Here is a 281,571-nt window from a genome sequence, read left to right on the forward strand (position 1 = left end):
TGATTCTCCTGCCTCAGCCTCCCAAGTAGCTGGGATTACAGGCGCCCGCCACCGCACCCGGCTAATTTTTGTATTTTTAGTAGAGATGGGGGTTTCACCATGTTGGCCAGGATGGTCTCTCGAACTCCTGACCTCGTGATTTGCCCACCTCAGCGTTCCAGAGTGCTGGAATTACAGGCATGAGCCACCGTGCCCGGCCAACTGCATGCCTTTTTAAAGCTGTTGCAGTTCTTCTGCTCATCCTGCTGCTGAGGGACTCTCTCCCCTGTATGTAAACTCCAAGAAAACCCTGTATCTCGTTTGCTGGGTTTGGGTCTCAGCCTTTTTTATTTCATTTTTTTGAGACAGGGGTCTCACTCTGTTGCCTGTCCTGCTGGAGTGCAGGAAGGTGATGTAGCTCACTGCAGCCTGAACTACTGGGTTCAAGCGATCCTCCTGCCTCAGCCTACCAAAGTGCTGGGATGAGAGGCGTGAGCCACTGCGCCCAAACTGTATTGATCATGCATTCAGCCATCTATCCACCCATCCTTCATATTTGTTGATGCATTTCAAAATAAGTTCCAACATCAGAACAGACCCCTCCTCAGAGGATACCCCTGGCTATCACATGGGTAGGGTGCCCGCTAAAGCTCTTCCCGTCCCTAGAAGCCAGCCCAGCTGTCCTGTTTGTGTTAATGGTCTTTCTATGAGCACTGCAGGGGCAGATCACCCTGGACTGCGCAGGTCACCCCTGGATCCCAAATGCTGAGAGTGGCCCGCACAGCTCAGGGACCTTGAGATGTTGCTAGTAGGTGATCTACTGCTGTCCACTGAGGACAGCTGACACTGTTTGGAAGCACAAATTGTCCCTCAGTGTCCTCATGTTACCTTGAGGCCAACTGCTGAGAGAATAGGTCCATGTTTCACCCCCCAGCCACCTTCCACCCTCCTCATTAATTCCCAGGGCAAGGGATGGTCTGGGGCAGCCTGGAGAGACCAGACCCACGAGCTTTTTAAAATAACTGCATCCTTTAATGGCAGTAATACAATTACTGGATTAAGAGACCACAGGAGAAAGGCAGGTGACGTTTCTGGAAGACAGATATGGAGTATAAAAAGGGTGTGAAATAGTCATGCGGCGATCATTGTAAAAATACAGTTCATTATATACATATTTGCACCACCAACTCTCAACTCTGAAACAGTATTTACACTTTTGTTACAATCCTGGTTAGAGAACAATTTTTCTTTAAAAGCTCGGCCTGATGGCAAATGAGAATTTCGGGTGAATTCATAGTCCTATGAGGTTCTTAGGCTGAATATTCCAAGAGGAGGGCTCCAGCTTCTATTTCATCCACAGATTTCGGTTTAAAAAATATTTAATTTTCTTTTACAAAAGAAAATTCTCAAAAGGAGAGGAAAAACAACAACAAAAACCAAAACACTGCCACACTGTGTATTCATACTTATTTTACAAACACCAAGGGCTGTGCCCTCTGCTTCAAGGCCAACACTGGTGGCTGAAGACAAGTCTCATTAAATCTCATTAATGATTGTTTAAAAAAAAAAAAAAAAAAAGACAAAAGACCAACCAACCAGATCCCAGCACTGACCCCTCAGGGCTGTGCAGCCCTGTAGGACACACCCTTCCTCCTGGCTCCAAACTATTGAGTTTTTCATTTTTCTCTTTTTGGGGTGGGGTGGGATAGAAGCCTTGTTCACCCCACCCTGAGGAGGGAAGGGGAATCCCTTCGCAGGTAACTAAATCTCTTCATGGTCAGCAATGAAGAGATTGGCCTGCAGCCACACGGCCGGCCAGGGAGACGGGCAGATGCAGCCACAAGCACACACTTCCTGAGGCCCCTCAAGTGGCCCAGAGGCAGGATAGCAGGCCTCCCCCAGCACCCCTTGTGCCCATCTCCCGGGCTGTGTCCATAGGTGGGCCTCCTCCAGGGCTCTGCAGATGAGGCTGGCCCTTAGCCAGGGTGGCAGCGTGGGGGGAGCAGAGGCTCCCCCTCCCCTGGCTGCAGGGTTCCCACTCAGCCCGTTTCTGAAGGGTCCACAAATCCCACAGAGCAACACACCTTGGAACACCTGCATCTGCTGGCTTGGGAGAGGAAACCCGAACACATCAATACCTCATGCCCTGCAGGTCACACAGTGTGAGGAGGTGCAAGGAAAACGGAGAACACTTGGCCAGGAGCCACCCCAGGGTCCCCGCTGTTGGGGCCTGGCGGCACAGCCACTGCACGGATCCTGGAGCTGTCCGGGGCTGGGCTGCAGTGCAGGCATAGCGGGTGCGTGGCTTGAGGACCAGGACAGACCCTGGGCAAGGAGGGTGTGGCCCTGATAGGACAGGTTGGGTAATACTGACAGAACGTGCGTGCTCCTAGGGGCTGCCTCCTGAAGGTGGCTCTTCAGGACTCCGCCCCACACCGGCCCCCACTACCTTTGGGTCCAGTTCTCACTCTGGAGGCTTCTGCTGCAGGCTGGGGGGCGTCCGCTTGCTCTAGATGGAGGATGGAGGGTGGCAGGGAGGGCACGTGTGGTAATCCAGGGACAGGAGCAGGCATGCGCCAGGGAGCCCCCATAGTGCCGCTGAGAGCTTTTTCCTTAATACCTTTTCACTGTCACTGTCTCCTGAGTGGGTTGCCACGCCCTGCACTGAAAAGACAGTGATGGTGCACCCTAGGGTTCTAGAAACGCCTGGACCTGCTTCCACACAGGCCCTGCCATGGTCTTGGTTCCGGGTCTCTTCGGGCACAGGGTGAGGAGCGTTCAATACCTTCCCAGACACCAACTGTTCCCTTTGTCCTGGGGAAAAGGGGCCATGCTTTGCCCAGAAAACCCACTGGGCCTCCAGCAAGGCCCGGCCAGGCAGAGCCCACGGGGTCTGAGGCCAGGCACTGGCAACGGTTCACAGGTTTGCGGGCATGAGTCGGTTTGCTCAGCAGGAGCCCCTGAGCCCGCCACACTGACCAGAACTTAAGATGGTTATATACAATTTATAAATCTCAAAGAAAGTACTACTTTGAAAAAAAAAAAAAAAGACGGAAAGCAAAAGAAAAAGGAGAAAAGAAAAAAGGAACACCCAGCCTGCCTCCCCTTCCCCCCAAGTTCCCCACCCTGGGTGCTGCCCTGAATGCCACCCTAGGAAGGGCGGCTGGAGCTGCGGCTCTGGCTGGACACTACTGGCAAAAGGGGGAGGCTGTGGGGTCGAAGCCTTTAAAAACATCCTTCAGGGATGCCGCATCCTGCTCACCCTCGCGGGCCGGACTGTTCCCAGCAAATGGGCTTCCTGAGCCCGTCTTGGGTGCCTGCTTCACCGTCCCGAAGAGGGTGGGCACGGGCAGGTTGTGCACCCCAGGCTGGGGTGGGGCACCCTCGGGGGCCGGGGTGGCGGTGGTGGCAGCGGGGACTGCAGCGGCCTTGGGCCGGGGCCGGTTGTAGCTGTTGTATCTGTCCGTGGGGGCGCCCCCATCAGCACCGGCCTTCCCTGTCTCTGGCTGTTCCAGGGCAGACTTGCGGACGAACGGGGGCTCCTTAGCCTTGGAGGCCGAGCTCTTGCCATTGCCCTCAGCACCCTTGGGCTGGGCACCTGTGTCAGCAGCCGGCTCTGTGGCTTTGCCCCCAGCGTTGGGAGTCCTCGGGTCGTAGAGGCTGATACCACTCAGCACGCTGCTCTGCCCGCCCCCTCCACCCTGGCCCAGTCCACCGGCTGCCAGCACTCGGGGGTCGTAGGGAGCAGTGGCTGGTGGGGAGGCATCCCCACTCGGGCTGGCGGTGGGAGAGGGCACCTCGGCAGGGCCGGGCTTCGCAGCCCGGGAGGAGGCCGTAGAGTCTGTGGGTTTCTGCAGCCGAGGGTCGGTGGGGGCCTTCCGCACCCGGGGGTCACTGGGTTTGTCGCTGGAACCGGGGGTGGCCGAGGAGCCGGTGGCATTGACTGTCTTGAGGATGCGAGAGAGAAGTTCAAAGTCGGGGAGGTTGGCACCCTGTGTGCTGGAGTCCGTGGAGGTGCCCGGGCGCTGCCGGGCGTTGGGGGGCCCTGCCGTGGCAGCACGGTGCAGCCGGGGGTCCAGGGTGGGCATGGATTGCAGGGCCGCGGGCACAGGGGGCACTGCGTCCTGCTTGGGGACGGGTAGGGGGATCAGGTCCTCCGGATTCCAGAGCACGGTGCGGGCGAAGCTGGGCTTGCTCAGGGTCACGTCCTTCTTGATGTGGCTGAACTGCTGCAGCTGTGACCGTGGGTCCCGCAGGGGGTGCCCGGGGAGTGGGTCCAGGGGAATGTTCACGGCCTTCTCCCGCAGGGCCCGCTCCCCTTCCTCCTCCTCCGTTGGGGGCGGCCCAGACCCCTTGGAACTGCTGGGGCCCACAGGGCTGGAATGAAGGCTGCCTTCGGGCTTGGAGGTGGGCAGGGCACGAGCCAGCCGAGGATCGGAGGGTCCCGAATCACCTGGGCCAGACCCGCCAGAAGCTTCCGCATGGCGGGTGAGTCTGGGGTCCCGGCTGAGGCGAGGGTCAGCCAGCCGGCTTCCTGTGGGGTGTCCCTTCTGGAGGCGGGGGTCCCCCAGCCCACTGCTGCTCAGCTCTCCAACTGAAGCCGGGGGTCGGCTAGACGTCTGTTGCCTCAGGGTCTTCAGAATGGAGGTGACACTGCTTCCACCCTCATCCTCATCACTTGAGTACCAGTTTCCGGTATCACCTGGGAAAGAACAGAGGAGCAGGGAAGGGTGAGTGGGCGCATCCACCGCCCGCTGTCTTGGATCCCACAGCAGCCCACCGTGAGCAGCTCCTTTGCTTGTGCCTCTCAGAACCTCAGGTCCTCCTCTCTAAGGCTCCCTCCCCACAGCAGGTGGCTGAGGAGACCCAGGGAGCTAAGGCGCTACGGTTTATGCCATGCTCCCCAGCGCTCCTCAGTGGCGGCACTGCACTAAGTAGTTTGTTTTATTTAAATAACTCACAACCACCCCAGGAGGTAGTAATACTATCATGCCCATTTGACAGATGTGAAAACAGAGGCACGGTGCCGTTACATTGGAGTCAGGGCCAGGACTGGGCTGGGACTCCTAACCCAGAGCTCTGCTATCTCCTCCCGACCACCTCCGGGCTGGTTCAGCCCCCACTGTGGCAAGTCCGGCTGTGGGCACCACTTTCTGGACGTCCTGGTAGCAGACACCATTGACTCAGTTCTGGCTGGGCCTGGGGCTCACAGACACTTGACCCCAAACCAGCTCGTGATGTCCCCATGTCCCAGGGAGGGGCTGGTGTGGACCAACCACAGTCACCAGCTGATAAAGAGGCAGGGACGGCTGGGCAGACTCAGACATGGGCTCAAGCAAAACCTAGGACAGTACAACCTGGGCCATCAGGGGGGCGGCCCCTCCTCCTGCTGTCCCACTGGCTCCTGGGCTACAGTCAGGGCCACCTGTGGCCTCTGGCTTCAGGATCTAGATACCACTTGTCATTTTACCCCAAGGTGGACACCACTAAGTCAACCACGCAGCAACTGAGACTTGGTGGCTCGTGACTATGATTATTACTGGTTAATTTCAATGACTATCTCTTGTCTGTTGGCTCCTTGAGAACATGGTAGGAAAACGGGGGCTGTGAGAGTCTCCCTAAAGCCTCCTCTGGCAGGGCACAGGCGGTCGATCCTGTTGGCCACCGTCTCCTCCAGGAACCAGCCCTCCACCCTACTCCATGGGATCAGGGTCTCTCCTGAACCCAACACAAAAAGCCACCCCTGACTGCCAGTTTTCTCAGGGACATGCAGCAGCCCCAGCCCGGCTTCATGGCCCTGGACAGGGGTCCTCCCTAGCCATGGGCTCCTTCCCGACAGGAAACCCAACCTGGAACACCCCACCACCGCCGCTCCCCTGCACAGCGGCCCGGGGCCTGTGCCCCAGCCCCTGGGGCGGACACGTGCCTTCCTCATTCTCCCGGTCCTGCTTGCTGCTCTCAGCCAGCCTCCTCGCTCTCTCCTCCTCCTCCTGCTGCTTCTGCTGGATCCTCAGGTACAGGGCCCTCTGGGCTGAGGGCAGGAAGTCAGGGACACCGGCGCCTGGCTTCGGCCGGCCTGGGGGCCCTCCCTCAGAGAAGCTGTCGGGCTCCAGAGGGTGCTCAGGGAAGAGGTGCTCCCCAGGCTCCCCTGGCAGCTCTTCGTAGTGCCCGTAGTCCTCTGTGGCAGGGAAGAACCGAGGGTTCACGTCGGGAAGGGCCTCCAGGCGCCAACTCCAGCCCCCCCTGCCCCTCACTGCAAACCCACACCGATGGTGATGGAGAAGGACGTACATCCTGCCCCTGCCTGCCCTCCCCAGGTCTCAGGGGAACGGAGCTGCCCATGGGTAGCCCCGCCTACATGAAGAATGAGGTTCACAGAGAGGGTTGAGTGATGCAGGCAAACGCTTATGAGGTGGAACAGGATGGAACATTGGATGTACGTTTGTAAGACGCAAGGAGAAAGCTTTGAAAAGACACACAGAAACAGTCCCTCTGGAACGCAGATTCTGGAAAGGCCAGGGATGGATCCTGTACTCTTTGCTGTACTTGTTTAATTATTTAGGATGGACAGGAGTTGCACGGTTTCTTTCTAACAATCAGTAAGGAAACACCGTGCATCTCATAGTGAACTCGACCATGTTCAACACTAAAAGCCAGGAGAAGAGAATGAAATGGGCCGAAGTGCTGCTCTGGCCACAGGTCAACAGCAGCTCCAGAGTGCCTCCCTTCCCGCTCCACAGCATTAGGGGGTGTCTCAGGAAGCACGGGGCCTCCACCTCCTGCAGCGTGGGCACTGGCACCAGCCACCTCACCCTACACACTCCCCCAGTGCCTGAGCCAAGAGCTGTGGGCAGCGGCACAGGCTGACATGGGGATGCAGCAGGCGTAGAGGGGAGGGCAGGCTCAGCGACACCTCCTGCGTGTTGCATGTGTGACACGTGAGCATGGGAGACAACGAGTCACCGAGACGGGGGGCGGGGGGGGGGGTGTGTGTCTGGAGTCAGTGCTGCCCCACAGAACACTCTGCAGTGATGGAAATGTTCTAGATCTGCAGGGCAACATGTGGCCACCTAAATCCTCCTGGGGCAGCTGAGCATTTAAAACGTGGTGTCTAGAAAAGTGCACTTGTAACTTATCTTACATTAATTTCAACTTCGTCAAGTGAACCTGATGGGCCAGCCTGCTCTATGACACATCCCAGTGCAGAGCTGGGACCCACTCCGTGAACCAGACAGCCGAGGGTCCCCCTTCACACAGTCTGTGCACACACCAGAAACCACTGACCACACATGTTAGAGGGAGGATTTTATGAAATGGGATTACTCTAGAGACACCTACTGCTACCAACGTGACGGACTTCTAGTGCCCCACCAGCAGAGTTTTTCCCATGCACCTTTCAGACGCATTTGTTAAAGGGGGAGGAGCTGAGAACCCCAGTACCTCACTGCGGCAGCCTGTTTTTCTCGTCTTTCTAAAGCACCCACTCTCACCCAAGTGCCTGCTCTCCCAGGTCCATGCACCACCTAAAGCCAAAGCCCACATTCACATTTTCATCTCTAGCCTGGGCCTCTCCCTGATGCCCCCTTAAACCACCCTCTCAAAATTTCCACGTGGCCGTCGGAGGGGCAGGCACCCTAGAGTGACTATGCGCCCCACGTCCAGCGCTCCATCCTCAATGCCGCTCCTGCCCACCTTGCAAAACACACACGGGGTTCCCACTGCCCCACGGCGCCGCGTCCAAACCTCGAAGCCCTGCCTTGCGCTCCAGGGCAAGCCCTGCCTTGCCCTGCTGCCTCTGCCCAGGGACAGCCCCCAGCAGCTGCCACAGCAGCTCCTCCAGTTCAACACAGCGCCCCCACCCGCTGCCCTCGGAGGTCCCATCATTCCTCACGTCGTGAGTGCTGCTTCACTTCTCAAAGAGACTTTTGTGACTATCCCCACCAAGGCACTGAGCCTTCTGGCCCACCGCCACGGTACCCTACCTTTTCTTCTAACAATGGCCAATGCTGAAAGGAGCCAACTCCTCTATCTACATGCTTGCCACCTGCTTCTTTCCACCAAGATGCAACTGAGCAAGGACAGTGGTGGCCTCTCGTGCCTAGCCCTCCTCCTCCAGAGGGCTGCACACCACATCTCCTATGGCTGCAGCAGCGTCATCTAAACCCCTCTGCTCACTGGACATTTGTTACCAATGCAAAAGGAAAAAAAGGCAGGAAAACAGCCGGTAATGGGCACAGAACCCGCAGAGTCCTGGGGTGGACACTGGCTGCTCCAAGCCAAGAACTGCCCGGAAAGAGATGGTTTTGGCCAGGCCACTAACCGAGTCCTGATGGGCCCACCAGCCTCTCAGCCTCACACCTTTGCACACTCGTCTCTCTAACTTCCCACGCTTCCGATTCCAGGCACAGCTTGCAAAATTAAAAAGAAATAACCTATATTGATAATACACAGAATACTCCTTTCTTCTTCAACAGAATAATACATCCTATGTCACTGAACACATTCAACCATTAAATGGGACGGAGATGGAGTCACGCTTTCAAAGAGACTTGGACGAAGGAAGAAAAATCACATCTCCCCGACTCTGCTCCACTGGGTAAAGCCTGCAGCCCCAGGCAGCCACGCCTGGAGCCCCGCATACCTGCATCCCCCAGGAGTCCGGGCTCCATCTCCATGCCCTCCTGCTGCTGGTAGAAGTTTTCATAGAAGTTCTGGGCTGGCGGGATAGGGGGCATCATTCCAGAATGTGGGGAGTCTCCAGGGCCGTAGGGCATCATTGGAGGGCCGCCAGGGCCCATGGGTGGGCCAGGATTCATGCCAGGGCCCATCGGCATGTCAGGGTGCATGTCCGGGTGCATGTCGGGGTGCATGTCCGGGTGCATGTCGGGGTGCATGTCAGGATGCATTGGACCGCCCATTGGCCCTGGGGGTCCCATGTTTGGCCCAGGGCCCATTGGCCCTGGGGGTCCACCGGGTCCAGGGAACCTAGAAGAGGGAAAAGGCGCCCGTGAGGGAAGCTGCCGAGGAGGGCGGTGGCCACACCCCAGAGGAGAGGTGGAGGGCTGCAGAGCCCAAGGTCATGGGCCCCAGACCAGGACTCCCACAGCTGAGGGGAGAGGCAGGACTCTCCCCCAGCCAGGCTTGCCCTAACAAGAGGATCCTGGCTGGGCCCAGGACCGCGCCCCCTGCCTGCCACGGGGGTCCAGGGCACTCACCTCACACCCAGCTTCTCAGCCAGCTGGCCCGTAGGCCGCACCACGATCTCAAACAAGGAGGGGATCTTCTTGTTGTACATGTCCTGCTGCTGCAGCTGCTGCGGGGACAGCGGCTCATGCACCGGCATGGGCATCTGAGGGGGCCCGGGCGGTGGTGGGGGGGGAGGGGGCGGGGGCGGGGGGCCACCCTGCATGGGCCTGCCGTTGGGAGAGGTTGGAGCCTGCGGGCCAGGGGGCCGAGGAGGGGTGGGCAGGAGGCCCACACCAGGGGGTGGTTTGGGCAGGGGGTTGATGCCCTGCTTCTTCAGTTCCTCCACCTCCTTCTCGTCCTCGGCACCTGCTTCTGCATCATCGGCCAACATCTGCGGGTGAGAAAGAACAAAAGAAGGTGTGGACAGGGTCAGGATGGAAATGGACCTCTCCAGGTCTGAGAGCTGAAGTTTGAGGAAAAGTCCATAATACAAGGACCTGGAGATCTAAAGGCATAAAGCTAATGACCACAATAGCTCTGTAACAAAAATCACCGTCAGTCACCTCTCTGCTCCACTCTCGGGGACTAGCTGGCAGTGGGGGGCATTCCTGCTCTATGGCAAAATACACATAGCAAAGCATACTGTTTAACCATTTAAAGTGAACGATTCAGCCGGCCGGGCGCAGGGACTCACATCTGTAATCCCAGCACTTTGGGAGGCCAAGGTGGGTGGATCACTTGAGGCCAGGAGTTCAAGACCAGTCTGGCCAACATGGCAAAACTCCATCTCTACTAAAAATACAAAAATTAGCCAGGCATGGTAGTGCACGCCTGTAGTCTCAGCTACTCGGGAGGGTGAAGCAGGAGAATCACCTGAACATGGCAGTGAGCCAAGATCGCACCACCGCACCCCAGCATGGAGAACAGAGGAGATTCTGTCTCAAAAATAAATGAATAATGCCAGACGTGGTGGCTCATGCTTGTAATCCCAGCACTTTGGCAGGCCGAGGCGGGCAGATCACCTGAGGTCAGGAGTTTGAGGCCAGCCTGGCCAACATGGTGAAACCCCGTCTCTACTAAAAATACAAAAAAATTAGCCGGGCATGGTGGTGGGCACCTGTAATCCCAGCTACTCAGGAGGCTGAGGCAGAAGAATCGCTTGAACCCGGGAGGCAGAGGTTCCAGTGAGCCGAGATCACGCCACTGCACTCCAGCCTGAGCGACAGAGCCAGACTCCATCTCAAAAAACAAAAACAAAATAAAGTGAACGATTCAGTGGCATTTGGCACATTAACAATGTTATGTAACCACCACCTCTATATAGTTCTAGCACATTTTCATCACCCCCAAAAGAGACCCTGTACGCACTAAGCAATCGCTCCCCACCCTCTACCCCCAGCCCCCGGCAGCCACTCTGCTTTCTGTCTCTGCGGACCTGCCCCTGCTGGACAGCTCCTGCGAACAGACTCATTCACTGTGTGCGATGGGCGCTTTCACTTAGCTAAGTGCATCTATCTACAACACTGCCACATCTATCAGTATGTCACTGTTTTTTATGGCTGAATCATATTCCCCTGTCATGTCTGGATTTTAAAAGCCTTTGATCTCAACTCCTGACCATGACCCTCGGGGCCTAAGAGCAGGGGTGGGTGTCTGCGTATCTGGGGAGGACTGGGCAGCTTCCTGGCAGCTTCATTTCCTCCCACGATCCCGACTCCTCCACCCCAACCACCCAGCCTCATTTCAATGCAGTAAGCGGCCAAGCTCTCCCCTACAGGGCCAGGATCAAGCTTCCCCCAGGTTTTTATTTTTCCCGTTATTCCTATGTGGCTCAACGTCACTCAACTGTTGAGGTCCCTCATTAGATGTTAATTCATAGTGTCTGTCCAGTCTCCTGTATTCACTACTGGGACACCAGAAGTTCTCTGCCAACACTGCCTATGCCTTGTCAGATTATTCAGTCATTCCCATGTTCATCCTGGCTCAACTTTCCCATCAACTCCACGAGGGCAGGACTGTTTCTTCCCTGCTATATCCCCAGGGCCCCCACGAGACCTGATACAGGGCAGATGCCCAATGAGTGAATGAGAAATGTCAAAATCTCAGCTGGACTAGAATGTCTCATCAGTTAGGATGGCGTGCAGAAAAGTGAACACAGGAGGCCTCGCTGCTCTCCTTGGAAGGCCTGCTTGCAAGGCTAGGCCTTGGCTGGTGTCTGGGAAGCTGGATTTTGGGAGGGCTCCCAGCATTCACTGTCCAGTGAGAGGGGCTCACTGCATCTAAACTGTTTCTGCAACCAATGCAGTTTGTGCTGAACGCCTGCTTTGCCCCCCAAATCTGGAATTTTGGTCCATGCCGGGCAGAGGCTGACTAGGTGAGTGGCCCTAGTGAAAACCCTGGGTGCTGAGCAAGTCTCCTCACAGACAGTGCCACTCGTGCTGTCACAACTGGAGGAGGGCAGTGTGGCCCCTGCGAGTCCACAGGGAGAGGATGCGCCTGCTTCCTCCAGGCGCCCTCGTGTACTCATTCCCAGGGCTGAGTTTGCCTTTGTTCCTTCACCGCAGTAACATCTTGGCCGTGAGTCCCCCAGCAAGTTGCTCTGGGTCATCTTGGGGACCCCAGCACAGATCCCTTAGTTGGTCCTAACACAGGGTCATCAGGATAAACTAGTCCTGCCCCTCTGCCCAGGAACAGCAAGGGGAACAGAAACAGGACCCCCGGTGGGGGTTGTGCATTCGCAGTTTTCCCTTCTCCTAGCCATTAGCAGTGGTATCTGGACCCTGGAACCCCAGGGTACAGTAAGAATGTGGCTTCATGGAGGAGGGGTGGAAAACGACGCGGTGGAACCCCTCTGTCCTTCTGAGCCCTGCTATTCCAGGAGTGGTCCGCATGTGAACCAGCAGCGCAGGGGGACCCACGGAGGCAGAACCTGCATTCTGCCCTTGGAGTGTGGGCACCACCACCTGAGATGAGCCTTGCTGGGAGGGCCCAGAGCCTTGCAACAGCTGCTTTCAGCACTGCCATGGGCTCACTTCCTCCTGGCCCAAGGGCCCTTCCTCAACTGTGTGTGGGGCCATGGCTTGCGCTGCATCTGCCACCCTGCATCTCCCTCCTCCTCCTCCTCCTCTTCAGTCCCGACTGCCACACATCCTGGGGCTGCCAGTGTCACCTCCTCACAGAGCCTCTTGAACGTCTGCCTCCTGAATAGAGCCCAGCTAGAGTCCTGGGCTCCCGCACTTGTTCTTCACAGCCTGATCCCCGTGTGTATGTGCGCACACACACACACATACACACACACACTCACACTCCCCATGTGTTATCAGCATCTGCCCAAGGACCTAACCCTGCCTCCTCATCACCCCCAGTGCCTGGCACAAACAAGGCACAGAGATTTATTGAGTGAACAACTAAGCAAGGAACACAAACCAATGCATTCCCTGGAATCCAGAGGCTGGGTCCAGTGTTGAGGAGAAAGGAGCTCAGACCCTGAATGGTTGACTCCACCATGGAGTCAACTGCGGAGTCAACTCAAACTGCCCATCGGTCCTGCCAGCACAGACCCTGTGGAGGGCACCTCTGTCCCCGGCCCCTCCACCAGCAAAGACACCAGCTGAGACAACTAGCACCCCGCTAGGTGCCAAAACCTCTCTAGCCAGGACAGACTATCAGTGATCAGAGTTTCCAACAGTCAGTCACCTTCTGCAAGCAATAAGTAACACTTGTAGAGGTGCAGAGGAATGTGGGCTGAGCCCCATCAGGCCATGTGAATCAACTCCAGGCCACTGGTCACCACGCTGTTGCCCCGAACTGGAAACAACTCAAATGTCCTTCAACGGATGACTGGATAAACAAACGTAGATCATCCGCTCAGTGGGACACTACACAGCAACAAATGGTAATGAACTGTTATTGCAACAACGGGTGAATCTCAAAGGCTTCATGCCAAGTGCAAGAAGCCAGACTCAACACACGCACGCGTGCGCGCACACACACACATACACACACTCACACTCTTAAAGCCTGTTTACCCCATAATTCTATTTATATGATTTGCTTGAAAAAGCAAAACCAAAAGACAGACCCTGGTCCACGGTTGCCAGGCACTGGAGATGTGGGGTGGCATTTACTATAAAGGACACAGTGGAGTTTCTGGGGTGACGTAATGGGTTTCCCTAGATCCATCTTGTGGGGTTGTGACATGACTCAATGTGTTTGTCGAAACTCATAGAACTAGGCCGAGCGCGGTGGCTCACGCCTGTAATCCCAGCACTTTGGGAGGCCGAGGTAGGTGGATTACGAGGTCAGGAGTTCAAGACCAGCCTGACCAAGATGGTGAAACCCTGTCTCTACTAAAAATACAAAGATATTAGCTGGCCGGGCGCAGTGGCTCACACCTGTGTAATCCCAACACTTTGGAAGGCCGAGCCGGGCGGATCACGAGGTCAGGAGTTCGAGACCAGCCCGAGCAACATGGTGAAACCCTGTCTCTACTAAATATACAAAAATTAGCCAGGCGTGGTGGCACACACCTGTAATCCCAGCTACTCAGGAGGCTGAGGCAGGAGAATTGCTTGAACCTGGGAGGCGGAGATTGCAGTGAGCCAAGGTTGCACCACTGCACTCCAGCCTGGGTGACAGAGCAAGACTCCGTCTCAAAAAAAAAAAAATTCAAAAAAAAATTAGCTCGGCATGGTGGCGGGCATCTGTAATCCCAGCTACTCAAGAGGCAGAGAACTGCTTGAACCTGGGAGGCGGAGGCTGCAGTGAGCCACCATTGCACCACTGCACTCCAGCCTGGACGACAGAGCGAGATTCCATCTTGGAAAAAAAACCAAAAAACTCACACAACTATATATCAGGCGCGGTGGTTCATGCCTGTAATCCCAGCACTTTGGGAGGCCTGCGGGTGGATCACCTGAGGTCAGGTGTTCAAGACCAGCCTGGCTAACATGGTGAAACCCTGTCTCTACTAAAAATACAAAAATTAGCCAGGCGTGTGGCAGGTGCCTGTAATCCCAGCTATTCAGGAGGCTGAGACAGGAGAATAACTTGAACCCAGGAGGAGGAGGTTGCAGTGAGCTGAGATCGCATCATTGCACTCCAGCCTGGGCAACAAGAGTGAAACTCCGTCTTAAAAAAAAAAAAAAAAAAAATTGGTACCAAAGAGGACACACAAAAACATATAGATAAAATGCTAAGAACTGCTTAAAGCACTCAGATAAATTTAGAAGGTATGGATTTTCAGCTAGGCATGGTGGCTCACGCCCGTTATCCTAGCACTGTGGGAGGCCAAGACGGGCGCGGATCACCTGAGGTCGGGAGCTCGAGACCAGCCTGACAAACATGGAGAAACCCCGTCCCTACTAAAAACACAAAAAATGAGTCGGGCGTGATGGCACACGCCTGTAATCTCAGCTACTCAGGAGGCTGAGGCAGGAGAATCGCTTGAACCTGGGAGGCGGAGGTCGTGGTGAGCCAAGATCGCGCCACTGCACTCCAGCCTGGGCAACCAGAGCAAAACTCCGTCTCAAAGAAAAAAAAAAAAAGAAGGTATGGATTTTCAGGAAAGGGGTCTGCGTGCATACTCCCAAGCAGAAACCCACAACCCTCTTAAGTTTTGCAAACATCAAATTTTGCTTTCAGAAAATATTGCTCTCTACAGAATTTACTTTTAACGGACTCAGGTACCATTATACTTGATCTCTGTTGGCTTCACAAGTGCCCACTTCCATGAAGCCAAGGGAGATCAAATATAATCCCAATGCCACTTAAAAAAATTTTTTTCCAGCCGTTGAAACTACACATAAAAAGCCCCCCTGAAGTATCTCTACTTTTTTCATTATTTATTATTATTTCCTAAAATTACGTTTGGAGCTAAATAAGATATATTGTTAAAATTAATTTCACGAGGTGGGTGGATTATTTGAGGTCAGGAATTTGAAACCAGCCTGGCCAACATGCTAAAACCTCATCTCTACTAAAAATATAAAAATTAGCCAGGCACAGATGGGCGTGGTGGCTCACACCTGTAATCCCGGCACTTTGGGAGGCCAAGGCAGGAGAATCGCTTGAACCCAGGAGGCAGAGGTTGCAGTGAGCCGAGATCACGCCACTGCACTCCAGCCTGGCAACAGAGCGAGACTCCGTCTCAAAAAAAAAAAAAAAAAAAATTAGCCAGGCGCAGTGGCACACACCTGTAATCCCAGCACTTTGGGAGGCCAGGGCGGGTGGATCACCTGTCGAGGTGGGTGGATCAGGAATTCGAGACCAGCCTGGCCAACATGGTGAAACCCTGTCTCTACTAAGAATACAAAACTAATCAGGAATTTGAGACCAGCCTGGCCAACAGGGTGAAACCCTGTCTCTACTAAAAATACAAAACTCAGCTGGGTATGGTGGCTGGCGCTTGTAATCCCAGCTACTCAGGAGGCTGAGACAGGAAATCACTTGAACCTGGAAGGCAGAGGTTGCAGTGAGCCGAGATGGTGCCATTGCACTTCAGCCTGGGCGAAAGAGTGAAACTCCGTCTCAAAAACAAACAAAAATTAGCCGGGTGTGGTGCTGGGCGCCTGTAATCCCAGCTACTGCGGAGGCTGAGGCAGGAGAATCGCTTGAACCCAGAAGGCGAAGGTTGCAGTAAGCAGAGATCGCGCCATTGCACTCCAGCCTGGACAACAGAGCAAGACTCCATTTCATTTCCTATTTTTTTTTTTTTTTTTTGAGACGGAGTCTCGCTCTTGTTGCCCAGGCTGGAGTGCAATGGCACGATCTCGGCTCACCGCAACCACCACCTCCCAGGTTCAAGCGATTCTCCTGCCTCAGCCTCTCGAATAGCTGGGATTACAGGCATGCACCACCTTGCCTGGCTAATTCTGTATTTTTAGTAGAGATGGGGTTTCTCCATGTTGGTCAGGCGGGTCTTGAATTCCCAACCTCAGGTGATCCACCCGCCTCAGCCTCCCGGAGTGGGGGGATTACAGAAGTGAGTCACTGCGTCTGGCCAGACGCCACTTCAAAAAATAAAAAAAAAAATTAATTTCACCTGTTTCTTTTTACTTTTTTTTTTTTTTTAATGTGGCTACTGGAAGATTTTAAATGGACGATGTGATTCTGTGGTGCTCCTGTGGGCAGCGCTGGCCTGGAGCACAAACTTGGAGCCTCCAGCAGGGGGCAGTCCTCAGTCAGAGATCGGTGAGTCCTCCCAAGGAGACGTGAGGCCTGACTGGCCACTGCTTCCCCTGTCAAACAGCTCAGACTCTAGGTATGTACTGATTACATAACCCTGGGGCAGGCCAGGCGTGGCGGCTCACACCTGTAATCCCAGCGATTTGGGAGGCCAAGGTGGGCGGATCACAAGGTCAGTAGTTCGAGACCAGCCTGGCCAACATGGTGAAACCCTGTCTCTACTGAAAATAGCTGGGCGCAGTGGCGCATGCCTGTAGTCCCAGCTACTCGGGAGGCTGAGGCAGGAGAAACGCTTGAACCCGGGAGGTAGAGGTTGCGGGGAGCTGAGATTGTGCCACTGCACTCCAGCCTGGGTGACAGTGAGACTCTGAATCAAAAAACAAACAAAACAAAACAAAAAAACCCTAGGGCAGCAGGCTCCCCAGAGGGACTTGCCTTTTCCTACAGGCGCCCTGCCAACGAGGAATGGACATTCTCCTATGTCTGCTTGCATGGGGCTTCCCCTGCACCCCTCACAGGGGTGCCCCTGCCACCAGTTAACAAGACAGTCACTGACAGATGGACTCTGGAAGCTGGCAGATGTGCTGATGCCTTGATACTTTCCACTGTCAAAAAAATAGCCAATCTCCTAGAAACTCCTGTGAATTAGAAGGCAAGAAAGCTTCATTTGAAAGGGCACCTGTTCCTGTACCCACTCACTCCCCAGATGAATCAGGAAACTCAGGACTGATGTTTGGGTATTTAACCCTAACCCAAGGTCCTCAGCCTGACTCCTCAGGGAGGACAACTGATGCCAGGATGAATTTCAAATGTCACCTGGCTAGTGGGGAAGCCCTGACACCTCCCCCAAGGGAGCCTTCCCCTTTAGAGACCCCCAACTTCCCTCTATTTTCTCTAATGCATAATGGGGGCCCTGAGAGTTGCAAAGAAATGTTTGACTTTTCCACTAAAATACAATCCTTGCCTCTTCTTTGTGTATCTTTGGTTTTTTGTGGTCTTTCTTGGAGATGGGGTCTTGCTCTGTTACCCAGGCTGGAGTGCAGTGGCATGATCATGGCTCACTGCAGCCTCAATCTCCTGGACTCAACAGATCCTCCCACCTCAGCCTCTCGAGTAGCTGGGACCACAGGCATGTGCCACAGTACCTGTCTAATTTTTTTTTTTTTTTTTTTTTGAGACACAGTCTCACTCTGTTGCACAGGCTGGATGGAATACAGTGGCGTGATCTCGGCTCACTGCAACCTCTGCCTCCTGAGTAGCTGGGACTACAAGCATGTGCCACCACAACTAGCTAATTTTTATATTTTTAGTAGCAATGGGGATTTTCCATGTTGGCCAGGCAGGTCTTGAGAACCTGGCCTCAGGTGATCTGCCCGCCTCAGACTCCCACAGTGCTGAGATTACAAGTGTGAGCCACCACACTTAGGTTAAGTTTTTTGTATTTTTTTTTTTAAGAGATGGGGTTTTGCCATGTTGCCCTGAGCTCAAGTGATCTGCCTGCCTTGGCCTCCCAAAGTGCTGGGATTACAGGCATGAACTACTGCACCCAGCCCAGCCAATTTTTTTATTTTTAGTAGAAACGTCTCACTACCTACCTAGGCTGGTCTTGAACTCCTGAGCTCAAGTGATCCTCCTGCCTCGGCCTCCCAAAGTGCTGGGATCACAGGTGATTCGTGTGTCTTTGTGTATTGTGAGCTCTCTCTAAATGACACCTAAGAGATCACGATTCATGCTTGGAGGCACATCAGGCAGCACTCCTTTCATTTGGTCATGCCCCTGGGGAACAGCAAAAGCCTGTCCTGGCCTAAGACAAGACACGTGTGACCACCTCAACTCCCTGCAGAAGAGGACACACTGCCCATGTCCTCCTTAGAATGGTCCAATTCCAGATCAACCAAACTGGGCACTGCAGAGGCTGGACAGGCAGGCCATAGCACTGAGGCAATGGAGTGCACATGTCCCAGTTCCTGTAGCCGTGGGCCCCGTTACCCCCTGGACATTACCTTATCCAAGAGCTCCCTCGTCTCTTCGGTCAGAGGGTCGTGGGAAAACATGCAGTCGTCACCATTGATGCAGTTCCCAGTGGTGTGGTACAGCTTACACGGGAAATCACGTTCATGGCAAATTAAGGTAAATGCTTCATCTCACAGAATGCCCCCCTCCCCCACCGCAGACCCAAGGCAGAATCCAACTCCCTTTGTTTTGGAGATGAGAAATCTGAACCCAGAGAGGTGAGGCGATGTGCTAAGGGCTGCTCAGTGGGTTGGCAGGAAATCCATGGAGAGACCCCGGCACTCCAGACTGCAGGGCACTTCCAGCCCCACTACACTGGCTGGGGGCCGCGTCCTCAGATGGTCAACCAGACTAGGGAAGTTAAACGACTCGCCCAAGGTATAAAACCACCTGGAAGAATCTCAGCCAATGGTATGGGCCAGTCTCGAGAGCCTACGTAAACAGAACATGCTCCATTTGAGTCTCAGTTTACTCCCTGGAAGGATGGGAAAGGCAGACCCCTCTGAGGGCGGACATGAGTGTTAAATGAGATGGAGACTCACAGAAAGCTCTTGGCACAGAGAGAAAGCACAGTGAAGGAAGATCAGCTGTTACTACCATCAAAGAGCAGAGAAGTTCTGTGCCCTCATTCAGACCAGACGCTGGCACTAAAGGATATCGTGCATATAGGGACAGTTCTCAGCTCTGGCGCAAAATCCAGTGATGTAAAACTTGCACAGTTCTCGCTTCTTTGGGAGTTCGATGTCATGGCTAAAATTACAGTGGTCTCCCTAGAAGAGAAGCAATGGAAACATAAGGTGGTGGTGTGGGAAGCTCTTACTTCTGTCTGCAAAGGGAAGAAATACTCTGTCACTGCTGGTGCCTGGAGGGGCCAATGACAGCAACGAATCCCCCTTAGGAAAGGAAGATGGGTCTAGGAAGGGCAGGTCCCAAAGGCTGTTGGGACTAATTTTTTTTATATTTTTTTGTAGAGACAGGGTCTCACTATGTTGCCCAGGCTGGTCTCAAACTCCTGGGTTCAAGTGATCCTCCCACTTTGGCCTCCCAAAGTGCTGGTATTATAGCCATGAGCCACCAAGCCTGGGTACTTCCTGAATTTAAAGAAAAGCCTTTTGTCCATTTTTCTTCCTCCCAGACCTTGGATGTGATGCTCAGAGGCACAGCAGCCACCGTGTAACCATGAGGACAAAAGCCACATGTTTAAAGATGGCAGAATAGTAAGCAGGAATGAGCCTAGGTCCCCCAGGGTGCCCCTGACCACTGCGCTGCCCACCCAGCTCCAGACTCCTGGTTCTGAGAGACAAACGTCTATGTGTTGAAGCCAATTTTGTTAAGTTTTCCTTTATTTCCAGTTGAACACAATCTCAACGACACAATACCTAGGTGAAATCCAGGACTGTGTTCTCCATTCCTCATCATTCAGTCCTCAGGACTCACTCACCATAACTGTGAACTGAAGACAGAAGCTTATCTGTCCCCCTAACTCTTACGAACGCCTATTCATTTGTCTTATTTATTTATTTTTGAGACAGAGTCTGGCTCTGTCGCCCAGGCTGGAGTGCAATGGCACGATCTCAACTCACTGCAACCTCCACCACCCGGGTTCAAGCGATTCTCCTGCCTCAGCCTCCCGAGTAGCTGGGAGGCTGAGGAAGGAGAATGGCATGAATCCAGGAGGCAGAGCTTGCAGTGAGGCAGAGCTTGCAGTGAGGCGAGATCGCACCACTGCACTCCAGCCTGGGCGACAGAGAGAGACTCGGTTTAAAAAAAAAAAAAAAAAAAAAAAATAGAGAGAGAGAGAGAGAGAGATGGGGTCTATGTTGCCCAGGGTGTATTCATTTGTTTTTGCTTATATGTATTTCAAGTTTCTAACAGAATAGAAATTGTAACTAAATAAGAAATACTGCCCGGGCACGGTGGCTCACATTTGTAATCTCAGCACTTTAGGAGGCTGGAATCAGGAATTTGGGACCAGCCTGGCCAACGTGGCGAAACCCCGTCTCTATTAAAAATACAAAAATTAGCCGGGTGTGGTGGCGGGCGGGCACCTATAGTCTCAGCTACTCGGGAGGCTGAGGCACGAGAATCGCTTGATCCCAGGAGGCGGAGGTTGCAGTAAGCCGAGATCACGCCACTGCACTCCAGCCTGGGTGACAGTGAGACTTGGTCTCAAAGGAAAAAACAAATTATTTTATACACAACATTATTTGTTTGAAGCATCTATTTCTTCCCAAGACAGATGCAGGGGTGCAGTGTACCCTGAGCACACATCTGCTGGTGTCTGTTGCTGCCTGAGATACTGGGGTAAGAAGCTGCCGGCAGAACTAATACTGGGTTATTATTATACTTGTTTCCTTCAGAACTCTGTGGTCATTGGTCCATCTTCTGACATTGAACTTTGCTATGAAGTCCAAGGTTAACCTCAGCCTCCCCTCCTCTTCTATTTGGATGCTTTAATCATTCCCCATTCAACCCTGAAGCTCAATAACTTCACCAGGATATGCTGCTGCTTTGCATTCACATCAACCTCCATAATTACGTTTCAGGCTACATGGATTGGTTGAAAATTTTGGCCAAAAAATTCCCCTAAAACCAAAAGTCCTCATCTTCCTGGGGGTCCTCCTCACTCTGAAAGGTAACCTGAGTCTTTCAGGCCCCCCAGGCAGCTCTCAGTATCAGCAAGTCTCCACAAGGACAAGGAAAACAGTCACTCCCACCCACCCTCACCACGGCTCCAGAACATTCTGGAAGCCATTGTCCTCTGGGGGCTGCTGGCCTCCTAGAGGTGCCCAGGAGCTTTCAGCGCTCCTTACCCAGGTGCAGCGCCCTTCCACGAAGTACTTGCAAATGACTTTGCCTTTCTTGTCCGACTGCTGGTGGGGCTTGTCATGGTCACGACTCCGGTAGCTTCCACCACCACCGTCCTGCAATGGACAGGGTGTGGATGTAAAGGGGGATGAAAGGGAAGGGTAGAGATAGGATTGGGGTTAATAAGAAGCACGGGAGAAAGGGATGAGGACTCCCTTAAGACCTCACAAGAGCACCGATGGGCAGGTCGCATCTAACACTGAGGCTGCGTGCACATTTAAGCCCCACGGTGTGGAGTGTTGGTGCCTGGTGAGGAAAAGCTCTAGCCCTTAGAGCTGTTAGCCACTTACACCTCAAGTTCCACACAACTGTGGAAGAACACGTCCACCACACCTAGAGGTGGTGGCATGGGCCTCCATGCAAAACCTTCCACAGCTAACTGGATGGTTCACCTAGAACCTTCTGAACCTCAGAGATGTGTTAGGTATGGCTGCAGGTGCTGCTAACATGGTTTTAAACACAGGGTCTCAGCAGCAGCACATCTCCCCAGGATGACGCTAGTTATCACTGGTTATGCTGGTCAACACTGGCCAGCCCTTTGGGGGGTGGCTCATGGCAGCAAGTGGGACAGGATCAGCTTCACAGAATGACTCATTAAAGGGAAAAAGGGCTAAGAAGGGACCTTGGCCCAAACATCAGATCAGAGTGGAGTCAACTCACGCCCATGTCCTCATCGTAGAAGTCTTCGTCATCGTTCATTCCGCCCTTGTTCATCCCTCCTCGGCTACCACCTCGGCCTCGGCCCCGGCCCATCCCTTTCCCTCGACCTCGGGAGCCCCGGCCACGGCCTCGACTTAGCCCTGCGGAGGGGAGACAGTGTTAAGACCTGCTGACCACCCCCTCCCCACCCCCAGGACTAGATTCCAGCAGCTGCTGGAATCCCTGCCCCCCCAGCGTGTCCTCTCCAGGCCCCTGCCCACCTCGGCCTCGGCTGTCCTTGGAGCGGCGGTACTGGTTCAGCTCCTTGGAGTACTCGTCATAGTCATCGTCTCCCATTGGCTCCTCACTCTCTCCATACTAGAATCCACAGAAGAGGGCAGGAGAGCGTCAGGTAGAGAACAATGAACACTGTCCCCACCTACACACTGCCCCTTTTTGAAGGATGGTGACCATCCAGGGGACTCAACCATAACCCGTCTCCACACAGCCTGACGACAGGTGGTCCCAATCCTTCCCACTGCAGTCTTCACTCTGAAGACCTGCCCCAATAGGCAAACCCAGCATGGAGCCTCCCTACGTACACATCGCTGTGGGGCTCTAAAAGGGAGTGGGCAGTGGACTGTGGACTGGCGTGGAAGGTCTGTGGGTAGGACCAGGATGGCAAGTGCAGTGCACCTGCTGCTCCTCCTCCTGGGTCGGGGCAGGGATGAAGGACCATGTGCCTGGCTGGAAATGTCTCTAGAGGACTTTCAGGAAACTTCTCTCTAGTGACGGGATGTTTTCACAGCACATCCTGTGATACCTCTTCTTTTTCTTTTTTTGAGACAGAGTCTCGCTCTGTCGCCTAGGCTGGAGTGCAGTGGTGCGATCTCGGCTCACTGCAACCTCTGCCTCCCGGGTACAAGTGATTCTCCTGCCTCAGCCTCCTGCATGAATAGCTGGGACTACAGGCGTGGGCTACCATACCCGGCTGATTTTTTGTACTTTTAGTAGAGACAGGGTTTCACCGTGTTAGCCAGGATGGTCTCCATCTCCTGACCTCGTGATCCACCCGCCTCAGTCTCCCAAAGTACTGGGATTACAGGTGTGAGCCACCGCACCCGGCCGATACCTTTTCTACTTTAAACCACGTGAAGGTTTTATCTATTCCAAAATGATAAATTAGTATTTTTAAACACATACATCTGCCCTCTGAGGCTTCCCTTCCTTCAGAAGGGCCGTATGTCTTCCTACCTTAGCCTCACAGCCTCTACCAGCAGTGCTCACGCCCCGGAAAGCCCACCAGCCTCACCCCGACGTCCCCAGGGCCAGAGGAAACCTTACGTCCATCTCTTCCTCGTAGAAATCCTCTTCGTCCTCCAGGTGGTCTCCTCCCATAGAGCCTCTGCCCCTGCCTCGGCTGCCCCTGCCCATGCCGCGGCCTCGCGATCCTCCACGGCTTCCTCGGCCCCTGTAGCCCCGGCCCCGGCCTCGGCTGCCTGCATGGAGATTCAGATAGTGAGCCTCCAGCAGGAGCAGATGCCACCAGCAAGAAAGAAGACAACCCACATTTTGCTCCTGAAGTCAGTCACTTCAGCCTCCTCCTCCTCCTCCAAGAAGCCTTCCTAGATGCCCCAGGTAGGCTAGTGGACCCTCTGGTTCTCTCAATGGGGGTCCCTCAGCACGCCAGACACACAGCTACTCCAGTACTCACTCCCCTTCCTCACAGGGACTTGTCCACTGAGAGCTGCACTGTCCAATATGACAAACACCAGCCCACGGGCTAATGAGCAACTAACACGTCTGGTCCAAACTACAAGATGCTAGCCTTGAAGTCTGACAAGACTAGCTAGCCCTGTAGTTTGGACTTGTGATTTAGACAAGAGTCCAAAACACACACTGGACTTCAAAGACTTAGTTAAAAAAAAAAAAGAGGCTGGGTGTGGTGGCTCATGCCTGTAATCCCAGCACTCTGGGAGGCTGAAGTGGGCAGATCACCTGAGGTCAGGAGATCGAGACCATCCTGGCCAACATGCTGAAATCTTGTTTCTACTAAAAATAGAAAAATTAGCCAGATGTGGTGGCGTGCCTGTAATCCCAGTTACTCAGGAGGCTCAGGTGGGAGAACTGCTTGAACCAGGGAGGCAGAGGCTGCAGTAAGCTGAGAATGCGCCACTGCACTCCAGCTTGGGCAACAGAGTGAGACCCTGTCTCACTCACACACACACACACACACACACACACACAAATGCAAGTGAGAAAGAATATATCTCATTTGTCTAATTTGATTACATGTTGAAGTAAGATTTTAAACATATTAGGTTGAAAACAGATTATCAAAATTAATTTAATTGGTTTCACTTTTTTCTTCACTTAAAAAAAAAAAGAGTGGCCAGGTGCAGTGGCTCAATCCTATAATCTCAGCACTTTGGGAGGCCCAGTTGGGCAGATCACTTGAGAACAGGAGTTCGAGACAAGCCTGGCCAACATAGCAAAACCCCATCTCTACTAAAAATACAAAAAATTAGGCCAGGCGCAGTGGCTCACACCTGTAATCCCAGCACTTTGGGAGGCCAAGGCAGGTGGATTGCCTGAGCTCAGGAGTTCAAGACCAGATTGGGCAACACAGTGAAACCCATTTCTACTAAAAATAAAAAGCCAGGCGTGGTGGTGCAGGCCTGTAATCCCAGCTACTAGGGAGGCTAAGGCATGAGAATTGCTTGAACCTGGGAGGCGGAAGTTGCAGTGAGCCAACATGGTGCCACCGCACTCCAGCCTGAGTGACAGAGTGACTCTGTCTCAAAAAAAATAAATAAATAGGCTGGGCGCAGTGGCTCACGTCTGTAATCCCAGCACTTTGGGAGGCTGAGGGGGGTGGATCACGAGGTCAGAAGATCGAGACCATCCTGGCTAACATGGTGAAACCTCGTCTCTACTAAAACTACAAAAAATTAGCCGGGCGTGGCGGCAGGCGCCTGTAGTCCCAGCTACTCAGGAGGCTGAGGCAGGAGAATGGCGTGAACCCGGGAGGCGGAGGTTGCAGTGAGTCGAGATCGTGCCACTGCACTCCAGCCTAAGCGACAGAGCGAGACTCCATCTCAAAAAAAAAAAATAATAAATAAATAAATAAATAAGCTAGGCGTGGTGGCACATGCCTGTAATCCCAGTTACTTGCGGGAGTGAGGCACAAGAATTGCTTGAACCCGGCCGGGCGCGGTGGCTTACGCCTGTAATCCCAGCACTTTGGGAGGCCAGGTGGGCGCATCACAAGGTCAGGTCAAGAGATCGAGACCACCCTGGCCAACATGCTGAAACCCCATCTCCATTAAAAATACAAAAAAAGCCGGGCATGGTGGTAGGCGCCTGTAATCGCAGCTACTTGGGAGGCTGAGGCAGGAGAATCGCTTGAACCCTGGAGGTGGAGGTTGCAGTGAGCCGAGATTGCGCCATTGCACTCCAGCCTGGGCAAAAAGAGTGAAACTCTGTCTCAAAAAAAAAAAAAAAAAAAGAATTGCTTGAACCCGGGAGGCAGAGGGTAGAGGTTGCAGTGAGCCTAAATCGTGCCACTGCACTCCAGAATGGGTGACAGAGCAAGACTCTATCTCCCAATAAACAAAAAAGAGTGATGGGATCTTGTTGTGTTACCCAGGCTGGCCTCCAACTCCCAGGCTCAAGTGATTCTCCCACCTCCATCTCTCAAGTAGCTGGGACTATCCAGTGTCCTTTTCACTTTTTAAATGTGGCTACCAGAAAATGTAAACGACATGGTGGCTTCCAATCTATTTCTACTTGACAGCACTGGTCTAGGATCTCCCCAAAGCACAGGGGCTGCCCCAGGGAGATGTCCAAGAAAGACTGCTAGAAGAACGAATGGGCCGGGCACAGTGGCTCACGCCTGTAATCCCAGCACTTTGGGAGGCCAAGGCAGGCAGATCACGAGGTCACGAGATCGAGACCAGCCTGACCAACACGGTGAAACCCCGTCTCTACTAAAAATACAAAAACTAGCTGGGCGTAGTGGCACGTGCTTGTAATCCCAGCTACTCAGGAGGCTGAGGCAGGAGAATTGCTTGAACCCGGAAAGCGGAGGTTGCAGTAAACCGAGATCGTGCCAGTGCACTCCAGCCTGGCGACAGGGCAAGAATCCGTCTCAAAAAAAAAAAAAGAATGAATGAACAGCTACTCAACAAGCTGGGCCTCAGGCAGGGCTCACAAGTCTGAGAACCCCTGAACTGGAAGATTCCAGAAGCCACTCTCAGGCTGGGCAGTCTTTCTGGCAGGAGATGGTTCGACAGTTCTTTTTTGTTGCTTTTGTTGGCCAGGCTGGTCTCGAACTCCTGACCTTAGGTGATCCGCCAGCCTCGGCCTCCCAAAGTGCTGAGATTACAGGCACGAGCCACTGCGCCGACAGAGATGTGTTCTAAGAGGCCAGTCAGGGCTACCGTGTCTCTGGTGCTCAAGCCTCCTCCACCTTCCTCCCAAAGGACACAGGTTCAAGGTTCAGAGGTGTGGCAGTGGCAAGGACTGCAGTCACACCTGGTCAGGTGATGGGGCTGGGAGAATGGGGGAGCACTGCTGTGGGGTGTGGCAGCCAGCTGTCAGTGACCCTGGCCCAGGTGAGAGAGAAGCTGTTCCCTTCTTCCCCCACAGCTGACCAGGAAGTGACCTTTCAGGCACGCTGGCCTTCTCCCTGCCTCACACCAGCCTGGTACCACCCCAACCACAGCCCAGCAGGTGATCTCTCTGGTCTCCTGTGCCATGCACATGCAGATCCCGGCCCTTCTTTGTACACTTATCCCAACCCTAAGTGACCAAACTTGAGGCTCTGTGAGACCAGGCCACCCGGGTTGGACCGGGTGGCTCCGATGCCCCAGAGGAGAAACTGTCAGGGCAGGGCTCACCTCGGCCGCGGCTGCTGCCCTCCTTGGCACGCCGGTACTGGTTCAGCTCTTTGGTGAAGTCGTCGTAGTCCTCCTTGCCCATGTCCTCCTCCTCGTCGCCCTCATATTCCCCATACTGCTCATTCTCGTAGTCCTCGTACATGCCATAACTCTTGCTGTCCATCTTGGAGTAAGCCTTCTTGGGCAGGGGCGTGGCATGCGATGGGGGGTACTGCTGGTGGGACTGCGTCCCAGAGATGGGGAGAAGAGGTGAGCCGGATCCCACAGCCGCGGGTGCAGACTACCAAGATACCCAGGGTTCCCTAAACGAACATGTCTGTCTGGGTGTCGCTACTGTCCCAGGGTTGCACTGCTGGTCTCCAGCCCCTCTGGGGACTGGTTCTCATACCAGGGAGTGGGAGTAGCAGCGGGCCCAAGTGTTTCTGTTCTTCATAAAGGGCCAGAACTAGAAAGAAAACAGAATCACAGACCCCCGATCCCTGAAGAACGAAGGGGAGGAGAAGGGAGCATTTCCCAAGGATGCAGAGCAAGCACACGGGGAGGGGCCTGGGAAGCAGGCGGGGCTGCTCAGTCACAATTTTCCTAGGGCCCTGGAATTCAATAAATGGCCTGCTTGGCAGCCAGGCTAGACAGCCATCTCAAATGACGCTTTCCAAAGTGTGGTAATGCCAAGTGGTGCTAGAAGAAGTTAAAGATACTCATAAAAACGGAAGCAACCAAGACATCCTTCAACAGGTAAATGGATAACAAACTGGTATATCCAGACAATGGAGTAATGATGAATATGTAACAATAAAGTGTGTATTGGGCAAAACCCAAAGAACTACACAACCCTAAGTAATAACAATGTATCAATACCGGCTCATCAATTCTAACAAAGTTACCACAACAATGTAAGACATTGGTAATGGGAAACTGGAGGCAGGGAAGGGGGCAGGCGGAGGGGAGAAGAGAACTCTACTACTACCTGCTCAATTTTGAATAAACTTAAAACAGATCTAAAAAATAAAGTTGGGGGGCTGAGCGCGGTGGCTCATGCCTGTAATCCCAGCACTTTGGGAGGCCGAGGCGGGCAGATCACGAGGTCAGGAGAGGGAGACGAGCCCAGCCAACGTCGCGAAATGCGATCTCTACTAAAAATGCAAAAATGCAACAATAACAACAACAAAAAACAGCCGAGTGTGGGGCAGGCACCTGTAATCCCAGCTACTTGAGAGGCTGAGGCAGGAGAATTGCTTGAACCCGCGAGGCAGAGGTTGCAGCGGAGATTCCACCATTGCACTCCAGCCAGGGTGACACAGCGAAACAACACCTCAAAAAAATTAAAATAAAGTCCGGGCACAGTGGCTCACACCTGTAATCCCAGCACTTTGGGAGGCCCAGGTGGGCAGATCTCTTGAGGTCAGGAGTTCCAGACCAGCCTGGCCAACATGGTGAAACCCAGTCTCTACTAAAAATACAAAATGAATTAGCCGGGCATGGTGACTGGCGCCTCTAATCCCAGCTACTCGGGAGACTGAGGTGTGAGAATCACTTGAACCCGGGAGGCAGAGGATGCTGTGAGCCAAGATTGCGTCACTGCACTCCAGCCTGGGTGACAGAGCGAGACTCCGTCTCAAAAAAAATTAAAATTAAAATTAAAAAAAAAAAAATAAAGTTGGGCCAAGCGTGGTGGCTCACGCCTGTAATCCCAGCACTTTGGGAGGCCAAGGCAGGCAGATCACAAAGTCAGGAGTTCGAGACCAGCCTGGCCAACATAGTGAAACCCCGTCTCTACTAAAAATACAAAAAAAAAAAAAAAAATTAGCCAGGTGTGGTGGTGGGCGCCTGTAATCCTAGCTACTTGAGAGGCTGAGGCAGGAGAATCACTTGAACCTGGGAGGCAGAGGTTGCAGTGAGCCGAGATCGTGCCACTGCACTCCAGCCTGGGCAACAGAGTGAGATCCCATCTCAATAAATAAATAAACAAACAAACAAACAATAAAGCCCACTAATTTTTAAAAATCCGTATTACAGAAAAACAGGACAATGCAAAATACAGCTAGATACACAGACACACATACAAGTACTTTAGCAGATCTTTAAAATGCCTCCAGCTCTAGTTCATAAAAAGCACACAATGTTCCCTCCATTTCCTGCCTCCCTCAGGTTTGAAGGCCGAACCTACACCAGTAGATCAATCTCAACTATGGTATTGGACAATGAATCATTTGTTGTGATGGATGATGTCGGGTCATGGGACACCTGGGACAGCTTTAAAGACCTACCAACTTTAAAACATTTCTCAACTGGCCAGGCACGGTGGCTCTCGCCTGTAATCCTAGCACTGTGGGAGGCCAAGGCGGGCGGATCACCTGAGGTCAGGAGTTCGAGGGCAGCCTGGCCAACACTGTGAAACTCTGTCTCTACTAAAAATACAAAAATCAGCCGGGCAAGGTGGCGCATGCCTGTAATCCCAGCTACTCGGGAGGCTGAGACAGCAGAATCGCTTGAACCCGAGAGGTGGAAGTTGCAGTGAACTGAGACTGCCCCACTGCACTCCAGCTTAGGTGACAGAGCAAGACTCCATCTCAATAAATAAATAAATAAATAAACAAAACAAAACATTTCTCATCCAAACCTAGACACCCAGGTGCCAACGAATACTGGGTAAAGTAATCATAAGATGATTTGCGGCCAGGCGCAGTGGCTCACACCTGTAATCCCAGCACTTTGGGAGGCCGAGGCAGGCGGATCACGAGGTCAGGAGATGGAGACCATCCTGGCTGACATGGTTAAATCCTGTCTCTACTAAAAATACAAAAAATTGACCGGGCGTGGTGGCAGGTGCCTGTAGTCCCAGCTACTCAGGATGCTGAGGCAGAAGAATGGTGCGAACCCAGGAGACAGAGCTTGCAGTGAGCTGAGATTGCACCACTGTACTCCAGCCTGGGTGACAGAATGAGACTCTGCCTCAAAAAAAAAAAAAAAGATGATTTGCTCTTCTCTTATGGGATTTTCTGGGGGAAGAAATAGTATACAAACTGAACAAATAATTTAAATTGCTGCTTGAAATGAGAGCGACAGTGGCCGAGTATCTAACCTCTGCCTACTGGCTACTTGAGAACATTTCATTCTCTTGCCAATTTCCCAAAAAGGTCATTTGTTAACAGTGGAAGCCAGTCAGCCATGACGTGGACCACTCAGCATCTTTCTCTGAGACATACAGGGCCTTGCTAAGGCCGCAGGGAGAAGGCTCGAGAGCATGCCTCATGGAGGTCAGCTAGGGCCTGGGTTCAAATCCCAGGTCCTCTACTTCAGAGCTGGGCAACCCTGTTGAAATTTTCTTTTCCTTTTGAGACAGGATCTTGCTCTGTCACCCAGGATAGAGTACAGTGGCTGATCATAGCTCACTGCAACCTTAAACTTCTGGGCTCAAGGGATCTTCTCACCTCTGCCTCCTGAGTAGCTGAACTACAGGCATGCCAGGTTAATTTATTTTTTGTGGAGTCTCACTTGGTTGTCTAGGCTGCCTTGTTTAAAGTGTCTAAGTCTCAGTTTCCTCACTCATAAAATGGGGATTAAACTAATACCTGATGGCCCAGGACTGAAACTCACAAAAAATGCCCAGAACACACCAAGTGCTCAAGAAACACAAGCAGTTGAACTCCTCCCGGCCCCAGAGCTCAGGCAGGGCACGCCAGTCACTCACCGGCGCATACGGGGGGCTGTACTCTCTGTACTTGCGGTGCCCTTTCTCACTGGGGCTGAAATCCGAGTCATCTGAGAAGTCAGAGAAGTCATCGCTAGAAGAAGCATGGCGCTGTAATGACAGGGGAAGGAGACTCAGCAACCCTACTGCAGGCGGGCCACTCGGGCGCAGTCAGCCTCAGGACAAACTATGCTGGCATGTGCCGCAGGGCTCCGCACTTCACCTGAAACACCTCACCTGGGGCACTTAGTGGCAACGGAGCATAAGCTACGAACTCTTTTAAAAAAGGTCTTTATCCAATTTGAGATAAGCAAAGGCATTAAGAGTGCCCTCTGGGGTGGACAGCAAAAGCTCAGCCCCTGGGGCTCTCAGTCAGGCCCGATGCCAGGCAGTGGCAGTCCCAGTGAATTTCCAACCTACTTTGTGCTTGGATTTCCTCCTCTTCTTCGACCTCCTTTTCTCTTTCTCCCGCTCTTTCTTCCGTTTCCGCTTCAGTCTCCTGTGGGACTTCTCCTCGTCTGAATCACTGTGATGCTTCTCCCCTTTTTCTTTCCGGCTTCTCTCAGGCCCTCCGGAGGTATCCTGGGTCTCCTCTGCCCCATCATCTTCCAATTCTCCTTCTTCCAACTCTCCATCTTCCCTACAAACAAACCCCAATCCCACCATGAACACAGGGTTTGAGAGGAGACCTCCTAGGGTTCTGGGCTGGCCAAGGCTGACAGGAACCGAGAGCCTGACTGCTGTGAGCGAAGTGAGACCCTGGGAGGACATAGGGGCCATGGCCTCTTGTTCCATCCCTTATCCTCCCCCTGAAAGAACTGTGCTTGCTCCAGTCTAACCTGGCTGGGGGAGGGGTAGGAGTTTAAGGGCATTACCACTAACACCGGGACACATCTACGCCAGATTTCCCAACAGGACTAGTGTTCTTAAAAGAAACCGACAAGGTGCTGTGGTCACATAAGCGGGAAGAGCCCCATCTTCGGGATTCACAATGCTTAACGCTGCAGAACTTCCAGGAAGCCCCACAGTCCAGAAACCCACACAGCTCTGCTGTGAAGCACTTGGGGCACTTCTAAACCTTGCTTGACCACAGAAGTACCTCTCCCAGGGAGCACAGACCCGCATCCCCTCCCTCCCAGGCCCAGGATCGCCTGCTGGGCCCTGGGCCCCAGTGAGCTGGGCGTCAGTGCTACCTGAGGCTGAGGGCGGTGGCTGTGCATCGTGGAGAGGGCCTCGGTTCTGAACCAGGGGTGGCCCCAAGCTACCTGGGACCCACCCACAGGCAGGCCTGGGCTGTGGCCTGAGAACCCTCAAAGTACTTTATTACAAAAGCCCCATGAGAACCGCTGGAAACAGGCTCAGAGTCCCAGGTCACCAGGTCTGACCCACCCTCGTCAGTCCCACACCTCTGGGCTGGAGGCAAGCAAACACTGAGCAGCTGGAGGAGGGGGGACGGATCCCAGGCCCCTCCTGAGGGCCTCACATGATACCGGCCCTGCTTTCTCTCCCTCCTCTGACTCACCTCCAGATACTGGAACCCCTTCTGGCTCCCCATCTTACACTCTTCCAATTCCCCCATGTCACCCCCATCTCCAGGACTTTAAAAGTGCTCTCCAAACATGACAGACACTGCCCAGTGGACATTCTGCATATGTAAATATCTATGGGGTGGGGCAGAAGTGAGGGAAGAAATTGGGTTCAGGAGGGGGAGGCTGGAAAAAGAATCCAGTTTTTGAGCCAAACCCACAGACACAGTGTTCACAAGTACAGGAGTTGGTAAAGGAAAAAAACAATTTTTTTGAATAATTTTAAAAAGCTCCCAAAGTTCCCCATGAATGACCACAAAAAGGCTTGCGTGAGAGCATCCAACTCCTTCCGTCTCAATTAACTAGGACACAAAGAGAAGTGATGTAAGGAGGAAACATCACGAGCCCAGGCCCCAAAAGGTTAGCCACAAATGGAGCTATCTCTGCGGAAAGGCCCGCAGCTGCCCAAGTGGGAGCCAATGCATTAGGCGTGTTTGCCTGAAGGTTCCAGGGCATGTGGCAGACTCCTCCCAGGACCCTCCACTGTCCTTTCACTCACGTCCCTCCCTTTGTCTGCCTCGGGGCTGCTCCCCAAACATCAAGGAGCGCCTCAAGAGCAGCTTTTTCTATGAACTCTCACTCCCAGTTCAAAGGGGATGGATTCTATTTCAAACCCAAGTGGCTCAGCCCCACAGATACCCCTGGGCAGAGGTCAAGGGCAACTCTCAAAACAGAATGCAGGACACAAAACTCTTTCTGCTGCTTCAAAGGCAACAACAACACAGGTGACCTGACCCATGTGCACCTTGTGTTGCTTCCCCGACTAGCAAACTTGGAATGGGGCGGGGGCGCAGGCTGCAGTCCTGACAAGGGAGGTGACTTCCTGCTGGGGTGCGGCCCACAGAAACCAGGCGTCGAGCAAAGTCCTCACTGGACGCCTCACCCACACTGAAAGGGCCACATGACTGGGAAAACTGGTTTTGTCCCAAGGGAGAAGCTGTTACTCAGTGACATGGCAAACTTCCCGCCGCCAGGAGCTGTGCAGACACTGGGAGGTGGCACCCTGATGGGAATACTGGGGGCGGGCCAGGGCCGCACCTCAAGAGAAACTCAGGGACAGATGGACAGACTGAGCGGGAGAAGGCCTGGGACAGACTGGAGGTGTACACGCTGGGGTTCCATAAAGAAAAGCTAAGAACAACATTACTCTCGACACTTAAGTCTAGAAGGGATAAAGCTGAGAGGGACATGATCACCACCCAGGCCACTAATATTTTAAATGCCATATCTGTGCCAGGTTGCTTGACTACCTCCTTTTCTGCACTGACAAGAAACTTGGTCCACAAGGCAGGTGCCTGATCATCAGGGCTGGGTCAGCTGAGCCGGAGTGGGTGGCAGCCTCAGCACACCCTCCCTTATGTCCAACAACGCCGCACAGCAAGCGACAGTCTTGCCCAGGGTCAGCTGAGGCCTCCTTCCCTGTCCTGATGCCACCCGCTGGCTTGGACGAAGGTACAGGCTACTCTACATCTACTCTACATCTAACACCTGTGGGTAGAGGACAAAAAACCATTCAAGGAACTCCAAGAGCCTTAACCATCATCCAGAATGATTCTAGAAAGGAATCACCAAGGTAGAGAAGTGCAGCATTCAAATCCACCCTACAAAGACCTGAGCCAAAGAGGGATTCTGCACATTATCGATATTAACAGCTCCAGGCACGTCTGGGCTCAAAGAGAATCAACCATACAACTTTTCACAAAACAGACAGTGACTACTTGAAATTTTGTTTCCCTAGAGTTGAGAGAGGCAGAGAAATACGTAGGATTTTTTTGTTGTTGTTAAATTGCTGCTGGTTGATGAAAGGGCACTGAGACAGCGACAATAAACAGATCGCTGCATTCTCAGGGCCATCTGGCCATGTCATGCTCTCAAGCCCCTCTGAGCCCTGGGCTAACCTCTGTCCACAGTCACCTCAGGGGGTCCCCCCTCACGACACCTAAGATGCCCTCCTAGCTAAACGTCCTGCGTGAACACGAGGTCTTGACTATATTCTTCAAACTCGGTTCAACAGAAAGCAAAAAGAAAGGAAGTCAAGCCAACTGGGAATCCCGTGGGCCACCGGCGCGACGGCACAAAGGCGGTCTCGACAAAACAGCAACCAGGTTTCAGCGATGCCACTTAACAGACTGCCGGCAAAATCCGTGTCAGAGTGGGATTAAATACCGAGGGAACATGCTTAATAGACCTCGACATAATCCCCCAAGAAAAGTAGGGGAAGCCTCACTGCGCTAATCATTTCAATCTAGACCTGCCAAACTCTCTTGAGCCAAGTAAGCAGGAGAAAAGCCTGCCGCGGCGGCCTGTGTAGGGAGCACTCTATTCCCAGAGCCTGGATTGGCAATGCCTGACATGGCTGCACTCGGTCTGCTGCCCAGAGCCCTCGGGGACAGGAAAGCAACCACCCTGGGAGACCGACTTGGAATTAGCCCCCATGAGGAAATGGGAAGAGGCCAACGCCTTGCCTTGAGCCAGTCCTGCCCCGTACCTCCCGGACAAAGCTCCCGGGTATTTCAGTTCCCATTTTCAGAGCTGGCTGCTCCTCCCCCTGGGTCAAAGAACAGATCTGGACGCCCACTCTAAGGAACAGGTCAACTCCACAGGGCCCACAAAGCATGCTGGGTTCAGCACACACCACGGACTTGGCAAAAACAGTGCTTGGTAAAGACATTTCATGTTCAGACCGGGTGTGGTGGCTCATGCTTGTAATCCTAGCACTTCGGGAGGCCAAAGCAGGCGGATCACTTGAGGTCAGGAGTTCGGGACCAGCCTGGCCAACACGGCAAAACCCTGTCTCTACCAGTAATACAAAAATTAGCTGGGCGCGATGGTGGGTGCCTGTAATTCCAGCTACTCGGGAGGCTGAGGCACAAGAACTTGAACCTGGGAGGCAGAGACTGCAGTAAGCCAAGATTGTGCCATTGCACTCCAGCTTGCGAGACAGAGTGAAACTGTGTCTCAAAAAAAAAAAACAAACCAAAACTGTAATCCCAGCACTTTGGGAGGCCAAGGCAGGCAGATCACCTGAGGTCAGGAGTTCGAGACTAGCCTTGCCAACATGGCGAAACTCCGTCTCTACTAAGAATGCAAAAATTAGACCAGTGAAGTGGTGGGTGCCTGTAGTCCCAGCTACTCAGGAGGCTGAGGTAGGAGAATCACTTGAACCTGGGAGGTGGAGGTTGCAGCGAGCCAAGATCGTGCCACTGCACTCCAGTCTGGGTGACAGAGCTAGAGACTCGGTTTCAAAAAACAAAACAAAACAAAAGATATTTCATGTCCAAAGTAGACATGATATTTCAAAGGAGATATTTCACATGGCCTCGTCCAGCAGCCTACAGATTCGGGCCTCATGCTCCTTTCTGCAGACCAAGTAACTCAACCAGCTCCACCTCTTCTCTAGAGTATGCTCTTAGTCTGTAACCTGAGCCTTGCTTTTCTGATCTACTGAATGGGATAACAGCAGCACCTATCTCAAGGGCTGTGAAGGTTAAATGAAATAATAGGGACAAAGCCCTTGACATGAGGAACAGGCACAAAGAAAGGAGCAGCTATTGGTTGTAAGAACCAGCTAGCATGACGGCATCTCTCCACGGAAAGCCCTAACTGGCTGGAATGCTAACTGGGAAGCATGTTCTCTATAAGAAAGCTACAGCCAGGGCCGGGCGCGGTGGCTCACGCCTGTAATCCCAGCACTTTGGGAGGCCGAGGTGGGCGGATCATGTGAGGTCAGGAGTTCGAGACCAGCCTGACCAACATGGAGAAACCCCATCTTTACTCAAAATACAAAATTAGACAGGCATGGAAGAACATGCCTGTAACCCGAGCTACTCAGGAGGCTGAGGCAGGAGAATCGCTTGAACCTGGGAGGCGGAGGCAGGAGAATCGCTTGAACCTGGGAGGCGCAGGTTGCAGTGAGCCGAGATCACGCCACTGCACTCCAGCCTGGGCAACAAGAGCGAAACTCCGTCTCAAAAAAAAAAAAAAAAAAGGAAAAAAGAAAGCTGCAGCCAGCTCTTCCTGACGGACACTGCTTACTGCTCATCAACAAGTTCTTTCTACTTGGTCACAACCACGCATATACTGTTCTCCCAACCCATCCTGCTGACAAAACTGACAAAAGCAACGTCTCCCCTTCCTCAGCTCTAATCTAGGCAGTACCAGAAGCCACCAAGTGGCTAATCGAGACAAAAAGGCGTAGGGAGAGCTGAGCCCTGGGAAGGAACAAAGGCTTCTTACAGAAATGAAGCTTGGCAACATGGCAGCTCTCTAGACAAGAGGGTTGGACGAAAGCTGAAAAGGGCCCAGGGTTTATGGATCAACCTGGTTTACAAGAGTTAAAAAAAAAAAAAAAAAAAAGGCAAAGTACAACACAAAAGATGGAAACTCATGGGAACAGCGGCTGTTACCTTAAGATCATGAGAGCCCTTGATAAGAGGCGGCTAGGTTAATGTGAAGGTCAAGGTTATGATCATTAACTGCCCAGACTCTCAACAAATTGCCCGGGTAGGCTCTGAATGACCCATTAACTAGGGACAAAATTACAAAAATTACAAGGAGGAGCCGCCTCTTCAAATGTTTAACAACCAGCCTAAATGCGGAAGTCCAGGATCCCCAAGTCCGATTCTGCGGCACAGTCGTTTACTAGGATTGAAGGCGCAGGGCCTTCGCTTTAGAAATTCAGCTCAGGGCTCATGCCTAAGAAAGGCCTCCAAGACCTTCCCTTGAGTTAGGACGTAATGAAGCAGTCATAGGAGAAACCTCACTGAGGGATTTTCAGAGCCAGGAAATTCTTGAAATAGACCTCTGGGTCTTGCATATGCTTTTCAGTGTCCTTACTACACAGGTTCATCAACCAGAAACCAAGAACAAACGTGCTCTGTGTCTCCTTTTCTTCAGCATTCTCAGGTGTCATCACAGCCTGCTCTGTGACGTCATGCCATTTCCATGGTAACGTGCCTACGCCACGGCAACCACCCAAGTGAGGCACAAAACTGGAGGAGAGAAGTCCAGCCATCAGCATCTGTACCCTGTACCCCACACCCTCACTTCAACATAAGACAGTCTACCCACTGCTGGCATCTAGATACGAAAACACCTACTGGTGGATGTGACGGTAGGAGAAATTGGAGCCATCTGAACCCAGCCCGGGTATTTAAGATATTAATTGTTAATCTTGCTAGGAATGAGTTTTCTAGTAAGGTTTTTTTTGTTTTGTTTTATTGTCTTTTCTTTCGAGACGGGGGTCTCACTCTGTCACCCAGGCTGGAGTGCAGTGGTGTGATTTCGGCTCACTGCAACCTCCGCCTCCTGGGTTCAAGTGATTCTCATTCCTCAGCCTCCTGAGTAGCTGGGATTACTGACACCTGCCACCACGCCCAGATAATTTTTGTATTTTTAGTAGAAACAGGGTTTCGCCATGTTGGCCAGGCTGGTCTCGAACTCCTGACCTCAGGTGATCTGCCTGCCTCAGCCTCCCAAAGTGCTGGGATTACAGGTATGAGCCAACACGCCCGGCCTGTAGTTATGTTTTTAAATAATCATAAAGTTAGAGATTCATACTGAAGAAATCTACAGGTACAGGCCAGACACAGTGGCTCATGCCTGTAATCCCAGCATTTTGGGAGGCCAATGGAGGCAGATCACTTGAGCCCTGGAATTTGGGACCAGCCTGGGCAACATGAGAAAACCCCATCTCTACAAAAAATACAAAAATTAGCCTGGCAGCACGTGCTTGTAGTCCCAGCTACTCAAGAGGCTAAGGCGAGAGGATCGATTCAGCCAGTAGGTCGAGGCTGCAGTGAGCTATGATTGCACCACTGCCCTCCAGCCTGGGCAACAGAGTGAGACCCTGTCAGACTGCTTGAGCCCAGGAGTCAGAGACCAGCCTGGGCAACACAGTGAGACCCCGTCTCTACAAATAATTTAAAGACAGGGTCTCTCTATGTTGCCCAGGCTGGTCTTGAACTCTTGGACTAAAGCTTGCCTTGGCCTTCTCCTGCCTTGGCCTCCCAAAGTTCTGGGATTAGAGGCATGAGCCATTGCACCCAGCCTCTATAAATAACTAAAAAAAAATTTTTCTCCATAATAAAAAGTTAAGAAAGAAGTTCTGGCCAGGCACGGTGGCTCATGCCAGTAATCCCAGCACTTTGGGAGGCTGAGGCAGGCGGACCACTAGGTCAGGAGTGCGAGACCAGCCTGACCAACATGGAGAAACCCCATCTCTACTAAAAATACAAAAATTAGCTGGGCATGGTGGTGCACGACTGTAATTCCAGCAACTCAGGAGGCTGAGGCAGGAGAATCACTTGAACCTGGGGAGGCAGAGGTTGCAATGAGCGGAGATCGCACCACTGCACTCCAGCCTGGGCAACAGAGCAAGACTCTGTCTCGAAAAAATAAAAAAAAAAATTAGCCAGGCATGGTGGCACACGCCTGTAGTCCCAGCTACTTGGGAGACTGAGGCAGGAGAATTGCTTGAACCCATGAGGTGGAGGCTGCAGTGAGCTGAGACCACGCCATTGCACTCCAGCCTGGGTGACAGATTGAGACTCCATTTCAAAAAAAAAAAAAAAAAAGAAAACAAGAACTTCCAAGTGGGACAACTCAGCAATGTGAGGAGAGGCTGCAAGGTCCCCAAGCAGTTATTTAATAATTTCCCAGCAGAGAGCTGGAATCTGGGCTTGCAGGCCTCCACACTCCTCACCAAGGCCTAAACTGAGGCTCAGAGACAAGAAGGAATTTGCCCATGGGGTCACAGCAGGAAGAAGCAGAACTAGAAACTAAGTCCAGTACTTTCAGATGCAAAGACCAGCTCTTAACCTCTACAAATTATTTGACAACTACAAATTATGTCAAAAAGAGTAATCTGCTTAACAGGTCAACTGACAAAACAACGCCCACCCTGAAATGTATAATTGAGTAGGGAAAAATAAGATACACATACATAAAACAGACTTCATGAATCAGTATTCCAAGAAATGCCAGAATGAGGTACCAAGACTTTGGGCAAAGTCCTTAAACACTCTGCACCCCAGTCTCCATAACTGCGCAGCACAGGCAACCATGGAGTCCCCAGGGTGGTGTCATGGGAGAATCCCATGAGGCCATGTAACGCAAGCACTTAGCAGGAACCTTGCCCAGAATAAACACTTAGGAGTAAAACCTACCCAACACAAAGACACAAGGCCGATACGGTCCTTCCAATATCAAATGAAGGAAATGGTAGCATTTCAAAAATCTAACCAAAGACATCTGGATAGAGAATAAGGGCTCATGGAAAGACTGATGGAATTCTGGCAAAAAAAAAAAAAAAGGACTCATCCCAACACAAAGAGAAAGCAATACAAATTCCAGGGAGTGAAATTCCAAAGTCCCCTAACATGAAAGGAATGCCTTCGCCCCCAAGTGTGCAGTGTCCACTCTGGGGTTTGTCCAAGCACGCAAACCACTTAGGCAGAACATTTCTGTAAAGCTTCAAACAGGCTGACCGTGAAAAAACCCAGCCTGCTAAAGGAAGCTTGTGGAAACAAAGATACCATTTTTTTTGCCTGAGTATCTATTCTTCCACTCCCACGAGCTCTGAAAATTTGCATTCTTGAGCAAAGGTATCTATTCCTCAGATCCAAGTTACTCCTGGCAGATGAACCTCTGGAATTTGGTTCTCAGCAATGAAGAGTTTTCTAACCACCTCCTCATGCCAACTAATCTTCAGATGGTTTAAAGCTGCAAAGATCATGGTTTTCATCAGAGGACCGGTTTCTATCACTCCAGAGGAGAAAGTGTAATGATTTAACTTATGAACTAAGATTTCTCCTTGTTTATAATTATTTATTTATTTTTACACAGGGTCTTGCTCTGTCATCCAGGCTGGAGTGCAGTGGTGTGATCATGGTTCAATGCAGCCTTGATCTCCTGGGCTCAAGCAATCTTCCCACCTCAGCCTCCCAAGTAGATGGACTACAAGCATGTGCCACCATGCCCAGCTAATTTTTGTATTTTTTGTAGAGACAGGGTTTCAAGCTGGGTGCAGTGGCTCATGCCTGTAATCTCATTACTTTGGGGAGGACAAGGCAGCAGATCACTTGAGATCAGGAGTTCAAGACCAGCCTGGTCAACATGGTAAAACCCCGTCTCCACTAAAAATATAAAAATTAGCCCGTTGGCCGGGCACGGTGGCTCATGCCTGTAATCTCAGCACTTTGGAAGGCCGAGGCGGGCGGATCATGAGGTCAGGAAATCGAGACCATCTGGGCTAACATGGTGAAACCCCGTCTCTATTAAAAAAAAAAAAAAAAAAATACAAAGAAGCCAGGCGTGGTGGCGGGCGCCTGTAGTCCCAGCTACTCGGGAGGCTGAGGCAGGAGAATGGCGTGAACCTGGGAGGCAGAGCTTGCAGTGAGCTGAGATCGCGCCACTGCACTCCGGCCTGGGTGAAAGAGCGAGACTCCATCTTAAAAAATATATAAAAATAAAAATAAACAAATAAATAAGAGATCTGGGCCTAAGATTCTTGAGATTTGTTCATATACCACCTAAAGAATTTCTTGGCCAGGCACAGTGGCTCACGCCTGTAATCCCAGCACTTTGGGAGGCCGAGACGGGTGGATCACCTGAGGTCAGGAGTTCAAGACCAGCCTGGCCAACATGGTAAAACCCCATCTCTACTAAAAACACAAAAATTAGCTGGGTGTGGTGGCGCACACCTGTAATCCCAACTAGTCAGGAGGCTGAGGCAGGAGAATCGCTTGAACCCAGGAGGCGGAGGTTGCAGTGAGCTGAGATCATGCCATTGCACTCCAGCCTACGTGACAGAGCAAGACTCTGTCTAAAATAATAATAATAATTTCTTAAGAACACATACAACCTATTTGTTAGTTTCTAGTCACCTGTGGGTTCCTTAAGGGCAGACAAGAATGAGGTTCACGGTAACCCCACATTTCCAAGGGCCCAGCACAGGGCCAGGTACAGATTGGGTACATGCTCAGTGCATATTCTACATGAAGTATCAATCTCAGCTCTCATACCCTTTTGGTCAATTTCATCAATAGAAACAGTAACTAATTTCCAAGAAAACTTTTTCAGCAACCTGTATCACTTAAAACTTTGACACAAACTCATTCAAGTGTTTATCAAGGGTTTCCAAATAAGCTTGAAGTGATGGATGCACAGACTGAACAGAGACAGGCCCTGCCTGGGATGCAGCCCACCTGTGTGGCCCACAGGCTTCAGTTACTGTGACTGCTCTCATTCCTCGTGGAGTGGCAGGGACTGCCTGGAATCCCAAGGAAACCTAAGCCCTGGTGTCTGTTAGGAAAATGAGGAGGGCAATAATCCAAGCCACCTGCAACAGACTTTTGGCCAAGTGACACTAGTGTCTAAGCCCAGCTCCCTCCGTTAGGCCATAGCAGGAATGTAATGGCCATGATCCACTTCCACACGGGACCTCAAGAAGTCTCCAGTTACTTCTAATGAATGAAAATCCCTTCCATTTAAAGAGGGTTTAAAAGCCTAGGCTTGGGCCTCTACATTCACTGAAAGGAGTGGAACGCAAGGAGGATGGAGCCACAGTGGACTGAAGAGCAGTTAACACCCCCACCCTCCTGAGGGCCAACTTTAAATGGAAATCTATATTCCCTCCTCATTCCTTCCCACCACAAAAAAAAAAATGACAATGGCTGCTGTGCAGGCATACCAGACAGTGCATACCATACCACGTGGTGGGCAGCAACTTTCTACTCAACTCTGCTGCTGTAGCATAGAAGCAGCCACTGATGATATAAATGAATGAGTATGGCTGTGTGCCAATAAACTTTACCTACTGGCCAGGCACGGTGGCTCATACCTGTAATCCTAGCACTTTGGGAGGCCAAGGAGGGTGGATCACTTGAGGTCACGAGTTCAAGACCAGCCTGGCCAACATGGTGAAAACCCCATCTCTACTAAAAACACAAAAATTAGTTGAGCATGGTGGTGTGCGCCTGTAATCCCGGCTACTCAGGAGGCTGAAGCAGGAGAATCCCTTGAACCAGGAGGCAGAGGTTGCAGTGAGCCAAGATCATGCCACCGCACTCCAGCCTGGGTGACAAAGCAAGACTCTGTCTCAAAACAACACAACCAAACAAAAAAAAACTTTACCTACAAAAACAGGCTGGGTGGGCTGACTTTGGCCCGAGAATCATAGTTTGCCGACCCCTAGCCTGGATGCAAGGGCTTTCACACTTTTTGACATTGACCCACATCTGCTTCTTTGCATTTCTCCCAAACAAAAGTTTCCAGAAGCCACATTTAAATGCATTCTGCTTTTTCTCTCCTCTTCCATTTCCTTGGTTTTCCAATGCAAAAGAAAAAAATCAATACTCGGACTTCATATCCCACTAGTGGCTATACCCCGCAGTCTGAAAAATACCATACCAGATCCACCACAGTATAATGGTATGTATAGAGATGGGGTCTGAGTACCAGCCACCCGGGTTCTAACTCTGCCTGCAGCACACACTTGCTTTGTGACCTGGGACAAGTGACTTCACCTCTCTGTTTCAGTTTCTCCTCAAACAGCAGAGGTAAAGGTTAAATGAGCTAATGCATGAGAAGCACTCAGAAGGGCTCTGACAGATAATCTTTGACGTTCAGGTCAATTGTGCACAAATGGCACTGTTGCCCCTTCGGAAAGACAAAGACACTGACTTAGGAGATGCACTTAAGAATCACATCCAGTTTGCCTAACTCCCCCAACCATAGCTGTCCACCACCCATCACTCTCAGCAGAGGGCCAATCCCGTGTGGAGAGAACACGGCAGCACCCAGTCAGACATGGTGGCTTATACCTGTAATCCCAGCACTTTGGGAGGATGAGGTGGAAGGATCATTGAAGCTAAGAGTTCGAGGCTGCAGTGAGCTATTAATACTATGAGGTGCCACTGCATTCCAGCCTGGGCGACAGAGCAAAACCCTGTCTCAATAAAAGAGAAAAAAACAAAGCTTTTGGCTCTGGAGTTCACTCTATCCTTTCTGGGACGACTGACAGGCATGACCGGGAACCTGATGGGCCTGCCTGTGATCTAGCCACTGAGCCTAACCTTCAAATTAATTGTTAAAGCATCTGTTTTGCAAGTGCGTATTAGTGAGCTGCTGCAGCAGCAGCAACCCTTTATCGTGGCCAGAAACTGTAGAAGGTAGGCCAGACACAGAGGAAGGGAATACGAAGCCTGGTAAAGGCAGTAACAACCCTAGCCCGGCTCTAAACAAAGTCTTCATGATAGAAGGTTCTTTGCACACTCAGAAAACTCTTGGGTTCCAAGAAAAGCTGGGGAGGAGCTTAGTTACTGAATGAACAAAACCTTATCTGACTCAGCCAGATCCCAAAGGAGTGAAGAACCCTGGAGCTGGATGAGACCTTGCTCATTCCTCTCTGGAGAGAGTAAAGGACTTGCATGGGGAAACTGACTAGTTTGCAGTGGTGTGAGATTCTAGATCCCTGGCTTCCCAGTTCTCAGAAGCCCTACCAAGACTGCACCACTGACTTGGACTCTAATTGCAAAAGATGAACACAGGAGGTACAGTCAGCATTAAGCTCCAGACAGTATGACCATTTGAGCATCCATAAAAAGACACTGAGCAAGCAAGAAATGTCTTAAGATGGCTTCCACTTAGTGTCAACCCCAACTGGCTCCCTGCGATTAAATAAGCTGACCAGAACCCTAAGAGGTGAAAGATAAATGCACTTCCTTCAAAAACAGATGTTATTCTTACTTCTGTTTACACACCAACTATAAAAGTTCTGTTTGAAATTTTTCTCCAGTAGGGAAAGCAGGAAGATTCACTGAATGCTGGCATTGTGTGGGTGTCCCCAAATGCACTCATTTGACCACAAGGACCCTGAGAAATGGGCATTTTATACTCGATGCCTACTGCACACCGCCAGGGAGAAGGCAGGCCTGAACAGTTTTATCTGGCTCCAAAGTCCAGTCTTCCTCCACATCCTGTTGCCACCTCCAACATTCAAAAAGATGTCACCACTTGCCTGACAAACAGGGCACTGGGTCACCTATTCACACAGATGCGAAATGGCAAAAAAAAATACACGAGAAAGATCCTTTATGCAGACCAGTTTGGCCAGAAGTAGCAAACTATGCTCTCAGCAAATAATCCTGCGTTAAGAAAAAAAAAAAATGTAACAGGACACAACTAAATCTAGCACCAACCAAGAGGCCATATCTTCATTTTTGTCAACAACTACTAAGAGTCACCCCAACGGGTGATGTGCCAGAAACCTATTTAAAATAAACTGCCTATCTCACCTCATTACATCACCAGTGAAACTGTACACAATGTCTTCAAAACTGCATCTGCATTAACTCCTAAAAGCAAAAGCGTCCTGCAGCAAAGACTAGGCCAAGAAACTGGGAGTCAAACCCATGAAGTTTGGCTCCCCCCAAACAATCTCATTTTTACTTTAACTTATCCCCATGAACTTGACATGCCACCCAGACAAACTGGCAGCTTTTCCATCCTATTAGGTTTTAATTATGAAACTGGCTTCGAACCATGTATTCAGAGAGGAGTCCCTCCACCAATGAGGCTGCTCCTACAGTCCCTGATCTGCTGAATAAATACCAGTTGCCAGAAATCTCAGGAGTCATCTTTTTTTCTTAGCTGTGCTGCCAAGGCACAGGTTAAGCGCCTTGCTCTACTCAACTACTTTGCTTGCTATTCGCTCTGTCACTGTGCGAATTGGACCCAGTTACTCTGGCACTAAAGTTACTGTTCGTGGGGTCCAAAATTAGGTTCTCTAGAATCTGGTTTGACTTGATAGCTATCCATGGAGACTTGGAAATAGTTTCATTAGCAATTTTCACCAGAGGTATTTACTGTAACTGGATCTGACCTCTATGGAGAGATGTTTCTAGAGGCCCGATAGCCATAAAAATGTAACAAAAGGAAGCGAAGGACCCTCAGATGGCCATTTCTCTCCCATCAGGGAAGAAGGTAAAAGATCTAAGAGCAAGAAGCAGAGGTGGAGGCACCGTTAAATAAATTACTAACCAGGCCCAATATGAAATTGCTCTACATTCAACTGTATGGAAACGCAAGAGTCAAAACTGTTCATCTTTAACTTGCCAGGCAGTTGAACAGCCAGGTCCACAGGTACAAAACAATTTTCCCTTGGGATCCGCCTTCCTGGCTGCGGGAGAACCACAGCAGCGGCTTACTAAAATAGCCGGCTCTCCTTACAGAAAACTATGGCTTATAAAGAAATCCAAAATTTATCCCTTCAGAGCAGAGCAAAATTGTACCTGGGGGAGAGGACAGGCCATGAATTAGTCATTTTGGGGAACCGCATTTTTTTTCTTTTAAAGAGCAAATTTGAGGGGAATTAAAAAAATAAAGGGGTTTTATTACAAGAACATCCATATTTCCATGGTCACAACGGACTTTTTTTCTACTAGAAGACTTTGATTTGCTTTCAAGTTAAATCTCTCACCCAGAGAAAATAAAAATGTAAAAGCTTGTAAGTGTATAATAAGATTTGTTATTAAATCAGGGATTCTGAGTGACACCCTTTTCTTTTTTTTTTTTTGCAACATCCATTAATTTGATTTTTAACTAATACCAGTGTACATCAGTCTGGGGGGAAAAAAGGCAGTACTGTGACATTTCAAAAACAAAGATTACCAAAATACAGTTTTTGACTTAATTACTGGGGCTTCTAGGTCTTAATGGACGAGATTTCTTTGAGAATGGAAAACAATAAACCCTTGTGTTGACATGCCTGTGAGCTTTTTAAATGCTTGGGGAAATAGTTTCAAATTCACTGAACACTGCTAAAAAATTTCACTTACAAAAGAAAACTCATTTCCTTAACGTTTCTTTTTAAAAGTCAATTTAAATAAGCAACTTAGTAGCCTTTGGAACTTGGGTCATCAGTCATCCAGTTTCTGTTCTCAGCTCCTGGAGAAAGAATTTTACAAAGGATGGGAAACTTCAAATAAGTGCAATTCATTTTGGGCTGACCCAGTGCCCTGGATAATGTGTTTGTTCGGTTCGTGCTTCACACATTTTTTGCAGGATATCGTAGTTTAGAGATTTCTTCCTCCTATAACTGATTTTACATACCTAGGATCACCACTCTACGGCAGTTGTGAACATATTAAAAGGAAGAAAACAAGTGGCCTACTGAATTGCAGTTTCCTCATCTACATGTGCGTGACCTTTTTTCCTTGTAAGAAGGAAAAAAAGAAAACGGTTCTTTTGGAGAGGGCCAGGGTTCTCTAAGTATGTCAGGGATCAAAAGTGCGAAACAGGGAAAATGCAACTTCAACGTGTTTTGTCTTTTAACGGAACTTATGCTTGTAAAACACATCAGAAGTACAGTGTTTGGTTCTGCAAGTCATTTCTGTTTCTGTTTTTTCCTTGTTACGTGTAGGCCGGGGGGACTGGGGGCTGGAGGAGGTGTTCCCTCCAACATGACTGGGCGTGTAACACGTTTGCATCAACTTTTCAGTCAGACATGTGCTTTCGAACAAAGGAGCAGTGGAGACGGGCAGAGATGGGGGCTTGACACAGTTTACAGATTTTGTGCTTCAACAGTACTTTACAAATGACTTGCTCAATTTTAACGTCCATCACCACAAGAGACATTGGAGTAAAATGAGAAAATTGGAGCTACTTGAACCAATCTTTTTTGGGGAGTGGCGGGGAGGGGAACCATTAACTTGAATACCTGTATCATAAATCAAATTCAGTAAGCTTGTCTCCTACAAATGGACTTGAAGTATCCACTTTCTTCAAAGATGAAGGCCGGAGACAAAGCAATGGATTGAAATGGAAAGAAGGATGCCAAGGGTCTGAAAACATACGGGCCTTTTACATCGATTTTTGTCATGTTACAGTAACACACTTTTTTTTCTGAGAAAACTGTGTACGTCAAATTTTAAAAATTAAACATTGAAAGGATGTGCAAGTCTAAAAGGGCTCAACAGGGTTAGAATCCTGATTCGAACATATCAATTCACTCTCAAGCATCACTTTGGTCTAAAGGCGAGGAGGAAGGCAGGCAGGAAAGGGAGAAAGAGGGAGATCATTGAATTACTCAATAAAAGAGGCTACTTACCATCCCAACCCATTGTAAGACATACACTTCTGACATAAGAGAACTCCTTAGAGGACGAAAAAAGCGTGTAAGCACCTTTGAGTAATGCACCTGCCCCCGGAGAGGGGGCCCGGAAGCCCAACGAGGGCTTAGCGAACAGACCTTTGCTAATCTGTTTATTTCCTTGAACTGGAGTCGGGCTGCGATGGGCTGCGATTCCCAGGACGATACATTTAATTAGAACAAAACAGAAAAAAAAATGTTGTAAAAGCTCACCAAACTGCTGCACTTGTGTCTCTGAATGTGGGTGGCATTTCTTTTAAAAGGCAAAGTATGGTCTGTGAAGGAGAAAGGGGAAAGGGGAGGTGGGAGTGGGGAGAAGGGGTCGTAGAGCCTGGCAGGGGAAGCCCTGGCTAAGGGAGGGTCCTCAGCGGCTCCCCAGCCAGGGCTGCGACGGAGTAGCCATCTGTCCAGAGCGTTCTGTTCCCCTCTCCACCCCCACTCCCTCCAAGACTCGTTTTCCTGCCGGACGAAACCCACCGTCCGTGTCCAAACCTACTCTCCAGCCGCCTCTTCTCTCGCCCCACCAGGAAACAGCGGGCGAACCCTGCACCCCAACTCCTTCTGCTCGAGCAGGGGAAGGAAACGAGGCCCCAACCTCGCCCTGAAACGCGCCGGGCTGACCCCATTATCACCCGCCAGCCAGAGAAGGGCGTGGGGGGCCCGCGTTTCGCACTTAATAAAGAGAAGGGGGCGCTTCCTTTAACGCCCTGCCAAAGCACAAGGAAATCTCCTTTTCTCTGCCGGAAGAGACGGTGCCCCATTTTACCCCGACAGAGGGGGGAACCCCAGGAGAAAGCGCGGGACCAACTTCCTCTCCCTACAAGGCAGGGAAACCAAACCTTACCCCCCCCCAAAACAAGGCTGAGAATCCTCCCTCACGTCACCTACCTACGAAAAGCGAGAGGACCCCTGCCCTTTAGCAAAAACACGGGGAAGAGTCTTCTCTAAAAAATAGGCAGGGGTTTTCATCAAAAGGGCTGGAGATGCATCTCCCCCCTCCCCAATTCGGCCTTCTAGGGGATAGCTAAAAAACACCTCCCGCCAAAAACTACAAGTGCTATAGATATAGAGCACCCACCCAAATGACCCCCAATTACAAGGATGGAGAAGGGACCTGAATGAACCCCCACTTTCTGCCTCCTAAGCTAAGGTACCTATCATCCAAATAGGGCAAGGTGTGCCTCCCCCAGGAGAAAGGATACTGCCGGGGGCTGGGAGACCCCCAACCCCAAACCCCTAAGAGCGGGGCTGTTGCTCGAGATCCCCCCAAAAAGGGTCCGGAGCCCCTCCCCCATCCCCTTCCCCGAAGCCAGGCGACGGGCAAGCGGGCCCGTAGCTGCCAGCTCCGGGCGCAGGGGCAGCCAGGACCCCCGTGGGTCTCCGCAGCACACCCCCCGGCGCCCCCTCCCCAGGACGGGCGGACGGGCGCGGGGGGTCCGAGGGGCGCCTCCTCACCTTCCCCTCAGCATGGCGCCCAAAAAAGACAGAGCGAAAGCGAGGGAGAGCGGGCGAGCGCCGCGAGGGGGGGGAAACGCATGAGGCCGGGAGAGAAAGCAAGCGAGAAAGAGCGAGCGAGCAAGCGATCGAGAGACACCCACCGACCCCGCCCTTCCTCCTCCTCCTCCTCCTCCTCCTCCTCCTCCTCCTCCTCCGCGGCCCGGCCCAACATGGCGGCCGCCCCCCTTCCTCCTCCTCCTCTTCCTCCCCCCGGGGACGCAGCCCCGGCCCAACCGGGGGCCTGACCTGTCGTCAGGGAGCGGGAGGCGGTGGTGGAGGAGGTGCGGGGTGGCCGGGCGGGCGTCGGGGGAACACGGAGGAGGCGAAGGCGTTGATGGCGGCGGCGGCGATGGCGGCGGCGGCGACTCTGATGGCGGCGGCGGGGGGGTCCCGGGCGCGGCCTCCATAGTTCCTTTGGGGGGGAGGGGATGTTAATGCACGAAAAAGGACTGCTTGGGCGTGGCGGGAGGGGCACACTTAAGCTCGGAGGGCTCCTGATGGGAATGGGGTATATATTTTTTCGGTTTCGGAATCACCTCTGCGCTGACCTCCGCGTAGGCCGCACGGCCTAGGCCTCGGAGGGCCGCTCGCCGCCTGCTTTCTCCGCAGCCCACCCTTGCGGTCACTTGCTCACTGGCGCGGGGCCCTCATAGGGGCGAGAGCCCCCCCCCCCGACACGCACCCCCGCGGGCCCGGGGGCGGCAGACCCGGGAGACACGGACACTGGTGGGTGGTTGGGTGTAATTAGCGCGGGCCGCGCGCGATGGAGCAAGCAAAGGGTAAGGGGAGAAGAGGAGAGCGAGCGAGGGGGGTGGGGGGATTAAAAAGAAAAAAAGGATTTGAGGGAGAGAGGGAACGGGCCGCGAAGACGGGCCGACTGTCTCCCTTGTCTGCCCGCCCTGGGTGCCCCGGCTGCCCGGCCCCCGCCGCAATCAGGAATTGACACAAAATGGCGGCTCGGCCCGGACCAGCCTAGAGGCTGAGGCGGGAGGAAGGGTGAGGTGGGAGGGGGAACTGAGAGGCGGAGGCGAAGGCCGTGTCACGTGCAGGAGAAGGGTAGAGACCGCTTGCCGGAAGGCCGACGGAAAGAGCCGAAGGCAAAGGGCGAGGCCGAGGGGAGGCGGAAATAGCCGAAACGAGCTGAGCAGGAGAGAGGAGGCGACGGGGGAGAGCCAGAAAGAGCCGAAGGTGGTGATATGGGTGGGGCTAGAGAGAGCATGAGAAACCTAGGGGAGCCATAAATAGCCTAAGCCGATCGGGACCGGGGAAGGAGGAGAAACTGAGACGGTCCGGAAAGAGCCGAAGGCGGTGTCCGGGTGGGTGGCAGGAGGTGGAAACAGCCGAAAGAAAAGCAGCCAGGGTAATGCGATTAAGAGAATGAGCTGAACGGGCGGGGCTGAAGGGGCGATTAATTAAGAGAATAAACGACTTTCAGGAATTCGCCCGAGAGCAAGAGGGAAAAACCGAAAATTGCTAGTTTGAAGGAAGGCGGGAAAAGCCAATAGTTTTAGGTGGGAGAATGGGAGGGAAGGAATTCAGGCTACGGAGAGGAAAAAAAAAAAAAAAAATAACCGAAAGCTGGAGGCCAGGTGCCGAGAGTCGGAGGTTTCCGGAGAAGCGATGAAGCCCAGCCAGCCCGGAGGTGACGTCACTCGACAACTCAGTCGATGACGTCATCATTGGATGCGAGAGGGGCGGGGCTTGGTAGTCCCTCAGGAGAGTTTAAGGACCTGGGGTGTAGGACACATGGAAGGTTCTCAAATAGCAGAGCTAGAAACACTGGGCGGTGTCGTAGACTGTGTACGAACAAAATCTTTTGACCCTCATAACCGTCCTAAGATAAGCTGCTGCTATTCCCATTTGCAGACTGAAGTTCGGTGTTTTAAGTAATCGGTTCAAGGTCATAAGATTAGTTCTAAAGAGCACAGCAAGATTTTTTTTTTAAGAGACAGAGTCTTGCTCTGTCGCCCAGACTGCAGTGCTGTGACACGATCATACCTCACTGTAACCTCGAATCCAGGGATCTTCCTTAAATACTTTTGTTAGCTCTTTCTACAGTGCCAGTCCCTGTGATGGACCATGGGAACAGTTTCTGTCTTCATGGAACTTAACCGATAATGCCCCAAGGGAGAGAAACAGAGTTAAAGAATAAAGGGGGTGGGTGGAGTGTTAGAGGAGAGTCTTGAAATTGTTCTTTTAGGCTGGTACATGAAAAAGAAGAGATGGTTCCAGGCAGAAGAAATACCTTATTTCAGGCGGGGCCATGTTGCTCACGCCTGTAATCCTAGCACTTTGGGATGCCGGGGCGGGCGGATCGCTTGAGCTCGGGTTGGAGACCAGCCTGACGAACATGGTAAAACCCCTTCTCTACTAAAAATACAAAAATTAGCAGGACATGATGGCTCACACCTGTAGTCCCAGCTGCTCGGGATGTTGAAAAGGGAGAATCGCCTGAGCCCGGGAGGTCGCGAGGCTGCAGTGAGCCGAGATTATGCCACTGCACTCCAGCCTGGGCAACAGAGTGAGACTCTTGTCTCAAAAAAAACAGAAAAGAAATACCTTATTTCAGGCCCTGACAAAGCAAAGACCACTTAGATTCCAGGAAGAGAGAAAAACCGTGTCAACAGTGATAAATCTGGAGACAGGCACCATGTGACTTCCTGGTATATTGATCCTACTTTTGTTGTTTTTTTTGTGTGTTTTTTTTTTGAGGCGGAGTCTGCTCTGTCGCCCAGGCTGGAGTGCAGTGCCGCGGACCTCGGCTCACTGCAAGCTCCGGCTCCCGGGTTCACGCCATTCTCCTGCCTCAGCCTCCCGATAGCTGGGACTACAGGCGCCCGCCACCGTGCCCAGCTAATTTTTGTGTTTTTAGTGGAGGTGGGGTTTCACCATATTGGCCAGGCTGGTCTCGAACTCCTGACCTCAAATGATCCACCCACCTCAGTCTCCCAGAGTGCTGGGATTACGGGCGTCAGCCACCGCGCCCAGCGGATCCTACTGTTTTTTAAATGTTCCAGCTGGCAGCGGGGCATGGTGGCACACACCTGTAATCCCAACACTTTGGGAGGCCAAGGCTGGCGGATCACTTGAGGTCAGGAGTTCGAGACCAGCCTGGCCAACATGCTGAACCCCGTCTCTACCAAAAATACAAAAATTAGCCGGGCGTGGTGGCGGGCGCCTGTAATCTCAGCTACTCAGGAGGTTGAGGCAGAAGAATTGCTTGAACCCAAGAGGCAGAGGTTGCAGTGAGCTGAGATCACACCACTGCACTCCAGCCTGGATGACAGAGCAAGACTCCGTCTCAAAAAAAAAAAAAAAAATTAGCCAAGCGTGGTGGCCGGCACCTGTAATCCCCAGCTACTCGGGAAGCTGAGGGGAGAATTACTTGAATCCGGGAAGCAGAGGTTGCAGTGAGCTAAGATCATGCACTCCAGCCTGAGTGACAGACTTTGTCTCCAAAAATAAATAAATTAATTAAATTAAATGTTCCAGCCGGCACAGTGGCTCATGCCTGTAATTCTAGCACAGGAGGATTGCTTGAGCCCAGAGGTTCAAGACCAGCCTGGGCAACATCGTGAGATGTTTCTTCAAAAAGTCAAAACATGGCCGGGCACGGTGGCTCACGCCTGTAATCGCAGCACTTTGGGAGGCCGAGGCGGGCAGATCATGAGGACAGGAGATTGAGACTATCCTGGCTAACACAGTGAAACCCCGTCTCTACTAAAAACACAAAAAATTAGCCGGGCGTGGTGGCGGGCACCTGTAGTCCCAGCTACTCGGGAGGCTGAGGCAGGAGAATGGTGTGAACCCGGGAGGCGGAGCTTGCAGATAGCGCCACTGCACTCCAGCCTGGGTGACAGAGCAAGACTCCTTCTCAAAAAAAAAAAAAAAAAAAGTCAAAACATTAGCCCGGCTTGATGCTATGCGCCTGTGGCCCCAGCTACTTGGGAGGCTGAGGCAGGAGAATCACTGGAGCCCAGGAGGTTGAAGGAGGTTGAAGCTACAGTGAGCTATAATCATGCTACTGTACTCCAGCGGAGACTTTGTCTCAAAAAAATAAATAAATAAAAATAAAAAGGCCAGGCACAGTGGCTCACGCCTGTGATCCCAGCACTTTGAGAAGTCTAGGCGGGTGGATCACGAGGACAGGACCAGCCTGGCCAACGTGGTGAAACCCTGTGTCTACTAAAAATACAAAAAAAATTAGCCGGGTGTAGTGGCAGTTGCCTGTAGTCTCAGCTACTCAGGAGGCTGAGGCAGGAGAATCGCTTGAACCCGGGAGACAGAGGTTGTAGTGAGCCGAGATCACGCCACTACACTAGAGCCTGGGTGACAGAGCGAGAAGAAAATTCTTGACAAAATGCTTAAATTATTAGTGGATGAAACTTGTTTTGAGAAGCTGATGCGCCCCCCCACCATCCCACCTGGTACCCCAGTTGGCCAGTCAGCTGACTGCCAGCCAAGAATTGTGTTACCTTTACCCTGACTATCGTCTTTCTGGATCCAGTCTCAGATCTAATGGTTAGATAATGATTCTCTTCTCCTATAAAATGTCCCTATTAGAGTGAATCTTAATTGGCCAACAAGAGACCTTTTTTCATTGCATGTAAGATTGTAATAAAATGTTCACTCATGCTCATAGCTATGTTGTCCAAAAAAGTTTTCTTTAACACACCAAGAACTAATACTGTAGATCTGTAGGAATGGAAAGGAAGGATACCAAAGTAGCTCACTATGTTCGATTGTGGATGGTGCCATTCCTTCCTTTACACCTTGATTTTTGGACCTCATGTATTCTGGGATATGGACAAAATCACTGATTGAGAACATAGACTACATCTAAGAGGACAGCCATTGTCTTTTCAACGTACGATCCTAAAGGGGCCCCATCTCTGAAGTTTCAATGGGGCCATTCTACAATTCTAGATGGCCATCTGCTTTTAAGTAATGGGGAAAACGAAAATCCCACCAAGCAGGAATTCCCTGTACTTTTTCAGTGTCATAATGGAACATTGTGGAACATTGTCTACCAAGCCCTTGTGACACTTTATCTGACTTTTTAATTTTAATTTTTATTTTTATTTATTTATTTATTTATTTTTATTTTTTTGAGACAGAGTCTCATACTGTTACCCGGGCTGGAGAGCAGTGGCACAATCTCGGCTCACTGCAACCTCTGCCTCCAGAGTTCAAGTGATTCTCCTGCCTCAGCCTCCCAAGTAGCTGGGATTACAGGCGCCTGCCACCACACCCAACTAATTTTTTGTGTTTTTAGTAGAGACTGGGTTTCACCATGTTGGCCAGGCTGGTCTCACACTCGTGACCTTGTGATTTGCTCGCCTCGGCCTCCCAAAGTGCTGGGATTACAGGTGTGAGCCACGGTGCCCTGCCTATTTAGTTAGTTTTTGAGACGGAGTCTCGCTGTGTCTCCCAGGCTGCAGTGCAGTGTCGCAATCTCGGCTCACTGCAACCTCTGCCTCCCGGATTCAAGCAATTTTCCTGCCTCAGCCTTCTGAGTAGCTGGGACTACAGGCGCACGCCACCACGCCTGGCTAATTTTTTGTATTTTAGTAGAGATGGGGTTTCACCGTGTTGTCCAGGCTGGTCAAGAACTCCTGACCTCAGGTTATATCCACCAGCCTGGACATCCCAAAGTGCTGGGATTACAGGTGTGAGCCACCGTGCCCTGCCAATTTTTTTAGTTTTTGAGACGGAGTCTCGCTCTGTCTCTCAGGCTGGAGTGCAGTGGCGCAATCTCGGCTCACTGCAACCTCCGCCTCCCAGGTTCAAGCGATTCTGCTGTCTCAGCCTCTGGAGTAGTTGGGACTACAGGCATGCACAGCACCTGGCTAATTTTTTTTTTTTTTTTTTTTTTTTGAGACTGAGTTTCACTCTTGTTGCCCAGGCTGGACAATCTCGGCTCACCGCAAACTCCGCCCCGCTAGGTTCAAGCGATTCTCCTGCCTCAGCCTCTTGAGTAGCTGGGACTACAGGTACATGCCACCATGCCCAGCTAATTTTTGTCTTTTTGGTAGAGACAGGGTTTCACCATGTTGGCCAGGATGGTCTTCATTTCTTGACCTTGTGATCCGCCAGCCTCGGCCTCCCGAAGTGCTGGGATTACAGGCGTGAGTCACTGCGCCCCGCCAATTTTTTGTATTTTAATAGAGATGGGGTTTCACCATGTTGGCCAGGCTGGTCTCCAATTCCTGACCTCAAGTGACCGGCCCCGCCTCGGCCTCCCAAAGTGCTGGAATTACAGGCATGAGTCACCACGCCCAGCCTATTTATTTTATTTATTTTATTACTTTTTTTGAGACAGAATCTCACTCTGTCGCCCAGGGTCGAGTGCAATGGTGCAATATCGGCTCACTGCAACCTCCGCATCCTGGGTGCAAGCGATTCTCCTGCCTCAGCCTCGCCAGTAGCTAGGATTACAGGCACCCGCCACCACGCCCAGCTCATTTTTTTTAATTATTATTTTTAGTAGAGCTGAGGTTTCACCATGTTGGCCAGGCTAATTTCAAACTCCTGACCTCAGGTGATCCACCTGCCTCGGCCTCCCAAAGTGCTGGGATTACAGGTGTGAGCCACTGCGCCCGGCCAGCGTATTTATTTATTTATTTTGAGACAGAATCTTGCTTTGTCGCTCAGGCTGGAGTGCAGTGGCGCAATCTCGGCCCACTGCCACCTCTGCCTCTCTGGTTCCAGTGATTATCCTGCTTCAGCCTCCCATAACTTTTTTTTGGTTTTTAATTTTATTTATTTATTTTTGAGACAGAGCCTTGCTCTGTCATCCAGGCTGGAGTGCAGTGGTGCAATCATGGCTCACCACAGCCTTGACCTCCCTGGCTCAAGTGATCCTCCTACCTCAGCCCCCTAAGTAGCTGAGACTGCATACATGGGCAACCAGACCCAGCTAATTTGTGTGTGTATGTTGTCTGTTTTTTTTTGAAACAGGGTCTCACCATGTTGCCCAGGCTGGTCTTGAACTACTCCTGAGCTCAAGTGATCCTCCCACTTGAGCCTCACAAAGTCTTAGGATTACAGGCGTGAGCCACTGTGCCTGGCCCATTGTTTTGACTTTAGCTACTTTCTTTTTTTTTTTTCTTTTGACACAGAGTCTTTCTCTTGTCACCCAGGCTAGAATGCAATGGCGCAGTCTTGGCTCACTGCAACTTCTGCCTCCCAGGTTCAAGCAATTCTGCTGCCTCAGCCTTCTCAGTAGCTGGGATTACAGGCACCCGCCACCACGTCCAGCTAATTTTTGTTCTTTTAGTAGAGACAGGGTTTCACCATGTTGGCCAGGCTGGTCTCGAACTCCTGACCTCAGGTGATCCGCCGGCCTTAGCCTCCCAAAGTGCTGGGATTATAGGCATGAGCCACCGCGCTTGTCAACTTTCGCTGCTTTCTGTCAATTTCCTGTTCCTTTCCCTCTCCCCTACTTTTTGGATGCTCTTGTAACTATTTATTTTCTTTTTTTTTTTTTTCCCGAGACTGAGTCTTGCTCTGTCGCCCAGGCTGCAGCGCAATGGCGAGATCTCGGCTCATTGCAAGCTCTGCCTCCCGGGTTAACGCCATTCTCCTGCCTCAGCCTCCCGAGTAGCTGGGACTACAGGTGCCCACCACCACGCCCAGCTAATTTTTGTAGTTTTAGTAGAGATGGGTTTCACCGTGTTAGCAAGGATGGTCTCGATCTCCTGACCTTGTGATCCGCCTGCCTCGGCCTCCCAAAGTGCTGGGATTACAGGCGTGAGCCACCGCGCCCAGCCAACTATTTATTTTCAAGCAGCGTCTTGCTCTGTGCCCCAGGCTATCATGCAGTGGCACTATCATAGCTCACTGCAACCTTGACCTCTTGGGCTCAAACAGTCCTCCTGCCTCAGCCTCCTGAGTAGCTGGGACTACAGGTGTGCACCACCATGGTAATTTTTTTGTGTTGTCTTAGGGATGAGGTCTCCCTGTATTGCCCAGGTTGGTCTCAAACACCTGACCTCAAGCGATCCTCCCACTTCAATCTCCCAAAGTGTTGGGATTACAGGTGTGAGCCACTGCACCCAGTTAACTTACTATTTAGCTGTTGATTAGTGTCTAGACTCAGTAAAGTTAGATAATAATTTGTGTAAGAATCTCTTTTGTAATAACTGGTCTGGCATCACAGACAAGCCTGAAAGAAATTTGCCAGTTTTGTATCCAATTTCCCAACCTAATTGCAACATCCTTCCAGCCCCCACACCCCCCAGAATATCCATTGCTCCTTCTTTCAGTCATCTCTATTTTTCTGCTACTTTCATCATTAATGAGTTCAATAACATCTTTGACATCTGCTCACCCTGTTTTTGTATGAGAGTCATGTTTGTTTGTTCTTTGAGACAGGGTCTCATTCTGTCACCCAGGCTGGAGGACAGTGGCACAATCATGGCCCACTGCATCATGGACCTCCTAGGCTCAAGCAGTCCTCCTGCCTCAGCCGCCTGAGTAGCTGAGACCACGGGTCATGCCACCCCACCCAGCTAAGTTTTTGAATTTTTGGTGGAGATGGGGTTTCACCATATTGCCCAGGCGGGTCTTGAACTCCTGAACTCAAGTGATCTGCCTTCCTCAGCCTCCTAAAGTGCTGGGATTACTGGCATGAGCCACCACGCCCAGCCTGGGGATTTTTTTTTTTTTTGAGACGGAGTCTCGCTCTGTTGCTCAGGCTGGAGTGCAGTGGCGTGATCTGGGTTCACTGCAAGCTCCGCCTCCCGGGTTCACGCCATTCTCCTGCCTCAGCCTCCCGAGTAGCTGGGACTACAGGCGCCCGCCACCACGCCTGGCTAATTTTTTTTTTTGTATTTTTAGTAGAGACGGGATTTCACCGTGTTAGCCAGGATGATCCGCCTGCCTCAGCCTGCCAAAGTGCTGGGATTACAGGCGTGAGCCACTGCGCCTGGCCTTTTTTTTTTTTTTCTGAGATGGAGTCTCGCCCTGTCGGCTAGGCTGGAGTGCAGTGGTGGGATCTTGGCTCACTGCAACCTCCGCCTCCTGGGTCCAAGCAATTCTCCTGCCTCAGCCTCCTGAGTAGCTGGGATTACAGGCGCCCACCACCACGCCTGGCTAACTTTTGTAATTTAAGTAGACAGGGTTTCACCATCTTGGCCAGGATGGTCTCAATTTCCTGACCTCCTGATCTGCCTGCCTCGGCCTCCCAAAGTGTTGAGATTACAGGCATGAGCCACTGTGCCTGACCAGGGACACATTTTAAAAGTTAAAAACATGACTTTTAGCCAGGTGCGATGGTTCATGCCTGTAATCCCAGCTACTTGGGAGACTGAGGCACGAGAATCACTTGAACCCAGGAAGTGGAGGTTGCAGCGAGCCGAGATAGTACCACTGCACTCCAGCCTAAGTGACAGAGCAAGACTCTGTCTCAAAAAAACAGAATATGTATATATATATACACACACACATCCCTGTTTTATTTCATTTTTATTATGGGATGTTTGTTTGTTTGTTTGTTTTTTGAGACAGTCTTGCTCTGCGGCCCAGGCTGGAGTGCAGTGGCACATCTTGGCTCACTGCAACCTCCACGTCCCACTTTCAAGTGATTCTCCTACCTCAACCTCCTGAGTAACTGGGACTATAGGTGCCCACTGCCACATCCGGCTAATTTTTGTATTTCTAGTAGAGACAAGGTTTCAACATGTTGGCCAGGCTGGTCTGGAACTCCTGACCTCAGGTGATCCGCCCACCTCGGCCTCAGGCTATTTTTTATTGAAGAATAACATACGTACAGAAAAAGCATATAATCACAGGTATGCAGCTTGACACATTTACGCAAAGTGAATATTCTATGTAACCAGCAGCTAAATCAAGAAACAGAAAATTATAAGCAGAGCAGAGTCCCCATCCTGTTCCCATGTAGTCACTGCTCCTTCTAAAGCAATCACCGTTCTAACTTCTAGTTACATATATAAATATTCTCTTAATTTGTCTTAATTTTCTCATAAAAATTGAATCCATAAATGTACTCTTTTGTGTCTGGCTTCTTTCATTCCACATTATATTTGTGGCATGTAGTTATTGTTCATTCATTCTCATTTCTCTATAGTATTCCACAGTGTGACTAAACTAGGTATTACATGATTATGTGGAATGATTGGAACGCTCTTACACTGCTGCGACTTTAAATAACCACTTGGGCTGGGTACAGTGGCTCATGCTTTTAACCCCAGCACTTTGGGAGGCCGAGGCAGAAAGATTGCTTGAGCCTAGAGGTTTGAGACCAGTAGGGCAACATAGTAAGTCCCTGTCTCTACAAAAAATAAAAAAATTAACAAAGCATGGTGGCTCACGTCAGCAGTCCCTGCTACTTGGGAGGTTAAGGGAGGAGGATCACTTGAGTCCGGAGGCAGAGGTTGCAGTGAGCTGGAAGACAAAACAAAACAAAACAAAAAACAGAAAAGAAAAGAAATAGTCCCTAAGTGGCCAGACACGGTGGCTCTCGCCTGGAATCCCAGCACTTTGGGAGGCCAAGGAGGGCGGATCATTTGAGGTCAGGAGTTTGAGACCAGCTTGACCTACATGTAAGACCCTGTCTCTACTAAAATACAAAAATTAGCTGGACGTGGTGGTGGGCGCCTATAATCCCAGCTCCTCGGGAGGCTGAGGCAGGAGAATTGCTTGAATCCAGGAGGAGGAGGTTGCAGTGAGCCAAGATCGTGCCCACTGCGCTCTAGCCTGGGTGACACAGCCAGATTCCTTATCAAAAACAAACAAACAAAAAATGCCCCTAACTGGGAACTGCTTAAATGTCCATAATAAAAGAAAAGACAGGGGCCAGGCATGGTGGCTGGTGGCTCATGCCTGTAATTCCAGCACTTTGGGATTCCAAGGTGGGCAGATCACTTGAGGTCAGGAGTTCGAGACCAGCCTGACCAACCTGATGAAAATCCATTTCTACTAAAAATATAAAAAATTTAGCTGGGCGTCATGGGGCACACCTGTAATCCCAGCTACTCGGGAGGCTGAGGCGTGAGAATCGCTTGAACCTGGGAGGTGGAGATTGCAGTGAGCTGAAATCATGCCACTGCACTCCAGCCTGGGAGACAGAGTGAGACTCTGCCTAAAAAAAAAAAAACAAACAGTGTATTGTACTGCACGCACATATTTTGTGCATCTGCTGGATTATAAGACCTAAATGGTAGAATCATTTGCACCACATCCTGGACAGGATAGAGAATCTCCTCTTGCACTGGCCTCCACCGGCCTTACAGTTCACTTTGCTGATGAGTGAGAGCAGGTCTCCCGGCCGTGATACAAGCTGCCCCCAAAATTCCAAAGGGCTTTTTCTTACCACCTTTTCCATCAAAGGATGGCTGTGTAGGGGATGAAAGTTTCAGCAGCTTGCCCTGTATTTAGGGAAAAACAAAATTCTAACATAACTCTTCTCCCGGACCTCCAAAATATCTCTGGGCTGGCAGGTCTCTGTATTTTTTTTTAATTGAACTTCCTTAAATGCACATAAGTCAGCTAATACTTCCATGGTACCTGTTTCTTTCTGCTCTTGGTACATGGATATTATTATTATTATTATTATTATTATTAAATTATTATGAAACAAGGTCTTGCTCTGTTGCCCAGGCTGGAGTACAGTGGCACAATCACAGATCACTGCAGCCTCCACCTCCTCGGCTCAAGTGATCCTCCAGCCTTAGCCTCCCAAGTAGCCAAGACCACAGGTGCACACCACTACGCCTGATAAATTTTTTTTTTTTTTTGGAGACAGAGTCTCGCTCTGTTGCCCAGGCTGGAGTGCAATGGCGCGATCTCGGCTCACTGCAAGCTCCGCCTTCCGGGTTCACACCATTCTTCTGCCTCAGCCTCCTGAGTAGCTGGGACTACAGGCACCCGCCACCATGCCCAGCTAATTTTTTTTTTTTTTTTTTTGTATTTTAGTAGAGACAGAGTTTCACCGTGTTAGCCAGGATGGTCTCCATCTCCTGACCTCGTGATCCACCCGCCTCGGCCTCCCAAAGTGCTGGGATTACAGGCGTGAGCCACCGCGCCGGGCCCAATACCTGGCTAATTTTTTTTTTTTTTTTTGGTGACGCGGTCTCGCTCTGTCGCCCAGGCTGGAGTACAGTGGCGCTATCTCTGCTTGCTGCAAGCTCTGCCTTCAGGCTTCACACCATTCTCCTGCCTCAGCCTCCCAAGTAGCTGGGACTACAGGCACCCGCCACCATGCCCGGCTAATTTTTTTTTTTTTGTATTTTTAGTAGAGACGGGGTTTCACCGTGTTAGCCACGATGGTCTCAATCTCCCGACCTCGTGATCCCCCCACCTCGGCTTCCCAAAGTGTTGGGATTACAGGCGTGAGCCACCGCGCCCGGCCAATTTTTGTATTTTTAGTAGAGATGGGGTTTCACCATATTGGCCAGGCTGGTCTCAAACTCCTGACCTCGTGATCCGCCTGCCTCGGGCTCCCAAAGTGCTGGGATTACAGGCATGAGCCACCACGCCCAGCCAGAATTTTTTCTTTTTTCTAGAGAAGGGGATCTCCCTATGTTGCCCAGTCTGGTCTTGAACACCTGACCTGAAGTGATTTTCCTACGTCGGCCTCCCAAAGTGGTGGGATTGCAGGTGTGAGCCACTGCGACCGGCCAGTAATTATTATGCTGATGAAAGACCTGTTTTTTCTCTAGTTCCTGGAATGGCTCTGGGGAGGGTTATTCACACTGTGAGTAAGGAGGCATTCTCAGAGATGTTCCTCCAGAGTGTGGAAGAAGCACTACCATTTGGCACCAACCCCTGGAGACACCTGGAGAACAAAGGAGGAGACCATTGGCCAAAGAGAGGCATTTCCATTTTGTTGGAGCCTGCTAACCACCAACCCATAGCTTTTTTCCCTTTCTTCCTTGCTAATCCAATCGCAGATTCATTGAGGAGTTGAGAAGTACTGAGATCCAGGCTGGAAGAGGAGTGATTGGTCTATCTGGTTATCAAGGGATAATGTTGCCCCCTAGAGGACATTTTGGAAATTATTAAGGAAAATTAACGACTGGTTTTTGGTTGTCATCTGGTTCTCAAGGGAACAGTATTGCTTCCTTGGGAGCATTTTGGAAACCTACCTTTTTTCATCGTCACAATGGTGAAGGGTTTGTTACTGGGACTAGAGGACAAGGACCAGACATGCCAAGATATTCTGCAATATAGCATTCCTAATTAATAATCACCAAATGAATAAAAAGTTCATGATAGCACTTAAAAAGTGGGGAAAGGACTGTTTATACTAAATTATGCTAAGCTGTAACACTGAACTATTCCAGTTCTTTTGAAATTGTTTACATAGCAAAATCATAGTTGACTCCTGGCCATTTAAGACTTACGCCACCACTCTTGGGATAATGAAAATGTTTTGGAACTAGACTGAGGTGGTGATTGTATAATATGGTGAAAGTACTAAAAGCCACTAAATTGTGCACTTCAAAATGCTGCCTGATTTTATGTTATGTGAATTTCACCTCAATAAAAATGTCTTTTTTTTTTTTTTGAGAGGGAGTCTTGACCTGTTGCCAGGCTGGAGTGCAGTGGCGCGATCTCAGTTCACTGCAACCTCCACCTCCCAGGTTCAACCCATTCTCCTGCCTCAGCCTCGCAAGTAGCTAGGACTACAGGTATGCGCCACCATGCCCAGCTAATTCTTTTGTATTTTTAGTAGAGACAGGGTTTCACCATGTTGACCAGCATGGTTTCAATCTCCTGACCTCGTGATCCACCTGCCTCGGGCTCCCAAAGTGCTGGGATTATAGGTGTGAGCCCCCGGGCCCAGCCAATAAAAATGTTTTTTAAAAAGGATGTATATTTCCAAACATGAGACTATACCATCACGTTTAATTTTTCCCAGAAACTATAAAAAAGTAGAAGTGAGGAGAAGAAAGGGAGACACTTTTAGACCTTTAATGAGTCTGCAAGTACAGGAGAAAATAGCTTTATTTTGAAAATAATGCAGCAATTAGCTTTATTTTCAGGGATCTTTTTCACAAAGTAATCTTTTTTTATTTTTTATTTTTTATTTTTTTTTTTTTTTTGAGACGGAGTCTCGCTGTTTTGCCCAGGCTGGACTGCAGTGGCGCTATCTTGGCTCAGTGCAAGCTCTGCCTCCCGGGTTCACACCATTCTCCTGCCTCAGCCTCCCAAATAGCTGGGACTACAGGCGCCCGCCACTATGCCCGGCTCATTTTTTGTATTTTTAGTAAAGACGGGGTTTCACCGTGTTAGCCAGGATGGTCTCAATCTCCTGACCTCATGATCTGCCCACCTCGGCCTCCCAAAGTGCTGGGATTACAGGCTTGAGCCACCGCGTCCGGCCCACAAAGTGATCATTTTACAAGAGTCATATGCCATAGTCACAGGTAAGAACCTGGGTCACTCCCTAACCAATTATGAATTACTATATGCCATAGACCTTCAGGATTACTTTCTTTCTTTCTTTCTTTTTTTTTTTTTTTTGAGACAGAGTCTCGCTCTGTCACCCAGGCCGGGGTGCAGTGGCGCCATCTCGGCTCACTGCAACCTCTGCCTCCCGGATTCAAGCAATTCTCCTGCCTCAGCTTCCCGAGTAGCTGGGATTACAGGCATGTGCCACCACGCCCGGTTAATTTTTTTGTATTTTTAGTAGAGACGGGGTTTCACCATATTGGCCAGGCTGGTCTCAAACTCCTGACCTTGTTATCCACCCACCTCGACCTCCCAAAGTGCTGGGATTACAGGCGTGAGCCACTGCGCCCAGCACAGGATTACTTTCTTTCTTTCTTTTGAGACAGAGTTTTGCACTTGTTGCCCAGGCTGGAGTACAATGGCGCAATCTCGGCTCACTGCAACCTCTACCTCCCCAGGTTCAAGTGATTCTCCTGCCTCAGCCTCCCGAGTAGCTGGGATTACAGGCATGAGCCACCACGCCTAAAATTTTGTATTTTTAGTAGAGATGGGGTTTCTTCACTTTGGTCAGGATGGTCTCAAACTCCCGACCTCAGGTGATCCGCCCGCCTCGGCCTCCTAAAGTGCTGGGATTACAGACATGAGCCACTGTGCCCGGCCTCTATTTTTCTTTCTATAATCCATGTACATTTCCCTTTAATAACATAAGGCAACTAAAGAGCACTGTTTATTTTCAGAGGCTTATCTAAAAGATACTTGACACAGCCCTTTGCAGCTGGGTCATTCTCTGAATTCTAAATGTCTTTTCCTGCACAAAGAGGTTATTTGATCTTGTAACTGGCATTTTCCCCTGAGATTAGGAAGTGGCACACCAAAGTGCAAAAACTTTGGAATCAGATCTTTAATTTTTAATCTTTATTTTATTTATTTATTTATTTTATTTATTTATTTTTTTGTGTGACAGAATCTCGCTCTGTTGCCCAGGCTAGGGTGCAATGGCAAGATCTCCACTCACTACAAACTCCACCTCCCGGGTTCAAGTGATTCTCCCCCTTCAGCCTCCTGGGTAGCTGGGATTACAGGCGCACACAGCCACACCCAGCTAATTTTTGTATTTTGAGTAGAGACGGGGTTTCACCATGTTGGCCAGGCTGGTCTCTAACTCCTGATCTCAGGTGATCCTCCCGTCCCTGCCTCCCAAAGTGCTGAGATTACAGGTATGAGTCACCGTGCCTGGCCTAATTTTTATTTTTTTTTGTAGAGACGGGGTCTGGCTGTGTTTGACAGCCTCAAACTCCTAGCCTCAAGTGATCCTCTCAAAGTGTTGGGATTACAGACATGAGCCAATGTGCCTGGCCTGTTTAAAGTTTTTCCACCATAATAGGTCCTTTGCCCCATGCTTGCAGCAAGTCAATAGTAGGAGACACGAGGTTGCAGCAGAGAAAGAGGTTTAATCATAGGGCCACTGAAAACCAAGGGAGGCGATGGAAGGAAACCACAAATCCACCTCCCCAGGGAGTTCGGGGCTTTTTAAGGGTTTTGGAGTGGGCTGAAGTGTGGAAGCATTGGTTGGTTGAAGTGTGCAGGGTGAAGTAATGAAACAGGGAGTTGAAGAAACTCTATTCTCCTGTCAATTTGGTTCCTCTGTTGGGTCTTCCCACTGGTTGGCATCAGCTGTTTTGCTGGAATTCAGGATCTGAAAAACATCTTAGGCTTTTTTTTTTTTTTGAGACAAGGTCTATTGTCCAGGCTGGAGTGCAGTGGTGCCATCATAGCTCATTGCAGCCTCCAACGCCTGGGCTCAAAGGATCCTTCCACCTTAGCCTCCCAAGTAGCTGGGATTACAGGCATGCACCACCACACCCAGCTAATTAAAAAAACATTTTTTTTTTGTAGAGACAGGGGTCTTGTCATGTTGCCCAGGCTGGTCATGAACTCCTGGCTTCAAGTGATTCTCCTATCTCAGTCTCCTAAAGTGCATGGATTACAGGCATGAGCCACCACGCCGGGCACTAAGCAATTCTTATTATTTATTTATTTTTTGAGACGGAGTCTCGCTTTGTTGCCCAGGCTGGAGTGCAGTGGTGCGATCTCGGCTCACTGCAAGCTCCATCTCCCAGGTTCACGCTATTCTCCTGCCTCAGCCTCCTCAGTAGCTGGGACTACAGGTGCCTGCCACCACGCCCGGCTAATTTTTTGTATTTTTAGTAGAGATGGGGTTTCACTGTGTTAGCCAGGCTGATCTCGATCTCCTGACCTCGTGATCCGCCCTCCCCGGCCTCCCAAAGTGCTGGGATTACAGGCATGAGCCACTGTGCCCTGCCAAAAAGCCTATAATTCTAACATCAGAAATCCTCCCACCTCAGCCTCCCACGTAGCTGGGACTATAGACTCAGTACCACCACACCCAGCTAATTTTTGTATTTTTAAATAGAGATGGTGTTTCCCTATATTGCCCACCTGGGGCCATCCCTGTTTTTTTTTTTCTTTCCTTCCTTTCTTCCCTTCCTTCCTTCCATTCCCTCTCTCTCTCTCCCTCCCTCCTTCCTTTCTTTCTTTTCTTTTTTTCTTTTTTTTTTTTTTTTTACAGAGTCTTGCTCTGTTACCCAGGCTGGAGTGCAGAGGGCATAATCTTGGCTCACTACAACCTCCGCCTCCCGGGTTCAATCAATTCTCCTACCTCAGCCTTCCAAGTAGCTGGGACTACAAGTGTGAGCCACCATGCCCTGCGAATTTTTTTATTTTTAGTAAAGACGGGATTTCACCATGTTAGCCAGGCTGGTCTCGAACTCCTGATTTCAAGTAATCTGCCTGCCTTGGCCTCCCGAAGTGCTGAGATTACAGGTGTGAGTCACCGCGCCTGGCCTATTCCTGTTTTCTTAACGCTCCTCTCTCCCACTGGGCCGTGACTGCCTCTAAAGCAGAGATGTGTCCATTTTTATGATTATTGTATGTCCAGGGCCGGGCACAAAGTGCAACACATAGTAGGGACATGAAAGGCTGGGCACAGTGGCTCATGCTTGTAATCCCAGCACTTTGGGAGGCAGAGGTGGGAGGATGGCTTGAGGCCAGGAGTTGGAGACCAGCCTAGGCAACAGAGGGACCCCTTCTCTATGAAAAAAAGAAAAAAAAGATTGACAGTTCAATGTCACCTCTGATAAGCCTTCGCTGACCACCGCTGTTGCTCTGTAGCCCCAAGTCCTGCTTTATTTTTCTCCAAAGCATTTATCATCGCTGGGTTTATATTTATTTCTCTTCGGGCTTTTCTCACTGGATCGTAAACTCCATGAGGACATGGCTTTGTCGATTTTACTCAACACCGTATTTTACAACATTCCTATTGCTGGGATCTCAGTATGGACTCCTTAAATATTTGCAGAATTTAAGTGCCACACAAGTGACCACGTGGGCAACGCCCTCGGGGCCTTAAGCCGCGCCATTTTTGGGGCTAGGATTGGCTGGACCCTCCGTCACGTGACATGCGGTCGCCGGACCGCCTTTGAGTCTCGTGAGGTACTTTTGGTCCCAGGCTCCGCGGACGAGGTACTGCGCAGGCGTGGGAGCGTCTGCGTATGCGCAGAAGCACTCCGCGCGTGCTGCCGGCGGCGGTTGGTGGCGCGCGGGTTCGGCGGGCGGTTGGCTTGAGCGGGTACGGAGCTGAGGCAGGAAGAGCCGGCGCCATGGTGGAGAAGGAGGAGGCTGGCGGCGGCATCAGCGAGGAGGAGGCGGCACAGTATGACCGGCAGATCCGCCTGTGGGGACTGGAGGCCCAGAAACGGTCAGGGCCGGCGCGGCTTGAGGCCGCGAGGGTCTGGAGGGGGCGTCTATTCTGAGGCGTTTGCTGCCCGGAAGGAGCGGGAAGGTGTGATTTGAAGGGAGGAGGCGGGAATTCTGTGCTTTGGTATCGTCTCGCTCTTGAGGGGACTGGAGGAGTTGATTGGGGATGTTTCTGGAAGGTGGGGGAAGTGGTTGGGAGGGCCGTTCCGAAGGATGGGAGCTCTGAAGGGGGCGTTGGGGAGTCCTGAGAGAGCGGGAGAATTCAAACTCAGGAAATCCGAGGCCCGAAAGCGGTGATTGTGGGGTTTGATCGCGATTAGGAGGATAAGAGGGGTTGGGGATACGTGGAAAGGGTGAGGTGAGGTTCGTAGTTCATTCATTCGAGGGTATGGGACCTGGTTCCGTGCTGCACACGGGGGAGACTGGACTGGCCAACCGGACAGACGGGAGCTTACATTCTTGTGGGAGCTCAGGGGCGGGCCAGTCTGAAAGAATGCGGGTTTTGAGGAGTTTTGGAGCAAGTTATCTCAAATGGGAATCTTGAGAGACTCGGAGCGGCTGGAGGGGGACGGCAGTACGCTCCCGAAAAGGTTGCTTGTGTTTGGTATGGGGCTGTGTCTTGATAGGACAGGAGACGTAGTTTGGGCATTGTGGAGTAGCTTAGGGATTTTTTTTTTTTTTGAGACAGTCTCTCTCTGTCGCCCAGGCTGGAGGGCAGTGGCGCGATCTCGGCTCACTGCAACCTCTGCCTGCCGGATTCAAGCGATTCTCCTAACTCAGCCCCCCGAGTAGCTGGGATTATAGGGGCCCGCCAGCATGTCCGGCTAATTTTTGTATTTTTAGTAGACACGGGGTTTCGCCATGTTGACGAGACTGGTCTCGATCTCCTGACCTCAAGTGATCCACCCGCCTCGGCCTCCTGAAGTGCTGGGATTACAGGAGTGGGCCACCGCGCCAGGACGTCTTTTGTTTTGTGCAGTTGGGTGATCTCGGCTCACTGCAGCCTCTGGCCTCCCGGGTTCAAGACTTCCTCTCACCTCAGTCTTCCGAGTAGCTGGGATTATAGGCTCGCGCCACCACGCCTGGCTAATTTTTGTATTTTTAGTAGACATGGGTTTTCACCTTGTTGGCCAGGCTGGTCTTGAACTCTGGACCTCAAGTGATCTGCCCACCACAGCCTCCCAAAGTGGTTGGATTACAGACGTGAGCCACTGTGCCCAGCTTGTTTTTTTTTTTTTTTTTTTCTCTCTGTGGCCCAGGCTGGAGAGCAGTGGTGGAGTCATAGCTCACTGTAGTAGCCTCAACCTCCAAGGCTCAAGGGATTCCCTCTTCAGCCTCCCAAGTAGCTGGGACTACAGGCATGCCCCACATCATCCGACTAATTTTTGTATTTTTTTTTTTTTTGTAGGATGGGGTTTTGCCTTGTTGCCCAGACTGGTCTTGAACTCCCAAGCTCAAGCAATCCTCGGCCTCAAGAGATCTCTTCCCGCCAACTCAGACTCCTAAAATGCTGGGATTACAGGCATGAGCTACCATGCCTGGCCTCACTGATCAATATTTTTACTTAGCCTGGACGCAGTGACTCACACCTGTAATCCCAGCACTTTGGGAAGCTGAGTTGGGGGGAGGGGATCACTTGAGCCCAGGAGTTTGAGACTAGCCTGGGTAACGTTGCCAAACCCAGTCGCTACAAAAATACAAAAATTAGCCAGGCATGGTGGCGTGAGTTTATAGTCCCAGCTAGTTAGGAGGCTGAGATGGGAGCATCACCTGAGCCCCCGGGAGGCGGAGGTTGCAGTGAGCCATGATCACGCCCCAGCCTGGGTGACAGAGTGAGGCCCTGTCTCAAAAAAAAAAAAAAAAAAAAAAAATCCACAAGCGTGTGTATATACGTCAGTTATTAAAGGATGGTGAAGTGGGAGGGTTGTTTTGATAGGTTGGCCAGGGAAGGGCTCTGAAGAGGTAACATTGAGCCTCAGACTTATATGAAGGGAAAGAGCCCTGTGGTCATCTGGGAGAACTTTCCTAGCTAAGAGAACAGCAAGTGCAAATTCCCAGAGGCCCAGGCATGATTGTCAAATTAGAGAAATAAGGTAGCAGGAACCAAATGATTTGAGGAGTAGCTTTTATTCTAAGTGTGTGGGAAAACCTGTTGGAGTGTTTTGAGTGTGGGAGTAACATGATCTGTTTTTTGTTTTTTTTTTCTTTGAGATGGAGTCTCACTCTGTCGCCCAGGCTGGAGTGCAATGGCACAATCTCGGCTCACTGCCGTTGCAGTGAATCCGCCTCCCAGATTCAAGCAATTCTCCTGCCTCAGCCTCATGAGTAGCTGGGACTATCGGCGTGTGCCACCACACCCGGCTAATGTTGAATATTTTTAGTAGAGATGGGGTTTCACTGTGTTAGACAGGATAGTCTCGATCTCCTGACCTCGTGATCCGCCTGCCTTGGCCTCCCAAAGTGCTGCGATTACAGGCCTGAGCCACTGCGCCTGGCCTGGTTTGTGTTTTAAAATGATCGCTCCAGAATAGGTTAAAGTGGGCAGAAATGGAAGTAAAGATTCTGGCTGGACTGTTGCAGTAATCCAGTTGAGATAAAAATATTGGTGGCTTGAAACTCAAGAGAAGGGGTCAAATATATATATTCTGGATATATTTTGAAGGTAGAAGAGGGAACAGAATTTGGGGCAGAAGTCCAGGATGACACCACTGTTTTTGGCTTGAGCACCTACCTACCTGGAACGATGGAATTGCCATTTTGAAAGATATGGAGAGCTGTAGGTTTGGTGGGGTCAGGGAAGAGTCAGTTCTCTTTTAGGTTTCAGATTTGTTTTTTTTGTTGTGTTTTGTTTTGTGTTGAGACGGAGTCTCGCTCTGTCACCCAGGCTGGAGTACAGTGGCATGGTCTCACTGCAACCTCCGCCTCCCAGGTTCAAGCAGTTCTCCTGCCTCAGCCTCCTGAGTAGCTGGGATTACAGGCGCCCGCCACCATGCCCAGCTAATTTTTGTATTTCTAGTAGATATGGGGTTTCACCATGTTGGTCAGGCTGGTGTCGAACCCCTGACCTCGTGATCCACCCGCCTCAGCCTCCCAAAGTGCTGGGATTACTGGCGTGAGCCACCACGCCTTGCCTCAGATTTGTTTTTTTATACAATTAAGTAGAAATATGTGAGGGGTTGAGTTCAGCGGTAAAATTTGGGTGATGGTGAGTATTGTGTGAGTACAGAGTATAGAATTAATGGAGGGTTGGGGAGGCAGACATGTCAGGAGAATTTAGTTTGAGGGGGTGGGACCTTTCAGAAGGTTTTAGAGGGTGCAGTGGTGGGATAGGAATTACCTCAGGCTCATTTCAGATCTGTGGGGTCTTCTTTGATGGGGTCGGGGGATGTCATTATGAGGCATTAACATTGGTGGGAGGGTTGAAGGCACCTGGAATAGATTGGGAATTCAGTGATGAGAATGTGCCTCTGGACATAGGTGGGCTGCATTGATTTTAGGGACTGCTATTTTCTGGATGGAGTGGAAAGAGGATTTATGTGAGTTGGAGGAAACTTTGAGGAAGCTTGGTGTGTTCTGAGGTCCTGAAGGGTTGGGGAGGGGATTCTAAGGTACTGGAAGGGTTAATCGAAGGGGTTTGTGGCAGCAGATAGTTTTGTTTGAAGTGGGGCAAAGTTGGTGAGGTTTAAACTGGAATGTAGTTAGGGAACTTTCAGAGGGATAGGGATGATTTTTCTGAGAAGCAGTGAAGAACGGATGGGGGCCTCTGAGTGGGAGATGACCTAAGGGACAAGTCAAGGTCAGGGCATGGAATTTGTGGGAGGTAGGAATTATTCTGAGGGAGTGGAGCTGTACTGAATTTGGTGGAGAACATGAAAAGGATTGGCTGGGGGTTGCAGGAGGGAGGGAAGAGGTTATTTGTAATCTGTACTCTATTTTTAGACAGTCTTAGAGAGTTTATTAAAGTGTTTTTTTGTCCATTTTCAGCCGAGGTTTTTAGAAATTAAAATTTTTTTTGTATGAGTACATAGTAGGTGTATACATTTTGGGGGTATGTGAGATACTTTGATACAGGCATACAATGGGTAATAATCACATCAGGGTAAATGGGGTATCCACCACCTTAAGCACTTATCCTTTGTGTTACAAACAATGCAGTTACATTCTTTTAGTTGCTTTGAAATGTACAACAAATTATTGTTGACTGTAGTCACCCTGTTATGCTATCAAATACTAGATCTTATTCATTGTATTTAATTATATTTTTGTACCCGTTAGTCATCCCTCCTTCCCCTCCACCCCCCACAACCCTTCCTAGCCTCTGGTAACCCTCAGTCTACTATCTGCATTAGTTCAATTGTTTTAATTTTTTTAGTTCCCACAAATAAGTGACAGCGTGCAAAGTTTGTCTTTCTGTGCCTGATTTATTTCACTTAACATAATAACCTCCAGTTCCCTCCTTGTTGTTGCAAATGACAGGATCTCATTCCCTTCTTTTTTTGTAGACAGGGTCTGTCTTTTGCGCAGACTAGAGTGCAGCGGTGTGATCACAGCTTACTTCAGCCTTGACTTCTTGGGCTCAAGTGATCCTCCCACCTCAGCCTCCCAGTAGTTGTGACTATACCACATGCCACAAGCCCAGCTAATATTTTAGTACAGGTGGGGTTTCACCAGGCTAGTCTCCAACTCATGGGCTGAAATGCTCCTCCTGCCTCCCTGCAAAGTGATGGGATTAGAGGCGTGAACAGCAATGCCCAGCCTTTGTACCACAATTTCTTTTTTTTTTGAGACGGAGTCTCGCCGTGTCGCCTAGGCTGGAGTGCAGTGGAGCAGTCTTGGTTCACTGCGAGCTCCGCCTCCCGGGTTCACGCCATTCTCCTGCCTCAGCCTCTTGAGTAGCTGGGACTACAGGCGCCCGCCACCATGCCCAGCTAATTTCTGTATTTTTAGTAGAGGCGGGGTTTCACCTTGTTAGCCAGGATGGTCTCGATCTCCTGACCTCGTGTACCACAATTTCTTTATCCATTTGTCTGTTGATAGACACATGGGTTGCTTTCAAATCTTGGCTATTGTGAAGAGTGCTGCAATAAACATGGGAGTGCAGATTTTTTTTTTTTTTTTTTTTTGAGACCGAGCCTTGCTCTGTTGCCCAGGCTAGAGGGCAGTGGCATGATCTCAGGCCAGTACAACCTCCACCTCCCAGGTTCAAGCGATTCTCCTGCCTCAGCCTCCCGAGTAGCTGGGATCACAGGCACCTGCCACCACGCCCGGCTAATCTTTGTATTTTTAGTAGAGACGGGGTTGCTATATTGGCCAGGCTGGTCTCAAACTCCTGGCTTCAGGTGATCAGCCCTACTTGGCCTCCCAAAGTGTTGGGATTACAGGCGTGAGCCACCACACCCGGCCTGATTTATTTTCATTTGGGTATATACCTAGCAGTGGGATTGCATTTTCACCCGAGTCTTTTTTTTTTTTTTTTGAGACGGAGTTTTGCTCTTATTACCCAGACTGGAGTGCAATGGTGCGATCTCAGCTCACCGCAACCCCTGCCTCCCGGGTTCAAGCAATTCTTCTGGTTCAGGCTCCCAAGTAGCTGGGATTACAGGCGTGTGCCACCATGCCCGGCTAATTTTGTATTTTAGTAGAGACGGGATTCCTCCATGTTGGTCAGGCTGTGAACTCCTGACCTCAGGTGATCCGCCCGCCTTGGCCTCCCAAAGTGCTGGGATTACAGGCATGAGCCACAGCCCCCAGCCTTCACCTGAGTTTTACAGCAGCTCTCTGGAGTAGGAAGGGCAGTGATTTCCTCCTCTGTTCAGATGAGGAAGGAGGCTCCACAGAGCAAATTGACTTGCCTCTAAGAGGGCTCTAGGTAGGATAGGAGAACTCTGGAGACTGGAGTTCCTTTATGAAACAGAAGCCCTGGAAATGGGCAGGCTGATAAAATATACAAATTGTGGGGCATTTTATAAGACACTTATCCTACTTCTCTTCCAAAAGTCAGTTTCATGGGAAAAACAAGTGAAGGGACTGTTGCGGATTAAAAGAGAGTAAAGGCCGTCGCAGTGGCTCAGCCTGTAATTCCAGGACTTTGAGAGGCCGAGGTGGGTGGATCACCTGAGGTCAGGAGTTCGAGACTAGCCTGGCCAACATGGTGACCGTCTCTACTAAAAATACAAAAAAAATTAGCCAGGTGTGGTGGTGGGTGCCTGTAATCCCACTACTTGGGAGGCTGAGGCAGGAGAGTCATTTGAACCCAGGAGGCAGAGGTTTTAGTGAGCCGAGGTCATGCCGTCGCACTCCAGCCTGGTGACAAGAGCGAAACTCTGTCTCAAAAATAAATAAATAAAATAAAATAAAGTAAAGAAGCAGCTTCCTAGAGCAGATTTGGTTGCTTAAATTGGGCCAAGTTTCTGGAGTTTTTATTGATAGTTGACGATTACAACTAAAATTTTTTTTTCTCGCTCTGTCACCCAGGCTGGAGTGCAGTGATGCAGTGACGTGATCTTCAGCTCACTGCAACCTCCACCTCCCGGGTTCAAGGGATTCTCCCACCTCAGCCCCCAAGTAGCTGGGACCACAGGCGCATGCCATACCACTCAGCTAATTTTGTGTGTGTGTGTGGCATATGCCATAACACTCAGCTAATTTTGTGTGTGTGTGTGTGTGTGTTTTGTGATGGAATCTCACTCTGTCGCCCAGGCTGGAGTGCAGTGGCGCAATCTTGGCTCACTGCAACCTCCACCTCCTGAGTTCAAGCGATTCTCCTGCCTTAGCCTCTGGAGTAGCTAGGATTACAGGCGCGTGCCACCACACCTGGCTAGTTTTTATATTTTTAGTAGAGACAGGGTTTTACCATGTTGGCCAGACTGGTCTCAAACTCCTTACCTCAAGTGATCCGCCCACCTCGGCCTCCCAAAGTGCTGGGATTACAGGCGTGAGCCACTACACCCAGCCTATGTGTGTGTATTTTATTTTTTTATTTTTTTGAGACGGAATTTCTCTCTTGTTGCCCAGGCTGGAGTGCAATGGCGTGATCTTGACTCACTGCAACCTCTGCCTCCCGGGTTCAGGCAATTCTCCTGCCTCAGCCTCCTAAGTAGCTGGGATTACAGGCGCCTGCTACCGCGCCCAGCTAATGTTTGTATTTTTAGTAGAGACCGGGTTTCGCCATGTTGGCCAGGCTGGTTTTAAACCCCTGACCTCAGGTGATCCACCCTCCTCAGCCTCCTTAAGTGCTGGGATTACAGGCATGGGCCACCGCGCCTGGCCAGAAGTTACCTTCTTTGTGCCTGTTTTCTCAGTTGCAAAAGAGGGGTAACAAAGTGCCAGCCCATTAGATTGTCATGGGAATTAAATGACATAATACATACAAAGAGCTTAGTAGAACAGTGCTTGGCACATAGTAAGTGTTAGATAAATGTTGGCCATTATTATTTTATTATGTACCAAATTTCTATAATTCTGCTGATGGACACAGGTTTGTTTTGGTGTGTCTATTAATTCACAGCCATTTGAGTAACAGTATGTCCTAAATGCCAAGGAAGTTACTGGTTCTAGGGATACAGTGGTTTCTGGAGTTTACATTCTAATGGAGGAGGGGGCAGTAAACATATAAACAAGTAGTGTAGCTTAGCGCAGTGGTGTGTGCCTGTGATCCCAGCTACTGGGGAGGCTGAGGTTGGAGGATCACTTGAGCCAGGCGATTGAGACTAACTTGGGCAACATAGCGAGGCCCCATTTCAATCAAAACAGTGGGCAACATAGGCCCCGTCTTAATCAAAACAAAAACAAATAGCATAATTCGAGATAGAAGAGGATATGGACCTATTTTAAATTAGGTGGCCAGTATGGACTTCTCTAAGGAGGTGACAGTTGAGCTGAGACCTAAAGAATGTGTCCCTCAAGAAGTTGAGGGAAGAAGCAGCGGGCAGCACTAATGCCAAGGTCCTAAGGTGGGAGCAAGGATAGGGCAAGGATGATGTTCTCTAGGATCAGCCTCCCGAGTAGCTGGGACTACAGGCACGTGCCACCACGCCTGGCTAATTTTTGTATTTTTAGTAGAGACGGGGTTTCACCATATTGGCCAGGCTGGTCTCAAACTCCTGACCTCAAGTGATCCAACCGCCTTGGCTAATTTTGTGTATTTTTGGTAGAGATGGGGTTTCACCTTGTTAGCCAGGATGGTCTCCATCTCCTGACCTCGTGGTCCTCCCGCTTTAGCCTCCCAAAGTGCTGAGATTACAGGCGTGAGTTGCTGCACCTTGCATACCCAGCTAATTTTTTTTTTTTTGTACAGATGGAGTCTTACTTTGTTGCCCAGGCTGGTTTCGAACTCATGGGCTCAAGTGATCCTCATGCCTTGCCCTCCTAAAGTGCTGGGATTACAGGTGTGACCCACTGTGTCCAGCCTGATGTAGTTTCGTCGGAGAGAAACGATGGTGGCTCAGACTAGAGTGGTGTTTGTGGAAGTTGAGGGAAGTAGATGGACAATGCTGCTGTGAATGTGTTTTTTTTTTTTTTTTTTTTTTTTTTTTTTGAGATGGAGTCTCACTCTTGTCGCCCAGGCTGGAGTGCAGTGGCGCGATCTCGGCTCACTGCAAGCTACACCTCCCGGGTTCACGCCATTCTCCTGCCTCAGCCTCCCGAGTAGCTCGGACAACAGGCGCCTGCCACCACTCCCAGCTAATTTTTTTTTTTTTTTTTTTTTTTTTTTTGTATTTTTAGTAGAAACGGGGTTTTACCGTGTTAGCCAGGATGGTCTCAATCTCCTGACCTCGTGATCTGCCCGCCTTGGCCTCCCAAAGTGTTGGGATTATAGGCGTGAGGCACCGCGCCCTGCCGAATGTGTATCATTTTTGTGCCCACTTGGGTATTTCTTTTCTTTTCTTTTTTTTTTTTTTTTTTGAGACGGAGTCTCGCTCTTTTGCCCAGGCTGAAGTGCAATGGTGCGGTCTTGGCTCTCTGCAACCTCTGCCTCCCGGGTTCAAGCGATTCTCCTCCCTCAGTCTCCGTAGTAGCTGAGTTTACAGGCGCCTGCCACCATGCCCGGCTAATTTTTTTTTTTGAGACAGAGCCTTGTTCTGTTGCCCAGGATGGAATGCAGTGGCACCATCTCGGCTCACTGCAAGCTCCACCTCCCAGGTTCACGCCACTCTCCTGCCTCAGCCTCCCGAGTAGCTGGGACTACAGGCACCCGCCACCATGCCCGGCTAATTTTTTGTATTTTTAGTAGAGACAGGGTTTCACCTTGTTAGCCAGGATGGCCTCAGTCTTCTGACCTCGTGATCTCGGCCTCCCAAAGTGCTGGGATTACAGGTGTGAGCCACCGTGCCCAGCCCACGCCCAGCTAATTTTTGTAATTTTAGTAGAGATGGGGTTTCACCATGTTGGCCAGGCTGGTCTCGAACTCCTGACCTCAGGTGATCTACCCAACTTGGCCTCCCAAAGTGATGGGATTTGTAAACCCAGCACTTTGGGGGAGGCAGAGGCAGGAAGATTGCTTGAGCCCAGGAGCTGAAGATCAGCCTGGGCAACATAGTGAGACCCTGTGTCTAAAAAAAAAAAAAAAAAAACCCCATAAATTAGCGAGGTGCAGTGGTTTGCACCTGTAGTCCCAGGACTCAATAGGCCGAGGTGGCAGGATCACTTGAACCTGGGAGATAGAGGCTGCAGCGAGCACTGGTCTTGCCACTGCCCTTCAGTCTGGGTTCTCAGAAAGAGACTCTGTTTCAATCAAACAAAACAAAACGTAAACATGATATTTGGTGTTGATGGCAGTTGAGTAATGAATTTAATTTAATTTTATTTTTTTTGAGACGGAGTCTGTCCCCCGGGATGGAGTGCAGCGGCACAGTCTTGGCTCATTGAAACCTCTGCCTCCCGGGTTCAAGCGATTCTCCTGCCTCAGCCTCCCAAATAGCTAGGATTACAGGTGCCCGCCACCAACACGCCCAGCTAATTTTTTTTTTTTCTTAAACAATCTCGCTGTGTCTCCCAGACTGGCATGATCTCCGCTTACTGCAACCTCTGCCTCCCAGGTTCAAGTGATTCTCCTGCCTCACTGTCCTGAGTAACTGGGACTACAGGCACCTGCCACCACGCCTGGCTAATTTTTGTATTTTCTGTAGAGACACGATTTTGCCATGTTAGCCAGGCTGGTCTTGAACCCCTGGACTCAAATGATCTGCCCACCTTGGCCTCCCAAAGTGCTGGGATTACAGGTGTGAGCTGCCATGCCTGGCCATAATTTTTTTTTGTATTTTTAGTAGAGAGGGTGTTTCACCATGTTGGACAGGCTGGTCTCGAACCCCTGACCTCAGGTGATCCACCCATCTCAGCCTCCCAAAGTGCTGGGATTACAGGCATGAGTCACCGGGCCTGGCTGAATAATGAATTTTAAACAACTGCAGAGCAGTCTGTAGAGCTATGTAGGAATGTAGGTCGTGGAGAACAGATTTATTGTCAGGAACTTTTTATATGTAGCTGTTGCTGGAAGAGTTCGGGGTGGGGGAGTGCTTGCTGGTGTTGACTCAGCCATGATAAAAAAGGCTTTTTTGAGGAAATGGCATTGGGGTTGGGTTTTGAAGGGGAAAGGCTTAGCTAGGCATTGAGAGGAGGAAATGGTGCATTTTGCGAGGGTGGAATGTTGTGATTAAATTTTATTTAATTTTTAATTAAATTAATAGCAAACTTACTGGCCAGCAGAACTTGAATTGTGTGAAAATTATTCTTAGTTATTACTAAATCCTTTTCAGTATGAATAATACATTTGCTGCAGAATTATTAAGTTTGGTTACATGATGCAGCCCAAGATCTTGATGAGTTGTTTCATAATACATGATGTAAAGTCTATATTCCCTTTTTGAAATCTGAAAAAATTGTGATTCTGAAATACTTCTGGTTCAAGAGATTTCAGATAAGATATAGTAGACCTATTCTGCTTCCTACTGACCTCAGAGAAGTCTTGGAATGGCCTGATCTCTGATTGCCTTTTTTCAGCCTCATCTTCTGTCACTGTACAGATTTAAAAAGCTAAAAACAAGGCCGGGCGCGGTGGCTCACGCCTGTAATCCCAGCACTTTGGGAGGCCGAGGCGGGTGGATCACTTGAGGTCAGGGGTTCTAGACCAGCCTGAACAACATGGTGAAACCCCGTCCGTACCAAAAATACAAAAACTAGCCACGCGTGACAGTAGGCGCCTGTAATCCCAGCCACTCGGGAGGCTGAGGCAGGAGAATCGCTAATTTGAGCCACCATCATCCTCCCTCACCTTAACTGTGACATCTTCCTACCCCCATGGCTTTCCATCATGGAAGGAAATCCAGAACCCTTCCATTGCATGTGAGAGCCTTCCTGATACGGCCCCTCGTCCCAACTCTTCAGCCTCTCTGTCATTCCTATCCCTAGCACATGCCAAGCACTCTTGCTTCAGGGCTTTTGCATTTGCTGTTTTCTCTATCTGGAATGTTCTGCTGCCAAATATCTGTGTGTTTGTCCTTTATTTCATTTTGATTTTTGCTCATATGGCATCTCCTCAGAAAGGCTTGTATGATTTCTGTCTCAAATAGTGTTCTCCATCATTCTTGATTCTTGTCACACTTGATTTTCATCACTTTTTCACATATTATGTATCTATTTGTTTATCTGTCTCCTACTTTTTCATGAGGGCAGGGACTATGTCTGTCTGATTCACTGCCTTATTTCCACACCATAGAAGGATGCCTGGCACAGTAGGTACTCAATACATATTTGTTGAATGAATTGTTTTGTGCAGTATGGATTGGAGCCTGTCCCTTTCCTAGATTCGAGGCATGATGCCTCAATGCAGTTAGAACCAAAATGATTTTTTTTTTTTGAGACGGAGTCTCACTCTTGTTGCCCAAGTTGAAGTGCAATGGCATGATCTCGGCTTACTGCAACCTCCATCTCATGGTTTCAAGTGATTCTCCTGCCTCAGCCTCCCAAGTAGCTGAGATTACAGGCGCCTGCTGCTACGCCTGGCTAATTTTTGTATTTTAGTAGAGACGGGGTTTCACCGTGTTGGTCAGGCTGGTCTCGAACTCCTGACCTCAGGTGATCCGCCTATCTCAGCCTCCCAAAGTGCTGGGATTACAGGCATGAGCCACCGTGCCTGGCAAACCAAAATGATATGTGTATTTTTTGTTCTTTTGTGATTCTGCAAGCTCACTGTTCTGTATCATCAGGTTAACAATGTTTGTCTTACAGGCTGCGGGCCTCTCGGGTGCTTCTTGTCGGCTTGAAAGGACTTGGGGCTGAAATTGCCAAGAATCTCATCTTGGCAGGAGTGAAAGGACTGACCATGCTGGATCACGAACAGGTGCGCTGTTGTGAGCTCATTCCTCCCTTGCTCTGGCTCCCCTTTCCAGCATGAAGATCTGCAGATTTTGTGAGTTCCTACTTGTGCCTTAAGGGCTGTGAAAGGAGGGCTAACATTGATGAACTATTGCCTCTGGAGACTGAAGGTGCTATTGTTGGGTTTGAATTCCAGCTCCACCACATCTAGCTGGATGAGCAGTAGAGACTCACATCCCCTCATGGAGCTTGCCTGTCTGTAAAATGAGGTTAATAATATCTCCCTTGGTGGTTGCTTGTGAGGAGGTGTAGAGAAATGTTTTTCCAATTTGTGCCTAAAAATGACCTGAGTGACTAACTGAAAATGCAGAGTGGCCTGGAGGCTTTGTGGTGCCCTAGCTTTCACCCCTAGTGATTCTCATTTAGGTCTGAGATGAGCTCAGGAGTATGTGCATTTAAAAGGTGTTTTAGGGCCGGACACAGTGGCTCATGCCTGTAATCCCAACACTTTGGAAGGCTGAGGCAGGTGGATCATCTGAGGTCAGGAGTTTGAGACTAGCCTGGCCAACATGGCGAAACCCTGTCTGTACTAAATATACAAAAATTAGCCAGGCATGTTGGTGTGCACCTGTAATCCCAGCTACTCGGGAGGCTGAGGCACAAGAATCGCTTGAATCTGGGAGGTGGAGTTTGCAGTGAGCTGAGATGGCACCACTGCACTCCAGCCTGGGCAACAGAGTGAGACTTTGCCTTAAAAAGAAATAAATTAATAAAGGGTGTTTCAGGAGATTATGATTTAGATGGTCCACAGACATCACTTTAAAAAACACTGGATCAGGCCGGGCACGGTGGCTCACGCCTGTAATCCCAACACTTTGGGAGGCTGAGGCGGGCAGATCATGAGGTCAGGAGATCAAGAACATCCTGGCTAGCACGGTGAAACCCCGTCTCTACTAAAGACACAAAAAATTAGCAGGGCTTGGTGGCGGGCGCCTGTGGTCCCAGCTACTCAGGAGGCTGAGGCAGGAGAATGGCGTGAACCTGGGAGGCGGAGCTTGCAGTGAGCCGAGATCACGCCACTGCACTCCAGCCTTGGTAACAGAGTGAGACTCCGTTTCAACAACAACAACAACAAAAAACAAAAAAAACACTGGATCAGAGAGAATGTGGGCAGACTGCTTTGTATGGTGCTTGAACCTAACAAGTATCCAGTAATTAGGAATAATGATCTGACATGCTGTTTGTTTATTTGTTTTTGTGAGACGAGTCTTGCTGTGATGCCCAGGCTGGAGTGCAATGGCGCAATCTCCGCACACTGCAACCTCTGCTTCCCAGGCTCAAGTGATTCTCCTGCCTCAGCCTCTCAAGTAGCTGGGATTACAGGCACGCACCACCACGCCTGGCTAAGTTTTGTTTGTTTTTGTTTTTGTTTTTGTGACGGAGTTTAGCTCTTGTTGCCCAGGCTGGAGTGCAGTGGCATGATCTTGGTTCACTGCAACCTCTGCCTCCCAGGTTTAAGCAATTCTCCTGCCTCAATCTCCCGAGTAGCTGGGATTACAGGCATGCAACACCATGCCTGGCTAATTTAACGTTTTTAGTAGAGATGGGGTTTCTCTATGTTGGTCAAGCTGGTCTTGAACTCCGACCTCAGGTGATCTTCCTGCCTCGGCCTCCCAAAGTGCTAGGATTACAGGCGTGAGCCACCGCACCCGGCCATGCCTGGCTAAGTTTTGTATTTTTAGTAGAGATGGGGTTTCACCATATTGGCCAGGCTGGTCTCGAACTCCTGACCTCAGGTGATCCACTGGCCTCGGCCTCCCAAAGTGCGGTGATTACAGATGTGAGCTACCATGCCCTGCTGACATAATGCTGTTTGATTAATATTATAATGGTAGAGCCCAAATCCAATGTAGCTTTCTCTGACCAGGCTCATCTTCAAGGTGAAAATAAGTGCTTCTCTCTCTACATTCCCATGCCTCAGTGACATTGTATTTATTTTATTTATTTATTTTGAGACAGAGACTTACTCTGTCACCCAGGCTGGAGTACAGTGACACGACTTCAGCTCAGTGCAACCTCTGCCTCCCGGGTTCAAGCACTTCTTCTGCCTCAAGCTTCCCTAGTAGCTGGGATTACATAATTACTTCATCTGGTTGTAAGAATCCAACATTGGAGGCCAGTCACAGAACAGTGTGATTCTGACACCACAGATGTGAGCCACTGCACCCATCTTAGAGCGTATTATTTAGTTTACATTCAATAAGCATCTGAGAGCACCTGCTGGGTGCCCTGAAGTCTGCTAGGTGCTGGTGATAGAAAGATGTTCACGGTTTGGTTCCCATTCTCAAGGTTTTTTTTTTTTTTTTTTTTTTTTTCTGGAAACCAAAGCAGGCTACCTGACTCAGGTTGTGGTACATGAAAGATTTCCTGGAGTCCTGATCTGAGCTAAGTGTTAAAGAACAAGGAGGGTTTGTCAAGATAAGGGCCTGTGTTTCAGGCAGGGGACATAGCAGTGTCACAAAGGCACCCAACAGTGTGGTAGAAATGGAAGCTAAAAGTAGTTTGGTGTTTTTAGAGTGTGAGACCCAAAGTGGTGGCTAGGGACTGGTTGCTGGTGAAGTCCAAGTCAGGAGGGGCTCCTAGGAAGCCCCACTGTAAGCTTTTACTTAATCCTCTGGGTGGTGCAGACTCACTGAAGAGTTTCAAATGACAGGAAGGGTGACATGGTTAGCTTTGGGCTTTATGTGTAGATCACTAATTACTGTATAAACTATAATTGGCACAAAATACAGGGCAGAAGACCACTTAGAAGGCAGTTTTTAGTAGTTTAGGTGAGAGGTGAAAGTGGCCTTGCTGATAGGGATGGCAAGAAGCACACAGATATGAGAAGTAGGTTTAGGTGGTAGAATCGGGAGGTCTGTGTATGGGAGCTTAAGGAAAGCCAGGAATAACCAGAGCAGCTGACACTGAAGGGGCCAGGCACTGTTCTCAGAGCTGCAGTTGTATTATCTCATTGAGTCCTGACAACACATCTGAGATCAAGTACCCATTACCATCCCTGTTTTACAGATGGGAAAACTGAGTAAAAGGAAGAAAAGTACTGGCCCATCCAAGGCCCCAGTAGTTAGTGGTACGGCCGGGACCCAGGCATCTGACTCCAGAGCCCATGTTCTCAGCCACCTCACTATGGACCACTCTCATGGAAATAGCAAAGATATGAAGACCAGGCTTCTGGCTTGAGTGACTGGGTGGGTGGCTGGTGGACTCCGGAGACAGCACACAGAAGCAGGCAGACATGTAGGGTTTATGGATATCTGAGAGAAAATGGCTGGTGGGCAGTACAGTAGAGAAGACTCAGGTGGATCAGGAATAAATCTGCACCAGAAGGAGTGATTTGAAAAATAACAGCAGATTTTGGTAGAAACTAAAAGAGACATTGAGTTGGTTTATGGAGCTATACAAAGTGAAAAGATAAGTAATTCTGAGGTGGAAGCTTGGGGACAGCCACACCTAAGAGGGCCCAAATTGAGACTAGAATGTGTAGCACAGGAGGAGAGCATAGCAAGGAAGGTGTGATCTGTGGACTGATAGTGATGAAGTGATAATTGTATGTGTATGGGGTTTTTTTTTTTTTGAGACAGTCTCACTGTTACCTTTGCTGGAATGCAGTGGGTACGATCATGGCTCACTGTAGCCTTAACTTCCTGGGCTCAGGGTATTCTCTCACTTAAGCCTCCCAGTAGTTGGGACTACAGGTGCACACCACCACACCTGGCTAATTTTTCATATTTTTTTGTAGAGACTGGGTTTCGTGATTGTTGCTCAGGCTGGTCTTGAACTTTCTGGGCTCAATTGTATGTGTTTTTTTGTTGTTTGTTTTTTTGAGATGGAGTCTCACTTGTCGCCCAGGCCGGAGTGCAGTGGTGAGATCTTGGCTCACTGCAACCTCCGCCTCCTGGGTTCAAGTGATTCTCCTGCCTCAGCCTCCCAAGTAGCTAGGATTACAGGCATGTGCCACCACACCCGGCTAATTTTTGTATTTTTAGTAGAGATGGGGTTTCACCATGTTGGCTAGGCTGGTCTCGAACTTCTGACCTCAAGTGATCCGCCCACCTCAGCCTCCCAAGCTGCTGCGATTACACGCGTGAGCCAGCGTGCCCGGCCTCAACTGTATTTTTTTTTTTTTTTTTTTTTTTTTTTTGAGACGGAGTCTCACTCTGTCACCCAGGCTGGAGTGCAGTGGCGCGATCTTGGCTCACTGCAAGGTCCGCCTCCTGGGTTCACACCATTCTCCTGCCTCAGCCTCCCGAGTAGCTGAGACTACAGGCGCCCAGCACCACTCCCGACTAATTTTTTTGTATTTTTCAGTAGAGATGGTGTTTCACCGTGTTAGCCAGAACGGTCTCGATCTCCTGACCTCGTGATCCGCCTGCCTTGGCCTCCCAAAATGCTGGGATTACAGGGATGAGCCACTGCGCCCGGCCCTCAACTGTACGTTTTTATCCATGTCCTCGTTTTATATGGGATTCCCACATGTCTTGCTGAGGTTCACACGGTCGTTGAGCCAGGATTTGAATCAAAGATTGAATCCAGCCTAAATTATTTCAGAGCCTTACTGTTAACCATTGTGTGGTGCAGCTTCTCAGCACATAATGAGATCCCTGAAGAAGCAGGATGGAATGGGTCAAGGATACAGGATTAGCCTGGAATGGGAAGTGGGCCAGCTCATTTTCTTGGAGGAAAAGGTAGTAAGATAGAGAGTGTGCTGTGGATGGTTGGTAGGAGGTGATGAGGGGAGATTACTTCTGTTGTACCTAGTCTTGGTGAAGGTGGCAAGGTTATTTGAGATTAATGGTTAAATTAGATGTTTGATGTGTGAAGAAATACTTTGAGAGCAGTATGGAATCTGTAATCTTACTGGTGGCTATTAGGGGATTATATTATCCTGTCTTTGAGGCTCTGCTCTGCTGATGTTCAGCCTTAGGGGTGAAATAATTCCTCTGTTCCAGTCCCCACTCATCTCTCCACCTCTCTGAGTTCTTTTTTTTTTTTGAGACAAAATCTCACTCTTGCCCAGGCTGGAGTGCAGTGGCATGACCTGGGCTCACTGCAGCGTCTGCCTGCCAGGTTCAAGCGATTCTCCTGCCTGAGCCTCCCGAGTAGCTGGAATTACAGGCGTGTGCCACCACGTCCGCCTGATTTTGTATTTTTAGTAGAGATGGGGTTTCACCATGTTGGTCAGGCTGGTTTTGAACTCTGGACCTCAGGTGATCCGCCTGCCTCGGCCTCCCAAAGTGCTGGGATTACAAGCGTGAGCCACCGCGCCTGGCCATAGTCTATCTATATTTTTAAAAAGTTCATTTCAAGCATTCTTAATTGTGTCTGATTTTTGCACAAGTTTGATTTTTTTTAAAGTTTTCTCATGAAGTTGCAATTTTTTGTTGTTTTTTGAGAGAGGGCCTCTCTGTGTTGTCCAGGCTAGTCTTGAGCTCCTGGCCTCAAGCAGTGATCCTCCTGCTTTGGCGTCCCAAATTGCTGGGATTACAGATGTGAGCTACTGTGCCAGGCCGCACTGGTCTACTTTTTTTTTTTTTTTTGAGACGGAGTCTTGCTCTGTTGCCCAGGCTGGAGTACAGTGGCACAATCACAGCTCGCTGCAACCTCCGCCACCCGTGTTGAAGTGATTCTCCTGCCTCAGCCTCCTGGGTAGCTGGGATTACAGGCATACACCACCACACCTGGCTTATTTTTGTATTTTTAGTAGAGATGGCATTTCACCATGTTGGCCAGGTTGGTCTCAAACTCCTGACCTCAGGTGAGGCACCTGCCTCGGCCTCCCAAAGTGCTGGGATTACAGGTGTGAGCCACTGTGCCCTGCCCACACTGGTCTAGTTTTAAACCACTGGAAGACAGAGATTTAATTGTTTAAACTACTTGTGTATTTCCCCAAATGCTTATAGTTGGGCACATGCTAAGTATTTAGTCAATTCTTGCCACTGGTAATCAGTCATTTGTTAGCAGTTAAAATTTGCATGGAAGAAGAAAGCATGGATTTTTTTGTTGAGAGTGAATTTTCTTTATAAACACAAGGGGGTGCTCTTTAACCATCAATGACCAGTTTAAAGAAAGTTTAAAGTCATTTTAAAGCCTTAGAAGGAAGCCTGCATAAGGCAAATTGCTACAGTAACAGTAATACATTTTAGGGCCATGCACAGTGTTTCATGCCTGTAATCTCAGCACTTTGGGAGGCTGAGGCGGGCGGATCACGAGGTCAAGAGATTGAGACCATCCTGGCAAACGTGGTGAAACCCTGTCTCTACTAAAAATACAAAAATTAGCTGGGCGTGGTGGTGCGTGCCCGTAGTCCCAGCTACTTGGGAGGCTGAGGCAGGAGAATCATTTGAACCTGGGAGGCGGAGGTTGCGATGAGCCGAGATCACGCCACTGCACTCCAGCCTGGCGACAGAGCAAGACTCTCTCAAAAAAAAAAAAAAAAAAAAAATTTAGGTGATAGGTATTTTAGCTATCCTTTAAAATTTAAAGATTCTCTTTAAGATTTATTTTCCCTAAAAATACAAGAATTAAAAAAATACGTGTATTATTCCTAGGTAACTCCAGAAGATCCTGGAGCTCAGTTCTTGATTCGTACTGGGTCTGTTGGCCGAAATAGGGCTGAAGCCTCTTTGGAGCGAGCTCAGAATCTCAACCCCATGGTGGATGTGAAGGTGGACACTGAGGATGTAGAGAAGAAACCAGAGTCATTTTTCACTCAATTCGATGCTGTAAGTTTCTTAGTATAAAATCTGCTGTGGGAATTAAACAAATTAAGGTGCTAGTTGTATATACTTTCAAATCCCAAAGCAATCTGAGAGCATTCAAATATCAAATTCTGAGCTTTTTCCCAAGAAAATGTATAAGCTGTTCTGTTGTTTAGGCTTAGTATATTGTGTGAATGTGTTGCTAGAGAGGTCCAGTCTGTTGCATCTGCTGTAGTTGTTGGTGACTTGCTGTCTGCTGGCTTCTTCTCTGGGCATATGTTCCCTCAGCCAGGTTTCATCTTTGGTGTTTTGTCTTCCTTCCAGAATCTTTGCACGTAACTTTAATCCATGTTATTGCAAATGTTTTCTTCCGAAAACTTAACAAGTTGGTGATTAATTTCTGTGGCAGCGGCATTTTTTTGTTAGAAATATCAAACTACAGCTTGTGTTTTGTCTTAAGAAAAGCACACCTGATCTTGGTCTATGTCTGTCTGTCTGTTTCTCACAGTCACGTTGACCATGTTGCCATGGATAACTAGAGAAAAATCACTCTAGTCATAAGCCAAATGAGGCATATCCAGCCTCATTTAGTTTCACTGCCAAATCTATGTGGAGGTGAAAGGATAAATTAAATTCTTTGTCAATGTCTGCGACCTTTCAGACATAGTTCCCTGCATTCTGGAAAAGCTTAACAAATCTTGATAAATGTGAAATAGTCATAGATGAGCTACTAGTTTTTTAAATGAAAGGCCCCAGTGCGTTACATGAGAGGGTAGAATTTGGGTTGGGTAGTTTTTTTTTTTTTTTTTAACACCTTTTTTTATTTGAGATGGAGTTTTGCTCTTGTCGCCCAGGCTGGAGTGCAATTGTGCGATCTTGGCTCATGGCAGCCTCTGCCTCCTGGGTTCAAGTGATTCTCCTGCCTCAGCCTCCCAAGTAGGTACGATTACAGGCGCTCACCACCATGCTCGGCTAATTTTTTGTGTTTTTAGTAGAGATGGGGTTTCACCATGTTGGTCAGGCTGGTCTTGAACTCCTGACCTCAGGTAATCCACCTGCCTCGGCCTCCCAAAGTGGTGTGATTACAGGCGCGAGCCACTGCACCCAGCCTGTTTTTTACACTTTTCTTTCTTTCTTTCTTTCTTTTTTTTTTTTTTTTTTTTTTGAGATGGAGTCTTACTCGGTCGCCCAGGCTGGAGTGCAGTGGCATGATCTTGGCTCACTGCAACCTCTGCCTCCCTGGTTTAAGTAGTTTTCTGCCTCAGCCTCCCGTTTTTGCACTTTTCTCTTTCATATGTGCATCTGTTCAAATATGGGCTTGGAAGGATGGATCATCTGTGCATTTATCCTGTTTTCTTTTTTGCTAGTCCCTTCTATTTTTTAACTTTAGGTATTGGGACACTTTCCATTTGGACATAAGTCTTCATTTTCTTATCTGTAGTAACCACATTTATTTTATGCCAGGTGTCCCTTGAACTTGTAGAATTGGCGGCTTTGTTAAAACTGAAGTGTGAGGCCAGTTGATTGTGTAATGCATGTGCGTGGGGCCATGTTGACTGCCTTGCGGGCCGTGTTTGGCTGGTCCTTGCAGGTTTTATAGTTACTTTTGACTCTGCAGGGTTCCATATGATCAATTGGTTGCATGTTCACCTGTGGATTTCTTACTTTTTAGATGGGATTTTTCCTTGGGTGGCTGCATCCTTTGAAACACCAAAGGAACACATTTCTCTGTGAGTGTTATTTCGGTATTCAGGCTGCTAGACAACAGCAAAGAGGGTCTATCAAGTGAAAATGTCCTTTTGTTCAGGAGAAAGCATGTGCAATTTGGAAGTTGTCTTTTGACCATGATCACAAAGCTTCTCCCCAAAAGATGGTATTTTGTGCAGTAGAACTTAGCCATTTCCAATACCTCAATTTACTGGAATACAACCTGGAGGCCCCAGAGCAACACTGATAATTCCACTGAGTGAATCACCAGTTCATTGTCTTAAGCCTGAATGGAAGGTCACTTGGTCTGTAACCTTTTCTTTTGTCCTTAAATTCAGATAAAGTTTCACACTGCAATCTGTGGAAAAATGATCTCAACAGGACTTGTTTATCTTCTTTATCTTAACATATCAATCAAAAGGAGGGGGGGGGGAAAGCCCTTGTATTTAAACATGACCTTTGGGTCAATTTAAAAAACTGGTTTTGCTTCTCCCTGTAGCTTATTTGGATTTTAATAGATTTAACAGTATAGAAACAACTTCCTAAGTTATTTTCTTTTTAAGAAAACTATGAAATGTGTATATGTTCATGGATTACAGAAAACATTTGTTGAATGGCTTTTACTTTTTAGCTAAACACATTTTATTTTGGCTGCAGAACATGATGGTCTCATAACTTACATTTTCTACACATTGAAACCTGCAACTTTTCTTTTGTCTTCTAGCCATAGGACCCAAAGAACCTGTTGTACCAGTTTGAAACGTGCTTTAAACATGCCCAGAGAGACTGTTCATTAAGATTTATTTAGACATCAGGGCAGTGATTCACAGTTTGCAAAATTCACACCCAGCCAATTTCTTTCTTTCTGCAGGTGTGTCTGACTTGCTGCTCCAGGGATGTCATAGTTAAAGTTGACCAGATCTGTCACAAAAATAGCATCAAGTTCTTTACAGGAGATGTTTTTGGCTACCATGGATACACCTTTGCCAATCTAGGAGAGCATGAGTTTGTAGAGTAAGTGTTGGGAGAGGAGGGGAGAACGCAACATTTTCTCCTTTTTATACTTTTTAAAAAAATTATGTATTTATTTATGTGTAGAGACAGGATCTATGCTATGTTGTTCAAGCTGGTCTTGAACTCCTGGGCTCAAGTGATCCTCCCACCTTGGCTTCCCAAAGTTCTGGGATTACAGGCATGAGCCATTGCACCTAGCTGATAACCTAACATTTTCAAAATTTAGTCTTATTTACTGGTAGAAAACAACCATCTAAGAAAGAATTTGATTATAATACTTACAACATTCTGAAACCAAGTCATTAACAACTTACCAAATACAATATATTGTGGGTTCAGAATTTTAGGAGGTATGCCTTTGCTCTCCAAAATGATGGACTAAATCTAAATCCTAAAGCAAAGTTTTACGGCAATGAAAGTATACCACATGGGTATTTGTTTTATCAGTCTGGGCTTCAGGTGGTAAAGTCACATCTTCTGCATAGGGAAGGCTTGCTCTGATTGTAAACATTTGTTCCCCAGCTTGGGCTTACATGTTTTCTTTTTTTCTTCGAGACATAGTTTCGCTTTTGTTGCCCAGGCTGGAGTACAATGGCGTGATCTCGGCTCACCGCAACCTCCACCTCCCAAGTTCAAGTGATTCTCCTACCTCAGCCTTCCCAAGTAGCTGGGATTATAGGCATGCGCCACCAAGTCCTGCTAATTTTGTGTTTTTAGTAGAGATGGGGTTTCTCCGTGTGGGTCAGGCTGGTCTCGAACTCCTGACCTCAGGTGATCTGTCCACCTCGGCCTCCCAAAGTGCTGGGATTATAGGCATGAGCCACTGCGCCTGGTCTGCTGACATGTTTTCAAGTTGAGAGATAGTAAAACGAGTACAAAATAGTTGGGTGATTCTGGAGGCATATTCAGCCAAAGTCTACCTTGGAAAAGGTGTCCAATATCCAGAGAGACTCCTCTGGTAGAACAAACAGACCTCATCCTCTCATTTTGAACATTGAGGCTGCAGAACTTGATAATTCTTACATGACAGGACTTGCCGTGTTTTGACTTTGTAGTCTCTAGGTGAAAGATGGGAGATGATACGTTATTGTAAAACTATATGAGTTACGTATTTTGGCTGCAGTTTCTGACCACCCCCTCCAAAACCCTCCAGCTTGCTAATTGAGAAGGAAAGACAGGTTCTGTGAGATAGGAGCTTCCTACCAAGAGACTGAGAACTCTTCTCTTGTTCAGCCTCTCAGGCAAGTCACTGAAATTTCTCTGGTCTCCAAGTTTTTTGCCTGTAAAATCAAGATAGGGGAAGGACAGTCATGTTCCAGACATCTCCTAACTCTAGTGTTTTATGGCTTTAGGATAATCTAGTTCTTTGGGCATATTATTATTATTATTATTATTTTATTTTTTGAGACGGAGTTTTGCTGTTGTTGCCCAGGCTGGAGTGCAATGGCGCCATCTCAGTTCAGAGCAACCTCCACCTCCTGGGTTCAAGCCATTCTCCTGCCTCAGCCTCCGGAGTAGCTGAGATTACAGGCATGCCTCACCACGCCTGGCTAATTTTGTATTTTTAGTAGAGACAGGGTTTCTCCATGTTGATCAGGCTGGTCTTGAACTTCAGACCTCAGGTGATCCACCCACCTCGGCCTCCCAAAGTGCTGGGATTACACAGGCGTGAGCCACCGCGCCCGGCTATTATTATTATTTTTGAGACGGAGTTTTGCTTTTGTCACCCAGGCTGGAGTGCCATGGCACGATCTTGGCTCACTGCAACCTCCACCTCCTGGATTCAAGTGATTCTCCTGCTTCAGCCTCCTGAGTAGCTGGGACTGCAGGCACTCGCCACCATGCCCGGCAAATTTTTGTATTTTTAGCAGAGACGGGGTTTCACTATGTTGGCTACGCTGGTCTTGAACTCCTGACCTCAGGTGATCCACCCACCTCAGCTTCACAAAGTGCTAGGATTACAAACATGAGCCACCACGCCTGGCTTCTTTGGGCATATTATAAAGAAGTTATAGTAGTGGAAAGCAATCCAGATTATTTTAACATAAGCTGCCCACAGCAGAGGGGCAGAATTAAGTTTGGCTATTTTTTTTTTTTCTGAGACATACTTTCACTCAGTTGCCCAGACTGGAGTACAGTGACATGATCTCAGCTCATTGCAACCTCCTCCTCCTGGGTTCAACCAATTCTCCTGCCTCAGCCTCCCGAGTAGCTGGGATTACAGGCGCCCGCCTCCACGCCCGGCTAGTTTTTTGTATTTTTAGTAGAAACGGGTTTTGCCATGTTGGCCAGGATGGCCTCGAACCCTTGACCTCGGGTGATCCGCCCACCTTGGCCTCCCACAGTGCTGGGATTACAGGTGTGAGCCACTGCACCCGGCCAAGTTTGGCTATTTATTTCATGATTCAAGTAGAGTGTTTACAAAGTAATCACTTTGATTTATTGAGAGCAGCTGTGTGCCCGGCAGTGTGCTGAGCAACTTATGCTGCTCTGTTTTTCCCACAATAATTTCCTGAGTGCCCGACAGTGTACCAGACTCATCATGTTATCAATGGCAGAGCTCAATTTGAACTGAGATCTGACTCCAAAGCTTTTGCCCTTAACCACGATCCCGATCTGTGACCTGGAGAGGCTTTTTTTTTATTCCCATAACGTGATTCCTAGGGTAAAATTACATTCTCTCCTCTTGTCGCCCTCTAGGGAGAAAACTAAAGTTGCCAAAGTTAGCCAAGGAGTAGAAGATGGGCCCGACACCAAGAGAGCAAAACTTGATTCTTCTGAGACAACGATGGTCAAAAAGGTATGTGTAATGTGAGGGCAGAGGTCAGAAACCCTGGGGGCTTGGAAGGGTCAGGCAATGACGATAGAAAAGGATAAGAGCAAGCACTTCTTGAAGGGGTGGGGTGGGTGCTTGTCCCATCTAAAGGGAGGCTGCCACAGCTTAGTGTCAGCCAGCTGTTGCTGTGAGGGAATGTGGGCCCAGTGATTCCAGATGGGATTTTTCAAGACAATGAGAAATGCAAACTTTTGTAGGCTCTGTCCCAAACTTTTTTTTTTTTTTTTTTTTGTGAGACGGAATTTTTTCTTGTCGCTCAGGCTGGAGTTTAATGGCATGATCTCGGCTCACTACAGCCTCCACCTCCTGGGTTCAAGCAATTCTCCTGCCTCATCCTCCCAAGTAGCACCCCTGGCTAATTTTTTTTTGTATTTTTAATAGAGACGGGGTTTCGCCATGTTGGCCAGGCTGGTCTCGAACTCCTGACCTCAGGTGATCCACCCGCCTCGGCCTCCCAAAGTGCTGGGATTACAGGCGTGAGCCACTGTGCCCGGCTCCAAACCTTTTTTCTTTTTTTTTTTTGAGATGGAGTTTTGCTGTGTCCAGGCTGGAGTGGCACAATCTCGGCTCACTGCAACCTCCACGTCCCAGGTTCAAGAGATTTTCCTGCCTCAGCCTCCCGAGTAGCTGGGACTACAGGTGTGCGCCACCACACCCAGCTAATTTTTGTATTTTTAATAGAGATGGGGTTCCACCATGTTGAGGATGGTATTTATCTCTTGACCTTGTGATCCGCCTGCCTCAGCCCCACAAAGTGCTGGGATTACAGGCATGAGCCACCATGCCCGACCAGAAAACTTTTTTTTTTAAAGCGGCAAAACACTAGCCCTGGGTTACAGTAGCAAGACCCCGTGTCTACAAAAAAAAATGTAAAAATTTGTCTGGCGTGATGGTGAGCACCTGTAGGCCCAGCTACTCATAGGCTGAGCTGGGAGGATTGCTTGAGCCTGGGAGGTGGAGGCTGCAGTGAGCCATGGTCACACCACTGCACCCCAACCTGGGCGACCTAGCAAGATCCTGTTTAAAAAAAAAAAAAAGCAAAACAAAAAATTTTTTGTATTTTCTCTACTAACAATACAAAAATTAGCTGGGCAAGGTGGTGTGTGCCTGTAGTCCCAGCTACTTGGGAGGCTGAGGCAGGAGAATAGCTTGAACCCGGGAGGCGGATGTTTCAGTGAGCCGAGACGGCGACACTGCACTCCAGCCTAGTGACAGAACGAGACTGTGTCTCAAAAAAAAATTTTCTTTGCCTGTTTTTTTCCTTTTGCCAAATAACCTTTAATAAGAAAAATCCTTCAATGTTGACTGGTGTTACCAGATTCATATTTGTTAATGTAGTTTATATTAGGGGCCCAGCCTCCATTTGGATCAGGTGCAATAATTACATTTATAGAAAGGAGTGGAGAAGGGATCAGAAGACGATGGTTTCTGTAGCTAGTGCTGGAATCTGAGATGGGAACCATGTGATGGGAAAGCAAGATGAAGGGGCCAGAATTGGTTTCATTGAACTGAGAGGAAAGACATGACCAAGCCCATATTTACTCGTTGCTTTGTAGATTTAAATGTTGAGAAAGAAAAACAGCTGGTCAGAATGTTGAGTTAAATTACGCTAACAAGGGGATTCTAAAGAGTTCAGAAACCACAAAAAAGACTGCAGAAAACCACAAAAGTGGAACTCTCAGACTCTCCAGCAAGGCGGCGTTGGAGATTTTCTTTCTCTTTTTGTGTTTGTGTTGGAGTAGTTTGGTGCTGTAAGTGTGATACAGAGGAATTAAGCCCTAATTTTAGTGTCTATTCACAGAACCATAATTATCCAGAGTGAACCTTGGTGTTTTGGCCAAAACTTGGGTCCCTTTCTTTCTGCCTTTCTTTCTTTTTGAGGCCCAGTCAAGATTTATCTGAATAGCTCCGTGAATTTGGTGGGGGGAGATAAATTGTTAACAAACGGAGGAGTACAAAAGCTGCTTTGTGGGTGCTGTCAGTTTATAAATCACACCCTCTTACAAGTGTGACACTTGGCCTTGGTGTGAAGGGTTTTATGGCTTAAGGGCCTTCTCTGATTGAGGCAGGTCTTTCACATTCAAATGGAGAGAGTGCCTAGCTTTGTTAGCCATTCACAGCTGGAAGTTTCCCTGGAGTCAGTTCTGATGGTGCCCACTGGGGTGGATCTGGAAACCTCTTTTGGGAACCACTTTATCTCGCTATGAGGAGAATGTAGGCAGCCCAGGCCTTTGCCTACCATTCTGGAGGGCCCTACAGGCACAGAGGTTTTTGTGCAGCCTCTTCCTACGTGGAGCTGAGCTGGAAGGTATCAAAATATTCCCCAGCTGACATTGTTAGTCAGCTGTTACACTTGAACAATGCAGGCTCAGATTCCAACCCCAAGCCTTTAAGGTTAGGAGGCATTCAGTGCATTCCTGCTGACAATCCCTGGGATTCCAAACCTTGCCTTTGTGCAGCCTCACCAAGGGCCCTGCGGACCGACTGGGCTGGACTGGGTTTTGGCCATGGCTTTGTCACCTTGCAATAACATGCCTCCTTCCGTTTTGGCACAGATGGCCCTGTGATTTCAAGGTGCTCTTCCAACACCAAAGATTCCTTGATTCGGATGCTGCCCTTTTGCCTAATTGTACAGAATAACTAGTTGGGTTGTGCTCAGAGAGTGCAAGGTGGGGCTGGGGAAGCAGCTACTTCCTGTTTCCTGTGAAAGGTTTTCTGGTTAGGGTTCCCTTCCCCTCCCCCCTTTCCCTAGGTTTAACCAAAGGTTGTAAAGCCACTTTTGCTTCAAGGTACACTTTGTGCTCCTAAATTAGTAACGTTAAAAAACAAAAAGGAAAAACAGCCTGTGGTTTTCACACCCTCTAGGAAGCTGGTGGGCCTTTCTAGCACCTGTGCCATTCTGATAAATAAGGCCTTAGGAAAATGCCTAGCCCAGAAATAGGTGCTCAGTAGTTTGTTTGCTTCCTTTGGTGCCCAGGAGAAGATTTGAGACGGATTTCGTCACAATCAGGTCTCAGGCACAAGCCTCACGCGGACACTGACATGCAGAAGACAGAGGAGACAGCAATGAGGTGGTGGTGAGGAAGTGCCCAAAAAGGTTTCCCAGAGGAAGAGTTGTTTGTGTTGGCATGTGAGGGACAAGCTTTCCAGGCACCAGAGCCCAGAGCAGTGCTCCGTCCGAGGAAGTAGGATAAACCAAAAGACTGACATAGGGGCAGAGTTGATCTGGCTGCCCTCACTGCCACAGCCAGCTCTTTCTATGAGTTGCAGAATGCCTACTGTGTGCAAGGCACAGTGTTGAGTGCAGGGAATCACATCCAGTCTTGTTGTCCCCATCTATAGCTGATAAAGAAGCTACGAGAAATTAAGTGACCTGACCAAGGCCACACAGCTGTGGAAGAAGGGGCGAGAGCATAGACAGTGGGTAAGGGCATAGGCTTACCCTATGATTTACAAAGAGGGATACCCCTGAAGTTGCTAGGGTAACGTGACATATTAGGAGGATGGTGGGATAAAATATGTGAACATCGGGATCATTCTGGAAAACCTTTAGGATAAAAGGCCACTGTCATGCTCCCATGTTCATGTTTCTTTATTGTGAGTTATCTGTGTTAGGTGCTGCCAGAGATGATGAGATGCCTGACAGTGGTTACTCTCTAATAGCTCTTTAAAAATTAAAGACAAAGTAGGGTTTGTTCCTGACTGTACTAGAAACACAGATTTAATTTTACCTCTGCTCCTGAAATAGGTGACTAATTTGGAGTACTATTAATACTCTTTTCATGAATTAGTTGAGAAATTCCACAGTTGAGGAGTGATTCATTCTTTTGACTCCCTCTTTCTGAGCAATTTGTTGACAACCATCTCATCCTCTCTCACACCTGTCATTAAAGAAACAGTCGAGTTCTTTTTCTTTCATGTGGTACCTTGGTTTTCACTGCTGGTGGCCCTTAGGTTGCTTGTCTCTGTCTCCCCCCTTCCATTTTAAGCTCCATAGGGGGAAGGCAGTCTTGTTCAATGCTAGACTCCTAGTCCAGTGTCTAGCACAGTCATATCCAGGGAATATTTGTTCAGTGTACTGGTGGCTGTTAACTGCAGCATAATCCAATAACCCTAGAGGAGATTATTTTCTTCCTTTTTTTTTTTCTTTGAAGCAGGGTCTCACTACTCTGTCACCCAGGCTGAAGTGCAGTGGTTCAAACACTGCTCACTGCAGCCTCCCAAGTAGCTGGAATTACAGACATCCACTACACCTGGCTAATTTTTAATTTTTAAAAATTATTATTATTTTTGAGATGGAGTCTTGCTCTGTCACCCAGGCTGGAGTGCGGCGGCACAATCTCAGCTCACTGCAGCCTCTGCCTCCTGGGTTCAAGCAGTTCTCCTGCCTCAGCCTCTGGAGTAGCTGGGACTGCAAGTGTGTGCCACCACACTCGACTAGTTTTTGTATTTTTAGTAGAGATGGTATTTCTCCATACTGGCCAGGCTGGTCTCGAACTCCTGGCCTCAAGTGATCCGCCCACTTTGGCCTCCCAAAGTACTGGGATTATAGGCGTGAGCCACAGCTTCCAGCCTGATTATTTCCATTTTAAAAAAGAATAATTGAAGTAACCTTTGTTACTGATGAAATGAATTAACCTTCTAGTATATTAATTCTCACGGTTTAGGTTATTTGAACTAAGCTGAGAGAACAGAATACCAAAGAAGACAATAGACTTGCCCAGAAATATTTAGAAGTAAGTCATTCAGTTGCCTGGACTGGAACCCTCAGGCCAGAGAGGTTCAAAATCCTGCACTTTTTTTTTTTTTTTTGAGACAGAGTCTTGCTCTATTGCCCAAGCTGGAGTGCAATGGTGCGATCTCGGCTCACTGCAACCTCCACCTCCCGGGTTTAAGCGATTCTCCTGCGTCAGCCTTCCGAGTAGCTAGGACTACAGGTGCGCACCACCATGCCCAGCTAATTTTTTTTTTTTTTTGAGATGGACTCTCGCTCTGTCGCCCAGGCTGGAGTGCAGTGGTGCGATCTCGGCTCGCTGCAAGCTCCACCTCCTGGGTTCAAGCCGTTCTCCTGCCTCAGCCTCCCGAGTAGCTGGGACTACAGACGCCCGCCACCATGCCCAACTAATTTTTTTGTATTTCTAGTAGCGATGGGGTTTCACCGTGTTAGCCAGGATGGTCTCGATCTCCTGACCTCATGATCCGCCTGCCTCGGCCTCCCAAAGTGCTGGGATTACAGGCGTGAGCCACCGCGCTCAGCCTAATTTTTGTATTTTTAGTAGAGACGGGGTTTCACCATGTTGACCAAGATGGTCTCAATCTCCTGACCTCGTGATCCACCCGTCTCAGCCTCCCAAAGTGCTGGGATTACAGGCGTGAGCCACCACTCCTGGCCAGTCCTGCTAATTATTAATATCAGAACTACTTGGTTCAAAGGAGTGGAAATAGGGCAATGACGGGGGTAAATTTGCAGAGTTAGGTGGAATGCTGCTAGCAAGTTTTCCAGGTAGGAGAGTTAGTTGGGGTAGGGGATGCTAATGTTAGCTTATCTCTATGTATATATATTTAATTTTATATATTATTTATATTTGAGATAGGATGTAACTCTGTAGCCCAGGCTGGAGTGCAGTGGCGCGAACACAGCTTACTGCAACCTTGAACTCCTGGGCTAAAGGGATCCTCCCATCCACCTCAGTCTCCAAGGTAGCTGGAATCACAGGCTTGTGCCACCATGCTCTGCTAATTTTTTCGGGTGTTTTTTTTTTGAGATCTCTTGCTGTGTTGCCCAGGCTGATCTCAAACTCCTGGCCTCAAGTGATCCGCTTGCCTTGGCCTCCCAAAGTGCTGAGATCATAGGCATGAGCCACCATACCCAGCCTATTTTTTTTTTATTGTGACATTTAATGCACAAAAGAAGATATACAGCATCAATGCAGATAATGGAACAAAACAAACACTATCCACCTTAAAAACACAAATATTTTTAGTACTTTTGTACCAATCTGTGTGCTGTTTATCTTCTACTTCCTCTCCCTGTGCCCTCACCAGGTAAGTAACCCCAGAGCTGCTGGTACATTTGTGTGGATTAAAAAAGACACCTGGAAGGGGCAGATACAGCCCTGCTTGGCTTCCTGTTTTATCACGTGTTTATAAATCTAAACAATGACATGGAACTTATTATACAATATTTTAGGCATAAATTAAGAATGATTTAGCTCACCATCATAGACCTACCACTCAATTTGAAGCATCAAACATTACTGGTATGGTGAAGCCCTCTGGCTGTCCCTCCAACGGAAGTTACCACCTTCCTCAGTTGGGTTTCTCATTCCTATGCATTTCTTCTTACTACTTATGTATGTATTTCCAAGCAATACATAGAATTGCTTTGCATGCTTTTTAGCTTCTTAAAAATTGGTTTTATATGGTATGCATGCTGCCACCTGCTTTTAAGGAGCAGCAACACGTTTGTGAGGCCATCTGTTTATATGTTGTTCTAGGGCTTTGCTGTCCATTTTGGTAGCCACTAGCCACAGCTGGCTGTTTAAATTAATTAAAATCAAATAAAATAAAAGATTTAGTTCCTCAGTCTTACTGGTCACATTTCAAGTGGCCAGTAAGCACATGTGGCCATTGGCATTTGTATTGCATAGCACAGATTACATTCTGTTCCATCATCACAGCTAGTTCTCTGTTGGACAGCCCTGCAGGGCATTTCTTTTTGGTTTTTGTTTTGTTTTTATTTTTGTTTTTTGCTAGAGTCTTTGTTGCGTAAACACATTACTATTTATATATCAATTTTTCTATTTATGAGCATTTGGGTATGCTCATAATTTGTTACAAATTGTGCTGCATAAGCATTTTGTTTGTATGTGTATAGATGATCTCCTTGGGCAATTGTGTTAATTTCTCTTGGGTATATACCTGGGAGTAAAATTAAGGGCATTTTCAGCTTTTCCAGACCCCGTGGTTACTCTCAAGTGGTTTTATCAATTTATATTCTAGAACCAACATTATGTATCAGTAACATTTGGTAACTTCAGGCGTTTTTTTTCCATTCTGCTGAGTGTGAAAAATATGTTTTGATTATGGTTGTCATTTGTTAGAATACTTTGTTAAAGCTTTTTAAAGATTCTTGGTCTCTCTACCCCACCCCCCACCCCCTACCCCAGGAATTTTGATTGGGTAGGACCTGGGGATTATATTCATCTTTATATGCAGAATTATATTACCTCTTACTGTTAGGCCTGATTTAAGAAGTAAAATAAGGCTGGGTGCAGTGGCTCATGCCTGTAATCCCAGCACTTTGGGAAGCCAAAGTGGGCAGATCACTTGAGCCCAGGAGTTTGAGACCAGCCTGGGCAATATGGCGAAAACCCCTTCTCTACCAAAAATACAAAAATTAGCTGGGCGTTGTAGCACGTGCCAGTGGTCTCAGCTACCGGGGAAGCTGAGGCGGGAGGATTGCTTGAGCCTGGGAAGTGGAGGCAGCAGTGAGCTGAGATTGAGCCACTGTACTACATCCTGGGTGACAGAGCAACACACTGTCTCAAAAAAAATTTTTTTTTAAGTAAAATAAGTTCATAATTCCAAATGTGGAAAATGCAGAACAAGTTAATGAAATGTTAATCCTACTACCAAATAATAACTATAACCTTCCTTTCAGTATTTTTCTATGTATATACAACAAAATTGGGGCACTATTTAATACAGATAATATATATGGTTAGCTCTCCTTATTAATGGGCTTCACATTCATGGATTCAACCAACTGTGGATCAAAAATATTTAGTGTGCTTGGAGTATATCCAAAAAAAAAAAGAGAAAATTGAAATCCTATTAATAATAAAATATTTGGGAAAAAACATTGCGTCTATGTGTACCAAACATGTACAGACTTTTTTCCTTGTCATTATTCCCTAAGCAGTACAATATAACAACTGTTTACGTAGCAATTACATTAGGTATTATAAGTAATCTAGAGATGATTTAAAGTATATGGGAGGCCGGGCGCAGTGCCTCACGCCTGAAATCCCAGCACTTTGGGAGGCCGAGGTGGGTGGATTACTTGAGGTCAGGAGTTGGAGACCAGCCTGGCCAATGTGGTGAAACCCCATCTCTAATAGAAATACAAAATTAGCTGGGCATGGTGGCGCACACCTGTAATCCCAGCTACTCAGGAGGCTGAGGCAGGAGAATCACTTGAACTTGGGAGGCAGAGGTTGCAGTGAGCCAAGATCGCACCATTGCACTCCAGCCTGGGCGACAGAGCAAGACTCTCTCAAAAATAAATAAATAAATAAACAAAGTATGTGGGAGGATGCGCATAGAGTATATGTAAGTACTAGGCCATTTATTTATTTAGAGACAGAGTCTTGCTTTATCGCCCAGGCTGGAGCGCAGTGGCGTGATCTCTGCCTCCCAGGTTCAAGTGATCCTCTGGCCTCAGCCTCCCGAGTAGCTGGGATTACAGGCTTGTGCTACCACACCTGGCTAAGTTTTGTATTTTTAGTAGAGAGGGCATTTCACCTTGTTCGCCAGGCTGGTCTCGAACTCCTGACCTCAGGTGATCCGCCCACATCGGCCTCCCAAAGTTTTGGGATTACAGGCGTAAGCCATTGCGCCTGGCTTGTATATGTGTATATGTATATGGTTTTGTCTTTTGCTTTTTTCACTCAATAAGCATTCCCCAAATCTGCTTTGGAGCGCATGATTTTATTTTATTTTTATTTTTTTGAGACGGAGTCTCAGTCTGTTGCCCAGGCTGGAGTGCAGTGGCACGATCTCGGCTCACTGCAAGCTCTGCCTCCTGGGTTCACGCCATTCTCCTGCCTCAGCCTCCCGAGTAGCTGGGACTACAGGCGCCCGCCACCACGCTCGGCTAATTTTTTGTATTTTTAGTAGAGACGGGGTTTCACTATGTTAGCTAGGATGGTCTCGATCTGCTGACCTCGTGATCTGCCCGCCTTGGCCTCCCAAAGTGCTGGGATTACAGGCATGAGCCACCACGTCTGGCCTGGAGCGCGTGATTTTAAATGTCTGTGTCATTTTTCCTCTTCTTGTCTAGCCATAATCTATTTTACCAGTCTCTTATTGTATTGAGGTTATTGAGGTTATTGCAGTTTCCTACTATGCTAAATGGCTCCTAACAACAAATTTAATGGTTGATGGGCTATGTGGAGAATTCACCCTTTTTTTTTTTTTTTGAGACAGAGTCTTTCTCTGTCACCCAGGCGGGAGTGCAGTGGTGTGATCTCAGCTCACTGCAGCCTCTGCCTCCCAGGTTCAAGCGATTCTCCTGCCTCAGCCTCCTGAGTAGATGGAACTACAGGCACCTGCCACCACGCCTGGCCAATTTTTTTTTGTATTTTTAGTAGAGACGGGGTTTCACCGTGTTAGCCAGGATGGTCTCGATCTCCTGACCTCGTGATCCGCCCGCCTCGGCCTCCCAAAGTGCTGGGATTACAGGCGTGAGCCACCGTGCCCTGCTAATTTTTGTATTTTTAGTAGAGACTGAGTTTCACCATATTGGCCAGGCTGGTCTCGAACTCCTGACCTTGTGATCCGCTCGCCTCGGCCTCTCAAAGTGCTGGGATTACAGGCATGAGCCAAGTCTTTTTTTGTTGTTGTTGTTGTTGAGACGGCATCTTGCTCTATTGCCCAGGCTGGAGTGCAGTGGTTTGATCGTGATCTCGGCTCACTGCAACCTCAGCCTCCTGGGTTCAAGCGATTCTCCTGTCTCAGCCTCCCAAGTAGCTGGGATCACAGGCATGTGCCACGATGTCCGGCTAATTTTTATATTTTTAGTGGAGACGGGGGTTTCACCATGTTGGCCAGGCTGGTCTCGAACTCCTGACCTCAGGTGGTCTACCCACCTTGGCCTCCCAAAGTGCTGGGATTATAGGTGTGAGCCACCGCACCTGGCCTTGTTATTAGTCTTAACTAGATTGTTGATTGAAATCCTTAAGCCCAGAACTGTATGTGAAGGATGGTGGAGAAGAGTGGCTCAGGCATTCTAGGCAGAGGTATTCTTGAGCTGAGGAAGTGGAGGAGAGGAGGTATGTAAGTTACCTGTTTTCTGGTGTTCATTCCAGTGGATAGTGGATGCCACTCCCTGGCAGACACTGTGGGTGCCTCACCTGAAAGATTCCTGATTCCCTGAAGGCATTGTCGGGTGTATTTTTTCTTTATAAGCCTAATGCCAGTGGAGTGGGTAAGGCAGGTACCACCTTTTGCATCTGCTGCTACAGATTAGGCAGCTTGGTTAAGTTTTGTTTTGTTTTCAATTGTTATGAGTTAGTTTGAACCAAAAGGATTGTTAAGTGAAGTGCAAGAAGCACTGAATAACTACTGTTATCTGAGAGGAGTAATAAAGACTAGGGCCACTGGGCAATCCCAGAGGCATTAGGAATTTGTGGCCTTTCCCTTTAGAGCATTGTCATTATGTGTATCTGCATCTCTGCATTCCGACTTTTCACATTTTCAGTTCCCAGGAGAGAGAATCTGATTGGCCTGGTTGGGGCCCTGTGCCCACTTCTGGCTGTCACCTGTGGCTTTCTTCCCTCAGTTGTAGACCACACTCTGGATACCTGGGACCCCTGAAATCTCCTGCCCAGACAACCCCAAGCTTCTCAGGATTTTTTGTGGGCTGCTTCCCTGTTCTGCCTGTGCAGTGCAGGCCTTGTCACAATGTCTGAATGCTTAGGCCAGAGACGTGGGGGTTTGGTGAGAAAGGATGAGCTGAGTAGCCACACTCAAGTGCAGAGCCACCAGTATTGTGGGACAGAGCCAGGCATGGGAAAAGAAGTGGGCACGGATGGGGGCCAGCTTTCCCGATGTGCCTTAATCTGGCACAGAACTCCTAAGGAGTGTGATAATTTCAAATTTGATCCAGGCCTTCCAGGTGGTTATGAAGAAGGCGTGTTTTTCAAGACAGGATAATACAATATACTTCATTTAATAGCTTGTTAGTGTGATTTGTAACTAAATATGTAGACATGATATATGGGTCTTCATTCATACTCTTGCCGCAGGCCCTGAAAGTGTTAGCTAACAGGCAAGACCTGCCTGGAACTGAGATTCTAAAACACAACCCCCACCCCCAACTCCGTTTCATCATATAGTAACCTAACATATTAGTTGGTTCATTGCTTATAGTCAGGCAAACAACAAAGACTCCGAATTGAGCTCTTGGTAATTTTTGAAACCTGCCTGGTAATACTGTTTCCTCATTCTGATGGCATTCCCAGACCATATTGCGAATGAGTTGATGTGTATTTTCAAACTTGTTGAGAAGGGCCTGGTGGTCTATATAGCAGGCATTAAATGTCACCAGGCCGACCTCATGACTTATCTTTTGAGGTCAAACAGACCCATTGACCAAAAGATTTGAGGGCAGTGAAAACATCTTGTATACTATCTTTAACAATAGATTTAACTCCTAAAGGAAAGCCACCTAAACATGACTGTTTAATCTTCACTAGCAATTTGAACTTTTTTTTTTTTTTTTGAGACGGTATCTCACCTTGTTGCCCAGGCTGGAGTGTAGTGGCGTGACCTTGGCTCACTGCAACCTCTACCTCACGGGTCCAAGTGATTCTCCTGCCTCAGCTTCCTGAGCAGCTGGGATTACAGGTGCCTGCCACCGCACCCGGCTAATTTTTTTGTATTTTTAGTAGAGACAGGGTTTCACCATGTTGGCCAGGCTGGTCTCGAATTCCTGACCTCTAGTGATCCACCCGCCTTGGCCTCTCAAAATGCTAGGATTACAGGTGTGAGCCACCGCACCCGGCCTGCGCCCAGATAATTTTTGTTGTTTTTTTTTTTTTTTTGAGAGTCTCGCTCTGTCCCCTAGGCTGCAGTGTAGTGGCACGATGGGTTCACGCCATTCTCCTGCCTCAGCCTCCTGAGTAGCTGGGACTACAGGCGCCCGCCACCACGCCCGGCTAATTTTTTTGTATTTTTAGTAGAGACGGAGTTTCGCCATGTTAGCCAGGATGGTCTTGATCTCCTGACCTTGTGATCTGCACGCCTCGGCCTCCCAAAGTACTGGGATTACAGGCATGAGCCACTGCGCCCAGCCAACAATTTGAACTTTTATCTGTCAAATCTATATGCATCCTTAGCAAGCTTTGTAAACTGCCTGGTAACTGATAGATCTTGGTTCACTTAGCTTCCCAAATTACGCTGTTATCATCTTGTCTCTCTGTTCTTTAAATATCTGGTTGGGAGGGTGTGGAGAGAGAGGGAGGAAGAAAGACACCTCTGTAAGTTTGAAATTATTTGCATCCCCCCCACCGCCCACAACCAACCTTTTTAAAATATAGAGACACAGAGTCTATACCACGCCTGGCCTAAAATAATTTTTTTTTAGAGACGGGATCTAACAATGTTCCCCCAGCTTGGCTATCTTAAACTTCTGAAGGGTAGCTAGTTCTAAGAACTGCTTTTTTCTGGCTAGGCACAGTGGCTCACGCCTATAATCCCAACACTTTGGGAGACCGAGGCAGGCAGATCACCTAAGGTCAGGAGTTTGAGACCAGCCTGGGCAATATAGTGAAATCCTGTCTCTACTAAAAATACAAAAATTAGCTGGTCGTGGTGGCATGCATCTGTAATCCCAGCTACTGGGGAGGCTGAGGCACGAGAATTACTTGAACCCAGGAGGTGGAGGTTGCAGCAAGCTGAGATCATGCACTGCACTCCAGCCTGGGTGACAGAGAGGGAGACTGGAAAAAAAAAAATGTTTAAAACAAAAAACTGTTTTTTTTGTATGTGTGTTTATGTTTGAACCATTTGTGAAAGTGGTCCCAGCATGGTGCCACATGTGTCATTTCCAAATATTTCAGTCTGTATTTTTTTCTCTTCCTCTGTTTTTTCTGTCACCCAGGCTGGAGTGCAGTGGTACGATCTGGCTCACTGCAGCCTTGACCTCCTGTGCTAAAACAATTCTCTTGCCTCAGCCTCCTGTGAAGCTGGGACCACGGGTGCGTGCCACTGCACCCAGCTAACTTGTAGAGATCGGGGTCTCACTTTGTTGTCCAGGCTGGTCTTTGACTCCTGGACTCAGGTGATCATGCCACTTTGGCCTCCCAGAGTGCTGAGATTATAAAAGTGAGCCACCACACTCAGCCGTAAATGTGTTGTTGTTGTTGTTGTTGTTGTTGTTGTTGAGACAGAGTTTTGCTCTTGTTGCTGAGACTGGAGTGCAATGGCGCAATCTCGGCTAACTGCAACCTCCCCCTCCTAGGTTGAAGCGATTCTCCTGCCTCAGCCTCCCAGGTAGTTGGGATTACAGGTGCCCGCCACCACGTCCAGCTGATTTTTGTATTTTTAATAGAGACAGGGTTTCACTGTGTTGGTCAGGCTGGTCTTGAACTCCTGACTTCAGGCGATCCACCCGCCTCGGCCTCCCAAAATGCTAGGATCACAGGCATGAGCCACTGTGCCTGGACCTGTAAATGGTATTTCAAAGTAAAATATATGTCATTGCATTTATCAAGATAATTTGATTGAGCTTTGTAGGTCCTAGCCATCCTTCTGCCTATCATTGGGCTTTTTGCAAATGCTGTTCCTGTTTCCACAACCTGGAGCTTTGTCCCATCCCCTTTATTGTTTCTCTTGCTGTTATTTATTATTGTCATCCATCATCATTAAACCATTCCTCTGCCAAGAAACATTTAATTTTTGTTTTTGTTTACTATTACAAAAACGTTTTATAGAATATTGTTAGACTTACATTCTTGCCCCTCATTGTGGAAGTATTCCTGTAGTATGAATACAGCCAGAGGTTTTTTAGTTTTGTTTTGGTTTTTTTGAGGAGTCTCACTCCTTCATCCAGGCTGGAGTGCAGTGATGCGATCTTGGCTCGCTGCAAACTTCACCTCCTGGGTTCAAGCGATTCTCCTGCCTCAGCCTCCCAAGTATCTGGGACTACAGGCGGCCGCCAGCATGCCTAGCTAATTTTTGTATATTTGTAGAGACGGAGGTTTCACCGTGTTGGCCAGGCTGGTCTCGAACTCCTGACCTCATGTGATCCGCCTGCCTCGGTCTCCAAAGTGTTGGGTTTACAGGTGTGACCCACCACGCCTGGCCCAGCGAGAGTTAAAGAGCCAGAATGGAAGCAGGTCTTTGGAAGCTTGGCTCTGTCTTCCTTCAGTGCAGAGAGTTTGTGTTGTCCATCCCCAGACTTTAGGGAAGCACACAGTGAGTGCTCAATAAGCATTTCTTGGATCAAATGGCCCCTGCTTCTTTTAATGGTCAGTAAACTTTAAATAATGAGATTTTTCTGCGATAGAGAAGAGCAACTGCCTTGTGATTGGAAGCCAGCATATGTTATTCCTAAGCAGTTCTGCCTTTTTTCCACAGAAGGTGGTCTTCTGCCCTGTTAAAGAAGCCTTGGAGGTGGACTGGAGCAGTGAGAAAGCAAAGGCTGCTCTGAAGCGCACGACCTCCGACTACTTTCTCCTTCAAGGTGAGGCCTCAAAGCACAACTTACCCAGGGAGGGCTTTTGGCTCTGATTTCTGCAAATATGGTTGCAAGGTCCAGATGGTTTTGTGATGTTTGCCTTGGGTGACATTCTTCATTGGCTAGTTCTCAGTGATCACTTGAGAAAGGGGTGATCACTTGAAGTGGGTGAGGTTTACCATTGAGCTCTGGGTTCTAATGACTTCTGCTTTTTTTACTTGTTGAAATGACCTCCCTGTCAAGTTGACCCTATGGTAATAGTGTTACAGGTCACAGATTGAGCAACCTCTTTTTTTTTTTTTTTCCTTTTTTGAGACAGAGTCTTGCTCTGTCACTCAGACTGGAGTGCAATGGGGTGCAATCTTGGCTCACTGCAACCGCCACCTCCTGGGTTGAAGCGATTCTGGTGTCTCAGTGTCCCCAGTAGCTGGGATGACAGGCATGCGCCGCTGTGCCCGGCTAATTTTTGTATTTTGAGTAGGGATGGGGTTTCACCATGATGCCCAGGCCCTGAAGTGCTGGGATTATAGGCATGAGCCACCATGCGAAGCTTGATCAACCAACTTCTCTTCACCCGCCCCCCCCTTTTTTTTTTGTTGAGACAGAGTCTTGCTCTGTCACCCAGGCTGGAATACAGTAGCGCGATCATGGTTCACTGTAGCCTCTACTTCCTGGGCTTAAGTGCTCCCCATGCCTCAGCCTTGTGAGTAGCTGGTACTACAAGCACACACCACTGTGCCCAGCTAGTTTTTGTATTTTTTTGTAGCAGCAAAGTTTCTCCATGTAGCCCAGGCTGGACTTGAACTCTTGGGCTCTAGTGAAATCCCCACCTTGGCCTTCCAAAGCTGGAGTTAAAGGCGTAAGCCACCAGCGCTTGTTCCCCTCTTCAGAATTCTTTCTCTGCCTCAAAACCAGCCTCACGCTCATGAAAGGTGGGGTTGTTTTTCCTCTTACTATTAATGAACTACTTATCAGTCCATCTTTGCTGGTGGTCAGGAGACTGTTAGTAGTATTGGTTGGCTTTTCAGTGTTCTTCCTGTACTTGGCACTTTTTTGTTTGTTTTTGAGACGGAGTCTCACTCTGTCCCCAGGCTGGAGTGCAGTGGTGTGATCTTGGCTCACTGCAACCTCTGCCTCCCGGATTCAAGCGATTCTTCTGCCTCAGCCTCCCGAGTAGCTGGGACTGTAGGTGCGTGCTAACACACCCAGCTAATTTTTATGTTTTTAGTAGAGACAGGGTTTCACCATGTTGGCCAGGTTGGTCTCGCTCTCTTGACCTCATGATCTGCCCACCTCGGCCCCCCAAAGTGCTGGGATTACAGGTGTGAGCCACTGTGCCTGGCAAACCTGGTACTTTTAATTTTTATTTTAATTTCTTTTTTTGGAGACGGAGTCTAGCTCTGTCACCCAGGCTGGAGTGCAGTGGCACGATCTTCGCACACTGCAACCTCTGCCTCCCAGGCTCAAGCAATTCTCCTGCCTCAGCCTCCCAAGTAGCTGAAATACAGGCGGGCGCCACCATACCCAGCTAATTTTTTTTTTGAGATGGAGTCTCGCTCTGTTGCCCAGGAGAGCAGTGGCGTGATCTTGGCTCACTGCAACCTCCACCTCCCAGGTTCAAGTGATTCTCCTGCCTCAGCGTCCTGAGTAGCTGGGATCACAGGCACCTGCCACCACACTTGGCTAATTTTTTGTATTTTTAGTATTTTTGTATTTTTTTGTATTTTCACCATCTTGGCCAGGCTGGTCTCGAACTCCTGACCTCAGGTGATCTGCCCACCTCAGTCTCCCAAAGTGTTGGGATTACAGGCGTGAGCCACTGCACCTGGCTGCGCCTAATTTTTGTATTTTAGTAGAGACAGGGTTTCACCATGTCGGCCAGGCTGGTCTTGAACTCCTGACCTCAGGTGATCTGCCCGCCTCAGCCTCTCGAAGTGCTGAGATTACAGGCGTCATAATTTTTTTTAAAGTATTTTTTTTTTATGTTATTTATGCACTTATTTTTTTTGAGACGGAGTCTTACTCTGTCGCCCAGGCTGGAGTGCAGTGGTGCAATCTTGGTTCACTGCAACCTCCACCTCCCGGTTCAAAGTTTCCCTGCCTCAGCTCCCGAGTAGCTGGGATTACAGGTGCCCGCCAGCACACCCAGCTAATTTTTGTATTTTTAGTAGAAACGGGGTTTCACCATGTTGGCCAGGCTGGTCTCAAACTCCCAGCCTCAGATGATCCACCTGCCTCGGCCTCCCAAAGTGCTGGAATTACAGGCGTGAGCCACCACGCTCAGCTGGATGAACTATTTGAAAGTCCCGAATATCCATTTGTATAGAAATAAATGGGTTGAGCAGGAATGAGTGTTGCATGTGAGTGGGCTGCACTTAGAAAATGCCTCCTCTTGATAGTGGGATCAGGTGTGGAAGAGGCATCAGCAGTAAGAGCAGAGTCTTCTCCAGTCCGGGGTTCCCTGTGGGAACAGTGCCTGGGCCCTTTGGGAGAAGCTTGTTGCTCACTGCCTCGCATATAGAAAGCCCTCAGGAAACAATGGGTGCTAATTCGCCAAGGTTTGGGTTTGATTTGAGCATCTCTAACTGCTGCTTATGAAAGGAGTCAACTGGGCCAGGCTACTAAAAATACAGAAATTAGCCAGATGAGGTGGTGTGTGCCTGTAATCCCAGCTACTCGGGAGGCTGAGGCAGAATCACTTAAACCTAGGAGGCAGAAGTTGCAGAATCCGAGATCATGCCAAAGCACTCCAGCCTGGGTGACAGAGCTGAACTCCATCTCCAAAAAAAACGGGGAAAAACAGAGTCAATCACAAATCATCTACTCCGGAGTTGAAAAGTGTACACGCCAAAAAAAAAAGAGAAAAGTAAAAAAGCACATATCTTCACGGATGACAGAGTTCTCTAGGACTTGCTCTGTGCCAGGCGTTTTCCTTGTATATCACCTTCATCTCACAAAGGCCCTCAGGCAAGTGCTATTAACACCACCAGCTACAGAGGGGAATCTGACGCTCAGGGAATTTAAAGTCAGTGGCTCAAGATCACCCATCTAAAACAAAATGGCAGTGCCCACTGGAAGCCAGGTCTGTTTTGATTCCAAAGGTCTTGTTCTTTTTCTTTTTCCCCAGAGACAGAGTCTTGCTCTATCACCCAGGCTGGAGTGCAGTGGGGCGATCTTGGCTCACTGCAACCTCTGCCTCCTGGGTTCAAGCGATTGTACAGGCACGCACCACCACACCCAGCTAATTTTTGTATTCTTAGTAGAGGCATAGTTCCACCATATTGGCCAGACTGGTCTCGAACTCTTGACCTCGTGAACCGCCTGCCTCGGCCTCCCAAAGTGCTGGGATTAGAGGCGTGAGCCACTGCGTCTGGCCCAAAGGTCTTGTTCAGAACAACCATGTGCCACTGCCTGCCACAGAAGTCATAAAGCTACTGTTTTTTCCTCAACCACCTGTCCACCGCTCCAGCCCCGTAACTTCTGATACTGATGTCCAGTAGCACCTGCACTGAACATTCACTTTGCTCCTAGATATCAGTTTTGTCCCCTCAGTTCAATGACCCCTGTGATGTTGAGATGAAGGAGAAAATACTCTGGAAACTGCAGAGGATTAAATCAGGATTTCCTCACTTCAGCACACTACTGACATTCTGTGCCGGATATCTCTGTCACTGGGGGCTGTCCTGTGCACTGTGGGATATTTAGTAACACCCCTATCCTCTACTCACTAGATGCCAGTGATATCTCCCCACCCAGCTCTAACATCAAAAAATGTTTCCAGACACCGCTGCCACATGTCCCCAGTTGAGAACCACTGGATTATGCTAAACTCAAAGGCCAGTTGACTTCTTTCTTTTTTCTTTTTTTTTTTTTGTGATGGAGTCTCTCTCTGTCGCCCAGGCTGGAGTGCAGTGGCGCAATCTCGGCTCACTGCAAGCTCAGCCTCCCGGGTTCACGCCATTCTCCTGCCTCAGCCTCCCGAGTAGCTGGGACTACAGGCGCCCGCCACTATGCCTGGCTAATTTTTTGTATTTTTAGTAGAGACGGGGTTTCACCACGTTAGCCAGGATGGTCTCCAACTCCTGACCTCCTGATCCACCCGCCTCGGCCTCCCAAAGTGCTGGGATTACAGACGTGAGCCACTGCGCCCAGCCTGTTTACCCTTAATTCCATCCCTCAGTGGGTATTATGGCAACAGTCTCATGAGTGCCTATGACCCTTTGCTGGATAGTATATCCTATCATGTTTACCACTCTCTCCCAGATGGCATTAATTATCTGTCTTTTTCAGTTTTGAGTTCCAGGGCTTTGGATATGGTAATCAAAACATTAAAACTATGTGCAGTAAATTTCTTTTTTTCTTTTCTTTTTTTTTTTTTGGTGTGGTGAAAAGCACATAACATAAAATTTACCCTTATAACTTAAGTGTATAGGTCAGTAATAATCATACAATGTTTTATTTTATTTTGTTTTTTTCTGAGATGGAGTTTCGCTCTTGTTGACCAGGCTGGAGTGCAATGGTGCGATCTCGGTTCACCACAACCTCCACCTCCCAGGTTTAAGCAGTTCTCCTGCCTCAGCCTCCTGAGTAGCTGGGATTACAGGCATATGTCACAACGCCCGGCAAATTTTTTGTGAGACAGAGTCTCGCTCTGTCGCCCAGCCTGGAGTGCAGTGGCATGATCTCAGCTCACTGCAAGCTCTGCCTCCCGGGTTCATGCCATTCTCCTGCCTCAGCCTCCCGAGTAGCTGGGACTACAGGTGCCCGCCACCATGCCCGGCTAATTTTTTTGTATTTTTAGTAGAGACGGGGTTTCACCATGTTAGCCAGGATGGTCTCGATCTCCTGACCTCGTGATCTGCCTGCCTCGGCCTCCCAAAGTCCTGGGATTACAGTGCTGGGATTACAGGCGTGAGCCACCGCGCCTGGCCAAATTTTTGTATTTTTAGTAGAGACGGGGTTTCACCATGTTTGCCAGGCTGGTCTCAAACTTCTGACCTCAGGTGATCCTCCTACCTCGGTCTCCCAAAGTGCTGAGATTACAGGCGTGAGGCACCGCGCCCGGCAGTGAGAACATTTACAATCACATATTGTGTAGCACCAGGAAGGATTTTTAAGATCAAAGTTAGCACATTAGAAGTGGAAATAATTTAAAAGCGGCCTTGATTTTTTTTTTTTTTTTTTTTTTTTTTTTTTTTGCCTACTGTAAAGTCAAGCCTCAGTAACATTCTGACTTCAGGATGCGGGGTGGCTTTGGGGGATATCCAAGTTGAGTGGTAAACTTTGTAGGCACTACTCTTGTTTCCATGTTCCTGGCACCTAAGTTGATATATTTTCTCACAGTCTTGTGACAATCTTTGAAGTATAGTTGTTATCCCATTTTCCTATAAGGAGACCAAGGTTGAGCATGGTTGTGATTGCTGAAAGTCATATCCGTGGTTTTATAGACAGTCAGAATTTAGACCATGAGGTTTGTTTTACCTGTGGACTTAGTTTTCAACATATTTAAGATACATCTGTAGGCTGGGCCGGTGGCTCATGTCTGCAATCCCAGCACATTGTGAGGCTGAGGTGGGCAGATCATTTGAGGTCAGGAGTTCCAGGGCAGCCTGGCCAAGATGGTGAAATCCCGTCTCTACTAAAAAACACAAAAATTAGCCAGGCATGGTGGCACACACCTGTAGTCCCAGCTACTTGGGAGGCTGAGGTGAGAGAATCTCTTGAACCTAGGAGGCGAGGTTTCAGTGAGCCAAGATCGTGCCACACTGCACTCCAGCCTGGGCGACAGAACGAGACTCTGTCTCAAAATAAAATAAAATATCTCTAAACTAATATATCTCATTAAATTTCAGATCTGGAGTTCTGTGAGTTAGGGAAACAAGATCACCACCATACTAGAAAAAACTCTGGTGCAGATAGTATTAGACACAAAGATTATCTGAATTCAGGCCCAGATAATTGTCTTCTTTTTCCCCAAGAAACATTTGAATTGTATTTCTGTTAGATAAGCATCATAGTAAAAAGTCTTCAAAGTTTTTGAAGGCATAAAAAGTTTTCTTTGTTAAACCCTTCCCATTTTTTTGTCTTCTAAATTTCTAGGAGAACTACTGTTAAGTTTTTTAGTATCTTGTTGAACAATGGTTAACAATTATAAACGTTTGTGTTTGTGTAATCAAACTGAAACACTGGTTGGGAACTTGCTTGTTTACACTTGATGGCGTAAATGATAGGGGAAGAGCATACATAAAAAAGTGGCCTCTTTTGCTTTCTTGGCAGCATAATGTTATATTCCTTTGGATGTATCATCATCTATAACCAGTCTCATCTTGAAAGGCACGCATATTTTCCATTTTTCCCAGTGCTTGGAATTTGTTTCCAAAATTGTTTCTAGGAACATGACTAATGTGACTGACAATGCCTTAGGAATTCCTAGTGGGGACAAGGTGCTTGGCTGGGATGCATACCTAAGAATACCTCACAAAGAAACCTGATTTTGTTTCACCATTGCCTAATGGCGCACGTAGTAGGTGCTCAATAAATAAATATTTTTTGCATGAGTGGTTTTTGCTTGTCTGGTCATTTGCCCTATTGCAGAGGGAAAGCAGTGTGCCCACTGGAGTCCCCACAGGGTCCTTTCGCCTGCATGCCTGCCCCCATGGCACCCATCAGGCTTTTGATTCCAATGTTGCCCTGGGCTCTCACTCGCAGATAGATGTTTTTTATTGCCCCATTCACAATTCAGCCACCTGCTGTCCGCATGCATGTGCTTGCCATGTTTAGATGTTGGGTGTTTTTCCAGTTTACTTAATAAGTTAGTGGCCAGACTGTACGCTTCCTGCTGCATTTTTCCACTGTCTTGAGAGTTGGCCTTGCCATCTGTGAGCAAAAGGTCTCATCTTTTTATTATTCTCCCATGGCATGTTGCAAAACAGTAAGCGTGAGCTGGTTTCCTGTGGCAAAAAATTGACTTTGATTTGTTCTTTTTGAGGTTACTGTGAGTTTATCATAACAGGAGTGCTAAAAATATCAAGTCTGGTATGGAAACAGCATTCACTTACCAGCATGAACAATAACATACAGGTTTAGCCTAGAGCAGGAAGAAATGGACTTCATCTCAAGATGAGAATACTTATCAGAGAATTCTTGGCAATCTTAACTTGCTCAGTCTCTGTTCTGATGAGTTATGGAAAAGTACTTAGACCATCTTTGAGCCACAGAATTGAAGCTGAAAATATTCTTAGACCAAACATTTTGTGAGCACCTGCTATGTACCAGATCTCATGGCTGGGACTCATCAGAGGAAGAGGAATAGAATAAGTCTTCTTGCCGATGTAAAAGACAAACAAATAATTCTACTCCTTGTGAGGACAGCAGTAACAGAGGGCTACAGAAACTATCATGTGTTGTTACTGGTTTTTGTTTTTTTTTTCCCGCCCAAAACAGGGTCTTGCTCTGCTTTCCAGGCCGGAGTGCGGTGGCACAATCATAACTCACTATAGCCTTGAACTCCTGGGCTCAAGTTATCCTCTCACCTCGACCTGCAAAGTAGCTGGGACTACAGGCGTGTGCCACCATGTCCAGCTATTTTAAAAAATTTGTAAAGATTGGGGCAGGGAGGTCTTGCTATGTTGCCCAGGCTGGCCTTGAACTCCTGGCCTTAAGAAATCCTCTCACCTCAGTTTCCCAAAGAGGGACTATAGGAAAGCACCACCCTGCGTGGCTCGTTGTTCTGTTTTTAAATACATTTGCATTATTCCATAATAATCAAAAGTAATTTATTATGGGAACTTAGGAAACTGAAGTTCTGACCATCTTTGGGGAGTTGTGAAGTCTTGACAGAGGAGGGGAGATCTGAGCTGTATTTCGCAGAACAGGTATTTGCCAGGTGGGAAAGAGGGAAGAATATTGCAGAGCAACACGTGCACAGGGCAAGCAGGATAGAGGCTGAGCCTCAGAGGGAACTGGAGCATGGAGAGAGCAGGCTAGTGGTTTCCCTATTGATAGAATATCAGAATCTGGCCAGGCGCGGTGGCTCACGCCTGTAATCCCAGCACTTTGAGAGACTGAGGCAGGCAGATCATGAGGTCAAGAGATCGAGACCATCCTGGCCAACATAGTGAAACCCCATCTCTACTAAAAATACAAAAATTAGCTGGGCATGGTGGTGTGCGCCTGTAGTCCCAGCTACTTGGGCGGGGGAGGCAGGAGAATTGCTTGAAAACCTGGAAGGCAGAGGTTGCAGTGAGCTGAGGTCGCGCCACTGCACTCCAGCCTGACGACAGGGCAAGACTCCATCTCCAAAAAAAAAAAAAAATCTATCTATCTATCCATCAATCAGAATCACTGAGGAAACCGTTGAAAAATGCGGAGTCCCTGCTTGTAGCTCACATTACTGAATCCAGATAACTAGGAGTGACTTGCATATCTGCATTTTTCTATAGCACCCAGGTTTCTCAAACCAGCCAAGCTAGGGGAAAGTACTATCATAGGAAAGGGAAGCCCATTTCCCTGGTCAAAGCCTTTGCTTACTAGTTTATGTTTTTATTTTATTTTATTTTATTTTTGAGACAGAGTCTAGCTTTGTTGCCCAGGCTGGAGTTGCAGGTGCAATCTCAGCTCATTGCAACCTCCGCCTTTTGGATTCGTGTGATTCTCCTGCCTCAGCCTCCAAGTAGCAGGGATCACAGGCACACGCCACCATGCCTGGCTAATTTTTGTATTTTTAGTAGAGACGGGGTTTCACCATGTTGGCCAGGCTGGTCTCGAACTCTTGACCTCAAGTGATCCATGCACCTCGGCCTCCCAAAGTGCTGAGTTTATAGGCATGAGCCATCGCGCCTAGCCTGCATTTTTCTTTTAAAATGTATTAAGTACTGTATTTCAAATTACATTTGTGCACTGAAGCAGGGAGGAAAAAGGAGCTAACCCAAGTAGCTGTTCAATATAGTATTTTGACTGCATACCCTCAAAGTAAAGAAAAATCTCACCGGGCGCGGTGGCTCATGCCTGTAATCCCAGCACTTTGGGAGGCTGAGGCGGGTGGCTCACAGGGTCAGGAGATCGAGACCATCCTGGCTGACACGGTGAAACCTCGTCTCTACTAAAAATACAAAAATTAGCCCGGCGTGGTGGCGGGCACCTGTAGTCCCATCTACTTGGGAGGCTGAGGCAGGAGAATGGTTTGAACCTGGGAGGCAGAGCTTTCAGTGAGCTGAGATCCCACCACTACACTCCAGCCTGGGCGACAGAACAAGGCTCTGTCTCCAAAAAAAAAAAAAAGAAAAGAAAAGAAAAATCTCTAGCCAGTCACGATGGCTCAATCCTAGGCTATAATCCTAGCACTTTGGGAGGCCGAGGCAGGTGGACTGACTGAGCTCAGAAGTTTGAGACCAGCCTGGGCAACATGGTGAAACCCTGTCTCTACTAAAATACAAAAAAAATTAGCTGGACATGGTGGCACACTCCTGTAATCCTAGCTACTTGGGAGACTGAGGCAGGAGAATTGCTTGAACCCTGGAGGCAGAGGTTGCAGTGAACCGAGGTCACTCCATTGCACTCCAGCCTGGGCGACAGAGCGTCTTAAAAAAAAAAAAAAGAAAAACTCTAAATAAATATTGAACTCTGCTTAGTAGGGATTTTGTTTTGAGATGAGGTCTTGCTCTGTACTGCAGGCTGGAGTGCAGTGGCATGATCATAACTTATTGCAGCTTCTCCCTCCCAGCTCAAGGAATCCTCACATCGCAGCCTCTCAAGTAGCTGGGATTATAGGCAAGTAGCAGGGATTACAGGCATGCAATACCACACCCAGCTGATTTTGGTATTATTTGTAGAGACGGAGTCTCACTGTGTTGCCCAGGGTAGTCTCTGTCTCCTGGGCCGAAGCGAGCCTCCTGCCCAAAGTGTTGGGATTACAGGTGTGAGCCACTTTGCCTGGCCTAGTAGGTTTGTTTTTCACAGTGATAGGGGTTAGCAATTCTGAAACTACTTACTGTTCTTCTAAGATTGAGCAGATAGGTAAGTATAGTGTTGATAATGAGAATCAAGCTTTCTTATTGTCAGAAAAGGGTGTTCCTATGAATGTGGACAGTGGGAAAGGCTAGAAGGAACCATGTGGTATTGGATTGGAATTGAAGTTATCTGGATGAACTCATGGTTTCTTATACATAGATGTAGTAATAGATGTATGTGTGTATGCGTATCCACTTTCACATGTGTTTATTTCCTAGAATTGTTTGTTGAGAGGGTTTATTCCCAGAGACATCCCAGAAGCACTGAATGCACTCATGCCAAGATGTTAATACCTTTCCTCACTAAAGAGAAACCAGGGTTCCTTGGAGAAATGGCTGTTTCCAGATCTGGGGTAGGAAAATTACAGGTGAGCTTGGAATATCCTGCTATGCCAGAAAGTAAGGAAGTGCTCTAAGAATGATAGGAGCATGTGAAAAGAACAAGAAGAATAATCAATTAATGTAAACAAGGAATTATGAAGATAACAAAGTCTATCTTTGACTATCACCATAGTAGTAACAATTGTTTCAATCAAGAATCAAGGTGCCGAAATCAATGGGAAACAGTTTGCAGTGAAACAGTGTAGATGTTTCCTTATCAGATGCTTTTATGCTATGCCTGGTGGCTCAGCCCTATAAATCCCAATATTTTGGGAGGCTGAGGCAAATTGATCACTTGCACCCAGGAGTTTTGAGACCAGCCTGGGCAACAAAACGAGACCCCATCTCTACAAAAAATATAAAAGTTAGCCAGATACAGTGATGCATGCATGTAGTCCTAGCTACTCAGGAGGATGAGATGGGAGGATCGGTTGAGCCCAGGAGGTCGAAGCTGCAGTGAGTTGTGATTGCAACACCGCACTCCAGCCTGGGAGCAAGACTTTGTCTCCTCTGAAAAAGAAGATGCTTTTAAATGAATTACATGGAGAGACATTGGAGAACCCTGGCAGGTTGTACCTCAGCTGAGTGATGAAATTAACAGTCTAGGCATGGACAGTTAGACCTCATGCCTCTTGGAACATGTAACCCTGGGTTGGATCTGAGAACAGAGGAAGGTTTCTTTTCTTTTGCTGTAAAGGACATTAGTGGAACAATTGGTAAAAAGAGGCCCCGGCGCAGTGGCTCATGCCTATAATCCCAGCACTTTGGGAAGCCGAGGCGGGTGGATCACCTGAGGTCAGGAGTTCGAGACCAGCCTGCCCAACATGGGGAAACCCCGTCTCTACTCAAAATACAAAATTAGCCAGGCGTGGTGGCACATGCCTGTAATCCCAGCTCCTCGGAAAGCTGAGGCAGGAGAATCGCTTGAACCCAGGAGGCGGAGGTTGTGGTGAGCTGAGATCGCGCCATTGCACTCCAGCTTGGGCAATAAGAGCGAAACTCTATCTCAAAATAATAATAATAAAATAAAAAACAAATAAAAAGGTCTGTAGGTTAGATAGCAGTACTGTTTCCATGTTATTTATTTTTACAGTTTTGATAATTGTCTCATGGTTATGTAAGAGAATGGTTTTTGTTTTTCTTCTTCTTTTTTTTTTTTTTGAGATGGAGTCTCGCTCTGTTGCCCAGGAGGCTGGAGTGCAGTGGCATCATCTCGGCTCACTGCAAGCTCCACCTCATAGGTTCACGCCATTCTCCTGCCTCCTCCTCCCAGGTAGCTGGGACTACAGGTGCCCACCACCACACCCGGCTAATTTTTGTATTTTTAGTAGAGATGGGGTTTCGCCATGTTAGCCAGGCTGGTCTCGAACTCCTAGCCTCAGGTGATCCTCCCACCTCAGCCTTCTGAAGTGCTGCGATTGTAAGTGTGAGCCACTGCACCTGGCCTCTTTTTTTAAATAATTTTTTTATTGTGCAGAATTTTTTTTTTTAAGACAGAGTCTTGCTCTAAGGCTGTAGTGCAGTGGTATGATCACAGCTTGCTGCAGCCTCAACCTCCTGGACTCAAGCGATCCTCCCACATCACCCTTCTGAGTAGGTGGGATTATTGTAGGCTAATTTTTTACTTTTATTGTAGAGAGGCCTCACTCCATGGCCTGGGCTGGTCTTGAATTCCTGGGCTCAAGTGATCCTCCCACTTCTGCCTCCCAAAGCATTGGGATTACAGACGTGAGCCACTGCACCCAGCCTGTTAGATAATTTAGAAAACTTTCTTTCCTCATTCTTCAATTTCCCCTCATTCACACTCCCAACTTTCCTGTTTTGTGATTTTTAAATGACTTTGTCTTTGGATGCCAGCTTGATTTGGTGATTAGTTCTCTTCAGAAGAAACTTCTTATTTTAGAACTTGTAACCTTTGCAAAGCAGGCCATAGGCAGCCATCGCTATTTGGATATGACGTTCCCCAGTGGGTTTTTAGTGTCCAGTAATGACAAAAACTGCTGAGAAGGAGACAGCCACAGAGAAATGGGTTCCGATAATGGGGCAGCGAGAAGGAGACAGCCACAGGGAAATGGGTTCCGATAATGGGGCAGCAGCTGAGTGCTTGTTGATTTGCTGCTGTCATGACCACAGATGTTTAAAAATAATTTGTAAGGAAAAAGAAAAAAGCGTAGTTGGGGTGTGTGTGTGTGTGTGTGTGCGCGTGTGTGTGCGCGCGCGCACGCACCACTGCCTTATCAGTAGAGAATGCAGACCACAGTCATTCAGAAAGGAAGAAGGCACCACCATGCAAACAGGAGAGGTGAGGGGAAGGGCAGAGGTGACCCACAAATGCGGCTCAATGTCTTACAGCAGAGAGCTCATGAGAGAACAGAACTGGTTAGTCACCGACTCTGCTTCTCAGTCTGCAAGAGAGGTTCAGCACCAAGTCTATACCACACAGTACTGGAAGGATTAGATGAAGGCCTGGCACACATTGTGAATTAATAGTTACTGGTTACAGGCGGGGTGCGGTGGCTCAGGCTTATAATCCCAGCCCTTTGGGAGGCCAAAGTGGGAGGATTGCTTGAGGCCAGTAGTCCAAGACCAACATGGGGCAACATAGCAACACCCTGTCTCTTTTTTTGTTTTTTTGAAACAGTCTTGTTCTGTCACCCAGGCTGGGGTGCAGTGGTGCAATCTTGGCTCACTACAACCTCTGCCTCCCAGGTTCAAGCAATTCTCCTGCCTCAGCCTCCCAAGTAGCTGGGATTACAGGTGCCCACCACCACGTCCGGCTAATTTTTGTATTTTTAGTGGAGATGGGCTTTCACCATGTTGGCCAGGCTGGTCTCAAACTCTTGACCTCAGGTGATCCACCCACCTTGGCCTCCCAAAGTGCTGGGATTACATGCATGAGCCACTGTGCCTGACCGGTTCACATACTTTACATGCATTGTGATCATATTAAATCTTCATGACAGCCTTACTAGATCAGGTCTTGTCCTGTTTTCACATGAGGAAATTGAAGCTTAGAAGGGCTAAGTCATTTGTCCAGGGTCATCACACTCAGTAAGTGTTAGAGTCTAAACTTGAGCCAGAGCTGTCACACTGTCATCCCCAGGGCCTTGTGTTTAAGCATCGCCCAACAAAGTGCTCAGTCAGACTTTAATTGTTAACATTACTAATAATACCATTATGATGATTATTTTTTCTAAACTTCACAGGCACCTCGTGACATTTTCTTATTACATTTCTGCAGATGGGAAACTGAGGCCCACCAAGATCAGATTACAATAATGGGCAACATTGTCAGCAACCTGCCTTGCTTTTTTTCTTAGCAGGCCCACATCTCCCGCACTCCCCCACCCCCTTGGCAGTAGCCTGTGTTTGAGCTGCTCACAGGCCCCAAGGCCCAGCTGCAATTCTTGTTTAAAGCCTCACATCTTTTCTCTGACTGTCAGACAACAGTCACGGGAATGTCCTGTGCCATCTTCCCTCAGCAAGAGGGGTTGGCAGAGAGCAGCAGATGCCTAGAGTCAAGGTCATGTGCTGCTCAAGTGCTGGGCTGGAGACAAGACCCTCTCTCCCTGCTGCTTGTGACCAGGCAGGGTGGCTCTGAATGTAGAGGGCTCTGTCAGAACAGTTCTGTGACCAGACGGTGTGGTTGGCAAAGCAATGCATTAGGGGGCCATGGAAGTTTATTCTTGTTGTCCACATTATTTCCCTGTGACTTTTAGATTTTTTTTTTGTTTTTATTTTTGTAAATTAGTTTTTTCATACTAGTTAGCATGTTTCACCTTAAAGATGAGAGTCAAGCTCTGGAATCACCTGACATTTTTAAGGAAAGGAATAGTATATTGGGCTGGGGCTAGTCTGAAATGGTGGTTTGTATTATTTTAAATTGATGGGCTCTGGGTTAGGGGAGCCAAATCCATTTTAAAGTGATTTTTGTAAAAATTGGCATGTCTTCTATTTCTTCTCTGTTCCAAAGGTGACACTATAACGTAGAGGTTAAGAATGTGGTGACTTTTAAATCCGTCGTGACCATAAGCCTCTCCTAAGCCTCAGTTTTCCTACCACTAAAATGGGGTTGGTAACAGTTGTACCTACCTCATTCTGTCTTTTTTGTTTTTTGTTTGTTTGTTTGTTTTTTAGATGGAGTCTTGCTCTTGTCGCCCAGGCTGGAGTGCAATGGTGTGATTTCGGCTTATTGCAACCTCCACCTCCTGGGTCCAAGCGATTCTCCTGCCTCAGCTTCCCGAGTAGCTGGGATGACAGGCACCCGCCACCATGCCCATTTAGTTTTTGTATTTTTAGTGGAGACGGGGTTTCACCGCGTTGGCCAGGCTGCTCTTGAACTCCTGACCTCAGGTGATCCACCCGCCTCAGCCTCCCAAAGTGCTGGGATTACAGGCGTGAGCCACCACTGCCGGCCTCGTTCTGTCATATTTTTTTACGTAGGAGAGCTCAGTCTGCATGTAGGATATGACATGGTTGTGGGGTTTTTTGATTGTTTTTTTGTTTTTGTTTTGTTTTGTTTTGTTTTGTTTTTGAGACAGTCTCACTCTGTCACCCAGGCTGGAGTGCAGTGGCGTGATAGCTCACTGCAACCTCTGCCTCCCAAGTTCAAGCGATTCTCCTGCCTCAGCCCCCAAGTAGCTGGAATTATAGGTGCCCACCACCACGCCCAGCTAATTTTTGTAGTTTTAGTAGAGATGAGGTTTCACCATGTTGGCCAGGCTGCTCTCAAACTCCTGACCTCGGGTGATCCACCTGCCTCAGCCTTCCAAGTACTGGGATTACAGGCGTGAACCACCACGCCCGGCCATTATATGCTTTTTAAAAAAACCTAAATGTTGCAAAAAACATGTGTCTAAAATCTCTGTTTAAACATAATTTTTTAATAGCCACATAATATTCCATTCTGTCAATATGTCTTTTTTTTTGTGGTACAGACTGAGCATCTAAATCCAAGAACCCAAAATCTGTAATTTTTTTTATTTTTCATTTTTATTTGTTTACTTATTTTTGAGACAGAGTCTTGCTCTGTCACCCAGGTTGGAGTGCGGTGGTGTGTTGGCTCACTGCGACCTCCACCTCCCAGGTTCAAGTGATTCTTCTGCCTCAGCTTCCCAAATAAATGGGATTACAGGCACCCGCCACCGTGCCTGGCTAATTTTTTGTATTTTTAGTGGAGACGAGGTTTCACCGTGTTGGCCAGGCTGATCCTGAACTCCTGACCTCAAGTAATCCTCCCACCTCTGTCTACCAAAGTGCTGGGATTACAGGCTGAGCTACTGTGCCCAGCCTATTTTTGTTTTTTTGAGACAGAGTCTCACTCTGTCTCCCAGGCTAGAGTACAGTAGCCCCATCTCTGCTCGCTGCAAACCTCCACCTCCTGGGTTCAAGTGATTCTCCTGCCTTAGCCTCCCGAGTAGCTGGGATTACAGACGTGTGCCACCACACCCAGCTAATTTTTGTATTTTTAGTAGAGACAGGGATTCACTATGTTGGCCAGCCTGATCTTGAACTCCTGACCTCAAGTGATCCACCCGTCTCAGCCTCCCAAAGTGCTGAGATTATAGGCATGAGCCACCGCACCACGCCCCCAAAATCTGAAATGTTTTGAGTGCCGACATAACACTCAAAAAAATGCTTTTTGGCCCCGGGCGTGGTGGCTCATGCCTGTAATCCCAGCACTTTGGGAGGCCTAGGTGGGTGGATCACCTGAGGTCAGGAGTTCGAGACCAGCCTAGCTAACATGGTGAAACCCCGTCTCTACTAAAAATACAAAAATTGACCAGGTGTAGTGGGTGGGTGTCTGTAGTCCCAGCTACTAGGGAGGCTGAAGCAGGAGAATCGCTTGAACCCAGGAGGCAGAGCTTGCGGTGAGTCGAGATCCCGCCTCTGTATTCCAGCCTGGGCAACAGAGTGAGACTCTGTCTCAAAAAAAAAAAATAATAATAATAATAATAAAAGCTCATTGGAGCATTTTGGACTTAGGATTCTTAGATTTGGGGTGCTCTATCGGTAAGCACAATGCAAATATTTCAAAATCTGAAAATACCCAAAATTCAAACACTTCTGCTCCCTGTCATCCTGTGTAAACAACACTGCAGTGAACATTTATAGGTAATTCATTCAGCGGGTAAGGGTCAGGACCTTTTATAGGGATCCTTAATACCACATTTTTACATGGTTCATTGAGCATTCGTGCTCCCCTCTGCTGTGGGTGAGGGTGCAGGTCCCTCAGCCTTCTTGCTTGGGTTGAGTCATCCTGGTCTTTAATTTGGTAGGCAAAAAATGGCATCTTGTTTTTGAGCTCGTTTCTGAGAAAGTGCACGCTCCTTTTCCCCGTCAACAACTTTCATCTGGTGCCTCGGAATCTCTTCAGTAGAGAGTGAGATGCAAATAGCGAGGCACAGCTTCTTTCCCTCTTCTGAGCTGATGCCTGGTGAGGTCATAGACTGGTTTCATTGCAAAGACGAAAGCGTGGGCAGGACTTGGAGCACAAAAAAGGGCATTTCAGAGTAGTCTTCAGGGACGGCCACTCCGGAGGTGAAGTTTTCTAGAGAAAGAGATGAAAGTACTGTGTGGCTGTGGTGACAGACAGAGGCTTATGAGCCTGCCCTCTAGAGATTGTGAGCTCCGCGTGTGAGGGCAAGGCCTGGGGCTGTCTGGGTCGCTTCTGGGTCCCCAGCACAGCTAGCATAGGGTAGGGGTGGAGGGCGGGTGCTCAGGAAGTGATTTTTGAAGAGTGGATGACTGAATACATGCACACACGTACTTTTAAGTTTCTGGGTTAAAGAGGAAAACAGAATGAGGTAAACAAAGGAAAGTAATGTGGAGGTGAACTGAGCAGATGGCAAGATGCCGTGAATGGTTAGAGGCCAGGAGAGCCAGAATCAGAGTGGCTTCCATGAAGTGTCCCTGCCTCCTCCCCCAACCCAGCTATGTCCCTCCTCTGAGCTTCACACCTATGGACTGTTCTGCACCCTAGCCCTCAGATGCAACGGTGAAAGTGGGACTCCTATTGTGTTTCCCTGTTGAGGACGGACATGGTGCCCTGTGTATCTGCTGCTGCTTTTTTCTGTTTTTCTTGCTGAGTATTCCATATGTAGCATGTTTGTAACACTTGATAAGAAACAGAACCATCCCAGATAGCTTGAACACTTTTCAATTCAGTCAGTAACAGACCAGGTCTGCTTTGGATTTCCAGGAGCTTGTGTCACTTTATTTTTTTTTCTGAGCCAGGGTCTCGCTTTGTCACCCAGCTGGAGTGCAGTGGTGCAGTCTCAGCTCACCACAGCCTCCTGGGTTCAAGCAATTCTTGTACCTCAGCCTCCCAAGTAGCTGGGACTACAGGTGCCTGCCACAACACCCAGCTCATTTTTGTGTTTTTAGCAGAGACGGGTTTCACCATGTTGGCCAGGCTGGTCTCAAACTCCTGACCTCAGTTGATCTGCTTGCCTTGGCCTCTCAAAGTGCTGGGATTACAGGTGTGAGCCACTGCACCCAGCCTCTGGATTGCCCGGCCTGTGTCACTTTGTCATGAGCCCTTCTCCCCTAGTTATCGTTTATTCTTCAAACAGGCTTCCTGTGTGACATATTTTTTGAGTGCCTGCTACGGGGCAAGCCCTGTGCCAGGTGTTAAGTATATAGTAGTGACATGGCCTCTGCCCCACAGAGCATAAAAATCTGATGGAGGAGACAAGTCAATCCTTGTACTAGTTCATTTCCACAGGTGAATATAAAACCACAAACTGGGCAGGGCGTGGTGGCTCACGCCTGTAATCCCAGCACTTTCAGAGGCCGAGGCAGGTGGACAACTTGAGCTCAGGAGTTTGAGACCAGCCTGGGCAACATGATGAGACCCCGTCTCTACAAAAAATAAAAAACAAACCACCAGGCTTTGTGGTGCATGCCTGTAGTCCCAGCTATTTGGGAGGCTGAGGCAGGAGGATCACTTGAGTTCAGGAGGTCCAGGCTGCAATTAGCTGAGATTGTGCTGCTCACTCCAGCCTGGGTGACAGACTGAGGCCGTGTCTCAAAAAAAAAAGGAAAAAATAATCACAAACTGTGAGTAAGGTATCTAAGGGAAAAAACTGTGCTGGGAGTGAATGTCAGGAGACAGGGAGATCTGAGGCAGTATCGTGTCCAGAGCCCACAGCTGAATTAATAGTAATGCAGTTAAATGAGCTACTGTGTGACACAGGTCACCACAGCAAGTGTATCGGCTTTTCTAGGGCGAGTGTGAGCTGGATTTCTGGACTTTGCTTAAGAGCAGTGACAGACCTGGAAGATATTGCCCCAGGCACTCTTGGGTGCTTTACATGTATTGGTTCATTTAATCTTTAAACCCCACAAGTGCCCTTGGGTTTCCCATTTTGCAGAGGAGGCTCAGGGTCCTTGTCACTTGCCCAAGGTCACAGTAAGTGGAAGAATAGGGAGTCTAGAGCTGTGCTCTTCGCTGCTGCCCTCCAGTTGGAAAGCTGTCCAGGCCAGGGACAGGCTTTGCAGAGAGAAGGTACAGAGGACGGGACAGGCAAATATTCAGGGACTATGAGGACTGAGGTGGTTCTGCCAACTGTAGAGGGCCTGGTCACTTGACAAGGCACCTCCTTGCATCCCCCTGAGGCTCTCTCAAAGCTCCTTTTCGAGTTAGGACATTTTATCTCCTGTGTAGTTTTTGTTGACTGCCCTCTGAAATGCTGTGAGAGGGTAGACCATCCATTCTGCCCTTGCCTGCCCAGCCCAGCACCTGGCACAGTCATTGTTCAGTGTATATTTATTGAATGAACAATTGACTGAATGTCAGGCCCAGGGCTTTGCCTTAGGAAATAGGCTGTTGGATAAGAGGTAGTACTACCATACTTTGCTTTTTTTCTGGAAATTTATGTCACCTGGGAGTGGAGCAGATTACCAGGCTGTTTCCAGAGACAGCGACTCTCCATAAAGTGAGCCAACCTTGGGGCTGGGTGCAGTGGCTCACGCCTGTAATCCCAGCACTTTGGGAGGCTGAGGCAGGCGGATCATGAGGTCAGAAATTTGAGACCAACCTGACCAACATGGTGAAACCCCATCTCTACTAAAAAAAAAATATATATATATATATATAAATGAGCCGGGCGTGGTGGTGCCTGCTTGTAATCCCAGCTACTCAGAGAGGCTGAGGCAGTAGAATCGCTTGCACCTGGGAGGCGGAGGTTGCAGTGAGCAAAGATCGCGCCACTGCACTCTAGCCTGGGTGACAGAGCGAGACTCTGTCTTAAAACAAACAAACAAAAAAAACAAAAGTGAGCCAACCCTGGGGAGGAGTCTACATTCAGCTGCAGGGAGCCAGGGAATTGGGGCCGAGGTGTCTGGCACAGAAAAGCTTTGGGCCTCTCTCAGGTAAATGAAGTTTTGATATACATTCAACTCCCCTGCCCCCCACAATTGAACTGTTTTTGGGGGCCAGCAATTGGGGCTAATTTGTGACAGTGACTTTCTTTTCTTCCTATTAAAGTACTGGTTTATTCAGTGGCCTTGGTGATTAGATTTAGGCATAATAGTTAAATGTAATAGAAGAGAGGATTGTGTAACAAACAGTGATTAATAATGTTGCTGTCCAGATTCCCATTGTAGCGCTAACCTGATGTTATGAACTAAGATTAAATTTGAATTTGAGTGCTTACATTATTTTGTAAAGGTGGTAGTATATCCACATATCCACAGTTTTTTCTTTAAATATGTGAAACCGTGCTTGGTTTCTCTTTTCCAAAGTTTGCCTTTTCTATTACATGGGCAAGTCCTGAACCTAAGCCGAGACACTAGCCCATCATTTCCGGCAATGAATGTCATCCCCGCAGACTTCAGCATCCTGAGTTAATTAAAAGGTTCAGATGAAGTTAATCAAGTTTGGAACTCTAATTTTGTGCAATGTTTTGATACGATTTGATGAGTCATCTTTTGGTAGAGCACCTCTCTATCCCTGACAGTGTTTGATCTTAACGGAACAGTTTTATAATGTGTAAACTGGTGGGAGGTGCTCTTCAGAAATGCAGAGTCGACAGTGGTATGTGTGCGTGTTTGGCTCTTCGGGCGGGGCAGAAAGCAGAACAAAGAGGAGAATTTAATAAGCGAGAACTTGTCAGGGGCTAGGGTCAGTTCTGAGGCTGCTGCCTGTCAAGAACATGGGTTTCTTCCTGCCCCCCTCCACTGCTGCTAACTGGAGTCTGACCTTCAAGAAAGAGTGAAAAACGACAGCTTCTGTTTGTTTTGCTGCAAATAAGTGGCTGGACTGATTGGCCCCCTTCCCAGAGGCCCTGCAAGGACTTCAGATGTGGTCAGCAAGGTATGTGGACGGTGCCAGCCTGCCGGCCCTCGTCCAGCCGAACTGCACCAGGAACAGGCAAGGGGCCCAGAGAAACAGCGGGGCCAGCTGCCGCTGCCTTTGCTCCTGCTCTTAATGCTGTCCTATTTCTTCCTAAGATGAAGCTGGTTTACTCTCTCAAGATTGATGGGCAAAGTTTTGTATGACCACGGTCTCCACTTCTCACCCACGGAACTTACAGCTTGAAATTAACAGAAGCGAGGCCCATTTGGAAAAATGCATTTGACAAAAACATGATCAAATGGGGGATCCCTTGAGATGGGTGGCAAAGAACCAGACCACTTGGAATCCTAGGTGCTGTGTCCCTGTATGGACCTGCTGTTTCTTTTGGATTCCATTAGGGTTAAGAAGCACAAATTCTGAAGCTAGATTTGAGTTTACATTTCTGCTCCAGTACTTGGGAGTTACAGTGACTAAGTCATTTAATGTTTCTGAACTTCAGTTTCCTGATCTGTAAAGTAGGATGGGTAGGTCAGACGTAGTGGGTCATGCCTATAATCCCAGCACTTTGGGAGGCTGAGGTAGGAGGATCACTTAAGGTCAGAAGTTTGAGACCAGCCTGGCCAACATAGTGAAGCCCCATCACTAGTAAAAATACAAAAGTTATCTGGGCATGGTTGTGGGCGTCTCCAGCCTGGGTGACAGAGTGAGACTCCATCTCAAAAAAAAAAAAAAAAAGAAAAAAACAAGTAAATAAATGAATAAAAATAAAGGAATCCAGCCATCTGTTAGTATAGCCAAAGCAGAGGATATTGCATCAAATGTCAAACGCTAGTCCTGTCAGTCACTCCTGAGAAAACAGGGCAACAAGACCCAGAAGGGGTATCAACACTGCCTGAGCAGATGGAGGCAAAGCTGTGCATGGGCTGCTTATAGGGCACAGTCTGAGGCCTTGCAGCAGTCACGTGGAAACTGAGGCTGCCTGCTTTCCAGGTGCAAGGTGGTGGACAGTGGCGGGAGCCCTGTGCTAGATGGCTCTTGTGCGATCTTATTTCTTTGTCACTGGGACACAAGCACCAACTGTCACAAGGGACCAACAAGAGGAGGTGATTTTTTTTTCAGCTGTTACCACAAAGCTTTTCATCTTTTGGTTTGAAAACATAGCTGTGGGAATAGGCCGGGTGCGGTGGCTCACACTTGTAATCCCAGCACTTTGGGAGGCCGAGGCAGGCTGATCACCAGGTCAAGAGATTGAGCTCATCCTGGCTAACACGGTGAAACCCGGTCTCTACTAAAAATACAAAAATTAGCTGGGTGTGGTGGCGGGCGCCTCTAGTCCTAGCTACTAGGGAGGCTGAGGCAGGAGAATGGCGTGAACCCGGGAGGCGGAGCTTGCAGTGAGCTGAGATCGCGCCACTGCACTCCAGCCTGGGCGACAGAGCGAGACTCCGTCTCAAAAAAAAAAAGAAAGAAAGAAAGTATAGCTGTGGGAGCACCAAAGCCCAAAGCGTTATAGTGCCTACTATGTGCCAGGCACTATACTAAACATTTCGCATGGATTAGCACTCACGTGATCTTCACGATAACCTGGTGAGGGGGTAATTATTATCACCCTTCCTACTGGTTTGTTGTTGTTGTTGTCGTCGTTGTTGTTGTTGTTGTTAGACAGAGTCTCGCTCTGTCACCCAGGCTAGATTGCAGTGGCATGATATCGGCTCACTGCAACCTCTGCCTCCTGGGTTTGAGCGACTCTCCTGCCTCAGGCTCCCGAGTAGCTGGGATTAAAAGCGTCCGCCACCACGCCCAGCTAATTTTTGTATTTTTAGTAGAGATGGGGTTTTATCATCTTGGCCAGGCTGGTCTTGAACCCCTGACCTTGTGAGCCACCTGCCTTGGCCTCCCAAAGTGCTGGGATTACAGGCATGAGCCACCATGCCCGGCTACTTAATTTGTTTTTTGAGACAGCCTCTCTCTGTAGCCCAGACTGGAGTGCAGTGGTGTGATTTCGGCTCACTGCAACCTCTGAATCCTGGGTTCAAGCAATTCTGCTGCCTCAGCCTCCCAAGTACTTGAGATTATAGCACCCACCACACTTTCGGCTAATTTTCCTATTTTTAGTAGAGATGGGGTTTCACCATGTTGGCCAGGCTGGTCTCAAACTCCTGACCTCAAGTGATCCGCCCACCTTAGCCTCCCAAAGTGCTGGGATTACAGGCGTGAACCACTGCACCTGGCCTCCTTTATTTTATGGGACATTTTTTGAAAAGAGGCTTGGTCCAAACAGGCAGTACTTGCCACTTCTGCAGTCATTTCTCTACCCTGCCCCAAAATGGTTACTCAGTTGCATTTATTTACTACAATCGGAATACCAGCAGCACATCTACAAAATTAGAAGTATTGGGTGGTAGCAGATCAGTGCTCTCTGGCATCCAGATCATCCAGATGGTCACAGCCTTTTTTTTTTTTTTTTTTTTTTTTTTGAGACAGAGTCTCGCTCCGTCACCCAGGCTGGAGTGCAGTGGCACACTCTCAGCTCACTGCAACCTCCACCTCCCAGGTTCAAGAGATTCTCTTGCCTCAGCCTCCTGAGTAGCTGAAATTACAGGCACCCGCCACCATGCATGGCTAATTTTTTTGGTATTTTTAGTAGAGATGGGGTTTCACTGTGTTGGCCAGGCTGGTCTTGAACTCCTGACCTCAGGTGATCCATCTGCCTCAGCCTCTGAAAGTGCTGGGATTACAGGCATGAGCCACCACACCTGGCCAATTGTCATAGCTTTGAGTTGGCTGCCAAGTGTTGAGGTAGCATTGAGGGTTGCAGAAGCTGTGTTCCTGAAAAAGAGAAGAGAGTAACATTCTCAGAAAGCAAACAGTATTCAGAAGAGTCAGTGGGTGTTCTGGAGCTTTTTTCTTTTCTTTCCTTTTTTTTTTTTTTAAAGAAATTACCAGCTGGGTGCGGTGGCTCACACCTGTAATTCCAGCACTTTGGGAGGCCAAGGTGGGAGGATCACCTGAGGTCAGGAGTTTGAGACCAGGAATTTTTCTATTTTTAGTGAAACCCCATCTCTACTAAAAATACAAAAAATTAGCTGGATGTGGCTGCAGGTACCTGTAATCCCCAGCTACTTGGGAGGTTGAGGCAGGAGAATGGCTTGAACCAGGGAGGTGGAGGTTGCATGGAGCCGAGATCATGCCATTGCACTCCAGCCTGGGCAACAGAGCGAGATTGTCTCAAAAAAAAAAAAAAAAAAAGAAGAAAAGAAAAAAAAAAGAAATTACCTCTTCTCTGATATGCAGAACCCCGTCTATACTGGACACGTGGAAGTTACCAGAGAAATACAGGCCAGGGACCTTTGTCTGACATTGGCACTGAGAAAAGCATAGCCCAGAAGCAGGGTGTGTCTTTTTTTTTTAACCTGGGCATCTGTGGTTTGAGATCTTGGAACACTTTATAACCCATTTCTGAACTTCTCCCAGGCTTCAGTGGAGCCACCTGTTGTAGCTTCTAAAACTATGTCCTCCTCAGTTGTTCTCCCACCCATTGCCTTCACAGATGCAGAAACCAAGATTCACTCACTCACCATTGGACCTTTAGCACCCAGGTCTGTCTGGCACAAAGTAAGTGCCAGGCTGGTGGAGTGAATGAATTCTACTTAGAGAATAGTCCTCAACGCAGGCTGCTCATTACCAAAACTATTTGGTCTTTAAAAAGTGTGACTCTGATGCTTCAGTCTGGGGTGGGTACCAAATACTTGCATTTTTAAAGAGCCTCACAGCAACTCCTGGTGGTTTTCAATTTACCTTAATTTTTATGTAGGAACCCCTTGTCCTGGTAGAGAGTATAATTTGCTGAATAAGTCTACTTTTTCAATCAACATATATGGAAGAGATATCAATGAAAGAACTGGCAAACTGTAAAGCCCCCTCTCCAGGTGTAAAGCACTCAGGGCTTGGGCCTAGAAGCTGATCCATGTCTCTATGTCTGTTCTGAAATAGCCTGTGTGATGTGGGAGAAAGAGTATTGTCCTTAGAGACAAGGCTCGAGACTGGCTGTGCCCTTTCCTTGGGCAGCATGTAGGGAACAAGAATGCCTGCCCACCCGCAGGCAGGTTACCTGTGGACAAGGTGTAGTGGGCAGTTAGAAGGTGTTGGTATGTTAATCAGTCTTTTCTTTTTTTTTTTTTTTTTTGTTTTTTGAGATGGAGTTACACTCTATCGCACAGGCAAAGTGCAGTGGCACGATCTCAGCTCACTGCAACCTCCCAGGTTCAAGTGATTCTTCTGCTTCAGCCTCCCAAGTACCTGGGACTATAGGCGTGTGCCACCACGCCCGGCTAATTTATGTATTTTTTTAGTAGAGACAGGGTTTCACCATGTTGGCCAGGCTGGTCTCGAACTTCTGACCTCGTGATCTGCCTGCCTCAGCCTCCGAAAGTGCTGGGATTACAGACGTGAGCCACCACACCCGGCCAGTCTTTTTTTTTTTTTTTTTTTTTTCTGAGATAAAGTCTCGCTCTGTTGCCCAGGCTGGAGTTCAGTGGCGTGATCTCGGCTGACTGCAACCTCTGCCTCCCGGGTTCAAGCGATTCTCCTGCCTCAGCCTCCTGAGTAGCTGGGATTACAGGTGCCTGCCCCCACGCCTGGCTAATTTTTGTATTTTTAGTAGAGACCGGGTTTCACCATGTTGGCCAGGCTGGTCTCGAACTCCTGACCTCAGATGATCCACCTGCCTTGGCCTCCCAAAATGCTTGGATTACAGGCGTGAGCCACTGCACCCAGCCTAATCAGTCTTTTGCTCCTATTTGTCTTTATTTGGGATAAAAGTTATAGCCTTTTTGGGGTCTTCTTACACAGTAGTTCTGACTCAAAGCCATCATCTGAACCTTTCCTCTGGTTCACAACCAAAATTAAACATCGTTTATGGGGATTGAGATAGTTTTCATAGTAAAGGAAGTTTTGTTTGTAATGACCTTCCTGTTTGTAATGACCTTCCTGTTTGATGGGTCTAAGTATTTGGCTGGCCCTTCTGGCTAAAGCAGCCTTTAAACTGGTCCTGCCTAGAATGTGTACCTCCCACTCCTTATCATCTCTCTTCTGGGTGCCTTCCCCTTCCCCTTTCCCTTTCCCTCCCCCTTCTCTTCTCCCTTCCCTTTTTCCTTTTCCTTTCCTTTTTTTCTTCTTTCTTTTTTTTTTTTTTGACAGGGTCTCACTCTGTCACCCAGGCTAGAGTGCAGTGATGAGATCTCTGCTCATGTAACCTTGACCTTCTGAGCTCAAGTGATCTTCTGCCTTGGCCTCCTTAGTAGCTGGGACTACAGGCACCACTATACCTGGCTAAATTTTTTGTGGTTTTTTTTATTTGGTAGCAGTGAGGTCTCACTATGTTGCCCAGGATGATCTCAAACTCCTGGGCTCAAGCGATCCTCACGCCTTGGCCCCCCAAAGTGTTGGGATTGCAGATGTGTACCATCACACTCTGCCTCTTCTGGGTCTTTTTTTTTTTTTTTTTTTTTTTTTTTTTGAGACGGAGTCTCACTCTGTTGCCCAGGCTGGAGTGCAGTGGCACAATCTTGGCTCACTGCAACCTCTGCCTCCTGGGTTCAAGCAATTCTCCTGCCTCAGCCTTCCGAGTAGCTGGAATTATAGGTGCCTGGCTAATTTTTTTTATATTTTTAGTAGAGATGGGGTTTCATCATGTTGACCAGGCTGGTCTTGAACTCCTGACCTCAGGTGATCCTCCCACCTCGGCCTCCCAAAGTGCTGGGATTACAGGCATGAGCCACCACACCTGGCTTTTTTTTTTTTTTTTTTTTTTAATTTTACTTTTTTGAGACAGAGTCTCACTCTGTCACCTAGGCTAGATTGCAGTGGCACAATCTTGGTTCACTGCAACTTCCGCCTGCTGGGTTCAAGTGATTCTCCTGCTTCAATCTCCCAAGTAGCTGGGACTACAGGTGCGTGCCACCACACCTGGCTAATTTTTGTTTTTTTAGTAGTGACGGGTTTCACTGTGTTGGGCAGGCTGGTCTCGAACTCCTGACCTTGTAATCCACCTGCCTCGGACTCCCAAAGTGCTGGGATTACAGCTGTTAGCCACCGCACCTGGCTCTTCCAGGTCTTAATAGAGCCTTTTTCCTCTACTGAAAGCTTCCACTGCTTTCTGCCCCATTCAAACTCATATATACTTCATTGAATTGTTGTTTCCTCGGAGAAGCCTTCCTGATAACCACCCTACAGAGGGTGTCAGACGCCCTATTATGCTGTCACAGCACTTTTCACAGTAAGGTAAATTGCTTTTATAATTATTGGATTGCCTCTCTATGTTTGTTGAATAAATTTTAAAAAGGTGGCCAGGTGCGGTGGCTCACACCTGTAATCGCAGCACTTTGGGAGGCCGAGGCGGGCAGATCACGAGGTCAGGAGTTTAAGACCAGCCTGACCAACATGGTGAAACCCTGTCTCTACTAAATATACAAAAATTAGCCAGGTGTGGTGGTTCGTGACTGTAGTCCTAGTTACTCAGGAGGCTGAGGCAGAAGAATCGCTTGAACCCGGGAGGCAGAGGTTGCAGTGAGCCAAGATCGTGCCATTGCACTCCAGCCTGGGTGACAGTGTGAGCCTCCATTTCAAAAAAAAAAAAAAGTGGCTTTATAACCTGCCTTCTTTTTCTTTTTCCCAGTGCTGTTAAAGTTCCGTACAGATAAAGGAAGAGATCCCAGTTCTGATACATATGAGGAAGATTCCGAGTTGTTGCTCCAGATACGAAATGATGTGCTTGACTCACTGGGTATTAGTCCTGACCTGCTTCCTGAGGACTTTGTCAGGTTGGTGTCAGTATTTATCACTGTTTAGTCTGGACAGATAAAGTTTGTTTTCAGGATTTGCCTTAATTTGAGGAGCTCTTTTATTAGAAACCCTTCAGAGAGCCCCCTGCCACATTCTGCTCACTCCTGTAGATTTCTGCCTCTCCACTAGAATAGCAATATATAAAAAATAAAGGGGACAGATTCTGATTTTTACAATAAGTATCTTATATTCACATGGTTCAAAATTCAAGGCAATATAAGATCTGTAAACATTATTCTCTACCTTTTTTCACTTTACGTGATCTTGTTATCTCTTGGGTACATCTCCAGATCAGTACATAGTTTGCTCCCTCTTTTCCACAGCTCCTTAGTATTCCAGTGTGTGAAGCGATGGAGTTTATTGAACCAGTTGCCTGCTCACTCAAGTTGTGTTCAGGCTTTTCTAACTGCGTAACATTGCAGTGTGTGACCTTTTGTCATACGTGTGCAGGTGTAACTGCAGGATAATTAGGAGGAAGGGAGTTGCTGGGTCAGAAGGATGTAATTTATCATTTGGTCAGCATTGCCACCTTGCCCCCATTGGTATCCTATCAGTTCATACCCCCAGCAGCAAAACCACCCATGTTCCCAGCATCCTCTCACTTGGACACTCCATGCTTTCACCTTACGTGACTACCTTTTTGCTCTTATAAACAGGCTTAGGATTTGATTGGAGAAGACCATATGGTGACTAGGTCACAATCTCTTTTTTTTTTTGGGACAGAGTTTCGCTCTTGTCGCCCAGGCTGGAGTGCAATGGCACAATCTCGGCTCACTGCAACCTCTGCCGCCTGGATCCAGGCGATTCTCCTGACTCAGCCTTTTGAGTAGCTAGGATTACAGGTGCCTGCCACCACGCCCAGCTAATTTTTTTTGTATTTTTAGTAGAGATGGGGTTTTCCATGTTGGCCAGGCAGGTCTTGAACTCTTGACCTCAGGTGATCCACCCGCCTTGGCCTCCCAAAGTGCTGAGATTACAGGCGTGAGCCACCACGCGCTCCGTCCACAATCTCCTTCCAAGCAGCTGTGGGATCATGTACGCACCCTAATTCCCTTTCCATGTCTTGAGAGGCTTCCTAAACTTGGCTTTGCAGTGCCTCCAGCTTGTAGCAGTGATAATGGTGGCTGCAGTTTACTGAGCAGCTATTATGTAGGAGGCGTCAGGTAGTAAGTAGCCAACCCAGATCCCACCCCAGATATCATCACAGTGCTTGCTCTAGTAGCAGCATGCTACCTTGGTTTCTTATCAACAGTAAGGTCTGCCAGAGTCTCTAATCCTTTCTTTGTTGACTTCCTGCTGGGAACTTCAGGTGAGCAACAGCAAACCCCACTCCATTTAGGGCCAGCAGTGGTCTTTAAAGCACTTGTTGTGCCCTTACCCAAAAAGCCATGATTGTCCTGGTACAGTGGTTCACACCTATAATCCCAGCACTTTGGGAGGTTGAGGCAGGCAGATTGCTTTGATTTTAGGAGTTTGAGGCCAACCTTGACACATGGTGAAACCCTGTCTCTACAAAAAATAGAAAAATTAACTGGGCATCGATGACTGGTGCTTGTAGTCTCAGCTACTCTGGAGGCTGAGGCTAGAGCATCACTTGAGCCCAGGAAAGCAGAGGTTGCAGTGAACCAAGATTGCACCACTGCATTCCAGCCTGGGTGACAGAGAGAGACCGTGTCTCAATACATAAAGCATAAGGCTGAGCGCAGTGTCTCACACCTGTAATCCCAGCACTTTGGGAGGCCAAGGTGGGTTGGATCACAAGGTCAGGAGTTCAAGACCAGCCGGGGCAACATGGTGAAACCCCGTCTCTACTCAAAATACAAAAATTAGCTGGGCGTGGTGGCATGCACCTGCAATCCTAAACACACACACACACACACACACACACACACACACACGGCATAGCTGGGACCACAGGCGTGTGCCACCATGCCTGGCTAAATATATATATATATATATGAGATAAAGTATTTATATAAGTAAAAAAACTATAAACAATTTAAATATCCACCAATAAGGTATTGGTTAAATAAACCACTATATATCTAGACAACAAAAAATTGTGAAATGTAAGTAATATGTATCTATATATTTATTGACACAAACAGGTCCATAATATGCTGGGAAAAGGCTGTCAAACAGTACTGATAGTATATTCCCATTCTGATTTATTTTATTTTATTTTTTTGAGACGGAATGTTGCTCTGTTGTCCAGGCTGGAGTGAAATGGCACAATCTCGGCTCACTGCAACCTCCGCCTCCCAGGTTCAAGCGATTCTCCTGCCTCAGCCTCCCGAGTAGCTGGAACTACAGGTGCCTGCCACAACACCTGGCTCATTTTTGTATTTTTAGCAGAGACGGGGTTTCGCCATGTTAGCTAGCCTGGTTTCGAACTCCTGATCTCAGGTGATCCGCCCGCCTCGGCCTCCCAAAGTGCTGGGATTACAAGTGTGAGCCACCACACCTGGCCCATTTTGATATTTTAAACAAGAAAAAGATGTAAATACACAGAAAAAAGTTTGTGAGGCTAGACCCCAAAATGTTAGCAGTGGCTGGGATTACCGGGGATTCTGTTCTTCCATTTTATACTTTCTGGCAATGGACATCTGTTAGTTTTGCAATTAGAAAAACAACAAAGTTCTCTGAAAAGAGAATCAAAAACACAACCTGAAGGAAGTGCGAGCAGAACACAGACAGATGAGTGAAACAGAGACTTGTGCACAACTCTCTCCTCAAGTGAGCACACCCCACTTCACGGAGGCAGTGGGTAATCTGGAAAGACAGCTCAGCTGCAAGACAACGGCTCATTTCCTTGCTGGCATCCCTAACCCATGTCAGGCCATCTTGCGGCCTGTCTACAGAAAGACTTCAAGAGGCCACCAAACACCTCTTACTTAGAAAGCAATAGAGGCCAGGCACGGTGGCTCACGCCTGTAATCCCAGCACTTTGGGAGGCCGAGGCAGGCAGATCATGAGGTCAGGAGTTGAGACCATCCTAGCTAACATGGTGAAACCCCATCTCTACTAAAAATACAAAAAATTAGCCGGGTGTGGTGGCGGGCGCCTAAGTCCCAGCTACTCGGGAGGCTGAGGCAGGAGAATGGTGTGAACCCAGGAGGCAGAGGTTGCAGGGAGCCGAGATCACGCCACTGCACTCCAGCCTGGGCGACAGAGCGAGAGGGAGACTCCTTCTCAAAAAAAAAAAAGGCAGCAATAGAGTGGCAGTGCCTGAGCACACGAGACATGGAAAAGCAGTTTCCCCAAAGAGGGTGGACAGGGAAGGAACCACTTTGGAGAGAAAACCAGCCAGTGGCTCGTTAGGCTGTGGCTTTCCTCTTCTGGGAAGCAGGGCCTTCAACTCTGCTGGCCGGTGATGCAGAGCCGGACCGTTCATCACTTTGAATGCCCAAATAGTCACTCAGCACCCAGCCCCAGGTATGCTCAGCAGCTGCCGCTTGCCACTGGCTGACTGGCTGGGATTATTGGAACTGAAGCCCTGCATGACCCAGTCCTTCTTCCTGCTGTGAAGCACAGCAGAGGAAACACTTGCTTCTCACAAACTGGTCGTTCCTCCACCAAGAGATGAGTGCCCCGGTGAGTTACCATGAGATCCAAGCCTGTACAGTGTCATCAGCCCCTGACCTCACGGTGCCGATGTTACAAAAGCACCTTGTAAACTGCTGCCTATGTTTAGATGATGGCTTTTTTTTTTTTTTTTTTGGAGACAGAGTCTCGCTCTCCCCCAGGCTGGAGTGCAGTGGCACGATCTTGGCTCACTGCAAGTTCCGCCTCCCGGGTTCACGCCATTCTCCTGCCTCAGCCTCCTGAGTAGCTGGGATTACAGGTGCCTGCCACCACGCCCAGCTAAGTTTTTTGTATTTTTTAGTAGAGATGTGGTTTCGCTGTGTTAGCCAGGATGGTCTCGATCTCCTGACCTCATGATCCGCCTGCCTCGGCCTCCCAAAGTGTTGGGATTACAAGTGTGAGCCACCGCGTCCAGCCTTTTTTTTTTTTTTTTTTTTTTTTTTAAGATAGGGTCTCTCTGTTGCCTAGGCTAGAGTGCAGTGGCACATCATAGCTCACTGCAGCATCAACCTCCTGGGCTCAGGCGATACTCTCACCTCGGCCTCTTGCGTAGCTGGGACTATAGGCGTGTACCACCAAGCCTGCCTAAATTTTTTTTTTTTTTTTTTTGTATTGACAGGGTCTCACTATGTTCACCAGGCTGTTTCCTATTTTTTAAAGTTATGAACCACATAACGAGAGTATACAAAGCACATCTGCCTGAGTTAAATGATAATTAATATTTATTTTTGTTGTGGAGACGGGGGTCTCACTCTGTTGCCTAGGCTGTTCTCAGACTCCTGGATTCAGGCTATCCTTCTGCCTTGGCTTTCCAAAACTTCTGGGATAGACAGGCGTGAGCCACTTGTATCTCTTTTAATTTGGAATAGCCCTTGGCAAACTGGCCTGCCACCTCTTTTTGTAAATAAAGTTTTATTGGCACACTTACTCATTTATATATTATCTGTGGCAGCTTTTGTGCCACAGCAGGGTTAAATAGTTATAACAAAGACCATATGGCCCATAAAGCTGAAAATATTTTATTATCTGGTTCTTTTGTTTGTTTGTTTGTTTTTGAGACAAAGTTTCACTTTGTCACCCAGGCTGGAGTGCAGTGGCGCGATCTCAGCTCACTGCAACTTCCACCTCCCAGGTTCAAGCGAATCTCCTGCCTTAGCCTCCTGAGTAGCTGGGATTACAGGTATGCGCCACCATGCCTAGCTTTTTTTTTTTTTTTTTTTTTTTTTGAGATGGAGTCTTACTCTGTCACCCAGGCTAGAGTGCAATGGCCCAATCTCGGCTCACTGTAACCTCCGCCTCTGTGGTTCAAGTGATTCTTCTGTCTCAAGCTCCTGAGTAGCTAGGACTACAGGCGCGTGCCACCACGCCCGGCTAATTTTTGTATTTTTAGTAGAGATGGGGTTTCACCATATTGGCCAGACTGATCTCAAACTCCTGACCTCATGATCCGCCCGGCTTGGCCTCTGAAAGTGCTGGGATTACAGGAGTGAGCCACTGCACCTGGCCTATTATCTGGTTCCTTTATTTTTTTGAACTGGAGTCTCGCTGTGTCACCCAGGCTGGAGTGCAGTGGCGTGATCTCGGCTTATTGCAACCTCTGCCTCCTGGCTTTAAGTGATTCTTTTGCCTCAGCCTCTGGAGTAGCTGGGACTATAGGCACGTGCCACCACGCCCAGGTAATTTTTGTATTTTTAGTAGAGATGGGGTTTCACCATATTGGCCAGGCTGAACTATTCCTCCAACACGGCCAAAATGCGATTCTACCAGCAATGGGAGGAGTTTTTTTTATTATTATTATTGGGAGTCTCTCTGTCGCCCAGGCTGGAGTGCAGTGGCGCCATCTCGGCTCACTGCAACCTCTGCCTCCTGAATTCAAGCAATTCTCCTGCCTCAGCCTCCTGAGTATCTGGCATTACAGCCGCCCGCCACCACGCCCAGCTAATTTTTGTATTTTAATAGAGACAGGGTTTCACTATGTAGGTCAAGCTGGTCTCGAACTCCTGACCTCAAATGATCCACCCGCCTTGGCCTCCCAAAGTGCTGGGATTACAGGTGTGAGCCACCGTGCCCAGCCCTAGTTCTTCATATATTTTAGAGCTCTGTAGTGGACCTTGATAAGCAGGAAGATGTTACTCCTGGATGAACAAAATGGGAATGTGCTGGTCCTGGCCAGGGCGGAGGTGCCTTTGGACATAGCTCTTGGGATTGGAATGGATACAGCCTTTTGGGAGGGCATTTTGGCAATACATATGAAAAACTAGCATTGCTATATTTAGAAATTTGTCTTAAGGAATTATTTCGACACCTGTGTCTGTGTCAAGATGTATGATTACAGTGTTGAACAGCTTAAATGTCCCTCAATAGGTTATAGAACAGAAGAGTAATAGTTGATAATATTTGGGTTTAAAATTATACCTATTTATTTATTTATTTATTTTTTGAGACAGTCTTGCCCTGTCACCAGGCTGGAGTGTAGTTGTGCGATCTCAGCTCACTGCAACCTATGCCTCCCAGGTTCAAGCGATTCTCCTGCCTCAGCCTCCTGAGTAGCTGGGACTACAGGCTCACCCTACCATGCCAAGCTAATTTTTGTATTTTTAGTAGAGATGGGGTTTCACCATGTGGGCCAGGATGATCTCGATCTCTTGACTTTGTGATCCGCCCGCCTCGACCTCCCAAAGTGCTAGGATTACAGGCATCAGCCACTGAGCCCGGACTAATTATACCCATTTAGATTGTGCACTTTTTAAAATGTCTAGAAGGGGCTGGGCGCAGTGGCTCACACCTGTAATCCCAGCGCTTTGGGAGGCCGAGGCGGGCGGATCACGAGGTCAAGAGATCGAGACCATCCTGGCCAACATGGTGAAACCCCATCTCTACTAAAAATACAGAGTAGCCGGGCGTGGCGGCGGGTACCTGTAGTCTCAGCTACTCGGGAGACTGAGGCAGGAGAATGACATGAACCCAGGAGGCGGAGCTTGCAGTAAGCCGAGATCGCGCCACTGCACTCCAGCCTGGGTGACAGAGCGAGACTCTGTCTCAAAAAAAAAAAGGCTAGAAGGATGTGCACCACACTGGGGAGACTGGAGGTAGTGTTCTGTAGGGAGGCTTTCCCTTTCACTTGTCTATGTTCCAGTTTGCTTGGTGAGCACACAACATTGTGTTCAGGAGTAGGAGCTGGCAGAGCACACTTCCTTTGGGGAAGTGGTGGAATAAAGTGATTTGCTCACTAGGATGGGTGACTTGGAGGGTCAGGTGACTGTGTCATCTAAAATTTGTCCTCTGGATGCCCCATCCTGGCCCAGAAGGGCTGGTTTCTATGTGGGTTGTGAAGACTTTCTGCCCTCATACTTTAATTTCAGGCCTCACATTTCCCTTGCCTCCTGCATGTTAACACAGGCCTGCCCCCTGACATTTGTCTGGGAATAGCATATAGAACCCACTGGCCGTTATGGGTAAGAAGAGAATTGCGAGAATGTGACCAGGGCGCTGAAACATCTGATATCTCTAGGACAGATATAGGAAGCACAGATATAGTCTTTCCTTTAACTTATAAAGGTAAAAATAAAAGTATTGTGAAAGAATTTCTGCTTGCCAAAGTTCAAAGGTCTTTTCCAGCCACTTATGAATCCCTGGCTCAGATTTCATTTTCACGCCTAGATGCCAGCATTAACACTGCTGTCTGAATCGGGCCCTCCTGCTAGAAGTTGTTTTTATTCAGGAGAGCCTACTACTGAATTTCTCCAGATGTCATGGTCACAGTTCTGTTCCCAGTGCTCCATTTTCCTTGTCTTCCTCTCTTTTAGGTACTGCTTCTCCGAGATGGCCCCAGTGTGTGCAGTGGTTGGAGGGATTTTGGCACAGGAAATTGTGAAGGTAAAACATCACTGTGGAGCAGAAAATTGTTAACCATGACTTTGTATATGTGCTGACAGAATGGACAGCTGCCTGCTTTCTCTCACCCCATTCATCTTTGTTTCATGCCCTACCCATTTCCACCTCATCCCATTTTCTCTGGCCCATCCAGGTGCCATTCAGCAAATGACCTTGGAGTGCCTGCTCTGTGCTCAGCTCACAGTTGGCCATAGTGCCTCGAAGGTGTGATCTGCTCTCCCCTAACTGTATTAGTTATCCAGTGCCTGTTGTATTGGTCAGGGATTCTGCTTCTCATAGCTCTATAAGTGAGTACTATCATGATCCCCACTTAAGAGGAAGACACTGGGGCCCATGAAAGGGACTCCAGAACCTGTGCTCTTAACCTCTGTACAGTTTATCTCCATTCATCACCATGGCATCAAAGTCTTCCCTTTTTTTTTTTTTTTTTGAGATGGTGTCTCGCTCTGTCCCCCAGGCTGGAGTGCAGTGGCACGATCTCAGCTCACTGCAAGCTCCGCCTCCCGGGTTCATTCCGTTCTCCTACCTCAGCCTTCCAAGTAGCTGGGACTACAGGCGCCCGCCACCACACCCGGCTAATTTTTTTGTATTTTTAGTAGAGACGGGGTTTCACTGTGTTAGCCAGGATGGTCTTGATCTCCTGACCTTGTGATCTGCCCGCCTCAGCCTCCCAAAGTGCTGGGATTACAGGCGTGAGCCACTGTACCCAGCACCCCCCCCCTTTTTTTTTTTTTTTTTTTTTTTGAGACAGAATCTCACTTTGTCTCTCAGACTGGAGTGCAGTGGCATGATCTTGACTCACTGCAACCTCCGCCTCCTGAGTTCAAGCGATTCTCCTGCCTCAGCCTCCCAAGCAGCTGAGAGTACAGGTTCCCGCCACCACACCAGGCTAATTTTTGTATTTTTAGTAGTTCACCATATTGGCCAGGCTGGTCTCGAACTCCTGACCTCAGGTGATCCTCCCACCTCGGCCTCCCAAAGTGCTGGGATTATAGGTGTGAGCCACCGCACCCAGCCAAGCCCCCCTCTTTTTAACCACACACTGTAGGTATTTGTAGAGAAATCAGTGTCTGTGTCCCCATGAACACACCAGGAGCCCCTCAGGGCTCTGTACAGGATGACCCGTGACCCTGTTAGGTAGGTGTTAGTGTCTCTCTCAGAAGGGAAGCATCTCATACAGGGTCACATAACCAGTAACTAGCATAGCCTTTTGAGGGTCTTCTGGAACATGTGGGTTGCTAAAACTATACCATACCCCCAAATATATCGTACATTCTTTGCAGACTTTGCTATTTGCCCGAAGATGTTAAATTTGCCTTTTGCAGGTTCTTGGCTGCCTTAGTGGACTCAGTGAGGCTTTTTCCTTCTTTCTTATGGAGCAGAGTCGTGCCTGGTTAAATGATTGGCCATGTCCATGTACATGTCAAGTTTGAGCTTAGGAGGACAATTTGGAGACCCAGCCCTTAACACTTTGTCTTGGGGTCTGTAAATTCTGGAGACATTTGGCTCAATTTGTTAGTCACACCATTTTCCTAAGGCTACTTTTTATTTTATTTATTTATTTTTTTTGTCTATTTTTTCTGATCCTTCTCTCTGGTCTAAATTCTTCCTTTGATCAAATCTAACTTTCTTCTATGTGATGGGCACTGAGGAGATATTTGGAGGGGGAAGAAAAGTGTGCAATGGCCATACCTCTTTCCTTGCTCACGTTTTATACATAGCCCAGAGTGATGTGAAAATTACAGTTTATATGCCCAATCTGAGAAGAGGGTAATGGCCACCCAGAGGACTGTTTGAGCAGGATTCTGAGGCTCCCTGTAGACAAACTGCAGGAAAGAGTGCAGCAATGGGAATGTTCTTAGTGGGGAATGGGAATGTATATATTTTTGTAGCCTAAAATGACGACACCACCAATAATAATAGACAAGACTTACTGAAAGCCCACTGTCTGCCACACAAAGACAGTGTTTTTTTTTAAGTGGATACTCATTTCATCTCCCACCGGCCCTATGAGGTAGGAACTCCTGTGATCCCTGGTTTATAAAAGAGGGACTAAGGTGCAGGAAAGAAGATGCTTGCCCAGGCTAGTGAGTGTGGTGCCAGTATTTGGGCCCAGGCAGTCTGGTTTCTGAGCCTGTCCTCTTCACCACGTGGCAGTCATGCGTCAGGTGTTGCCTTCAATGGCACCGTCATGTAGAGACTGCATGGACCCCAGGGCCGCTGCCCTTGAATTGTCAGCCTCACTTCTGCACATCCCATTGAGGGGCCCCCCCTAAATTTTTCATGTGGGATGGAGACTGGAGGTTGGGGCAGGTAGCCTTGACCCCATTGTTGGTGGTAGCTTCTCACATCCCCATCCTCACACAGCCCCCTCCTTCCTGCCTGCTGGAGACAGCTGGTGCCCAGCATCTTGTTTCTGTTTATCCCAGATAGCCAGAGTACTCTGCATTCTTGGTTGCTGGGTGTGTTTGGAATCTCCTCCTACCCCATTTTGCTTGGGAAGCACTTTACCTTTTGCCCCATGTTCACCCCATGCCCTGCTGTCATCCCCAGTACTCCTTCATACTTATTACTGGTCAGCCTTCAGCCAGCTGGCAGGCGGGGCCTGCAGTCCAAGGGCCTCAGATTCACCTTTCTCTCCTGAGGCAAAGTCTGAGCACCTATGGAAAGCTTACACTAGGAGATGGGGGCAAACGCAAGTCTGCTCCTTTGGAATCATCTTTTGCGTCTTTCCTTTCTTACATCCTTCTAGATACCCTATTTTATATCCATGTCTACTTCCTTAGGTTTAAGGCAGTTTTCCTTTTTCTCCATCCCCACCGTCCACGGCAGGTCTCCCTGTCTATGGTAAGAGAGGTGATAGTGAAAGCAGCAGCCATCCCAGGTTCATGGTAAAACACGTACCATCTCCTGTATCTTGGGTTTGAGGGTCTAAGAGTTCCACCTGTGGACTGTTGGACCCTTCTACCTGGCTGGGTTGGTGGCATCCCCAGTATTGGTAAAGGACTCCTGGCCCCTATTATTAATAGCAGCTCCTACTTACTAAGAATTTACTATGTGCTAGGCACTTTATAAGCCTAGTCACATTTCATTCTCACCAAAAGCTCTAGCAGGCAAGTGCTTTTTATTTGCCTATTTGCCCAGAGAAGCAAACTTCTTTCTGATACAAGCTCCATGTGGACAGACCTTCTCAGAATCCTTAATGTCTGGCTGAATACCTGGCATAGAGTAGATGCTTAATAAATTTTCCCTTGACTGGGTGCAGTAGCTCATGCCTGTAATTCCAGCACTTCGGGAGGATTGCTTGAACCTAGTTCAAGACCAGCTTGGGCAACATGAGGAGACCTCATCTCTACAAAAGTCCCAGCTACTCAAGAGGGTGTGGGAGGATATCTGGAGCTGGGGAGATGGAGGTTGCAGTAAGCCGAGAATGTGCCTCCCACCTGGGCACATTCCTGTCTCAAAAAATTAAAACTAAAAACATTTACAAATAAATAAAATTTCCCTGGAAAAATGGCTAACACTATTTGTATATGGTAGATATGATTGTCCCCGTTTTATGGATGAGAAAATGAAAAGGGTTTGGTGCTGAGTTTGAAGAGGAGCAGTTCAGGATGTGTAGCGCCACCTTCCTCATGAATGATGGGACGGTGCTCCTGGGAACCGTTAAACCCTGCCCTGGCAACTTGCCTAGGTGATGTCTTCCTCTTTAAATGGTAGCTTGTGGTGAAATTTCAATCCTTTCTGGGTTAAGGACCTGTTTGAAAATTTGTGGACAATTGTGAACCCTTTCTCAGAAAGATGTATGTGTATACAAGACTCAGTATGTTGTTTCGGGCGCTGACCCTGCCTCGAAAGACAGGGCCACATGCTCACTCTCCTTCCCACCCCCACTCCTCCCTCTCTCTCTCTCGCTCTCTGTTGCCCAGGCTGGAGTACAGTGGTGCCATCACAGCTCACTGCGGACTTGATTTCCCTGGGCTTAAGCGATCCTCCCACCTCAGCTTCCTGAGGCACTGAGACTATAAGCACATGCCACCGCATCCAACTAATTTTTTTTATTTTTTGTAGATACGGGGTTTTGCCATGTTGCCCAGGCTGGTCTCGAACTCCTGGGCTCAAGTGATTCTCCCACCTTGGGCTCCCAAAGTGCTGGGATTACAGGTGTGAGCCATTAAGCCCAGCCCTGTTCTTGTATTTTAAAGTGCTCTGTCTGGTAACCCCACAAGATAATCACCATTGCCATTGCTAAATAGCATTGTCCAGGCCCTCTGGATCCCAGCCCTGACCCCATGTGGAAGCCTAGCGACTTTATGTCCTCATGGAATAGCCCCCTTCTGCATCAGTATGTTCCTTGATTAAATGTGTCCCCTTAGGTGATAAAGCCCACAGCCTAAGAACTGCCACCTTTCTCAGTTGAATAGTCATGAATAATTATTTCTGCTGTTTGCCCAGTGGTGGTGCAACACAGTGTTAGTCATTGTTTTAAGGTGTTTTTTTGTTTGTTTGTTTTTTGTTTTTTGTTTTGAGACAGGGTCTCACTCTGTTGCCCAGGCTGGAGTATAGTGGCACTATTACAGCTTACTGCAGCCTCAATCTCCCAGGCTCAAGCGATCCTCCTACCTCAGCCTCCCGAGTAGCTGGCACCTTGGGCATGCATCACCATACCTGGCTAATTTATGTCATTTTTCTTTTTCTCTTTTTTTTTTTTTTTTTTGAGACAGAGTCTCACTGTGTCGCCCAGGCTGGAGTGCAGTGGCGCAATCTCAGTTTACTGCAACCTCTGCCTCCCAGGTTCAAGCGATTCTCCTGCCTCAGCCTCCCGAGTAGCGCACCACCATACCTGGCTAATTTTTGTATTTTTAGTAGAGACAGGTTTCACCACGTTGGCCAGGCTGGTCTCCAACTCCCAACCTCAGGTGATCCGCCCACTTCAGCCTCCCAGAGTGCTGGGATTACAGGCGTGAGCCACCGCGCCCCACCTATTTTAGTTTTCATGTAGACGGGATCTCACCATGTTGCGCAGGCTGGTCTCGAATTCCTGGGCTCAAGTGATTCTCCCACCTCAGCCTCCCAAAGTGCTGGGATTACAGGTCTGAGTGTGCCTGGCCCTGGCCTGTTTTATATTTTTGAGATACATAGTTTAACCCAGGCAAATACATTTCTTATTCTCATGTTAGGAAAATAAGGTAATGTTTGGAGAGGTTAAATAATCTCCCCATGGACACACAGCTTGTAAGGGACAGAGCAAGGAGATAGGACAATCAAAATTGTCTCCAGACATTGCCAAATAGCCTTTTGGGAGCAAAATCGACCCCAGTTAAGAACTACTGCCCTAGACTGCTTTTAGAATTTTTTTTTCCCTTTATTCCTCTTAAAGCACTTGAGCTAAACCCTCTTTTCATTTTTCTCCCCAGGCTCTGTCTCAGCGGGACCCTCCTCACAACAACTTCTTCTTCTTCGATGGCATGAAGGGGAATGGGATTGTGGAGTGCCTTGGCCCCAAGTGAACTCAAGACTTGGCAGCCCCAGAGATGCCAATTGCAGCATGCCCGCCTGTATTCCCTGTCCCCTTCCTTCATGAAGGCATCTCCAGGCAAGGAAAACTGAAGTCATTGGCCCGATACAAAACATTTCCTGCAACGAAGGAGGTGGTGCCGACGTGCTGCTTCCCATCACCAGCAGCTGCTCGACAAGGGGCGCAGGGTGGCTGTCTTTGTTCCAGCACTGTTCAGGCTGCCTGTCATCCCAGGCCTGCCAGCTCCCCTGAGTGATGAGCACTTCCAAGCACCCCTCTGCCCTTTCTCTGTCCTTATGGTGTCCCGGCCTCGCCAGCCCTCTGGGGCATTGTGGGAGATGCCTGCCAGGAATGAGCACGCTCTGTTGCTTGGGAGCCTCTTGCCACCTTCTTGGACTTATTCCCCACCTGATATCTTATAGAGAAACGTGTGACTTCAGGTGGAGAGTAGGCCCAAGCCCCGTGAGGCACCAGTGGAAGCACAGCTCCAAGTTCAGACAGGTGCCCTTAGAGAGGAAAACCATGACAGGCAAATGCATTTCCTCTGGAGTTTGAGACCCTGACAAACAACAGGTGGCATCTGGTGTGCTGTTCTTGAGTTTTCGTTTAGGATTAGTTGAGTTCCAGCTGGGTTTTGGGAGAAAGGAGATGCTACCAAGTCTCTTGGATGTTAGGGCGAGACCCTGCAAGTTGAGTATTAGTAGAGAGCTTGTCTTTCAAGGCAGGTTCCTGGGGCTTCAGGGCTAGGAGTGAGGAGCCTGCCCTTTTAACAGAACCCCAGTCACATGCGGCCCAAGCCACTCAGAGGCTGTTGCATTTCAGGGCTGTGTTGGTCCTTTGTTTACCTCCTAAACCACAGCTGTTTGTGTTTCACATATGTTGTGAATTTTCCTTGGTTCTTTTAAAAGGAATGATAATAAAGTTACTTGCTTTAGAATTTGCTTGTTTTTCTTCCACTTCAGAAGCTTCTGAGAGGGAATGGGATGATCCTACCAGTTGCCTTTTCAGACCTGAGGCTCTAACTCAAGAGATTCCTCCTCTCTCTCACCATTCCTGCCACCATTTTTTCTGGGTGATGCAGCAGGAGTTAAATTGTTCACATTCTAGAATGTGTAGAAGCTTCTGGCTCCAGTTGTCTGATGGATAATTCAGCTAAATAGTGGCTATTTTCAGTGGCAAGAATTATAATAATAAAAGGAAGTCAAAAGTGATGCTTAATATACCCCAAGTCCCATAGCCGCTACGGGTCAGAGCTTTTATTGGAAGACTAGGTTTGCCTTGATGCAGCCAAAGCGCGTTCCAGTTCACCCCACTCTTGCTCATGTTTCTTTATGTAAATTGTGTGATGTTTCAATAAATCAGTCTCTTTCCTATTCCGATCCTGCAGCAGTTAGTTGGGGAGAAAACTGGTCTCCACTACAGGAGGGCCTCTGTTCCTCAACCCTGCATCACCTGCTCCCACCAGAGGTGAGACGGGCTGCATTTCGGAAAGGATCCATGTCTGGCCACCTTTAGTGCAGTCAGTGGTGTCAGGGTCAGCAGTTACATTGCTGCATGAATTTCACATGGTCTTTAAATTCTGAGGTAATTGTACTCTTGACTGTAATGTGCAGCCTTGGTCACAGGGGGGAGCAGGTGGGTCTGGATTGATAAAAACAAAATTGTAGAATCGTCCCGGAAGCTTCAAACTTTTCCACCCTGTACCTCTAACGGCAGAGATTAAGTCACCCAGAGGACCCCTCAGGAATCGAGGGGAAAGCTGCCAGCCCCAGGCAAGAAATGTCTAGTTTCTACAAATTTCATAAACTCCCATATGATGTTTGTATTAATCATAAAAACGAAGAAAAAAAGGCCAGGCGCAGTGGCTCACGCCTGTAATCCCAAAATTTTGGGAGGCTGAGGCGGGCGAATCACGAGGTCAGGAGTTTGAGAGCAGCCAGGCCAACATGGTGAAACTCTGTCTACTAAAAGTACAAAAATTAGCCAGGCATGGTGGCGGGTGCCTGTAATCTCAGCTACTGGGGAGGCTGAGACAGGAAAATCACTTGAACCTGGGAGGCGGAGGTTGCAATGAGCCAAGGTCGCACCACTGCACTCCAGCCCGGGTAAAAGTGCGACACTCCATCTCAAAATCTGCAGTTAGTCAGGCGTGGTAGGAGGCTGTGGCGGGAGAATCACTTCAGCCCAAGAGTTCGTGACCAACTTGGGAAACAAAGCAAGACCCCATCTCCACAAAAAAAGAAATAGCTGAGCATGGTGGCTTGTGCCTGTGGTCACAGCTGCTTGGGAGACTGGGGCAGGAGGATCACTTGAGCCCAAGAGTTTGAGGCTGAAATGACCTGGATTTCACCACTGCACTGAAGCCTGGGTGAAAGAGCGAGACACTGTTTCAAAAAAAAAAAAAAAAATCCCAGCACTTTGGGAGGCCGAGGCGGTCGGATCACGAGGTCAGGAGTTCAACACCAGCCTGACCAACATAGTGAAACCCCGTCTCTACTAAAAAAAAAAAAAAATACAAAAACTAGCTGGGCGTGGTGGTGCGTGGCTGTAATCCAGCTACTCAGGAGGCTGAGGCAGGAGAATCGTTTGCCAAGATCATGCCACTGCACTCCAGCCTGGGCAACAGAGCGAGGCTCCATCTCAAAAAAAAAAAAAGTTATCTTGACATATGTTCTATTAGCTCGTTACAGGTGTGGAAGAGATGGCTTAGGTTGCAGGTGGTAAGTTTAATGATAACAGCTAACAGTCATTATACCCATGCAACCTGCCTGGTACTTTTCAGAATCCTTGTTCTTTGAGTTGGAATCCCCACAGCAACCCCGTGGGGATAGATGCTGTTCTCCTACCCATACTGGAGATAAGGAAACAGCCTCACTTCACAAGCAAGGGAGAGATGGAAATGGCGCTGACTGGGAAAGCTGTGATGCGGGGTACTCAGTAGAGATTCATGTAGTGGCACAGCTTGTTTGCTCAGTGAGAACAAGATTTTGGGCTTCCCTTCACAAGTCCCTGAGACCCAGTAGTCACTGGAAAACATCATGTCAGCCTTCATTAAAGAGGGCCTTCAACTAGGTCCAAAAGGGTGGATGGATTTGGTTTCTAAGCTTGTAAAATATTCAAGAAATACACAAGCATAAAGAGAAGATTCCTCTCCGCTGCAGGGCACAGCCTGTCAGCACAATGTTGGCCACATAATAAGAGCAGCTGACTTCACAGCTAAACTGCATTTTGGAGAGAAATATGAGATGCTTTTTGGACATGTTAGCTGTATCCACTTTCTTTTTTTCTTTTTCTTTTTTTTTTTTTTTTTTAATAAACGGAGTCTTGCTCTGTCACCCAGGCTAGAGTGCAGTGGTGCGATCTCGGCTCACTGCAACCTCCACCTCCTGGTTTCAAGCAATTCTCCTGCCTCAGCCTCCCAAGTAGCTGGGATTACAGGCCCCTGCCACCATGCACAGGTAATTTTTGTACTTTTAGTAGACAGGGTTTCACCATGTTGGCCTGGCTGCTCTCGAACTCCTGACCTAAAGTAATCCACCTGCCTCGGCACCCAAAATGCTGGGATTATAGGTGTGAGCCACCGCGCCCAGCCTAGCTGTATCCACTTTCATATCCACTCCCCGGAGGTCACCCCTGTTAACTGTTGAGAGTGAATCCTTCCAGACTGCCATGTTCAAACCTAGACTCTACCACCCAGCCATGTGACCCTCGCTACACTACTTTCTGTTACCCCGTCCCTAAAATGGGTAGAATAGTGGCACATTCCTCAGATATATGGGGATTAAAAAAAATGAATTCAGTCTTTGAATCAAAATTGCTCAATGTTAGCTGCTATTTTACATATTCATAAATAACTATTTTTCTCCAATGTGCTTTTTTCTCAATATGTCTTGGAGATCCTTGTCAGTATCATGCATCAAATTCCATAACCAAAACAGGTGAACCATTAACTATTGAATCAGTCTGCTGCTGAGTGACATTGTGCACACTTAGGAAAGACTTCCCAAAGCCAAGTTCCAGGGTTAGCAAGTATAAAAATGCATTTTAGGAGTTGGTTCTTGTTGTTTTTTATTTTGTTTTGTTTTTTGAGACAGAGTCACTCTCTGTCGCACAGGCTGGAGTGCAGTGGCATGATCTCAGCTCACTGCAACCTCCGCCTCCCGGATTCAAGCAACTCCTCTGCCTCAGCCTCCTGAGCAGCTGGGACCACAGGCACCCACCACCACGCCTGGCTAATTTTTCTGTTTTTAGTAGAGACGGGGTTTCACCCTATTGGCCAGTCTGGTCTCCAACTCCCAACCTGATGATCTGCCCGCCTCAGCCTCCCAAAGTGCTGGGATTACAGGCATGAGCCACCGTGCCCAGCCTGTTTTGTTTTTTTAGTGATAGGGTCTTACTCTGCCACCCAGGCTGGAGTGCAGTGGTGTGCAATCATGGCTCACTGAAATCTTGATTTTGAGGGCTCAAAGTGAGTCTCCCACCTCAGTCTCTTAAGTAGCTGGGACCACAGGCAGGCACCACCATACCTGGCTAATTTTTTCCGCCGGCTAATTTTTTTTTTTTTTTTTTTTTTTTTTGAGATGGGGTCTTGCTCAGTTGCCTAGGCTGGAGTGCAGTGGCATGCTCTCAGCTCACTGCAAGCTCCACCTCCCGGGTTCACGCCATTCTCTTGCCGCAGCCTCCCGAGTAGCTGGGACTACAGGTGCCTGCCACCACGCCCGGCTAATTTTTTGTATTTTAGTAGAGACAGGGTTTCAGCATGTTAGCCCGGATGGTCTCGATCTCCTGACCTCATGATCCGCCTGCCTCGGCCTCCCAAAGTGCTGGGATTACTGGCGTGAGCCACCCCGCCTGGCCTTTTTTTTTTTTTTTTTGTATTTGTAGTAGAGACAGGGTTTCACCATGTTCCCCCTGGCTAATGTTTTTAAAATTATTGGCTGGGTGCGGTGGCTCATGCCTGTAATCCCAACATTTTAGGAGGTTGAGGCGGCTGGATCACCTGAGGTCAGGAGTCACCAGACCAGCCTGACCAACATGGTGAAACCCCATTTCTACTGAAAATACAAAAATTAGCTAGGTGTAGTCCACATGCCTGTAATCCCAGCTACTCCGAAGGCTGAGGCAGGAAAATCGCTTGAACCCGGGAGGTGGAGGTTGCAGTGAGCCGAGATTGAGCAATTGCACTCCAGCCTAGGCAACAAGAGCGAAACTCCATTTCAAAAAATATATATACATATTTTTAGTAGCCATGAGGTCTCACTATGTTGCCCAGGCTTAACCTCTGGCCTCAAGTGATCCTCTTACCTCAGCCTCCTAAAGTACTGTGATTACAGATGTAAGCTACTACATCTGGCTGGTACTTTTCTTTTCTTTTTTTTTTTGAGATGAAATCTCGCTCTATCGTAGTGGCTGGAGTGGCTGGAGTGGCTGGAGTGGCTGGAGTGGCTGGAGTGGCTGTAGTGCAGTGGCACAATCTCGGCTGACTGCAACCTCCGCCTCCCAGGATCAAGCAATTCTCCAATCTCAGCCTCCCAAGTAGCTGGGATTATAGGGGCACGCCGCCCAGCTAATTTTTTAATTTGTAATTTTTTTACATTTTATTTATTTATTTTGAGACGGAGTTTCACTCTTGTCACCCAGGCTGGAGTGCGATGATGTGATCTTGGCTCACTACAACCTCCATCTCCTGGGTTCAAGCGATTCTCCTGCCTCAGCCTCCTAAGTAGCTGGGATTACAGGTGCCCACCACCACACACAACTAATTTTTGTATTTTTAGTAGAGACGGGGTTCCACCATGTTGACCAGGCTGGTCACAAACTCCTGACCTCAAGTGATCCACCCGCCTCGGCTTCTCAAAGTGCTGGGATTACAGGTGTGAGCCAACGCTACCGGCCAGAAATTTACAGATGTTAAAGGCTCAGTGAATCCCAAACGGGATAAATATGAAGAATATCATGTTTAGAAAAAACATCTAGGTGGCTGGGCGCAGTGGCTCATGTCGGTAATCCCAACTACTGGAGGCTGAGGCAGGAGAACTGCTTGAACCCAGGAGGCAGAGGTTGCAGTGAGAATCATGCCACTGCACTCCAGCCTGGGCGCCACAGCGAGACTCAGTCTCAAAAAAAAGGAGGCTGGGTGCGGTGGCTCACGCCTGTAATCCCAACATTTTGGGAGGCCGAGGCCTGATGTTGGGAGTTTGAGACTAGCCTGACTAACATGGAGAAGCCCCGTCTCTACTAAAAATACAAAATTAGCCGGGCAAGGTGGCACATGCCTGTAATCCCAGCTACTTGGGAGGCTGAGGCAGGAGAATCACTTGAACCCAGGAGGCGGAGGTTGTGGTGAGCTGAGATTGTGCCACTGCACTCCATCCTGGGCAAAAAGAGCAAAATTCTGTCTCAAAAAAAAAAAAAGAAGAACCTCTGTCTCCATGCTTAAATACTTGTGAGCAGGGCAAAGGCCATGCAGAGAGTGTTCACACCCGGACCAACGCCCTGCTTCATCTTCACTGCAGTGCATGCCATCCCTTTGGTAGAGGATGAGACATCTTCCCATAACTGGCTCCCCTTTCTCATAATACGTCTTAGAATTATTAACATGGTTGAATTTAGGTCTGCCATTTGCTTTCCATTTGTCCCACTTTTGTTCCCGTTTCTCCTTTCCTGCCTTCTCTTGAAGTGAGACAGAGTCTCACTCTGTCACCCAGGCTAGAGAGCAGTAGCGCGATCTTCGCTCACTGCAACCTCCACCTCCCAGGTTCCAACGATTCTCCCATGTAGCTGAGATTATAGGCTCCCACCACCATGCCAGCTAATTTTTATATTTTTGGTAGAGACAAAGTTTCACCATGTTGGTCAGGCTGGCTTGAACTCCTGACCTTAAGTGATCCACCCACCTCAGCCTCCCAAAGTGCTGGGATTACAGGCGGGAGCCACCTCACTCAGCTAAATGTTCTAATAAATACCCACATACCCACTATTTTGCCACTTGCAGTTTTTGTTCATCATTATCTGTCGTTTTTCTTCATGTTGGTAAAGCTCTAGTTCATTCCCGCTAATGGATGTATACTATTCTGTTGTGTGATTACATCAGACAAAAAAAGTTTTTGTTTTTTTTGAGATAGAGTCTCGCTCTGTTGCCTAAGCTGGAGTGCAGTGGCGTGGTCTTGGCTCACTGCAAACTCCACCTCCCAGGTTCAAGCAATTCTCCTGCTTTACCCTCCCAAGTAGCTGGGGTTACAGGCACCCACCACCACACCGGCCAATTTTTGTATTTGTTTATTATTTTTTTATTTTTTTATTCTTTTTGTGTCTCACTCTGTCGCCCAGGCTGGAGTGCAGTGGCACAGTCTCAGCTCACTGCAAGCCCCACCTCCCGGGTTCACACCATTCTCTTGCCTCAGCCTCCCAAGTAGCTAGGACTACAGGTGCCCACTACCACGCCCGGGTAATTTTTTGTATTTTTAATGGAGATGGGGTTTCACCGTGTTAGCCAGGATGGTCTCAATCTCCTGACCTCGTGATCCGCCCGCCTTGGCCTCCCAAAGTGCTGGGATTACAGGCGGGACCCACCACACCTGGCCCTATTTATTTTTAAGACGGAATTTTGCTCTTGTTGCCCAGGCTGGAGTGCAATGGCATGATCTCGGCTCACTTCAACCTCCTCCTCCTGGGCTCAAGCGATTCTCCTTCCTCAGCCTCCCAAGTAGCTAGGATTACAGATGCTTGCCACGACTCCTGGGTAATTTTTGTATTTTTAGTAGAGATGGGGTTTCACCATGTTGGCCAGGCTGGTCTTGAACTCCTGACCTCAAGTGATCCACATGCCTCGGTCTCCCAAAGTGCTGGGATTATAGGTGTAAGCCACCGCGCCCGGCCAATCTTTCTTCTTCTTCTTCTTTTTTTTTTTTTTTTTGAGATGGACTCTTGCTTTGTCACCCAGGCTGGAGTGTGATGGCACGGTCTCGGCTCACTGCAACCTCCACCTCCTGGGTTCAAGCGATTCTCCTCCCTAAGCCTCCCAAGTAGCTGGGATTACAGGCGCCCACCACTATGCCTGGCTAATTTTTGTATTTTTAGTAGAGCTGGGGTTTCACCATGTTGGCCAGGCTGGTCTCGAACTGCTGACTTCATGATCCGCCCACCTCGGCCTCCCAAAGTGCTGGGGGATTACAGGCATGAGCCACTGCGCCTGGCTGCCCGGCTGTATTTTTATTGTTTTTTTTTTTTTTTTTGAGATGGAATCTCACTCTGTAGCCCAGGCTGGAGTGCAGTAGCACAATCTCTGCTCACTACAACCTCCGCCTGCCGGGTTCAAGCGATTCTCCTGCCTCAGCCTCCTGAGTAGCTGGGACTACAGGCACATGCCACCACGCCCGGCTAATTTTTGTATTTTTAGTGGAGATGGGGTTTCACTATGTTGGCCAGGCTGGTCTCAAACTCCTGACCTCGGCCTCCCAAAGTTTTGGCATTACAGGTGTGAGCCACCTGGCCTGGCCACTACATGAGACTATTTACCCTACCAACTGCTGTTGGATACTTAGATGGTTTTGTGCATTGCCAATACTTGGATACTTGTATGCACCCGCGTTCTTCTTTTTTTTTTTTTTTTTTTTTTTTTGAGATGGAGTCTCGCTCTATCCCCCAGGCTGCAGTGCAGTGGCGCGATCTCGGCTCACTGCAAGCTCCGCCTCCCGGGTTCACACCATTCTCCTGCCTCAGCCTCCCAAGTAGCTGGGACTATAGGCGCCCGCCACCACGCCCGGCTAATTTTTTGTATTTTTAGTAGAGACAGGGTTTCACCATGTTAGCCAGGATGGTCTCGATCTCCTGACCTTGTGGTCTACCCGCCTTGGCCTCCCAAAGTACTGGGATTACAGGCGTGAGCCACTGCGCCCTGCCGCACCCGCGTTCTTCTAATGGGGATGCCCACAAAAGCTATTGCTACCACAAGGTATGTGCATTCTCATCTTGACACCATGTCTTAGTCTGTTTTGTCTTGCTGTAACAGAATTGCGCAGACTAGGAAATGTGTAATGAACAGAAATCTGTCTGGGCGCGCTGGTTCACACCTGTAATCCCAGCCCTTTGAGAGGCCAAGGCAGGTGGATCACTTGAGATCAGTAGTTCAAGACCAGCCTGGCCAACATGGTGAAACCCCATCTCTACAAAAAATTAGCCCGGCATGGTGGGGCACGCTTGTAATCCCAGCTACTAGAGAAGCTGAGGCAGGAGAATCGCTTGAACCCAGGATGCGGAGGATGCAGTGAACTGAGATTGTGCCACTGCACTCCAGTTTGAGAGACAGAGTGAGATTCTGTGGGAGACAGAGCGAGACTCCCTCTCAAAAAAGAAAAAGAGAGAGAAATCTATGGGCTCACAAATCTGAAGGTTGAGAAGTCCCAGATGGTGGGGCTGGTATTTGGTGAGGGCCTTCCGACTTCCTTGTAACATGGCGGAAGGCATCTCATCTGAGACAGAGGGGTGAACTCATTCTTTATAAGGAACCCATTCCCGTGAAAACTCACTGACTTTCATGGTCATGGCATTAGTGCATATCTGAGAGCAGAGCCCTGGTGACTTCATTACCTCTTGAATGTCTCACTTCTAAAATCTGTAGCACTGCAGATTAAATTTCCAACCCAAGAACTTTGGGGGATGCATTCATATGGCAACACACGGTTTTATCAAATGCTTCTCCAAAGTGATTGTTCCCAGTTACCACACCCTGGCCATCCAGATGGGCCATTTCCCCTAGTGTCCCTTTAGCAGCAAGGATAGTTGGGAAAGGGTGGAGCTGGGACTGACCCTGTGTCTGTAAATATTATATAATTATATACCCTGCTTCAGAGTCCCCCTCTGTTGCCCTGGAGTGCAGTGGCATGATCATAGCTCACTGTAGCCTCCAACTCCTGGGCTCAAGCTATGATCCCCCTGCCTCATCCTCCTGAGTAGTGGGTACTATAGGCATGTGCCACCATGCCCAGCGAATTAAAAAAATTATTTTTGTGTGTGGAGATGGAGTCTTGCTATGTTTCCAGGCTGTTCTTGAACTCTGCAAGTGATCCTCCCACCTCAGCCTCCCAAAGTGCTGGGATTACAGGTGTGAGCCACCACACCTGGCCTATACCTTGCTGCTTTTTCTTTCCTTTTTTTTTTTTCTGGAGACAGTCTCCCTCTGTCGCCCAGGCTGGCATACAGTGGTGCAATCTCGGCTCACTTGCAACCTCTGCCTCCCGGGTTCAAGGGATTCTCCTGTCTCAGCCTCTCGAGTAGCTGGGACTACAGGCATGCATCGCCACGCCTGGCTAATTTTTGTATTTTTAATAGAGACAGGGTTTCACCATGTTGGCCAGGCTGGTCTCGAACTCCTGATCTCAGGTGATTCACCCAACTTGGCCTCCCAAAGTGTTGGGATTATGCCCTTCCTTCCTTCCTTCCAGACAGGGTCTTGCTCTGTCACCTAGGCTAGAATGCAATGGCACGATCTTGGCTCGCTGTAACCTCCACCTCCCAGGTTCAAGCGATTCTCCTGCTTCAGCCTCTTGAGTAGCTAGGATTACAGACACTCGCGACCACGCTCAGCTAATTTTTGTATTTTTAGTAGAGATGGGGTTTCGCCATGTTGGTCAGGCTGGTCTCGATCTCCTGACCTCAGGTGATCTGCCTACCTCCCTGCTTCTCATTGAGGTCTCTGCCAATCAGGTATCAGCACAGGGAAAGGGCTCAAGGGCAGTGTGTGGCCATGGCCCTGTTTGCAGAAGATGACAGTAGGAGCAACTCTTTCTACATTTACTCAACACAGCTGCTTATGCCCAGCCTGGTTAGACCTCAGGGCAGTGTGCGGAGACTCACTGTGATCTTAGCTCCAGGTGCTCCTCCAGCTGGAGAGGCAGCCTACCGCTGATCACAGTGCAAGGCCAGATGTCCCTTTCTGTCTCTGTGAGGGCAGAAACGAGGTCTGTCTCATGACTCTATCCCAAGAACTTGTCACAGTGGTGCCTCTGAATATCTTATGGGTCATTCACTCATCCATTAAATATCAAGCGCCCCTACAACATACTTTATCCACTGGGGACAAAGTGAGGATAAAGCAACAAAGAACCCCTACCCTCGTGGGGACTTCACTTTTTATTTTGTTTTTGAGACAGGGTCTCACCCTGTCACCCAAGCTTGAGTGCAGTGGCTTGATCATAGCTCACTGCAGCCTCCAATTCCTGGGCTCAAGTGATCCTCCTGCCTCAGCCTCCTGAGTAGCTGGGACTACAGACACACACCACCATGTCTGGCTGATTTTTTTTTTTTTTTTATTTTTGTAGAGACGGAGTTTCACCGTGTTGCCCAGGATGGTCTTGAACTCCTGGGTTCAAGAGATCCACCCACCTCAGCCTCTCAAAGTGCTGGGATTACAGGCATGAGCCATGGCACCAGGCTGAGCTTCACTTTTACTGGGAATGGGGATGATGAAGGCTGGGAGCGTCCCAGTCTGGCAGAGCCCAGGCCCCTTAGCCTTTCTTCTGATGGAGCCACAACTGCCAGGGCCCAGCTCTCCCATCCACTCACAAGCAGGGCTCATAGAGCAGAGCCCCCGATCAGAAGCCTCTCCAAGGCCACGCTGCAGGGAAGGCAAGCAGAAAGAGTATCCACTGTTCCAATCTGATTTTATTGAAAAGGAAACATACAAAAATCATGTACAAAAAAAATTAACCAAACATGTACAGAAAATTCATTCCGGTATCTACAGCAGCGCATATACAGTATCTTACAGGCTGGGCCATCCCTCCCCACTCCCAGACTCCTCCCTCTTCCGAGATTTCCCCCCCTCCCTGACTCCCCGTCTTCCCCCCCAGCGCTTGGCCCTGGGGACTAAGGCTGGGGCAGCTTCAGCCAAAATCTCCCACCCCCCAAATGAATGCCAGTGGTCACACGTGCTCTCTCTAAACCTATGCAATGGGATTGATGGGGCGGGGGGCGGTCGCGGGCAGAGCACAGGATTCACAGTCTGGGCCCCTCCTGGCCACCCCCCGATGAAGGTGAGGCAGGCATGCCCACCACCCGCCGGCTGGCTCAGGGAAGATGGCTGGGCGCCAGGCTGGAGCAACCGGCAAACGCGCCCCACTCTCTGGCTCCAGGAGGCTAGTGGTCACGTTTGGCTCATTTGCTCTTCACGGGCCCCCTCCCAGGAGGAGGGGGGGAAGCACCAGGGGCCTGAGGCCAGGCCCAGAGTGAAGGAGCACCGAGAGGAGAGCCCCCCCTCAGTGTCACCCCTGCAGCTGGAATGGGCACCAGCACAACAGCCTTTCCTGAGATGGTGGTGGGCGGCAGAGGCGGGCGGCTCAGTCCCCACCCCCTCGGTCACCGCCACCTTCCGATGCTGAGTCCATCAGCCCTCCCTCCCCTGGCTTCTTGGCCAGGGACCCAGGAGTCCACATCTCTGTCAGTGCACCCCAGGCTGGGCTGGGGCTGGAGTGGCTGCCCTGGCCCGCCCCCGGGACAGGCAGGGCTGGGAGTCCAGTATGCTACATGGTGCAGAGAAAGTCCCCCGCGCTGGCCAGGGTGTCAGGAGGTGGGAGGGGCCTGCCCCCCGAGTCCCTGACGTCCACCGGGCGGGTGCAGGCACCTAATTGGGCTCCATCTCGGGGGCTCTGTGGCCCCTGGGTAAGGGCAGGAGTCCCATGATGAGATTGTACAGGACCCTCCAGGGCGAGGGGCGGTGCCGCTGCTGCTCCTCTTGTCTCTGGGGAAAAGAGAGAGAAGGGGCAGTTAGCAGGGGACTGAGTATGGTGATGGGAGTGGGGATGGTCAGCTCCAGGGGCAGTGAGGCAGACAGTCTCGCCCACCCTATTCCAGCTCCTCCCCCTGCCTGGGCTAATGTCCATGTCTTGGAGGTCACATCCTTATCCAGGACATGAGACCAGGAGGCAGAGGACAAACACGGAATGCCTTCAGCAGAGAGCTGGGCACCAAGCGAGTACGTGGCACATGTTAGCTGTGACCACCCCGTCCCTGTTGTACATTTGGGAAAGACATCCCCCAAGGGGCTGAAGGATGGACTGCAACCTATCCTGCCGCTCCCTGCAGGGCTGGCAAGATGAGGAGAAAGGAGCAAGGTGCCCACAGTCTTGGCAGTTCTAGAACAATCTGTGGAAGGAGGAGAACTGGGAAGAGTTCACCCCCCCATTGCAGAGGCTTCAACAGAAGCACCTCTAGGCAACGCTGAGTGAAACCCCTGCCTTCTCTCCAGTGGCAGGATGAAAACAAGGTGGTCTCTAGGACCCTCTCAGCTCCAACATGCTAGGAAGTGGGAAGGCAGGAGGCTAGGTCCTAGGAAAGGCTCCCGACTGATAAAAATTAAAGGCAATACTAAAAAGTGTACAGAGGCCCCGCGCGGTGATTCATAGCTGTAATCCCAGCACTTTGAGAGGCCAAGGCGGGAGGATCACCTAAGGTCAGGAGTTTGAGACCAGTGTGGCCAACATGGTGGAACCCCATCTCTATTAAAAACATAGGCCGGGCGCAGTGGCTCACGCCTGTCATCCTGGCACTTTGGGAGGCCAAGGCAGGCGGATCACCTGAGGTCGGGAGTTTGAGACCAGCCTGACCCACATGGAGAAACCCCATCTCTACTAAAAATACAAAATTAGCAGGACTTGGTGGCGCATGCCTGTAATCCCAGCTACTTGGGAAGGCTGAGGCAGGAGAATCGCTTGAACCTGGGAGGTGGAGGTTGCGGTGAGCCGAGATCGCACCATTGCACTCCAGCCTGGGCAAGAGCAAAACTCTGTCTCAAAAAAAAAAAAAAATACAGGCCGGGCGCGGTGGCTCACGCCTGTAATCCCAGCACGTTGGGAGGCTGAGGTAAGCGGATCACGAGGTCAGGGGATTGAGACCATCCTGGCTAACACAGTGAAACCCCATCTCTACTAAAAATACAAAAAAATTAGCCGGGCGTGGTGGCAGGCGCCTGTAGTCCCAGCTACTTGGGAGGCTGAGGCAGGAGAATGGCGTGAACCCAGTAGGTGGAGCTTGCAGTGAGCCAAGATCATGCCACTGCACTCCAGCCTGGGTGACAGAGCGAGACTCTGTCTCAAAAAAAAAAAAAAAGGCCGGGCAAGGTGGCTCACGCCTGTAATCCCAGCACTTTAGGAGGCCAAGGCATGTGGATCACCTGAGGTCAGGAGTTCAAGACCAGCCTGGCCAACATGGGGAAACCCCGTCTCTACTAAAACAACAAAAATTAGCTGGGCCTGGTGGCATGCACCTGTATTTCCAGCTACTCGGGAGGCCAAGGCAGGAGAATCGCTTGAACCCGGGAGGCGGAGGTTGCAGTGAGCAGAGACTGCACCACTGCACTCCAGCCTGGGCAACAGAGCAAGACTCTGTCTCAAAAGAATTAAAAAAAAAAAAGTGTACAGAGAGCTGCAATCCTCTGCCACTCCCTGTAGCTCCACAGGCAGGCTCTGTGCTAAGTGGGGACCACCTAACCTCCTCCCCTTCAGGTGCAGAAGGAGAAACTCACTTTACAGAAGGTTAAATGATCCTCGTCGTCCTCATGCTACCTGGCAGTGAGTCGCCTGGTACCAGCCCAACCTCCTCAACACTCCCTGGCAACTCTTGGTGCCAGGAGATGGTGGCAAAGGGGGCACATCGGATTGGCATAAGTTACAAAACCCACCACTGTCACACTGCTGTGGGTGCCACCTGGTGAGCAAGCTAGCAGTCACCTAGTAAGGTGGATGGTGGGCAGACCACCCAGGTACCTACTCTGGAAACACAAGAGCGCACCCGGAAATATGCATGATTGGGAGAGGGAAAAAGGCAATAAATAATGGCCGGGCGCGGTGGCTCACACCTGTAATCCCAGCACTTTGGGAGGCCGAGGTGGGTGGATCACCTGAGTCAGGAATTCAAGATCAGCCTGGTCAACATAGTGAAACCCTATCTCTACTAAAAATACAAAAATTATCCGGGCATGGTGGCAGGCATCTGTAATCTCAGCTACTTGAGAGGCTGAGGCAGGAGAATCACTTGAACCCAGGAGGTGGAGGTTGCAACGGGCCAAGATCGCGCCATTGCACTCCAACCTGGGCAACAAGAGCGAAACTCTGTCTCAAAAAAAAAAAAAAAAGCCAATAAATAAAATCTGAAATATATTTAAAAATAGTCTGGGTGAGGTAGTTCAGACCCATAATTCCAGCACTTTGGGAGGCCGAGGCTGGAGGATCACTTGAGGCCAGGAGTTTGAGACCAGCCTGGGTAACACAGAAAGACCTGATCTCTACAAAAAAATAAAATAAAAATTAGCCAGGCATGGTGGACCTGCCTGTGGTCCCAGCTACTTGGGAGGCTAAGGCGGGAGGATCCCTTAAATCCAGGAGTTGGAAGCTGCAGGGAGCTGTGATTGAACCAGGGCACTCCAGCCTGGGAGACAGAGTGAGACCCTGTCTCTAAACATAAAGTAAAAATACATATCTATCCTAAATATCCATCAATGAGAAAATGAATAAGGATACTATGTTTATCCAACAGAATACTATGCAGCAGTGAAAATGACTTTTTTTTTTGAGACAGAGTTTCATTCTGTCCTCCAGGCTGGAGTGCAGTGGCATGATCTCCTGATCTCGGCTCACTGCAACCTCCACCTCCTGGGTTCGAGAGATTCTCCTGCCTCAGTCTCCCAAGTAGCTGGGATTACTGGCGTGTGTCACTATGTTCAGCTACTTTTTGTTTCTTTTTTTTTTTTTTGAGACGGATTTTCGCTCTTGCTGCCCAGGCTGGAGTGCAATGGCACGATCTCAGCTCACCCACAACCTCTGCCTCCCGGTTTCAAGCAATTGTCCTGCCTCAGCCTCCCGAGTAGCTGAGATTACAGGCATATGCCACCACGCCCGGCTAATTTTGTATTTTTAGTAGAGATGGGGTTTCTTCATGTTGGTCAGGCTCGTCTCGAACTCCCGACCTCGGATGATCCGCCCTCCTCAGCCTCCTAAAGTGCTGGGATTACAGGCGTGAGCCATCACGCCCGGCCTTAATTTTTGTATTTTTAGTAGAGACGAGGTTTCACCATGTTGGCCAGACTGGTCTCAAACTCCCAACCTCAAGTGATCCGCTTGCCTCCGCCTCCCAAAGGGCTGGGATTACAGGCGTGGGCCACCGCACCCGGCCGAAAATGGCTGTTATTTGTTGTTTCTTTTTTGAGATGGTCTTGCTCTGTCCCCCAGGCTGGAGTTCAGTGACCCTTCATGGCTCACTGCAGCCTCAACTTCCTTGGCTCAAGGGACCCTTTCACCTCAGCCTCCCAAGTAGCTGCTACTACAGGCCCGCGCCACCGCACCCGGCTAATTTTTGTATTTTTTGTAGCAACGGGGATCTCATTATGTGGCCCAGGCTGGTCTGGAACTCCTAGGTTCAAGCGTCCTTTCATCTCCGCCTCCCAAAGTGCTGGGATTACAGGAGTGAGCCACGTACCTGGCTGAACATAGATGAATGGAAGCTCTTTTGCCCATATGGTGAATCTGAAGCCTAATATTGAGGGAAAAAGGAATTCTGGGGAGGAACAAAAACTATGTCATACACGCTAAGCTAAGAATGCCCCATGATTCTAAGCCCTGGTTCTGGCCTGGTAAATACGGAGTAAAAGCAACACCTGCAGAGGTTGAGCGAGGCCAACTCGAGAGATTTCCTTTGGATCCAGGCAGGGGGAAGGGATGGGGAGAGTAAGGAGCTTCACCACATGCGTTTCTGCGGTTTTGTTTGGTTTCTTAATAAGCAAGCAATGCGGGTGTAATGTTCAGACTGAACAGAGCTGGCTGGTGGGCGCACGATGTTTGTGATTTCCCATTCTCTGCTGTGGGCTTCGAATATTTGTTTTAAAAAATCGAGGCCGTGCCAGGGGCTGGGGGCGGGGCCTCCTGCGGGGCGGGGCTCCGAGCCCACCCCTGTCGTCCCCGGCCCGCCCCGGCGCCCGGGAAACTGTGTGGCGCTGCGGGCCGCGCGAGAGGGACGGCAGGGGGCGGGCGCGGCGCGGCTGCTGACTCACCGGCTATAAATAGCCTGGGATATATGAGCCGCGCCGCCCAGCGCCGCCCTCAGTCCCCGCGGCCGCGGGCCACGGGCGCGCCGCTCCTCTCTGCGGCGGCCTAGTCCCCGGCCCTGGCCCTGGCTCGGGCTCCGGCTATGCCAGCCGCGGCGCGGAGTCCCTGGGCGGCTCTGCAGGCGCGCGATTCCCCCCCACCCACTTACCCCCCACCTGCCCGTCCGCGGAGCGACCCAGCCGCGCAGGGCAGCAGCTGCCGCACATCTGGCGGGGGCCGCCTGCCGCCCCCTCCTCCGGCGGGAAGTCCCACCTGCCGTCTACCCCACCCCCAGCACTCACCCGCCGCTCGTACTGCGCGTTGAGGTCGTCCGCCATCCGCCGCAGCTGGGCCCCGATCTCCCGGGCCCACTGTTCCTCCTCCCCGCGGACTCCCGGGGCCGCCTGGGTGGGACCGCCCGCCAGAGCCCCCGGGGCGCTGGGCACGGGCGACTCCAGGTGCTGCTCCGCCAGCGAGAGCGAGGGCTGAGGACCTTGGAGAGGCAGAGGGGCGCGGTCAGCACCCACCACCTCTCCAGGCCTCGAGGTGTCCGGGCCTGCTTCCCTCTTTCCCAGCCACTGCTCCCCGCGTCATTTCTAGTGATCCCATCGCCCCGTCTTAGAGTCAATTTCTCAGCTTCTCCTCCCCAGGCACCAGAAAGCAAGAAGTACCTGGGGACGCAGCTCTGGGGTCACCTGTCTGGCCAGCTACGTCCCCACGGCCCTTGTCAGTGTGGAAGGTAGACGGCCAGACAGGTGACCCCAGGGGTGGTCAGGCTTAACGACCTCTATTTCCCAAAGGGGCCACATTTTGCCTTTTCCATGTAACAGGCAGGGAAACTGAGGCCCGCCCTTAGGGAGTATTCCAAGGTCACACAGGGATACAGTGACTGACCCCACCCAGATCACAAGCCTCAGGTCTCCTGCCCTCTCATGTCCAACCACAGGGAAGCCACACCTCCGGATGTGGCAGAGGCCTAGAGACCAGAAGGCCAGAGATTGTGGCAGCTTCAGAGCGCGGGCCTGGGGGGCTGGGACGCGGGAGATGCCTTCCCGCCCCCCGCCCCTTCTGAGCGCCCTAGAAGGCTCCTGCCCTCCCGTCCCACCAGCTCCTGGCCTGAGGGTTCCCTAAGGCCTACAACCAGGGCCTCAGTTTCCACATCTGTGACCTTGGCCTTGAAATCGGTGTCCCCTTCCAGGGCTTCCAGGAACTGAGTTAGGGAAGTTTTCTCTTTCCTTGCTCCCCTTGGGCTGCCGGGACAGGATGGGGGATGGGAAACCAGGACACACTTTCCCTACAGCGCCTGCTGGCAGGGATGGGGCTCCACGGGCACCACAGGGTTAACAGCCCATCAGGCAGGGGACCTTTAACCCTTCCCTCCCCAAGACTCCCCCCTCTCCCCGAGGGGACTTTCCCAACACAATGGCCCCTCCCCCTCTCCTTCCTCCGCCGGGACTGCGGAGAAGGACAGCCCTGGCCAAAGAGATGCAAATAAAGGCAAAAGGCCCCTCGACCCCTCCCCAGAGCCCAGAGTTGACAGTCCTCCCGCTCGGCCCACACTCTCTGCAACAGGAATCCTCCAGGGGGTCTAGAGGACCCAGACTGGGGGAGGGGAGCTGGGATGCAGCTGTTGCCCCAGGCCCGGAAGAGACAGTGGGCTGCAATTCGGGGACTGCAGTCAGATTCCAGGAGGGACTTCCCACTTGACCTCCCCTCCACCCCCGGCCTCCGTCTTCCTGCTTCTTGCAACACAAAGACCGCATTGGCCACACCCTCCCAGTGGCCCGGCTGGGCCCGCCACCTCCCCCCGTCCTCTCCCACTTCTCCAGTTCCTCCGAGTCTCCGGCCCTCTCTCTTCCCGGCTCCTATCGCCCGGGGGGCGGGGCGGGCACTCACCGTCCGGGCGCGGGCCTCGGGGCCGGCTGCGGGGACCCCCAGGCCAGCGGGGGCCCCCCAGGGCGGCGGTGACGGCGGGTGGGGCGGTGGGGGCGCAGAGGTAGGCAGCGGGCAGCAGGGCGGGGGCGGCGGGGGCGGCGGCCAGGCCGGGCTCGCAGAGGCCGCAGGACACTGCCGAGGGCACCAGGCGGCCGAGCGGGAAGGGGCGCGGGCCGTCGCGGGCCAGGCCCTCTACGGGCTCCGGGGAGCTGCCCTCCTGCCGTGCGCGGGCCATGGCGCTCCCTGGGGCCTGCGGGACACGGAAGGAGGAGCAGGTCAGCAGGGAAGTACCAGGGCCCACTGTACCTCCAGCCTACCCGGGGTCAGGACCCAGATGGAGAAGAGTGGAGGTGTGTGTGCATGCGGAGGGGGTGATGGCCCCACAGAGACACGCCCAGCCAGGGGATGACACCACCGGGTCCTGGCTGGCCTGGAGAGCCTCCCGTGCATACGGTGATGGGCACACAGGAGGGACAGGGGGCACACAGGACGGATGGAGGGGTCTAGCAGGTGTGTGTATGAGGGCTGTGACAGTCCCACAACACAAACTCACTACACTTGGGACTCACAGCATGGGCTGGTGGGGACAACTTTCCCAACACAGCGACGGGCACACAGGGAGGGCAGTGAGGCACAGTGAGGCCCCCACAGCACACACACAAGGACTCACACGGGACTGGCCGGCCTGACCGCCCACCCCACCTCCCACTCGCACACAAACACTGAGATAGCCCCAGTCTCGGACATCACTACTCAGTACACACGACACACACACACACACACCCCGACCAAAGCAGGAGCATCCAGACAGACCATCACAAGCACTCTACATACTGCGCACACTGGCTGGCACCATCCATCCCCACACATCCAAACTGTCAAAGTCTCACACACTGACCCACTGTTGATATGCCCGGGGCACATGCAAACACAATGCAGCCATTGCAAACACAAACACACACACACAAGCTAGGCACTGCCTCAGTTCCCAAACATGCCCCTCTCCACACACACACACTCACTCCAGAGATAAGACCTGCACACCTCTGGACTCACATATCAACACAAAACAGACATCCACGGACACACATACATCAACACCCCCAAAACACACCCACATGTCACCAACTCTCAGGACACACGTAAATCAGGCACACACACACAGACACATGCCATCAGACCTCAACACACCACCAGACACCAACCCACCCTCCTCACGCAACCCTCAAACATCACCAACTGTCAGCAACACACACAAACACACACACACACCCTACAGCTAACTCTAATCTCACACAGCCCAGCAGCACACACACCTAGCGCACCCACAGAAAACACTGGTCTCACGTGACTGACATAAACACTACACACACGCAGCCCACATGACACACATGAGCCAGCCGATCACAGTGACAAGCCCCTCAGACCCAACACACACACACACACACACACACAGCTCAGACACAACCCCATCCAGAGGCTGCCAGCAACACCCACCGTCTACACTGCATAGACCCCACAGATCCTGGGTCCTCAAATCCCAGACGCTGATGCCAGACACACAAGCCAAACCCAGACTGAAACAACCCCCCACCACACACATACACACACACACACACACACACACACCTGACAACTCACACAGACACCTGGACAGAAAACAGACATTTGCATTTAGCAGGCGCAACATCACAAACGCTGGGCAAAAGACACATGCCCCGGAGATACAGAGACGGCCTCAGCCAAGACAGAAACACACGGGCAAGACACACACATAAACACACAAACAGCTCACTCCAGCAACACACACACACTACAACCTCCACACCCCAGCACACGCAGGCAACACAGACCCCCAGTATCACTCCGGAACAGCACACACAGACAACTCTCACCGACAACACACGCAGGTCCACCCACCCCACAAGCAGGGCACCCACAGACAGAACCCCACACAAACAGGCGCGGGGACTCACGCAGACACCCCGACGGGTCAGAAACCCCAACATTCCTCCGGATCGACACCACCACTCCCTGCAGAACCCAGCACAAACTCGGAGCCAGACACGCGCACACACCCAGGCGAGACACCTGCAGATCCACAACCCCGCACACGCGCGCTCCCACGGCGGTCCCAGACACCCCCCTCCGCTGTCACAGCCCCCCCTCCGCTGTCACAGCCCCCCCCACCGCCGCCACGTGCGCCCGCCCCGCCCGCCAGGCGAGCGCGGGGCCAATAACCGGCTGTTGCTGGGGCGCAGCCCCCGCCCGCAGGAGCCGCAGACTCCACGGCCCGCGAGCCGCCCCCCGTCGCCGCCCCCAGCGGGCGCGCGCCCTGGGTGTGGCCGGCCCTCCGTGCCGCCCCCCCGCCCCTCCCGGACTTTGGGGGCTGGGGCACCCCGGGGTCGACCCTCTTCCCCGGGGCCGCACTGGCCGCCAGGGGGCGCTGCCGAGCCCGCACCCCATTGTTTGTAAACAAACCCGCCAGACCGCCGAGGCACCTGTGCGCCCAGACCGGCGCCCCAACGCCAAGCCGCCTCTCACCCGGCGACCCTGGCCCAGGGTCCCTCGCGGGGTTTGGTGAGGCGCGGTGTGGGGAGGCAGGGCGCCGACACTGCTCTCCGCCTGCACTCCCGTCACCTCCTCCAGGGAGTCCACCCGGCCTGGCCGATCGCCGCCGGAGAGGATTCGGGGCGCGCACACTCACCCCGGGGGCATGAACACGCCGGAGGGGGCGGCGGTAGGGGGCGGGCGGCTTCCTTCAGGAGGGCGCGCCCGCCGAGCGCCGCTCTCCGCGGCGGCTGCTGCTGTGGCTGTCGCTGCTGCTGCCGCTCTAACTGCAGTGGCGGCTGCTGTGGCTGTGGCTGCTGCCGCTCCCCGGGCCGCAGGCGCGTCCTCGTCGTGGCCGCCGCTGCTGGGATCGCTGGTGCCGCCGCCGCCGCCGCCAGGCGCCCGCTCGCATGTGGCTCGCGCCGCGTCTCAGGCCGCCCGGCGGATCCCGGGCCCGCTCCAAAGCCGCCCCGCCCCGCCCCGCCCCGCCCCCGCCCGGCGGGTCCCACGCCCCGCCCCCGCGTGACGCTACGGCCCCGCCCGCCCGCCGCGGACAAGTCAGGACTTGCAGGCGCGCGCCGCGCCCCCCCTACCTCCGCGCCGGGGGTTTCCCTGCAGCCGGGCACCGGGCAGGGCCTGGCCCAAGGCGAGGAGGACCCAGGCGCTGTGCGGCGGGGTGTGGGGAGACCGCCCAGACACCGGGACAGTCGGACACACACACTGACTGGGACCCACAGATCCACACCCACAGCGATGCGTACACAGACCGACCGACGGGCGTTCCAGGGTCCACAAAGTCACGTGCAGGCAGAGCCCAGAGGATGTACTCACAGACACAAGGCCACAGTCTCGCAAATCCACACCATGGACAGGGGCATGAGCACACACACATACTGATGGGGCTCACACACACACCCAGACGCAAATGCACAGACTCACTAACAGGGTCCCCTGGACAAGCAGACGGACACAATGACAGGGCCACACACAGTTGCACAAACACCCACACTGATGATCACACCTGGGCCCACAAACTGTGTTCACAAACAACCCTACCCAGCAGGCACCCACACCACACACACGGTGGTGCAACCACACAGACATAGGCGGAGTGCTTATCAGGAAACACAAACTTGCTGATAGGCACAGGGAACACACACACACACACAGACACCTGTTACAGGGATACCTGGATACACGGCCAAATCCAAACCACACTCCAACAGGGACATACACAAATGCACTCACGCAATTTCACAGCTGACACATTAAAACTATCAGAAACTGACATTAGCCCGACACGGTGGCTCACACCTGTAATCCCAGCACTTTGGGAGGCCAAGGTGCGCGGATCGCCTGAGGTCAGGAATTTGAGACCAGCCTGACCAACATGATGAAACCCCATCTCTACTAAAAATACAAAATTAGCCGGGCATGGTGGCGCATGCCTGTAATCCCAGCTACTTGGGAGGCTGAGGCAGGAGAATTGCTTGAACCCGGGAGGCGGAGGTTGCAGTGAGCCGAGATCCTGCCATTGCACTCTAGCCTGGGCAACAAGAGCCAACTCCGTCTTAAAAAAAAGAAAAAGAAAAGAAACTGACATTCAGAGACACAGACCAAATCAGACATAGAAGAAACTGACCACCGACACATGTCACAAAGTCACACCTGTGACAGCTTCTTGCTAGCTGGCCCACTGCACACACATCGGAGCATGCACACCTGGCCACACTCACCACAAATCTGGCAGGGGACCCACGTCGCAGAAGAAGCCCTGGGCACCTGGCATGGACATGCCTGGGCAGACCCCATGCCAAATTTCATCCTGTCTCATAGCTTTCCATTCCGTTTCTTTTTTCAGTTTCTCATTGTTACTTCCTGCCCTGCTGTGGTTTGGTGAGTTTTGTCCTTCCTTCTTCCAAAGCCGTGGACTCCTGTCTCCTCCTCTACACTTTCCATCCTTACTGGGTCTCACCCAATCCCAATCGCCTCACCAGAGTGACTCACCTTCCAGTGCCTAGCGTGGGGCTGGCTGAGTAAAGATGTCAGACTTCTCAAACTTGACTGCCTCCAAGTACACACTCTTAGCTCCCCCAAGAGATACACGTAATCTATATCTCACATGAAATCTCCCCATTTGAAACATTGGGAACTCCTCAGTTTTCCTCCCTCTTTCGCTTTCCCCCCCTTTCGCTTTCCCCGATTATTCATTCTCCCTTCCTTCTTCCTGGTGTTTTCTAAACTGTGGGTCATGAGTAAACCATGGATTATGACATATGACATCACTTACATGGATCTTACTTTTTTTTTTTTTTTGAGACAGAGTCTCGCTCTGTCGCCCAGGCTGGAGTGCAGTGGCACGATCTCGGCTCATTGCCACTTCCGCCTCCTGGGTTCAAACAATTCTCCTGCCTCAGCCTCCCTAGTAGCTGGGACTACAGGTGTGCGCCACTACGCCGAGCTAATTTTTGTATTATTGGTAGAGATGCGGTTTCGCCATATTGGCCAGGCTGGTCTCGAACTCCTGATCCGCCTGTCTTGGCCTCCCAAAGTGCTGGGATTACAGGCGTGAGCCACTGCACTCAGCCGCCTTCTTTTTTTTTTTTTTTTTTTTTGAGACGGAATCTCACTCTGTCGCCCAGACTAGAGTGCAGTGGTACGATCTCGGCAAACTGCAAGTTCCGCCTCCCGGGTTCACACCATTCTTCTGCCTCAGGCTCCCCAGTAGCTGGGAGTACAGGTGCCTGCCACCACACCCGGCTAATTTTTTGTATTTTTTAGTAGAGACAGTGTTTCACCGTGTTAGCCAGGATGGTCTCGATCTCCTGACCTCGTGATCTGCCCTCCTCGGCCTCCCAAAGTGCTGGGATTACAGGCGTGAGCCACTGCACCCGGCCCAGCCTTTTTTTTTTTTTTAGATAAAAGATTCACTCTGTTGCCCAGACTGGAGTGTATTGGCACAATAGATAGCCTTGTGGTACAATAGCCTTGCAGCTTCAAATTCCTGGGCTCCAGAGATCCTCCTGCCTCAGCCTCCCAAGTAACTGGGACTACAGGTGTAAACCACCACGCCCAGCTAATTTTTATTTTTTTGTAGAGATGGGCGGTCTCGCTATGTTGCCCAGGCTGGTCTTGACCTTATGGGCTCAAGCAAACCTCCTGCCTCTGCCTCCCTCAGTGCTGGGATTACAGGTGTGAACCACCATGCCCGGCTGACTTAATGCATTTTACTCAGTAAGATGCATTCACATCCCGACCAACTTGCGCTTTATTGAGATGTATTTAGACACAAGAATATTCACTCTTTTTAGGTGTATGGTTTGTAAGCGGTGATAAAAGTACACAATTTTGTATTACCACAACTTCTACCTGCCATTTTACTGGCCTAGACAAGAGGTTTTGTTGTTTTAATTGAGACAGAATCTGGCTGTGTTACCCAGGCTGGTTTCAAACTCCTGCACTCAAGCGATCCTCCCACCTCAGCCTCCCTAGTAGCTGGGATTATAGGTGTGCATGACTGCTTTGACCAGTTTAAAAAAAAAATACACCACAGGCCGGGTACGGTGGCTCACACCTGTAATCCTAGCACTTTGGGAGGCGGGGGGGCGTGGATCACCTGAGGTCAGGAGTTTGAGACTAGCCTGGCCATCATGGTAAAACCCCATCTGTACTAAAAATACAGAAATTAGCCGGGCATGGTGGTGGGTGCCTGTAATCCCAGCTACTCGGGAGGTTGAGGCAGAATTGCTTGAACCCAAGAGACAGAGGTTTCGGTGAGCTGAGATTGCGCCATTCCATTCCAGCCTGGGCGACAAGGGCAAAACTCCGTCTCAAAACGCCAACAACAAAAATACACTACAGGCTGCGCACGGTGACTCATGCCTGTAATCCTAACACTTTGAGAGGCCGAGGCGGGTGGATCACCTGAGGTCAGGAGTTCGACACCAGCCTGGCCAACAGGGTGAAGCCCCCTCTTTACCAAAAATATAAAAGTTAGCCAAAAATTGGTGGTGCACACCTGTAGTCCCAGCTACTCGGGAGGCTGAGACAGGAGAATCACTTGAACTCAGGAGGCAGAGGTTGCAGTGAGCAGATATCGTGCCACTGCACTCCAAACAGGGCAACAGAGCAAGACTCTGTCAAAAAAAAAAAAAACAAAAACACTACAAAATATAATTTTGAGGCTGGGCGGGGGGTTCACGCCTGCCTATAATCCTAGCACTTTGGGAGATCGAGGTGGGTGGATAACCTAAGGTCGGGAGTTCGAGACCAGCCTGGCCAACGTGGTGAAACCCCGTCTCTACTAAAATACAAAAATTAGCCGGGCATGATTGTGGTGCCTGTAATCCCAGCTACTCAGGAGGCTGAGATGGGAGAATCACTTGAACCCGGGAGACGGTGGTTGCAGTGAGCCGAGATCGCGCCACTGCACTCCAGCCTGGGTGCTGAGCGAGACTCCCTCTTAAAAAAACAAAACAAAATATAATTTTGACAAATTATGAAGTCAACAGAAAGTAATATTTTGTGGAAATTTTATTGATGTATAGTGAATACATATTAGGTTACAAGGAAGGTATTTTTCTGGCCGTAGATCAAGTTGAAAGACATTTGAGAAATGCTGCTTTAGACACTTATTAAATGAGATCACACTGGAAGTCATTTAGTGCAGTATTGGACGTATAGTAAGTGCCTAACAAGTGTTAGCTATTATCACTTGTATAACTAATTATTGTCAGTATTTCCTCTGTGCTTGACAGTGATGAAGTTGAGAGAGGGGCAGTCTCTAGCCCTCTGCTAGCTCATGGTCCCACCTGTACCTCAAACCTCTCACTCTTGATCAATGTCCAGACTGCCCATTGCAGGGTAGATACTCGGAGGCCAGATGTACTGGAATGTTCTTTTTTTTTTTTTTGAGACGGAGTCTCGCTCCGTCACCCAGGATGGAATGTGGTGGCCCAGTGTCTGCTCACTGCAACCACCACCTCCCGGGTTCAAGTGATTCTCCTACCTCAGCCTCCTGAGTAGCTGGGATTACAGGCACCTACTACCATGCCTGGCTAATTTTTTTTTATTTTTAGTAGAGACGGGGTTTCACCATGTTGACCAGGCTGGTCTCAAACTCCCAATCTCAGGTGATCCACCTGCCTCAGCCTCCCAAAGTGCTGGAATTACAAGTATGAGCCACTACGCCCAGCCTGGAATGTTCTCTTCTTCTTCTCCTCCTCCTCCTTCTTCTTTCTTCTTTTTCCTCCTCCTCCTCCTCCTCCTCCTTCTTCTTCTCCTTCTTCTTTTTTCTTTTCTTTTCTTTTTTTAGTAAAGATGGGGTCTTACCATGTTGCCCAGGTTGGTCTCAAACTCCTGGGCTCAAGTGATCCTCCCTCCTTGGCCTCCCAAAGTGCCTGGATTATGGTCATGAGCCACCGTGCCCAGCCCCGGAATGTTCTTTATTTGTTTGTTTGTAGAGACAGGGTCTCACTATGTTGCCCAGGCTGGTCTCAAACTCCAGACCTCAAGCAATCTTTCCTCCTTGACCTCCCAAAATGCTGGGATTACAGGTGTGAGCCACCGCACCGGCCTGTGATGTTCTTTTGAGAAGAAAATGAGTGTGAAGGATAGTGGGAATCTGGCTTGGTGGCTGGAGGTAGAAAAGACGGGGAGAGGCCAAGAGTCTATTTGGCCATAAGCATTATCACTAGTCAAAATCCTCCCCACAGCTGGGCGTGGTGGCTGACGTCTGTAATCCCAGCATCATGGAAGGCCAAGATGGGTGGATCGCCTGAGCCCAGGAGTTCCAGACCAGCCTGGGCAACATGCGGAAACCTAACTGGGAGGCTGGGGTGGGAGGAACGCTTGAGCCCGTGAGGTTGAGGCTGCAGTGGGCTGTGATCGCACCATTGCACTCCAGCTTGGGCAACAGAGCGAGACCCTTTCTCAAAAGCAAAACAAAACACCAGCCTGGCCAACATGGCGAAACCCTGTCTCTACTAAAAATACAAAAATTAGCTGGGTGTGGTGGCACATGCCTGTAATCCCAGCTACTCAGGAGGCTGAGGCAGAAGAATTGATTGAACCCGGGAGGCAGAGGTTGCAGTGAGCTGAGATCACACTACTGCACTGCAGCCTGGGCGACAGAGCAAGACTCCGTCTCAAAAATAAAAAACCAACCCCCACCCCCAAAACAACAACACCACAAAACCCTTGTGGGCAAAGAAAAAGAAGTTTGTGGGTGGGTCAAGGGCTGCCTCTTTTTTTTTTTTTTTTTTTTTTGACAGGGTCTTGCTCTGTTGCCCAGGCTGGAGTGCAGTGGCACGATCACAGCTGATGATCACAGCTCACTGCAACCTCCACCTCCTAGGCTCAAGCAATTCTCCCACCTCAGTCTCCCGAGTAGCTGGGACTACAGGTGCGCACCACCGCACCTGGCTAATTTTTAAATTTTCTGTAGAGATGAGGTCTCATTGTGTTGCCTGCCCAGGCATGTTTCGAACTCCTGGCCTGAACTCATTTGCCTGCCTTGGTTTCCTAAGCCCGCATGCAGCCCTCATGAAAGACTGTGGGCTGTGAGTCTAGATGGCCTGACTTAGAATCCCCTCTGCCACCTGTGGGTGATGTTGGGGAAGTGGTCACAGCTCTGTGCCTCAGTTTCCTCATCTGTGAGTTGAGACAGCACAGGTCCCTACCTCATAGGATGTGCAGTCAGAATGTGAATAAAGATAAAACACTGGGCTAGGCACACAGTGGCTCCTGCCTGTAATCCCAGCATTCTGAGAAACTGAGGCAGGAGGATCGCTTGAGCCCAGGAGTTCCAGACCAGCCTAGGCAACATAGCGAGACCCCCATCTCTACAAAAAATTTAAAAAATAATCAGGCGTGGTGGTGTGCACCTGTGGACCCAGTTACTTGGGAGGCTGAGGAAGGAGGATGACTGGAGCCCAGGAGGCCAAGACCACAGACAGCTGTGATCCTATCACTGCACTCCAGCCTGGGCGACAGAGCGAGACTCTGTCTCAAAAAAATAAATTAAATAAAGAGACCCTGTTTTATAAATAAATAAACAAGCAAAAAAATTAAACAATAAAAGTACTGGGGCATGGTGGATGTTTAATATATGTTACTTGTCATTACTATTGCCAGTGTGGGAGTCCATTGACTCTCTGACAATCCAAGCAAGGAAACCTCTAGCTAAGGACCCCTCTGCCTCTTTTATGAGACAGGGTCTCACTCTGTCACCCAGGCTTGAATGCAGTGGTGCGATCTTGGCTCACTGCAACCTCCGCTTCCCAGGCTCTGGTGATACTCCTGCCTCAGCCTCCTGAGTAGCTGGGACTACAGGACTATGCCACCACGCCCACCTAATTTTTGTATTTTTAGTAAAAATGAGGTTTCACCATTTTGCCCAGGCTGGTCTTAAACTCCTGGGCTCGAGTGATCCTCCCACCTCAGCCTCCCAAAGTACTGGGATTACAGGCATGAACCACTGGACCCGGCCTGGACCCCTATTTATTTATTTATTTATTTTGAGAGGCGGTCTCACTTTGTCACCCAGGCTGGAGTGCAGAGTGGCATGATCTCGGCTTACTGCGACCTCTGCCTCCCAGGTTCTAGCGATTCTCCTGCCTCAGCCTCCCGAGTAGCTGGGACTACAGGCATGTGCCACCATGCCTGGCTAATTTTTGTATTATTATTATTTTTTTTTTTTTTTGAGATGGAGTCTTGCCCTGTCGCCCATGCTTGAGTGCAGTGGTGTGATCTTGGCTCACTGCAACCTATGCCTCCCAGGTTCAAGCGATTCTCCTCCCTCAGCCTCCTGAGTAGCTGGGACTACAGGTGTGCGCCACCATCCCCGGCTAATTTTTATATTTTTGATAGAGACAGAGTTTCGCCATGTTGGCCAGGCTGGCCTCCAACTCCTGACCCCAGGTGATCCACCCGCCTAGGTCTCCCAAAGTGCTGGGATTACAGGCGTGAGCCACTGAGCCCGGCCCAGGACCCCTATTTTTATGGGGCCAAGACACCTGCATTCTCTTCTGGGAAGGATCATCAGCCCTGTGTTCAAAAGCCATGATGCCTGAATCCAGTTTGGGGAGAGACAGCCAGTCCCTGTATTCATGGGGTCAGGATGCCCAGGTCTACTTCTGGGAGGAGGACAGTTCGTGTCTATTTGCACAGATGCTCATGTTGAGGCTGGGGTCTCAAACTGGTGGTCTGCCGGCCATCCACGAGTGTGTTTTCTGGACTCTGTGCAGTTTCGTATTTTGAGTGTTAATGTCTCTCCCACAGGCTCACAGCACAGAGGAACGATAACTCCGACATGGGTTCAAATGATGACCTTGAGCAAGCAGCTTCCCCGCTCTGTGCCTCGGTTTCCCTCACTGTCCAAAAGGGATCGGCACAGGCAGGACCAAAAATATTGCGAAGATAAAATGAGTTCGTATTTGTAACATACTTAGAATAGTGCCCGGAGGTAGTAAGCCGGATGTGAAGTGCTGGTGAGACAAAATAGAGCTAGTTGACTGCAGACCTAAAACCGTCTCGTCTCCAAGATCTTGTCTGCCATTCTGGGCAAGCAGATTTCGCAGCCTGGGGAGAGGGAGTTGGGAAGGACTTAACTTTTCACCGCAGGGCCTGAGTCCTGGCTTTCTGCGGTGGGGAAGGGGTCTCCCGGGTCCCCTCGGTGTGGCCGGCCCTGCAGGCCCGGAGGCTGGACCGGGGCCGGGTGGGGGCTGGGCGGGGGCGCGGGCGTCCGCAGGGTCCGAGCGGCCGGCGCGCGTGTGAAGGTTACCGCTTCCCGGCGGGGCGGGGGCCGCGCGCTGTTGCTGGGGTCTGCGGGGCCTGCCTGCGCCCGCGCCCCCCCTCCTTCCCGGCCAGCCAGTGAGCGGTACCCGCCGCCGTTGCCAGGGGAAACTCGTCGCCCCGTTACCCAGCAACAAGCCTGGCCCAACCAGGCGCGAGGACCCCCCAGGCCCCGCCCGCCGCTGCCCACCGCGTGCCCAATGCCAGGCGGGCAGAGCCGGCCCAGCTCCCGGAGACGGCGAGCGCGCTCATTGGCCACCGCCGCGTCCGCCCGGATCTGGGGGAGCCCTCGGCGCGGGGGGCGGGGAGCCGGGCCCCGGGGAGCTGCCGGGCGCGCGGCCTGCAAACCTGCGACCGGCTGGGGTGATACCCGGGCTGTGCACCACCCACCTCCCTGCTCCCCTGTCCCGCACTCTCGGGTGAGGATGGGCAGTTGGGATGGGCTGGAAACGGGGTTGTGCATTCTGTTCCTACCCCTAGAATGGCACCCTGGAGTTGGCCTTGTGCAAACAGACACCAAGGGTCCCCCTCCCACAAGGAGACCTGAGCATCCTGACTCCGTGAAGACAGGGACTGGTTGTTTCCCGCCCCCCCGCTCCCCGACCCGCAGGTATCATGGCTCTTGAACATAGCGGTTGAAGTTCCCTCCCAGAAAAGAACCCAGGTGTCCTGGCCCTACAAAAATAGGGGTGTCACTGCACCCCCAAAGGACCCAGGCATACCTGGACCCGTGAAAACAAGGATATGAGCCCCCTCCTCTTAGGAGATGCAGATGTCCCAGCCCCGGGACACAAGAACTCAGGGTCCCCCCAGAAGGAGACACAGTCATGTCTGATCCCAGGAAAACTAGGGCTGAACATCCCACTCCCACAAGAAACACGGACTCAGGCCTTTGGGCTCCCGACCCTGAGATGTTACAGAGCTCCTGGGCATCTTGGCCCTCACCACATTGATGCCGGGAGACACTCCTGTCCCTAACAGTCACCAGACCCTCAGGTGTCCAGTTTACCTAGGTGGGACCACCTGCCCAGTCCCAAGGTGCAGACCTGCTCACTTCCCACCCCTCTGAGCCCTTTTCCCCAGGGTCCAGGTGGTTGATCTCCCAGGACGTGGGCATCTGAATTCAGAACCGCTTTCCTTACCTGTTGGCATCGACCCCCAACCCTGCGCCAGGGTCCCAGGCCTCATAGTGCCAAGGACCCCAGAAGTCCAAGCCCCGTGTCTCAGATTCCCCAGACACCTGGCCAAGCGACCCAGCCCCTCACAGTGGTGTGGCCGGGGATGAGGGAGTAGTGGAGAGGTTGGGGGGCCCTCCCCAGTCCCAGACCCCCAGGTCAGGAAGATCCAGCCCTGCAGCACACTTGGCCCCATGGATCCAGACTGGGAGACTCCAGCCTCGAGAGACCCTAACGTGCATGGCTGGGCCACTTCAGAGAGGTCCAATTCCTCAGTCCCCTCCCTCCCGGGGAGACCCAAAGCAGCGCCGCCTGCAGCTCCAAACCCCAGCTCCAGACTTGGTGAGCCCAGGTGCGGCCCTCCCCTACCCTGGTACCTGGCGGGGCGGAGTTGAGGATTACTCAGCCTCCAGAATGAGGCGATGACATCATCCTGGGGGGGGTTGACTAATGGCCGCGCTGGGGGGGGGCGGGGAAGTTTACCCGGTAACAGCGGCTGCCGCACGGCCCCGCCCCCTGGGAAGGGCTGGGAGGGGGAGGCACAGCCCGCGCTGGCGCACACAAACACACACACACACATACACACACACACAGCCCATCCCTCCCCCACCGTCCCACATCTAACACAGCTTCCTGGGGCAAGGGCAGGGGTTGGGGGGTTGGGTGTTTGTGTGACTATGTGTGTGTGTGCTGGAGTCTTCTGTGGATCTGTGTCAGTGTGCTGTTGTGTCAGGGGGTTCACACATTACGGTGGTGGCTGTGTCAGTGTGTGCTATTGTGTGTCACTTGATGGATTGTGTGTCAGTGTGATGGTGTGTGTCAGCATGCTACATTTGTCACAATGCTACATGTCATGGGCTGCTGTGACAATGTGATTGTGTGTCAGTGTACAATTGTGTGATGTTCTGGTGTGCTGTGTGTGATCATGATGGTGTGATGTGTGTGGTTCTGTGCAGCATGCTGGTCTGGCAGTGAGATGTGTGTGCCCATGTGATTGTGTCTGTGTGACGCTGGGATTGTATATGTGTGAGAGTGATGTTGTGTTGGGGGAAGATTTGTGAAGGTGCTATGTCACTGTACTGTTCTGTGGTTATGGTTGGATGTCTTTGTGTAATGCTGTGTGTCACTGGGGTTGTGTGTGTATGTCATGGTGATGGTGTGTACTTGTATACAATGCTGTGTGTATATGGGATTGTGTGTGCCACTGAGTGTGTCAGTGGTACTTGTGTTGTGTTGTGGGTGTCGGGACTGTGTGTGTATCACTGTGATAGTGTATGCCCATGTTCTGTGCTGGGTGTCGGGGGAAGATGTGCATACATACTACTGTTATTGTGTGTGCCTGTACAATGCGGTGCACGGTGGGATTGTGTGTGTGTGTGTGTGACATTATGACTGTGTCTGAAATGCATGTCTGTGGGACCATGTATCATCGACAGTATGTGCATGTGCAATGCTGTGTGTTACTGTGGTTGTGTGTCTTTGTGGTTGTGTTTGTCAGGGTGATGTTGTGTGTCCATGGAACTGTGTGTCTAATAGATTGTGTGTGTGCAATATTGTGTCTCACTGTGCTTGAATGTGTCACTGTTGCGATTGTATCACTGTGATCTAGTGAGTGTGTTGAGACCAATTGTTTGTGGGATTGTCACTGTATTGATTGTATGTCACTGATACTGTGTGTGTCAGGGTGATGTGTGTTCAAGGGACTGTGCATACCTCATGGAGATTGCATGTGCCTGGGCAGCACTGTGTGTGCCTGTGGTTGTGGGTCTGGGGAGTGCTATGTGTCCTGGAACTGTCTGTGTCACTGAGTTTTTTTTTTGTTTTGTTTTGTTTTTTGAGAGCGTTTTGCTCTTGTTGCCCAGGCTGGAGTGCAGTGGCAGCGATCTTGGCTCATTGCAACCTCCACCTCCCGGGTTCAAGCGATTCTCCTGCCTCAGCCTCCCAAGTAGCTGGGACTACAGGTGCATACCACCACACCCAGCTAATTTTGTATTTTTAGTAGAGACCGCGCTTCACCACATTGGTTAGGCTGGTCCCGAACTCCCGACCTCAAGTGATCCACCCGCCTCGACCTCCCAAAATGCTGGGATTACAGGCGTGAGCCACCGTGCCAGGCCTGAGCCACCGTGCCCGGCTGTCACTGATATTTTGTGTGTCCCTGTGACGCTGTGTGTCTGCGTGTTCCTGGGACCTGTGTGTCTGTCGCTGTGTGTGTCATTGTGATTGTGTATGTGCGGGGGGCGACGCTGCTTGTCCCTGGGACGGTGTGTGTGTGTGTGCGCGCCGCTGTGATTGTATGTCAGCGCGCTTCGCTGGGTGTCGGGGGAAGGTGCGCGTGTCTCCAGGCCTCCTGCCCGAGAACAGCGGCGCTGCTCTCTGATTGGCCGCGGCCGCGCCAGTGAGAAGCTCCCGAATCCTGCGGTAACTTAGTAACTTGGAGACTCGGCCCGCGCCGCCGCCGCGGGGCTCCGGGCTGGGGGCTGGGAGGGCGGGGAGGGCGGGGAGGGCGGGCCGGGGAGGGCGGGGAGGGGCCCGCCCCGCCCCGCCCCTCCCCGCCCCGCCCCGCCCCATCCCGATGTCGCAGGCCCGCCCCGAGCACCGCCTCCCCGGCCCCCTCGCCCCGTCTCCCCCACCTCCAGCTCGGCACCTCTGACCCCCTACTTTGATTCCATCTCCCTCACCCCTGCGTCGCTCCTGACTCCCCTATCTCTGCCACTCGCTGGGTCTCTCTGTCTCTCTCTTTCCCATGTTTATCTCTCCTGTCTCTGTCTCCCTGTCGATCTCTCTCTGCCTTTGTCTCTGTCTCTCATATGCCCTCTCTGTTTCTTCCATCTGTCTCTCCCATCTGTCTCCACCACTGCTGTCTCTCCCCGTCTCTGTCTCCGCCACCTCTGTCTCTCCCAGTCTCTGTCTCTGCCACTTCTGTCTCTTCCCGTCTGTCTCTGCCACCTGTTTCTCCCTGTCTCTGTCTCCGCCACCACTGTCTGTCCCCATCTCTGTCTCCGTCACCACTGTCTGTCCCCATCTCTGTCTCTCCTTGTCTCTGTCTCCCCCATCTCTGTCTCTGTCGCTCCATCTGACTCTCTCAGCTGTCCGTCCTGGATTGTCTCTCTCTCTCTCCCTCCTCTGACTCAGTCTCCCCACCTTTGTCTCTTCTTCCTGTCGTCTCTCCCACCTCTTGTCTCTGTCTCTCCCGTCCCCCTTTCCCTTCCCCTATGCCCTCTCTCTTACTCCCACAGCCAGGCTCAGAATTCACTTTTCATCCTTCTAAGACAGCCAGGGGACCGTTCGCTACTTCGTCCTCGCCCCTCCCCTCCGGCCCAGGCTTCTGGCAGCAGGCCCCACGCAGGGCAGACTTCAGGAAGGACTTCCCGCCCTGGTTCGGCACTAGAGCTTTATCGCTCGGGCCAGGCGGAGGCCGGGCGGCCCCGTGGCTTCCGGAGGCGCCCGGGCGGGATGAGCTCACTACGAGTTGGCCAGGATTTCATCAGCTTCCTCCTGCGGACTTGCCCCCGCTCCTTTCCCGGCCCGGCCGCGCGGGCGAATCCGCCGGACGCCTGCTGCCCCCGAGCGGCAGAAGGCGGAAGCACAGGCGCCGCGCAAAAAGCCCACCTTTGCACCAGACGATGTCGCCAGCTCAGGAAGCCTGCAAATACAAACCCAATTCATCCTCACAACCACCAGGGGAGATGGACTATATATATATATATTTTGAGGCGGAGTCTCATTCTGTCGCCCAGGTTGGAGTACAGTGGCGCGATCTCGGCTCACTGCAACCTCCGCCTCCCGGGTTCAAGCGATTCTCCTGCCTCAGCCTCCTGACACTAGGTATTATAAAACCTAGTGTTTAATGTACTTGGAAAGAGTTTCCTTGTAGTAATAACTATAGAGTTTAATGATAAGTAAACTCCCCTTAACAAAAACCTCAACCTTATTGAGGTCAGGAGATCCTCCTTCCTCAGGCTCCCAAGTACCTGGAACTACAGGCGCCCGCCACCATGCCCGGCTAATTTTTGTATTTTTAGTAAAGACACGGTTTCACCATGTTGGCCAGGATGGTGTCGATCTCTTGACCTCGTGATCCACCCTCCTCGGCCTGCCAAAGTTCTGGGATTACAGGCGTGAACCACCACGCCTGGACCCATTTATTCTTATATCCACTCATTCAGCAATTACAACTGAAGAGTGCCTGCACTGGTGCAGTTGTAGGCATGGGGATACAGCTGTGAGCAAAATGGACACAAATCCTGACTTCATGGGACTGACACTCTGGTCTGTGGCAGACAGACAATCAAGAACACAGTAACAATACAAAGCGAAAGTTCAAGTAGAAGAAGGAAGCAGGGAAGGGCCGTCAGGAGTGTTGAGGGATGGTATCTTTGAAAAAGTGCTATTTGCGGCCGGGCGTGGTGGCTCACATCTGTAATTCCAGCACTTTGGGAGGCCGATGCAGAAGGATCATTTGAGGACAGGAGTTTGAGGCCAGCCTGGCCAACATGACGAAACCCCATCTCTACCAAAAATACAAAAATTAGCTGGGCATGATAGTGCATGCCTGTCATCCCAGCTACTCGGGAGGCTGAGGCAGGAGAATCACTTGAACCTGGAAGTGGGAGGTTGCAGTGAGCCGAGATCACATCATTGCACTCCAGTCTGGGTGACAGAGCGAGACTCTGTCAAGAAAGAAAGAAGGAAAGAAAGAGAGAGAGAGAGAAGGAAGAAAGAGAGGCGAGCGGATGGGATTGGCTGAGGTACTGGATGTGGATGTGAGGGACAGAGAGGAGTTTATGGGGCAGCTGGAAGGATGAAGGTTCTGAGAGACCAATTGTCATCATCATCATCATCATGGCAGCTCTCTCAGTTCACCTACTGTGTGCTAAGCTCCGTGCCGATTCAGAGCTTTACGTATATGACCTGGTTACATCCTTATGACCATCCATAGATCCAGGAAGCAGAGACGAGAGCTATGGTAGGATTCAAGATTTTTATTTATATATATATATATATATATATAGTTTGTTTGTTTGTTTGAGACGGAGTCTTGCTCTGTCACCCAGGCTGGAGTGCAGTGGCACGATCTCAGCTCACTGCAAACTCTGCCTCCTGGGTTCAAGCGATTCTCCCGCCTCAGCCTCCTGAGTAGCTGGGATTACAGGCACGTGCCACCATGCCCGGCTAATTTTTGTATTTTTAGTAGAGACGGGGTTTCACCACGTTGGTCAGGCTGGTCTCAAACTCCTGACCTCATGATCCACCTACCTCGGCCTCCCAAAGTGCTGGGATTACAGGCATGAACCACCGCGCCTGGCCCTTTTTTTTTTTTTTTTTTTGAGATGGAGTCTTGTTGCTCTGTTGCCCAGGGTGGAGCACAGTGGCACGATCTCTGCTCACTGCAAGCTCCACCTCTCGGGTTCACGTCGTTCTCCTGCCTCAACCTCCTGAGTAGCTGGGATTACAGGCGCACGCCGCCAGGCCTGGCTAATTTTTTGTATTTTTAGTGGAGACGGGGTTTCACTGAGTTAGCCAGGATGGTCTCCATCTCCTGACCTCGTGATCCACCCGCCTCGGCCTCCCAAAGTGCTGGGATTACAGGCGTGAGCCACCGTGTCCAGCTGTTTTTTTTTTTTTTTTTCAGACAGGGTCTCACTCTGTCACTCTGTCACTCAGGCTGGAGTGCAGTGGTGTGAACATGGCTCACTGCAGCCTCAACCTTCCAGGCCTAAGCAATCCTCGCACCTCAGCCTCCCTCCTGAATAGCTGGGACTACCTTCTTGTGCCACCATGGCCAGCTAATTTTATATTATTCTGTAGAGATGAGGTCTCCCTATGGTGCCCAGGCTGGTCTATAACTCCTGGGCTCAGGTGATCCTTCTGCCTCCGCCCCCCAAAGTGCTGGGATATAGGCATGAGCCACTATACATGGCCTTGTTTCTTTAAGACAGTGTCTTGCTCTGTTGCCCAAGCTGGAGCAGTGGTGTGATCACAGCTCACTGTAGTCTCAACCTCCTGGGCTCAAGTGATCCTCCCACCTCAGCCTCCTGAGTAGCTGGGACCACAGGTGTGTGCCACTATGCCCTGCTAATTTTTTTCTTTTTAATTTCTTTTATATTTTATTCTACTTATTTTTGAGACAGAGTCTTGCTCTGTCGCCCAGGCTGGAGTGCAGTGGCACAATCTCAGCTCACTGCGACCTCTGCCTCTTGGGTTCAAGTGATTCTCATGTCTCAGTCTCCTGAGTAGCTGGGATTACAGGCCTGCACCACCATGCCCGGCTAATTTTTGTATTTTTAGTAGAGCCAGTGTCTCACCATGTCACTCAGGCTGGTCTCGAACTCCTGGCCGTAAGTGATCAGCCTTCCAGAGTGCTAGGATTACAGGCATGGTCTACCATTCCGGGCCTTTTTAAATTTTTTATTTTATTTTATTTTGTTTTTAGAGAGAGGGTCTTATTATGTTGCCCAGGTGCCCAACTCCTGGGCTCGAATGATCCTCCTTCCTCAGCCTCCCAAGTACCTGGGACCACAGGGGCACACCACCACGCCTGGCTAATTTTAAATTTTTTTGTAGAGATGGTGGGGGGGTCTCATTATGTTACCCAGGCTGGTCTCGAATTCCTGGCCTCAAGCGATCCTCTGGCCTTAGCCTCTCGAAGTGCTGGGACTACAGGCCTGAACCACCGCGCCTGGCCTCTACCTATTCCTTTGTTTAGCTGTTTGTTGTGTGTCTTCTGGAGAAAGTGAGCTCCGTGGCGGCAGGGACATTCTAATTCCCATTTAACAGATCGGGAAACTAGGAGGCCCGGCACAAAGTATGTTCTCATGGGTTCAGGTTTGTTGAATGAATATGCATACCCGTTTGTCTCAAGCTGCGGGGAGTGCGCCGCCCCGCCCCCTGGTGGAGAGTGGGAAACGTGTCCGCCGGCGTGATTATCAAATTTCCTGGGAGACCTTCAAGTCCGCCCTTAGCCCCTGCGTACTAACCATAGAATTTAACTCCATTCCACAAATAAACACAAAGTATTTTTTATGATTATTTTTGAACTTGTAAAATTTATTTTTTGATTTCTTGAGACCATTGTTTAAGCTGTAGCATAAGTTACACACTTCTCTAAAGCCCCCAAATTCTTTTTTTTTTTTTTTTAGGAACAAGGTCTCCCTCGTTGCTCAGGCTGGAATGCAGTGGCACGATCAGAGCTCATTGCAGCCTTGAAGTCCTGAAGCTCCCAAACTCTTTTTTTTTTGAAACGCAGTCTCGCTTTGTCGCCCAGGCTGGAGTACAGTGGTGTGATCTTGGCTCACTGCAACCTCCGCCTCCCAAGTTCAAGCAGTTCTCTAATTCTCTGCCTCAGCCTCCTGAGTAGCTGGAATGACAGGCGCCCGCCACCATGCCTGGCTAATTTTTTTGTATTTTTACTACAGACGGGTTTCACCATCTTGGCCAGGGTGGTCTTGAAATCCTGACCTCGTGATCCACCCGCTTCGGCCTCCCAACATGCTGCGATTACAGGCATAAGCCAACGCACCTGGCCCTCTTTTTTTTTTTTTTTTTGAGACAGAGTCTGGCTCTCTCCCCCAGGCTGGAGCGTGATCTCGGCTCCCTGCAACTCTGCCTCAGCCTCCCGAGTAGCTGGGATTACAGGCGCACGCCACTACGCCCAGCTAATTTTTGTATTTTTAGTAGAGACAGGGTTTCATCATGTTGGCCAGGCTGGTCTAGAACTCCTGACCTCAGGTGACCCACACCCACCTCGGCCTCCCAAAGTGCTGGGATTACAGGTGTGAGCCACCACATCTGGCCTTTTTTTTTTTTTAAAGACAGAGTCTCGTTGTGTCGCCCACTCTGGAGTGCAGTGGCGTGATCTCGGCTCACTGCAACCTCCAACTCCCGGGTTCAAGAGATTCTCCTGCCTCAGCCTCCCATGTAGCTGGGACTACAGGCGTTCGCCACCACGCTTGGCAAATTTTTTTTTTTTTTTTTGTATTTTTACTAGAGATGGGGTTTCACTGTGTTAGCCAGGATGGTCTCGATCTCCTGACCTCGTGATCTGCCTGCCTCGGCCTTCCAAAGTGCTGGGATTACAGGTGTGAGCCACCGCGCCCAGCCTTTTTTTTTTTTTTTTTTAATGTATTTGCTTGTCGTTAATGGGATAGTAATAAGGTTGAGGTTTTTGTTAAGGCGAGTTTACTTATCATTAAACTCTATAGTTATTACTACAAGGAAACTCTTTCCAAGTACATTAAACACGAGGTTTTATAATATTTGCCACACTGCCAATAAATTCTGTTCACATATTAAGTATGACAAGTCCACTATGTGTAACATGTAAGAATGCTATACTAGGCCGGGCTCGGTGGCTCACACCTGTAATCCCAGCACTTTGGGAGGCTGAGGCGGGCGGATCACAAGGTCAGGAGATCGAGACCATCCTGGCTAACACGGTGAAACCCCGTCTCTACTAAAAATACAAAAAATTAGCCAGGTGTGGCGGCGTGCGCCTGTAGTCCCAGCTGCTGGGGAAGCTGAGGTAGGAGAATGGCGTGAACCCGGGAGGCGGAGCTCGCAGTGAGCCGAGATCGCGCCACTGCACTCCAGCCTGGGTGACAGAGCGAGACTCTGTCTCAAAAAAAAAAAAAAAAAAAAATGCTATACTGGCAGTAGACCTAGGGCCAGAATAAATTGGCAAGTTTTCATTCCATATAAATGTGGGAAAAAAGTGAGTACAACTTTTTTTTTTTTTTGAGACAGAGTTTCACTCTTGTTGCCCAGGCTGGAGTGCAATGGTGCGATCTCGGCTCACCGCAACCTCCGCCTCCTGGGTTCAAGCAATTCTCCTGCCTCAGCCTCCCGAGTAGCTGGGATTACGGGCATGTGCCACCACGCCCAGCTAATTTTTGTATTTTTAGTAGAGATGGGGTTTCTCCATGTTGGTCAGGCTAGTCTCGAACCCCGGACCTCAGGTGATCCGCCTGCCTTGGCCTCCCAAAGTGCTGGGATTACAGGCGTGAACCACTGTGCCCGGTGAGACAAAAAGTGACTACAACTTAAACAAACTTTTGTTTACTTGACTGAGAGCTTATTGTATATGATTTTTTTTTTTTTGAGACGGAGTTTTGCTCTTATTGCCCAGGCTGGAGTGCAATGGCACAATCTCAGCTCACCACAACCTCCGCCTCCCGGGTTCAAGCAATGCTCCCACCTCAGCCTCCCAAGTAGCTGAGATTACAGGCGCACACCACCACGCCCAGCTAATTTTTGTATTTTTAGTAGAGACGGGGTTTCACCATGTTGGTCAGGCTGGTCTCTAACTCCTGACCTCATGATCCGCCCACCTCAGCCTCCCAAAGTGCTGGGATTACAGGCATGAGCCACCATGCCCGGCCTTTTTTTTTTTTTGTGAGAGGAAGTCTTGCTCTGTTGCCCAGGCTGGAGTGCAGTGGCGCGATTTCGGCTCACAGCAACTTCTGCCTCCTGGGTTCAAGCAATTCTCCTGCCTCAGCCTCCTGGGTAGCTGGGACCACAGGTGTCCACCACCACACCCGGCTAATTTTTTCGTATTTTTAGTAGAGACGGGGTTTTACCTTGTTGGCAAGGCTGGTCTTGCACTCCTGACCTCAGGTGATCCGTCCGCCTTGGCCTCCCAAAGTGTTGGGATTACAGGCGTGAGTCACTGTGCCCGGCCACATGAAATGTTTAATGTGGTTGATCTCAGCTTCATTCACACTGACTTCAGGGAGTCTCGTTTTCTATGCTCAAGATCGTTCTATTGCTGATTTGCTGTTGTTTTGTTTTCTTTCAGGATCAAGGTGGGTACTTTTTTTTTTTGAGACGGAGTCTCGCTTTGTCGCCCAGGCTGGAGTGCGGTGGCGCCATCTCGGCTCACTGCAAGCTCCACCTCCTGGGTTCACACAATTCTCCTGCCTCAGCCTCCCAAGTAGCTGGGACCACAGGCGCACGCCACCACGCCCGGCTAATTTTTTGTATTTTTTTTAGTAGAGACGGGGTTTCACGGTGTTAACCAGGATGGTTTCGATCTCCTGACCTCGTGATCCATCCAGCTCCGCCTCCCAAAGTACTGGGATTACAGGCATGAGCCACCGCGCCCAGCCTTTTTTTTTTTTTTAATAGAGATAGGGATGGGAGGGGTCTCACTATTATGCCCAGGCTGGTCACAAACTTCTGGGCTCAAGTGATCTACCCTCCTTGGCCTCCCAAAGTGCTGGGATTACCAGGAGTCAGCCACCACGCCCCACCCCTCCCAAACTCTTAAGTGCAGAACTCCGTGTAACCAGCACCTAGGTGGAGAAACAGAACGTTCTTGGCCCCATTTCCTGACCCTGATTACCCTAATTACCCTCAGGGTAATCATTATCGTGAATTCTAACACCAGAGGTTAGTTTTGCTTGTTCTAGAATTTCATATAAATGGACCATGAAATATGTTCTCTTTGGTGTCTGTATGCCTTTGTTATGCAGCCTAATGTTTGCAAGATTCATGCAAGTTCTTGTTTACTTTTCCTTTTTTTTTCTTTCTTTCTTTCTTCCCCCCACCCCCGCCCCCTACCTCCCCACACAGCCTGGCTCTGTTGCCCAGGATTGAGACTCAGCCAGGCTTGAGTAGCTGGGATTACAGGCCCAGTGCCACCACGCCCGGCTAATTTTTGTATTTTTAGTAGAGACGAGGTTTCACCATATTGGCCAGGCTGGTCTCGATCTCCCTATCTCAGGTGATCCACCTGCCTCGGCCGCCCAAAGTGCTGGGATTACAGGCGCGAGCCACTGTGCCCAGCCTTGACTTCCTTCCTTCCTTCCTTCTTTCCTTCCTTCCTTCCTTCTTTCCTTCCTTCCTTTCGAGACAGGGGTCTCACTTTGTTGTTGCCCAGTCTGGCGTTGAACTCCTGGCCTCTAGTGATCCTCCCACCTTGGCCTCCCCGGTGCTGATGCACCACTGCACCCTGCTGATTGATCACTTTCAGTGTTGCAGAGTCTTTCACTGTGTAAAGGCAGGATCATAACTCACTGCAATCTCGACCTCCTGGGCTCAAGCAATCCTTCTGCCTCAGCCTCCTGAGCTCAAGCAATCCTTCTGCCTCAGCCTCCTGAGTAACTAGGACCATGCGCCACCATGCCTGGCTAATTTTATTTTATTTTATTATTATTACTTTTTAAAATATACTCACTTTAGTTATTTACTTACTTTTTTTTTTTTTTTTGAGATGGAGTCTCGCTCTGTCGACAGGCTGGAGTGCAGTGGCGCAATCTCGGCTCACTGCAACCTCTGCCTCCCGGGTTCAAGCAATTCTCCTGCCTCAGCCTCCAGAGTAGCTGGGATCACAGGCGTGCACCACCACGCCCGGCTAATTTTTTTTAGTCTCACTCTGTCGCCGAGGCTGGAGTGCAGTGGCACCAGGCTGGAGCGCAGTGGCGTCATTTCAGCTCACTGCAAGCTCCACCTCCTGGGTTCACGCCATTTTCCTGCCTCAGCCTCCCTGGTAGCTGGGACTACAGGTGCCCGCTACCACACCTCACTAATTTTTTTTACATTTTTAGCAGAGATGGGGTTTCACCATATTGGCCAGGCTGCTCATGAACTCCTGACCTCAGGTGATCCACCCACCTCGGCCTCCCAAAGTGTCGTGATTACAGGTGTGAGCCACCGTGCCTGGCCACGCCTGGCTAATTTTGTGTGTGTGTGTACTTACTTATTTTTTTGAGACAGTATGTTGCTCTGTCACCCAGGCTAAAGTGCAGTGGCGGGATCTCAGCTCATTGCAACCTCTTCCTCCCAGATTCAAGCAATTCTTCTGCCTCAGCCTCCTGAGTAGCTTGGGACTACAGGCATGCACTGACGCTCTCGGATAATTTTTTTTTTTTTTGAGATGGAATCTTGCTCTGTCCCCCAGGCTGGATTGCAATGACGCGATCTCGGCTTACTGAAGCCTCCGCCTCCCGGGTTCAAACGATTCTCCTGCTTCAGCCTCCCAAGTAGCTGGGATTACAGGCGCACACCACCACGCCTGGCTAATTTCTTTTTGCATGTGTGTAGTTTTAGTAGCGACAAGATTTCACCAAGTTGGCCAGGCTGGTCTCGAAATCCTGACCTCAGATGATCCTCCTGCCTTGGCCTCCCAAAGTCCGGGGATTACAGGCATGAGCCACCACGCCCGGCCGAGGCTGAGTCTTTATCTTGGGGACTGGCCTGGGCATTGGAAGGTGTTCAGGAGCAGCCCTGGCCTCTGCCCACTAGATGTCAAGAGGACCCTCTCTTGTGACAACCAGAAATGTCCCTAGTCATTGCAAAATGTCCTTTAGGGGGCAAAATTACCTCCATTGAGAACCACTGGATAAGAACATGGAGTTTGAGGATGCACAAAAGGGAGTGAGGTGGCTGGAGAGGGCAGCAGCGGTGACACACACAACGCTCAGGCTCCATCAAGTTAGCTCTCCCCAGGGTGCTCTGGGCAGCCTCTTTCTGTCGGAACAGTTGCCATAGTTTGAATGTGTCCGTCGAAGTTCATGTGTTGAAAACAATCGGCAGGGCGCGGTAGCTCACGCCTGTAATCCCAGCACTTTGGGAGGCCGAGGCGGGTGGATCACGAGGTCAGGAGTTCAAGACCAGCCTGGTCAAAACGGTGAAACCCTGTCTCTACGAAAAATACAAAAAAAAGTAGCCAGGCATGGTGGCAGATGCCTGTAATTCCAGCTACTCAGGAGGCTGAGGCAGAGAATTGCTTCAACCTGGGAGGCGGAGGTTGCAATGAGGCGAGATTGCGCCATTGCACTCCAGCCTGGGCAAAAAGAGCAAAACCTGTCTCAGAAAAACAAACAAAAATATATATTTATACAAACACTTACACACACATATACAGAGAGAGAGAGAGGTGGGGGTCTCACTATGTTGGCCAGGCTGATCTTGAGCAAGCTTCTGGCCTTAAATGATCCTCCCACCTCTGCCTCCCAAAGTGTTGGAATTACAGGTATGAGCCATTGTATTTGGCCTAATTTTTAATTTTTTTTGTGGAGACTAGGTGTCACTCTATTGCCCAGACTGGTCTCGAATTTCTGAGCTGAAGGGATCTGCCCACCTTGGCCTCCCAAAGTTCTGGGATTACAGGCATGAGTCACCGCACTGGCCTCAAGTGAATGTTGTTACATGCATAGATTGCTATTTGGACAATTACAAGAGGATTAAGTTTCATTGGTATCTCTGAAAGGCTGTGAACAGTACCCATATAAATGGTAAGGAATTACCAGGTACTTCCACTTTCCATGTGTTAAATCACAAAATAAAATTACTGGCACCGCAGGCAATCTGGTCTGTCCACTTACAACTGTCATTCACCTTAACTGAGGGTATTCTATAGCATTCATCATCATTTGTCACAATAGCTTTATTATTTATTTATTTATTCTGAGACAGAGTTTCACTCTTGTTGCCCAGGCTGGAGTGCAATGGCTCAATCTTGGCTCACTGCAACCTCCATTTCCCAGGTTCAAGTGATTCTCCTGCCTTAGCTTCCCCAGTAGCAGGGGTTACAGGTGTGAGCCACAGCGCTTGGTCGGCTTGTCACAATAGATTTATTATGTCTAAGTTTTGGTTAATGCTGTAACCTCCTGGACTCTGGAGCTATTCAGCTGCTGTTGCTTTGAGTATCTTCTAGTTTTGGGAATGCACCAAGCTCATTCATCACAGGGCCTTTGTATAGGTTGTGTCCTTGGCCTGCACAGGCAGCCTCTCACCCTCGGGCCTCTCCTGCCCCTCTTGCCAGGCATCTCCCACAGGTGCTGCTATTTCCCATTTACTTGTGTCTTCCCTTAGGAGGACAAGGATGGGGTCAGCTTTGTTCATCATCTCAGTTCCTCCACCAACTTTTCCCCCCCAGCACACAGCCTGGCAGTCAATGCTGATTTGGGAGAATGAACGACTGATTCTATCGGTTGAACGTTTATTTTATATTTTATGATTTCATTTACTTATTTATTTATTTTCGATACGGAGTCTCACTTTGTTGCCCAGGCTGGAGTGCAGTGGCGCGATCTTGCCTCACTGCAATCTCTGCCTCCCGGGTTCAAGCAATTCTCTGTCTCAGCCTCCCAAGTAGCTGGGATTACAGGCATCTGCCACCACGCTTGGCTAATTTTTGTATTTTTAGTAGAGACGGGGTTTCACCATGTTAGCCAGGCTGGTCTCGAACTCCTGACCTTGTGATCCACCTGCCTCGGCCTCCCAAAGTGCTGGGATTACAGGCGTGAGCCACTGCGCCCGGCCAGTTATTTATTTTTTTGAGACGTAGTCTTGCTCTGTCGCCCAGGCTGGAGTGCAATGGCACGATCTCAGCTCACTGCAACCTCTGCCTCCCGGGTTTAAGCGATTCTCCTGCTTCAGCCTGTAGCTGGGATTACAGGCGTTACAGGTGCCCGCCATCATGCCTGGCTTATTTTTGTATTTTTTAGTAGAGACAGGGTTTCACCACGTTGGTCAGGCTGGTCTCAAACTCCTAACCTCAGGTGATCCACCCTCCTCGGACTCCCAAAGTGCTGGGATTACAGGCGTGAGCCATGGCGCCCGGCCTATTTTATTTTGAGACGGAGTCTCGTTCTGTCGCCCAGGCTGCAGTGCAGTGGTGCAATCTCGGCTTACTGCAACCTCTGCCTCCCGGGTTCAAGCGATTCTCCTGCCTCAGCCTCCCAAGTAGCTGAGATTACAGGCGCACGCCACCATGCCTGGCTAATTTTTGTATATGTATATTTTTTGAGACGGAGTCTCCCTCTGTCGCCCAGGCTAGAGTGCAGTGGTGCGATCTCGGCTCACTGCAAGCTCCGCCTCCCGGGTTCACGCCATTCTCCCGGCTCAGTCTCTGGAGTAGCTCGGACTACAGGCGCCTGCCACCACGCCGGGCTAATTTTTTTTTGTATTTTTAGTAGAGACGGGGTTTCACCATGTTGGCAAGGATGGTCTCGATCGAACTCCTGGCCTCAAGTGATCCGCCCTCCTCGGCCTCCCAAAGTGCTGGGATTACAAGCGTGAGCCACTGCGCCCAGCATTTTATTTTATTTTCGAGGAGTCTGCTCTGTCGTCTAGGCTGGAGTGCGGTGGCATGATCTCGGCTCACTGCAACCTCTGCCTCCCTGGTTCAAGCGATTCTCCTGCTTCAGCCTCCTGAGTTGCTGGGATTACAGGCGCGCGCCACCACAACCGGCTAGTTTTTTTGGTAGAGACGGGATTTCACAATGTTGGCCAGGCTGATTTCGAACTTCTGACCTCAGGTGATCCGCCCGCCTCGGCCTCCCAAGGTGCTGGGATTACAAGTGTGAGCCACCGCCCGCGGCCGGTAGAACATCTGAAGCTTCCAAAGCGAACTCTAAGGTTTCATTGGCACGAGGGGGCTCGAACCAGGTCAGGCTTCCAGGCGTCAGTGCCCAGTGCTTGGCATCTACTGATAGAAACCAGGAATGAGGGGCTGGAGCCGGAAACAGCTTGAAGAAAGAGGTAGAGTCCAGGGAGTGAGGACAGTGTCTCCTTTTCCTGGAAGTTGGTAATTCAGGCAGAAGGAAGTTGGATGAGCTTGCGGAACACCCGGGGGGCCAGTCGGCCCCGCTCCCGCCTCCACCGCGGAGGCGCGGCCCCTTTAAGGCTCCCGGAAACGGTCCCACAGGACCGGAAGTGACCCTCTTTATTTCCCTTCCTCACGTGGTGCAGGCAGGAAGTGACGCGCATGGCCCGGGAGCTGCGGACGCAGAGGCCGACGGAGCCGGAGTCGTGGACGCCGCGGGGTCTCCGGGACAGGTGACCGGGGGGAGGGGGCCTGGAGCGCGCCCAGAGAAGGCGGGGCCTGAAGCCCCACGTGGCGGGGAGCGCGAACAGGCGCGGGCGGGGTGGGGAGCCGCCGGCGGGGGCGGGGTCGGAGTACTCTGCGGGGGGCGGGGACAGAACGCCCACATGGGAAGCTGGAGGGGCGCTGGTGGGGCGGGCCGTTGGAGGGGGTGGGCAGGGCCGGGCCGGGGCGTGGCCAAAGCCTGGGCCGCCGGCCGTGGGCGGGGCCTAAAAGTTGTGGCTGGGCTGTGGGCGGGGCCATAGTGTTGCTTGGACAGCTGTGTGGCGGGGGGGTCGGTCGTCGGGCGGAAGTGCTGTGGGCGGAGCCAGAAAGTTTTGCCTTACTGGAAGTGGGTCCAGATTGTTGGCCGGGACGTTGGGGGCGGACCCAGAGGCTGACGGGAAGCCGGGGGTGGGGCCACAATGTAGCGGTGAGCCAGGGGGCGGGGCCAGGGTGCTGGCAAGGAATGCTGGGGGTGGAGCCAGAAAGTTTCGTCTGAGCCACGGGCGCGGCCAGAGCGTTGGCGGGGAGGCGGGGAAGCGGGGAGCTGAGCCAGAACCCTGGGGAAGCCATGGGCGGGGCCAGATGTGACGCAACGAGGTGTGGGAGGGAGTCAGGGGGCGTGTCCAGGAAGTTGGCCAGGCCAATCGGAGGCGGGGCCAGAGGGTTGACTGGGCAGGCCGGGGGCGGGGCTGGAATAATAATAAGAGATGGCAGGGGCGGGTCTAGCCTGTTGCCTGCGAGCCAGGAGGCGGGGAAAGAGCGTGGCTGGGAAAGTCGGGAGCCGGGCCAGATTAATGGCCCATGGGTGGGGGCGGGGCCAGAAGTCTGGCGGGAAAGGCGGAGCCAGAAAGTTTTTTCCCCGAACCGTGGGCGGGGCCAGAGCGGTTTCCAGGATGTCGGGGACGTGGCCCTGGCATTCCCAGCCGGATTGAGGCTGGAGCTTTGCACAGAAAATCTGGGGCGGGCCTGGGTAGTTTTGTCCTTGTTGGGGCGGGTGGAGTATTCAGTGGGGCAAAACGCCAGTTCTAGGAAGCCTCGCCAGTGAGTTCTGGGCCTGTGTACAGAATCCTTTCGGCGGAGGCGGGAGGTTGTCGACCTTCCGTAGGGCGCTGGAGACGGGACTAGGAAGTCCCTGGGGAAGGCGCGGGCTTGGAATGTTCTCTGAGAGCTTGGGCACCCAATAAGAGTGGGGTTCGGACTTTCTTTGAGCGAGGGATTGGGAATGTTTCTGAACCTTACCTGGTGGAGCTAGAATATTCACCTGGATATGAGAGGCACCAGGATGAGCACAGGGAGGTGGGTCTGGAACTTTCTTTTGCAGGCTGGTTGGAGGGGTTGTAGTTGGAAGTCTCTTGAGATAGGGAACTCGGGCTAACACTCATACCACAGGGTGTGGCGGCTGGACTAGAATCTACGTTTGGAGGAGAGCAGTGTTGGATACTTAAGCAGTGGGTGGGGGCCAGAACATCCCCAAGGTGGGTTTGACTAGATCGTTTACATGGGAACTGGGTGAGTCCACAAAGGTCATGAAAGGGCTGAGTCTGAATTTCTATGGAGAAGGTGGAGGTGGCAGTTGAAAGGAGGGAGAGTGAGGGCTAGAATTCTCTTGGGATACAGGGTTTTTTGTGTATGGCTGTGAGGATCCCACAGTGTGTTAGAGGATGAAGTAGGTCGGGGGGCCATTGGCCTTTGTCCTTCTTTTCCCTCTGCCCCCAGGAACTCTCAGTGCTGCGTCTAGATTCTGCAGGGGAGGTTTGCTGGGACCTTGGCTCCACCCAGCCAGCGAAATGGTGAGGCTGAAAAATGGGGTCTCTAGAATCTGAGTTTTGGGGAAGGGGGCTTGGGAGGATGGGATCCATGGGGGCAGACTCTCAGACCCTGGGGGAGAGTCCCTGGTATGGATGGAGGTTTTTCCTTCCATCCCTCAACTGCCTCCCGGTCTCAGGCAGCCACACTCGATTTGAAATCAAAGGAGGAGAAGGATGCTGAGTTGGACAAGAGGATCGAGGCTCTTCGGCGGAAGAATGAAGCCCTCATCCGGCGCTACCAGGTGCCCTAGCCCCGCCCTGGGAGACCCCATCCCCTCTCTTCCCCGCAGTGAGTTTTTCTCACCTCTCCCTTCCTTAAAACCTTTTCATGGCTCCCCATCACTGTCAGGATAAAAGCCAAAGGCCTTAGCCTGACATCCCTTCTTTCATTCCATTATTCATTCATTCATTCATTGTTCACAAATATTCCCCAAGATCTTTACCAGCCCCGGTGCTGAGTGGTGCTGGGAATATAGCTGTGACTGAGACAGACCCAGGCCTGCCCTTCCAGGGTCCATCGTCTAGTCAGGGAGACAGCCCTGTCCTCAGGGATGTCCCAGAGCAGACAAGTCTGGAATCAGGAAATTCAGGGGTCTGTGGAAGTCCAGAGGAGGCTCCTGACCCAGCCTTGGGGATATCAGGGAGGGCTTCCTGGAGGAGTGGACTCTGAGGCTTGAGTGGTGAGTAGACAATAGCCAGTTGAAAAGGAGAGGGGAACATGTTTCAGGCAGAGAGAACAGTTTGTGCAAATGTTAGAAGCAAGAGAGAGCTTGGAGCTTCAAGTTGGAGGGCTGGTTAGGAGAGAATTGACCTGGGCAGGTCAGCAGGGGCCAGGCTGTGCTAGGCTCTGAATGCCACCAGGCTGAGTTTGGACTTTGTCCTGAGGGCACTGGGGAGCCAGGGAGAGCCTTGAGCAGGGGTGGGACTGGTCAGAATAGTTCTTTAGGAAGACGCCTCTGGGTGCTGTGCGGTGGTGGGTGCGAGGAGATGATACTGGAGCCCAGAGACCAAGGAGGAAGCTAGGGCTGGAACCCTAGTGGGAGAGGAGGTACCTGGCTTAGGGCAGGGCTGTTGAGAGGGACTCAGTTACTGATGGGCAGTTCAGGGCAGGGGGAGGAAGAGGGAGGATTTAGGACAAGGCCGCTAAGCAGGTGGTGTGGCTGTCCCTGAGATGGGATCTGGGAGGTGGCATGGGTTTCATTTATTCATTCTTCATGTATTCATTCATTTTAAAAAAGGCATATCGAATTTCCCTTGTGGGCCAGGCAGCGTTCTAGACCTGGGATACGTGTCAGTGACATACCTCACTGAAAGCAGACAGACATTCCTGTCCCCAGACAGATTCTGCCGTAGTGGAGGAAGCAGACAGTGAGCAAGACGCATATGGTGCTGGGTGCAAATGGGATGAAAACAGAGAGGGTGGCAGGGGAGCTGGTTTCCACAGGGCGCTCAGGGAAGGCCTCACGAGAAGGCAGCATTGGAGCAGAGACCTGCAGAGATGAGGGGTTGGAGGGTCTCTGGGAAAAGTGCTCCTGGCAGAGGGATCCGCCGGCGCAAAGCCCGCGAGGCAGGTTTGAGCCTGGTATGTTCTGGGAATAGCAAGGAAGCCAGAGTAATCGTGGGGAGAGGGTGAGAGATGAGGTCGGGGAGGTACCAAGGCCAGATCCCACGGGTCCTACAGGCTGTGGGGAAGGCTGTTATTCAGAGGGGCACCACAGGAACGTTCTGAGTGGGGCAGCAACGTGATGAGGTTTGAAGGATATGAGCGGCCTTCTTGTTCAGAGCCCAGGAGAGAGGCCTCGGCTGGGGCCAGACTTAGGAGGAGTTCAGGGGTCTGGGGGTCCGTCTGGCAGACAGGGTACCTGATGCTTCCCTGCCCCGGCTGTCTGCTCCTAGGAGATTGAGGAAGACCGTAAGAAAGCTGAACTTGAGGGAGTCGCGGTCACAGCTCCCCGAAAGGGCCGCTCAGTGGAGAAGGAGAACGTGGCAGTGGAGTCGGTGAGCTCATCACTGGGGTGCGGGACCTTGAGGATGGGGAGGGGCAGAGGGTTGAGGCCTGGGACCCAGGACCTCCCAGCTGTCCTGCACCAGTGGGTGGCCTCCATCCTGGCCGCATGCCTCCCTGCCCCAGTGACTGTATTTTCCCCATCTCCCCTCTTCCAGGAGAAGAACCTGGGTCCTTCCCGGAGGTCTCCTGGGACCCCTCGGCCCCCAGGGGCCAGCAAGGGGGGCCGGACTCCTCCACAGCAGGGAGGCCGGGCTGGCATGGGCCGAGCATCGCGCAGCTGGGAGGGCAGCCCTGGGGAGCAGCCTCGAGGAGGAGGAGCTGGGGGCCGTGGCCGGAGGGGCCGGGGCCGGGGTTCCCTTCACCTCTCTGGAGCTGGAGACACCTCAATCTCTGATCGTAAATCTAAGGTAGGAGCTAGGCAGCGCCTGGAGCCCTGGCTGAGGTTCTCTGTTGTCTGTTTCTGTCTTTTCCTCCTCTCAGATGCACATTTGTCCTGTGTGTCCATCTTTCAGCGTCTCTCTCTGAGCCTCTGCATCTGGCTCTGTTTCTCTCTTCCTTCACCTCCTCCTCCTGCTCCCCCTCTTCGAGTTCCTCCTGTTCCTTCCCTCTCACGCCCAGAACTCGTGTGTTTTTGCTTGTCTCTTTCTCTCCTACTCCTGCTCCCCGTCTTCTCATTCCTCCTCGCCTTCCTTCCCTTCCCTCTCCTGCTTAGTGCTGCGTGTCCCTCCCTGTCCCTGTCTCTCTGTGTCTCCCTTTTTCTCGCTCTCTGGTGCATCCTTGCCCGCTCATCCTCTGTCCCCATCTCTCCTCCCTTTCTGGCGCTGTGTGTCTGTCTGGTGGGCTCTCTCTATCTGGTGTGCTTGTGAGCACAGGCTCTGTGTGGCATTGTTTCTGTGTGTTTGTCTTGGTCCCCGGCTTTGTTTATGGGGAGCAGTGATTTACTGTAACTACCTCACTCACCCCTGACGTGCACATCAGCGGGGTGGGAGGCTGTCTAGCTGAGCGGCTTACAGCCCACCGTGGACATGGGTTGAATCTGGTTCTGGGAGCTATCTGTCTTTGGGCAGCTTACTTCCCCTGTGAGCTTCTTGTTCTAGCACTTACACGGGAATAAGAAAATTCAAAAATTAGCCGGGTGTGGTGGCGTGCACCTGTAATCCCAGCTACTTGGGAGGCTGAGGCAGGAGGATCACTTGAACCTGGGAGGCGGAGGTCACAGTGAGCCGAGATCGTGCCACTGCACTCCAGCCTGGGCAACAGAGTGAGACTCTGTATCGAAAAAAAAAAAAAGGCTGGGCGCGGTGGCTCACGAGGCCTGTAATCCCAGCACTTTGGGAGGCCGAGGTGGGCAGATCACCTGAAGTCAGGAGTTGGGAGACCAGCCTGGCCAACATGGCGAAACCCCATCTCTACTAAAAGTACAAAAATTAGCCGGGTGTGGTGGCACACGCCTGTAATCTCAGCTACTCAGGAGGCTGAGGCAGAAGAATTGCTTGAACCTGGGAGGCGGAGGTTGCAGTGAGCCGAGATCGTGCCATTGTACTCCAGCCTGGACAACAAGAATGAAACTCCATCTCAAAAAAAAAAAAAAATAATTAGACTTAAATTGGGCATGCCAAGCTGCTGTCACAAAAAAGACTCCAAAAATTTCACAACCTAAGTGGAGTAGGAGTTTATTTCTCTCTGGTATGCTGAACCCTGCAGGGAGGTGGGTGGTCCAGGGGGTGAGGCCCCGCTCTGTGATGTCACTCAGGGACCCAGGTTCCTGCTTTTTTTTTTTTTTTTTGAGACAGAGTCTCACTCTGTTGCCCAGGCTAGAGTGCAGTGGCATGATCTTGGCTCACTGCAACCTCCGCCTCCTGGGTTCAAGCGATTCTTGTGCTTCAGCCTCCCAAATAGCTGGGATTACAGGTGTGCACCACCACACCCGGCTAGTTTTTGTATTTTCAGTAGAGACGGTTTCGCCATGTTGGCCAGGCTGGCCTTGAACTCCTGACCTCAGGTGATCCTACTGCCTCGGCCTCCCAAAATGCTGTGATTACATGTGTGAGCCACCGCGCCTGGCCTGGTTCCTGCTTTTTGTTGCTTGGTGGCCCCTAGGTCCTGGTCATCGTCTGTGGTAAAAGCTGGGTTGCCGACATGGTTGCAGTTCAGTTCACAGGAAGGGGAAAGATGAGTCTGCTTTATCACTTTTGGTCATGTCCTGTTGGTGAGAACTTAGACACCTGGTCATACCTAACCTCAAAGGAGACTGGGAAATGAAAACGTTGTCTACAGCTGGCTGGCTATTTGCCCATCTAAAATTTTGTTACTAGCTTGGTTACTAGTAACAAGTAGTTACTAGCTACTTGGAATGCTGGGTGTTATAGTATGGGCTTGTGGTCCTAGCTACTTGGGAAGCTAAGGTGGGAGGATCGCTTGAGCCCAGGAGTTTGAGACCAGCCTGGGCAACAGAGTCAGACCCCATCTCTATAAAAATTTAAAAAATTAACTGGACATGGTGGCGTGCACCTGTGGTCCCAGCTACTTACTTGGGAGGCTGAGGCAGGAGGATCACTTGGGAGGCTGAGCCTGGGAGGTCAAGGATGCGGTGAGCTGTGAATACACCACTACACTCCAGCCTGGGCCACAGAGTAAGACCCTGTTTCAAAAAAAAAAAAAAAAAAACCAATAGAATATTGTTACCATGGAAGGAAAAAGGGGAGAACGGATTGTGGTTGGTGGGGGCAGGTCACCTAACCACTTGCCAAGTAATTACTGTTATTGCCACCACTATGATTGTGGCAACCTTGGTGTGCCAGAGCCCCCAGCACCCTGACACTGAGCTCCCAGGTGCAGTGGTTTGCTAGAAAGACTCATGGCTTAGATTTATCACAGGGAAAGAGGTCGCAAAGCAAAATCAGCAGGGGCGGGGTACCTGGGCTGAGGTCTGGAGGAAACCTGGCATGAACTTCCAAGAGTCCTTTCCCTGTGGAGTCCCAGGGGATGCACTGAATTCCTCCAGCACTGAATTGTGACAACACGTGGCTACCAGGGATGCCCACCAGAGATTCAGCACCCCAGGTTTTTAATTGGGGGCTGGTTTAATTATTTTTATTTATTGTATTTATTTAGTTTTTAAAATTTTTTTTTTTTTTTTTTGAGATGGAGTTTCACTCTTGTTGCCCAGGCTGGAGTGCAGTGATATGATTTCGGCCCACTGCAACTTCTGCCTTTTGGTTTCAAGCAGTTCTCCTGCCTCAGCCTCCCAAGTAGCTGGGATTATAGGTGCCCACCACCACGCCCGGCTAACTTTTGTATTTTTAGTAGAGACGGGGTTTCATCATGTTGGCCAGGCTGGTCTCGAACTCCTGACCTCGTGATCCACCTGCCTCGGCCTTCCAAAGTGCTGGAATACAGGCTTGAGCCACCGTGCCCGACCTATTATTTTTATTTTTATTTTATGTTTTGAGACAGAGTCCTACTCTGTTGCCCAGGCTAGAGTGCAGTGGCGCAATCTCGGCTCACTGCAACCTCCACCTCCGGGTTTCAAGTGATTCTCTTGCCTCAGTCTCCTGAGCAGCTGGGATTACAGGCACTCACCACCGTGCTCGGCTAATTTTTTTGTATTTTTAGTGAGACGGGGTTTTGCCATGTTGGCCAGCCTGGTCTCAAACTCCTGACCTCAGGTGATCCACCCACCTCAGCCTCCCGAAGTGCTGGGATTACAGGCATGGGCCGCTGCGCCCAGCCTATTATTTTTATATATTGTATTTTATTATTTATTTATTTAATTTTTGAGACGGATTCTTGCTCTGTCACCCAGGCTGGAGTGCAGTGGCGCCATCTTGGCCCACTGCAAGCTCCGCCTCCTGGGTTCACGCCATTCTCCTGCCTCAGCCTCCCAAGTAGCTGGGACTACAGGCACCCGCCACCACGCCCGGCTAATTTTTTTGCATTTATTTATTTATTTATGTATTTTTGAGACGGAGTTTCGCTCTTGTTGCCCAGGCTGGAGTGCAATGGCGTGATCTCAGCTCGCTGCAACCTCTGCCTCCCAGGTTCAAGCAATTCTCCTGCCTCAGCCTCTCGAATAGCTGGGATTACAGGCATGCGCCTCCACGCCGGCTAATTTTGTATTTTCAGTAGAGACGGGGTTTCTCCATGTTGAGGTTGGTCTCGAACTCCTGACCTCAGGTGATCTGCCCGCCTCGGCCTCCCAAAGTGCTGGGATTACAGGCGTGAGCCACTGCGCCTGGCCTATTTATTTTATAGACACAGGGTCTTGCTCCGTCACCCAGGCAAGAGTGCAGTGACACAATCATAGCTCACTGTAGCCTTGAGCATCTGGTCTCAAGGGATCCTCTTGCCTCAGCCTCTTGAGTAGGTAGGACTACAGATGTGTGCTACCACACCTGGCTAACTTTAAACTTTTTTTTTTTGAGACGGAGTCTCGCTCTGTTGCCCAGGCTGGAGTGCGGTGGCGTGATCTCAGCTCACTGCAAGCTCCGCCTCCCGGGTTCACGCCATTCTCCTGTCTTAGCCTCCCGAGTAGCTAGGATTACAGGCACCCGCCACCACGTCTGGCTAATTTTTTGTATTTTTTAGTAGAGACAGGGTTTCACTGTGTTAGCCAGGATGCTCTCGATCTGCTGACCTTGTGATCCGCCTGCCTTGGCCTCCCAAAGTGCTGGGATTACAGGCGTGAGCCACTGCGCCCGGCCACTTTTAAAATTTTTTGTAGAGATAGGGTCTTGCTATGTTGCCTAGTCTGGCCTTGAACTCCTGGGCTCAAGCAATCCTCCTGCCTTGGCCTCCCAAAGTGCTTGGATTAGCGGTGTGAACCACCGTGTCAGCCTGGAGGCTAGTTTTGAATGTAGGCCCCTTCTGTCTAGTATGTACTGAAATTCCAGACCCTCCAGTAGGAAAGCGAGTGCAGCGTATACTGTGGTGTTCTCATGGTCTAGGCCTGGCCAGCCAGCCTCATCAGTTCACTGCTGACCCGGAGCACGCTGAGAGCAAATGCTCAGACGCCAGCAGGCCAGTCTTAGGAGAGGAGCCTCAGGCCTGCTGGGCAGCCCCTCTCCTGCACCGGTGGCTTAATAGTTCTCCCTGAAGCTGGGTGTCCCTATCTTTATCCCCCCAGGAGTGGGAGGAGCGGCGCAGGCAGAACATTGAGAAGATGAATGAGGAGATGGAGAAGATCGCTGAGTATGAGCGCAACCAGCGGGTCAGTGGCGTGGGTGTCCCCAAGGCAGGGCCAAGCTGCCTGGGCTGCGGGAAGCCCGCGCCAACTCCCTGCTCCGCTGCCTGCAGGAAGGGGTGCTCGAACCCAACCCAGTGCGGAACTTCCTGGACGACCCCCGACGACGCAGCGGGCCCCTGGAGGAGTCTGAGCGGGACCGCCGGGAGGACAGCCGCCGGCATGGCCGCAACTGGGGTGGCCCCGACTTTGAGCGGGTGCGCTGTGGCCTTGAGCACGAGCGGCAGGTGGGTGCTGGCGGTGAGGACACCCCGGGGCTCTCAGGGCTCTGATGGGGACTGCACAGCAGGAACCAGACAGATTAGGACCATGGGGCCTCTCCTTTTTTGTGCCATAATACAGGACTTTTTTTTTGAGATGGAGTCTCGCTCTGTCACCCATTCTGGAGTGTAGTGGCACCATCTCGGCTCACTGCAGCCTTTGCCTCCTGGGTTCAAGCAATTCTTCTGCCTCAGCCTCCTGAGTAGCTGGGATTACAGGCAAGTGCCACCACACCTGGCTCATTTTTTCGTATTTTTGGTAGAGACGGGGTTTCACCATGTTGGCCAGGCTGGTCTTGAACTCCTGACCTCAAGTGATCCACCTGCCTCGGCCTCCCAAAATGCTGGGATTACAGGCGTGAGCCACTGTGCTTGGCCAGGATTTTAATTAAGGATTCATGGTATGTTTTGTTTCCTGCCAAGGTAAATCTCCCCCCATTGTTAATGACACCGGCATTTATGAGGCACCTACCACATGGCAGGTGCTGTGTGAGGGGTGGGGACCTGGCCTAGAAGAGGAGGGAGGGGCAGCGTCCTTGCACTTGGTGGTCCACCCCTAAATTGTCCATCTGTTGGTTCTTCTGTCAGTACCATGTGGCTCTAGTTGTTACAGCTTTGTGGTATGTTTGAGGGTTTTCTTGTTACTAACGGTATTGTTTACTGGGCACTTACGATGTGCCAGGCACTGTTTTAGGTGCTGAGGATAAGAGTCATTTTTTTTTGAGATGGAATCTTGCTCCATCGCCCAGGCTGGAGTGCAGTGGCGCGATCTCGGCTCACTGCAAGCTCCGCCTCCCGGGTTCACATCATTCTCCTGCCTCAGCCTCCCCAGTAGCTGGCACTAAGGCACCCACCACCATGCCCAGCTAATTTTTTGTATTTTTAGTAGAGACGGGGTTTCACCATGTTAGCCAGGATGGTCTCGATCTCCTGACCTCGTGATCCGCCCGCCTCAGCCTCCCGAAGTGCTGGGATTACAGGCATGAGCCACCGCGCCTGGCTTTTTTTTTATTTTTTGAGACGGAGTCTTGCCCTGTCGCCTAGGCCGGAGTGCAGTGGCACGATCTTGGTTCACTGCAAGCTCTGCCTCCTGGGTTCATGCCAGTCTCCTGCCTCAGCCTCCCGAATAGCTGGGACTACAGGCGCCCGCTACCACGTCCGGCTAATTTTTTGTATTTTTAGTAGAGACAGGGTTTCACCATATTAGCCAGGATGGTCTCCATCTGCTGACTTCATGATCCGCCTGCCTTGGCCTCCCAAAGTGCTGGGATTACAGGCGTGAGCCACCACGCCCAGCGAGATAAGAGTTTGGAGGCAGAGCCCCTGCCTTGATGAGGTTTCTTCTGGTGGGAGCTGAGTAAATGAAAATATAGTAAGATGTGAGGTCCTGCCAAGTGTTGTGGAGAAAAATCCAGCAGCTGAGGGGACAGAGGGATGCTACTTAGGTGATCTGAGAGGGCGTCTCTGAGGAGGTGCCACCTGAGCCTACTTGGTTGTGATCTCTGCCTTGTCATCGCTTCCCTGTGTGACCCTGAGCAAGTGGATGTACCTCGGGGCTTAGGGGCGGGGTGGGGTGCGGGACAGTGCCCTGACTCCCCGTGGGCTGGGGGGCAGGGCCGCCGAGCTGGCCTGGGCAGTGCTGGAGACATGACGTTGTCCATGACGGGCCGGGAGCGGTCGGAGTACCTGCGCTGGAAGCAGGAGAGGGAGAAGATCGACCAGGAGCGGCTGCAGAGGCACCGCAAGCCCACTGGCCAGTGGCGGCGCGAGTGGGATGCCGAGAAGACCGATGGGATGTGAGTCTCCTCCCCATTCCTCTCCCTGTGTGGCACCTTGACCTTGGCCTTGACTTCTAAGTCCTATGCCTCTCTCTGGTTTTTCCTGCTGTGTATGAGTGAGTGACTGCTAAGTATCCTGAGATGCCATGGACCAGCTGCCGGAGCTCAGCGGTGCGTGAGAGAATTTCTAGTTTTCTTTTTTTTTTTTTGAGATGGAGTCTCGCTCTGTCGCCCAGGCTGGAGTACAGTGGCGTGATCTCGTCTCACCACAAGCTCCGTCTCCCAGTTCATGCCATTCTCCTGCCTCAGCCTCCCGAATAGCTGGGACTACAGGCGTCCGCCACCACGTCCGGCTAATTTTTTGTATTTTTTAGTAGAGACAGGGTTTCACCGTAGCCAGGATGCTCTCGATGTCCTGACCCTGTGATCCGCCTGCCTTGGCCTCCCAAAGCGCTGGGATTACAGGCGTGAGCCACCGTGCCCGGCCGAGCATTTCTGGTTTTCTTTTTGTTTTTGGAGACAGAGTGTAGCTCTGTCACCCAGGCTGGATGGAGTGCAGTGGGAGGATCTCAGCTCACTGCAACCTCTGCCTCCCAGGTTCAAGCAATTCTCCTGCCTCAGCCTCCTGAGCAGCTGGGGTGAGGATTTCTTCTGTGTTCACGGGTATGCTGGGCTCAGCTGATCCAGGCTGGACACTAAGCTGTGAGTCCCGCTGGGCTTGGCTCCTCGCGGCAGGGTGAATTCACTCTGCGCCAGTGTGTTCATTCTGCTGTCCAGGCTGAGGGCAGCAGCTGCCTGGGGAGTGCTTGCCCTGACACGGGCAGATGCAAAAGCAGGCACACTTCCCAGTTGTGTTCGCCAGCACACCCCGCCTCACTGGGGTGGGGAAACGAGTTCTGCCCACTCCAGTGGATAGGACCACCGGTGGTGGCAGGGACGTCAGTTCCAATGCAGGGAGGGCGTGAAGGCTGTTTAATAGCCATTAGACCTTTGCATCCTCCCGCCAGCCTCTGACCTGTCCGCACCAACTCAGATCCCTGAATGTCTCTCCATGCCTCACCATCACCTTCTTTTTTTACTTTTTTTTTTGAGACAGAGTCTCGCAGTGTTGCCCGGGCTGGAGTGCAGTGATGTGATCTTGGCTCACTGCAACCTCTGCCTCCTGGGTTCAAGCGATTCTCCTGCCTCATCCTCCCGAGTAGCTGGGATTACAGGCACATGCCACCACATCCAGCTAATTTTTTGTATTTTTAGTAGAGGCGGGGTGTCACCATGTTGGCTTGGCTGGTCTTGAACTCCTGACTTCATGATTCGCCCACCTCAGCCTCCCAAAGTGCTGAGATTACAGGTGTGAGCCACTGCGCCCGGCACCACCACCTTTTTATCCCAGTGGCATTGTTAACCTCAAGTTTGACTCTGTCCCCCGATTCAGTCAGACTTAAAGCAAAGCCCGCATTGCATCATCGTCATGGGGACCAACTTACATAACCAAGAAGGAGAAGGTTCTGGAAGAGCCGATAAATAGCAGTATTTAAAGATTAGCAACTTTAGGTTTTACCTCATCCCCCATTCTTTCCTGTGTTGAAAGTTTTCATTCACCTATAACTTGTTTTTTGGCTTTGGCTAAGGAGGATTTTGTCTGTTTGCCCGGTGGTCAGGAAGCATTTTGTTCTGGATTGTGAACCAAGCCTGTGCGAGTGTGAGAAATAATTTGCACAGATACTATAGCTGATCTTCCTAAGGAGGAGGCAGCTGGGCTTTTGGGGAGATGTTCTCAGCATTCACAATGAGAAAGTATTTGTTTTTCTTGTGTGTCCCAAAAGCAGTTTGCAACAAGTCTAATTAATAATGTGTGTGTGGGCCAGGCGCAGTGGCTCACATCTGTAATCCCAGCACTTTGAGAGGCTGAGGCAGGTGGATCACGAGGTCAAGAGATCGAGACCATCCTCGATGGTGAAAGCCCGTCTCTACTAAAAATACAAAAAATTAGCTGGGTGTGGTGGTGGGCACCTGTGGTCCCAACCACCTGGGAGGCTGAGGCAGGAGAATGGCGTGAACCTGGGAGGTGGAGCTTGCAGTGAGCTGAGATCACGCCACTGCACTCCAGCCTGGGTGACAGAGAGAGACTCTGTCTCAAAAAAAAAAAAAAAAAAAAAAATGTGTGTCTGGGCCAGGCGTGGTGGCTCATGCTTGTAATCCCCACCATCCCAGCACTTTAAGAGGCCAAGGCTGGAGGACTGCTTGAACCCAGGAGGTTTGCAGTAAGCCGTTATGATGCCACTGCACTCCAGCCTGGACCACAGAGCAAGACCCTATCTCTAAGAAAAAAAAAATGCATGATGTCTTGCTTTCATCAGCATATATTTGAGTCCTCCCCTATGTCATGGAAGGTTCTAGGTGATACAGCAGCAAACAAAACATTTCTGCCTTTTTGGAACTAAGAGTGTAGTGGGCAAGGTGGGTAATTAAGAGGTCTAATGTTAGGCCCAGAAGGGTAATGATGCAGAGTAAGCAGCCAGGGTGGAGGTTAGAATTTTACATTTAGATAGTCTGTGTAATAATAATATCTTTTTTTTTTTTTGAGACAGTCTTTCTGTGTTGCCCAGGCTAGAGTGCAGTGGTGTGATCTCAGTTCACTGCAACATCACCTCCTGGGTTCAAGTAATTCTCCTGACTCAGCCTCCCGAGTAGCTGAGATTACAGGTGCCCGCCACCAAGCCCGGCTAATTTTTATATTTTTAGTAGAGATGGGGTTTCACCCTGGTCTCGAACTCCTGGCCTCAGGTGATCCGCCCACCTGGCCTCCCAAAGTGTTGGGATTACAGGCGTGAGCCACCGTGCCCGGCCCTAATATTATCTTAGCTGGGGGTTCAGGAAGGCCTCTGAGCAGAGCCCTGAAAGGAGGTGAGGGAGTGAGCCAGTGAAAAATGCGGGAAGAACGTTCCAGGAGCAGGCGCTAAGGCCCTGAGGCAGGAGCTAGGTGTGGTGGAAGAGCCTGCTTAGCTGGAGAGGCGAGAGAGACTGGTGGGAAAGGTCAGACAGGGAGTTGGGGGTCATGTACTTGGGCAAGGGTCTGTGGTGATCTCCCCAAATTTTTGTTTTGGCGCCCACATTCTGAATCTTTTTGTATTTGTCACTGTGCTGTCAAATTTGCCTCTTGCCCATCACCTGGTCCTATCCTTTTTTTTTTTTTGAGATAGGGTCTCCCTCTGTCACCCAGGCTCGAGTACAGTGGCTTGATTACTGCTCACTGCAGCCTTGACTTCCCAGGCTCAAGCGATCCTCCCTCCTCAGCCTCCCGAGTAGCTGAGATTACAGGCACATGCCACCACGCCCAGCTAATTTTTGTATTTTTTGTAGAGGTGGGGCTTCGCCATGTTCACCACGCTGGTCTTGAACTCCTGGGCTCAAGCGATCTGTCTGCCTCAGCCTCCCAGAGGGCTGGGATTACAGGCTTGAGCCACCATACCCGGCCCTGTCCTACTTCTAGTGACCCCTCTCTGGTTGACCGTCTGTCTCTGATCCGATTTGTGACCCTGACCTCTCCCATCTTCTTGATCCTCTTGTTACCCCGTTCCCCCAGCTGCCCGCTCACCCGTTATCTTTCCCCCAGGTTCAAGGATGGCCCAGTCCCTGCCCATGAACCATCCCACCGCTATGGTGAGTGGGTGCCGTTGGATGAGCCGAGGCTCGGTTTGGGAGTCGGTGGTGGTGTGTGCCACACCTTCCCTTCCCGACGACACCTGGGTTCTGTTGCAGATGACCAGGCCTGGGCCCGGCCCCCAAAGCCCCCTACTTTTGGGGAGTTCCTGTCCCAGCACAAAGCTGAGGCCAGCAGCCGCAGAAGGAGAAAGAGCAGTCGGCCCCAGGCCAAGGCAGCGCCCAGGGCCTACAGGTGGGGCACCCCTTCTGCGGGCTTGCACATTCCCAGGGCTCTCCGCAGGGCGTTCTCTTCTTTGTCTTGCTGTGAAGGTGTGGGTACATCTGTCTGTCCCTGTCTTTGTCTCGGCCCTGTCTATCTCGCAGGTCCGTGGTTTGAGGGGTTTGGGATCTGGCTCTTGGTTTTACCCTCATCTGTCCCCTTTCTGCCGTCACCCATCTCCTCTCCTGCCACCTGCCCCACTTTCTATCTGTCCTTGACACCTGGGGACACACATCCGCCATTCCCTCAGCGCTCCAACATGCCAGATGCTCTGGGCAGCTCCTCCCGAGGGAGGGTGGAGGCAGGAAGCCCCTTCCTCCTGTCTACTCTCCACCCAGGCATCACCCCTCCCTCTGTTCCCTCTAGTGACCATGATGACCGCTGGGAGACAAAAGAAGGGGCAGCATCCCCAGCCCCTGAGGCTCCACAGCCTACTTCCCCCGAGACTTCCCCCGAGGAGACACCCATGCAGGTGAGGCTGGGCTGTGGTTCAGGGCATGGGCCTGGGGTGGGGGCTCAGGACCCGTGCCTTGCCCTGACTTGCCTGTGTCCCCAAAGCCACCCGAGATCCCAGCTCCTGCCCACCGGCCTCCTGAAGACGAGGGGGAAGAGAATGAGGGGGAAGAGGATGAAGAATGGGAGGACATTAGTGAGGATGAGGAGGAGATCGAGGCGGAAGAAGGTGACGAGGAGGAGGAACCAGCCCAAGACCACCAAGCACCAGAGGCTGCCCCCACCGGGATCCCCTGCAGTGAGCAGGCCCACGGAGTCCCCTTCAGTCCGGAGGAGCCCCTGCCGGAGCCCCAGGCCCCTGGCACGCCTTCCAGCCCTTTCTCACCACCCAGCGGCCACCAGCCCGTGTCCGATTGGGGTGAAGAGGTGGAGCTGAATTCTCCTCGGACCACCCATCCGGCTGGCGCCCTCTCTCCGGGTGAGGCCTGGCCTTTTGAGAGTGTATGAAGTTGGCTGCCTGTGTGTGTGTGTGTGTGTGTGTGTGTACGCGCACTAGAGGGGTGTGGCTGGTGGGGGACCCTTGGGGGCTGGGCCCTGGGACCCAGTGTGCCCCACAGCCCTGTCGGCTGGGCGGGGGGTGGCGCAGCCCATACTCTTGTGTACTGTCATGCCCATCTCTGGAATGCCCACTCCCAGAGCCTGCCCCAGCCCTTCGAGCCCCCTCCCCAATAAAGAATTCACATCCTCAAATGACATTCCCCCAGGTGTGTCCTTGAACCCCCTTCGACTCCCCCTGGGCCTTCTCTCTTGGGGTGGGGAGATGTCAGGTGGGAAAGGGGGCTTGACCGGGGCTCCCCTTCCCTAGGAGGTGGCCAGTCAGCCCCTGCCTCCCCGGAGAGTGGGCCCAGCCTCCGAGGAACCCAGAAAGCTGAAGAGGAAGGGTCTGAGGCAACTCCAGGTGGGGGAGTGCATGGGGCAGGGGATGAAGGCCACTTCTTCCTCTTTCTCTGGGGCTGAGGGGCAGAGGGCTTGGGGGGAGTGGGGTGAGTGTGTGTAGGTAGCAGTTGGACCATAGAGGTGAGGTGAAAAGAGTGAGCTCGGATAGGGATGGGGGGCTGGAGCCGGGTGGCAGGGGTGGGGCAAAGGGGCAACTTTATGGGCCAAGCCAATAGGAATTGGGTATGGAGGTTGAGGAGGTGGGGTTAAGGAAAGGATTAGAATTTTGGAGTCGAGCTCGGGGGTTTTGGAAAGCACTGGTTTAAGAGTTATGGGGTGTGGATCGGATGCCTTGGCTCATGCCTGTAATCCCAGCTACTTGGGAGGCAGGAGGATCGCTTGAACCTGGGAGGCGGAGGCTGCAGTGAGCCGAGATCGCTCCACTGTGCTCCCACCTGGGCGACAGAGCTAGACTCCATCTCAAAAAAGGTGGTTGGCGTTGGTGTACTAGGGCAGGAGCTAGAGGCAGACTTCGAAATTTGAACTGGCTCGAAAAGGCCAAAGAGATGGGCAAGGGCAGAAAACTGGATTTAACTATGGCTGGGATTCGAGGGCAACCTAGTGGGGCAAATTAGAACAGACATGCGGACCCGATCAGCATTTTGGGACCGACGAAGTGCGAGCAAGAGGCCAAGCCCCTTTCCGTAGGAGTAAGATTTCGAATCTCAGATGGCCTCCCCTTCCCCCAGAGTGGGATTAGGATTTGGGGGGCAGAGCCAAGGAAGCACTGGTTAGAATAGCAGGCGTTGGCTAAGGAAAGGGGAGGGCGGGTCCTCTAGGACTTGCTTGGTGGAGGTTGGTGAAGGCCGTGAGATGGGGCGGGGGTGGGAGAGGACAGTTTGCAGCCGTGGGTGGCGCGGGGTCCCAGGCGCTCTGTCTTGGGCCACTTGTTGGTCGGGAGACAGATCTCGCCACACCCGCGTTTCCTCGATTGTAAACGGTTATGTTGGGAGTGTTTGCTGCTGCGTGGGTCCGCTGAGAGGATTAGTCTGGGCCCCATAAACCGCTTAGCGCCAAGACTGCTGTGGCAAGGGCTCGAACTGGTGAGAGGCGTGGCTAGACGGGGGAGGGGTCCTGGGCCGGGGGGGAGGTGGGAAGACTGCTCCTCTCCGCTGACTCAGCCCCTTCTCTCCTCAGAGGCAGGCCCCGAAGGCCAGGAGACGGCGGAGATCACCGACTTCCAGAGGGTGCGTTTCTGCAAGGTGGTGGCGGCCCCTCCGCCGCCGGGGGCCGCTCGCTGACCACGCCCGCCGGACCGCGGCCTCCGCGCTCTGCACTAACCTCCCACCGCCTCGCTCCTCTGTCCTCTGCTTCTGCCACACTCCAGCCCAGGAGGGGGTTAAATCTAAGGGGGGAGGAGCCAGGGTCTGCGAGCCGGGCGGGGCCAGGGCAGTAGTCGGTGCAGGCCCCACCAACGGGGGACGTCGCGGCACTGGGACGGCTGGGACGCTTCCGCGTTAGTCTCCCATGGAGGCCCTGGGCGGCTCGGGCCAGTCTTCGGGCCGAATCTCCCGCTTCCAGGATTGCATCCGAGGCCTGGCAGCCGGTGACTCTTCCGAAGGGCTTGAATTACTCGGGCGCCAGCCCTGTCGTATTAAACGCAGTGCTTCCGCTCACCCTTGAACTGTGTTTCTGGAGGGGGCAGGCTAGGTTGCTGTGCTTGGCGGGCTTTTCCGTGGCGGAAGAGGGGAGAGGAAGGGGTCTTCCTCCACCGGTCTGATCTGTCTTCCCTCCCCCCTCCCGCAGGCCTCCCCGAATTCCTGAAGACGCTGCTGGGAGGGGACTGAAGCTTCCCCGCCTTGATGGGGAGGGGGCGTGAGGAGGGGTTTATCTGGATTTCCAGGCTGTGTTCTTTCTACCCCAGAGTCTAGTCTGGACCCCTTGGCTGTAGGGAGAGGGGAAAGCTAACGATTGAGGAGGAGCTGGGAGAAGGGGCGCGATTGCGGTGAGGGGCGGAGCTGGAACTTCGGGGCCTGAGGCGCTGAAAATACCTGAAAGCGGGCTGAGTGTGCTGGAGGAGGTGGGTCCCGCGGGGGCGGAGCTAGGCTGCCTGGGCGGGGCCAGAATCCTGACAGGCGGAGTTAGAGCGGGGGGCGGGGTTAGCGCGCGCGGGTGGGGCGCTCACCGTGGGCATGGGGCGGGGCTGCCAGCGGGGGCGTGGTCGGGGTGTCGCGCGGGAACCCGCGGGGGAGGAGAGCTGGGACTCCGGAACTAGAGTGTGGGAGCCAGAGGCCGTAGCGGGCAGGGCTCGAGTGCTGGAGTAGACGGTCCGACAGGCAGAGAAGTGAGACTGGTTGCGGCACAGGGCGGGTTAGGGCTTGAGCCCGACGAGGGGGCGGGCTCCGAGGCGGGCTAGACGCCTGGGCTGGATGAAGTCCGAGTCTGGGAAGAGAACCGTGTTGTGGCGGGAGGAGGCGGTGATAGAGGTGGTGGGGCTAAGCGCGGGGGCGGGGCTGGAGCGAGGGGGGCGGGGATAGCACCTCCGCCGGTCGGTGGTTGGGCAGAGGCTGGAGGGAGTGGGCCTAGGATGCGGAGGCGGCCGCTGGCGTGGGGGCGTGACCATGCCTGGCGGGGGCGGGGCCGGAGGCGGGCAGTTTAGAGCGCGGGGCGGTCCTGCGGGGTGGGGCCGGGGCCTGGCGGGGGCGGGGCCTGTGCGGGCCGCGGCGCGGAGCCGAGTGGGCTGCGGGGATGCGGGGGACCAGCTGCGTGGGCGGCGGCGCCGAAAGCCCCGGCGGCGCGGGGCTGAGCGAGGGCCCGCGGGGGCGCTGGCTGCGCTTGGCCCCGGTCTGCGCCTACTTCCTCTGCGTCTCGCTGGCTGCTGTGCTGCTCGCCGTGTACTACGGTCTCATCTGGGTACCCACGCGGTCTCCCGCGGCGCCCGCCGGCCCACAGCCCAGCGCGCCGTCCCCTCCGTGTGCTGCCCGCCCAGGCGTGCCGCCTGTCCCGGTGCCCGCCGCTGCCTCCGTCTCCTGCCTCCTAGGAGTCCCCGGCGGGCCGCGACCCCAGCTCCAGCTGCCGCTGAGCCGCCGCCGCCGGTACAGCGACCCTGACCGCCGTCCGAGCCGCCAGACACCCAGAGAGACGCCAGAGGCCGCGGAGGGGCGAGGACCCGGGTAACTCCTTGCCACCCCAACCCGGATCGCCAGCCCTCGAGAGCTCTGTGCTCCATGCCGAGGATGCGCCGTCTCTGGATGGGTCCGGCTTTCTTCCTGATGACATCGCCCAGCGTCTCTGGAGCCGTCATCCCGCGGAATGGGGGCCCGGGGGTGTCAACTCGGGGCCTTGCCTCTTGCAGCTCCTCTGTGGTCAGGCCGGGTCCTCCACCATTAGGAAGATCTCATTCTGAGCTCTGTCTCCTGCCCCTCCTGCTGTGGGATGCTGAGCACAGAGCCCACAGCCCATCTGCCTCCTCACCTCCCTGAATCCGTGTCCATCTGCAATAAACCACAGCCTCGGCTGCTTCGTGCTCTGTCTGTCCTGTTGTCTGCAGAGATGCCTCCCCTTCCAAGTTTGTGTGGGAAAGACCTTTCTGGGGTGTGGCCTTTGTCTCTTTTGTCCCGGGTGGGCTGTTCCCCTTCCTTAAGGCGCCCTTCTTTTCTTGGAGTAGGGAGAAGAAGCTTAGCAGCAGCAGGGCCTTTGAAGGTCAGACAGTGGGAAGGGCTTCCCAGTTTTTTGTGTGCTTGGAGCAAAGGATAAATGTCTCTGGAGAGAAGCAGAGTGTCTGCCCTCGTGTTACAGCACAGGAGACAAGAGGAGGGGTGGGGTGATTTAGGGCAATAGCTGGGGTTCTGGGAATTGCTGTTGGTGTAATTGTCATGTCAGGGACAGAGGCTAAATCACCCAGGGATCTCAGTTGGCTGCCGAGAGGGAACGATGCTGGCCCACTTCCTGGGGTCAGAGAGATGAGAGTGGATGGCGGCGGTGGTGGTGTTGCTTCTCAGCCTGTCTGGCAATCTCAGAGCCAATGACCAAAGCGCTGTGCTGCCTTGGAAGACTTGGTGCGGCCTCTCTGGCCTGGGGCGCTGCTAGGAAACCAAGGCCAGGAAACTGAGGTCTAGCTTCTGGGCAAGGAGTCCATGTTCCATCTTGGAAGACTGAGGCCTGGCTCTGGGCAGGGCCTGGGATCTGACATGCAGGAAGCTGGTTCCTGTCCAGCCTCCCGGCTTGAGCTGGGGGCCTTTCCAGGAGAGTGAGGCTGAGCATCTTCTCCCACATTGTGGCTCCTGGAGATCTGTGGAGGTGGTTAGGAAGGTCAGCTGCTGTGCTCACCTCCCCTTTACCCCACCACCACTCCCCAGAGGGTGGCTGTGAAGGGGAATCTAGGAAGCCAGCACTTCTTTATAGTCAGCATAGGTGATAGTTAGGGGCACTGATTGGGGCAAGACTACTCGGGTTCAAATTCCAGCTCCTCTCATTACAAACTGTGTGACTTTGGGCAGGTCACTCAACTTCTGTGTTTCTTTTTTTCTTTTTTTTTGAGATGGAGTCTCGCACTGTTGCCCAGGCTGGAGTGCAGTGGCATGATCTCGGCTCACTGCAACCTCCACCTTCTGGTTCAGGTGAGTCTCCTGCCTCAGCCTCCCGAGTAGCTGGGATTACAGGTGCCCACCACCACACCCAGCTAGTTTTTTTTTTTTTCTATTATTATTATTATTTTATTTTTATTTTGAGAGAAATCTCACTCTTGTCCCCCATGCTTGAGTGCAATGGCCCGATCTCTGCTCACTGCAACCTCCACCTCCCAGGTTCAAACAATTCTCTTGTCTCTGCCTCGCAAATAGCTAGGATTAAGGCCCCTGCCACCATGCCTGGCTAATTTTTGTATTTTTTAGTAGAGATGCGGTTTCACCATGTTGGCCAGGCTGGTCTCGAACTCCTGACCTCGTGATTTGCCCGCTTGGGCCTCCCAAATTTCTGGGATTACAGGCATGGGCCACCACACCCGGCCTCTGTTTCTTTTTTTTTTCTTTTGAGACGGAGTCTCACTCTGTCGCTCAGGCTGGAGTGCAGTGATGCAATCTCGGCTCACTGCAAGCTCCGCCTCCCGGGTTCATGCTATTCTCCTGCCTTAGCCTCCCGAGTAGCTGGGATTACAGGCGCCCGCCACCACACCCGGCTAATTTTTGTATTTTTAGAAGAGACAGAGTTTCATCATGTTGGTAAGGCTGGTCTCAAACTCCTGACCTAAGGTGATTCGCCCACCTTGGCCTCCCAAAGTGCTGGGATTACAGGCGTGAGCCACTGTGCCCAGCCTTACAATTTATTTAAATTTTTTAAACTTTTTGTTTGTTTGTTTAATAGAAATGGGGTTTCACACTATGTTAGCCAGGCTGGTCTTGAACTCCTGGGCTTAAGTGATCTTCCTGCCTTGGCTTCCCAAAGCCCTGGGATTATAGGCGTGAGCCACCGTGCCTGGCCCTGCCTTTGTGGTTCTGTAGAATGAAGATGCTAATGGTACTTACTTCATAGACTTGCTCTGAGGAATAAATAAACTGGTGATCTCAAGCCCTGAGAACGATGTCACATGTTCTCTCTCCCCACCACCTCTGTCCCTCAGGGTTTAAAAGCCCCAGCTGGGATCCTCTGGGGATAGCAAGTCAGTCCAAAGCCCTGGCCACCAGCAAATGGTGAGTTTGAGGGAGGGGCCTCTCCATTTCGGTTCCCACTGGCCCCCCTCTCTTTGGTTTTCATCTCTCTTCTCCCAGCCCCATTTTTTCCTACTCTTTCGTTTCCTTGTTTCTGTGTGTCTTGGCTCTTTTCTCTTTCTGTGTTTGTCTCTCTGCGTCTCAGTCTTTCTGTGTCCTGTGTATCTCTCTGGTGTCTCTTGGTATTGTTTCTCCCACTCTGTATGTCTCTGCTGACTCATTCTGTCCCCTCTCTATTGCTCTGTGTCCCCAGCTCGTTCTTTTTTTTTTTTTTTTTTTTTTTTTTTTTTTAGATGGAGTCTTGCTCTGTTACCCAGGCTGGAGTGCAGTGGCGCTGAGATTACAGGCGCCCACCACCATGCCCGGCTAATTTTTGTATTTTTAGTAGAGAGAGGGTTTCACCAGAGTGGCCAGGCTAGTCTTGAACTCGTGACCTCAAGTGAGCTTCCCGCCTCGGCCTCCCAAAGTGCTGGGATTACAGGCGTGAGCCACTGTGCCCAGCCCCAGCTGATTCTCTTTCTTCTCTCCTCCACACTTACCTCACCCCAACACTTTCTTCCACCTTGCTCCCCTTCCCCTGCCCCCGCACCCCACAGCTTCCAGGTCCCTAGTCTCAGTGTCCCCTATCTCCTTCCCTTTATCGCTTCCTTTTCTCCTCCTGTTTCTCTTGGTTTCTCTTTTGGTCTCCATTGTTTAATCTTCCTTTTAACAAATATTTTTTGAGGCTGGGCACAGTGGTTCTTGCTTGTAATCCCAGCACTTTGGGAGGCCAAAGCCAGAGGATCACTTGAGGCCAGAAGTTAGAGACCAGCCTGTGTAACACAGCAAGACTTCATCTCGACAAAAAATTAAAAAATCAGCCGGGCGTGGTGGTGCATGCCTGTAGTCCCAATTACTCAGGAGGCTGAGAGGAGAGGATTGCTTGAGTCCAGGAGGTCGAGGCTGCAGTGAGCTATGATTGCACTACTTCACTCCAGCCTGGGAAACAGCAAGATCCTGTCTCTAAAAAACTAACCCCCCCCCAAAACCCACAATTATTTTTTGAGCATCTGCTGTGTGCCAAAGCTTATTTTAAACACTGGAGACACAGGAGTGGATAAAACAGGCAAAAATTTCTGCTCTCGGCTGGGCGTGATGGCTCATGCCTGTAACCCCAGCACTTTGGGAGGCCAAAGCAGGAGGATCACTTGAGGTCATGAGTTTGAGACCATCCTGGACAACATAGTGAGATCTTGTCTACAAAAAATACAAAAATTAGCCAGGCATGGTGGTGCATGCCTTGTAGTCCCAGCTACTCCAGAGGCTCAGGTGAGAGGATTGCTTGGAGGTCAAGGTTGCAGTGAGCTGTGTGACTGCACCATTGCACTCCAGCCTGGGCAAGAGAGCAGGACCCTATCTCAAAAAAAAAAAAAAAATTCCGGCCGGGTGCAGTGGCTCACGCCTGTAATCCCAGCACTTTGGGAGGCCAGGGCGGGCAAATCAGGAGGTCAGGAGTTCGAGACCAGCCTGACCAACATGGTGAAACCCCGTCTCTACTAAAAATACAAAAATTAGCTGAGCGTGGTGGCGCACGCCTGTAATCCCAGCTACTCAGGAGGCTGAGGCAGGAGAATTGCGTGAACCTGTGAGGCGGAGGTTGCAGTGAGCTGAGATTGTACCACTGTACTCCAGCCGGGGCGACAGAGCTAGACTCCATCTCAAAAAAAAAAAAAAAATTCCTGCTCTCAGTGGAACGGAATATTAGTGGGGACACAGACAAGAAATACAATTAATGGCCGGGTGCGGTGACTCATGCCTGTAATCTCAGCACTTTGGGAGGCCAAAGCAGGAGGATCACTTGAGGTCATGAGTTTGAGACCATCCAGAACAACATAGTGAGATCCTGTCTCTACAAAAAATATAAAAATTAGCCGGGCATGGTGGTGCATGCCTTGTAGTCCTAGCTACTCGGGAGGCTGAGGTGAGAGGATTGCTTGAGCCTGGGAGGTCAAGGTTTCAGTGAGCTGTGACTGCACTACCGCACTCCAGCCTGGGCAAGAGAGCAAGACCCTATCTCAAAAAAAGAAAAATTCCTGCTCTCAATGGAACTGAATATTAGTGGGAAACACAGACAAGAAATTCAATTAATAGCCGGGCGCGGTGGCTCATGCCTGTAATCCCAGCACTTTGAGAGACCTAGGAGGGCAGATCACCTGAAGTCAGGAGTTCCAGACCAGCCTGACCAACATGGTGAAACCCCGTCTTGACTAAAAATACAAAAATTAGTTGGGCGTGGTGGTGGGTGCCTATAATCACATCTACTTGGGAGGCTGAGGCAGGAGAATTGCTTGAATCCAGGATGGAGAGGTTGCAGTGAGCCGAGGTCGCACCACTGCACTCCAGCCTAGGTGACAGAGTGAGACTCTGTCTCAAAAAAAAAAAAAAAAATTCCTGTTCTTAATGGAACTAAATATTAGCGGGGACAAAGACAAGAAATGTGATTCATAACTTTGAGTGAAAGCAGGGTAAGGGTGATGGGGATGATGGAGGGGCTGGTTACTGGGTAGAAGCCCAAGACAGGTGAGGGTGAGGCTGGCAGGTCTCTGGGGGCTGAGGGAACAGTAAGTGCAAAAACCTTCAGGGTGGTGTGCATGGCTTGTTCAAGGAACAGCAAAGAGGCCAGAGTGGCTGAAGCAAGAGGGAGTGGAGGAGAGCAAGAGGAGGAGGTGAGGCAAGAGAGGACAGGCAGCTTGATCAGGGTCTCATGGGCCACAGAGTGCAATTTTTTTTTTTTTTTTTGAGACAGTCTTGCTCTGTCACCTAGGCTGGAGTGCAGTGGCGCGATCTCGGCTCACTGCAGCCTTCATCTCCCTGGTTCAAGCGATTCTCTCGAGTCTCAGCCTCCTGAGTAGTTGGGATTACAGGCACGTGCCACCCCACGTGGGTAATTTTTGTATTTTTAGTAGAGACGGGGTTTCGCCATGTTGCCCAAGCTGGTCTCAAACTCCTGACCTCAAGTGATCCGCCCGCCTTGGCCTCCCGGAGTGCGGGGATCGCAGGCGTGAGCCACTGTGCCCGGCCACAATGTGCACTTTGGATGAGGTGGGAGGTATGGGAGGCTTCTGAGGTGAGGAGGGTGTGAGCTGATTCAGATCTCAAGACCTTCTGACTGCGATGTGGAGAATGGACTGCAAGGGGCGATGGTGGAAGCCGGGAGCCCAGTGAGGACACCACTGCCCTAGTTCAGGTGAGAGACCATGGTGGCTGTACTAGAGTGTTGGCTGGGGAGGAGGGGAGAAGTGGTCAAAAATCCGTGTGTGGGCCGGGCGTGGAGGCTCACACCTGCGATCCCAGCACCCTGGGAGGCCAAGGCAGGAAGATCACTTGGGCCCAGGAGTTCAGGCCCAACCTGGGCAACATACTGAGACCCCTGTCTCTATAAAATAAAAATAAATTTTTTTTTTAAATGAAAAAAGTAAAAGCAAGGCATGGTGGCTTACACCTGCAATCCCAGCATTTTGGGAGGCTGAGGCTGGAGAATTGTTTGAGCTCAGGAGTTCAAGACTAGCCTGGGCAACATAGCGAGACCCCATCTGTACACTAAATTAAAACAAAATTAGCCAGGCGTGATGGCTTGTGCCTGTAGTCTCAGCTATTCTGGAGGCTGAGGCAGGAGGATTGCTTGAGTTAAGGAATTGAGGCTGAAGTGAGCTGTGATTGTACCACTGCACTCCAGTCTGGGTGACAGAGTGAGACTGTCTCAAAGAAAAAAAAAAAAAAGTGTATGTATGTATACTGATAAAAATACACATAGTATAAAGGTTACCATTTTAATCATCTTACCATCTTTTTTTTTTTTTTTTTTTTTTTTTTTGAGACAGAGTCTTGCTCTGCCACCCAGGCTGGAGTGCAGTGAGGCGATCTCTGCTCACTGCAACCTCCACCTCCCAGGTTCAAGTGATTCTCCTGCCTCAGCCTCCCGAGTAGCTGGGATTACAGGTGTGCGCCACCATGCCTGGTTAATTTTTGTATTTTTAGTAGAGATGAGGCTTCACCATATTGGCCAGGCTGGTCTCAAACTCCTGACCTCAGGTGATCCACTGCCTCGGCCTCCCAAAGTGCTGGGATTACAGGTGTGAGCCACCACGCCTGGCCCATTTTAACTGCTTTAAAGTGCACAGTTCGTGGCACTAAGTACATTTACAGTGTTGTGCAACCATCACCATCATTCATCTTTAAAATGTTTTCGTCTTCCCAAAATGAAACCCCGTACTCATTAAACACCATCTCCCCATTCCCCCTCCCCTCAGCCCCTGGCAAGCACTCATCTACTTTCTGTCTATATAAATATGCCTGTTCTGGACATTTTATATAAAAGCAATCATAACATACAGGGCCTTTTGTGTCTGGCTTATTTCACTTGAGTCATGTTTTCTTTTTTTTTTTTTGAGATGGAGTCTCACTCTGTCGCCCAGGCTGGAGTGCAGTGGCGCGATCTCGGCTCACTGCAAGCTCTGCCTCCCAGATTGATGCCATTCTCCTGCCTCAGCCTCCTGATTAGCTGGGACTACAGGCGCCGGTGACCACGCCCGGCTAATTTTTTGTGTTTTTAGTAGAAACGAGGTTTCACCATGTTAGCCAGGATGGTCTTGATCTCCTGACCTGGTGATCCGCCCGCCTGGGCTTCCCAAAGTGTTGGGATTACAGGTGTGAGCCACTGCGCCCGGCTGTAGCGTCATGTTTTCAAGGCTCTTCTGGGTGAGAGCAAGTATCAGTGCTTCATTCCTTGTTTTTTTTTTTTCTTTTTTCTTTTTTGAGATGGAGTCTTGCTCTGTCACTAGGCTGGAGTGCAGTGGTGCGATCTCGGCTTACTGCAACCTCTGCCTCCAAGGTTCAAGTGATTCTTCTGCCTCAGCTTCCCTAGTAGCTGAGACTACAGGCGCGTGCCACCACGCCCAGCTAGTTTTTTTGTGTTTTTAGTAGAGACGGGGTTTCACCATGTTAGCCAGGCTGGTCTCAATCTCTTGACCTCATGATCCACCCGCCTCGGCCTCCCAAATTGCTGGGATTACAGGGGTGAGCCACTGTGCCCGGCTGCTTTATTCCTTTTTATGGCTAAATAACATTCCATTGGCCGGGCGCAGTGGCTCACGCCTGTAATTCCAGCACTTTGGGAGGCCGAGGTGGCTGGATCACCTGAGGTCAGAAGTTCAAGACCAGCCTGGCCAACATGGTGAAACTCAGTATCTACTAAAATCACAAAAATTAGCCGGGTGTGATGGTGCACACCTGTAATCCCAGCTACTCAGGAAGCTGAGGCAGGAGAATCGCTTGAACCAGGAGGTGGAGGTTCCAGTGAGCTGAGATCGCAGCACTGCACTCCAGCCTGGGCGACAGAGCGAGATTCCGTCTCGGAAAAAAAAATGCCATTGTATGGATAGGCCACATTTTGCACATTTTGTTTATCCGTTCATTTGTTGATGGACAGTTGGGTTGCTTCCACCTTCTGGCTGTTGTGAATAGTGCTGCTATGAACATGCATGTACAATATTTTGTTGGAAAAATTTTTTTTTTTTTTTGGGCAGAGTCTCGCTCTGTTGCCCAGGCTGGAGTTCAGTGATGCAGTCATAGCTCACTGCAGCCTCCAACTCCTGGGCTCAAACAATCCTCCTACCTCAGCCTCCTGAGGAGCTGGGACTATAGCTGTGCACCAGCATGCCTGGCTAAATTTTTATTTTTTTGTAGAGACAGGATCTCCCTATGTTGTAGGCTGGTTTTGAATTCCAGGGCTCAAGTGATCCTCCTGTCTTGGCCTCCCAAAGTGTAAGAGATTACAGGCATGAGCTACCATGCCCCGCCTGATAATCTGTGTTTCATTTATGGAGGAACTACCAAACAAAATCTGTATATATATATATATATATATATATATATATTTTTTTTTTTTTTTTTTTTTTTTTGAGACGGAGTTTGGCTCTTGTTGCCCAGGCTGGAGTGCAATGGCGCGATCTTGGCTCACTGCACCCTCCGCCTCCCGAGTTCAAGCAATTCTCCTGCCTCAGCCTCCCGAGTAGCTGGGATTACAGTCATGTGCCACCACACCCGGCTAATTTTGTATTTTTAGTAGAGACGGGGTTTCTTCATGTTGGTCAGGCTGGTCTTGAACTCCCGACCTCAGTGATCCGCCCACCTCAGCCTCCCAGAGTGCTGGATTTACAGGCATGAGCCACCACGCCTGGCCTACAAAATCTGTATATATTTTGACGTTACACCCGACTGGATTGGCTGTGGGTTGTGGGAGAGGTCAAGTCGGATGGAAGGTTAGGGCTGTGCACCTGGGGAGATGGGGAGCCCCTTGCTGAGACCAGAAACTGGGGGAGCATCAGGGTGGGGGTGTTTAGTGCATTCTCTTCTTCTTCTCTACCTTCTCTCTCCTCCAATTTTGAATTATATTGGTTAAAAACTGGCTGGGCATGGTGGCTGATGCCTTACTAATCCCAGCACTTTGGGAGGCTGAGGTAGGTGGATTGCCTGAGGTTGGGGGTTCAAGACCAGCCTGGCCAGTATGGTGAAAACCTGTCTCTACTAAAAATACAAAAATTAGCCAGGTGTGGTGGCGGGCGCCTGTAATCCCAGCTACTCGGGAAGCTGAGGCTTCCCGGTTCAAATGATTATCCTGCCTCAGCCTCCCGAGTAGCTGGGACTACAGTCGCATGCCACCATGCCTGGTTAATTTTTGTATTTTTAGTAGAGATGGGGTTTCACCATGTTGGCCAGACTGGTCTCAAACTCCTGACCTCAAGTGATCCACCCACCTCGGCCTCCCAAAGTGCTGGGATTACAGGCGTGAGCCACTGCCCCCAGCCTTTTTTTTTTTTTTTTTTGAGACGGAGTCTTGCTCTGTTGCCCAGGCTTGGGTGCACAGTGGCACAATCTCAGTTTACTGGAACCTCTGTCTCCCAGGTTCAAGTGTTTCTTGTGCCTCAGCCTCCCGAGTAGCTGGGATTACAGGCACGCGCCACCATGCCCAGGTAATTTTTGTGTTTTTAGTACAGACGGTGTTTCACCATGTTGGCCAGGCTGGTCTCGAACTTCTGACCTCCTGTGATCCACCCTCCTCGGCCTCCCAAAGTGCTGGGATTACAGGCGTGAGCCGCCATGCTTTGTCTGAGCCTCTGCTTTTAACCTCTCTCTGGTGTCACTGGGGACTGTCAGTTTGCGTTCTCGGGGGAGCAGATGCCAAGACCAGATTAGATGTGCAAGAAGTTTGTTGGGGGAAATGCCTGTGAGGGATAAAGCGGGAAGGAGCAGGAGTGCGTGTGTGGCAGGGAGGACCTTCAGACATCACGAGGGTCTGAGAGCTAGGAAAGGAGTGAGGGAAGAAGCGTGGGACAAGCGTCAGGCTGCAGTGTAGTTCTCAGAAAGTCTGGTGGGGAAGTGTTTATAAGGGGATGGGTCCCTGAGCATAGGTTGTCCATCAATGGAGTCCTGGGTTGGGCGGCAATGGGTACTAAGCCTCACTTGTGTTCTGGCATGGTCTGGGAGCAGCCCAAGAGAGGCATGGATGGTCTTGGCACCCCTGTGGTGGGGCTGTCGGCTGGCCTCGGGGCAGCAGGATCACTTAAAGGGAGAACTGGCCAGGCGTGGTGGCTTACACCTGTAAATCTAGCACTTTGGGAGGCCGAGGTGGGAGGATCGTTTGAGGCCAGGAGTTGACCAGCCTGGGCCACATAGCAAGACCCCATCTCTACAAAAACAAAACGCTCAGCAGTGCCTTTCCGTGGCTGTCAAAGGGACCTAAATGTTTCCAGGTTTTTGGTGCAGAGTTGGCCCCATCCCTAAGCTGCTTCCCCTCAAGGTTTCGAGGCCGAGTACCCTGACAGGCAGGCACCTGTGAGCAGCTCATTGCCGCCCCTGGGAGCTAAGGAGGCCAGGCCCCTACTGGAGAACCGAAAGGCTTTCCTTCAATCTGATTGGATCAGCCTGGGGTCACATGAGAATCTCAGAACCAATGCCTATGCCAGAGTATCCTCAGGTGCTGGTTGGTTAAGGCGTGGATTCGTGAATCACTCATAGGCAAGTGGAGGCGGTATTACTATGAAGGTTTAAACCAATCAGGACCCAGCCCTGGATCCGGCCTCAGCCCCTGGACAACCCAATGAGGTAGCACGACTGCAAGGGCTGGGGCTGCCAAGAGGGGGCGCTCGAGGGTCGTCGTTTCTCTGGATCCTAACCACCCAACCCCAATCCGGAATGGAAAATTTACACCTAGAGCAGGAGTATATGTGGATGCCAGGTAATAGGGCTTACTAATCAAATCTGGTATCTGCAATTCCGAATTCCAAAAAGCTCAGCCAGGCTGGGCGCAGTGGCTCTCGCCTGTAATCTCGACATTTTGGGAGGTCGAGGTGGGCGGATGGCTTTGAGCCCAGGAGTTTGAGACCAGCCTGGGCAACGTGGAAAAACTCAGTCTCTACAAAAAATGCAAAACAATAGCCGGGCGTGGTGACGTGCGCCTATAGTCCCAGCTACTCAGGAGGCTGAGCTGGGAGGATCGCTTGAGCCCGGGATTTTGAGGCTGTAGTGAGTGGCGATGGCACCACTGCACTCCAGCCTGGGTGACAAGAGTGAGACCCTGTCTCAAAAACAAACAACAACAACAACAACAAAAAACTCACCCACTCACCCAAGCATTTTTGGGGGGTATGTTTGCCCCAGTGTTACATGGTGGCAAATCAACTAATATGAGCTATTTATACTTGTTATTTATCTTCTTTGGTGTGAATATTCACTTTCTTTTTTTTGAGATAGGATCTCACTCTTGTCACCCATACTGGAGTGCAATGGCATGATCTCAGCTCACTGTAGCCTCCCCCTCCCAGGTTCAAGTGATTCTCCTGCCTCAGCCTCCCGAGTAGCCGGGATTACAGGCACGCACCACCACGCCAGGCTAATTTTTGTATTTTTAGTAGAGACGGAGTTTCACCATGTTGGCCAGGCTGGTCTCGAACTCCTGACCTCAGGTGATCCACCTGCCTCGGCCTCCCAAAATGCTGGGATTACAGGCGTGAGCCACCACGTCCACCATGCCCAGCCCTGAATATTCACATTTTTTGCTGCAAAAATTTTACCATGTCTGATGGGAGAGAAGGGGCGCCTGCATCAGGTCTCTGAGAGTGTTACATAATGCATGGTATTCGCTCAAAATTGCCTTTCTAAAATTGGAACAATTCTGAGTTCCGCAACTCATCTGTCCCCGAGGACTTCTGCTAAGAGCTTGTGGACCTGTAATTTGGCCCGCTGCCAAACCTAGATTCATCTTAATTATTTGCTCAACATTTATTTAATGGCTCAGGGAAAAAACTAACTTTCTGTTACAATTTTTTAAAAGTAGAGAATGGTGTTCATTTAGTAAGTTCCCATTGTCAATGACATGCTATTTTTAGTGTTGTGTGGTTGGGCGAATGTGTGTTTGTGTTTGTGACGGCCTGGATGAGTGTGTCTGTGTGTGAGGGTGTGTTTTTGTGTGACAGTCTGACTGTGTATATGTGAGTCTGTGTGAGTATGTAAGTGTGAATGTATTTGACTGTTTCAGTGTGTGTCTGTGTGATTGGGTGTATAAAAGTGTGTTTGCTCCTCTAATCGCAGCACTTTGGGAAGCCAAGGTGAGAGGATTGCTTCAGCGCAAGTTCAAGACCAGTCTGGGCAATATAGCAAGACCAGGTTTCTACAAAACATTAAAAGATTAGCAGATTAGCGGGGTGCGGTGGCATGCACCTGTGGTCCCAGCTACTCGGGAGGCTGAGGCAGGAGGATCTCTTGAGCCTAGGAGGTCAAGGCTGCAGTGAACTGTAATTGCAGTGCTGCACTCCAGCCTGGGCGGCGACAGAGTGAGGTCCTGTGTCAAAAAAGTATGCATGCATGTCTAGTTGAGTCTGTGTGTAATTGTACATTGAGTGTAACTGTGGGTCTGTGTGTGTGTGTGCGCGTGTGTGAGAACGTGCATGAGAAGAGGCACGGTGCAGGGTTTAAAGTTTATATACTGAAAGAAAGTTCTCATTTTCGGGCGACATCTGTGCCCTCCGCTATTAGAATTTCAGCGGACTCCACAAAATCAGCAGAGAAATATTATGCTGTCAAGCAATACCTTTTATGTCCACTAGAGGTCGCCTGTCTACTTTGAGCAGAGGAAACTAATCTATATTTTTACATTTAGTTGCTGGGAGTTTGCATACACTTCCAGAGATGTGGGAGGTAGGAGTGTGGGGATGAGAGGTGGAGACGTGTGTGTGTGTGTGTGTGTGTGTGTGTGTGTGTGTGTGTGTGTGTGTGTGTGTGTGTGTGTGTGTGGTTTAGCTGTTGCCTTTACTCTCCTCAGCTGTACCTAGAGCAGCGATCCTCAAACTTACTAGTCTCAAGACTCTTTCATTCTTTCTTTTTTAGACAGGGTCTTGCCCTATTGCCCAGGCTGGAGTGCAGTGGTCTGCTCATGGCTCACTGCAGCCTTGAACTCCTGGGCTTAAGTGATCTTCCCATTTTAGCCTCCCAAGTAGCTGGGACCACAGGCATGCACCACTATGTCTGGCTAATTTTTAAAATATTTAGTAGAGATGGGGGGGGGTCTTGCTATGTTGCCCAGGCTGCTCTTGAACTCCTAGACTGAAGCAATCCACCTGTCTCGGCCTCCCAAAGTGCTGGGATTGCAGGTGTGAGCCACCACACCTGGGTGAGATGAGTACTATTATAAAAGAGCAAGTTCAGCCCCCTTTTGCCTCTTTGCCCTCTGCCCTCTGCTGTGTAAAGATAAAACATTCCTGCTCTGCGGACGATACAACATTCAAGGAGCTATCTTGGCTTCAGAATCACCCAACCTGCCAGTACCTTGACATTGGACTTCCCAGCCTCTAGAACCATGAGCTAATAAATTTCTGTTTATAAATTACCCAGGCTGTGGTGTTATTTTATTTTTGACAGAGTCTCACTCTTGTTGCCCAGGCTGGAGTGCACTGGCACAATCTCAGCTCACTGCAACCTCTGTCTCCTGGGTTCAAGCGATTCTCCTGCCTCAGCCTCCCTTGTAGTTGAGATTACAGGTGCCCACCACCACACCCGGCTAATTTTTATATTTTTAGTAGAGACGGTTTCACCATGTTGGCCAGGCTGGTCTTGAACTCCTGACTTTACGTGATCCACCCACCTCGGCCTCCCACAGTGCTGGGATTACAGTTGTGAGCCACCGCACCCGGCCTGTGGTATTATTTTATAGCAGCGCCGAATGGATGGAGACAGTGGTTGATCCTAATCCTTAATGTGATGATATTGGGAGGTGGGTCCTTTTGGAATTAGTTCCTTTTTTTTGTTGTTTTTGTTTTTTGAGTCTATCCCCCAGGCTGGAGTGCAGTGGCGCGATCTCCGCTAACTGCAGCCTCCACCTCCCGGGTTCAAGCAATTCTCGTGAAACCGTGTCTCTACTAAACATACAAAAAAAAAAAAAAAAATTAGCCAGGCTTCATGGTGGGCACCTGTAATCCCAGCTACTTGGGAGGCTGAGGTAGGATGATCACTTGAACCTGGGAGGAGGAGGTTGCAGTGAGCCGAGATCATGCCACTGCACTCCAGCCTGGGCCATAGAGCTAAACTCAGTCTAAAAACAAACAAACAAACAACACCAAATGTACCCATGAAGTGAGTTTAACAGGCTACTAAATAAGTTTCCTTAGGAGACTGAGGTCCCTTAAAGGGGGTCAGCAATATGTGACAAGTGTGTCCCTATTCTAAAGAGGACTATTAAATCATCTGGAGGCCAGGCGAGGTGGCTCACGCCTGTAATTTCAGCACTTTGGGAGGCCGAGGTGGGTGGATCACTTGAGGTCAGGAGTTTGAGACCAGCCTGGCCAACATGGTGAAACCCTGTCTCTACTAAAAATACAAAAAATTAGCTGGGCGTGGTGACAGGTGTCTGTAATCTCAGCTACTTGGGAGTCTGAGGCAGGACAATTGCTTGAACCTAGAAGGCAGAGGTTGCAGTGAGCTGAGATCGTGCCACTGTACTCCATCCTGGGTGACAGAGTGAGACTCTGTCTTTAAAAAATAATGAAAAAGCTGGGCGTGGTGGCTCACTCCTGTAATCCCAGCACTTTGGGAGGCCGAGGCGGGCATGTCAAGAGGTCAGGAGTTCAAGACCAGCCTGGCCAACATGGCAAAACCCCGTTTCTACTAAAAATACAAAAATTAGCTGAGCATGATGGCAGGCACCTGTAATCCCAGCTACTCGGGAGGCTGAGGCAGGGGAATCGCTTGAACCTGGGAGGCAGATGTTGCAGTGAGCTGAAATCACGCCATTACACTCCAGCCTGGGTAGCAAAAACAAAACTCCATCTCAAAAAAAAAAAAAAAAATAAAATAAAATAAAATAAATAATCTGGATATGACTACTTCTTCAAAGGTCTGGTCTAAAAATATTTTTTGACCTTTAGCCAACTTCTCAAATATATATATGTATATATATAAATTTATATAGCCAGCCTGTATAAATCTTATCAAGATTTCTTTGGGCTGCGTGTTGAGGCTCATGCCTGTAATCCCAGCACTTTGGGAGGTGGAAGTGGGAGGATGGCTTGAGCCTAGGAGTTTGAGACCAGTGTGGCCAACATAGTAAGACCCCATGTCTACTTCTTTTAACAAAATATAAATTTTGTTAATAATATTTCTGGCCAGACGTGGTGGCTCACGCCTGTAATCCCAGCACTTTGGGAGGCTGAGGCGGGCATATCACCTGAGGTCAGGAGTTTGAGACTAGCCCGGCCAACATGGCGAAACCGTGTCTCTACTAAAAATACAAAAATTACCCGGGCGTGGTGGCAGGCGCCTGTAATCCCAGCTCCTTGGGAGGCTGAGGCAGGAGAATCAGTTGAACCTGGGAGGCGGAGGTTGCAGTGAGCCGAGATCGCACCACTGCACTCCAGCCTGGGAAACAGAGTGAGATTCCATCTCAAAAAAAAAAAAAAAAATTTGTTTGGAAAGGGTTGTAGGAATGCTGCCCATGATGATAATGAGATAGGTGCTTCTCCCCATCTCAAGTCAAGTGAGAGAAAGTTCTAGAAAACTTGGCATGTTTCCTGGTTTGGAGGACATGATGACACCATTGTAGAGCTCCAATAATTTTTTTTTTTTTAATGAAGTCTCACCCTGTCGCCCAGGCTGGAGTGCAATGGCATGATTTTGGCTCACTGCAACCTCTGCCTCCCGGGTTCAAGTGATGCTTCTGCCTCAGCCTCCTGAGTAGCTGGGATTACAGTTGCCTGCCACCACGCCTAGCTAATTTTTTGTATTTTTAGTAGAGATGGGGTTTCTCCATGTTGGTCAGGCAGGCCTGGAACTCCTGACCTCAGGTAATCCGCCTGCCTCGGCCTCCCAAAGTGCTGGGATTACAGGCGTGAGCCACTGCACCCGGTCCTGCTTTTTTATTGAAAGGAAGCTGTCTCTGAAGTGTCATACAACTAAAGGGTCTCGTAAGTCTCCAAAGGTTCAGAAATTGTGGTTGTGCTCCATGAATACAACCTTCAATGAGAAGCCTATTATTCAGATTGTCCATCTGTCATGGTAATTTGTTGCCCTGGTCCTAAAGTTGTGATTGAAATTGAGTTTTTCCTTTAAGGCTGTACTGGGCATTTGTTACTTTCAGTTGCCCTGGCAACAGCACACCCTCCCCACACTGAATAATACTGATGGTATAAAAAACACATGCGGCTGGGTGCGGTGGATCATGGGTGGACATGGTGAAACCCCGTCTCTACTAGAAATACAAGAAATTAGCCAGGTGTGGTGGCACGTGCCTGTAGTCCCAGCTACTCGGGAGGCTGAGGCAGGAGAGTCGCTTGAACCCGGGAGGCAGAGGCTGCAGTGAGCCGAGATGGCACCACTGCACTCCAGCCTGGGCGACAGAGCAAGACTCTGTGTCAAAAAAAATCCAAAAAACAAAAAACATGCAAATAAAGTAAAAAGTGATAGGTGGGAAGGCCACCTGTCAGCTGTTGAGCTCTACTGTGGGAGAAGGTCTGGGGAAGGATTGGGAGGGGTGTACACTATGAAGGATGAGGCCGGGAGTGTTATACGTGTTATACATAGTGGCAGGTATTGGTTAGAATGAGATAAGCTGCTGTAACAAATAGACCCTCCCCAAGCCAACAATGGCTTAAGAAAGAGAGTTTATGTCTGGGCAAGGTGGTTCACACCTGTAATCCCAGCACTTTGGAAGGCTGAGGTGGGAGGATGGCATGAGGCCAGTAATTTGAAACCAGCCTAGGCAACATAGCAAGACCCTATCTCTATAAGAGAAAAATTTTTAAAAATTAGGTGGGCTTAGTGGTGTATGTCTGCAGTCCCAATATTGGGGCTTAGCCTGGGAGGGTTCTTGACTTTGCCCATGTAAGAATTCAAGGGTGAGCCAGTGGTGTTATTTTTTTTTCTTTTTCCTTTTTTGAGACAGAGTCTTGCTCTGTCACCCAGGCTGGAGTGCAGTGGCATGATCTCAGCTCACTGCAACCTCCACTTCCCAGGTTCAAGTGATTCTTGTGCCTCAGCCTCCCAAGTAGCTGGGATTACAGGCATGTGTCACCATGCCCGGCTAATGTTTTGTAGAGGTGGAGTTTCACCATGTTGCTAGCTGGTCTTGAATTCCTGGCTTCAAGTGATCCACCCACCTCAGGCCCCCAAGATGCTGGGATTACATGCATGAGTCACCATGTCTGGCTCAGTGGTGTTAAATAGCAACTTTTACTGAAGCCTCAGTGCACAGCCGCAGCAGAAGAATTGCCCCTTGCAGAGCAGGGCTACCCCACAGGCAGTGTGCCCAGAGGAGCAGCTCAGAGGCGGCACTGCTGTCATATTTATATCCACCGTTAATTATATGCAAATCAAGGGGCAGTTTATGCAAAAATTCCTAGGATGAGGGTGGTAACTTCCAGTCACCGGGTCATTGCCATGGAAAGTGGTGCTAAGGTCCGAGTGTTGCCATGGCAATGGTAAACTGATATGGTACACTGGTGGGCGTGTCTTATGGAAAACTGCTTTTGCCCTAGACCTGTTTCAGCCAGTCCTCAGTTTGGTCGTGTGTACAAGCCCCGCCTCCTACCTCAGTAGGACAGGGCACTGAGCGGAATTGCGTGACTCCCATTCCAGGCCCCAGCTCCTGGAGGACATTTCAAACACACTGTGAGGGGGAAGGGAAGCTGCTGTGTTGAAGGTAAGGACCCAGTCCTGGCAGGTTCATCACCTGCTGACTAAAGTCCTTGGGCCCTGAATAATTGGCAGCAGTGGCCAGGCCAGGTGGTACACGCTGTGGGCCTTGGGTGAGACTCAAACGTGATGGCTTCAGGTGGAACCTGGCACATTCCCAGCTGTGGTAGCTACATGGGAGAGACTCCTTCTGCTTGAGAAAGCAGAGAAAAGCAGAGAGGCCAGGCGTGGTGGCTCTTGCCTGTAATCCCAGCACTTTGTGATCAAGTGGATCACCTGAGGTCAGGAGTTCGAGACCAGCCTGGCCAACATGGTGAAACCCTGTCTCCACTAAAAATACAAAAATTAGCCAGGCGTGGTGGGGGTCGGGGGGCGCATGTAATTCCAGCTACTCGGGAGGCTGAGGCAGGAGAATTGCTTGAACCTGGGAGGCAGAGGCTGCAATGAGTCCAGTTCACACCATTGCACTCCAGCCTGGATGACAGAGTAAGACTCTGTCTCGGAAAAAAAAAAAAAAAAAAGTAAAGGAAAAGAAAAGCAAAGGGAAGGCTGGGCATGGTGGCTCATGTCTGTAATCCCAGCACTTTGGGAGGCTGAGGCAGGTGGATCATCTGAGGTCAGGAGTTCAGGACCAGCCTGGCCAACATGGCGAAACCCCGTCTCTACTAAAAATACAAAAATTAGCCAGGTGTGGTGGCGTGCATCTATAATCCCAGCTACTCGGGAGGCTGAGGCAGGAGAATCGTTTGAATCCGGGAGGTAGAGGTTGTAGTGAGCTGAGATTGCACCACTGCACTCCAGCCTGGGCAACAGAGCAAGACAGTGTCTTAAAAAAAAAAAAAAAAAAAAAAAAGGGAAAGCAAAGTGAAGAGTAAATGCAACTTCGTCTTGCAGCTTAGCTGCCAGCTTGGCCACAGGGGGGTAGACCCCCAAGTGCACTCTTGGGGTCCCCGATTCCAGGCCATGGCTCTTGGACAGCATTTTTGGACCTGCCCTGGGCCAGAGGGGAGTCCACTGCCTTGAAGGGAGAGTTCTAGGCCTGGCAGGATTCACTACAAGCTGACTGAAGAGCGCTTGGGCCTGGAGTGAACATCAGTGGTGGCCAGGCAGTACTTGCTGTGGGTGGTGGCCACAGGGAGAGACTTCTTGGCTTGTGGAAAGGAGAGAGAAGAGTGGGAAGGACTTTGTCTTGTGGCTTGGGTAGCCCCTCAGCTATAGTAGAATAGAGCGCCCGGTAGATTCCTAAGGTTTCCAACTCTGGGTTCTAGCTCCTGGATGGCATCTCGGGACCCACCCAGGGCCAGGGGAACCTCGCCATCCTGAAGAAATGGACACAAGTCCGCTGGCTTCACCACCTACTGACTGTAGAACGCTCGAGCCTGGAGTGAACATAGGCGGTTTCCAGGCTCTGGGTACAGCGGGCCTTGGGTGAGACCCAGTGCTGTGCTGGCTTCAGGTCTGACCCAGTGCAGTCCCAGAGGTGGTGACCACAGAGGAGCTTGTGTCACCCCTCCCCCAACTCCAGGCATCTCAGCACAGAGAGACTGTTTGGGAAAAAGTAAGGGAAGAGAACAAGAGTCTCTGCCTAGTAATCCAGAGAATTTTCTTCTTCTTTTATGAGACGGACTCTTGCTCTGATGCCCAGGCTGGAGTGCAGTTGCGTGATCTCGGCTCACTGCAACCTCTGCCTCCCAGATTCAAGCGATTCTCCTGCCTCAGCCTCCCGAGTAGCTGGGATTACAGGCACCCACCGCAATGCCTGGCTAATTTTTTGTAGTTTTAGTAGAGATGGGGTTTCACTATGTTGGCCAGGCTGGTCTCAAACTCCTAACCTCAGGTGATCCACCCATCTCGGCCTCCCAAAGCACTGGGATTACAGGTGTGAGCCACCATGCCTGGCCTACATACCTTAACTTTTTCCTTACAGTTTCCCTCTCTCTGTCCCTTACAGATGCTTCTGGAATAGTATTTTCATCTCGTCCACTCTTTTTTTTGAGACAGAGTCTAGCTCTGTCGCCCAGGCTGGAGGTAGTTGCATGATCTCGGCTCACTGCAAGTTCCACCTCCCGGGTTCACGCCATTCTCCTGCCTCAGCCTCCCGAGTAACTGGGACTACAGGTGCTCACCACCACGCCCAGCTAATTTTTTGTATTTTTGGTAGAGACAGGGTTTCACCATGTTAGCCAGGATTGTCTCGATCTCCTGACCTCATGATCCACCCGCCTTGTCCTCCCAAAGTGCTGGGATTACAGGCGTGAGTCACTGTGCCCGGCCCCCTTTTTTTTTTTTTTTCTTTTGAGAGAAGCTCTCACTCTGTCACTCAGGCTGAAGTGCAGTGGTGTGAACATAGCTCACTGCAGCCTCGATCTCCCGGGCTCAAGCAATCCTCCCACCTCAGCCTCCCCAGTAGTTGGTGCTACAGGTGTGCACCACCACACCCAGCTAATTTTTTAATTTTTTATAGAGATGGGCTTTTGCCGTGTTGCCCAGGCTAATTTTGAGCTCCTGGGCTCAAGTGATCCTCCCATCTCAGCCTCCTAAAGTGCTGGGATTACAGGCATGAGCCACCAAGCCCGGCCTCATTTATTCATTTTTAAAGCCCTGTCTATTCTGCCCTCTGATACACCACCCAACACATAATTATTTCAATAATTGAGTTTTTCATATCCCTCATCTCCAGTTAGGTGCTGCTTCATAACCTCCTCTTCTCGCTTTGACTTGCCATTATCCTCCATCATTTCTCTGAGGATGTTTGTTATTCGTAGTTTACATGCCTTATTAGCTCTACTTCATTGGGGATAGTTTCTTCCAAGCCCAACTGAGATATTTGGGCCTCCTAGGTATGCTGGCAATTATATGCTTCAGAAAAGGTAACAATTCACTGCTTCTTAAAACTATGATAGTTTATGGCCAGGCGCGGCAGCTCATGCCTGTAATCTCAACACTTAGGAAGGCCAAGGCAGGCAGATTGCTTGACCCCAGGAGTTTAAGACCAGCCTGGGCAGCATGGTGAAATCTTGTCTCTACCAGCAACAACAACAACAACAACAACAACCACCACCACCACCACCAAACACGCAAAAAATCCAAAAAACAAAACTGATAATTTTGAGGGTTTTTTTTTTTGAGCATTGATTTAGAGGTGAAGTAGAGAAACCAATTTCTTTTCTTTTCTTTTCTTTTTTTTTTTTTGAGACACGGTCTAGCTGTGTCACTCAGGCTGGAGTGCAGTGGTGCAATCTCGGCTCACTGCAACCTCTGGCTCCTGGGTTCAGGCAATTCTCCTGTCTCAGTCTCCTGAGTAGCTGGGACTACAGGCTCGTGCCACCATGCCTGGCTAATTTTTGTATTTTTAGTAGAGACAGGGTTTCACTGTGCTGCCCAGGGTGATCTCGAACTGCTGTCCTCAAGTGATCTGCCTGCCTTGGTCTCCCAAAGTGCTGGGATTACAGGCATGAGCCACCGGGCCTAGCCCTCTCCTCTCTGTTTTCTCTGGCACCATGGAACCTACTTGGACCCCAGGTGCACCCCGAAAGTGTGGGGATGTGTAGTGTCTTCCTTTGTAATGCCCCTGGGCAGCTCTTCCCTAAAGACCAGGAGAGTTTGCTGCATCAACGCCCCAGCCACTTCCTCCTTCATTTTTATTTTATTTATTTTTAAATTGCCTTTATAATAATGGCAAAAGCTGGCTGGATGCAGTGACTCACGTCTATAATCCCAGCACTTTGGGAGGCCGAGGCAGGTGGATCACCTGAGGTCAGGAGTTTGAGACCAGCCTGGCCAACATGGTGAAACCCCATCTCTACTAAAAACACAAAAAATTAGCCAGGTGTGGTGGCTCAGGGCTGAATCCCAGCTACTCAGGAGGCTGAGGAAGGAGAATCGCTTGAACCTGGGAGGCGGCAGTTGCAGTGAGCTGAGATTGTGCCACTGCACTCCAGCCTGGGCAACAAGAGCGAAACTTCATCTCAAAAAAAAAAAAAAAAATGCAAAAGCTTTTCATTTTGATGAAGTCCAACTGGCCAGCCTACATTTTAAAAAAAATTTGACTTTTCATTTTTTATTTTTTAGAGACATGGTCTCACTCTGTAATCCAGGCTGTAGTGCAGTGGTGTGATCATAGCTCACTGCAGCCTCGGTCTCCTGAGCTCAAGAGATCCTCCACGTTTTTTTTTTTTTTTTTTTTTTTTTTTTTTGAGACAGAGTCTTGCTCTGTCACCAGGCTGGAATGCAGTGGCATGATCTTGGCTCTTGGCTCACTGCAACCTCTGCCTCCTGGGTTCAAGCGATTTTCTTGCCTTAGCCTCTCGAGTAGCTGGGACTACAGGCGTGCACCACCATGCCCAGCTCTTTTTTTAATTTTTAGTAGAGACGGGGTTTCACCATGTTGGCCAGGTTGGTATCGATCTCCTGACCTTGTGATCCTCCTACCTTGGCCTCCCAAAGTGCTGGGATTACAGGTGTGAGCCACCGCCCTGGCCTCTGTTTTTTTTTGAGACAGAGTCTTGCTCTGTCACCCAGACTGGAGTGCGGTGGTGAGATCTCAGCTCACTGCAGCCTCTGTCTCCCAGGTTCAAGCAATCTTCCTGTCTCAACCTTCTGAATAGCTGGGATTACAGGTGTGTGCCACCAGGCTCGGCTGATTTCTTTGTATTAGTAGAGACAGGGTTTCATGGTGTTGGCCAGGCTGGTCTTGAACTCCTGACCTCAAGGGATCTGCCTGCCTCGGCCTCCCAAAGTGCTGGCATTACAGGTGTGAGCCACCGTGCCCAGCTCATGATCCTCCTTCCTCAGCCTCCCGAATAGCTGGAACTACAGGCACAAGCAATTAAAAACAAATTTTTTTTTGAGAGATGGGATCTCACTATGTTGCCCACACTGATCATGAACTCCTGGCCTCAGGCATTCCTCCCATCTTGGCCTCCCAAAGTGCTGGGATCACAGGCTTGAGCCACCACGCTGGTCCACTCCTCATCCTTCAGTGGGAAGATTCTGAGGTATTTTCTGCTTGGTTTCTCAGAGGATCCCCAGCTGTATTGAGCCCCAGTTTCCCCCAGCTGTGACCCACTGATCAACATGCGCTTATTGGCTTTTCTCTCATTTCTTTCTTGCTTTTTTTTTTTTTTTTGAGATGGAGTCTTACTCAGTCGCCCAGGCTGGAGTGCAGTGGTGCGTTCTTGGGTCAGTGCAACTTCCACCTCCTGGGTTTAAGAGATTCTCCTGTCTCGCCTCCCAAGTAGCTAGGATTACAGGCGCCCGCCAGCATACTTGGCTAATTGTTGTATTTTTAGTAGAGACAGGGTTTCACCATGTTGGTCAGGCTGGTCTCAAGCTCCTGGCCTCAGGTGATCTGCCTGCCTTGGCCTCCCAAAGTGCTGGGATTACAGGTGTGAGCCACCGCGCCTGGCCTTGTTTCTGACTTGGTTCTCTAACTCACTCCTGCTTCCTGGGATCACCTCCCAAATAAACTGCCATCACCCAAGTCATTGTCTCAGAATCTGCGTTTGGGGAACTCAAGCAAATCTGCCACTCTTCTGTAGATGTTGATGTAGTTTCATATGTATTTCTTTCCCCACAAGATCTTGTTACCTTCTTGGAGGGCATATTAAAATGGAGAAAATTGCCAGGTGCAATGGTGCATGACTGTAATCCTAGCACTTTGGGAGGCTGAGACAGGCGGATCACTTGAGGTCAGGAATTCTAGACCACCCTGGGCAACATGGCAAAACCCTGTCTCTACTAAAAATGCAAAAATTAGCCAGGCATGGTGGCACACGCCTGTAAACCCAGCTACTCAGGAGGCTGAGGCAGGAGAGTTGTTTGAATCCGGGAGGTGGAGGCTGCAGTGAGCTGAGATTGCACCACGGCACTCCAGCCTGGGCGACAGAGCAAGACTCTGTCTAGAAAAAAAAAAAAAATACAAATTGCTTATTTCCAAGAAAACATCTCTGCTGTGGTTTCAGATTGTCAGCTGATTACAAATCATGCACCCATGATCAAATCCAACAAGAGATAGACCCCCTGCTGTAAAGGAAGAAGGCTGGCTGGGTGTAGTGGCTTATGACTGCAATCCCAGTGCTTTGGGAGGCTGAGGCAGGAGGATCTCTGAGACCAGCGGTTCAAGACCAGCTTGGGCAATATAGCGAGACCCCCCCCCCCCCATCTCTCCAATAATAATAAAAAAAATTAGCCGGGCATGGTGGCACGTGCCTGTAGTCCAATCTACTCGGGAGGCTGAAGTGGGAAGATTGCTCCAGGAGTTCGAGTCTGCAGTTGGCTGAGATCACGCCACTGCACTCCAGCCAGGGCGGTGGAGCCAAACCTTGTCTCAATAAAATCTCCACAAGGGGGCGCCATCTACATGGTGAGAGCAGGAAGGGAACCGGCCAGTGTCTCGTGTTGACGTACACATTCAGCGCTTCTTATACCTTAAAGGTGACCAGGAATCACCTGGGGGTCTTGTTAAAATGCAGGTTCTAATTCAGCAGGGCTGGGGCAGGACCATAGCTCTTGCATTTCTGTCCGTCCGTCCTTCCTTCCTTCCTTCCTTCCTTCCTTCCTTCCTTCCTTCCTTCCTTCCTTCCTTCCTCCCTCCCTCCCTCCCTCCCTCCCTTCCTTCTCTTTCTTCTTTCTTTCTTTTTCTCTCTCTCTCTTTCTTTTTTTTTTTTTTTTTTGACAGAGTCTCGCTCTGTCACCCAGGCTGGAGTGCAATGGTGTGATCTCGGCTCACTGCAGCCTTCACCTCCCGGGTTCAAACAATTCTCCTGCCTCAGCCTTCCAAGTAGATGGTGTCAGGCCTCTGAGCCCAAGCTAAGCCATCATATCCCCTGTGATCTGCACATATACATCCAGATGGCCTGAAGTAACTGAAGAATCACAAAAGGAGTGAAAATGGCCTGTTCCTGCCTTAACTGATGACATTACCTCGTGAAATTCCGTCTCCTGGCTCATCCTGGCTCAAAAGCTCCGCCACTAAGCACCTTGTGACCCCCACCCCTGCCAGCCAGAGAACAACCCCCTCTGACTGTAATTTTCCTTTACCTACCCAAATCCTATAAAACAGCTCCACCCCATCTCCCTTCACTGACTCTCTTTTTGGACTCAGCCCTCCTGCACCCAGGTGATTAAAAGCTTTATTGCTCACACAAAGCCTGTTTGGTGGTGTCTTCACACGGACGCAAGTGAAAGATGGGATCACAGGCCCCCACCACCACGCCCAGGTAATTTTTTGTGTTTTTAGTAGAGACAGGGTTTCACTATGTTGGTCAGGCTGGTCTCGAACTCCTGGCCTCAGGCAGTCCACCTGCCTCTGCCTCCCAAAGTGCTGGATTACAGGCGTGAGCTACTGCTCCCCGCCAAGATCTTGCATTTCTAACATGTCCAGGAAGCTTGATGCTGCAGATCGGGGAAACACACTTTTGTAGCGAGGGGGCTATGGCCTTAAAGTTGGGTAACTGAAGGGGACTCCCCATCTGGACCCATTTGCCCTGTTCCTCAACCCAGCTCAGGTTAGCGTCTTCATTATTTTATTATTTGTATTTTTTTTGAGACAGAGTCTTGTTTTGTCACCCAGGCTGCAGTGCAGTGGTGCAATCTCTGCTCACTGCAGCCTCCACCTCCTGGGTTGAAGTGATTCTCCTGCCTCAGCTTCCCAAATAGCTGAGATTACAGGCACCCGCCACCACTCCCAGCTAATTTTTGTATTTTTAGTAGAGATGGGGTTTAGCCATGTTGGCCAGGTTGGTCTCGAACTCCTGACCTCAAGTGATCTGCCCACCTCAGCCTCCCAAAGTGTTGGGAATACAAGCATGTGCCACCACGCCCATCTAATTTTTGTGTTTTTTTTTTTTTTTTTTTTTTTTGGGACGGAGTCTCACTCTGTTGCCCAGGCTGGAGTGCAGTGGCACGATCTCAGCTCACTGCAAGTTCCGCCTCCCGGGTTCATGCCATTCTCCTGCCTCAGCCTCCTGAGTAGCTAGGACACAGGCACCCGCCACCATGCTTGGCGAATTTTTTTGTATTTTTAGTAGAGACGGGGTTTCACCGTATGAGCTGGGATGGTCTCGATCTCCTGACCTCGTGATCTGCCCGCCTTAGCCTCCCAAAGTGCTGGGATTAAGGCGTGAGCCACTGTGCCTGGCCAATTCTTGTATTTTTAATCAAGACAGGGTTTCGCCATGTTGGCCAGGCTGGTCTCAAACTCAAGGCCTCGAGCAATCCTCCTACATCGGCCTTCAAAGTGCTGAGATTATAGGTGTGAGTCCCTGCATCTGGTTGTAACTGTATTTTTGTACCCATTAACCCATTTTTCTTTATGTCTCCCTCCCACCTTTCCTTCTCAGCCTCAGGTAACCAACATTCGACTAGAATCACACTCTTAAACACAACTTTAGAATTAGAGACTTCTAGAATTTTCAGTGTAATAATAATATCAGCTTCCATTCTGTATTTTTTTTTTTAGTTGTTTTAGAGACACAGTCTTACTCTGTTGCCCAGGCTGGAGTGCAGTGGCACAATCACAGCTCACTGCAGCTGGTCGGATAACTCCTGAGCTCAAGTGATTCTTCCACCTCGGCCTCCTGAGTAGCTGGGACTACAGGTGTGTGCTACCGTACCTGGCTAATTAAAAACAATTTTTTTTTAGACGGAGTCTTGCTCTGTTGCCCAGGCTGGAATGCAGTGGTGCAATCTCGGCTCACTGCAAGCTCCGCCTCCCGGATTCATGCCATTCTCCTGCCTCAGCCTCCCAAGTAGCTGGGACCACAGGTGCCCACCACCACGCCTGGCTAATTTTTTGTACTTTTAGTAGAGATGGGGTTTCACCGCGTTAGTCAGGATGGTCTCGATCTTCTGACCTCGTGATCCGCCCGCCTCGGCCTCCCAAAGTGCTGGGATTACAGGTGTGAGCCACCGCGCCTGGCCAAAACCAATTTTTTTTTGTAGAGATGGGGTCATGCTATGTTGGCCCGGCTGGTCTCGAACTTCTGGGCTCAGTGATCCTCCCACCTCAGCCTCCCAAAGTGCTGGGATTACAGGTATGAACCACCACGCCCGGCCTCCATTCTGTATTCTGTGCACGTCTCATCTCCACCTACTTTGTTGGTTATGAAGGCTTAGAAGAGCCCCTGGTCCTGAGCAAGCGCTATGATTATTACTACTATTTTTAAATTATTATTATTATTTTTGAGATGGAGTTTCGCTCTGTTAGCCCAGGCTGGAGTGCAATGGTGACATCTCGGTTCATTGCAACCTCTGCCTCCTGGGCTCAAGTGATTCGCCTGCCTCAGCCTCCCCAGTAGCTGGGATTACAGGTGCGCGACACCATGCCTGGCTAATTTGTGTATTTTATTTATTTATTTATTTTGAGACGGAGTCTTGCTCTGTCGCCCAGGCTGGAGTGCAGTGCCATGATCTTGGCTCACTGCAACCTCCGCCTCCCAGGTTCAAGCAATTCTCCTGCCTCATCCTCCCGAGTAGCTATGATTATAGGCACATGCCACCACGCTTGGCTAATTTTCGTATTTTCAGTACAGATGGGGTTTTACCATGTTGGCCAGGCTGGTCTTGAACTCCTGACTTCGTGATCTGCCTGCTTCGGCCTCCCAAGGTGCTGGGATTACAGGCGCGTGACACCATGCCTGGCTAAATTGTGTATTTTATTTATTTATTTTTTTTTGAGATGGAGTCTTGCTCTGTCACCCAGGCTGGAGTGCAATGGCATGGTCTCAGCTCACTGCAACCTCTGCCTCCTGGGTTCAAGTGGTTCTCCTACATCAGCCTCCTGAGTAGCTGGGACTACTGGCATGTGCGACCACACCCGGCTAATTTTTGTATTTTTAGAAGAGACGGGGTTTCACTATTTTGGCTGCGCTGGTCTCGAACTCCTGACCTCATGATCCACCCGCTTTGGCCTCCCAAAGTGCTGGGATTACAACCGTGAGCCACCGCGCCCGGCCCATTTGTGTATTTTTAATAGAGATGGGGTTTCATCATGTTGGCCACGCTGGTCTCGAACTTCTGACTCATGATCTGCCTGCCTCGGCCTCCCAAAGTGCTGGGATTACAGGCGTGAGCCACTGGGCCCAGCCACCCGGCCCTATTTTTATTATTATTGCTGGTGCTGATGTTTTCTGCCCGCCTTTGAGACGCCCTCAGCTTGGTGCATCCTCCAGCTTCCTCCTGCCTGTATCCCTCCCCTGGTGCTTATTGCAGCCTCTGGGCCTTACTCAGACCCCCCCGGTGCTAGAGTTTCTGGTAAGTTGGTCAGGCCAGGGTCGGATAACTGCATGGGCACAAGCATTGCCGCTGATGGGCCCACCATATCCTGCCTCAAAAGCCACTGTGGCCATAGCTGAGGAACCCTCGTGCCAGGGGAGGGGAGGGTGGTGAGTGGTGTTCAGCCAGCCCAGTTTGGCTGGTTCTGGGCTTCCTGTGGCCGCTGGCAAGCTGGTGGCTGGGCACAGCTGCTTCTCTTTGGGATGTGGTAGCTACAGCCGCCTGCTCAGTCCATCCCTCCTGATGGGGGTTGGCATTGCACGGTGCGATGGGTTTGTGAATGCAAACTATCATGTGTTCCGTGTGCCCTTTGGTCATGATTCTCTCTTTCTTTTTTCTTTCTTTCTTTCTTTTCTTTTTCTTTCTTTCTTTCTCTCTCTGTCTTTCTCTTTCTTTCTCTCTTTCTTTCTTTTTCTTTCCCTCCCTCCCTCCTTCTCTCCCTTCTTTCCTTCCCTCCCTCTCTCTCTCTTTCTCTATTTCTCCTTCCTTCCTTCCTTTCCTCCTTCCTTCCTTCGTGTTGTCTTTTCTTTTTGTTTTGTTTTCTTTTCTTTCTTTTTTTTTTTTTTTTTGAGACAGAGTTTCACTCTTGTTGCCCAGGCTGGAGTGCAGTGGCGCGATCTCAGCTCACCACAACCTCCGCGTCCTGGTTTCAAGCAATTCTCCTGCCTCAGCCTCCCGAGTATCTGGGATTACAGGCACGTGCCACCAGGCCCAGCTAATTTTGTATTTTTAATAAAGACGGGGTTTCTCCATGTTGGTCAGGCTGGTTGTGAACTCCCAATCTCAGGTGATCCTCCTGCCTTGGCCTCCCCAAGTGCTGGGATTACAGGCATGAGCCACCGCGCCCGGCCTTTTTTCTTCCCTTCCCTTCCCTTCCCTTCCCTTCCCTTCCCTTCCCTTCCCTTCCCTTCCCTTCCCTTCCCTTCCCTTCCCTTCCCTCCCCTCCCCTCCCCTCCCCTCCCCTCCCCTCCCCTCCCCTCCCCTCCCCTCCCCTCCCCTCCCCTCTCCTCCCCTCCCCTCCCCTCCCCTTCCCTTCCCTTCTCTTCCCTTCCCTTCCCTTCTTTTCTCCTTCCTTCCTTCCTTTTTTTTGATGGAGTCTCACTCTGTCGCCCAGACTGGGGTGCACTGGCACGATCTTGGCTCACTGCAACCTCGGCCTCCCGGGTTCAAGCAATTCTCCTGAGTAGCTGGGATAACAGGTGCTTGCCACCACACCCAGCTAATTTTTGTATTTTTAGTAGAGATGGGGTTTCACCATGTTGGCCAGGCTGGTCTCGAACTCCTGGCCTCAGGTGATCCGTCTGCCTAGGCCTCCCAAAGTGCTGGAATTACAGGTGTGAGCCACCGTGCCCAGCATAAAAAAAGGACTTCTATTGATATATAAAAATACAGACAGAAAAGTTCACCAATAATAAGCTTAAAGAATTTTTACAGCTGAATATCCCTGTGTAACCAACACTCAGATCAAGAAAAAGACTTTTTCCAACATCCAGACCCCCCCGTTCCAGTTTTTACCCGTCAAAAATAACTTCTTTCCTGGCTTATAACATCGAAGTCTAGTTTTGTGTGTTCTTGATTTTTTTTTTTTGTTTTGAGTTGGAATCTTGCTCTGTCACCCGGGTTGGAGTGAAATGGCACGATCTTGGCTCACTGCAAACTTCGCCTCCTGGGTTCAAGTGATTCTTGTGGGTCAGCCTCCCAAGTAGCTGGGATTACAGATGCCCGCCACCATGCCCGACTAATTTTTGTATTTTTAGTAGAGGCGGGTTTCACCATGTTAGCCAGGCTGGTCTGGAACCCCTGATCTCAGGTGATCTGCCCACCTCGGCCTCCCAAAGTGCTGGGATTATGGACGTGAGCAGCCATTCCTGGCCTTATTGAGATCTTTTACAATCTATTTTTTTGGTACTAAGTCTTTGAAGTCCAGTATGTGTGTCATTTTCACGGCCATGTTAATACGGACTCACTGTATTTCAAGCGCTCAGTGGTCAGATGTGGCTGGTGGCTGCCGTAATGGGCATTGCTGGTCTGGATCTTGAAGAAGAGGATGAAGAGACACCAGCACAAAAGTTACCAACACAGGCCAGGCGCAGTGGCTCATGCCTGTAATCCCAGCATTTTGGGAGGCTGAGGCGGGAGGATCCCCTGAGGTTGGGAGTTCACGACCAGCCTGACCAACGTGGAGAAACCTCATCTCTACTAAAAATACAAAATTAACCTGGCGTGGTGGCACATGCCTGTAATCCTAGCTACTCGGGAGGCTGAGGCAGGAGAATAGCTTGAACCCAGGAGGTGGAGGTTGCAGTGAGCCGAGATTGCACCATTGCACTCCAGCCTGGACAACGAGAGGGACACTCCATCTCAAAAAAAAAAAAAAAAAAAAGTTACCAACATAAAAAATGGTGTGTACACACTCTGTCCTGCAATTTCATTTCTAGAGAGTCATCTACAATAAATACTTGTACATGCATACGAGAATATATATACAAAGGTGCTCATTATATTATAACCCAAAATATTGGAAACCACCTAAAATTTCACCATTAGGGAGGTGATTGAGTAAGCAAATTTCAGACTAACAATGGACTTCTTCTTTTCCTTCCTTTTTTTTTCTTTTGAGACAGTGTCTCGCTCTGTCGCCCAAGCTGGAGTGCACTGGTGCGGTCTCGGCTCACTGCAACCTCCGCCTCCTGGGTTCATGCGATTTTCCTGCCTCAGCCTCCCAAGCAGCTGGGATTACAGGTGCCCGCCACCACGCCAGGCTAATTTTTGTATTTTTAGTAGAGACAGGGTTTCACCATGTTGGCCAGGCTGGTCTCGAACTGCTGACCTCGTGATCCACCTGCCTTGGCCTCCCAAAGTGTTGGGATTACAGGCGTGAGCCACCGCGTCCGGCCTTCTTCTTTTACTTTTCTTTTTTGAGACAGGGTCTCGCTCTGTCACCCAGGCTGGGTGATCATAGACAGTGATGCGATCATAGCTCACTGCAGCGTCAATCTCCCAGGCTCAGGTGATCCTCCCACCTCAGTCTCCAGAGTAGCCGGGATCACAAGTGTGCACCACTACATTCGGATAATTTTTGTATTTTTTGTAGAGATGGGGTTTCTTCATGTTGCCCAGGCTGGTTTTGAACTCCTGGCCTCAAGCAATCCTCCCTTCTTGGCCTCTCAGAGTGCTAGGATTACAGGCATGATCCACTGCACCCAGCTAAAGGATTTCTTATGCTGTTAAAACAGAACAAAGTGTTTTAAAATGTGTTTACAAAAACATCATTCTGACACCAGGTGCAGTGGCTCTTGCTTGCAATCCCAGCACTTTGGGAGGCTGAGGTGAGAGGATTACTTGAGCCCAGGAGTTCGAGACAAGCCTGGGCAACATAGTGAGACCCCTGGCTCTACAAAAAATAATAAAACCAAAATGAAAACCAAAACGTTATCCAGAAAAACAAAGTGATAAAGTACATTACTGGGGCCCAGCATGGTGGCTCACACCTGTAATCCTAGCACTTTGGGAGGTCGAGGCGGGAGGATCACCTGAGGTCAGGAGTTCGAGATCAGCCTGGCCGACATGGCAAAACCCCATCTATACTAAAAATACAAAAATTTGGTGGCTCATGCCTGTAATCCCAGCACTTCGGGAGGCCGAGGTGAGCGGATCACGAGGTCAGGAGATCAAGACCATCCTGGCTAACACGGGGAAACCCCGTCTCTACTAAAAAAAAAAAATACAAGATATTAGCCGGGCATGGTGGTGGGCGCCTGTAGTCCCAGTTACTCGGGAGGCTGAGGCAGGAGAATGGCGTGAGCCTGGGAGGCGGAGCTTGCAGTGAGCCGAGATCACACCACTGTACTCCAGCCTGGGCAACACAGCGAGACTCCGTCTCAAAAAAAAAAAAAAAAAAATTAGCTGGGCGTGGTGGTGGGCGCCTATAATCCAAGCTACGTGGGAGACTGAGGCAGGAGAATCTCTTGAACTTGAGTGGCGGAGGTTGCAGTGAGCTGAGATTGTGCCACTGGACTCCAGCCTGGGTGACAAATTGAGACTCTGTCTCAAAAAAAAAAAAAAAGTTATTGGAACAACTGGTGAAATTTCAGTGAGGGCTGAGTATGGTGTGGTATCAGTGGCATATTTCCTTATTTTGATAAATATATTGTGGTTATGTCAGAGAATATCCTGTCATAATCGCAATATAAGAGATACACAGTGACGAATTTATGGTAAAGGAGCATGATGTTTCCAAAGTACTCTCAAATGATTCCAGGAAAAACGTAAATAGACATAGATATATACGCCTGTGTTATTTTTCTAGGGTTTACCAGCCCCCACAATTGCATGAGCCAATTTCTTTCTGTCTTTTTTTCTGTGTGTGTGTGACAAAGTTTCGCCCTTGTCACTCAAGGCTGGAGTGCAGTGGCGCGATCTCGGCTCGCTGCAACCTCCACCTCCTGAGTTCAAGTGATTCTCCTGCCTCAGCCTCCCAAGTAGCTGGGATTACAGGTGCCCACCACCACACCTGGCTGATTTTTTGTATTCTTAGTAGAGATGGGGTTTCACCATGTTGGCCAGGCTGGTCTTGAACTCCTGACCTTCAGGTGATCCACCTGCCTTAGCCTCCCAAAGTGCTGGGATTACAGGCGTCAGCCACCGTGCCCGGCCTCTGTCTTTTTTTTTTTTTTTGAGACAGGGTCTTGCTCTTTTGTCCAGGTTGCAGTGCAGTGGCACAATCGTAGGTCACTGCAGCCTCGACCTCCTGGGCTCAGGTGATCCTCCTGCCTCTGCCTCCTAAGTAGCTAGGATTATAGGTGTGCTCCACCACACCTGGATAATTTTTTGTGTTTTGTAGTGATGGGGGTTTCACTATGTTACCTAGGCTGGTCTGGAACTCCTGGACTCCAGTGATCTTCCCACCATGGCCTCCCAGAATGCTAGGATTACAGGCATGAGCCATTGCTTCTGGCCCCAATTTCTTTCTTTTTCTTTTTTTTTTTTTTTTGAGACAGTCACTTTGTCGCCCAGGCTGGAGTGCAGTGGCATGATCCCGGTTCACTGCAACCTCTTTCTTCTGGGTTCAAGCAATTCTCCTGCCTCAGCCTCCTGAGTAGCTGGGACTACAGGTGCCTGCCACCATTCCCAGCTACTTTTTTGTATTTTTATTAAAGACGGAGTTTCACAGTGTTGGTCAGCCTGGTCTCGAACTCTTTACCTCAAGTGATCTTCCCTCCTCGGCCTCCCAAAGTGCTGGGATTACAGGCGGGAGCCAACGCGCCCGGCCGCTTTTACTGTTCTTGCAACTTTTTTCATTTGACATTCCATCAAAATAAAAAATTTCTTATTTTTTTTTTTCTGAGGGGGTGTTTTATCAAGGACACCTTTATCAAGGGTCCCGGGCCTAAAAATGTTAAGAACCCATGATTTACGGCTGAGAAGGAAACTTCGATCCAAAATCCTAAAGGTCGAGTTCCTGTGACCTGGCTTCCTGAGCCTCCCCGCTCCCGCGCGCCCTGGAGGTCAGGGCCAGAACAACACGGCATTCCTATAATGCTCCAAATCACCACAAATCGACCTTGCAAATCCTGGGTGAGTAACGCAGACCGCGCACATGGTTTCGATTAGCGGAACTAAAACTTGCTGAACATCGTGTACCCGCATGTCCATGGCCAAACACAAACTCCACCTTTGTAAAAGTCTAGGTGAATTCCCAGCTGAATTCAGAAGCATGGCAGGAATGGGACTTTTCATTGGTGTTTTTCTTTTCTTTTTTCCTTTTTTGGAGTGGGGAGGAGTGTATTTCTGGATTGTTTAAATATTTACAATGAGCATGCATTTCCTTTGCAATTAAAAGAAAACCAGATTTTTTTTTTTTTGAGACAGAATGTTGTTCTGTCCCCAGGCTGGAGTGCAGTGGTGCGATCTCACCTCACTGCAACCTCTGCCTCCCGGGTTCAAGCAATTCTCCTGCCTCAGCCTCCTAAGTAGCTGGGACTACAGGTGCCCGCCACCACGCCCGGCTAATTTTTGTATTTTTAGTAGAGACGGGGTTTCACCATGTTAGCCAGGATAGTCTCAATCTCTTGAACTCATGATCTGCCTGCCTCGGCCTCCCAAAGTGCTGGGATTACAGGCACGAGGACCGCACCCGGCCGAAAACCAGATTTTTAAAAATTGGAGTTTGCTGTAGAAAAATACTGTGGGAGAAAGTTGTGGGTGGTGTTTTGTAGAGTCGCAGAAGGACATGGGAAAAAAAATTGAGTGTGTTTCTGTAATCATCATAACAATCACACTCATTGTGCCGTAGGCTCCAAGGGAGGGCTCTGAGCTGTGGTTACCAGATAAAATACAAGATTCGCAGGTAAAATGTGAAAAATATATATATTTTTGTGATCTTAACTCACTGCAGTCTTGACTTCCTGGGCTGAAGTGATCCTCCTGCCTCAGCCTCCCAGGTAGCTAGGATCACAGGCACGTGCCACCAGGCCGAGCTAATTTTTAATTTATTTTGTTGAGATGGGATCTCACTATGTTGCCCAGGCTGCTCTCAAACTCCTGGCCTCAAGTGATCTTTCCTCGGTGTCCCAATGCCCTGGGATTACAGGTATGAACCACCAGGCCCAACTCTGAAATTTAAAGTTAACTGGGCAATCTGTAATGTGTTTTTGTTTGTGTGGGTGTGTGTGCTAAATCAGGCAACCCCCTATTCTGAGCAGAGGAGTGCTTTGACCTGACTTAGATTTTAATAGGCTCCCTCTGGTTGCTGGTGGAGATGAGACTATGGAGGGCGGGCAGTGAAGATCCCAGAGAGAAGTCTACTGTAATGATCCAAGCAGAAGGTGATAGTGATTTGGATCAGGGTAACAGAGCCAAGGTGTTGAGAGGTTGACAGGTCATGCATCTATGTTGAAGGAAAGGCCATGTCCAGGCTCCTTAGCTCGGCATTCAAGGCTTCTCTCCACCACTGGACACACTTACTCTCTAGCTTCTCAGACCCTGTAGCAGATAGAATCATGATCCCCGATGATGTCCACATCTTAATCCCCTGAACCTGTGAACAGGTGACCTTCCATGGCAAAAGGGCCTTTGCAGATAGGATTAAGTTAAAGATCTTTAGATGGGGGAGCGATTATCCTGGATTGGGTCTGGGTGGCTCAATGGAATCACAAGAGTCCTTATATGAGGAAGATAGAAATTTGAGACATACAGTAGAGGAAGAGGTGATGGGATCACAGAGGCAGGGACGGGCGTGGTGCAGCCACAAGCCAAGGAATTTCAGGAGCCACCTGAAGCTGGGAGAGGCAAGGAACACATTCTCCCCTGGAACCTCTGGAGGGAGTGCTGCCATCTTGATTTTGGACTTCTGGCCTGCAGAACCATGCCAAATAATTGTCTGGCTTTTCCTTTTTTTTTTTCCTTGAGATGGAGTCTTGCTCTGTCGCCCAGGCTGGAGTGCAGTGGTGCCATCTTGGCTCACTGCAACCTCCACCTCCCGGGTTCAAGCAATTCTTGTGCCTCAGCCTCCTGCGTAGCTGGGACTACAGGCATGCACCACCACACCCAGGTAATTTCTGTATTTTTAGTAGAGACGGGGTTTTGCCATGTTGGCCAGGCTGGTCTCGAACTCCTGACCTCAATGATCTGCCCGCCTCAGCCTCCCAAAGTGCTGGGATTGCAGGCATGAGCCACTGCGCCCGGTCCTGGTGTTAAGCCCACATTTTGTGCTAATTGGTTACAGCAGCCACGGGAAGGTAATCTAGGCTCCTTCCTTGCCCCAGGCTCTAGGAAGTATCTTACAGCAGGGGTCCCCCACCCCTGGGCTGCAGACCTGTACCAGTCCATGGCCTGCTAGGAACCATGCAGCATAGCAGGAGATGAGTGGCAGGTGAGTAAGTGAAGCTTCATCTGTATTTATAGCCACGCCCCTTCGCTCATATTACTGACTGATCTGTCAGATCAGGGGCGGAATTAGATTCTCATAAGAGCGTGAACCCTGTTGTGAACAGCACATGCAAGGGATCTGGGTTGCGCGCTCCTTATGAGAATCTAATGCCTGATGATCTGTCACTGTCTCCCATCACCCCCAGATGGGACCATCTCGTTACAGGAAAGCAAGCTCAGGGATTCCACTGATTCTACATTATGTTGAATTGTATAATTATTTCATTATATATTACCATGTAACAATAATAGAAATGAAGTATGCCGTGAATGTAAACTTGAATCATTCCAAAATCATACTCCACCATCTCTGGCCTGTAGAAAAATTGTCTTCCACAAAACTGGTCCCTGGTGCCAAAAAGGTTGGGGACCACTGTCTTAGAGAACCCAAAATGAAGCTGGAGAGGATGAAGTGTGGACCCCATTTCCAAGACGGAGATGGTTGTGGCTTGTGGAGTTGGGCGGCGGGGTAGTGCCATTTTCTATTGCCAACTTCATAACCCTAGAAGGAAGATTTTTTTCTTTTCTTTTCTTCTTTTTTTTTTTTTTTGAGATTGAGTCTTGGTGTTGTCAGCCTGGGCTGGAGTGCAATGGTGCAATCTCTGCTCACTGCAACCTCTGCCTCCCAGTTTCCAGCAATTCTCTTGCCTCAGCCTTCTGAGTAGCTGAGATTACAGGCACCCACCACCACGCCTGGCTAATTTTTGTATTTTTAGTAGAGATGGGGTTTCACCATGTTGGCCAGGCTGGTCACGATGGTTTTTTTTTTTTTTTTTGAGACAGAGTCTTGCTCTGTTGCCCAGGCTGGAGTGCAGTGGCACGATCTTGGCTCACTGCAACCTCTGCCTCCCAGGTTTAAGCGATTCTCCTGCCTCAGCTTCCCAAGTAGCTGGGATTACAGGCGCCAGCCACCACACCTGGGTAATTTTTGTATTTTTAGTAGAGACAGGGTTTCACCATGTTGGCCAGGCTGGTCTTGAACTCCTGACCTCAAGTGATTCACTTGCCTCAGCCTCCCAAAGTGCTGGGATTATAGGCGAGAGCCATTGTACTTGGCCCTAGAAGGAAGATTTAACAGTAAAATATACTCAAATGCTGGGCTACCTCCACAGACTTGCTTGGCCTCTCTGGGCCTCAAATCAGCCTGGCTGGGAGGCTGAGTGGGGGTTACAATCTCTGCTTTCTTGAATCCCAAGGGAGGCGTTTAAGCCAACTGCATTCCTGAGCTTTTGCCCAGAAACCTGGGGTCTTAGGAGGAAAGAGATAGATGGCTCCAGTCCGGGTGCGGTGGCTCACACTTGTAATTCTAGCACTTTGGGAGGTCGAGGTAGGTGATTGCCTGAGCTCAGGAGTTCGAGTCCAGTCTGGCCAACATGGAGAAACTCCGTCTTTACTAAAAATACAAAAAATTAGCCAGGGGTGGTGACAGGCACGTGTAATCCCAGCTACTCGGGAGGCTGAGGCAGGAGAATTACTTGAACCCGGGAGGCAGAGGTTGCAGTGATCCGAGATTGCACCACGCACTCCAGCCTGGGCAACAGAGCAAGACTCTGTCTAAAAAAAAAAAAAAAAAAAAAAGAGAGATGGCCCCAAATAGGGAAACCAAGGCCAGGAGAGGGGCCGAGCCTGCACAGGAACTTCCTCGGTTTTCCGAGCGCCGGCCCCCCTTCTCTGCCTAGGAGGAGGTGGTTAGAGTCCCCTGGGTGTGTGCCCCGCAGAGGGAGCTCTGGCCTCAGTGCCCAGTGTGCAGACCAATGAGAGCCCCAGAGAGAAAGACGGTCATTTCCTCCCTGCATCTTCCCTCGGGGCTTTAAAAACCACAGCCCTTGGGCAGGAGGGGCCTTCGATCCTCGGAGGGCCCAGGAGACCAGAACATGGTGAGTCTCGAAGGGGAATGGCAGCAGGAAACTTTGTCCTGGGTCCGTCCCATCTCTGCTCCCGTGGGTCCTTCTCTCTCCCCAACTCTCGCCATCAACTCTGTCTGTCTCTCCCTTTCCTTCTCTCTCCCTGTCTTCCACCTCCCACCTTCCCTCTCTCCCGCATCCCAGGCTCTCACACTCCAGGGCTGGGATGTGGCCATGGGAATAAGATTGTCAAGACTGTGGGAGCCACGGCAACCTCATGGGGCTGAGGCCCGAGAAGATTCCCCAGGGGAGGGGACCCTTGAGTTGGGTCTCGTAAGGTGACTAAGAATTCCACAAGCAGCCGAGCGCGGTGGCTCACACCTGTGATCCCAGCACATTGGGGATTGTGCCAAGGCGGGAGGATTACTTGAGGCCAGGGGTTCAAGACCAGCCTGGCCAACATAGTGAGACCCTGTCTGTATTTTTTTTTTTAAAGAATTCCACAAGTGAAGAAATCTAGAACAGGCCTTCCAGGCAGTGAGAATGGCAGAGAAAATGTTGGGAGGCTGGAAAGAACCAGTTTGGAGGAATGATCAAGTTACTCAGATGCTCTTGCAGATAGATGTTCTTTTCTTTTTCGACTTGGGGTCTTGCATGTTGCCCAGGCTGGAGTGCAGTGGCACCATCATAGCTCACTGCAGTCTTGAACTCTTGGGCTCAAGTGATCCTCCTGCTTTAGCCTCCTGAGTATGTGGGACCACAGGCATGCACCACTATGTCTGGCTAATTTTTTACATTTTTATTCTTGTAGAGATGGGTTCTTGCTACGTTGTCAGGGCTGGTCTTAAATTCCTGGCCTGCCACCTTGGTCTCCCAAAGCTCTGGGATTACTGGCGTGAGGCCATTGTGCCTGGTCGTTTCAGATGTTCTGCATGACAGAGATGGGGAAACTGAGGCCCAGGCAGGAGCAGAGATGGATGGGGACCCTCCGTGGTTGGTGGCAGAACCAGGTTATGCCATGGATTCTGTGAGTGTCAGAAGGAATGCACCCCAGGCTAAATGAGGGTCCCCGTCATCCCTGCATCTGGAGGCCTGGGCACTGACCCAGCAGAGCTGTGGTTCAGCACCTGCTGTAACACAGGCATTGCCTTGCTTCATCTGCATCAAAGCGGAAACGGAAGATGGTTTGGATGGACCGGGGGGGGGTCTGATGTTGCTTCATTCCTGCATTCCACTCTTGAGATCGACTTGGGCAAACGGGACTCTCTGATTCTTCTTCTTCTTCTTCTTCCTCTTTTTTTTCCTTTCCAAAACATATTCCAAAGTACCAAAGGATACTCGGTAAAAACTCATTCTTGGCCGGGTGTGGTGGCTCACGCTTGTAATCTGAGCACTTTGGGAGGCCGAGGTGGGCAGATCACAAGGTCAGGCGATTGAGACCATCCTGGCCAACATGGTGAAACTCTGTCTCTACTAAAAATACAAAAATTAGCTGGGTGTATAAGCGGGCGCCTGTAGTCCCAGCTACTTGAGAGGCTGAGGCACGACAATTGCTTGAACCCACGAGGTGGAGGTTGCAGTGAGCCGAGATTGCTCCACTGCACTCCAGCCTGGCAACAGAGCAAGACTCCATCTCAAAAAACAAACATAGAAAAAAAAAACACTCATTCTCCCTGCCTACCCCAGAGCCTCTGACTCCTTTTCTTTCCTTTTTTTTTTGAGACAGAGTTTCACTCTTGTCGCCCAGACTGGAGTGCAATGGCACGATCTTGGCTCACCACAACCTCTGCCTCCTGGGTTCAAGCAATTCTCCTGCCTCAGCCTCCCGACCAGGTGGGATTACAGGCATGCACCACCATGCCTGGCTAATTTTTTGTCTTTTTAGTAGAGACAGAGTTTCACCATGTTGGCCAGGCTGGTCTTGAACTCCTGACCTCGTGTGATCCACCCACATTGGTCTCCCAAAGTGCTGGGATTACAGGTGTGAGCCACCCTACCTGGCCCTCTGACTCCTTTTCATTGCCCCCTCCCCTACTCAGGGGCAACCATGGGATGCCAGTTTGTGGTGGATCCTTCCAGAAACAGTTTACAGATGCCTGAGAGCACAGATGCTTAGGGAACAAAGTAAGGACTAGCGTGATGCGGGGAACCCCAAAACCGAGCTCAGCTTCTGTCTCTACTATGAAATAGTTGCGGAGATCTGTCCTCTCTGTGCTTCTCTCTCCTTATCTTTTTGTTTTTTGAGACAGTGTCTTGCTCTGTCTCCCAGGCTGGAGTACAGTGGTGTGATCTCAGCTCACTGTAACCTCCACCTCCTGGGTTCAAGTGATTCTCCTGCCTCAGCCTCCCAGGTAGCTGGGACTACAGGTGCCTGCCACCACGCCTGGCTAATTTTTGTATTTTTAGTAGAGATGGGGTTTCACCATGTTGGCCAGGCTGGTCTTGAACTCCTGGCCTAAAGCAATCTTCCCGCCTTGGCCTCCCAAAGTGCTGGATTACAGGCGTGAGCCATCACGCCCAGCCTCCTTCTCCTTATCTTTAAGGTGAAGATAATACTAGAACCTACATCATAGGCTAGTTGAGAGAATTGACTGAGTGAATGCATGAAAAGTTCTTGTAACAGTGCCTGGTATACAGTTGGCGCTCAATGTGGATGACATTTCTATCCTTTCCCAGCCTTATAAATAGCAGTATGTTTTGTACAGTACTCTACGTCTGGCTTTTTTTCATGAATAACATATAGTATTATTAACTAGCATTTATTGAGTGCTTACTACATACCAGGCATTGTATTAAGGCTTTCATTAATTTCCCCTTAAACAACTTTGAGGAAGGTACTTCATTCCCGTGTAGTTGAAGGGAGTTGCCTCCTCCTCCTTTTTTTCTTTTTTCTAGACAGGGTCTACTGAGGTCTCTCACTTCAGCCTCCTGAGTAGGTGGGACTACAGGTGCATGCCACCACACCCGGCTAGATTTAAAATTTTTTGTAGAGGTGGGGCCTTGCTATGTTGCCCAGCCTGGTGCTTCTTTCTTTTATCAGCTGAGTAATATGCTAATAGGAGGTTTCATCCCCTTCAATGGAAATTTAGTTTGCTTCTAATATTTGGTCTGTTTTGTTTTGTTTTGAGACGGAGTCTTGCTCTGTCACCCAGGCTGGAGGGCAGTGGTGCAATCTTGGCTCACTGCACCTCCGCCTCCTGGATTCTGGTGATTCTCCTGCCTCAGCCTCCCAAGTAGCTGGTATTACAGGTGCGCGCCACCACACACGGCTAATTTTTGTATTTTATTTTAGTAGAGACGGGGTTTCACCATGTTGGCCAGGCTGGTCTCGAACTCCTGACCTCGTGATCCACCCGCCTCAGCCTCCCAAAGTGCTGGGATTACAGGTGTGAGCCACCGAGCCTGGCTTCCAGCCACATTCTTTAACTCAGCATCTGCAGACCTTCCAGTCCCATCTTGGCCACCTGCCAGCCATGCTGACCTTTCGTTTCTGCTGTGCACCACCTGCCCTTCCTCTCTCCTTTCCACCTAGAATGCATGCCCCCCCACTCCCAATGCACTTTAGGCCTGCTGGTAGTCACTCAAAGAGAGGGCTCTGGGCCGGGCGCAGTGGCTCACGCCTGTAATCCCAGCCCTTTGGGAGGCTGAGGTGGGCGGATCACGAGGTCAGGAGATCAAGACCATCCTGGCTAACACGGTGAAACCCTGTTGCTACTAAAAATACAATTAGCCGGGCGTGGTGGCGGGCACCTGTAGTCCCAGCTACTTGGGAGGCTGAGGCTAGCGAATGGTGTGAATCCAGGAGGCGGAGCTTGCAGTGAGCCGAGATCGCGCCACTGCACTCCAGCCTGGGGACAGAGTGAGACTCCATCTCATTAAAAAAAAAAAAAAAAAAAAAAAAAAGGCTGGACGCGGTGGCTCACGCCTGTGATCCCAGCACTTTGGGAGGCCAAGGCGGGTGGATCACAAGGTCAGGAGATTGAGACTCATCCTGGCTAACACGGTGAAACTCCGTCTCTACCAAAAATACAAAAAATTAGCCAGCATGGTGGCGGGCGCCTGTAGTCCCCGCTACTTGGGAGGCTGAGGCGGGAGAATGGCGTGAACCCAGGAGGCGGAGCTTGCAGTGAGCCGAGATAGCGCCACTGCACTCCAGCCTGGGCAAAAGAGCAAGACTCAGTCTCAAAAAAAAAAAAAAAAAAAAGAGAGAGAGGGCTCTGGGGCTCAGCTCTCAGGAGTTTCTCTCCTGTCTCTGTTCTTGCTAACTGAGAAGACTTGGAGAGGTCTCTTCATTTCTCTGTAGCCTCATTTTTCTCTTCTGGAAAATGAGTGTTGCTGTTGCAACAAGTAAGTCTCCTAGGGTTGCTTTGTGGGTTAAATGAGATAATACACGAGAAAGGCTCAGGACAGCCTGGCAATGATTATGGCTGTTCTTGTAAGTACTGCGCCTTCTCCTTCACCCTGTTCTCATCTGATCGTTCACATCTTGCGGCCAGCACCCTTGTCTAAGCCACCGTCGTGCCTCACGTCACCTGGACAGTTCCAATCTCCGTTTCCTCCCAGCTTCTGCTCTCTGCCCCTTTCTCCATGCAACAGACAAGGGTTGTTCCTCTAATGAGCATGTGAATTTAGGAACAGTAATAGTACCCTGCCGTTCGTGCTATTGTGACATACATATGCACTGTGATTAGGAAATTACTAAGCCAACACCTGGGAAGCACATGGAATAGTGCCAGGCAATTAGAATCCCCGGAGTAGCCCTGGACCTGCAGTGCCCAGAATGTGGGGCATGTGCCACAATGCAGCTACCTACATTTATTTTTCACTATTTTATTTTATTTTACTTTATTTTATTTTATTTTTGAGATGGAGTTTTGCTCTTGTTGCCCAGGCTGGAGTGTAGTGAAGCGATCTCGGCTCACTGTAGCCTCCACCTCCCGGGTTCCAGCGATTCTTCTGCCTCAGCCTCCCAGATAGCTGGGACTACAGGCGCACGCCACCACTCCTGGCTAAGTTTTGTATTTTTAGTAGAGACAGGGTTTCACCATGTTGGTCAGGCTGGTCTTGAACTGCTGACCTCAGGTGATCCACCCGCCTGGGCCTCCCAAATTGCTGGAATTACAGGCGTGAGCCACCGTGTCCAGCTTATTTTATTTTTTAGAGATGGAGTCTCGCTCTGTCGCCCAGGCTGGAATGCAGTGACGCGATCTCGGCTCACTACAACCTCCACCTCCTGGGTTCAAGTGATTTTCCTGCCTCAGTCTCCTGAGTAGCTGGAATTACAGGTGACTGCCATCACACCCAGCTAATTTTTGTATTTTTAGTAGAGACGGGGTTTCACTATGTTGGCCAATCTGGACTTGAACTCCTGACCTCAAGTGATCTGCCTTCCTTGGCCTCCCAAAGTGCTGGGATTACAGGCGTGAGCCACCGCTCCTGGCCTCACCCTAGATCTTGGAGGTCTTTCCACATCATTATATAAACATTCTTTTTGTTTGTTTTTTTCTTTTTTGTAGGGATAGGGTCTTGCTAGGTTACCCAGGCTGATCTTGAACTCCTGGGCTCAAGCAATCCCCCTGCTTCAGCCTCCCAAAGTGCTAGGATTACAGGCATGAGCCACTGCACCTGGCCAACTTTTCCATTCTTTTTGATAGCTGTGTAGTATTCTGTTGCCTGGATGTACCATAATTAATTTAGCCAGTCCCCTCTTGCTGGACACGTCAGTTATTTCCAGTCTTTGGAGAGGTGCTGCAGTGGCAAAACTTTGCAAGCCGTTTGTGTCTGAAGATCCTGGAAACCACAGGATGTTGGAATCAGCACATTTTTTCTGCCTTTCTGAAGTCAACCAGAGGAAAGGACTGAGTGAGCTCATGGCAGGAAAGGAGGTTTGTCAGCTGATGAGCGAGTGACAAGGCAACGTCAGAGCAGAGGGTGGGGAGGCTCCCCTTACAGGGTCTGAGTCATTCTGCAGTCAAGGATTGCTGGGAGCGTTCGAAACCAGCAGAGGCAAAATTTACCTTCATGCCTCACAGCCAAGGGGAACATTCAAAATCTTTAACAACGTGCTAAAGTGCAGAGGTCCCCTGGGCAGGGTTTAGGGCCTCCTGCTGCACCTAGCATTAACTCTTTAGTGACATGAACGTGGGGACCTGGAGTGGGGGTGTCCCAGAGTAGGAAACAGGAACTTAGGGTGCTGGGAGCAGGCAATAGAAGAAGTGGGTGGCTGAGGGCAGTGGCTGTTTACCAATGAAAATATTTTTAAAAATGTTAACCTTCTATTTGGAAATATTTTCAAACTTATAGAAAAATGACAAGAATGGAACAGGCTCATATACATATACATTTTACCCAGACTCTCCAAATTTACTGTATCTATCTCTCCATTATCCATCCATCCATCCATCTGTCCATCCATTCATCCATCCATCTATCCATCCATCCATTCATCCATCCATCTATCCAGCCGTCCGTCCATCTGTCCGTCTGTCCATCTGTCCGTCCGTCCATCTGTCCATCCGTCCATCCATCCATCCGTCCATCCATCCATCCATCCGTCCATCCATCCATCTGTCCATCCATTCATCCATCCATCCATCCATCCATCCATCCATCCATCCATCCGTTATCTAGCTATTTTTTTTTTTTTTAGACAGAGTCTTGTTCTGTTGCCCAGGCTGGAGGGCAGTGGCGCAATGTTGACTCACTGCAACCTCCACCTCCCAGGTTCAAGCGATTCTCCTGCCTCAGCCTCCCAAGTAGCTGGGACTACAGGCACACACCACTGGGCCCAGCTAATTTTTTTGTACTTTTAGTGGAGATGGGGTTTTGCTATGTTGGCCAGGCTGGTCTTGATCTTCTGGCCTCAAGTGATTACAGGCATGAGCCACCATGCCAAGCCCATTATCTATCTATCTGTCTATCCATCATCGATCTCTCAATCATATCTCTATATATCCATTGTCTATCAGTCATCTATCTATCCATCATCCATGCACCCACTCATTCACCCATTCATTATCTATCCATCCATCCATTCATTTGTATCCATCCATCTTTCTATCACTTTTTTTTTTTTTTTTGAGACAGTCTTGCTCAGTCAAGGCTGGAGTGCAGTGGCACGATCTCAGCTTACTGCAACCTCTGCCTCCCAGGTTCAAGTGATTCTCCTGCCTCAGTCTCTGGAGTAGCTGGGATTACAGGTGTGCGCCAATACGCCGGCTAATTTTTGTATTTTTAGTGGCCTTTTGTGACTGGCTTCTTTCACTTAGCAACATGTTTTCAAGATTCATCCACATTGTAGCATGTGTCAGCACTTCCTTTTCATGGCTGAGTAATATTCCACCACGTGGCTAAACCCCACCTTTTTCATTCACTCATTAGCAGATACTGACATCTTATCTTTCAATAATTTACTCATGGATATGATTCCACCAGTAAATGCCCACTGCCCATAGCCTGGCTAACCTTGGGCAGGTGCAATTAAGGGAACTAGAAATAAAATTTTAAAAAAAACTATCCAGGCATGGTGGCTTACATCTGTAATCTCAGCACTTTGGGAGTTCAAGGCAGGAGGGTTGCTTGAAGTTAGGAGTTTGAGACCAGCCTGTGCAACAAAGTGAGACCCATCTCTACCAAAAAAAAAAAAAAGAAAAAAATACAAAAATTAGCTGGGTGTGGTGGTGCACAACTGTAGTCCTAGCTACTCAAGAAGCTGAGGCAGGAGGATTGCTTGAGCCAGAGGGGTTGGGGTGACAGTGATCCATTATTGCACCACTGCACACAAGCCTGAGTGACAGATCAAGACCCCGTCTCAAAAAAAAAAAAAAAAAAAGAAAGAAAAAAGAAATATAAAAAGAGGGGCTGGGCATGGTGGTTCATACCTGTAATCCCAGCACTTTGGGAGACCAAGGCAGGAGGATTGCTTGAACCCAGGAGTTCGAGACCAGCCTGGGCAACACAGTGAGACCCTCCTCTTTAAAAAAAAATTTAAAAATTAGCTGGGCACAGTAGTATGCACCTGTAGTCCCAGCTGCTTGGGAGGCTGAGGCAGGAGGATCACTTGAGCCTGAGAAGTCAAGGCTGCAGTGAGCCAAGATCACACCCCTGAGCTACAGCCTGGGTGACAGAGTGAGACCCAGTCTCAAAAAAAAAAAAAAAAAAAAAAAAAAGTGGTTCAGGGATGTGAATCTGAGCTCTTCAATAATTGACAAATAATAATAGCAATGGCTGCCACTTCTTGTCCTCTTCTCTGTGTCAGGCGCTGTGCTAGGTGCTTAGGCATTTTTCATCTTATTTAATCTTCGAGGTGAGTGTTTTAAAGGTATAAAAACCAGGCCAGGCGTGGTGGCTCATGCCTGTAATCCCAGCATTTTGGGAGGCCAAGGTGGGCAGATCACGAGGTCAGGAGTTCGAGACCAGCCTGACCAATATGGTGAAACCCAGTCTCTACTAAAAATACAAAAATTAGCAGGGTGTGGTGACAGGTGCCTTTAGTCCCAGCTACTCAGGAGGCTGAGGCAGGAGAATCACTTGAACCTGGGAGGCAGAGGTTGCAGTGACCTCAGATCGTGCCACTGCACTCCAGCGTGGCGACAGAGCGAGACTCCATCTCAAAAACAAAACAAAACAAAAAAAAGTACAAAACTCCATCTGCAAATTCAGATATTTAGAGCTGCAAATCCAGCTCTCAGTATTTCCAGAATGATTTCTATTTCTTGCTGTTCCCTTTTCTCTGGGTTGGTGTCAAAGTGGCCTTCAGGACTGGGCTAGCTCCATAGGTCACAAAACTCGCCTCTTGGAAATGATCAGGGGCAGCCTGTCTGGTTTGCATTCCGGCCTGTATGGGTTCACATCCTCTCTGAGTGACCTGCAACAGCCTACTTCACCTTCTGGTGCCTCCTGTTTCTTCATCAATGAAATGGGCATTTTTTTTCTTTCTTTTTTTTTTGAGGTGGAGTCTCACTCTGTCACCCAGGCTGGAGTGCAATGGGGCTATCTCGGCTCACTGCAACCTCTGCCTCCCGGGTTCAAGCGATTCTCCTGCCTCAGCCTCCCAAGTAGCTGGGATCACAGGTGCCCACCACCATGCCTGGCTAATTTTTGTATTTTTAGTAGAGACGGGGTTTCACCATGTTGGCCAGGCTGGTCTCGAACCCCTGACCTCAGGTGATCTGCCCACCTTGGCCTCCCAAAGTACTCGGGTTATAGGCGTGAGACACCACGCCTGGCCTGAAATGGACATATTAACAGAACCTCCTTGTAGGCTGTGGTCAGGATGGAAAGAGCAAATTCCATGCCGCATGCATAGTAGGTGCTCAGTAAGTACTGGCTGCTTTCATATGATCACTCAGTGCCCTGATGAGTGCTTTACTGCAGTGTCTGGTGCCTCTGGACACAGATTTCGCCTACAAGGCTTTCTCCAGTCCAGCTGCCATAGACTGCAGCCTTTCTTTCTTGGGTGCATGACAGCTTCCTGCAACTCTGTCTGGGAAGAAGTGATCAGGACCTTTTTGTTCTATTTTTTTTTTTTTTTTTTTTTTTAGATGGAGTCTCACTCTGTTACCCAGGCTGGAGTGCAATGGGGCTATCTCGGCTCACTGCAACCTCTGCCTCCTGGGTTCAAGAAATTCTCCTGCCTCAGCCTCCCAAGTAGCTGGGATCACAGGTGCCCACCACCACGCCTGGCTAATTTTTGTATTTTTAGTAGAGACGGGGTTTCGCCATGTTGTCCAGGCTGGTCTCGAACTCCTGACCTCAGGTGATCTGCTCGCCTTGGCCTCCCAAATTGTTGGGATTACAGGCATGAGCCACTGCATCCAGCCTATTTTATTTTATTTTTTGAGATGGGGTCTCACTCTGTTGCCCAGTCTGGAGTGCAGTGGTGCAATCTTGGCTCACTGCAACCTCTGCCTCCTGGGTTCCAGAGATTGTCCTGCCTTAGCCTCCCAGGTAGCTGGGACTACAGGCACATGCCACCACACCTGGCTATTTTTTTTGTATTTTTAGTAGAGATGGGGTTTCACCATGTTGCCCAGGCTGGTCTAGAACTCCTGACCCAAGTGATCCACCTGCCTCGGCCTCCCAAATTGTTGGGATGACAGGCATGAGTCACTGCACCTGGCCTGTTCTTAATTTTATTATGGAAAGTTTCAAACACACAAAAGTGAAGAGAATATTATAAGCCCTTGTGAATCCACCACTGCCATTCTTAGTCACCTATAGCCCTGCCCTCCTTCCTCCCTCTATCCCTCTCTCCTTTCTTCCTCTCTAATTTCCTCCTCCCTCCTTTGTTTCTTTTCTTTCTTCCTGCCTTTCTCCCTTTCACCCTTCTTCCCTTCCTCATTTCCTCCTCCTTCCCTCCTTCGTTCCCTCCTCCCTCTCTTCTCCCTTTCTTCGTCTTCCCTTCCTTCCTGCCTCCTTCCCTCTCCTCCTGTCTCTCCCTCTAGTTATTCCTTTTGCTGGAGTGTTTTTTGTGGAGTCCTAATTAGGGAAAAGGAGTAAGGCTGGCAGGACCGAGGGAAAGCAAAAAGACGAAGCAGATGAACTGTACATCTCCCTCTCTTCATGGTCTAGGACACACAGCTCTCCTGCGCAAATAACTCCCAATTTTCCTGCATCCAGCTATCGACAGCCGCTCAGCTAATAGAAAAGTGCAAGTTAGCTCACTGTAACCTTGGTGTTATTGGTACTTCACAAAGCCCTTTTCACACACAGCACAAGCACCATCGTATAAAATCACTAGCAAGCCTTTGTCTCTTTGCAGTTAGATCCTCTCTTGCTGACCTGCCCATTGCACTCTTGCAACATATTTTCCTACTTTCTCTACTAAATCTACTTTTCTTTACCTACAACTGTCTTGGTAAATTCTTCTACCCTGCAACACTGGCCCCAAATAGTCACATTTACCTGTGACGTTATTATTATTATTTTTGTGAGAGAGGGTCTCACTCTGTTGCCCAGGCTGGAGTGCAGTGGCGTGATCATAGCTCACTGCAGCCTTGACCTCCTAGGCTCTAGTGATCCTCCCGCCTCACCCTTCCAAGTATCTAGGACCCAGGAGCACACCACCATACCTGGCTACTTTTTTTCTGTAGAGACGGGGGTCTTGCTATGTTGCCCAGGCTGGTCTCTAACTCCTGGGCTCAAGCAATCCTCCCACTTTGGCCTCCAAAGTGCTGAGATCACAGGCGTGAGCCCCAGTGCTTGGCAAAAAAATCTATTTCTTATTCCTGTTTGTATCTTCCTCTTGCTGCCCCCAAACATTTTGTTCAGGGTTGGCACCATGATCCTACAATCCATCTTAGTGTCCCAAGAAGAGAGGCAATCGGAGATTCGGTGCCATTGATGTGAGGTAGCAGGAAAGATGCAGAACCATCTGTGTAAAGAAATTTTTGCCAAAAAAAAAAATTGTACCTAAATCTAATGAAAGTTCTAGATCTCAAACTACCACTTTACAGCAAAACCAAGGGAGAGAGGAACAGGTTAAATAACACTACACCTAAAAAATCAGCAAAATCTACTTGAAATTGATAACTCCTGGCCAGGCGTGGTGGGTCTTGCCCGTAATCCCAGCACTTTGGGAGGCTGAGGTGGGCAGATCACGGGTCAGGAGTTCCAGACCAGCCTGACCAACATGGTGAAACCCTGTCTCTACTAAAAATACAAAAATAAGCCGGGCATGGTGGCACGCCACCTGTAATCCCAGCTACTCAGGAGGTTGAGGCAGGAGAATCACTTGAACCCGGGAGGCAGAGGTTGCAGTGAGCCAAGATTGCGCTGCTGCACTCCAGCCTGGTGACAGAGTAAGACTCTGTCTCAAAAAAAAAAAAAAAAAAGAAAGAAATGGATAACTCCTCCTCCTAATGGCTTAAGGTTTTGAAATGATATCAGTTAGAACAGATGGGCTGCTGGCTAGGCATGGTGGCTCATGCCTGTAATCCCAGCACTTTGGGAGGCCGAGGCGGGCGGATCATCTGAGGTTGGGAGTTCGAGACCAGCCTGACCAACATGGAGAAACCCCATCTCTACTAAAAATACAAAATTAGCCGGGTGTGGTGGTGCATGCCTGTAATCCCAGGTACTCAGGAGGCTGAGGCAGGAGAATCGCTTGAACCTGGAAGGTGGAGGTTGCAGTGAGCAGAGATTGCGTCACTGCACTCCAGCCTGGGCAACAAGAGCAAAACTCAGTCTCAAAAAAAAAAAAAAAAAGAACAGATGGGCTGCTTGGCTGTCTATGGGAGTTAACAAGGAGAAAAAGGGAGGTGTGGAGCCGTAGATGAACTTGCAGAGGGTCATGCAGGCTTCACATATGGCAGTCGGGAACTGAACCCCAGGGGACTGACTCCAAAGCCAGTGCTCCTAACCTGAGTGCCATTCTGAGCTCACCATTACTGGACTACTGGATCCCGGGGCAAAAGCATTCCCATAGATTCACGCCTGTAATCCCAGCACTTTGGGAGGCCAAGGCAGGTGGATTGTTTGAGGCCAGGAGTTTGAGACCAGCCCTGGCAACATAGCAAGACCCCATCTCTACTAAAAATTAAAAAAATAAGCCAGGCATGGTGGTGTGTGCCTGTGGTCACAGCTACTTGGGAGGCTGAGGCGAGAAGATTGCCTCAGCCTTGGAGATCGAGGCTGCAGTGAGTCATGATTGCACCACTGTACTCCAGCCTGGGTGACAAAGACCCTGTCTCTAAAAATTTTTTTTAAATAATATTTTTATACAATCTCTTTTTTTTTTTTTGAGACAGAGTCTCACTCTGTTGCTAGGCTGGAGTGCAGTGGCACAATCTCGGCTTCCTGCAACCTCCACCTCCTGGGTTCAAGCGATTCTCCTGCCTCAGCCTCCAGAGTAGCTGGGACTACAGGTGCGTACCACCACACCTGGCAAATTTTTGTATTTCTAGTAGAGACGAGGTTTCACCATGTTGGGCAGGGCGATCTCGATCTCTTGACCTTGTGATCCACCCGCCTTGGCCTCCCAAAGTGTTGGGATTTCAGGTGTGAGCCACCACGCCCAGCCCCATACAGTCTTTTAAAGAATCAAAATTAATGCAAAAAAAAATCCATGGTGAGAAAAAAAATCCAAATTTTAAGTAAAGACCATCTGCTTTCATTCGTTTGTTTTAGCACACTGCACTGTTGCGCAACAGGAACTGTTGAGGCTGGTCCCCAACATTCTATTTTTTATGGCCAGTTTATACAGGCACCCACAAGCCCTTTTCCCAACGAGGAACCTTGTTTTCCAATCTACAGATGCCTTGAATTCTCAGCTGGGCGGGTTTACCCAGGTTCACAGTGTGACAAGAACATGCAATCAGATTGGGCAACGTGGGGCTTTGTGTATAGTCATGGGTGTTTTGTGGTCTTGGGTACTTTTTCTAAGCTTTATAAACTTTTTCTTCTTGGTTCAAACTATGGGAATGGCCGGGCGCAGTGGCTCATGCCTGTAATCCCAGCACTTTGGGAGGCCGAGGCAGATGGATCACCTGAAGTCAGGAGTTCGAGACCAGCCTGGCCAACATGGTGAAACCCGGTCTCTACTAAAAATACAAAAATTAGCCAAGCATGTTGGTGGGCACCTGTAATCCCAGCTACTCAGGAGGCTGAGGCAGGAGAATCACTTGAACCCAAGAGGCGGAGGTTGCAGTGAGCCGAGATTGTGCCATTTCACTCTAGCCTGGGCAATAAAGTGAGACTCTGTCTCCAAAAAAAAAAAAAAAAAAAGTAACAAGCGTTGTGTCATGCACTGACCAGTCCGAATGGGTAGTGGCTACAGCCTTGCAGTAGGGCTAGACTTTTTTTTTTTTTTTTGAAATGGGGTCTCGCTCTGTCGCCCAGGCTGGAGTGCAGTGGCGCGATCTCGGCTCACTGCAACCTCTGCCTCCCGGGTTCAAGCAATTCTCTGCCTCAGACTCCAGGGTAGCTGGGATTACAGGCGCCCACCACCTCACCCAGCTAAGTTTTTATATTTTTAGTAGAGGCGGAGTTTCACTACGTTGGTCAGGCTGATCTTCAACTCCTGACCTTGTGATCCACCCACCTCGGCCTCCCAAAGTGCTGGGATTATAGGCGTGAGCCACCGTGCCCGGCCAGTAGGGCTAGACTTTAACCATTAGGTTGCTGGATCGTGGGGAAGCCCAGGGGTTTCGCAGGATGGGACTGAGGGGAGAGGTGGCAGGCTGGCAAGGGGTCCAACTAGCATGGAATCATTTCTTTTTTTTTTTTTTTGAGACAGGGTCTCACTCTGTCACCTAGGCTGGAGTGCAATGGTATGATCTCGGCTCACTGCAACCTCTGCCTCCTGGGGTCAGGTGATCCTCCTACCTCAGCCTCTAGAGTAGCTGGGACTACAGGCAAGTGCAACCATGCCCAGCTAATTTTTGTATTTTCAGTAGAGACGGGGTTTTGCCATGTTGCCCAGGCTATTCTCGAACTCGTGGGCTCAAGCAGTCCGCCCGCCTCAGCCTCCCAAAGTGCTGGGATGACAGGCGTGAGCTATGGCATCTGCCTCAATATTTTAATAAGTGGTGTGGCACCCTAGTTGACTCTCAGCCCTCAGCATCCCCATTTCCTAGTGAGAAAAAGCCACACAGGGGAAAAGCCACATGCCTGGGCCAGGATGACCCCTCCCCGGGCACATGTCTGCAGACTCATCCTCTCTGCTCTCTCTGATTCCCCTTAGGACCTCTTCAATTATACCACCCCTGATTATGAGCACTATGATGATGATATGCTGGACGCCAACACCCCTGTGGATAAAACTTCTAACACGCTGCGTGTTCCAGACATCCTGGCCTTGGTCATCTTTGCAGTCGTCTTCCTGGTGGGGGTGCTGGGCAATGCCCTGGTGGTCTGGGTGACTGCATTCGAGGCCAAGCGGACCATCAATGCCATCTGGTTCCTCAACTTGGCAGTAGCCGACTTCCTCTCCTGCCTGGCGCTGCCCATCTTGTTCACATCCATTGTACAGCATCACCACTGGCCCTTTGGCGGGGCCGCCTGCCGCATTCTGCCCTCCCTCATCCTGCTCAACATGTACGCCAGCATCCTGCTCCTGGCCACCATCAGCGCCGACCGCTTTCTGCTGGTGTTTAACCCCATCTGGTGCCAGAACTTCCGAGGGGCCGGCTTGGCCTGGATCGCCTGTGCCGTGGCTTGGGGTTTAGCCCTGCTGCTGACCATACCCTCCTTCCTGTACCGGGTGGTCCGGGAGGAGTACTTTCCACCAAAGGTGTTGTGTGGTGTGGACCACGGCCACGACAAACGGCGGGAGCGAGCCGTGGCCATCGCCCGGCTGGTCCTGGGCTTCGTGTGGCCTCTACTCACCCTCATGATGTGTTACACCTTCCTCCTGCTCCGGACGTGGAGCCGCAGGGCCACACGGTCCACCAAGACACTCAAGGTGGTGGTGGCAGTGGTGGCCAGTTTCTTTATCTTCTGGTTGCCCTACCAGGTGACGGGGATGATGATGTCCTTCCTGGAGCCATCGTCACCCACATTCCTGCTACTGAAGAAGCTGGACTCCCTGTGTATTTCCTTTGCCTACATCAACTGCTGCATCAACCCCATCATCTACGTGGTGGCCGGCCAGGGCTTCCAGGGCCGACTGCGGAAATCCCTCCCCAGCCTCCTCCGGAACGTGTTGACTGAAGAGTCCATGGTCAGGGAGAGCAAGTCATTCACGCGCTCCACAGTGGACACTACGGCCGAGAAGACCCAGGCAGTGTAGGCAACAGCCTCATGGGCCACTGTGGCCCGATGTCCCCTTCCTTCCCGGCCACTCTCCTTCCTCTTGTTTTCACTCCACTTTTCGTGGGATGGTGTTACCTTAGCTAACTAACTCTCCTCCATGTTGCCTGTCTTTCCCAGACTTGTCCCTCCTTTTCCAGCGGACCTCTTCTCATCCTTCCTCATTTGCAAGGTGAACATTTCCTTCTAGGGAGCACCCCCCCAGCACATCGTCTTTCCATCCCAGGCTTTTGAAAAACAAACAGAAACCCATGTATCTGGAGTATTTCCATATGGCAATAGGTGTGGACAGGGAACACAGAATACAGACAAATAGAAAGATTGTTGCTTAAAAAAAATGTATTTATTTTATGGCGAGTTGGAAAAAATGTAACTGGAATCTCAAAAGTTCTTTGAGACAAAACAGAAGTCCATGGAGTTATCTAAGCTCTTGTAAGTGAGTTGATTTGAAAAAGAAAATTAGGCTGGGTGCGGTGACTCACGCCTGTAATCCCAGAATTTTGGGAGGCTGAGGTGGGTGGATCACCTGAGGTCAGGAGTTCCAGACCAGCTTGGCCAGCATGGTGAAACCCCGTCTGTACTAAAAATACAAAAAATTAACTGGGCATGGTAGTGGGTGCCTGTAATCCCAGCTACTTGGGAGGCTGAGGTGGGAGAATTGCTCGAACCTTGGAGGTGGAGGTTGTGGTGAGCCACGATTGCACCACTCACTCTAGCCTGGGTGACAGAGGGAGACTCTGTCTCAAAAGCAAAAGCAAAAACAAAAACAAAAACACCTAAAAACCCTGCAGTTTTGTTTTTACTTTGTTTTTAAATTATACTTTCTATTTTGAGATCACTGCAAGTTCAACACAATTATAAGTAATGATACAGAGGGATCTTGTGTACCCTTCACCCAGCCTCCCCCAATGGCAACATTTTGCAAAACTACAATGTAGTCTCATAACCAGGATATTGACATTGATACAGTGAAGATACAGGACATTCTCATCACCACAAGGATCCCCAGGATGCCCACTTCCCTCCACCCCCACACCCCAGCCTTTTCCCTAACCCCTGGCAACCAGGAATCCACTCTCCATTTCTCCATTTCTATAATGTTGTCATTTCAAGAATGTTATTCAATGGAATCATATGGTATGTAACCCGTTTTGAGCTTTAAAAAAAAACAGTATGCATGACTTTAATGATAAAAATAAAAATAGTGAATATTGAAATGTTGTGTTATTTCTAATGAATAATTGACTTTGCAGTAGGTATTAGTCCGTTTTCACACTGCTGATAAAGACATACCCAAGACTGGGAAGAAAAAGAGATTTAATTGGACTTACAGTTCCACATGGCTGGGGAGGTCTCACAGTCATGGCAGGAGGCAAAGACACTACTTACACAGTAGCAGCAAGAGAAAATGAGGAAGAAGCAAAAGTGGAAACCCCTGTGAAACCCATCAGATCTTGTAAGACTTATTAACTCTCACGAGAATAGCAATATCACGGACCCCATGATTCAATTATCTCCCCCTGGGTCCCTCCCACAACACATGGGAATTCTGAGAGATACAATTCAAGTTGAGATTTGGGTGGGGAGACAGCCAAACCATATCACAATATTTCTGCTTTGATTGTGTAGTGTGCATGTGCATGGATTATCTAGAAATAGCGTGCAGACCAGCCAGCTGTTGTGGCTCCTGCCTGTAATCCCAGCACTTTGGGAGGCCGAAGCAGGCAGATCACTTGAGGTCAGGAGTTTGAGACCAGCCTGGCCAACATAGTGAAACCTCGTCTCTACTAAAAGTACCAAAATTAGCTTGTGTGTTGGTGCACACCTGTAATCTAAGCTATTTAGGAGGCTGAGGCAGGAGAATTGCTTGAACACGGGAGGTGGAGGTTGCAGTGAGCCAAGATCACGCCACTGTACTCCAGCCTAGAGTGAGACTCTGTCTCAAAAAAAAAACAATTAAATTTAGAAATAGTGTACAGACCCAATGTTGTCCAACAGAAATATGATGTGGGCCACATGTATATCTTTTTTTTCTAGTAGCCACATTAAATAAGTAAAAAGAAATAGACGAAATACTCAATAATATAATGCAATCATATGTTATATTAAGAACAATGAGGTGGTGGCTTATGTCTGTAATCCCAGAACTTTGAGAGGCCAGCCTGGGCAACATAGTGAGGCTCCATCTTCAAAAAAATTAGTCCGAGCGTGGAGGCTCATGCTTGTAATCCCAGCACTTTGGGAGGCTGAGCTGGGCAGATCAGCTTGGCCAACATGGCAAAACCCCATCTCTACTAAAAATACAAAAATTAGCCGGACATGATGATGCATGCCTGTAATCCCAGGTACTCAGGAAGCTAAGGCATGAGAATCACTTGAACCCGGGAGGCAGAGGTTGCAGTGAGCTATGATTGTGGCTTGGCACTCTAGCCTGGGCGACAGAGAGAGACTCTCTCAAAAAAAAAAACAAAACTTTTTTTTTAAATGAAAAAACTAGCCAGTGTGATGGTGGTGCCTGTGGTCCCAGCTACTCGGGAGGCCGAGGCTGGAGGATTGCTTGAGCACAGGAGTTTGAGGCTGCAGTGAGTTGTGATCGCACCGCTGCACTCCAGCTCGAGTGACAGAGCAAGACCCTGTATCCAAACAAACAAACAAACAAAAAATTGCCTGAGTGTCTCGACGGACAGATGCTGCAGTCTGTTAAGCTTGCAGAAGTGGCTGTGAGTTGTGTCTGTGCCTGCTTGAGAGTAGACGTTGGTACCTGGGACAAGATCCTCTCTGTAACTTGTGCTCATTAGTGCAGATTCCCTGGGCATTGAGGTAACAGGGAAGGACCTGAGCCCCAGCTGCCTTCAGCTCCTGGGGGTGGGCTCCTGGCAGCTTCCTCCTTAAGAAGACAACACCAGCCTCCTGGCCTCCTGGCCTTCTCCCACCTGCTCCAGTCTCTTCCATGGCCGCCCCTGACCTGGATAGTTTCCCTCTGCCTTTTTGCTGGACCTTTCTCTACGTCCTTTGCAGAGTTTTTTCCTCTCCGATGTTGGCGTTCCTCAGCTGTGTGTCCAACTCATTTGGTGCGCTCACTCCTGCAGCTTCATCCAATACCTTCAGCATCTCTCTTCCACACTGGGCCTCCCCACTCACTCACCACGGCCAGACTGACCTCAGCAGTCTCCCCGGAACCTCTTCCTCCCCTTCCCTCCCAGCTCCAGAGACAACCCCGCGGTCCACCGAGTCACCCAGGCCTGAGCCTGGGGCCCATCCTGGATGCTACCTCCTTCTCTCCCCACGCCCTGCCTGGCCCATGCCCTCTATCCTCTCCCATTTGGCTCTCTGTCTTGCCCCTTCCTTGATTTCCTGGATGCCCAGTCTGTTTTTCCCAGACCATCCCTGCCTCTATTCTGCCTTCCTTCAGGGGCTACCTCCTCCAGGAAACCTCCCTGACTTCCTCCTCTGCCTCCCCAACGCCTACGTTCTATCTCTATTCCCAGTCATCCTGTAGCTTTCCTGGCTTCGGGAGTTGCAGGCAGTGGGTATTTTCTACCCACTCTGATTTGGGAAGGAGATAGTGTCCCAAGAGCTGGGAGGCCAAGGAGTGGGATCCAGGTAGCCTTTCCAAGACGGCCTCCATCTGGTGTTGACCAGCCCTGCCCAGGACGGAAGTGGGCTGAAGGGGCAGACAATTAATTGCCAAATCCGCAGCTTGGGGAATCTGCTGGGTCAACAAGTTCCGAAGGGGAAGTGGTAGGAAAGGGAAGTGGATGATGGGCTTGGCTGAGTCAGGCTGTGTCCCCTTTCCGGCACCCACCCCCACTCCCTACAGCCCTGGGATCTTATTCACGCATCTACTCTGCAGACCAGGGTGCCCCCAAGTCCTGGGGCCGAAGCCTCCTCTGCTTTATCTGTGCCACGTGACCTTCCTGAACCTCACACCTCGCAGAGCCAGGAGGGCATTTCTCTAGACGAGCACAGTCCCATGGAAATAGACTGTGAGTGGCCGGGCGCGGTGGCTCACACCTGTATTCCCAGGGCTTTGGGAGGCCGAGGTGGGTGGATCACCTGAGGTCGGGAGTTTGAGACGAGCCTGGCCAACACGGCAAAACCTCGTCTCTACTAAAAATACAAAAACTAGCCGGGTGTGGTGGCGAATGACTGTAGTCTCAGCTACTCGAGAGGCTGAGGCAGGGGAATTACTTGAACCCGGGAGGCGGGAGTTGCGGAGAGCAGGGATCGTACCACTGCACTCCAGCCTGGGCGACAGAGCAAGACTCTGTCTCTAAATAAATAAATAAATAAAATAAAATAAAAGAGAAAGTAATAGACTGTGAGCCAGGAGGCAGGAGGATTGCTTGAGCCCAGGAGTTTAAGACCAGTCTGGGCAACATAGCAAGAGCCTGTCTCTACAAAAAATAAAAACAAACAAATGAAATAGCTGGGTGTGCAGGTGTGCACCTGTAGTCCCAGCTACTCAGGAGGCTCAGGTGGGAGAATTGTTTGAGCTCAGGAGAGACTGAGGCTGTAGTGAGCCAAGATCGCACCACTGTACTCCAGCCTCGGTGACAGAGTAAGACCGTGTCTCAAAAAAAAAAAAGAAATAGAATGATATTTATATTTTCCCACAGGCAAGCAACAGAAAAAAAGAAACAAAAAGAATCAGGTGAAATTAATGTTGGTAATACATTTTATTTAACACAATATATTTAAGAGAGTATAATTTTAACATGTGTTCAATAGAAACAAATTCTTGAGACTTCATATTCTGTTTTTTTGGTACTGTGTTTTCAAAATCTGGCGTGTATTTTCCACTCACAGCACTTCTTATCTCGGACCTGAGGACATTTCAAGTGGTCCGTAAGTCTCTAGTGGCTGGTGGCTGCAGTGCTGGACTGCTCAGGGCCAGACTTCCTTGACTAATGTACAGAGCGTCTACAGAATTCGAACATCTAACTGTTGGAGTCGTGCTTCTAACCCTCCGAGGTTCTGGTGTGATATTCTAGGCTCCTGTGATTCAAATAGCCTGTAACTCACATTATAGGATCTGTTAGGTTCAATAGTCTATGATTCCAACATTTTAAGAGTCTGTGATTCTAATACTCTAGTCTCCAGAGTCTTTGATTGATTGATTGATTTTGAGACGGAGTCTTGCTCTGTCACCCAGGCTGGAGTGCAGTGGTGCGATCTTGGCTCACTGCAACCTCTGCCTCTCGGGTTCAAGCGATTATCCTGCCTCAGCCACCCGAGTAGCTGAGATTACAGGCACCCGCCATCGTGCCCGGCTAACTTTTTTTTTTTTTTTTGAGACAGTTTTGCTCTTGTCAACCAGCTGTAGTGCAATGGCACAATCTCGGCTCACTGCAACCTCCACCTCCTGGGTTCAAGCGATTCTCCTGCCTCAGCCTCCTGAGTAGCTGGGATTACAGGCGACCACCCCACACTCAGCTAATTTTGTATTTTTAGTAGATACGGAGTTTCACCATGTTGACCAGGATGGTCTCAATCTCTTGACCTCGTGATCCACCCACCTCGGCCTTCCAAAGTGTTGGGATTACAGGCATGAGCCACCATGCCCAGCCGCGACTGTGTTTTATGACTGTCATATATGTTAAGACATTCTCTCCTATGCATCAAATATCACATAAATATTGTTTCATATTATATTGTTCAAAAGAGAAAAAGTCTATGGTCCTCCCCATCTTAGTCACTCATCCTGTCAAGCCCTGTAATTCCATTAGGTTGAACCCTACGAAATTGCCAAGATTCTGTCATTTTGGGGTGGGGGGGTGTGTGTAACAATTTATTTATTTGTTGCTTTTGAAAAATGGTGGTACCATGGCACAGTGGCTCATGTCTGTAATCCCAACACTTTGAGAGGCTGAGGTGGGAGGATCACGTGAGCCCAATAATTTGAGACCAACCTGGGCAACATAGTGATACCCTATCTCTACAAAAAAAAAAAAAAAAAAAAATTAGCCAGGTGTGGTGACATGTACCTGTAGTCCCAGGTACTTGGGAGGCTGAGGCAGGAGGATCACTTGAGCCTGGGAGGCAGAGGTTGCAGTGAGCTGAGATCACACCACTGCATTCCCGCTTGGGTGACAGAGGGATCCGAGGTGGGTGGATCACTAGGTCAAGAGATTGAGATCATCCTGGCCAACATGGTGAAACCCAGTGTCTACTAAAAATACAAAATTAGCTGGGTGGAGTGGCGCGTGCCTGTAGTGCCAGCTACTCAGGAGGCTGAGGCAGGAGAATTGCTTGAACACAGGAGGCGGAGGTTGCAGTGAGCCAAGATGGAGCTACTGCCCTCCAGCCTGGTGACAGAGCAAGACTCCATCTCAGAAAAAAAAAAAAAAAAGAAAACGAGTAAAAGAAAAATAGTAGTAAAATGCACATAACATAAAATTTACCATTAGTGGCATTTCATGCATTTGCAGTGTTGTGCATCCATCACCGCTATCTTGTTCCAGAACATTCTCATCACCCCAAAAGGAAACCCAGTACCCATTAAGCAGTCACTTCCCATTCTTTGCCTTCAACCCCTGGCGACCACCCATGTACGTTCTAACTCTACAGATTTTCTGAAATTTGACCTTGTGGCCTGACATGGTATCTCATGCCTGTAATCTCAGCACTTTTGGAGGCCACAGTGGGAGAATTGTTTAAGGCCAGGAGTTCGAGACCAGCCTGGGCAACATAGTGAGACCCCCCCCCCATCTCTTTTGGAAAAATAAATAAATAAATAAATAAAAAGAAATTTTTTTGACCTAGAAAAATGATAATTTCTTTTTTTTTTTTTTGAGACGGAGTCTTGCTCTGTCACCCAGGCTGGAGTGCAGTGGCACGATCTCGGCTCGCTGCAAGCTCCGCTTCCTGGGCTCACACCATTCTCCTGCGTCAGCCTCCCTAGTAGCTGGGACTGCAGGTGCCCGCCACCACGCCCGGCTAACTTTTTGTATTTTTAGTGGAGACGGGGGTTTCACCATGTTAGCCAGGATGGTCTCGATCTCCTGACCTCGTGATCCACCCACCTCGGCCTCCCAAAGTGCTGGGATTACAGGCGTGAGCCACCGCGCCTGGCCGAAAAATGATAATTTCATATGGATTGAATTAAGAACCTTTTAGGATGGTTGGGTGTGGTGGCTAACACCTGTAATCCCAGCACTTTCGGAGGCTGAGGCAGGTGGATTATTTGAGGTCAAGAGTTTGAGACAACCCTGGCCAACATGGTGAAACCCCATTTCTACTAAAAATACAAAAATTAGCTGGGTGTGGTGGCAGGTGCCTGTAATCCCAGCTACTCAGGAGGCTGAGGCAGTAGAATTGCTTGAACCTGGGAGATGGAGGCTATAGTGAGCCAAGATCACACCACTGCACTCGAGCCTGGGCGACAGAGCAAGACTCTGTCTCAAAAAAAAAAAAAAGAAAAGAAAGAAAAAGAAAAAAAGAAGCAAAAAAAATCCTTGTAGGATGTTCTCATTCAAAGTTTCTCCCAGGAGGAAATGGCTGGTGAGTTGAGGGGGTGGTGCTCAGCTTTTCACAGGGTGGCTGAGACAGCATCCTCCTCCACATACACACTGGCCCCCCTCTTGCCTACGGAGGCCTGTAGAGACCCTGTTCTTGGCCCATAGCAACCCCCAGACCTCCAAGTGACAGCCCTCAGCTCCAGGGACACCAGAAAATCTTTGCCTTCCCAAATCTAAGATTTTTGTTTTGTTTTTGTTTTTTTGAAACAGAGTCCCGCTCTGTCGCCCAGGCTGGAGTGCAGTGGCGCCATCTTGGCTCATTGCAACCTCCGCCTCCCAGGTTCAAACAATTCTCCTGCCTCAGCCTCCTGAGTAGCTGGGATTACAGGTGCTCCCCAACCAAGCCTGACTAATTTTTTTTTTTTTTTTTTTTCAGTAGAGACAGGGTTTCACAATGTTGGCCAGGTGGGTCTGGAACTCCTGACCTCAAATGATCCACTGGCCTTGCCCTCCCAAAGTGCTGGGATTACAGAAGTAAGCCACTGCACCCAGCCTTAAATCTAAGACACTTAAAAATTTGTTTTTTGTTTGTTTGTTTGTTTTTTGAGACGGAGTTTCGCTCTTGTTGCCCAGGCTGGAGTGCAATGGCATGATCTCGGCTCACCGCAACCTCCGCCTCCCAGGTTCAAGCAATTCTCCTGCCTTAGCCTCCCAAGTAGCTGGGATTACAGGCATGTGCCACCACTCCGGCTAATTTTGTATTTTTAGTAGAGATGGGGTTTCTCCATGTTGGTCAGGCTGGTCTTGAACTCCCGACCTCAGGTGATCCGCATCCCAAAGTGCTGGGATTACAGGCATGAGCCACCGTGCCTGGCAATTTTTTTTTAATTTTAAATTATTTTTTCGAGTCAGGGTCTCTCTCTGTTGCCCAGGCTGGAGTGCAGTGGTGCATTCATAGTTTACTGCAGCCTTGACCTCTTGGGCTCAAGCGATCCTCCCTCCTCAGCCTCCACCTCCCACTTCAGCCTCCAGAGTAGCAGGACTACAGGCTTGCTCCAACACGCCTGGCTAATTAAAACAAATTCTAGGGGGGCAGATGCTATGGCTCTCACATGTAATCACAGCACTTTGGAAGGCCAATGTAGGAGGATTGCTTGAGCCTGGGAATTGGAGACCAGACTAGGCAACAGAGACAGACCCCATCTCTACAAAAAGTTTTTTAAAAAATTAGCTGGGTGTGGTGGCTTGAGCCTGTAGTCCCAACTACTTTGGGGGCTGAGGTGGGAGGATTGCTTGAACCCAGGAGGTCAAGGCTGAGGTGAGCTGTGATCACACCACTGCACTCCAATCTGGGTGAGGAGTGAGACCCTGGATTAAAAAAAAAAAAAAAGATATTTTCCCCCAGAGACAGCATCTCACTGTGTTGGCCAGGCTGGTCTCAAAATCCTAGCCTCAAGCAGTCCTCACACCTCGGCCTCCTAAAGTGCGGAGATTACAGATGTGAGCCACCCTGCCCAGCTGGAATCCTAAGAAATGTATGTTGAGAAACTTAGTGGTCGGATCAGGAGTTTATCAAGATGAAGCATCTGAGGAACAGACCATTGTAAACTTTTCAAGTTAAAGAAAGTTTGAACTGATAAAGGGAAGGTTCCACCTCAGTTTCTTTCCTCTTAATCTCTTCTTTAGGCCGGGGCAGATTCCCACAGGAGACTGGGGCTGGCAGGATGTCCCTCCTCTCCCGAGGAGGGGGCCTCCCGGGACAGAAGAGGAGGGGAGGGGACTTGGGGGATGTTTTTCTCTCTGAGGGTCCAGGGTGAGGGTCAGCCAACGCAGGGTCACCTAGTCAGGGAAACAGAGTGGAGGACGCCCTGGGTCAAACAGTGAGTCCCAGCTCCTTGTCTCACGAACAACTTCCTCTAGCAAAGTGATTTCATTCTCTAAAACAATAACAAAAGAAGTGTGTAAATATATCCCTTGAATCCCTAAAGCATGCACAGAAAAAAGCACAAACAGAAAGAACTGCTGAATAAAGAGGTTCCAAAGTTGGGGTTGGAGCTACTTCCTTTTGCTAAGCCTGCGTGGTATGTGTACTTTAAGAATTCACGTTACAGTCTTGTTCCCGTTGCGTGAGCCTAGCATACACTATGTGCCAGGCACTGCTCTGGTTTTTATGTTTTTGTTTTTTTGAGACAGAGTCTCACTCTGTCGCCCAGGCTGGAGTGCAATGGTGAGATCTCGGCTCACTGGAACTTCCGCCTCCTGGGTTCAAATGATTCTCCTGCCTCGGCCTCCCGAGTAGCTGGGATTACAGGCACGCACCACCACGCCTGGCTAATTTTTGTATTTTTAGTAGAGATGGTGTTCTGCCATGTTGGCCAGGCTGGTCTTGAACACTTGACTTCAAGTGATCCACCTGCCTCGGCCTCCCAAAGTGCTGGGATTACAGACGTGAGCTACCGTGCCCACCCAGTTCTGTGTGTTTTAAATTTATCCAACGCTCATAGCAACCATCCACTGCACAGATGAGGAAGTTGAGGTTCAGTGGGGCTGAGGCCCTGAACTTTGATAAGGGTGTGTGGACCTGGAATATGAATCTCATCATTCTGGCCCTTGAGTTCTTGTTCTCAGCCACTGTAGTATGCTGGAAGAGGTTGAGAATTGCTATCATGGCTGGGCACATTGGCTCACTTCTGTAATCCCAGCCCTTTGGGAGGTCGAGGTGTGAGGATGGCTTGAGGCTGGGCAACACAGCAAGACCGCACCTCTACAAAAAATTTTTAAAAATTAGCCAGGTATGTTGGTGCATGCCTGTAGTCCTAGCTACTCAGGAGGCTGAGGTGGGAGGATCACTTGAGCCTAGGAGTTTGAGGCTGCAGTGAGGCATAACGTTGTCACTGCACGCCAGTCTGAGCGACACAGCAAGACTCCATCTCTAAAAAAAAGTAAAACATCGCTATGGCCAACAACATCTTCCCATTTTACAGATGGAAAATTGAGGCCCAAGAAAGGAGTTGTTTGTGCTTTTGCTACCACTGAGGCCTTGGGCCCTGCGCTCAGCTGCTGTGGTCTTTTTGTGGAGAATGTGACCCCAGGCTGTCTTCCTCACAGCCAAGGAGGAGGGAGGGATGTTTGTCCTGAGGCTGCAGGAGGGAGGGCTTGAACACAGTTAGAGGCCTGGAGGTGGCTGGGGGCAGCTGGCATGTTGTGGGGAAACAGAATCCAGCCAAGACCTCTAAGGTGTTGAAGAGCAAACCGCATGCAGGTCTGGCTTCCAGGAAGCTGGGACTTCAAGACTAGGGTTGGGGACTTGGGATTAGCCCTCCACCCAACTGAGCCCTCTCCGGCCCTGCCAGCCGCCCCGTAATTTTGGGTTCTGTGAGTCACAGGAAGAAGACAGGACAAACACACCCTGAGAGCGAGACAAGGCCACTCCTATTTTGTACTGCTTATAAAGATTCACTGGGACCGGTGAGGTGGCAGTGCTCAGCAGCATCCGACAGGAGCCCTGGCAAACAGGACGGATTTCCAGGACTCTACCAGCTGCCAGACACGGCGGGGAGAGACTCCAGACCTCCTGGGTCCTGGCTGTGGGCCCGGATTGCGCTCCCAAGTGGCGTTTGACTCACGTGGGGACACTCTTGGAAGAGACAGTAAGGATGGAGGCAACAAGGGCGGGAAGGAGGGAGAGAGAGCGATTGCATGATCTTGGCTTCTCGGAATCGTTACTTTCAGAATCTGGGAAGCAGAACTAGAGTTTGAGAAGTGCAGTCTTATTAAGGCCACACTGGGACTCACATCAGAGTCCTGGGCTCTTGGAATTAACTTGGGCAGCCCAGCAGCAAAGCTCTTGTCAAAGGATCTAAACGTTTTTTCTTTCTTTCTCTTTTTGGAGACAGGGTTTCACTCTTGTTGCCCAGGCTGGAGTGCAATTGTGCCATCTCGGCTCACCGCAACCTCCACCTCCCAGGTTCAAGCGATTCTCTTGTCTCAGCTGGGATTACAAGCGCGCGCCACCATGCCCGGCTAATTTTGTATTTTTAGTAGAGATGGGGTTTCTCCATGTTGGTCAGGCTGGTCTCGAAGTCCCGACCTCAGGTGATCCGCCCGCCTTGGCCTCCCAAAGTGCTGGGATTACAGGCGTGAGCCACCGTGCCCCGCCCCAATGGTTTTTCACACACAGGTGTACGGGAAACAGCCTCTCTCAAACCTGCAGGAATTCCTGCAGCTTCTGGCAAATCCACCAAACTGCAGCATGCGTAGCGAGCAAGCCCTTTAACTCAGCGATTCCAATTCTCTTCTCTTTCTTTCCTTTTCTCTCTTTCTTTCTTTTGACAGGGTCTCACTCTGTCGCCCAGGCTGGAGTGCAGTGGCGCAATCTTGGCTCACTGCAACCTCCGCCTCCCAGGTTCAAGTGATTCTCCTGCCTCAGCCTGCTGAGTAGCTGGGATTACAGGTGCACGCCACCACACCTAGCTAATTTTTGTATTTTTATTAGAGACGAGGTTTCACCATGTTGGCCAGGCTGGTCTCCAACTTTTGACCCCAGGTAATCCACCTACCTTGGCCTCCCAAAGTGCTGGGATTACAGGCGTGAGCCACTGCATCTGGCCATAATTTTAAAAATATTTTTAGTAGAGACGTTTCACCATGTTGGACAGGCTGCTCTCAAACTCCTGACCTCAGGTGATCCTCTCACCTTGGACTCCCAGAGTGCTGGGATTACGGGCGTGAATCACCGTGCCTGGCCCCCTCAATGTTCTATCACAAAATCCGTCCACATTCTTGCGTGGTGTTTGTTCATTCTCATCGTGTAGAATATGCCACAGGGTGAACACCCCATGATGTGTTTGTCCGTTCTGCTGTGGGTGGCTATTTGGACGGTTTCTCATCTTGGGCTGCTGTGAACATTCTGGCACAAGTGTTCTGGTGAGCATATGTGTTCTTTTCCGGGAAGGAGGCTGATTGCTGGGTTGTGAGGGAGGAATCCTAGAAGATGGATGTTTGGGAAGAAAGAATGTTCAGACTTTTTTTTTTTTTTTTTTTTTGAGATGGAGTCTCGCTCTGTCACCCAGGCTGGAGTGCAGTGGTGCGATCTCGGCTCACTGCAAGCTCCACCTCCCGGGTTCACGCCATTCTCCTGCCTCAGCCTCCTGAGTAGCTGGGACTACAGGCACGCGCCACCACGCCTGGCTAATTTTTTGTATTTTTAGTAGAGATGCGGTTTCACCATGTTAGCCAGGATGGTCTCGATCTCCTGACCTTATGATCCACCCACCTCGGCCTCGCAAAGTGCTGGGATTACAGGTGTGAGCCACTGCGCCCGGCCAGCCTTCTTTGATTCTGCTCCAGGGTTTTCCAGAGCAGAGAACCCAGCAAGACTGGATGCACAGACAGGCACGCACCAAGAGACACACATGAGGGTGCTTGCAATCACAACAAAAGAAACCTAAGTGACCACTTAGTCTCTCTGTGCCTCAGTTTACTCTTTTATCCTTTCACTAACCAAATATTGACCGTGCCTGTGCTGTGTGCCAGGTTCTGTCCCAGATGCCGGGGACACAGCGGCACCCGAGGCCGGAAGGAGCTGATGTTGTGGGAAATGAGGATGATAATACTGACCTCAAGGGTTTGTGTTGAGGGTTATATCTTGTAGATCATAGGTGCTCAATAAAAGCCATCTATTATTTTAATTATTATGAAATAATAAGAAGGGTACCTATGATTTAAAATCTAGATATAAGTACAGACGCTCTTTGACTTACAATGGGGTCCCATCTCTATCAACCCATCGTAAAGCAGGCATAGTGGCTCACGCCTGTAATGGAAGCACTTTTGGGAGGCTAAGGTGGAAGGATTTCTTGAGCCCAGGAGTTTGAGATCAGCCTGGGCAACATAGTGAGAGCTGTCTGTACAGAAAAAAAAGAAAAAAAAATTAGCTGGGCATGATGGCATGCACCCGTAGTCCCAGCTACTCCAGAGGCTGAGGCAGGAGGATCACTTGAGCTTAGGAGGTGAGGCTGTGGTAAGCCGAGGTTGAACCACTGAACTCAGCTTGGGTGACTGAACAAGACAAAAACCCCAACATAAGTTGAAAATATCATAAATCAAATTGGATTTGATACACCTAGCCTACTGAACATCATAGCCTACCTTTTTTTTTTTGAGACAGGGTCTCACTCTGTTGTCCAGGCTGGAGTGCAGTGGCGTGATCTTGGCTCACTGCAGCCTTGACCTCACAGGCATAGCCTACCTCTAATGTGTTCAGAACACTTACATTACCCAACAGCAAGACAAAATCATCTAAGCCAAATCCAATATATATATATTTTTTTGAGATGGAGTCTCACTCTGTCACCCAGGCTGGAGTGCAGTGGTGTGATCTCAGCTGACTGCAACCTCCACCTCCCAGCTTCAAGGGATTCTCCTGCCTCGGCCTCCTGAGTAGCTGAGATTACAGGCACTCGCCCCCACGCCCAGCTAATTTTTTTTTTTTTTTTTTTAATCTTTAGTAGAGATGAGATTTTACCATGTTGGCCAGGCTGGTCTCAAACTCCTGACCTCAAGTGATCCATCTGCCTAGGACTCCCAAAGCGTTGGGATTACAGGTGTGAGCTTCTGCACCTGGCCCTGTTTCTCATTATTCTCCTTACCATTGTTATTGAATGGCCTTTAGTTAATAAGCACCACTTGGGCAGACAGTGGACTGTTTTTGATGCTTTGGGGACGAATGGGGTTGATATCTGTGCAGATAGACAGGAAAACAGATATCAGGCACGTTAAGTAGAAAAGATGAAGAAATGGAACAATGTGTGTTGAAAGCTCCCATTTCTGGTTAAGACGTTACAAAGGAAATGCCATCTACGATACCATTGCTTTGGGCTTACAGCTGGGCAAATTATGAGGCACAGAAAGTTTCCTGGATTGGGCCGGGCATGTTGACTCACACCTGTAATCCCAGCACTTCGGGAGGCCGAGGTGGGCGGATCACGAGGTCAGGAGATCGAGACCATCCTGGCTAACAGGGTGAAACCCCGTCTCTACTAAAGATACAAAAAATTAGCTGGGCATGGTGGCGGGCGCCTGTAGTCCCAGCTACTTGGGAGACTGAGGCAGGAGAAGGACGTGAACCCGGGAGG

At 50.2% G+C, this 281,571-nt stretch overlaps 7 protein-coding genes across 28 annotated transcripts in view; 5 read left to right on the forward strand and 2 right to left on the reverse strand.

Annotated features, from left to right (window-relative positions):
* Window positions 1–989: 989 nt before the first annotated feature.
* On the reverse strand, window positions 990–50,326 carry ZC3H4 (zinc finger CCCH-type containing 4). Of its 8 annotated transcripts, none has more exons than XM_054461912.2 (15): window positions 50,269–50,326; window positions 48,943–49,108; window positions 30,883–31,102; window positions 30,463–30,573; window positions 26,772–26,994; window positions 23,215–23,369; window positions 22,152–22,248; window positions 21,892–22,031; window positions 21,177–21,287; window positions 19,022–19,133; window positions 18,354–18,463; window positions 9,195–9,556; window positions 8,621–8,964; window positions 5,906–6,157; window positions 990–4,681 (listed from the first exon to the last, which is right to left on the reverse strand). In XM_054461912.2, exons 2-15 carry the CDS (start codon window positions 49,101–49,103, stop codon window positions 3,168–3,170), a joined length of 3,912 nt encoding a protein of 1,303 aa, XP_054317887.2. In that variant the 5' UTR covers window positions 49,104–49,108; window positions 50,269–50,326; the 3' UTR covers window positions 990–3,167. The 8 variants fall into 8 exon arrangements, with proteins under 8 accessions (XP_054317887.2, XP_054317886.2, XP_063513298.1 ...); XM_054461911.2 differs by lacking the exon at window positions 50,269–50,326 and adding an exon at window positions 49,233–49,657; XM_063657228.1 differs by lacking the exon at window positions 50,269–50,326 and adding an exon at window positions 47,413–47,474 and having other exon boundaries at window positions 48,943–48,957.
* Window positions 50,327–66,635: 16,309 nt separating this feature from the next.
* Window positions 66,636–147,447, forward strand: SAE1 (SUMO1 activating enzyme subunit 1). 2 transcript variants are annotated; one of them, XM_054461919.2, is made up of 9 exons: window positions 66,636–66,892; window positions 79,117–79,228; window positions 85,812–85,985; window positions 88,540–88,682; window positions 91,383–91,482; window positions 105,883–105,988; window positions 133,347–133,491; window positions 140,905–140,974; window positions 146,410–147,447. In XM_054461919.2, the coding sequence occupies exons 1-9, from the start codon at window positions 66,687–66,689 to the stop codon at window positions 146,500–146,502; spliced, it is 1,149 nt and encodes a 382-aa protein (XP_054317894.2). In that variant the 5' UTR covers window positions 66,636–66,686; the 3' UTR covers window positions 146,503–147,447. The 2 variants fall into 2 exon arrangements, with proteins under 2 accessions (XP_054317894.2, XP_063513301.1); XM_063657231.1 differs by lacking the exon at window positions 85,812–85,985 and having other exon boundaries at window positions 66,647–66,892.
* A 10,706-nt stretch (window positions 147,448–158,153) lies between these two features.
* On the reverse strand, window positions 158,154–170,240 carry BBC3 (BCL2 binding component 3). Of its 6 annotated transcripts, none has more exons than XM_063657200.1 (4): window positions 170,075–170,240; window positions 165,479–165,767; window positions 163,885–164,075; window positions 158,154–159,246 (listed from the first exon to the last, which is right to left on the reverse strand). In XM_063657200.1, exons 2-4 carry the CDS (start codon window positions 165,750–165,752, stop codon window positions 159,130–159,132), a joined length of 582 nt encoding a protein of 193 aa, XP_063513270.1. In that variant the 5' UTR covers window positions 165,753–165,767; window positions 170,075–170,240; the 3' UTR covers window positions 158,154–159,129. The 6 variants fall into 6 exon arrangements, with proteins under 6 accessions (XP_063513270.1, XP_054321617.1, XP_054321616.1 ...); XM_054465642.2 differs by lacking the exon at window positions 170,075–170,240 and adding an exon at window positions 169,804–169,957; XM_054465641.2 differs by lacking the exon at window positions 170,075–170,240 and adding an exon at window positions 168,225–168,362.
* Window positions 170,241–193,715: 23,475 nt separating this feature from the next.
* On the forward strand, window positions 193,716–213,789 carry CCDC9 (coiled-coil domain containing 9). Of its 5 annotated transcripts, XR_010125037.1 has the most exons (16): window positions 193,716–193,818; window positions 195,566–195,639; window positions 195,795–195,899; window positions 197,554–197,655; window positions 197,821–198,072; window positions 202,791–202,874; window positions 202,961–203,134; window positions 204,782–204,963; window positions 208,559–208,605; window positions 208,705–208,840; window positions 209,234–209,339; window positions 209,426–209,798; window positions 210,186–210,278; window positions 211,454–211,503; window positions 212,063–212,336; window positions 213,297–213,789. XR_010125037.1 is itself a non-coding variant. In XM_054463750.2 (14 exons), exons 2-14 carry the CDS (start codon window positions 195,637–195,639, stop codon window positions 211,555–211,557), a joined length of 1,761 nt encoding a protein of 586 aa, XP_054319725.2. In that variant the 5' UTR covers window positions 193,716–193,818; window positions 195,566–195,636; the 3' UTR covers window positions 211,558–212,048. The 5 variants fall into 5 exon arrangements, 4 of the variants coding, with proteins under 4 accessions (XP_054319725.2, XP_054319726.2, XP_063514712.1 ...); XM_054463750.2 differs by lacking the exons at window positions 212,063–212,336; window positions 213,297–213,789 and having other exon boundaries at window positions 211,454–212,048; XM_063658642.1 differs by lacking the exons at window positions 193,716–193,818; window positions 212,063–212,336; window positions 213,297–213,789 and adding an exon at window positions 194,675–194,890 and having other exon boundaries at window positions 211,454–212,048.
* INAFM1 (InaF motif containing 1) lies at window positions 212,359–213,789 on the forward strand. The gene has a single exon (XM_063658643.1). The coding sequence runs from the start codon at window positions 213,005–213,007 to the stop codon at window positions 213,431–213,433; it is 429 nt and encodes a 142-aa protein (XP_063514713.1). The 5' UTR covers window positions 212,359–213,004; the 3' UTR covers window positions 213,434–213,789.
* A 5,119-nt stretch (window positions 213,790–218,908) lies between these two features.
* C5AR1 (complement C5a receptor 1) lies at window positions 218,909–268,192 on the forward strand. 4 transcript variants are annotated; one of them, XM_063658644.1, is made up of 3 exons: window positions 251,231–251,258; window positions 263,975–264,091; window positions 265,909–268,183. In XM_063658644.1, exon 3 carries the CDS (start codon window positions 265,957–265,959, stop codon window positions 266,953–266,955), a length of 999 nt encoding a protein of 332 aa, XP_063514714.1. In that variant the 5' UTR covers window positions 251,231–251,258; window positions 263,975–264,091; window positions 265,909–265,956; the 3' UTR covers window positions 266,956–268,183. The 4 variants fall into 4 exon arrangements, with proteins under 4 accessions (XP_063514715.1, XP_054319728.1, XP_054319729.1 ...); XM_063658645.1 differs by lacking the exons at window positions 251,231–251,258; window positions 263,975–264,091 and adding an exon at window positions 218,909–219,187; XM_054463753.2 differs by lacking the exons at window positions 251,231–251,258; window positions 263,975–264,091 and adding an exon at window positions 246,801–247,029 and having other exon boundaries at window positions 265,909–268,189.
* Window positions 268,193–270,891: 2,699 nt separating this feature from the next.
* Window positions 270,892–281,571, forward strand: part of C5AR2 (complement C5a receptor 2) — a 14,446-nt gene continuing 3,766 nt past the window's right edge. The window contains exon 1 of one of the 2 annotated variants that reach the window (XM_054464530.2): window positions 270,892–270,961. The gene's annotated coding sequence lies outside the window, so the exon portion shown is untranslated. Of the gene's footprint in view, window positions 270,962–277,908; window positions 278,086–281,571 lie in introns of those variants that run through there. The other variant, XM_054464529.2, reaches the window with a different exon arrangement.

The sequence above is a fragment of the Pongo pygmaeus genome, chromosome 20 (genome assembly GCF_028885625.2).
Source record: "Pongo pygmaeus isolate AG05252 chromosome 20, NHGRI_mPonPyg2-v2.0_pri, whole genome shotgun sequence".
Classification (NCBI taxonomy): domain Eukaryota; kingdom Metazoa; phylum Chordata; class Mammalia; order Primates; family Hominidae; genus Pongo; species Pongo pygmaeus.

What these genes read in the sequence shown, in the direction of transcription:
- INAFM1 (XM_063658643.1), top strand. Translation starts at nt 213,005, where the DNA reads ATGCGGGGGACCAGCTGCGTGGGCGGCGGCGCCGAAAGCCCCGGCGGC.
- BBC3 (XM_063657200.1), bottom strand. Translation starts at nt 165,752, where the DNA reads ATGGCCCGCGCACGGCAGGAGGGCAGCTCCCCGGAGCCCGTAGAGGGC. An exon ending in CCGAGGCCCGCGCCCGGACG is followed by an intron (nt 164,076 to 165,478) that starts GTGAGTGCCCGC and finishes TGCCTCTCCAAG; the next exon opens with GTCCTCAGCCCTCGCTCTCG. An exon ending in ACGCGCAGTACGAGCGGCGG is followed by an intron (nt 159,247 to 163,884) that starts GTGAGTGCTGGG and finishes TCTTTTCCCCAG; the next exon opens with AGACAAGAGGAGCAGCAGCG.
- C5AR1 (XM_054463753.2), top strand. Translation starts at nt 246,991, where the DNA reads ATGCTCCAAATCACCACAAATCGACCTTGCAAATCCTGG. An exon ending in ATCGACCTTGCAAATCCTGG is followed by an intron (nt 247,030 to 265,908) that starts GTGAGTAACGCA and finishes GATTCCCCTTAG; the next exon opens with GACCTCTTCAATTATACCAC.
- CCDC9 (XM_054463750.2), top strand. An exon ending in AGAACGTGGCAGTGGAGTCG is followed by an intron (nt 197,656 to 197,820) that starts GTGAGCTCATCA and finishes CCCCTCTTCCAG; the next exon opens with GAGAAGAACCTGGGTCCTTC. An exon ending in TGAACCATCCCACCGCTATG is followed by an intron (nt 208,606 to 208,704) that starts GTGAGTGGGTGC and finishes GTTCTGTTGCAG; the next exon opens with ATGACCAGGCCTGGGCCCGG.
- SAE1 (XM_054461919.2), top strand. Translation starts at nt 66,687, where the DNA reads ATGCGCAGAAGCACTCCGCGCGTGCTGCCGGCGGCGGTTGGTGGCGCG. An exon ending in GGACTGGAGGCCCAGAAACG is followed by an intron (nt 66,893 to 79,116) that starts GTCAGGGCCGGC and finishes TTTGTCTTACAG; the next exon opens with GCTGCGGGCCTCTCGGGTGC. An exon ending in CCATGCTGGATCACGAACAG is followed by an intron (nt 79,229 to 85,811) that starts GTGCGCTGTTGT and finishes TATTATTCCTAG; the next exon opens with GTAACTCCAGAAGATCCTGG.
- ZC3H4 (XM_054461912.2), bottom strand. Translation starts at nt 49,103, where the DNA reads ATGGAGGCCGCGCCCGGGACCCCCCCGCCGCCGCCATCAGAGTCGCCG. An exon ending in GGAGGAAATCCAAGCACAAA is followed by an intron (nt 30,574 to 30,882) that starts GTAGGTTGGAAA and finishes CTGTCATTACAG; the next exon opens with CGCCATGCTTCTTCTAGCGA. An exon ending in CGAGGGAGCTCTTGGATAAG is followed by an intron (nt 9,557 to 18,353) that starts GTAATGTCCAGG and finishes TCTCACCCGCAG; the next exon opens with ATGTTGGCCGATGATGCAGA.